Source organism: Paralichthys olivaceus, chromosome 11 (assembly GCF_024713975.1).
Source record: "Paralichthys olivaceus isolate ysfri-2021 chromosome 11, ASM2471397v2, whole genome shotgun sequence".
NCBI lineage: Eukaryota > Metazoa > Chordata > Actinopteri > Pleuronectiformes > Paralichthyidae > Paralichthys > Paralichthys olivaceus.
In genome coordinates this window covers 11,506,787-11,795,144 of record NC_091103.1, presented here as the reverse complement: position 1 = coordinate 11,795,144, position 288,358 = coordinate 11,506,787, and the positions used below count along the sequence as shown (strand labels likewise).

General features: G+C 41.5%; 13 protein-coding genes and 1 long non-coding RNA gene across 39 annotated transcripts in view; 8 read left to right on the top strand and 6 right to left on the bottom strand.

Moving 5' to 3' along the window:
- The window catches only part of hip1 (huntingtin interacting protein 1), a 42,900-nt gene extending 33,933 nt beyond the window's left edge, over positions 1 to 8,967 (bottom strand). The window contains exon 1 of one of the 2 annotated variants that reach the window (XM_020095115.2): positions 8,653 to 8,967. In XM_020095115.2, coding sequence (XP_019950674.2) covers positions 8,653 to 8,769 — 117 coding nt within the window. In that variant the 5' untranslated portion in view covers positions 8,770 to 8,967. Of the gene's footprint in view, positions 1 to 669; positions 852 to 8,652 lie in introns of those variants that run through there. The other variant, XM_020095116.2, reaches the window with a different exon arrangement.
- A 2,588-nt stretch (positions 8,968 to 11,555) lies between these two features.
- bcl7bb (BAF chromatin remodeling complex subunit BCL7B b) lies at positions 11,556 to 13,921 on the top strand. The gene is made up of 6 exons (XM_020094940.2): positions 11,556 to 11,949; positions 12,423 to 12,498; positions 12,623 to 12,713; positions 12,798 to 12,956; positions 13,047 to 13,150; positions 13,277 to 13,921. Exons 1-6 carry the CDS (start codon positions 11,837 to 11,839, stop codon positions 13,346 to 13,348), a joined length of 615 nt encoding a protein of 204 aa, XP_019950499.1. The 5' UTR covers positions 11,556 to 11,836; the 3' UTR covers positions 13,349 to 13,921.
- Positions 13,922 to 15,985: 2,064 nt separating this feature from the next.
- On the top strand, positions 15,986 to 30,378 carry baz1b (bromodomain adjacent to zinc finger domain, 1B). Of its 2 annotated transcripts, none has more exons than XM_020095032.2 (21): positions 15,986 to 16,800; positions 18,247 to 18,363; positions 19,185 to 19,329; positions 19,759 to 19,951; positions 20,042 to 20,163; positions 20,358 to 20,555; positions 20,642 to 20,827; positions 20,936 to 22,241; positions 22,482 to 22,637; positions 22,816 to 22,954; positions 23,048 to 23,181; positions 23,370 to 23,493; positions 23,604 to 23,702; positions 23,987 to 24,164; positions 24,413 to 24,598; positions 24,817 to 24,964; positions 25,365 to 25,512; positions 25,706 to 25,818; positions 26,544 to 26,683; positions 26,801 to 26,907; positions 27,081 to 30,378. In XM_020095032.2, the coding sequence occupies exons 1-21, from the start codon at positions 16,682 to 16,684 to the stop codon at positions 27,757 to 27,759; spliced, it is 4,737 nt and encodes a 1,578-aa protein (XP_019950591.1). In that variant the 5' UTR covers positions 15,986 to 16,681; the 3' UTR covers positions 27,760 to 30,378. The 2 variants fall into 2 exon arrangements, with proteins under 2 accessions (XP_019950591.1, XP_019950589.1); XM_020095030.2 differs by having other exon boundaries at positions 23,048 to 23,211.
- Positions 30,379 to 51,623: 21,245 nt separating this feature from the next.
- fzd9b (frizzled class receptor 9b) lies at positions 51,624 to 54,461 on the bottom strand. Its single transcript, XM_020095313.2, has one exon. The coding sequence runs from the start codon at positions 53,921 to 53,923 to the stop codon at positions 52,166 to 52,168; it is 1,758 nt and encodes a 585-aa protein (XP_019950872.1). The 5' UTR covers positions 53,924 to 54,461; the 3' UTR covers positions 51,624 to 52,165.
- Positions 54,462 to 89,480: 35,019 nt separating this feature from the next.
- On the bottom strand, positions 89,481 to 97,511 carry grk7b (G protein-coupled receptor kinase 7b). Its single transcript, XM_020094959.2, has 4 exons — positions 94,979 to 97,511; positions 94,094 to 94,531; positions 92,231 to 92,502; positions 89,481 to 91,460 (listed from the first exon to the last, which is right to left on the bottom strand). The coding sequence occupies exons 1-4, from the start codon at positions 95,594 to 95,596 to the stop codon at positions 91,136 to 91,138; spliced, it is 1,653 nt and encodes a 550-aa protein (XP_019950518.2). The 5' UTR covers positions 95,597 to 97,511; the 3' UTR covers positions 89,481 to 91,135.
- Positions 97,512 to 97,653: 142 nt separating this feature from the next.
- rnf7 (ring finger protein 7) lies at positions 97,654 to 99,900 on the bottom strand. Its single transcript, XM_020094857.2, has 3 exons — positions 99,595 to 99,900; positions 99,415 to 99,462; positions 97,654 to 98,103 (listed from the first exon to the last, which is right to left on the bottom strand). Exons 1-3 carry the CDS (start codon positions 99,767 to 99,769, stop codon positions 97,985 to 97,987), a joined length of 342 nt encoding a protein of 113 aa, XP_019950416.1. The 5' UTR covers positions 99,770 to 99,900; the 3' UTR covers positions 97,654 to 97,984.
- Positions 99,901 to 105,918: 6,018 nt separating this feature from the next.
- On the top strand, positions 105,919 to 119,746 carry LOC109634493 (transmembrane protein 255B). Of its 2 annotated transcripts, XM_020094986.2 has the most exons (9): positions 105,924 to 106,118; positions 107,576 to 107,715; positions 108,608 to 108,670; positions 110,263 to 110,352; positions 110,887 to 110,967; positions 111,107 to 111,192; positions 111,376 to 111,535; positions 113,612 to 113,716; positions 115,671 to 119,736. In XM_020094986.2, the coding sequence occupies exons 1-9, from the start codon at positions 106,055 to 106,057 to the stop codon at positions 115,818 to 115,820; spliced, it is 939 nt and encodes a 312-aa protein (XP_019950545.1). In that variant the 5' UTR covers positions 105,924 to 106,054; the 3' UTR covers positions 115,821 to 119,736. The 2 variants fall into 2 exon arrangements, with proteins under 2 accessions (XP_069390810.1, XP_019950545.1); XM_069534709.1 differs by lacking the exon at positions 113,612 to 113,716 and having other exon boundaries at positions 105,919 to 106,118; positions 115,671 to 119,746.
- A 2,840-nt stretch (positions 119,747 to 122,586) lies between these two features.
- On the bottom strand, positions 122,587 to 148,890 carry rasa2 (RAS p21 protein activator 2). Its single transcript, XM_069534020.1, has 24 exons — positions 148,598 to 148,890; positions 145,338 to 145,461; positions 140,743 to 140,846; positions 140,561 to 140,655; positions 139,252 to 139,328; positions 137,308 to 137,391; positions 135,696 to 135,768; positions 135,513 to 135,589; positions 134,919 to 135,020; positions 133,154 to 133,307; positions 132,762 to 132,910; positions 132,206 to 132,320; positions 131,568 to 131,642; positions 131,145 to 131,268; positions 130,718 to 130,824; positions 130,533 to 130,616; positions 130,247 to 130,324; positions 130,094 to 130,167; positions 129,617 to 129,723; positions 129,145 to 129,227; positions 128,229 to 128,437; positions 127,811 to 127,914; positions 127,275 to 127,455; positions 122,587 to 126,037 (listed from the first exon to the last, which is right to left on the bottom strand). The coding sequence occupies exons 1-24, from the start codon at positions 148,653 to 148,655 to the stop codon at positions 126,007 to 126,009; spliced, it is 2,469 nt and encodes an 822-aa protein (XP_069390121.1). The 5' UTR covers positions 148,656 to 148,890; the 3' UTR covers positions 122,587 to 126,006.
- On the top strand, positions 148,434 to 159,691 carry LOC138411988 (uncharacterized). The gene is made up of 3 exons (XR_011244481.1): positions 148,434 to 148,618; positions 149,642 to 149,699; positions 157,880 to 159,691. It is a non-coding gene; the product is annotated as an uncharacterized lncRNA (long non-coding RNA).
- On the bottom strand, positions 150,581 to 162,326 carry zbtb38 (zinc finger and BTB domain containing 38). Of its 4 annotated transcripts, XM_069534017.1 has the most exons (4): positions 162,187 to 162,326; positions 161,395 to 161,642; positions 157,658 to 157,963; positions 150,581 to 155,194 (listed from the first exon to the last, which is right to left on the bottom strand). In XM_069534017.1, exon 4 carries the CDS (start codon positions 155,192 to 155,194, stop codon positions 151,577 to 151,579), a length of 3,618 nt encoding a protein of 1,205 aa, XP_069390118.1. In that variant the 5' UTR covers positions 157,658 to 157,963; positions 161,395 to 161,642; positions 162,187 to 162,326; the 3' UTR covers positions 150,581 to 151,576. The 4 variants fall into 4 exon arrangements, with proteins under 4 accessions (XP_069390118.1, XP_069390120.1, XP_069390119.1 ...); XM_069534019.1 differs by lacking the exon at positions 157,658 to 157,963 and having other exon boundaries at positions 162,198 to 162,311; XM_069534018.1 differs by lacking the exon at positions 162,187 to 162,326 and having other exon boundaries at positions 161,395 to 161,728.
- Positions 162,327 to 164,985: 2,659 nt separating this feature from the next.
- trip12 (thyroid hormone receptor interactor 12) lies at positions 164,986 to 189,197 on the top strand. 20 transcript variants are annotated; one of them, XM_069533956.1, is made up of 42 exons: positions 164,986 to 165,004; positions 168,372 to 168,518; positions 168,951 to 169,076; positions 169,282 to 170,069; positions 173,442 to 173,547; positions 173,783 to 173,919; positions 174,158 to 174,241; positions 174,415 to 174,510; positions 174,602 to 174,753; positions 174,910 to 174,945; positions 175,046 to 175,141; positions 175,240 to 175,332; positions 175,433 to 175,594; positions 176,034 to 176,102; positions 176,214 to 176,379; positions 176,778 to 176,895; positions 177,265 to 177,421; positions 177,782 to 177,935; positions 178,244 to 178,472; positions 178,578 to 178,696; positions 179,245 to 179,452; positions 179,805 to 179,905; positions 180,723 to 180,930; positions 181,050 to 181,191; positions 181,419 to 181,610; positions 181,819 to 181,970; positions 182,061 to 182,218; positions 182,393 to 182,466; positions 182,599 to 182,798; positions 183,227 to 183,354; positions 183,591 to 183,742; positions 183,882 to 184,024; positions 184,134 to 184,290; positions 184,508 to 184,606; positions 184,699 to 184,813; positions 185,002 to 185,156; positions 185,521 to 185,685; positions 186,175 to 186,339; positions 186,441 to 186,554; positions 186,663 to 186,757; positions 187,468 to 187,571; positions 187,689 to 189,197. In XM_069533956.1, the coding sequence occupies exons 2-42, from the start codon at positions 168,421 to 168,423 to the stop codon at positions 187,883 to 187,885; spliced, it is 6,210 nt and encodes a 2,069-aa protein (XP_069390057.1). In that variant the 5' UTR covers positions 164,986 to 165,004; positions 168,372 to 168,420; the 3' UTR covers positions 187,886 to 189,197. The 20 variants fall into 20 exon arrangements, with proteins under 20 accessions (XP_069390057.1, XP_019950597.1, XP_019950593.1 ...); XM_020095038.2 differs by lacking the exon at positions 164,986 to 165,004 and adding an exon at positions 165,228 to 165,419 and having other exon boundaries at positions 180,756 to 180,930; XM_020095034.2 differs by lacking the exon at positions 164,986 to 165,004 and adding an exon at positions 165,273 to 165,419.
- A 2,659-nt stretch (positions 189,198 to 191,856) lies between these two features.
- Positions 191,857 to 249,421, top strand: dner (delta/notch-like EGF repeat containing). Its single transcript, XM_069535080.1, has 13 exons — positions 191,857 to 192,467; positions 226,581 to 226,925; positions 227,023 to 227,120; positions 232,004 to 232,167; positions 234,990 to 235,138; positions 235,751 to 235,904; positions 236,509 to 236,622; positions 241,346 to 241,579; positions 246,069 to 246,191; positions 246,542 to 246,655; positions 246,867 to 246,998; positions 247,100 to 247,346; positions 248,144 to 249,421. Exons 1-13 carry the CDS (start codon positions 192,117 to 192,119, stop codon positions 248,253 to 248,255), a joined length of 2,337 nt encoding a protein of 778 aa, XP_069391181.1. The 5' UTR covers positions 191,857 to 192,116; the 3' UTR covers positions 248,256 to 249,421.
- LOC138412054 (zinc finger and SCAN domain-containing protein 32-like) lies at positions 201,466 to 206,347 on the top strand. Its single transcript, XM_069534666.1, has 2 exons — positions 201,466 to 202,844; positions 206,196 to 206,347. The coding sequence occupies exons 1-2, from the start codon at positions 201,837 to 201,839 to the stop codon at positions 206,196 to 206,198; spliced, it is 1,011 nt and encodes a 336-aa protein (XP_069390767.1). The 5' UTR covers positions 201,466 to 201,836; the 3' UTR covers positions 206,199 to 206,347.
- Positions 249,422 to 251,525: 2,104 nt separating the features above from the next.
- On the top strand, positions 251,526 to 282,250 carry pid1 (phosphotyrosine interaction domain containing 1). The gene is made up of 3 exons (XM_020095303.2): positions 251,526 to 251,708; positions 264,481 to 264,627; positions 279,671 to 282,250. The coding sequence occupies exons 1-3, from the start codon at positions 251,679 to 251,681 to the stop codon at positions 280,172 to 280,174; spliced, it is 681 nt and encodes a 226-aa protein (XP_019950862.1). The 5' UTR covers positions 251,526 to 251,678; the 3' UTR covers positions 280,175 to 282,250.
- The last annotated feature ends 6,108 nt before the right edge of the window (positions 282,251 to 288,358 follow it).

The following is a 288,358-nucleotide window of genomic DNA, read 5'->3' as shown; positions in this document are numbered from 1 at the left end:
GGATAATCAATTACAAGCATTGCTGACCCTGTCTGCCCCTTGACCCCTCTTTGCTAACAGCTGTTATGCAGTTAAATTCTGCATTTTGCAATGATACAACTGCTAAGGAGACAGGTTATTGTTCAAAGCATCGCACATGTATGTGAGTTTTATGTCCCATTGCAGACATGTTAGTATGGACGGGGATTAAAGGATTGAAAGCACTGTTTTCAAATGAAAACATAGTCATATAGATGTAGCCTTTTTAAATGTGCACCTTACTGAATCAGGAATTACATGGATATTGAACTGGCCCCTCTGAGTAAACGTGGCCCCCCGATTTAGAGAAATCCTAGATCCACCCCTGCTGTAGAGAAACCTGTGATCCTTGAATCTCCCAGTAAATGAAAGAGGATCTAAACCTTCAGTGGGACCTTGAGCCCCAGTTTACAAAGCACATAGAGAGGATGTCCTAAGACCTTCTTCTCCCCAACAACAAATAAAACCTTCACCTTCAGTGCGGCTGCACACAACAAGTCTCTGCTTGCATCGAGCACAACTTCCATGTGTCCGCACAAACTGTGTGTGTGCGCGCAACAGGACCTCCTGGACACCACCCCCACCTCCAAACACACATGCAGACCCTCGATGTGTGTGTGTGTTGTGTTTGTAATAATGTTGAGCACTTACAATCTTACTGAGATCCATGATGGTCCGAGCAGCAGCGGTGAGAGGATCCTCGCAGCCCGGAGAGGCCAGGAGAGGAGCTCCGCTGGTTTTATCCTTAACGCGCAGTAATTAGAAACGGGACAGCGATTGAGGCAACAAATGCATTTGGGAGGAGGAGGAGGAGGAGGAGGAGGAGGAGAGGAGGAGGAGGAGGAGGAGGAGGAGGAGGGTGGTGGAGGGGCCGTTAGCTCAACATGTGTCCTGATTTGGTATTAAAATGCCGCTGCCCTCTCCTTCCTTCCTTCCTTCCTTCCGTGTCCCTGCTCCTTTCTCTGCGGGCCCTGCGCGCTCTCTGCTCGGCGAGAACTCCCAGCATCCGACCGCCGAGGAGCCGCGGCTCCGTGAGGGGGAAAACACAGCGAGGACTGCCGCTGATCGAGCCACTAATCCCCGCTCCTCTCAGCGCTGCTCCGCTTTACAAACCAGCCCCGCTCACATGTATATGCATCAGGCTGAAGCCGAGGCAGGAGGACACCTTTATTTTGCAAATAGCCCGCTCTCCTGGTAGACAATAGTAGCATGGAGCCCGCAGAGTGGGGTCCGGGGACCGCCGGGGGTCCTGAGAGGGGAGGGGAGGTGATGTAGGCGGGTCCAGGAAATAAAAACAGCACAATTTCCTCTGATGCTCCATTCATCTGGACATAGCACAGGTCATGTGATCTAAAGCTGCACACCAACAATATTTTCTTCATTATAATAAAAAAAATCAATAATCTTAAAATATAACTAGGATGGTTCTCAGTGGAGTGCACACCTCCACCACAATCCCTTCATGAAAACACGTTTAAATTCATCATGTTTTAGCCCCTTACTTTTTTCCTTCTGGTTGCATTGAGTGAAACACCATGCTAAGATATTTAACTGTTGTGGCTAATGTGACGAAAAGACTTTTCATCAAGATCAATGAATTACTCTCTGAGAAATCCAGGAACAAGGTTGAAACAGCTCTTCAAAAATGGAGGAACAATTAATTGATCATCAAAATTGATAGAGCCCAAAGCATCACCAGAGCTGAGCGATCCTGCACACACATGCATGCATGTCTCTCAATAGTTGTGAGGACACTCATTGACATAATGCATTCCCTAGCCCCTTACCATAACCTGAACCATCACAACCAAATGCCTAACCCTAACCTAAATCTAATTCTAACCCTATCCCTAAAATCAAATCTTAACCCTCAAACAAGCCTGTGAAATTGTGAGGACCAGCCTAAATGTCCTCACAATGATGGTATTAAACTTGTAACTATACACACACACACACACACACACACACACACACCTCATCCTATCTCAATCCTGCTCAGTGTTTGCCCCCAAAGTACCACAAAGAACACAACAAAAACACCACACAGGCTGTACAATATGTGACCATAACCACAAGTGGCTATTTTCAGAAGCACCACACACACACTGTGTGAGCAAAGTCGCTGTGGTTTTATAAAACACATGGAGCCTTTAAAAAGAGAAAGTTCCAGAGAAAATGGGGAGAAAAGCTCAATGTTCACCAGGAGAGCAATTCTAGGTGAATGATGCCCCCATCTGGTTTCTCTGAGACTGTCAACCAGTGTGTGTGTGTGTGTGTGTGTGTGTGTGTGTGTGTGTGTGTGTGTGTGTGTGTGTGTGTGTCTGTGTGTGTGTGTGTCTGTGTGTCTGTGTGTCTGTGTGTGTGTGTCAGAGTTTACATTCCAGTCAGTTAGAGCTAAACAGTTGTTTTATATAATGTATTAATTATAGCAACAGTTTGGTTCATTATGTGTTAACATGCCAGAAGTATGTGAATTACCCATATTTTTATATTAACATGATACAATTAATAATCAATGTAGCTCAAAAGATAAATAATCATGTTTATAATGTAAAAGTGTTTTAATAGATAATAATGCTTGGTTTACCATGAAGATTTTTAAAATAAAACCGCAGGACATCAGCTGACAAACAGAGGCCGGGCCAGACACAATAATCAATATGCTACACATTCCACCACCGGGGCTGCACGTTATACCTCCGAGCTGCTCAGCATAAACAGTCTGTCTCCAGACAATGCCGGCTCTTTTCCAACAAGTCTCTTCTCTTCCTGGTACAGCGTGGGCCCTTCGCCGAGAGCAAGCCTCACAGAGCATTTCTCACATACAGAAGTCCCACTCTGTCTTTCACTCAGTCGCTTGGAAACTCTTATACATGTATGATAAAAATATAAATATGTTAAATAATTCCTTTGTATGAAACAACTGTTGCTCAGACAAACAGGTGATGATAAATGCTGATAAGTGATCAGTCTGATGAACCTGTACACGGTGCAAAGTACAACTGTACAATACCAAGGAGAGAAAATGATGCAACGAGTCACAAACTGTGCATTGTTGACATCACATACTATTTATGCCACTGAATGTTTAAACCATAGACTGTGTATAAAGATGGATGATGTGACAGCGCCTCCGAAGTGAAGGTAATGCGTCTCGATCACCACTGGATGGCTGGCTGCAGTACAAGTCATAAATCCTACCTCCTCAGTGTAAGCGGATGGTACTCGGACTAAACTTAAAAAGTCAAAGTACTCAAAGATGGGTTCAGTCATTTTTGATCGTCACACTGAAGTTTGTTCAAATTATCTTTTTTTGGCAAGTTGGGTTCTAATTTTTTTGGGGGGGGGTTATAGAAACAGGATGAAACATCAAAGTTTATTTTTATATTTATCTATATTTAGAATTTTTAAGAAACTGACTTATTTTTGCAACCAGCTAAGTCGCCCTCTGCTGATTATTCAAGAGAATGCAGCTTTCACTCACTGTCACACTGGCTTAACTTTCAAAACCTGGAGTCGATTTTTATAAAAGTCTATTGTTTAAACATTTTATTCTTTATTTTAAAACAAAGGAGAAAGTCTTAGATTCTAAAATTTTAAGGCCACAAATACTTAGATAAGTGTTAAAAAACAGAATGATGCTGTGTTTGTACAGTTATACCTTTTCTCTCGGGTAGAACTTCAGAAAAGAGGCTGGTTTAATGACAGCGATTGGTAAAAATGTGCTTTGAATAATTTCCATGAGGCTGCAAAGGTGAAAGACGGTCTGTGTTGAGCAAACACTGAGGTTAAAGTCCTGTTCGTTAAAGTCCTGAGGTTACGACATGACTCTATGTCCCCCAGTGGAAAATCCCAACAGAGAGTAGATCGAGGATGTGGTGTGAATACATTTTGATGAGTGGTGGAAGAGGGCGGGTTAACAACTAGTCCCTGATCAACTGGGGGTGAAAAAGTCAAATGAAGACAGGCCTTATTCAAAAAGATAGAAAACCTTATCTGTATATGCTGTAGTGGCCCATAATAAATGTACGTTTACTCTAACAAAAGATAAATGCTGAATTTCAGTTTTTCCTTTGTCATAAATGAGCTTTCATTTTAATTCTGACATCATAACAACAACCCACGTAGTATGATATGGTATCAGCACTAGGGCTTTGCAATAATTCATGAATCAGTATTGTTGTTCATCATCTTTTAGCGGAATGATACAGGTCAAAGTACAGGTATTGTATTTTAGTATGTTCAACATTACTTTAAGTGAGACGGTTCAAATTGAAGCAGGCTGATCAACCACCACCCTTACACCAATGATGCAGGCTTCAGACTGACTTTTGACCTCTGTCGCACAAGGAACAAAAAAACATCACTCCATCTCTGTCTCTCTCTCTTTCCGCTTTACTGTGCTGTAAAACACAGAAGAGAGGTCCAAAACAATCTGTAAACCAGAGCCATTGTTAGCGCCACCAGGAACTCATTGCCGGACTTTGTTCCACTTACTGACCTGTCACTCACATCCAGATCTTTTATTCTCCGGCCAGTCGGTGCAATGAGGCCACAAACCGCTGCCTGCTGTTTCTGCTGCCTCAGTGCTTTTGATGGTCGTGCTTTCATGCCTGCATGCTTGTCTGTGTGTGTGCTGCATGTATGCGGATATCCCTCCATAACTTCCCCAGCATTTTAAATTGCAGGATGTAAAAGACGGCTCAAGGAAGAGTGGAGACAATGGGTGTGGGAAGGAGGCAGAGGGACAGGGTCATTAAAAAAAGGCTCGTCTCCATCTGCACTGCTGAGTCTTGTTGTGTCCGAGGGCCACACCACGCTCCTCCCCTGAATTCCACAGCTGCCAGGGCACCACACATTACTAAACCAGGGCCAAGGAGGATGAGGGGTGTCCATCAGATACTTACACCACTGACTCATAACCAGGGGTGCTTGGGCCAGGGGAGGACTTGGAAGAGTTTAAAAACTTTATCAGGCAACAACGGCAAATGAAAGAGATAATTCTAAATAGATATAACAGTAATATAGTAATAGTGTTGTGATAATTCTGAAACCAAAACCAAACTGTGATTCCAAAGTCCAAAGTTGAAAAGGTTAGGAATCTCTGATTTACACAGTAGGGTTGATGCTGAAGTTGGTGACAAAACAGCGGCAACGTTCATAAAATAATTATCAATACTTAGTCTGATGCTACGACTATAAGCTGCCTGCTCCGTGCAGCAGCAGCAGCAGACTTGAGTTACAGCACAAGTTGAGAAGATTTGGTGTCAAAGCAAAAAGCAACAGAGACAGTTTTGGTGATATTTCAGATTAAACCTGATGCCAAAAGTCAACCTGGTCAAATAGCACGACACACAGTACAAAACACCATGTGAGAGAAACATTAGACTATGGCGGGCCAACACAGTCTACGTAATCAATGTGAAACACTACACATACCTTAGAGTGCATGTCAAGAATGAGGCTGCCAGCAGTGAAAAATAAGTGCTCCACAGATACTGAGCTGACACGTCTTCCAGAAGAACTGCCTAGTGTCACAGCAACAGCCAAACTTTGTCTTTTTCTCACTATCAAGAAATGAAGTCCAAATTTCCTGGATGTGAACGCTGCCGTCTTGCACGTGTGATGCCAGAGATGGCAGAGGTGGTAGAGTGGTAATTAAAACTAAACTTACCAGAACAATAAACACTTGAACAAACATCAGTGCAATAGGAACTACCTGAAATGAATGAAATCTTTGGTCCATATCCCTTCCACTAACATGGAGTGTGCAAAATGTATGACATGTATTGCAGTCAGCCACCAGGGGGCGATCAAGGAGCTTTGGCTCAACTGATACAAACGTGAGTGACCTCCGTTTAAACAAGAAACAAGGAAAGGAGGAGGGGGAGGGCGGCAGGGAGTCTAATTTTAAGGCCTTAATAATGTAACATACAGAGTAGTGTCACTCTCTGGCTCACACGCCTCCATGTCCCTGCAGAGGAACTGGTGCCCCAGAAGTTTTCTACAAGCACTAATTATGGTTCCTATTGGTCCAGAGATTACTACCTACACCAGCTCTCAAATGAAAAAGCTCTTCTGGCCCCTGACAGCTCAGAGACTGTTTTGCAATCGAGGAGCGAGTTGGCATCTCCAACATATTGGAGCCTTAAGATAAAGATTATAATATAAATAATACACGCAGAGCTTAGCACTGACTTGTTATTTACTTGTTGGTTTTCTCAAAGCTATTGTGAACACAATAGAAGAGCAACACATGCCATGGCGATCCCCACTAAACTCTAAATGAAAGAGTCAGCTGCTATTATGAGGCTAAACATGTCATTAAAAGCAGCTCTGTGTGCTGTGCGGCTGCCTGTTCCTTCTTTTTTTAAACCAGTGTGGACACTATGTCACAGAGGGTTTTGAACACACCCTGGTTGTTTACCCAACTCGACACAGAGATAGGGCAGCACTTCTCAGAATCACTGTTTGACGCATCTGTGACTTTAGGCGATGCCGGTGTCTATGCTGGATCAGGGTTTATGTCGAATGTGTGAAGGATGAAGAAAAACTGGACGTTAACTAGAGCGTGAAGCCAGTTTCAAACATTCATTTTCCTGTTCACGTATGACGAACACAGCAGGAGATTGTCCAGATCAGAAAAAATGGAAAATCTCCGGAACATCCAGGCGAGGTGTGACGTCTGGGTCGAGCATGCGGGAGGCGAGACATGAAGTATAAATGCTGCTGGCTCATTCCTCTTGTGATGTTCTTTCACATTATTAAGCAGACATGTAAAAAATTAAAAGGGAAATACATTAGGGAGGTCCGCAGAATATTTTATATCTTGCAGGGGTTCCTTGGCTGAGAAAGAAGTGAGCTGAAAAGTTGTGTCGACAGACAGTGGGTTTTTCGGTAGAGGAGGTGAAAGCCAGCAGCCCAGCAGATTTAGGCAGCTTTAGAGCACAACAGATCAGATGAGATTATCTCTCACTGATCCGTGTAAAGTAGACGGCAGATTCATTGATTCCTGCAGCGTCAGCCACAACTCTGGATCCTTTAGTCAAAAATCAACCCTCAAGAAAAAAAATCAAATAAACAGAAATCATGTGCGGCACGTTGACTGGGAAAACAAATCCCCATCAGTGATTTAAAGACCCAGGAGGAAACCTACGATTACAGAAGAGAAATTGGCACCATTAGTGTCAAGAAGAGAACGTGAATGTGTCATGCTGCTGTCTCCAGTTATGTTGAAGCACTGATATCTAACTGAAAATCAAAGTCGGGCTTGTTGTGTCTTGCATGAATATTTTCACCTCCTTGTTGTTAAGTGAGCTGTTTGCTCAGTTTAAAACGACCTCAGATAATTGAGGCCTTTAATGAGGCAGATGCATAAAGAAAATACCAAAATCCTCCTTTTTTAACCTCAACTGCCACGACACATGACATGCATGCAGAGACATGTCATGGGAAGGAACTATGATCATGTTACACGTTGTGTTGCTGGGGACCATTTTTAACACAACACACTTCCAGGTGAGTTCCCTGACAGTGACCTAGTGACCAGGCTTGGCCTGGGACACGTAAAGTACATGCGTGTGTCTCTGTCTCCCTCCCTCTGTAATCCATGCTGCTACTGTCCCGGATGCATGGGAGAGGCCTGAGCGGATGCATGGGTGAGGGGGCTGTATGAGACCACGTAGAATGAGAGTTGCCAAAAACCAGCTGTGCGCTTTCAGGTGCTTTGCTGTCGACCGCCGCCGTCAGGTTTAACAGCCGCTGTAAATGGGAGAAGCATGTTGCAGCGATGTCATGGCAGTTTGACTGCCTGGATTCATCTGACCTACTTTCTCACCCCCCTCCCCTGCATGTGCATAGTCTACTGTGGGGAGGGGAGGAGGCTTCAGACCACCAGGCCCGGCAGGAAGCAGCAGACTCCACAGCCATAACAGCAGCCTACATACATATGTTGAAGTGGGAGAGGTCATGCTGGAGCTCCACACAGCATTCATTATTCACCAGCAGCCATAAATACACATATAACACCCATGTCCTTATCTGCTCTGCTTTCAAATAAAGTACCCCACTGCCAAGATCTCATCAAACCATCATCTTCATCCTCATCCTGAATGACCCTGCTGGGACTGGGCCTGACAGAAGTCACTGACAGCTCCAGCATGTCTCCCTGTCTGGATTTATCCTGCACAAATAACCCAACAACACCGTTATCTCAACTCAAAGGGCCATTGACCTACATTTCAACAGCTCTTTTGTTGTGCACTGGACTCATTTAGTGTCTGCTGATCACACACACACACACACACACACACACACACACACACACACAGACACAGACTCACACGAGAGACAGAGAAAGTCACACCAAAATAACCCACAATCTGGACCATGCCATGCTGCATGCAGGCTGCAAGCACATTCTGATTAAAGCATCAAACCTGGAAATTAAAAACACACAACACACACACACTCATGTAGTGATCGTGTAAATCTCACAAAGCCCAGTTTAGTTTCAGGAGCTGGCAGCAAACCGCTCTGACATCATCCTCCTCAGCAGGACCCTCTCCATGCCCACGCTTTCTTTCATGACAACACTGATAATCATTATTATTATCTCCGTCTCTGGATCCATACCTGCCCCCTCTCGAAGCTCTCCTTCTCCAGCTCCAGGCTGTTGGCTCCCCCGGTTCGTCGGATCACTTTGGGGATGGCGTTGGGGACTTGCTGCATGGAGCTCTTCACTCGATCCATTGTCGTCTGTGGCAGAGAAACACGCCGCAGCGACAGAGAGGCAGAGGAGGGAGAATGACTTCTACCGCGGACTGTAAAATAATAATGGTGATAGTAAAGGCGTGCTGGAGGATCTATGGCGGGCAGCAGTCCATGCTGAGCTCGTCCCGTCGCCCCGATCACTGGATCGTTTGGCTTCTCCGTCCAACCCCCAGTCACTGACAGGAGCAGCCTGAGCGGCACCAGCGTCAAGTCAGGCAGGCTACCCGGAAACACCGGCTTCTGCTTTCAAAATAAAACACATCGCCAGTGCTGTGTCTTGTTTGTAACGTGCTGTGTGTTTGACCTGTGGTAATTCCTTGTCATTGGTGAGCTCTCATCACACGTTGTGTGCAGAGCTTTCTACAAACAGCAGGTGCAGAGTGAACTTGGCACATTTTGTGTTCATCCTACCTAGTTTATTTGCAATGAATAAAATCAAACTGCATTTGCTTCAGCACTGTTCACTTGTGGGGCTTATATATGCTTTTCAATGATGTGCATGCTATTGTTTCATACACTGCACATCCGCTAATTTCAGAGGTCTGTTTAACGGTCGACCAAATGGTCAGACCCAAGTGCTACAGAGCGCTCGTCACCTGTTTATTCACATTTAATTGATATTGATTTTGACACTGCACTTCCCTGAGCCATTAATAATGCACATGCCAAGTGTGAAGTGGATGAGATGGATGGTCGTCAAGATAAGTGTTTTAAATTCAGACAGACAGATGTTCATTATTGTTCATTATTGTTGTTCTTGTTGATGAAGATGTGCTCTCTTGTTTTGTGCTGTGTCTTTTTGTTGTTCACCAAACTGTAACACTATTAGCTCTGTAGTCATAATCAGGCCTATTTGTTATTAATTATCTCTCAAACATGATAAGTTACAAAGGAAATGTGATAGTCGCCCTTTTTTCTTTACATTGGCAGTTTTAACTTGAATATTACAGGAAATACCCTGTTTGCATCAAAAAACTTTATTAGCAATATGATTTATACAAAGTCATTGTAAATCTAATCTAATATACATGTGTTTTTATTGAAAACAGTCTGCAGGTCAGTCTGTCAGGTTTCAAACTAAAATAGAAGGTACATAGAATGAGAAAATTAAACAAAATAAGTTAAGAGACTTGGCAAGGGAAGGGCGGACGACAAATATTATATCAAGATTTAACATTTGTGTTAGAACACAAGCATAAAAAGGGGTGCCCGGTAGCGTAGTGGGTTGTGCTGGCACCCCATGTGTAGAGGCTACAGTCCTCGCTGCAGTGGGCCCCGGCTCATACAAAAAAGTTTTAAAAAATTTCATATCAGCTGATATTTATAAATGTCACATTATTATTTCTTCTAAGTTTAAAGATTAATATTTACTCCTAAGTGAAGGTTGTGGTTTTAAGCCCTTTTCATGAGCAGAGAATGACAGACACTTGATAAACAGAAAAGCAATTCACAAATCCAAGCAAGGGGCTAGAATACATCAGACATGAGGGAAATGTATTTTTGTATACAGGTGAATGTGTAGAAAAATCAGAAGTGATGTGTAGAAATAACATGAGGGAAATACAGAACTCACAGTATTTGTATTTAAACACATTTTTCCAACCAATGATGCATTTCTGCACACAACCTCTGTAAAAGCTTTTGATTCACAACGTCTTCAGAGGATATGACTGAGGTCCCTGTTCAGCTCTATGCTCAGGATGAAGTCTCTCACTGTTACCTGGGTATTTTCCCTCTGCCTCCTCCTGCTGTCAGCCACTGGCTGCCTGCTTTAGCAAGACCCACCCACCAACATCAGTACTGTGTCATTATTTTGATTTTAAAAAACTACATCTGAAGTCTCATCATACGTTTGTCAAGTCTCGTGTTACATGTCGTCTAAGATTGTTAGCTGGGATGGGTGATTTAGACATGTTCTCTCTCACAGGATTTATACACCATTTCTGAACTGTTGCTGTATACGAAATAGTAGAGGCAAATTCAGACACAAAAACATATATATAGAGATTGCATAAATTATATACATTGTTTGTAGACAGCATCATTTAATTTGCTGTTATTTCTAAATAACCGTAAAGAAACCCCTTAAAGCACAACGTCCCATTTTCCCAACAGGCCCAAACATTACAATTCATCGACAGCAGAGTAGTAAATACCATCATCTCTGTGGGAGGTGAAGAATGAACAGGCCCTTACAGCCAAGTACAGTCTGCATGCTTCAAGTCTGCCCTCTGCTGTTCATACATGGAACTCAAAATCAAAGCTAGTGTATAAAATGTCTAAATAAATGCAGTGACACAAAAAAATATATTAGCAGAGGAAAGCGTAAAGACTATTCTGGGACTTACGTTAAAGGTAATTACAGATAAAAAAAATAAAATAAAAAACAGACAGTGGTGGGATTAATACTCACATCCCTCACTTAAAGCACTAATGCCACCATGTAAAAATATTCTGTTTAAATATTAGCTTTTAAAATATCACCTAAGCAAGTAACAAAGTATTATTTTGTAGATGTATCCCACTTTAAATACCGAGAGACTTGATCTGAAGCCCTTTTGACCAAATGTATACACAGTTAAGTGGCTCTCAACCTGCCGATAAGCTGGCTCTAAAGCATCACACTTTAAATGAAATGTCATGAGATGATTTACTGGTTAGGAGAAAAGCAGAAAAATAGATATATATTAACTTCCATTCATTTCAATTTACATAAACAAATAATACATAATAAAAAAACATGTAGGTTACACACCTCATTGTTACAGTAAATACAGTATTTTATTCAAGTTCATCTTACATAAATAAATACATAATAAAAATGTACACTACACACATTGTTACAGTAAATACAGTATTTGAGTCAATGTCAACTTACATGAATACATTAAAAAAATTAATAAATACAGTTCACAGTGTTACAGTAAATACAGTATGAGCACACTGAAGTAGAAAAAAAGAAAAAGAGGGATTATGAAGTCTCGCGAGAGTCTCGCCGTAACGAAGCACTGGGGCTTGGTCTTGAAGTTTTCAGATGCATCTGTAGATGAATCATAACAGCGTCAAGATGTCGGGACGATCAGGCCGCGCCGAGACCCGGAGCCGCGCTAAGGACGACATCAAGAAGGTGCTGGCCGCCATCGAGAAAGTGCGGAAATGGTACGTAGGCTGCGCGGAGGGCAACATGGAGGGAAATGTGTGATCAGACCGCGGACTGTTATCTGCTGCGTGAGCTCAACTAACTTCAGTCGGAAAAGTTCCATGATGGACGGGACCGTCGACCAATCAGTGGGCGCGGTTGACAGAGGAGGCGGGGCTAGCGGAGTCCCCCCACCCCCCTCCTCTCCGCCGAGAGCTGTCAATATGGCTACAGCCCCACATGCTCGCTGTAATGTAGCCTGCTGTCACTCCTCAATGAACTCACACACACACACATCTTCTAACGTCGTTTTCACACGAGAGCTATAAGAGAACATGATGGGAGATGCGATCAGCTGTCCTGTGTGTGTGTGTGTGTGTGTGCACGGAGCCGGTACATGTCAGGTTGCAGATTAATGCTAGTAAAGCAGATAAGGTGGCGTTAGAGCTAAACCAGCTCCTCTCTAAAATTAGTCCAACTCTGCTAATTCCAGGGAGAAGAAATGGGTGACGGTCGGAGACACGTCCTTACGCATATTCAAGTGGGTGCCCGTGACGGAGACCAAGCAGGTGAGGGCCTGAAAAAAAATGGGCTGAACAAATAAAAATGACGATCTTCGTCGCTGTTCATAAGTGCAAGACTTGCAGAGGTGTTTTGGGGCCTAGTCTCATTCGAGTCTTTGTCTATCGTCAGATATATCGCACCAAATCCACAGGTGGAGAGGTGGTGAGAGGACTGAAAGACGTGGTCCTGGAAAACACAAACTCCTTACTGGATTTTACTGGTGAGTCTGGAGGTTGGTTTTGATAAAACACCAGAGCCACTGAATGTGTCATGACAAAGAAATAAACATGTCTCCTCGCCCCAGATGAAAACAGCAACCAGAGCTTTCTGTCGGATGTTTACCAGCCTAAGATGGACAACAGCAGCAGCACCTCCAGCTCACAGCAGGTCAGCCCCCCACACGCGTCCAGTCTCCGAGCTGAGGACTCCCAGCCACCGATGCTGGGCCAGGAGAGTGTGGACGGTATGTGGACAGCTCTTCCCAGCATCTCTTCTTAGACGCTGGTGTCTCAATGTCAAAGCATAGATGAGGATATATTCTTTGTAAATGCAGAGCCGGTTCACCCAGGACAGGAGTTGGCTGACGAGCCTCCTACTCTCACCAAGGAGGACCTTCTTTCATCAGGGACTGTCAGACGGAGCAACCAGGACACACAGGTCCACTTTCTGGGTTCAAGGCAGACCTAAACATCTCCTTAATTACACAGTTGTGTGACGTAAATACTGATGTTCATGTGAATTATCTTACTAACCTGTGTTATATGTCTCCTTTTTATTGAACAGGAGGAACGGGATGACTCAGGGGCACCTCCTTTAAAGAAGATCTGCACAGGAGAAAACACTGTTCTCAGATAGCTTATTTATTACTCATGATCTCAAAGTGCACACAAAGTCTTTGTGCAGACCTGTCGTCAGTTGTTGTCAGATTAGCTACGCTTTCAAAATGATTCAGAGGTTCTCTCTTACCCAAATTCTATTTGTTACATTTCAGCAGATTACTTAAAAGTTATTTACTGCAGAATCTTTGTATACTTTTAAGCGTCTTTAAAGTTTTGCTTTGTTGAGCCGTTTTCTGAGGGAATGGAGCTGATTTACAAACTTTGATTGTCAGGAAAATAACTTTTTCTCATTTACTCTTTATGCAGTTGACCTTTATTTTTGCATGTTTCCGTATCCTATTGCTTTTTTCTTTTGGAGATTTATACACGCCATTTTGGCAATATTTCAAATGCGTAGCTTTATGCAGGTGGATGTTTAAATGTGCCATTATTATTTTAAACATGATGTCCTTTTGAGAACAGCTCCTCTTTTGGCTTATTACTTGCAAGAAAACAACCCTTTTTGAAATATTTATATTATAATTTGCCCATGTTTATAACTGAAGGTGTTTTGTAAACCATAATAAATGCTACTTTCCATGTCAATTCATTGAGGCTGCATTGGTTGGACTTTATTCACTGTAATATGTTGAGGAAATCATTATATATACTGTATATAATGAAGGCAGGCCCAGGTAAACTTTTGTGTAGTCAAGTTGAAGATAAAGCATTGACAGTGTGTTTTGAAGTTGATTTGATGATTCAAAGAGAAATTAATGTCATGTATTATTGTTAATGTATTGTATTATATTAATATCAAGAAATACATGATCAAAAATATTTAATAAATCAAATAAATAAGTTTCTGACCTGGATGAACACTGACATGATACATATACGTCTACCTGCATCCACACCCCTCATGACTATTGAATATGATTAGTGACCTGCCATGCATCCAGTACTTGTATACTTCCAGAGGCAGGAAGTGGGCAGGAAACAACACTGCAGAGCCCTGGACACGACCTGTCCTTACTACTGCCGCACTCTATAGGCACAACAGAATACTGTACACCAAAACAGCCAATCACATAAGATAAGATACTTCATTAATCCTGAAGGACATTCTTCTGCTAGACCTTGCTCCAAAGTTACAATACCAAAGAACACTATAGTACTACGAAACACAAGTATAACAATTAAGTGTAATGAGGAGTAAGAGAAGAGTTCTACATTTTACAATACAAGTAAAATAAGCCGCAAAAGAATATAAGAATAAACAAGAGTTTTGACAAAAATGGAAAAGTAGTATATTACATGAGTGTGAGTGTAATGTTGCACATGATATTAATATGATACTGTATATTATAATAACGTGATATTGTACATGAAATAATAAAAGTAATATTGTACATATAGTGCATGATAATGAAATGTATTTAATTATCTCAACACATATTGCAGATGTTGTTAATATAAAAATGTAAACGATAATTGGAGATAATATATTCTCGACGTTGCCGGAGAATATTGCAAATATAGCACATTATATTAATATAAAACTGTTCATGATAATAATGGTGGTTATATTGTAACTACAGCACATGATAATGTAAGAGTGAATGATGAATATGAGCAATAATATTGTACATGTTGAAGAACAGTTTCTTTCTATATGCCATGACACTGATGACCAGGTAATCAGTCATGTATCATCTGGGACAATCCATGACAGAATAATCCTGTAACACAACATTCACTGTTCCTACAAACTATATTAGTTTAAAACTCATATTACGCACATGCACGTAGTGTACATAGTACTACTCTGTGGCCATCAGGTTCCTAAACTTGCAGTCAACTCATGACTAACAACCCTCTGCACATCTTTTTCCTGCCTGTTTGCACTTTATTTTGAAAAATGTGAACTGATACACACATGTGCAATAACTACTCACACACAGTCCATACAGTTTAAGTTTTTACACACCTTTAAATGTATATAGTCTTAGTTTTGTATTGTATTTGACTTTTTTTAGTGCCTATTTTTACCTTGCTTTTATTTTTATTTTAATTTAACTGTTGCACTGCTGAGCTGACCGGTTTCTTCTTGTCCAACACCTTTCATTGTAATGTTGACCCTGTGTTAACAGCACATGACAAATGAAACTTGAAACGTGAACTACTGTATATAAAGTATCATATGACGCAGCTCACATAATGTTTATTCAGTATCATCAACTGTCCCACACTTTTTTCTTGATGGTCAACTTGTATGAAGATATTTACCCCACAGGCATGGATATAATCGTACATAACACATAATAGTACATAATGTACATAATAGTCATATGTTTGTTTAACTGTCTCACCTCTGTTTTTGTGTATTGACATGTGTTCCTCCCTCGACAGTGTAACTGGTCCTCTGTCTACACACAGTGGGAACCAGTAGAGAACTAAACTCTGTGCAGGAACACACTTGATCATTAAATGTGAACACGTTGATCTAGAATCAGCAGCTGACCTCTGTTATATGAGCTGTGGGCGCGGCTTGTGCGATGAGGGCTGTGCTTGTCTAACAATAGACAGGCCACTCCAGCCAATCACAGAACGCGTGGGACCGACTGGCTGAGGACGCTTCAATGAGGAAACCAATGAGCGTCGAGAGGAGGCGGGGCTTGTGTGCGACGCCGCTTGCTGCCGGGGAAACGGAGCGAGAGGAGGGTGTTGGGAATCGAGCCGGTGCACTAGAAACTCCCGCCATTTCGACAAGGAATTAACCTCTTGATTGATCAAGGCTTCTTTTCTGTTTTTTTCGCAACACGGGCTAACGCTGGTATCTGACAGGGAGACAGCCCCGACACAGCGAACAAGCAGCGGGGTTACCGGTGGAAGGACAGCGGGCCTGGTTTGCACACACTTGGGACTGAACAGCGCGCCAGACCTCCTGCCGAGCGCAGCTTCGGCTGTTGCCGCGAGTTTGATTTTGGTTTGGTTTTTACATCCCTTCCTGTAAACCCGGAGCTTAAAGTTCACCAACTATCTCCCGAGGCAAGTCCAGCGAGCTGTTTACTTCCCAGACAAAGCGTGGAGACCAGCGTGACGCCGCTCCTGAAGGAGAGAAGAACGATGCAATGAGGCGACTGGCACTGTTATTGTTTTGCAACGAGATAGCGATCCAGCCTGCTAGCTAGGCAGCTAGCTGCTACACGTTGGGTGCCGGGCCTGCCGGCGGTAACGTGAGCCGCGCTAACGTGACTCGGGACGTTTGGATACATGCTGAGGGCAAATTATTTTTATATTATTGTACTAAATCGTTGCTAGAAGATCTGGTTTTAACGTCTGCAATCGTGTCATCTGTGATTTTGAAATGGCACCGCTTTTGGGCCGGAAACCTTACCCGCTGGCTAAGCCGCTAGCCGAGCCACCAGGCCCGGGAGAGGAGGTCTACATCATCGAGCACAGCAAGGAGGCCTTCAGGAACAAAGAGTATCCTTTTGACATGGTGTTGATGCTCAGTCTCGACGTTGCCGGATTCAGTCGACATGTGCTATGGCTGAATTTGTCTGCCTGGATAAACTAACCTCTACATACTTACATAGGCCAGGTTATAGGAGAAGCTAACAAAGCTAATTTATTATCACCATATCTCTTTAACGTTTCCCCGCGTGTGCTCACTGAACACTGGGTGACAAGCTCTGCTAGCTAACGCACGTCTTTGCTAATGTACCCGTCGTAGCTAGCTATCTCACAATGGCAGAGGGACACATTTTAAGCGACTTTTGTTCAGTTCACATGTTTAATTAACTACACAGAGTTACTGTGGACGGCCGTCCTTTCACTTTCAGTCTCGACGGCCCCGCTGTCAGTAATCACTTATAGCTAGCACAGTTAGCTAGCAAGCCGCTAACACCAGGTTTCCAATTATGTCACAAAAGCCCATCGCCTGCTCTCACGGGCTGGAGCTAGCTGCGCACGTTAGCTTACAGGCGCCAGCAGCCGGCACGTTTGTGGTTTTTGAGTTTGGACAAGTGAGGACATCAGCTGACTGGCGCCCAGTGACTAGTTTAAAACAGGTTTTGTAGCTTGGCTTGTTCAAGTGTGTTAATGGTGAGGCGACTTTACTCGCTCGTTTGTTAAGAGATGTTTATTTTGAAACGTGAAACAGCCCGCAAGAAGTTAAAGCTAGCAGCGACAGCTCAAAGAGCCACACGTTGAGTTAAAGTAGTTTTAACGACAATTTAAGTTAGCATAGCTTGTAGCATGTTGGTATTCATGTGGTGACGGTTATTTTAATCGAACAGCTGCTCATGTGACAGTAACATTAAGATCTATCTTCAGTGTTTATAGAACTGGCCAGCTCCTACTGTCTTGAATGTCTCTCACTTTACTCTACTTTTTTTCACAGTCTAACTATTTACTCACATCAACCCAACTCATAGAAGTGTTCGCTGTTGTTTTGGCCTAAATTGATTCCTTAATTATTATTCTTAAATTAGTCAGGACCATTTCCCATCATCCCATATATTCCCAGCTTTGCATTGATTATTACATCATAAGTGCTTTTCTAGTCTTGAAGACCATCCAAAGCTTATCTCTTATCACACATCACTCATACACGACCATCAAGCAATTTTGGGGTTTGGTGTCTTGCTCAAGCACACTTCAGCATGCATGAGACTGCGATCAAATCACAGACCCTCTGTTAGTGGACCACCTGCTCTATCTCTTAAGCCAAAGCAGCCCTTATTCCTTATACTTTGTTATTAAGCCAGATGCCCTTGGTCCCAGCCCCATATTAACTGTCAACAGCAGTGTCACAAATTTGTCAGCACCTGCATGTGTTGCTTGTCATCATGAGAATGCGAATGGGTTAACAGTGTGCAATTGTTTACATGTGATTGTTAAAGTTTACCTTGACAAAAATGACTACAGTGAGTACGAGGCACGCTTAGAGAGGTACAGTGAGCGTATCTGGACATGTAAGAGCACTGGAAGCAGCCAGCTGACCCACAAAGAAGCATGGGAGGAGGAACAAGAAGTCACCGAACTGTGAGTATAACACTAAGCGTTAACATGTTCACAGCTCCATCCAGCTATCGGTTATTTGCTAGTAATTTAGGTGCACTTGCACTAACATATACATTTGCTTCTTTTGCTGAATCTTGTTAGTATTATGAAGAGAGACATTATAAAAGAGACATTATCCCAGAGTCAAGGTCACAAGGCTTGCTGCTTTGCTTTGATTGGATAAATCTGGTGCTCCTCCTCCTATTCTATTTAGAGGGTGTGTGATTGAGTCATCCTTGAATCTACAATGTCCTGGTGAGAGTTTACTTATTCTGATGTGCAAAAGGTAGACATTTAGACAGAATATTAAACTAACATAAATTCACTCATTACCAGCTAGTTGTACTTATACTGTACTGTATATGTGCTGTCAGGAAAAGGAAGGTGACCTAAACCATATAGGAGAACCAAAGAGATATCACAGCAAAGGCGGGGCAGAGCAGTGCTCAGCTGCCCAGATCCAAGTCACCCAGGATCACAAGATGCATTTAAGCCCTGTTTAATAATATCAGCTCCCCCTGCTGGCCACTCTCAGCCCTTTGTTGTCCTGTAATGTAATGCTATGGTCCCCGAAAGAAGTGTTTCCATGAATAGAGCTCATCATACCCATGACCAAATCCAATGTATGTCCAACATGGCTAAACTCTTGGTAGAGAAGCTTGTTTTTAATTCATGTCAGAACATTAAAACCAGTTTCTAACTTTATATCTGAGAGACACAAAACAATAAGAATGCAAAAGTTGTATTATACTCTGGTTTAATTTACTTTTTTGTACTAATTGCTCTTCATGCTCTGTGTGAAGGCTTCAGGAAGAATATCCCCAGTGGTTTGAGAGGCCTGTCCTGGAGATGGTCCACCACAACACTGTGTCTTTAGACAAACTGGTGGAAATGGCCTGGGTTGAAATCCTTACCAAGTATGCTGTGGATGAGGAGTGCGACTTCCTGGTTAGTTCGACTTCTCACATTTCCAAACGTGTCTCTTATGTACAGCTGTTACATAACTTTGTATTTGGATCCTGTAATGTCTTCTACAGGAATCACACCCATAGCATTAGCAGTCTGTTAACATATTGCATTCACTGAACTGCTGCCGGCATTTTCTTTAGAGAATCATAAAACTTTTCCTTCCATTTAGCCATACCAAATAATAATCATTTGTAGCTGACCATGTCCCAAAGAACACAGTATGGTTTTGTATTTATATCGTCCTTCACTGGCAGTAATTTGTTCCTGTTGCTTTCACCCAATTATAAAAACACTGCAGACTCTGTGCTAAAAAATTTAATGCAATAGACAAAACTGCCTGAAGTCTTAATGAAACCTATTGATAGGATAGTGGTAAGCATGAATTTGATTGGATTCTTTTTTCTTTAGGTTGGTAAGGACAAAAGTTTGCAAGTGAAGGTGGTGAAGATCCACCCCCTAGAAAACCCGGAGGGGGAGGCGGGGGAGAAGAAGCTTGAAGGTGCCTGTGACTCTCCATCCAGCGACAAGGAGAATGCAAGTCAGGAGAACCAGAGGAAGGAGCCTTCTCCCAGAGAGGACGACAACAGGAGGGAAAGTCTCAGTGAGTCCAAATTTGTACAGTTACAATCAGAGTTTTAGGCTTTCTTTTTTAAAATCTTTTTTTAAATAACAATGCTTTGCTTCTTATCAGGTGACAGAGCAAGACGTTCTCCAAGGAAACTTCCCACTGCCATGAAGGAGGAGAAGAAGAGGTGGGTTATGCCCAAATTCCTTCCTCACAAGTACGACGTGAAGCTCATCAGTGAGGATAAGGTTTGTATCCTGTCTTCAGCAGTCATCAAATGTTTAGCTGCATTTTCTCATAGTCTCATCTTGTTGTTGTGTATTACTCTTTGGTGTTTTTCGGCACTACAACTGATGAAGATTATCTCTGGAAAAAATTGATCTTTTGAGGATTGTTCATTCTTGATTAAAAAGAGAATTTAATCCTTTCACTCCTGCTATAGGTGATCAGTGATGTCCCTGCAGACAGTCTTTATAGAACGGAGCGCCCTCCAACAAAGGAGATCATGCGCTACTTCATCAGGCACTATGCACTGAGGCTGGGCATGGGTGAGAGTGCTCCTTGGGTGGTCGAGGATGAGCTGGTGAAAAAGTTTAACCTGCCAAGCAAATTCAGTGACTTTCTCCTTGATCCACACAAGGTAATTCACCTATGGCCTTTTCCTGCATGTCACTGTTTTGAAAACTTTTGTATGTTTATGGCTCGCGCTCTTTTGTTTCGCTACAGTTTTTAGCAGAGAATCCCTCCGCGAAGCGTAAGAGCTTGTCATCTCCAGAGGGTAAACCTAGCAAGAGGCTCAAGACTTCTGAAACACCAGGAGAAGATTCAGGAAACGAGACAGGGGAGAAGAAAAGGAAAAAGAAAGATGCTTTGGGCATGCCCCTTAGTCCCACCATCTGGGGCCACATGCAGGTTAGTTGTCTTCTAGGCACAAAGTCCTGTAAAAATATTGCTCAATGATTAGGGGGTGTCCCTAAAAGTTCAGTGTTGATAAATGAGGTCATGTTGTCTGTATTTCAGAAAATAAAAATGAATGGTTCACCGCTGAAGGTAAAGAACGGAACAGGAAGTCCGAAGAAAGGAGAAGGTAAAGGCTCTGCACCCTCTACTCCCAAATCAGGCAGAAAGTCTGGGGACAAAAAAGAAGGAAAGAAAACCGGAAAGAGTGTGCTCAAAGCTTCTAAAAAGGACGGCAAAGCTGGTGCCAAGACACCGAAGATGAAACAGATGACTCTGCTGCATCTGGCTAAGAGCACCTCTGCAGGGAGCCCGAAGAAGAGGGTCCGAAGCACTGGCATGGGTACACCTAAACTGGGGAAGCCACTGCCCCCCATGGCTCTCCACCTCCTCCGTTACTATAAAGAGAATAAGGGAAAAGATGACAAAAAAAATTCCCTCTCCTCTCTCATCTCCAAGGCTGCAAAGACCTTATCCCCAGATGATCGCGGCCGCCTGCCGGAGGAGCTCAAGGAGCTTGTGCAGAAACGCTGGGAGCTTCTGGAGCAAAAGAAACGCTGGGCAGCCATGAGCGAAGAGGAAAAGCAGGAAGAGATGAAGAAGCGGCGCGAGGAACTCAAAGAAAAACTGCGGGAAAAGGCTAAGGAGAGACGGGAGAAGGAGATGCTGGTCCGCCGTGAACAATCACGTAGATATGAGGACCACGAGATTGACGGCGGCAAAACTCTGCCAGCGTTCAAGCTTGTAGACATGCCTGAGGGTTTGCCCAACACCCTGTTTGGTGATGTGGCCATGGTTGTGGACTTCCTCAACTGCTATGCAGGGCTTCTGATGCCGGATGATCAGTATCCCATCACCGCAGTGGCTCTGATGGAAGCGGTGGCTGGAGAGAGGTCCGGTTTCCTCTACCTGAACCGCGTGCTTGTTGTGCTGCTCCAAACGCTGCTGCAGGATGAGCTGGCAGAGGGCTACAGTGAGCTTGATATGCCATTATCTGAGATCCCTCTTACCATGCACTCTGTGTCTGAGCTGGCAAGGTTGTGTCTGCGCCCCTGTGACGCTCATGGTGAGGAAAGTGGCCAGGGCTCCGAGGACTCAGGGCCCATGGGGGGTTTTGATGATGTGGTGACCAGCGAGTTCCTGGAGAAGCTTGAGACAATCGAGGTGTTTGAGCTGGGCCCAGAAGAGAAGGTCAGCCTGCTGGTTGCACTTTGCCACCGCATTCTCATGACCTACTCGGTGGAAGACCATGTCGACGCAATGCAGCAGCGGTCGGCTGAGCTGTGGAAGGAGCGTCTGGCCATGCTGAAGGAGGTCAATGATCGCAAGAAGGCTGAGAAGAAGATGCGGAAGGAGATGGAAGGCAAAGGTAGGAGACCATCATCATAGAGCTTTAGCTGTAGTTGGAATCTAGCTGTGGAATAAATGAGAAGCCTTAATACTGACATTGCATGATTCCTCATTTAAATGCACAAAAAAGCTTATATACAATAGTACTCACAAAATATCATTAAAACTTCTAATGTCAGGGAGTCTTTTATTCCTAGCTCAAAAAATGTAAACACAAGTTGATACCAATACGTACAATACTTTTCTTTTGGTCTCAAAGGTGAAAAGAAAAGAGATGGTGTTCCTAAGAAGGAGGTAAAAAAGGAGGTAAAGGTGGAGCTGGAGCCAGAAGACATGATCAGCTCAGTGAAGAGCCGGCGACTGATGTCTATGCAGGCCAAGAAGGAGAAGGAGGAGATGGACAGGCAAAACAAAGGTAAACTTCAAAGCAGCGTGTAGACCAGTTATATATGTGCCCTTTTCAGAAATTACATTAAAAATGTGTTTGCCGATTTGTTCCATTGTTAGACCCATCCAAGACAGGACAGATTGTTGTAACTGTCTTTGTAAGTATACCTCACTCTTTATTTGTTACTGTGTTATCCTGACTCCAGAGCGCATGGAGAAAGAGGCTGAAGAGGAGCGGATGCGTAAACAGAGGGTTGCTTTAGAGAGAGCCTTCCAGGATGGTATCACCAAAGCCAGACTTGTCATGCGCAGGACGCCACTGGGCACAGACAGAAATCATAACAGGTGTTCACAGCAGTGTAATAGATTTTGTTCAGATCCAGATTTCAATAACTTCAGTCATTTTTAACCATATTTGATTTTCTTGTTTCTCTTCAGATACTGGCTTTTCTCAGATGTGGTTCCTGGTCTCTACGTTGAGAAAGGCTGGGTGCACGAAAGCATCGACTACAACTTCACCCCTCCTCCTGAAGAAAAACCAGCTGAGCCTGAAGTGGAAGAGGAGGAGGATGGTGAGTCAGCCTCTACTAATGAATCACAAGGTACAATATTTGAAGTTTCTTTTCTATCTCAATATTGGTGCAAGTTTCTCCTTGGTTTGCTGTTTTTTATATACATAGTTTAATAACTTGTTGCTTAGTCATAAACATATATATATGTCTTTGTGTGATATTTGAGATGTTAAATGTTTTTGTTGTAGGAACTGAAGGAACTGAAAAGGATGACGGCAGCATAGATGGTGCTATTAGTGAAGGAGCCCAGCAGGGGGCAGCACCTGACGTCTGTATAGAAACCACCATTCCCAATCAGGGACAGAATCTCTGGTAAGAGCTGAGTGTCTGTTTTCTCTTTCATTTGATTTATTTTACCCCTCTTTCCTCTTTTATGCTGTCATTGGCATTTTCTCACTTTTGTATCCTTTTTTTTAAACCAGGTTCATATGTGACAACACAGCTGAGCTTGAGGAGCTGGTGGAAAGTCTTCATTCTCAGGGGGTCAGAGAAAGTGAACTGAAGGCAAAGATACAAAACAGGTAAAAACATTGTCACTACAGGAGCAAAAGTGAAAGGAAACAAATTGAAAAAGCAATGACACAGACGAAGATGTCAAGATAGTTTGTTACCTGGCTGCTCCACCTCTCTCCTGAATAATGCTGCAGATTTGTTGCTGCTGTTAGGGCGTCTGTGAGAACCTCCCGCTTTGTCTGTCATGTGAAAGGCAAACTGCTGGTTTGCCATAGCCAATTCTCTGGATTTTACCCACGGGTGACATCTAAAAAAGGATTAAATGCTAAATATATCTCTCTTTCCTGTATAGGTATCAGGACATCATCCACTCCATCCATTTGACCCGCAAGGGCAAACTGGGCCTCAGGACTTGTGATGGCTTTGAAGAGCTGCTGAAATACCTGCGCAGCGACATCCAGGAGGTCGCTTCACGGCTCCAGAAGGGAGGTCTGGGATACTTGGATGACAACATAGACATTGAAGAACAGGTGATTGGTTTGTCTCATTTCAATGTGGGTATAGTTAAGATGTCAATTTGTCTACTACTCTTACTGATACTGCTTATAGATCCAGTGCTTTAACAGCACACTTGGTTCTTTTTCTTTTTTAAGAGAAAAACAGAAACAAATTATTTTTTCATGTACTGCATTTAAGTTTTTCTTGAGTTTCAAACTGCCACTGTGTAAACTTAAACCTGCAGCTGTAATTCATTATTTTGTTGATCTTCTGTACACAGTTGAAAGACACAGAAAGCTTGAAGGACTTTGGGGAGTGCATCATCACCATCCAGGCCTGTGTAATCAAAAAGTTCCTGCAGGGATTCATGGCCCCCAAGCAGAAAAAGAAGAAAAGGCAAGGAGGGGAAGAAAGCAGCAAGACTGAAGAGGTGGATGAGGAGAAGAGACTGGCAGAGGAGGCCAGGGTAAGAGAAGGAATTGAGTGTTTGTGTCTGTATCAAAGGTTAAATGACTAGTTTTATAATAAGGTTCATTACCATGTGTGTATATATATATATAAATATAAATATATATACAGTATATATATATATATATACATACACATATATACATATTAATATTTCTACATCACTGAGTATACATGTTGTCTGTTAAACGTGTTATGTTGACCTTTTCCTCATAGGTAGCAACAGCAGTAGAGAAGTGGAAGACGGCGATCAGAGAGGCCCAGACCTTTTCCCGCATGCACGTGCTGCTGGGAATGTTGGACGCTTGCATCAAGTGGGACATGTCTGCTGAGAACGCTCGCTGCAAAGTCTGTCGCAGGAAAGGTAATGACTGACCTCACCTGCCTTCTCTTACGTTCAGAATCTTACCCCACAGGTTTTGTTCTGTGCTTTCACTGTGCTGTACTAGCATTTGGCTAAAAACACAGTAATGTGACCTAGATTAGCAGCAGGCTCAGAGCAGAACAGACAAGTAGAGTGAGGCAGCTCAACATAAAGAGCTGGCAGCTCCACACCCATCAGGTGAACATGTAGTGACAATATGACAGTAAACACTCAGTTACTTGCACAGCAACATGGACACACAGGAAAAATATCCTTTTCAGGAAATTAAGACCAGGACAAGTGAAATAATGAAAATGTGGAAATACTGTGTAAAACAAAATGGATTTAAAAAAGATGCCTCTTCTTAAGCCATCTTTTGATTAATACTGATCTTGTCCAGGTGATGATGAGAAACTCATCCTCTGTGATGAGTGTAACAAGGCCTTCCACCTGTTCTGCCTGCGACCAGCACTTTACCGCATCCCTGCTGGAGAATGGCGTTGTCCTGCCTGCCAGCCCACTGTGGCCAGGCGAGGCTCTCGTTCAAGGTAACTGTCTGTCCTCACTATATTTGTTTTGGTCCGTCTGTTCTCCATCGTCCATACAAGATGTTGTATAACTCTGGGCTAATCCAAAGAGTAAATGAAGGAGTAATTATTCCTGAACAGTCAAATCTGCCTCTTTCTAACTACAGACCATCTTTATCAGTAAGATTTCAGAATGAAAATCTCTCTGTTGCAGGAACTATAACCAAGACACAGACGAAGAAGAGGATGAGGAGGAGTCTGAAGAGGAGGACTCTGAAGAGGAGGACTCTGAGGAGGAGAATGATTACAAAGCCATGGGTCACAGCTGTGAGTATCGAGCAGAGGAAATTAAATTCAGTTTTCACAATATTGTCTCATCATTGATGATCATTTAATCAGATTTAGAAAAGAATTCAAGCAGTTTCTCATATCAAACATTTGAGTGAAGTGATGGTGATGACCGAATGTTCCAGTCTATCAGGTTATCAGTGATATTTTATGTACCCTCTCTAAACTGGAGTCATCCTTGTGTCATGAATGAATCACACCTCTATAATAATAAATTAAGAAGATAAAGACAAGTCCCAGATTTTAAAGCCTGAGTTGGTTTTGTAGAACGTTGGTCCTTGGGGCTGAAGTTTGGGAATGAGAGGAATGCTGATGGGGAATTTGAGCCCCCGTCTCTATTGTCTGTGTGTTGTCATGTAGCAGCGCTCCAGTCTGGACGTTACTTTGAAGCCGCATCTCACTCTGATTTCACTCACAGTATGTGGCAGGACGATCCCCTCTGTCAGTTCCGGCCTCCACATAATTAAGAAGTTTAGTGCATTGAGGCCAAAAAGTTCAATAGAAGATGGCACTGCCCCAAGAACAGAATATTTCTCATTTACAGACTGTGATAGTTCACTGATGGTGTAGGACTCAATCCGTGGTGACCTTTGTTTGGTCCACTTTAAAATAACAACATATCTGAGTAAAGTTAAATGAGTGTGATTCCATCAGCAGAACTCTAGCTAGCTTTTCATTTCTTACCCCTTAATGTTTCTTTACAGTGAGACCAAGGAAGAAAAATAAGCAGTCCTCGTCTCGACAGAAACATTCAAAAAGCAAATCCAAGACACCGCCTTCTTCTAGTAGTCAGAGCAGCAAACAGAGGGCTGGCCCCAACAGCCCTGCAGACATTGATGAACTGGTAAGTTACCACAACAACACTCAACTACCATTTGTTGTCATGTTTTCTTTTGAGAGCATAGAATAATTTTTAGTTTTATATTATGGTTTAGTTATGTGTCATTTGTGTGTTCTACAGGTGCGACAGAGTTCCCAGTCAGGTGTTCGGAGGCAGGCGCTGGAGCTGGAGAGGTGCGAGGAAATCCTCAAGAAACTGACAAAATTCCGCTACAGCTGGCCTTTCAGGTGAGCAACAAATATTCTGTCGTCCTCAGGTTTGCTATAACGAACGACAATAATCCTTCAGTGGTTGTTGTAGGGAATCGATATGTCCTATTATCTGAATGACTGAGGAAAGCTCAGCTATTATGATCCTCTGGGTTTAGTCTAACTGTGCTCATGCTCTGCTCCTCTTTCAGAGAGCCTGTGTCCTCAGAGGAGGCAGAGGACTACTTGGACATCATCTCCCAGCCTATGGATTTCCAGACGATGCTGGGAAAGTTCAGCCAAGGGGCGTATCGTCACTGCAATGACTTCCTGGAAGACATGAAATTGGTCTTTTCCAACGCAGAGGAGTACAACCAGCAGGGCAGCACCGTGCTCTCCTGTATGGTAAAGACAGAGCAGAGCTTCACAGAGCTGCTCCAAAAGCTGCTGCCTGGCCTCAGCTACCTCCGCCGCCGCTCACGCAAACGCATCAACCAAGCTCCTGCATCATCAGAGGAAGACGAAGATGAAGAAGAGGAGGAGGAAGAAGAGGAGGATGAAGAGCAGGAAGAGGAAGAAGAGGATCAGGAAGAGGAGCCAAAGAAGAAGATGCAGAATGGCAAATCGAACAGGAAGAAGCCCAGAAACAGTCGAGGACAGAGGGATGAGGAAAGCGAGAGCGAGGAGGAGGACGATGACAACGGCAGGAGGAGAAGTAAGCGGTCCTCTGCCACCTCAGGCAGGAAGGATTACAGGGAGCAGGACAGCGATGGCGAGCGGGACACACGGAGAACTCGTCAGCGGGGGGGCCGGGGCGACGCTGCGGGGGCGAGCAGCGACGAGGAGCGACCCAGCCAGCAGCGACATTCCAAAAGGCAGAAACGCTCGTGAAGTCCAGGGTGATTTTTGTCGTCTTCTTTGCTTTAGAAAAAAAAAAAAGTATGTCCCGCTCTAGACACCCCCCCTCCATCTTCTCCTCCCACAGCCAGCGGGGCTCAATCCTCAGAAGGACGTTTTTTGTCTTCACAAATTTTTGTTCATATTTTTGAATGACGACAAGAAAACTGATTTATATTTGTAATGTTTAATATTGGTGATGTTTTTGTTCAACCAAGAAAAGAGATGATGGAGATGTTTTTATAGCTCTTAAGACTATCTGATTTGACCTCACACTTCTTTTTTTACTCCCCATACACCAGGACAGTGTAATCAGACCTTCATTCATAGGCTGCATCCACTGTACTACGTTTTCACTAAATGCATCATCACTGCTACAGATGCGCCTGGCGTCCACACTACTCAGGAGTTTTAGAGCTGCTTACACCGAGAAGTTTTAGTTTGAAAACTCTGGCGCTGCATTTCATCTGGACGGGCAGAAACAGGGATATAATTGGAAACGATGACGAAGACACTCACTACCACTTGTTGATTGTTTTTTTTCAGTCATGGCATAGCCTTCGCTGATTCGTCTCCTATGACATGACCCGCTTCCGGAAGAAAACAAACCGGCATTAGCCTACCTGTGTGCGACCAGTGTAGAACAATTACAATCATTGCTGACCCTGTCACAGGTAACAGCTGTTGTGCAGCTTAATTCTGCATTTAACAATAATACAACTGCTTACATGCGTAGGAGACAAGCTTTTATTCGAGGAAACCGTGACCTCTCCTGTGTCCAGCAGCACGTGGATGCCCAGTGTACGTGAGTGGTCATGTAATATGCATTTTAGTATGCGGTGTTAGTATGGACGGAATTAAAACTGATTCGGAGCCAAAATGCTCATGTGGACACAGATCGTTTTAGTTTGAAAACGTATTGGATGTAGCCATAGTCCAGTTGTAAAATGTTTGTCACACTCACATCCCTCTACATGTCAGTGTGTTTCACTCACCAACAGTGTTTCTCGTTTAAAGAGACGTTGTTGACGTAGCTAAATCCCTCTTTCTTGGCTTAGAAACATTACTGACGTCTTCAGTCAACGACTAATTATCTTGCCACCAAGATCATCTTTGGACAAATGCAAGTGTATAGATAAACATGGTAGACATTACTAGTTGTAGTAGTTATTTTCTAAAACAGACTCATGTTCAAAATCTACGTCGAGGCTGCAGGTAGTCACATCACTTTAATGCTAAAAATAGAAAAAAAATCTCCCCAGCTCTTTGTGCCAAGATAGTTGGGGTTTTTGTTAAAAAAGTGGGACCCGACTCTGGAGTTTTTCTCTTGGTGCGTAGAGCGGACCAGCCTTTTCGTCCTCTGTAGTGCCCTTCCACTTAAAAAAAAGAACCGGTACCTCAATGCTCCGTCACTTTGCACTCCTCATGTGTAAAGTGCACCTATTATGCCAGCAGCTGCAGGACCAGACTTTATTAAAATTTTGTGCATTAACATTTGTAAACAGTGTTTAAAACAACAAATGTGATGTTTGTTAAGAAAATGGGCATTTTTTGAATATTTGATATTTTTTGCACATTTTATTTGGTATTGTAAATGATAAACTTGTTGATCTTAGTCACATCCAGTAAAAAGTGCCAGGTGTAACCGCGGCTCTCCTTGTCGATACAGAGAACACTTCAGAGTTATTGTACTTTTTGTTGTCGCAGCAGAAGCTGTCACGTGCTTGTACATTGTGTGACGAACACCTAAATGACCCCATATCGTTCCTTCATGTGGAATAAGTAACAATCTGAACGGGTTCAAGCAGCTCCATAGAGGTAAATGAAGTGTTATCAGTATGTCCTGGTTCAGTCACCAGGTGGTGCTGTCCTCCTACTCTTTGTCCCAGCTTCATCTACCCTCAGTGATGCTGCTGTGTCACCTGACTGCCACTGTGCTAGTGCTCGTTTATTTTGACTCCTCAGCTTGTTTGCTTTTATTGTTGAATCAGACAAAAGTCACTGAAGTTAGTGTGTGTCTGCGGCGAGGCTGCCAGCAGATTGATAAGGCAGTGGTTGGTTTCCCCTCGTCTGTCTGTACTGTACTGTGCTGTTCTCATGTGTTTATCTAGTGCTGTTATCATCCAGACTTCACTGATTTCCTGATTTTATTTGCCCACTGATTGCTCCCCTTCCTATTTGTTTAAGTTCAGCTTTGCTCATGACACGATTAACAATTGATGATTGTTTGACATTTCAACGAACAAAAAGGTGACTGCCCCCCTCTCTCTTAAAACGAGACCTGACTGTAAATGCTTTCTTAATTCTTGGAGGAACTGCTAAAGTCTTTTACACTTCCTTTTTTATATATATATTTATAGTCTCTAAAGTTGGGTTTGGGCAGTTTCGGAGGATTTACAATGTAAAGAATTTCCAATAAAGGCTATGGACGAAGACCGTAGTTCTCCCTGTTTTATTTTGTGTTGTGCTGACGAGCATCCGCAGGTCAGACGAAGACGAGACATCACTGCCATCTGTAAAAACTTGTGAAAGACAATGAACAGGGAGGAAAACGGGCTCTCAGTGACCACCAAGCGATGTCTAATTTTGCTTTTTAATAAAATATCAAACAGATTTCTGTCTGGAGTTGAGTCTTTTCTCTGGAACATCTGCATCACACAAACCAAAGCGCTCATTGCAAAAGATAAAGTCGAGGAAGATGAGCAGCCTCGACTGAAACTTCCAAAAAACGTTAAGTGGAAAAGGTTTGTGGTTGAGAAAGGATGTAATTACACAACCTGGACTAAATTGATCCAATTCTTATTAATTTTCTTTCTGACTAAGGTGCCACTTTTTTTTCTTGTCAAGTTTGCACAAGACAATGTCAAAAAGACCAATTCTAGTTTGGCCAGTAGAAACCAGTGGACACAAGTGGCACCAGATATTTACACAAGGTCATTAAAGTGTCTAGACAGCCACTGAATGTGGTTTCTAAGGTTGTTTATGGACCAAAATAATGATTTCACTGAACTCAGTAGTTGGAGCCAGTTTCTCAGGGAGCTCTCTCCACAAAAATGTGCCTGAACAGGTAGTGGGCGGCAGCAGCAGAGATCCCCAGTGCCTGACAAACACTGAGATGGAAGCGCAAGGTTATGATGTATGGAGCAGAGGAGAGAGCAAGGAGGACAGTGGGATCTCGTGAAATATCTCGCAGGGAGGTGCTGACAGCTTGTGAGCCGTCTGTAATTTGGCAACAGGTGTAGGAGCTAAGATGGATCAGAGGAAAGGTCAAAGATGAGGAGAGTCAGTGGAAACATAGCACTTCATTAGTGACCGTTCACACACGGCGGCAGCTGAATTCAGATGCAATAAAGCTAAAATCATGGTTCACTTTGTACTGTCCTTTAATACATTTTAATTTATCTTAGACTATAGGTAATTACCAACACTAAGAGGGTAGGGGTCCGGAAAGAGCCCATTCAATTTTAGTGCACATTCAAATCTAGATCCAGCCATCTTTTTCCCTTTAACATTTCGAGAAAGGGCCTTTTTTGTTATTTTTGTTTCCTTCTCAGGGAATAATTCATGGGTCTTCATAAACAAAACAACAAGCATTATTAGGGGACTGGTATTTATGTAAGTTTATGTATTTGCTGTCTGCATGCTGTACTTCTTTATGTTTTGCTTTTTTTTGTTTGTTTATCATTGCAAAAATGTGCAGGTCCACGATCTTAACCCAGAAAAGACTTTAGAGGACATAAGATTGATAATTGGCCCTAAAGCATCGGAGACAAATCCGAGATTTATGTCTGTTGTGTTGATATAAAGGCTTCACACACACAAGACAGATTTCATGGGGTTCATAAAGCTTAAAATCCACATTTTCAGCATATAGACAGTCAGCTTTACTACATGTTTTAGTCTGTTGATAACTTATTTTAAGAAGTTGATCTCAATGGAAATAAGAATCTGTCTTAACGTGGATATATATATATATATGTTGTTTTTTAAATATAACTTTATCCCTTCACTTAACAACAGAAAAGTACTGATTTACTATAACTTGAATATCTAGTGAAAGTTTTTCAAAAGTAGAGTTTAGTGAACTGGTCTTTAATTCACTTTTAATGACCATCTGTTTGAATGTATTGTCTACATACCTGCCTATTTTTGTAAAAAGATCCATGAGCTTGACCCACAAGAAAATATGTTAGAGAACATAGTGAGATACAAGCTCCGAGGTGTTGGAGAGACATATATATTTTTGTCTGTGTTGTTGTTGATATTGAGGCTTCACGCTGACTCAGCCGCTGTGACAACCAGTTTTGGTCACTGACTGTTGTGGAAAACGCAGCCAAATACAACTGACTGTGCTTTGTTCCAAAATGGCCTCTGCATGGTTTGAATGAACTTCTGATGAACTGTGAGAAGTAAATCACTTCACTCTTAGGAGGTTTAGTCTCTTCAGCGTGAAAGAATTTGTTGTTAAATTGAATGAAATACAATACAGTCATGATAAGCTATAGTAACTGTGTGGAGGTTTGGTGGGTCTGTCAGGTTCTCTCCAGGCCCATGAGACTGAAGTATTGTTCACTCCTCACGCGGTGCATCCTACGCTCTGAAGCATAGCTGAGACCAGCATTAATCACTGGACTTGTACTCCCTGTTCAGGTCAAAGGAATCAACAGCTGTACATGTGGCTCTAGTCTGTAGCACAATAAAGCTCCTGAGGATTTACAGGTAGCAGGACTGGAAGGTGCAGAAACACTCCCTGTATCGTGAGTTCCAATTCTCTCTGTATCTTATTTATGGCCACGTTAGCATCATACACTCTTCCTATGGCCCCGTCAGTTGGCCCCATAGAGTGTATATAAAGATGGAGGACATGACAAATAGCCAAAAGTGGGGCCGAACCATCTTGATCTCCCCCTGGTGACTGGCTACAGTGAAAGGTCATAAATCCTGCCCCCTCCGTGTTAGTGGCTGTGACATAAAATCAAAGTTTTAGTAATTTTCCTGCTAAGTTTGGTTTTAATTTGATGCTTTCAAAACGGCGTAAAACAAAGGCTGACTCGTCATTGGTCAAGTTCGTGCATCAGCAGGACTAAAATACAGCCGCTCAGCACCACGATCACTTCTGCACAGACTCTTGCTCCAAGTGACATCAGAAGTGAATGGTTGGGACACTCATATGCTTGATATTTCGGATTCCTTTCTATAAAGGGGAGGAAGTGGAGATGTGTCATCAATTTTTAAAATACAGTCTGTGGTTCACATTGAACAACCATTGGTTGGATTGTCACTTGTCAGCAAACAGTTGCTCATTTGCTCATTCATCAGTTGTGCAGCATCATTATAATTAATTTAGTCATGTTTGTGGTCACCTGATTATTGTTAATTTCCACTTTGTGTATTTGCTCTATATTTTCACTCTTAGTTTTTGGTCTGCACCAATTCCACAAGGAAATGTATCGCTCCTAAGTGGTTAAATGCTCTGTTATGTTCATCAGCTAGTTGCTAAATGTCTGTTTTTCATATGTGCTGAGCAAGTAGTAAATGTGTAACATCATGTCATAAAGATGGATGACGCAGCTCTTCTTCCTCCCACTATGCAGAAATGAGGTAAAAATATCTTGAGTATGAAAGCTGCCATTTTGCGTATTTGAAGCCAGAGTCTGCTCAGTAGCGATGGGGAGAGGGAGCCCCGTCAGTAGAAGCGCTCGACCAATCAGGAGTCAGTCTCAGCTGTCAGTCATGAAGTACTTTGAATTTTTTAGTTTGGTCCTTGTCCCTTCCTTTAACATGGAGGAGAAGGGGCTTATGACCCATACCCCAGCCAGCCACCAGGTGGCGATCGAGACAGTGGCTTCACTTTTGGGGAGCTGTGCTTGTCCATTCTTACATCCAGAGTATATAACCTACAGCTACTTTATTAAGTAAAGGTTGAGTGAGGTCAGATGACCCTTAATGACTTAAATGAATGCAAGGAGACTGATCACTTTTCATGGTATATGCAGTACTTGTTTTATAAGTATATACATGTGGAAAAACGTAGAAATGTTGTACATGGAGCACATTATAGTGTTTATGTATTCATTGACCATGTTTGACGCTGTGAAATGTACAACTTCGTACTTTATAAACCAGGCAGCTCTGTTTACTTGAATTGGATGAGTGATTTGGAGAGAGTGTACTGTATAGTTCACTGTGAGTGTACGGTCACAGTTTGAACCCGAGTTTGTCCACCTCTTGTCAAACAGCCAAACTCTGACATTTCCTGATAAACGGTTTAACACAAGAGACACCTGAATCAAATCCCTGTTAAACACAATGAGCTGTGTCTGTGTTTTATCGTCAGATTCTTTCTTTATTGAAACCAAATTTATCGTCAACATCCTCAAACAGATCAGATAATACATGTACATAATTCACGTTGTATGTCTGTGTGTTTTTAACAACTGATTAACAGAAGATTGACTCAGGACACGTGTAATTCATTTAATGTGTCTGGATGCATCAACTTTCTCTGAATTATTGAAAAATATTGTTCAGCGTTTAGGTATTAGCAGGTGCAGGTGAGGCCATGTGCAGACTAATCTTTGAACCCTGTGCAAACTGACAGCGGCAGTGTACAACAGAGTCATCCACCCACTGTGTGTGTGTGTGTATGACAGCAGAGCGGACAACCCACGCTGCAAATATTTACCTTAGGTCCAAGTCAGCACAGAGGGCATTTGGCAATGAGGGAACAAGTGTGTTTCCCACTTATTCCACCAGACATGATGAGCTGTGAGAGACTCTAACACTGAACACACACACGTCTGACCACAGCAAAGCAGAGGTGTGTCATTGGATATATATACATGTATATAGGAAGGATTCCACCACACACTCAGACTCAGAGGTGATGAAGAACAAAGGTACATAAATACATTAGTTAACTGTAATGATATATCATACATTTAAATCTGCCTGTTTGTTAGAGCGGTCGTCTAAGTAGAAGTGGCAGTTCGATCCAAGTCTTCCTCATTTCGAATGCAGAAGTGTCCTTGACCAAGATACTGAACCCCAAATGTCCTTCTCATAGAGAAAAGTGCTACACATAGATGCACTGTATGAATGTGTGAATGTAAAAACTGTGCTGTAAAGAGCTTTGAGTGGTCATCAAGACTAGAAAGGCGCTTTATAAATGCAGACCATTTACCATTTAATATTTTCCAACAGATTTCTTGCTAGTTACTTTAAGTTATCTTATGTTATATAAGTATAAGATTATATGCAACTGTCATTATGCAGTTTCTAATGCACCTTTCTAGAAACGATGTAACCGGCACAAATATAGACAAAATGAATGCAGAGTACGTACAGAAGGCTATGTCCTGTTCCTTTAGATGGCCCAACACCTTTCTACGACACTCCAAATTCTATCTTTAATATCTATCATCTACCTTTTGATTAATCTAGAAACTAAATCTTTATCAAAATCTTTCCAAAGCCTGAACTGGTTTTAAGACTTGTTGCCACCTGTCCCACACCCGGTGCCATCTTGCAACTTGTCACAAAGAGTCAAGCTCTGCTGCTGGAGTCGTTGTTGTGGTGCATGAAGGGAGTTTGGAGCGGTAAGCGTAAACCTGATTTGTGTCATACCACGGCACACTTCAGAATGAGCTCAGTAGTCGATCACGCTGGCAGCTGCAGGAATGCATACAGAGAAAATGAGGACGAGGAGGGGAGAGAGAGAGGGACAGAAAAAAAAGTGAAGTAACAATCATTCACAATAAAGGGGACCTGAAAATCGGGTGCCAAACCAACTTATACTGCATGACCGCGATGGCGACATGCCCTAAATTTCTCCCTCATTTCTGCTGCAAATGCAAGTACAAATGATTGTTAATGCATTATTCACAAAACAGAGCCTTCTCCCCCAATTTTCTCCACTGATGTGCGTCCTCTCCCTTTGATGATATAACCGCAGTAAAAAGGGGAGAAAAGTGAGGGAGTGCAGAAATGGAAGAGTTCAGAGGATGCCGTTTCTCCTGGGACTACAGAGCTCTCATCCCAAAGGGGATCCTGCGCTCTTCTGAAACAGTTTGAATCTTCCTGTCGATCAGGCTCCAAACAGCAGCATTTACATATCAATCATTTCCTCTCTGCCATGACTGCAACCGTCAGTGCCAGGATACACACATGGCCTGCGTACACCATATCCTCCGGCTCGCTTTTCATCAAACGGATAAATGCAGGGTATTCCTGTACATGCTCCTTATGTCTTTATTTATGGTATTTTAATTTAAACATTTACGTGAACGCAAAAATCTAGAAAAAGCTTTACAGGCAACCTGAAAAACAAGCGGAGAGAATAACCTCAGAATCACCCAGCGATGTCTTTGAACTCCGGGATCCAGATATGGCAGCAGCAACAATTGGATGAGCGTGTTACGGGGAAGATGAAAGGCAGTCAAACTTGTAGACGTAATAATTGGGCTGAAGCCTTTCATGATTCATACAGAGGCTTCATCGTACTGTTCAGTCAAGCCAGTGATCCCAAATGTTGAATAGGCTTATACAGTATATCTCTGGATTCTTTGTAAAGCTTAGCAGTGGATGATAAAAAAGCCAATTAACTTCCTTCTGCTGTTTCGAGCGTTGCATAAAAGGATGATTTTTATTTAAAATATGATAAAATTAGTTCCCTCTCAACACATGCACCTGACATAGAGCTGCATTTTTTTCAGTTTTACCACTGGCTCTTGTTTACGCTATGAGCAAATGTGTCTTTTTAGAAATGGTTAGGAAAACTTGCACAGACTTAAAAGAGATGCTCGTAATACAGCCAGGATAACGTTAGCTTAGCTTAGCCAGTGGAAAACTGTTTTATCCAACAATAACAAAATATGCACAAACTTTATGAGCTATATGCGGCTCAGTATTTCTGGCCTGCACATCACACCCACAGACTTAATGAGCTAATTAGTTAGCCTTTTTGCTAGCTTTGGGACCATTAGACTAAGGCTAGCCCCTGTTTCCAGTTTGCTAAAGGAAACAGTTTGACATCTTAATATCGACACTGCTCTGTGGTCTGTTAAATGTAGAACAGAATAGGGCTCGAGCCAGCAGTTTGCAAGGTTAGCAGACTGGAAACATGGAAAACAACAGTTAGCTTGGTTCTCGTGTGCCAGGCTGAGAAATCATTTGCACATAACCATATATTAAACCTTAATATATCATTTTACACTTATTTGTTTCTGTCAAACAGAAACAAATGACTTACAAGAGATTTCAACTATAGTACGCATCAGAGGCGGGTCAGGCAGCTAGCAGGCTTATAAGTTTAGCACAGCTGTCATTTGTATCCAGAGATACAACAAAAGTCTAAAAAATATAAGAGCAAAATACCAATTTTACGCTTTGTTTGGATTTGAAAACAAAACAAAACATATTGCACATAAATTGGGGAACTATGTTTATAGGCAGACTTTGTTAGCTTTGGACAAAGCTTGGCTAAACTAACCATCTGCAGGCTGTTTCTTAACACTGTAATCAAACTCTTGGCAAGGAAGCAATTCAGCTTTCAACATGTCAAACAATTGCTTTAAAATGATATTTCCATGTGATATAAAGTGGTTAATATGGTGGCTGACTATCCAAGGTCTTACCCAACTAAGACTGGCCTCACTCTGTGGATAAGCAGTATAGGTATTGGTTGGATTGATGAATGAGTGTTTAAAAAAGCAGAGCTGGAAGAGTTTAATATCTTGATCTGTAATAGAAGAGGAGAAATGTGGAATAATCTCCAGCAGACCTGTTTTCCAAAAGCATCTTTTTTTTCAAAATGAAGTTGATAAGAGCAAACTGATCCTGCTGCTGCTGTCACAGCTCATATTTCTCTGGAGTGTGCATGTGTGTAGTGAGAGGCATGGCAGCAATAAATAGATTAAAGTGTGTAATGGCCCAATAACCACCCTCCACCGTGGTTGGGTGATTCACTTTAAAAAGGGGTCTGCAGCTGTCGGGGCTGACTTAAATTCAGATTTGTATAATCGGGAGACTTGTACGACTATATTTTGGTGTATATGTGTGTGTGTTTGTGTATCTCATTCTTACATTCAAATTTAGGCATGTGTATAAATGTGTGCATGAATACAAATGTGCTTGTATGTGTGTATGTGTGCCAAGGTGTGCATGTGTGTGCATGTGTCTCAATAGCGAGCAGTCACAGGGCTCCTGACGGCTCCATAAAGGAGCCTTTGAATGGCTTGGCTCTGGTAAATTCATAGCAGATGTGAGGGAAAGAAAATCCACCCAGGTTGAGTGGCCCTTCACTGCGAAGGCGACAGGAGTCCAATCCAGGGGAGGCAGACGGACGGCAGACAGGAGCCAGGAGAGAGGGACACACACACACGCGCTGGTTGAATGCCAATCAGCCATGAGAGAACTCTGCACAGCACGAAGCAGGAGACAAGAGTTTTTCTTTGAGCCATTTTGGGTTTTACATTGAAAATAAGTCCCCCTTTTCATTCCTGAAAGAAAAACTTTGAATTCCCTGTTTCTTTCTGGGCAGCTTTTCCATTCAAGCGTTCAAGTTCAGGCCAGGTGCATGCTTCAGGGATGGCCTCCACATACTGGATCATGCCGTACGGTTCCCTCCGGACCCAGGGAGTCTGGAGCGCTCAGAGGCCAGGCTTGATGCCACCTTTCCTGGCTCTGACTGACGCCAGAGGAGGGCAAGGGGAGAGACTGGCGCCTCACCGCCAATTAATGTCCTCTCACACTGAGAGCACGGCCAGGTAACACATGATAGGGCTTCGCTCTCTCTAGCAAAGAAGCCCCTGCAGACAGTCAGTTGGGGTGAGACTCATTAACTTATCCATGCGCAGGACATCTGTTACTGACACCCGAGGAGAGCATGTTTTTTTCAAATGGTGAGTGGGTCACAGGAAGAAAATGAGCCACAGGTTCATCCTACCACAGTATCATAATGAAACTTACCGGTAAATGTAAATTGTTTTCACATATATATATAAAGTAACATACATTTTGGGTGCTTAGAAATGCAATACAAAAAAGAAAAGAAACAGAATGTCCCAAGAAAAATTATACATTCAGTTGGTAGTATATTTGTTCCACTTACAGGAACATAAAAATTCAACTTAATACCTAAATGTTCTGGAAAGATCCATATTCAGCTTTATTCAGAAATTTAATTCATAAAGTCACTAAGTAACATTAGCTGTGTCTTAATTCGGGGGCTGCATCCTTCAGAAGCTGCGTTTGAAGACTGAATGTGTCATGGCGGTGGGATTGTCCAATTTCTGAGGCTCCTTCAAATGCTGCTAACAAATTCATCCTTCCATCAAAGGCTCCAACAGGTGGGTTCCTCACAGCCCAACCCATCCCAGGATTCATTGTGCTTCAGTGAGGAACCGTTTTCCAAAGAGGTAGAAGCGAAAAGATGTCAGATGCCTGAGTATCATGCTTCAACTCAACTGAACAGTTAATGTTGCACAGTTTAAAAAAACCAAGGGGCATTAAAACTTTCTCGATGTGTCCAACTGCAGCTCTTAAATTGCTGTTGCTAAGCAACAGCAATAAGGGCGGGACAAGCTGGTGATGCAAATTTTGGAAATCCTCTGTAGCAGACCATCTCTTTTGGTTCGGCCTTCGCAGGCCGCCTCCTCCATTGGCTGCGTAGACCATGTCCTCTGAAGAACCCAGCCCCTGAATTGAGACGTGTGACAGAACCAGCTAATTCTAAAAATTAATTCTATTGTTACTAAAGGTACATTTCAACCCATTTAGCCATTTAAAGCTGCTTAATTAAGCAGTGTAACCTCAGCCCTCGGCCAAGAGGCAATTGTCCCCAAGTGTGATGACTTTAAATCTTGAAAATAAATGAACTCCTCTTTGCATATAGAAATCTACATTTACTTTTTTTTAAACTGAGACTAGACCAATATATAAAAGTTCCTTGCTCAGTGTCAGTAAAACCTGCCCCAGCTTTAATTAAAAGAAGCCTAGAACATTTTTATGAAGTGAGGGCAGTGACGTTCATTCTCACACTGTTTTTTTTCTGCTTCCTATAATTACCACTGATAGATGTAAGGTCCAGCTTTATTACCTGTGTTGGTACAAACAAGGTGTGTGAACAATGAGGTATTTTCTTAGTTTAAAGCGATGAGAGAACCCATGTGCCAGCTCATAAATGAGGCCCCAGCACTTTGTATCCGGAGGCGATCAGTAAACACAGCATGATCTCAGTCTCACTTGTAAACCTGCTCTGACTGGGACAAAAAGCTGCAGTGGTGTCGAGATGTACTTAAATTTACTTTCATGTTTCAGGAATGAATCGCTTGATAAATACGATCATCAAAAAACCACATAACAGGATGGACGAATGTTAGAAATTACCCTCCGGTGTTCCTGATTCCTTCCTGTGTGTCCTGTGCCAGTTCACAGAGATGGGTTTGTGTGCAAGGGTGCTTCCGGAAAACCAGACTCTGGAGAGTAAGCAGATTTTTTCTCTAAGCAATACACCCTCCTCTGTACGTGGGGGCACTCGGCCTGTAACTCAGGCTGTTCCATTTGACTGCAACTGAAAACAAACAGAGAGAAGGAGAACTTCACACCCTGAGCAACCTCTCGAGCGGATAAATCACTCTACATCTCCCATCTGCATTTCTTCCTCTTCTTCTGCTTTTGTATGTCGATGCTCTTCCTCTCTCTCTGCCATCTGTCTCTTCTTCTCCAGTCTCTTCATTCCACGCTCAGATGAAGCTCTGGGGAAAGACAATGCTGAGGAGGGGGTTGGCCGTCGGGCATCGCTTTCACTTTTAATTAAAACTTCGCACCCAAATAAATGTAGCCGAGTATCACACCCACTCATATCACCGTATGAAAAGAGCCCGCTGGGGCCAGATGTTTGCCTTAGCGAGGATAAATATCTAAGTGGCAGCTTTCTCTGTAAGGGAATCTGCTCCCTCTGTCGTTTTGTCGGATTAGCCGGGGTAAGGAAAACATGGGGATCGTGTTCCGTGCGTTTCCCACTCTCGGGCCGCTCAGCATAAACACCACGAGTTCTTGGCCTCCCTCACATCCGCCTCCTCCTCAGCTCCTCAACAGCTCTCCTCAGGCCCCCGGGGGTTCCAGCGCCGGGGTTTGTTTTAGTAGCACATAGCCCCAGAAGAGTGTTTGGTTGTGTTGTGTGTCACACTGGGTGAGTGTTTGATTATGTTGAGTGTTACATGGTGTGGGTGTGCATGAGCAGAGAGGCGGGGGACGATAATCCTTCTTCTGCTTTGTCCTCTGCTGTGCAGCTTTAGTCTTTGCAGGACACTTCACACTGGAGCTGTGGAGGAACTCATGTAGCTGCTGCTGCTGAGAGAGGGGGACCTCTGGGCTGTGAGGCTCTCTCTGTTGTGTCCACAGGAAAAATGAATGGGTGAGGACTCCTTGAGTAAGAATGTTTGGAAAGAAGGGCTGAATCAAGGCCACTGCAGGTTCTCAAACCGCTTTCAATGATACGTCTGTTTGCAGGGGCCGTGCACGTGCTGCAATGACTTGCATTCTAAAGGACATAGCTGGTGATGCCCTATGTTAAGACTAAAACCCGAAATATATCTAATGCCTGATATATGTTATTTCTCTGTGACACAGAGCTCCATTATTTTCTTAAACCTTTCAAAAGGAATATATTACTACATACATCACTTATTCCTTCATTATGATTAATGTGAATGTTGTAGTTTTAGGACGTTTTCACACTTGACCCTAACCCATGTCTTTGTTTACATTTGATCTGGATAGTCTGGGTGTCACATTGCAATTTAAGGAACACACTGTTGGAAACGTTCGTCCTGTCGGCATCACTTGCGCGGCTTCGTCTATTTGACATTGATTGGTTTGTAGATAGTTGAGCGTCTGATGTCAGCATGTTGTTAATTTAGTGGGTAGTATAGACTTTCTGTCTAAATGGAGAAAATGAATGAAGCCGTTATTTTTAATAATTTCATCGCTACTGTATATATGGAATCACTACCAGCATCATCACATCCTGAAGCAGTACTCAACACTACAGTTTTAATGCTCCAATGGGTCCTTATCGTTCAAACATTGTATCGTTAGAGACCGGAAGCAATCCTGCGAGCCTGCAACTCTGCTTCTGGAGAGACCAGAAAGGCTTCTGATTCTTTTCCTCTCCTTAATGCTGACTCAATTTCCTGAAATTGGTCTGAAAGTCTGAACTTCACACTGCAAACGAACAGAACCATGGTTCAGTTTGATCTGGAACAAGACCACCTCTTGTTTTGGACCACGGTCAGAGGCACATTACCACACGAAATTGAAAAGTCTGAAGGTCCAGAACAAACAAGGTAGGTGTGATATCTGTCAGCCCCACACACACGCCGTCTTGCTTTCATTAATATTCTCACAAGCACACAAAATGCGTCTTAATACACCTTTGAAAATAGTCCCCAATAAATGCACTATTTAATCTTCTTTGGAAAATGTTTGCTAAAATCTAGAGCTCCCTGGCTCCTGAGAAAAAAATGAAGTGTAATATGACTTGCTTTAAAGATTTTTTTACCTTCTGTGTGAATTAATAAGATTTGCACTAGGAGCCTCAGACAGAGAGATTGTAGGGCACTAATACATGAGCTGACAGACGGTTGGTTTTGGTATTTTTATGAGTCAATGAATAAATTACAGGAAACAGCATTCATCCTCGAGGTTCAAGCTCACAAATCACCTCATAGGATGAAACATGGTGATTGTGCGGGGCTGTTTTTGTTGTTAATGAGTAAGCCCTGTTTAGCCCTGTTTGGCTGCATTGAAGAAACCAGTCTGTGTAGCACGGAACACCTGGACCAGTTGGGTTCTGGTTTGGGGCTACAGATCGACCCTGCTAATAGGCACTACAGAGCCCCCTTCCTACCTTACACACACACACACACACACACACACACACACACACACACACACACACACACACACACTAGCCTAGAACCACCACACACACATTAGCCTAGAACCACTTTCCACTTAATGAGACTCTGCCCTGGCCCGTAAACAAGCCCAGATGCAACCCCAAACATGCACAGGAAATGTCTCATGACCAGAACAACAAAAAGACTCTGCCAGCTCATGCATGATGGGGTGTGAACAGGAAGGCTGATCCTTGCAGGTTTTTCTCCCTCTCTGCTCCACAAGCACTTATTATCCTGGGGGGAAAGGGCCGCATGTGGTACTGCTGCTCTAGCTCTTGCTCCGCATGCCAAATCCTCGCCGGCCGCCAAGATCATCACAGACCGCTGCCTCGCTCCTTTTCCACAGCCTACAGTTACAGTGTGTACACAAACCACAGTTTATTCAGCACTGCACCGGACCTGGCATGTCAGCTTTGACACGCCACAATAGGAACAATGTCTGCTCCTGCACAAAGAGTATCTCTCATGCAACAAGGTTTTTATTTTACTTGTGGGGGGCTGAGACCTTGACAAAAGGTCCAGTGTTAGAGTGAGTGTGGCCCCAGCTGGTTTCCTTTACTACACAGACTGGCTAATGTACAGTGATCAACTTGAGTCAACAGTCCTGGGCAGAAAAAAGAAGGGTTTAATTGATGATAGGAATCTTTTTTTTTTTTTTGGTCAAATGTGGTTGAACTGCCCTGAAACGTCTCATTTCATTTTCTGTAAAACACAAACAACCCTGGACAAACTCACCAGCTACTTGCATAATAGGCAAAAAGAGTGAGTTAATTAAAAAGTTCATTTTGGGGAAACCGAGAACAGGAATCGGGACTAAAGAATGGTTTCCATGGGTGATACAAGGGGTCTCCCACGCCATGCACAACCCCAAACACACACACACACACTAAACTCCACACAGACTCACAAGCCCCAAACACACTGCCTCTCCTTAATTAGCCAATTATACCCCCCACACAAACTTCTGAGCTGCTTCACAAAGGACTTTTATACCTTTAGAAAGTCTGGTCGAGCAAAATCACTGCTCTGTTTGAGACCACATACACCCCCCTCACTAACTCACTTATTTATTAAATGTACAAGATTATAAAGAAATTGTTTGGCATCCTGAAACTGAGAAGATTAGAAAATGTTCATGTCTGTCGACTGTTAATAAAGACGTCTGACATGACAGCACTCCAAAAGTGAAGCCAAAGCATCTTGATTGCCCCCAAGTGGTTGGCTGCAGTATTGGTCAGAAACCCTTCCTCCTCCATGTTATCAAAAAGAATATTGACCAAACTAAACAGGAAGTTTGGTTTCGATCAATCAGTTTCAATCAGGTTATTTGATGCGATAAAAACTTGAAAACATCAGGATTGACAGGAGAGACTGACACACGATTGGTCAAGTGCATGTATTAGCAAGACATCAATGCTTAGGCTTCATCTACCAACTTGCATGTCTGCAGACAGACTCTAAATGTGAGAGATGGAAGCGTCTGTATCCAGGATACTTCTGGTCCATCTATAATCTGTACAATAAGTGTGAAGCTACAGCCATAACAACTAATGGAATGGCATTTAAAATCAAATACAATACAAAATCTAAAATCAAGAACAGCAAATAAAATAAAACAACATAATTTATAATTATGGCAAAGGAAAACAATATAAAGAACATAATATAGCTCAGAACAATCAAGTGAAAGCCAAAAGTACGTTTTGAGGGATGATTTAAAAACAGACTGAAGTTCGGAGTTATTGGCTTCCTCTGCGAGTGTTAAATGATTATTAAGCAGTTAAACCAGCAGTGCTGCATCGCCAAGTTTGCAATGTGCACATTATCTGGAAACTTCTGGAATCAGGACAGTCAATATGAAACACAACCAAGTCTAAAGAAGCAGGGGGAGAAAAAAAACGCAGACAAGAACAAACTTCAAAACTCCAAAATCAAAGAGTGTGAAATGCAGTGGAGAATAGCAGCTCCTTACCCTGAGCCCGGGGTGGGAGGGAGGGGATCAGTGCGTCGGCTCTGTGCTCTCTGAACATGGAGCCGAGGGGTGAGCCTTTGATGGGGGAGCGTGACATGAGCACATTTAGGATGGGGTTGCAGCGACAGTGTGACAGCAGACGCACTTGCCAGACATATGACTGATCCCCGGATCTGACGTGGTTCTGATCCACTCTGCTTCCTGCTGACAGACAATTTAGTGCCTGAAATCGTGACTCACATCAACTATCCCGCTTTAACTGTCCCACTGGGGCCTTTCCTCTTGTTTTAAAAAGCTCGACTCAAGAGTTGAAAGATGCTAAGCTCTCATACCCTCATACTGAATTCATGTATTCCAGCATTTTCAAAGGGCCACGGATGTTAATGTTGAATCTATGCCGCTGCTGGAGCCTCGCTATTGGTCGATCATTCTTTAGTTATTCAGTCGATGGCACAAACAAAAACCACGGGGGTTTAGAGATGTTCAGGAGGGTCAGAGCCGGTTTCAGGGCTGAACTTAGACTCCCACATCCTGTCCTTCTACACTCCTTCCCTTTAAAGTGTTTCTAAAAGCAGTCCTTGCACGGGTTTGAGCTCTTTGTTGATGCTGTTTTCACTCTTTTTTCCTGTCCTTTGTAACTACTGCTCCCTCTCTTTTTCTCTGGGGAGAGACTCTTTGGTACAAGAGATTAGAGCGGGTGCTGCCTAGCAACTGAATAAAAATGGCAGCTACAAAAGGGGCGCTCTCACTCTCCAACGTCTGACCTACATAATCCCAAGCCTCTGATCGTGCAACACAACAAAATGATGAAAGGCCCTGCTGGGATTTAACCCTCAAACAAATACTTGTCATCGCTGACCCCCTGGCTCAAAGAGCAATCGCGCCTCCTGTGAAAAACACTAAAGGGTGACTTCTGAAAATCTTGACGGTGCCTAATTAGAAAGGAAGAAGAGGCTGTGAACACTATTGGAAATGAGATGAATGCATCTGAGGAGATGGCAGCAGAGTGGCAAAGGAGATTAACAGTGATCACAGCAATGCTGTTGGCTTCAGAGAGCGAGAGCGAGCGGCGGAACCTCCTTCTGTTCACTGATTCATCTCTCCTTCAGCCACAGGCAGACAGAGCGCAGGAATGAGCACAGAGGGATGAGAAAGCTTTACTTCTCTGTCTTCTGCTTGTTGATCAAAGGACATGAAAAACCACATGGAAGGAAAAGATACAGCAAAAAAAGATGGAAACTTTTTCTTGAAACTTTCTCGTCCCGCAGTGTTTCATAATATCATCTGAACAGCCTTTAGTGCTTGTTACCACTTTGTGTTGTGCCCCCACTCCTGACCTGTCTGCACCTTTGACACCTCCGACATTGCATTACTTTACTGCATTTCCCCACAATACTCGACAACACGTGCATTCAGTCTTTGCAGGATCAAGATCTAGATGTAATCTAGATTGTATATGAATCCCTGTGGAATAAAATCAAGACATCAGTTAAGAGAGAAGATCACTCTGTCTTTTTTACAGAAGCCTTGTTATGCCATTCACTATAATGCACAACATATGTTAGGATTTTAACATAACAAATGTCTCTTATATTTTCACTGTAAACATCACTCGAGGTAAAAATTCCATCCGTCCATCATCAATTCATACCGCCATCTTATAAGGGTTGGGGGAGGCTGAAGCCAATCCCACTAGACATTGGGTGAGAGGCAGGGTACACCCTGGACAGGTTGCCAGCATATCACAGGACCAACAAACAGAGAAAAACCACTTTACACTCACATCTTCAGTCAAGTTAGTCTCAAAATATCCTAAACCCAATCAGGTGACAGAGCTAACAACAGCATCACCATGCATGTGGAAACGTAACCCAGAGGCTCTGCGTTAAAATGAAACAATCCAAAGTCCCAAACCCAAATTAATTTAATCCAAAATCCTGGTGTTGCCACCAGTTACATTCCTGAAATGTGTGTCACAGTTTATAGACTTCAGTGTTGGTTCTTATACCTTTTATACCTTGTTTTGAGGTTAAAGTCCTGTTTAAGTACCGCTCCACATGTTTTGTTTTTTGTGAATGTGCAGAGGTAGTTTTTTATTGGCAATGGAGGTGAAGACAACAACTCTCATGATCCCACTCTGCTTCATGATGTCATCAAACTAGAGCTTCTGTAATTTTTTTGATTCAGGGAACCCTAGTGGCCGAAGTTGCGTAATTTACGATTAGATAAACAACATTTGGTTTGTTAGTAAGAAGGATTACTCAAAATCTACTGAACTGATCAAGAATATTTATTGGAGGTGTAAAGCATGACCCTAAGGAAGAAACTATTAAAATTTGGTGTGGATCTGGACCAGAGGGTGGATCAAAAAAATTAGTTTCACTTCCTTTCACATGGTAAGAGAGGGCGTTGACCTTATAGAGGTATGCACTCTCTGAGTGCCCTTCCATAGTTGCATTACGGATTTTCAAAGAGGGAGCATTAATTAGAATTGAACTTTATCTCTCTAAACATGTCAGAATGGGATCATAACATTATTTTTTTAGTTTATAACTGGATTCCAGGTCTTTTAGGCTGATGTTTAATTTATACTTCATTCTGATTTAATTTAAATAATTTTAATTTCATTCCCTCTAATTCATGTCTCTGCCCTCTTTGGCTGAAGATGAAAGGGTGGCATCTGGACGTCTGGTGATTTATGTCACATCAAGCATTTCCTACTTTCAGTAGCAATACATCTCCACTGCAGTGTCCAAACGATCAGTCTGTCAGTTATTGGGGCTTTATGTCTTATTTCCTTCAGTGGACAAAACACAAATGAGTGTATTTTGTTTTGAATAAGGAGACATATTCTTTTAATCTTGTGCAGCAATTAGCTTTATTTGTGGTCATGACAATTGGTTCATAAAAAGAGAAAAACAAAGAGTCATACTGATAACAGTTGGTGTGTTGCTGACCCAAGATGAAAAATGGATCCTGACATATGGATATTAGACAAAAAGGAGAGGTGAAGATTGGTTTAACATATTGTATATAAACTTTTGATGAGCATGGTTCTGTTGATTGGGTAACATGTGATTTTGAATTGAACAAAAATCTTTGAGTATTTCTTCTGCAGTGCTGCTGAAATTCCCAAACACTGAATGATCTTGTGTTCTCCAGAGCAGCCGCTCAGCCTGCGTGCTTCCATTTGCCTGACGTGATAAATGCTGCAGGAAAAATTTCAGCTGCTCCATCTCTTCAACCACTTCAGCACACTTGACACTGTATTTCAACATACAGCCAAATTCTCGGTGTATTTTAACCTCTGGAGCAGATTCTCCTCAGAGGTCACTGTGTAAATGTGTACGTCTGCGTAGGGACGTATCACGTATGATTTTATGTGTTTGTGTCCTGTTCTAACGGGCGAGAGCAGCGGTGTACAACAGGATGTCTGACTGGAGTCCGGTTGCGTGGAGTACTGAGCTGTCTGAACTCTGCTGCTCTCTGACTGCTGCATTTTCATGGAAAGCATCTCTTTGGGGGCCTGCAGTTTTTCAATGCGCTCATTTACACATCAAAACAGCTCAGGAAAGGGATAGTGCTCAAGGGGGGCGAGGGACTGCAGGAGGAGGGAGGGCAGAGTAATGAAGGATGCTTTATTTTCTCTTTTTTCCCCCTCAGGGTTGGGCAGGGGGTTTAAGTCTACGAGGGAGGCACATTGATGCCATAATGATCGCCTTTAATCAGACCCATGACCAGATGGAGGGATTTCTCCTCGGCAGACAAAAACATGGTGTCAGCATCTAAAGAGGGATAACCGCTGAGGCGTTTTTACGCCTGAGAAAGAAAAAAAGAAATTCCACAAATCCTGGGTAAATATTCTCACTCTGTGTTGATTCAGAATCAACAAATACACAGTTCGGCTCGCGGGCAACACAATGAAATATTCCTGAGAAACCTGTGAGGAGAATGTGTTGCCTTTTCTGGGAGTAGTCTCAGTTTGGGCCCCAGGCAAACTCACTGCACAGTGCGACTGACGCTGACACTGTTTAACCTCCTGAGCCAGAGGAGAAGAAAAACAGAGCAGACGCTCAGCCAAACTAAATCTTTTGAATGAGAGTGAAGCGTATACTCGCTCCTGAAATTGGCCGTTACGGGAAGATGGGGTGGGGTCTTCTTCGAAACAAGCCTGGTGTTGATTGGCTGGCTCCAGCTCTGTAGACCTCAGGTGTGTGTGTGTGTGTGTGTATGTTTGGTCCAGGTATTTCTGATTTTGTGAGGACCTGAACCTGTTTGCACAGTCACATTATGGGAACTTATGGGGACGAATACATCAGGGACACAAAGGTCAGCCCCAATGAGGCAAAACTTCACTTCTGAGCTCCTGGTTAATGTTAATGGTCAGATGTGAATTATTGCTAAGTTAAAGTGTTAAAGGGTTCGGTATAAATTGGTTTTGGTTAAAGTTAGGGATAAGGTTTTGGTTAGGCTGTCCATGATGAATGGAAGTCAATGCACAGTCCTAATAAGGAGAGCTGCACAAACCTGAGTGTGTGAATGTGTGTTTGTGTGGTGCAGGTATTTCTTATTTTGTGGGGACCTAAACCTGTTTGCACAGTTGCATTATGGGGACTTGTCTTGCTTTTAAGGGGTAAATCTCCAGTAGTCAATGTAAGTCAATGTAATGTCCTCTGAATTCATAGAGGCAAGACTGTGTGTGTGTGTGTGTGTGTGTGTGTGTCTGTGTGTGTGTAGGAAAGGTGTTCCCGGCAGCCACATCTCTGGCGCCAAAAGGAACCACAGCTCAAACAAACTCTGTTTTTGGAATGAAGCGTTCTTTCTTGCCTCTATCTGAAGCCCTGATTCCTTTCCTCTGCGAGTGAGAGAGAGAGTAAGGAGCTAAAAATAGCCGTCAGTGACCTGGAAATGTAGAATTCATATTTGTGGGGGAAAACAGAACCAGGGCAAAGTCATCGTGTTGCAGGTCATTTTTCTGTTGACCTTTGTAATCTTAAAAAAATGTCTGTTATATTTAGCAACAAATGTAAAACATGTAAAAAAAGAAATGCAGAAAGGGAAAGAAAACAAAGGTTTAAACAGACGCTTTGCTACAGAAGACAAACTTGCCCTCTGCACCACCCTGATGTCCTTAACGCTCTGCAGCTACCTCCTCCCTATCTAATCAGTGCAGCACGGCACAGGTGGAACAAGCTGGTTTGTGTCTCACACAGCAAGTGTTTGGCCTCTCTGGGTCATGTCACTGGAGTGTAAACTGGGGAGGAAGCACGCGCCCCCGCTCAGGCACCCATGAACTGGAACATGTGGCTGAAAGCACCACCAGCCGAGTCTCCGGCTGCGAGCGTGCTCCAAGCAAAACAGGCCCCCCTTTTTTAATAGTTAAATGTGATCCACACTGTGTCAGAGTCCAGGACTAGCAGCGCTCACCTGCCAAGCCATGGACAGCGTCTACAATGGCTGAGTAATGAAAACAAAAAAAAGGTAGGATGTTGGTAGTTAACCCACAACTTGTTCTGCAGGAGGAAGGAATATGTAATTTAAGTTAACTCAGGCGTTGCACATATCCACACAGCACGGCACAGAGTGGAAGTGTGGTTAATTTACTGCAGAGATGCACCTTCGATTTAAACCAGTGTGTGTGTGTTTGGTAAATGAATACTAACGTGGAACAAGCTGTAGTAGCATGAATCATATTCAAACAGCTGGAATGCAAATGGTGGAAAAATGAAAACAAAACAGCTTCTAACCTCTGGAGATGTCAGCGAGCACACGCCTGGTTCACGCTGCTGAGGTTCCACTAACGTAATGAAAACAAGCTCCCGGTCATCACACTTTTTCCATATTATCACTCCCATGTGTTACTGCTGCAGCTCATGACACAATATCACACAGTCATAGCAAACAATCAATTACACCACTGTCAAACACTGTGATTTCCAGTGTTTGCTGTGACACAACTTGCTGTCTGTGGCTCCAATTTATGTTGGCACTTAAAATGTTAAATGCAAAAAACTATTTATTTACACTTTTTAATGGACCATCTGAGAACATGGTGGCTCTTGTGCTCAATAAAATAGACTTTTATGACTGAAAAGTTAGTTGCAAGACACAATTTGGGGTATTTATCTAATTAAAATAATGCTATACAAACTATTTGTACAAACTCATGGCAGTTTCTGAAGAATTTATGGGTGCATTGTTTCTTCGACTCAACCAAACTCCTCGCAGTGTATCATATTCAATCATTTGAGAATGGAAATTTGGAAATTACATGTTCTGGAATTCCCTTAATTAAAAAATGCCCTTCCAAAAGCCACAAACCACACAGAAATGTTAATATTAGGTTTATAATCCATCTACTCGATGAACGACCACGACTCTGAGTGCCTGTGCTCGACTTAAATCTGTCAGTGAAACCATGCAATCAGGCTGAAATCCACTTCAGATTTGTCGCCTCGCATCAAAGTGATGAGTGTTTGCTCAAGGATCAAATGGAGCAGCGAGAGGGCAACAACAGTGATTCTGTGGAAGGATTAAAACAGCCATTAATTAAATATACTCCTCCGCAAGCTGCCACTGCCATTTTTTTTTAAGACTGTGATGCAAGCATGAATACTTGCCACGGTTTGTCACTCTATTCATCAGCGATTCTCTTTGAGGATTATTGTTGGTGGACGCCTCTGGGATGTGAAGCATGCACTTGGAAGACAACACATTTTTGGCGAGGAGCTCCCAGTGTACAAGAAAAAAAAGAAGATCCCAGGAGAAGACTGGCAGGAAAGTCAGGGATGGATATGAGCAATCATTGGTGACTATTAAACCTCAGTTTAACACTGTGGAAACTGTTAAATATTCATTAGAAGACACATAATGAGTGAGGCAGTCAACACGACGACAACAATAACACCAGTCAGCGATGAACATGAATTCCACAAATTTATTATCCACCAAAAAGGCCAGAACCAGAGTTCTTAGAAAAGGCACTTAATTTCCCTTGACCTTTAATAAATGTATCTAAACAACAAATCTGATAAGAGGCAAGGTGAACTTTAAATTAAATATATTTACAATAAATAAAACTTTTATACAGATTTATACAGTAAAACATGCCACTTTCAGGAGGAGAGATGCCTCCCATAACAGTCTCTTTTTTCTGCTTTGCAACACTGGGGCATATTTTCTCCACAGAACACTATGAACAGAAAAATATGTGTAACAATACTGAACATTTCCCTTTATGCTTTAAATACTGTTTATAGCTAGTGTCTCATGCCTGTACCTGTGTGTCCCTTGGCAGCAGCAGAGGAGTAACTGACAGTTCACTTCAACCACTCTTCTTAAAAAGTCTTTAGCAGCTCCTTACACAGGGCATTAGGTGTGTGTGTGTCTGTGTGTGTGTGTGTGTGTGTGTGAGAACATATGTGTTTTCATTTTGCAGTGTTTGTGTGTCGCTGTGTGCTCCCTCTCAGACGTGTGTGGGGTTGTCTGAGTGCAGGTCAGTCTTGGCCATGTGCAGAACCACAGCAGGAGACTTGTAGTGGCAGTGCGTGCTGCCGCAGCTCACGCCGCTGCAGGGTTTCCTGCTACTAGTCCTGTCCGTCAGCTTCCTGCTGCACAGGCCCTGCCAGGTCTGCAGGGTCTTGGAGCTCCACACCCACACTCCACTGGTGATGCCCACCACCAGCGACATGAAGATCTTGAGCATGAACACTGCCACAGTGGGCACGGACGCCTGCAGCGAGCACTCGCCGCTGTGGCCGTTGAACGAGCCGCACTTCATCTGCAGCCCCCTCAGCTTCCAGTAGTCCATGTTTAGCCTCTCGTAGAAATAGCAGACTATGACACAGGTGGCAGGCACCGTGTAGAGAATGGAGTAGATGCCAATTTTCACCATGAGCTTCTCCAGCTTCTCTGTGTTGGTGCCCTCCGTCTTCATCACCTTGCGGATGTGGAAGAGAGCCACGAAGCCCGTGAGGATGAAAGAGGTGCCGATGACCAGGTAGCAGGACAGAGGGATGAGGACGAAGCCTGTGAGGGCCCCAGAGTCCATACTCCCTACATAGCACAGCCCTGTCAGCTCATCCCCAGCCACCTTCCTCATTGTGAGGATGATGATGGTCTTTAGAGCAGGGATGCCCCAAGCAGCCATGTGGAAGTAGTTGCTGTGGGCTTCGATAGCCTCGTGGCCCCACTTCTTTCCCGCAGCAAGGAACCAGGTGAGGGTGAGGATGACCCACCAGATGGAGGAGGCCATGCCAAAGTAGTAGAGGATGAGGAAGACGATGGTGCAGCCTGTGGACTCCAGCCCCTCCTGGATGATGTAGAGCTCGCCATGTTCACGGTCGCAGGCAATGTTCTCAGCTCCTGCCACCGAGCGGATGATGAAGGCCACGGAGTAAACATTGTAGCACATGGAGAGGAAGATGATGGGCCGCTCTGGGTACTGGAACCGGTGAGGCTCCAGGAGGAAGGTCAAAACAGTGAACGCAGTGGAGACGAAGCAGAGGATGGACCACACCGTCATCCAGATGAAGGCAAAGTCCTTGTCCTGTCTGGACCAGAAGACGTCTACAGCTGGGGAGCAGCGCGGCGCACACGACTGGCTCTTCTCAACGAACTGGAACTTGTCCGGGTTCTCGCAGGAGCCCACGCTGCCCGGCGTGCGGGCGCCGCTGGTGCCCGGCTGCCTGGGGCGAGGGGGCACCGGAAGCATGCCCTCACCCTTCTTGCCCTCCGTCCGGGTTTCGTTCTCGGGGGCCTCCATGCACAGGGCATTGGGGTCGTTCCTGGTGGGCAGCTTGGAGCAGTCGAGCGAGTCGGGCCAGGTGTAGCTGAACTTCTTCATGATGGGGGCACACCTCTCCCTGGCCTGCTCACACATGGGTCTGCAGGCGGGGATGGAGGTCGACACCTTGTCCGTGCACATGGGGGCGTAGAGGGAGCAGAGGAAGAAGCGGAGGTGCACGTCGCAGCCGTAGGCCACCAGGGGGGCGAACTCGTTCAGCTTGATGGCAGCCTCCTTCTGGTCGTCGTGGTCCATGAAGTTGGGCATGCGGGTCAGGTTGTAGCCGATCCCCTCGCACATGGGGATCACGATGGGCTCGCACTTGGCCGGTCTGCCGCGCTCCAGGTCGTAGGAGCCGATCTCGAAGCTGGAGCCTGAAATCACCAGCAGGCACCAGAGGAAAATCACCACCTTGAGCGCGCAACCATCCATGCTCATTGTTTTTTAGAGAAAACAGAGCTCTGTCTCTTCAAACACCAACATGAAACAAGAGGAAAAGTCACAATCGCGGGGTCGCTTCCACAGACAGATCCCCGCTATTTCCCCATGGCGGAGGCAGGTCCGAGCGTCGCCTACACCGCCACAAAAACACTCCAGAAAGACCCAGCTCCACACACTGACACACTGCTGAATTATTGAATGTGGAGCTGAGGCGATTAATCCCACAGGGAGGCGAGAGGAGGGTCCGTGGGTAAAGCGTGACAGTCGGAAACTTCGACAAAACAATGGGGGGAAAATCACAAATCGGACGCGAGAAGCTGAGAGTTTAGAATCCGCCAAGCGAGCGTGAGGCGCCGCGGAGGAGAAGCGGCCGTAGCGGGGTCCGGAGAGCTGTGCAGCGGCCACTGTCTGTCTGTCTGCCCGCCTGTCTGCGTGTGTCTGCTGGCTCCGGCTCCTCCGCTTTCAGGCTCGACACTGAAGTTTGAGAGCCGCTCAGTGGGACTTCAGTCCGGGGGAGACGGGGAGGAGGAGGAGGAGGAGGAGGTCGCTCCGTGACGCTCACATTTCAGCCGGAGCGAGAAGGAAAATTATCAGACAGATGCTGGAGGATGGTCAAATACCTCCGACATTTCTGCCCCGAATATAACTCCCAGTGCTGGAGTAAAAGTAGCAACAGAATACTATGTGAAATACTAGATTACATACAAAACACCTCCATTTAATAATGTAAATTTACCTGCAGAAATCTGTGTAAAGTATGGAAACTATAGTGAGTCAAGAAATGTACACATTTCATTTGCTTTATTACTCTTGATATGTAAACCTATTGGCCTACTTTACTGTGAAAGTAATGTATATTATCTACATTCAAAAACCTTGCAGAACAGTATAGAAAAACAAACCCACCATAGACATTGATCTATAATAACAAGAAGGACACATTTCTCTGCAGAATGCCCACTTTTACTTTTGGATACTTCATGATAATACACAGTCTATGCACTTAAATCAAAATTGTAATGCAGATTTGACTTGTGATGAAGTATTATTGTTACTTTAACTCAAAGAAAGCATATGGATTAACCTATAGACTATAGATTAACCTTCAAGGAGCCCCCAGTGAAAATGAGCAACTGACAGACCCCATTACTTTATAATCTGATTAAATGCAAAAATGGTTTAACCGTCAACACCACATATGCATACTATTAACTACACCCCAAGTAATAAAACAAATAAATGTAGAAAGTGAGCAGCAGTGATGCACAAGTGTAAAATAGTAAAAAATGAAAAATCATCATTTTAACCTGCAGGATATGGTGGAGCCATCAAATCTGCCAATGAATATGCTCATTGTTTTAAGAATATGAATGTGCAAAGTAACTACAGATGAAGCAGACATTTGTATTTACATTCAAAAAGTAATATAAAGTCTAAATACCTGAGTAAAGTATAAATGACTTAGTTAATTAATTATTTACTCAACACTTTGTAATTACTTTGAGCCTCAGCAGACATATGGTCTTCTATTAAGACAGAATCATACTAACAATCACCATGTGGAGTTGAAATGATTATGTAATTCAGATGAGAATAGAAGATTATAAAAATTAGAATAGCAACAACTTCACCTTCTGGATCTATAACAAGAAATCTGCCAGCTCTGAGTCAAACACTCATTTATTTTACATCAGTATAAGTAAAAACGAACCCACTCCTCTGGTAAGATGATAGTCCCAGTGGAGTTTTAATGTTGCTGACTCATAATTACTCTGTTACCATTTCTGCTAATGTTTTCATATATAACGTTAGCCACCAGGTCTGTTAAAAGCACAACGCTCTTCCAGCTGGTGGGCACTTCAGCAGAGGCAGGTGCCTCTGGGTGGACCAGCTGAAGAATGATGCCTCTACAGACACCTGCATATACCATAAAACCATAAACATAAGTTGATTAGCATTTACATGACAAAAGAACACAAAGAACACATCACAATGAATGCAGGAGTGATTGTGCTGAGTGGAGGACAATTGTTTCCATCTAGTGGCAGAATGGGGAGAGCCTGCAGCTCCACACTGGTTCCTCTGAGCATCTGATCTTTTCTCCAACAGGGGTGGAACTCTTGGATTTTGGCCCCTCGCACTGCAGACTGTCAACTGCATAGTATCTCTATTAGCTCCTGTGCTCAAACTCTGTTTGGCAGTTTTGCACTTGTCTGGCCTGAAAACAATTTGCGTTGTCTAACATTTAGATCAATGCTGACAACACAATGACAATCCTGCATAGAGCCTTCTGTGTCGCAGCCCCCACCCTCTGGAACTCTCATCCTGCTGAAATCCGCAACACTACATCTCTGGACAATTTCAAAAAACTACTCAAGCACCTGTTCACGCAGGCCTTTGGCCTCAGTTAATGCTTCACCATCTCTTTTGTCCCTAGGCACATATGTAAAGCATCCTTGGGTCTCTTGAAAGACGCTATATAAACACCCAGAGAAATTTTTATATATATATACACACACACATATTTATATATATTTTAGCATATGCCATATTTATTTAAAGTTACTTTCAGACTTGCACAGAACTCTAGACATCTTCCTGAAATTTGCCAGAGGAGCTGTACGTCAGAATTAAAATGTCTGATTGAGTTGTTCTGAAGATTTTCCGAAACTTATCCTGCTTGTCTCACAGTATAATGTCTGGTAAATATGAGAGTGAGCCCATGTGAGAATACAGCTGGAAAATGTCTGAGAAAATTACAGCGAGTGAGTGGACTACATCTGGCCCAGACAATCTCCCGTTGCGATGGGAAAGGAAAACTCCAGATATTCAGAAACAATTTTCAGGAGAAAACAACAAAATCTCTTGGCAGTGAAACTACACATTTTAGTTTTAACATGTCATTGTTTGTATGGATTCCATAAACAGGATTAATCTTTTGATTTATGAGCTTTGAATGTATTAGATAGGGGAGCTAATGGCTATGGCTGCTATGATATTTGGTGAACTGATATTACAGCAATAGCAAATTCCTTTTCTATCTCTCGATAAGAAAACAATTCCCTGATAGAGAACAATCTCTGTATGACGACTGCATCACACAATATTTTGATCTTGTCCGATGAGGTGTGAAAATACTGCTGCTTAAATACTACACTTTGTTCCAACAGTCTGTAAATTTACCCCTGCTTTCTGAAAGGAAATCTCCTCGTCTTGTGCTTTCTAGATGACAAATTGGGCTAGGTGAAGGCTGTGTGTGCAGCTTTATCAGATTTGGCTTCAGGTAGAAAAAAACCCTCACTCCAACTTCAAATTAAAGCTGATCGAGCGGGGGAGGAAATACATTCCAGACCCAGAGATGATATCTCAATGTGCTTCAGCGCTGGGGCTTTTGGTGAATCAAAAAGAACTGCTTTGACTGAAGTTCCATTACTACTCTCTCCACCTTAACATTTCAAGTTCACACTTGAAAGACAGAGGGTCATTGGAGAGGGCCTGGAGAAGCCTGAGAGTGCCCTCAGATTATTATCAGAGAGATATCGCTGTCCAAGGTAAGACGCACACATCACTAGCCATTAGCATCCAAGTCACAAGGCCTCTTTAGGTGAGAGCACTTAAATCAAAGTCTGACCTTCAAAGCAGTTTGGATTATAGTTAACTGACCCTCTTCTGTGGAGGTCCAAATAAGAACAGTAACAATCATGAAGCAAACTGGTTACGTTTCATTGGCTCTTGGGTTAAGAGAATAGTTTTCCAACCAACACAAAGATACCAATCTTTATTTCTATATGGTAAATTAGAAGATACCATCTTCTTTTTGTTAGCTTAGCTTAGCGTGTACATAGGGGTAAAAGCTACCAAGCTTATATTTGTCGTGTTGTTTTTATACTTTGGCTTTAAACTAACGAGATAAAGTTATGGTCGTCAAGGCCACGTATTAATATTTTGTATCCACGACAAGCTTTGACACTGACACAGCAAGGTTTTGACAGGTTTTCTTTACATGACATCTAACCAATGAGAATGCGTGTTCCATCATCATTGATGTACATAGGTCTTTACTGTTGCAAGTAGCTGGATTTTGTTAGACAGAGCGAAGGTAGCCGTTTCCAGTCATGATGCTAAGATAAGCTAGCCAGCTGTTGGCTCGCTGTATACTTAATGGACAGAAACAGAATATGAGGGGTATTAATCTTCTCATTTTGCTCTTTGCTATTCTACTACTCTACTATTTCCCATCAAACTATTCCCCAAAGACATTTGGAAACAATGGTAAGATATTGCTAGCCTGGCTTGGTCTAACAGTCCAAAGGTAACAGAATCCACCTTCCAGCATCTTTTATGCTCTAATCATCTCAGGAAGTGACTGTGCCAGGCCAACAAAATGTCTGCCACGTAACCCCAGTAAAACTAGCAAATTCTGTTTCTGTTGGACAGAATCAGTGAGCTGTTTACGTCTGTTTTCAGTTGGTAAGCTAACCCTTACCTAACCTGCAGCTCTCTGTAGTTTCGTGCAAATATGAGAGTGATGTTAATCGTATCCATCTCTTGGCCAAAAGCCTAAAGAATAAGCATTTCCCATAAAAACTCTTCATTTAATCCCCTGTGCTACCACTTACTGGATTGATTAAAAACAACAGTTGAGTATGTTAAGTGTGGGTGAATTTGATTTCTTCCCTGTGTTCCTAGGATGACACACACACACACACACAAAGAATAAATGGCACTGTGCTGCCGATTAGTTAGTTTAGGAGACACGAGGTCTGACCGCACCACTGCTCTGTGTCCTGGGCCCTACAATAGAATACCATTGTGCTCTTTTTCTGTGTTTTTATTTCTCCTAAAAGTGTTTTTTCTTCTTGACCTGAACAGAGAATGAAGAAAGACTATATGTGCAAGCATTTAGTATTTTGATTTGGACACTCGCTGGCTTGCAGTGAGGTTGTTTTTAGAGGGTCAGTGCTATTTACTTTGCCATTTGGTGGAGGAAATGAATATATGCTATTTATTTCTCCCCCTGCTGGCATTCTCCTGCTCATAGTGCTGCTGTATGTCAAGACTCTGTAGGTCTTTGTAATGACTACCCTCCGCAGAGGACCCCCCATCTTTTATTTCACGCATTCATCAGGCAATGGTGCAGTGTGGGCTTTGTAATTACTACCTCTCACTTATTGGTTATCATATATCAGGCACACAGCTATAAACATCCCGTGGAGAACAATTGCAAAGGCCCGCCACAGCTCGGCATGACATTACTATCCCAGAGACACAGGCTGCCTGAGATTGTTATGGGTGAAATAAGAGACACCTCACACTTAAAGCAATACATCTGAACCAGTGTACTGCCTTTGACTGGGAGTATAAAGGCGAATTGTTCGCTCTCGGATCGTTTGATTATCTCTTTGTTCATATTGTGTAGTAATAATCTGTAATTTATGCCATGCCAGGGGAACGAGCTGACACAGGAGACGACTAAAAGCTAGTGCAGCAGCTGGAGTTTTCTTGTTTTCTATTCACCAGGCTACAGAGTTAGGATGTCTGTTTAAGTGACATTGTTCACTTCTTTTCAAATCCACAGTTTGTTATTTGCTGTAATGAGAGGACAGTGTGCACAAAACGTCTCAATTTCACTGTTATGCAATTTTATGTCATGCTATTAGGTGGCTGGACTGAATGGGACTGGTTCATCACCTCAGTCCAGCTGCGTTACTCATTGTCCAGAGTTTTGAACATAGATAATGTTCTCTACAGCTTGTGGCAGGTAGCGAATGAAGCTACTGTCCTATCCTCCAAATATCAGCATTAGTGGAATTAAACAACAGACATACATAAAGAGGAATGACATGACTTTTTCCCAAATGCAACGCCAAAGCATATTGATGTCTACCTGGTGGCTGGCTGCAATATCGACAGCTATTTGTGATTTTTATTCCACCATGCCGGCAACAGCCCATGCCTGGAAGTATTTTTTTCCGATATCCACATACTATATCCTTTATTACAATATCTCAAAAACGCCTTGAAAGAATTTCCTCAAATTTGGTGCAAACATTCAGTTTGACTCAATGATGAAGCAATTACATTTTGGTGGTGGAAGGTCAAAGGTCAAGTTCACAGTGACCTCTTGTTCTTGTGGGCATAATATATCAGGAACACCAGTAGGGATGAACTGATAAAAATATTTTTGGCCTCTTGAACTTGATATCGCAAGCATGTTTTCAAAGATGAACCAATTCAATTTCAGTGATTCCAGGTCAAAAGTCACGCTGACCTCAAATGAGTCTGTAAACTATGTACACTAAAACTGCACTGGTTGGATAGGTATATAATTACTGTGTGGTATTTCTGGTGGTTTTGTTCCATAGATATATGTCTGATCCAAATCTTGTCTTCACTGTAAAACTTTCATACAGTCATTTCTTGTTCCACTAAAACTGTGTTATCTCAAGCGATATTGAGTTCAGCATCCTGGTTTCCTGCAGCTGTTTGAAACAAAAGAATAATTATAAACTAGCGTTCAACACTCAAGCACAAAGTTCATGTAACCCAAACATTGATCACGGAAACTAACTAACTGGTTGAATTTAGCAGTTAGCTGCCTTTGCTAGCAGCTGGCTACAGACAACATTTTAACAGTATTGCTTTCAAGGACAGTGGCTACTTGTTGCCAGAACAGATTTTGCAAGTTGCCAGACCATGGTTCATATAAATAGGATACTTTATTTTTCACAGTTCCCTGTTTAGAATGGGAGAAAGGTTGCACATTACTCTAGAGATTAGAGGCACATCAGAGGAAGTGTAAATAAGTGTGATCCCAGCCGGGTGCTGGGCAGTGGCTGACCAATGTGGAAGGCTTAGTTGATGATAACCAGCAGATCTATTTAGGCATGAGCTTCAAGATGTTTAGGGATACAGATCAAAGTGTTTAGATTTAGGTTTGGATTTAAGACGTGTGAAGATCTACGTGTCATCACAAAGGGCTTTTTTTCCGACGTTATCCATGTGCACCTGCACTTAACATTTCCTGTAATTTCAGATCCTGTTATTCTCTCAATGCAATAATTGCACCCAGCACTTCTTGCCGCCCCCAAGTCACCTGATCATCACCTGCCTTCACACCTGCCTGCACACCTGCCCCTTATTCCCCAAACTGCTCCTTCTATAGTAATCCACCAGCAAAGGTGTAGTGGCCAGCACAACGTTTGTCTTTCCATGAATTATTCCCTTGGAAATTGGTAAAAATGTCAAAAAATATCTTGCAATGTAAAGGTTCAGTGTGTAGAATTTAGTGGCATCTAGAGGTGAAGTTGAATGTTGCAGCTGAATACTCCTCACCTCACTCTCCCCTTCCCAACATGAGAAAGTACCTTTGGTGAACTTCAGTTGTCACGAAAACTCAAAGTTGTTTAGTTTGTCCAGTTTGGACGACAGTAAAAAACATGGCAGCCTCCACAGAGAGGACCCCCCTCCATGGAAATATAAAGTTTTTAAATAAGAGGGCCCATTCTATGGTAAAGAATACAACAATTCATACAATTTAGATGAAACACACCAGGGAAAACATGACTAGGATTATTTTATATTCAATTTCTGCCAAAAATCCTTTTCACCTAAATCTTACACATTGCACCTTAAAATAAAGGGATCTGCTCCCTTTTCATGATATCCTGAAAAATTGTATGCAGTCTTACGTGGCCCATGTCTCTTCCTACCATCAGTTTCATGGAAATCTATTCTGTAGTTTGTGTGTAATCCTACTGACAAACAAACAATCCAACAAAGACACTAACATGACCTCCTGGGTGGGGGTAATGAAAAGGTCAGAATCAAGTGTTCGGTATGGATTAACATCTTCAGCCCTTTGGCCGCGTCAGGAAAATGAAATAAACTCATGATGTATCCGTGTGTTTATGTATGTCTGCATGCAATATGCGGACGTGTGTATGTTTGCACTGGAAGGCCGACGCCGAATGGCTCAATTTGCAACAGTTAAACATCTCGGCTTTGTTTTTAGAGGCTGAAGTTTCTGGGCACACTCAGGTCCACTCTCAGACGTCCTTGGGGAGCAATGCAGCTGAAAGCAATACTCCTGCGCGGTCATGGTGGAGAAGGGTGGGGGTGTTTTGAATGGCTGAGGCTTTGCGTGGAGGGAACGTGGGGTCAGAGGATTTAGAAATATTTCAAGATAAAGTTCTTTGGGGAGGGAAGCCTAAACAATGATATTTTGTTGTTTAAATTGTGGGAGGATGTGAGAAGAAACAACATATGTTTGCCAAGGTTAAACAACAGGAGATGTTAAATGCTTCTTTCCCAGAACGTGAACACTCCACACTGGTGAGTGCTGGGATTGACTGTATTTCACTCTGGGCTGGAGTGCCGCTACAGTGAATGACTTTAGACCGTCAGCCAGGCCCCGGCCTGGAAGGACTAAAAATGGACTGAGGGGGGTGGGGGTGGTGGAGTGAGCAAGGTTAAAGGAACAAGTAGCATGTCTGACTTGAAATAACACACAGTTGTTTCATTTATATTGTCAAGACCTGTCAATCAGTTTTGGAAACTGTACTTACAGGAAAAAAAACATTTATAGGTTTACTAGAATTTAAAGCATGTTGTGTTAAACTCTTGACTTTCTTGGCATTTGAGATCAGTGGCGGATTTAGGATTTTTCTAAATCGGGGGCAATAAAGAGGGGGCCACAACTTACAGAGAGGGGCCAATTATGCCCAACATACGTGCAGAATTCTTTATTATGTAAGGTGCACATTTAAGTCATTTATATTTTTACTTTTAGCTCCATAGCATTGAGCACTTAATTAACCATATTTTGTAAATTGTTCATGGGTCCTTACGGAAAAACCTTTATTAAAGCATTAAGTCACTTTAGAGGTGTTGATTTGTATATTTACATTAAAATAGCATTAGGCTAGCTGTTTCCCCCTGTCTCCAGTCTCTATGCTAAGCTAAGCAAACCAATTGCAGACAATAGATTTGAAATTTATCGAACAGAGACGAGAACGTTTTTTTCCCCCCAGATTTTCAAATGGTAACCTTAAGCAGAAAATCATCTTGCATTGTTGTATTACAGCAATCAAATCACAAGATAACACTTCAGATTCCAGTGTTAGGTTCTAGCTATCAAATGTGCTTTTCATTGTAAACAGAGTCATGTATCATAGCTGTATCTAACTTTTGAGAAAACCCCTCCATGGAGCATAGGTTCAAATCCCAGCTCTTTCCAGATCCATTTCTCCCTCCTCTCTTTCCCTCGTCCTCCTCTCCTCCTCTGTACTACTGGAAAAACTCATAAAATAGTAAGGGAGGGTGAACTGCTCGCTCTTCTTTGAAAAAAAAAATGCGGGGAGAGGATTACTCCTCACAGCTGTGCAGTCCTGAGGTCATATCTAAGGAGCCATGAGCAGAGAGGTCAGCCCTGTCGCAGTCTCACACTATCCTTTAAATCAATCACATTGAGGCTGTGAATAGCGGACCAATAAGCTCAATTAACACCAAAATACTCTGAATCCGTGCCCTTCAGCTGCCCGTCACCACCTCTTGGCAGAGGCCTCTCAGATCTCAGGACATTAGACGACACCGACAGACCCCGACTCGCCATAGCTCCCCGCCCAGCTGCGTCCTCGCAGCCACGTACGGCCCCTATCAAGCTATATTCACATAACTTAAGCCTGCACTCACACACAAACAGCCTGGAGCCTATTTATACATCACATCCTGGCAACGCACATGGGAAAACAAGACCCCCTGCACTATCAGTGTATCCAGTGTTGTCTGCCTCTCACTGTTCTGTCCCCCTGTCTGATGTCGGAGGGGACATGAGATAGCTGCCTAGGATAGCTGAAAGATGACTGCTTCAGATAGCTGGAGATACCAAAACAACTTGATTATGCATTTGGCAGCGGCGAGCAGTTGTTGATATTCCAGACATTGCATTCCCTGCCGAAAATTCCTGTGCATGTAATTGTCTGTAGTGTCGTGTTTTCAAATCATTATCAAAGTGAGTTAGCTACAATAAAACAGCAGGACAGAGTGATTTAACTCTGCCTGCAGCACGTTACGCTCCACTGTAAAATAAAAAGACCCAAATGACTCGCCGGTCTTCATTTGGATCCTGATGTAATTGTGACCTCGATCAAAAAAAGGCTTCACAACACAAATAGACAGAGCAGCATGATAAACGTACGGGGCAAAATACCTGGAACATCTCATGATATGATTTGAAACAACCTCAGGAAGCTTTTGTTTGGGTGCGATAGACAGGCTTTCAGTGACAGGCTCTACTAGGATTGAAGTTGTCAGAGATCAACCATTGACTTTTTGCTTTCCCATGGACACTGCTGGCCCTTATTGCCAAAATCCCTTGAATTTCATTGTCTTTCCAAGTTGAAATCTTCTATTTTTTAAGGAAAATCTCCAGACTTCTGCACTCATCTGAAAGCAACTGTAATGGAACATGTTTTAGTTTTTTTAGTCCAACACATTAGCTATCATAGTCAAGTTATAGGGTTACTTATATAAGACTTTCATCAGCACACTGAGACTTAACTAACCATCAACAGAACTAATATATGTATCTTGTAATGAAACCTAACCAAGCACAAATGATCTGTTTAAAAGACATAGCATTCTCCACCTGTCAGACACTGTTAATATAAGACTCCCAGTGAGAGCAGAAAAACTCCTCAGACACTATCAGGAGAAGAAAACCAGTCTGTTCATGCAGGGCTCTCCCAGCAGGACGGTGTAAAGTTACAGACCAACATATGTGCAATTTCTGTGTCAAGTTTCATTTTCTCATTTTTCACAAAACAATTTTCTGTTTCAGACCAAACAAAGTTGTGTGATCATGATAGAATATTCTGCACTTGATAAATTAAGATTTAAATTTGTTTATTGACATGTATTCAAGGCATGTATTGTACTTGTTTGTTGCTTAAATAGTGTTCATCAGAAAATGTATAAAAAACTCAAATGTGTCTTTTACAATTGGTGGAGACAGAAAACAAATAAAATTAACAATAAGAGGATGAGAACAACCAGAAAAACTAAATAATCGTAAAGGAACAGTTGGACATTTTCTGAGATTTACATTGATAATGATGAGCTCACTCCACCCACTGATAAAGACTGTGACCATATAATAATAATAATATGCCATTTATATAAAGCACAACTTTTCCTTTTATAGTACCCTGCAACTCAAAAATGAACAGCACAAGGGAGCTGATTTGTCTGGTAACATTTACATATCGTACATTGAGCCTTTAAGTTATATGTAATAGTATTAATATGTAATGTTATTGTATGTCTCAGATACTGTACATAGAAGAAAACACCAATGATTACTTTGTTATTAGTATTAGGAGTAGTAGTAAAAAAAAAAAAAAAAACAGAACATATTTCATTGAAAGGATCAAAAATGGGCCAAGAAATAACCCTTTAAATTTCAGCATTGATCAGGACAAAGGAGCAGATCCAGGAAAACATTTGATCACTTTCTTTGACATTGCAAGATACAATATCAGGGAATCATTTCAGGGCCCTAACTGAAAGAACAGATATATTTAGGGGACTGATGATGATTTGGTGCAGCTTGATTAAATTTAAAGGGACCGTTGGCAGAGGTATACGTTCTACTGAGTAGCTATTATTTCTACTTTAAACAGTAGTTTAGCAGAAGATTTCCCAAACCCTTTGTTCCCTCGTGTTGTAGACTGTAGATATTCATATTTCCCAATTCATTTATTCGGACTTATATTTTTGTATTTCTACTTTTCTCTCACGGTACCTACAGATTTTAATTGTACCCTGCTGTAAATTGCAGGTTGTATTATAATGTCACTTTTTTAGTATTATTAGTAAGTATTGATTTTACTGTGTCCGGATATTTTCTTACAGGTTGTAACTCGTCTATAAATACAGTGTACATTCTGTCTCACATATCTGTGGGTGATGTAAGTGACCCACCCTCTATCAGTGCTCTGTCAGGCCTGATCAATCCCAGGTCAGCGGCCCAGCATGGTACCTCCTGTCTTATCATGATTAGACTTTTATCTGTGTTTTCTGAAATAAAAATACCCCCCCCCCCAGCACCAGGACGTGTGATCCTCCAGACTTGTTTACTTAGAGCTCCTCATAAGTGGATCAGCAGCAACCACAGGGCGTGAGCCAAAAACGATATGTTCGGACATAAGATGGGTTTAAAATCAATTTGTTGTTCCCCCGCTCAGTTAGACACCCCATTTCATCCTGCTGATCTGATCTTAATCTCGTTAATCTGCGTATCCCGTTTCTCAGGGAGCCTCTGATGGGAAATACAACATGTGCAGGCCACAGAGTCACCATTCATATTTTAACACGTTGACTCATTCTGTGCTGCTGCCAAATGTGTAGATATGTTCATCAGGAGGAGGAGGAGGGGTTTGGGCTCCATTATAATTATGATGATGAAGCACAAATATCTGCAGCCATTTGCGTCCGAGCGGTTCAGCCGTGCTCAAGCTGAAGAGAGAGAGGGGCTCTGTGATGATGATGATGAAGCACAAATACCTCTCACCATTTGTCATGTTTTCATGTGTTTGACCATTTCAATTACATGCTGTCAGCTGGAGAGAGAGAGAGAGAGAGAGGGAGAGAGAGAGAGAGCATGCCAGGGAGAGTGCGAGTGACACATGTTGCACAGAGTGAGTGAGGGAGGACACATGGTGGGCTGACACCGAGATACATAGTAAAAGAGACAGAGAGCGAGTCACATGTGAGAGAGAGCTGGCGGCGGAGAGAGAAAGTGGGGGTTATATAGAGAGCAAGCGCAGTTGGAGGACACACGCAAGGATATCAACTATCTTTGACCCTCCATTGCCATCTAACCCCCCCTCCACCTCCTCTCACCCTCCAGCCCCCATCTGCCCACCCTGTAAAAGCCTGAGCGCTGGTACGTCAAAAGAGGCCTAAATATAACCTGTGGATGGATGAGGGAATCAGGTGGACTCTCTTCTGGAAACACTCCACATCTGAAGGGTGTGTGTGTGTGTGTGGGGGGGGTCGTATTGGTTATTTGCTTCTACTAATGTGCACATTGGTCCCAACACTTACCAATGTATTGTGCTAATGTATTATTTATGTTAGACTTGATGTCTGACAACAACAACAAGTCTGTTCTGTCTGTTCTGTTCTCCTCTCTAGTTATATCCTACATAGACTTGTGAAGCCATTCAAGTCAAAATATTCATTTTGGTCTATAATATTTTATATTTATTGGTTATCTTTATTTGGGCTTTTATTTATCAATAGAGCAGTGGAGGACACAAAGCACACTCACTCAAGTTCTTCACTCTAGTACAATTTTGAAGTATATCTCTGTGAGTCGTTATAACTCATATTTTTTTCCTCCTTTACTTAGTTTCATTTAAGTGACTCTTTGAGGCTGAAAGAAATCAAAGAAAAAGAAAATAACTTTAGTTTGTGCCTAGTTTGGCATCAGTCATCTCACAACTCCTCAGAGTCATATACTTTTACTTGAAGTACACTTGGCAGATAAAAAAGTATGTAATAGAGTATTTTCTACATTGAAGTAATCATAATTTTACCTAATTAAAGGATTCCACCACTTCACTACAGAGAGCACTGTCCACCACTTTTCCCTCCATTTAATTTTTATAAAGAATGGGGCAAACTGATCCATCAAACTGTTGAATGCTCTGATGTCCCTCAGGTGTGAGACCTCTCATTCAGAATATACTTGTGTTCAGTTGTTAATATGTCTACACATGTATTGACTAAATAAATAAACGGGCTGATCAGTGTTACTTCTTTAGACTTTTTCCAAACGTCATGTCACCGCAGCACCTCCTCTTCTCTCCACCTTCTGGTTGTCACAGTCAGCTCTCTGTGGTGTGTGCCACTGTGGTGTAAGGCTAAACCTGCGCTAACACAGGACAGCTAATAGGCTCATCCATCACGGAGGAAATGAGGCTCTCCCCCGCTCTCTCTCTCTTCTCTGGGCTCGGTCTTGCTCAGCCAACTCTTGAGCCCAGGCACACTCACTTACGGGCAAAATAACTGCAAAGTTCTCCACCAGGGTAGCCTTTCTTTATTATTCTAACTGAACAAGGGGGCCCTTCATACTCAACGCAATTTATCCAGTGTCTCGTTTCGGAATAAAGAATGAAGCCCAAAAATAATGAAGCGAGAGGAGCGAGAAGGTCGTTTGGGTTTGAAACCTCCAAACCTCAGGCCTTCCTGAGCGGCATGAGCGTAGCGCCGAGGCCAGAAGGTCATACAGAGGCCCACTGAGTCCAGGCTATGTGTTGACACAGCACAGATCCATCAGTGAGACCATTCACAAACACTTGCATTCCTACACTCTGCTGCCTTCTCAATAATTTGTTGGCAGAGAAGAAATTCAACTTCATGACAGAAAATATCTTGAAGATATTATTCTCTCTCTATTAAAGGAAATACCATGAGATGTTGTGGAGCTGTAGATGCTGCCTCATGCAGCTGATCAAAATTATAGTTTTACTGGAGCTCAGGAACTTGTGGTGCCTGAGGACAGAGGGTGTGATAAAACAAAAATGTACACAGCTCTGGTTTGACCCTCTGGTGGTTGACATAAGGAAGAAGAACTCTGGGGTCCAAAATTAGATTAGAATTGATTTTAGCCCAGAAATCAGAGGATAGAAATCTGCTGTGTTTTGCATATAGACTGTATGTACAGTATTTTCTCAATTGAAAGTGGTGGTATAAAGTGGTGGATATTTTTGTTTTTCAAATGTTTGTCTGTTAGCAGGAATAATTTCATGTGTGTGGAGTGCTGGGGGATGAAGACGAGGATTCCCCCACTTTCTTCAACATGTTGAGGTTGTTAGCCCAGCGCTCTTCTGGTTGGTAATTTGATTGTGGTCGGACACACAGGCCATTAACCTGCTTGGGGGGTAAACATTGTTACCCATTGCTATCCTGTGATTTGAGTTCTCACGATGTTACTCCGCACAATTAATGATTACAGTCATGGTACATTTTTTTAAAGCAGGAATTCATAATAAGTTGAAAAACAACATTAGAGAAGGGCGATGGTGAGTGTTGTGGAAGTGGACGAAACCAGGTCACAATGATGTAAATACACTGTAATAAACTAACAACATTTTCTTTTTTTAAATCATTTTAACCTATCATAGTAAATCCTGTATATAGTCGCTGCTGTTTTTATTCAGAATACATAAATTAAACGCCCTCAGTTTTTTTTCAGAAAGAGATTTCACTGAGTTACAGAAGCTGATGGAACAGAAATTATTAGAGAAAAAAATCTTGCATCAACATTTAGAGGACATACGGGAAGTATGCAGGTTGGTAGCACAATCGAGAAGTTATGACTGGGTCGCCTAGCAACACTGGCTCTCAAATGTCAACTGTTGTTACGGGAAACTCTCTCCAACGAAATGTTTCAAATTATTTCCTACTCTTTTGAAAAAATGTGAAAATATAACATATACTATATTATACATAATATTTACTGTATGATTTTTCACAACAACCCATGATATATCCCACTTTATATAGACCCGTTTGCTTTTTTTGATCTGTTTGGCAATTGGTAGACTCACTGCACACACACACACACACAGCTTTTGATGGTAAAAGACGTCTTTGATTTGGTCCCAAGTGCTATACCCAGAAGTCTATGTTTTCCTAAAAGCAGGAAAATCATAAAAAGTCAGAGTTCCTAAATTACTGTCACTCAAAGACTTTCTTTCTCCTCCTCTCTCTCTCTCTCTCTCTCTCTCTCTCTCTGTCTCCAGTCACCTTTCCTCCCGCCCGTCCCGCAGTCTCCGACCCTTTCCTGCTTCCACCAGCAGCAATGGGGGCTTTCTCTTGTTTCCTGGTGCTGGCGCTGCTGGATAAACACACAACCTCCCCCTCATATAAAGGCCCAATTCTTCTCCATCATGTTTTAAATATGGATACAAAGAGAAACTTGTATGATAATTTTTGGCACATGGCGGTGGGGGTCAGCGGGTGGGGTGTGTGTGTATAAGAGAAAGGGGGGTTGTAGGAGAGACAGAGTTGTGCCTTGTTCTGATACTTGTCTAAGATTTCGAGCTTTGTGTTTTATGCAAGACCAGACCAGTGCCATTTGACAGAGTGACTGACTGAGCGGCAGTTTGTGTTCGAGCAAGCAGGAAAATGTCAAGTTTGACTCACGTTGGCTCCCTCCAGTCGCATGCTGATATGATAAGTGTTGGCAGGGTAATGCTGCGCCATAAAGTGGCCCTGTTATGAAATTTGGGGCGACATGTGGAAAACACACCGTGCGGCCAGAGATAAAACAAAGACTTAATTGCAAAGCTCAAACGAAGGAGATCCTCTCCCTCTCCGACGGTGGGCCGTCTCGTCCCGGGCACGCAGCTATCTTTCATCTCGTGATGAAGTAATGGAAATGAAGACAGGCTCTGGCTCTTGGGCTGGAACATGCCAGAGATGACACGGATACCCTGGATGATACTGATGGCCCTCTGATAGCCTGTAGATCACCTTACTGCCCCTGTGCCAACAGCACCACAGCGGGACATGAACAGGCCCCTGAGGAGAGTGCTGTTACCCTCCATGGATGCTTCAGACGCCACAACTGCTTCCAGCCAAGAGACATTAAAAATACACAAGAGTTGTAAATCAAAGTATGTATGATATCACTTTCTAATAAGGCGTTATTTATAAAGGTTTTATAGGCTTCTTGCTCTTTTATCAATAGATCGGTAATAAAAACCCTTAAATATTACATAATAATATGCTAGACTGAGAAAAAACACTTGCCTTATTTGTTTTTCTTATTAATCTAATTGGTTTATTACTAAACAAGAAACTCGAAGGCATTTAATAATGATTTATTCCCTTGTATAGCTGCAGATCTGTCAGCTTTTTAAGTAATGGATGAATGTTCATTCTTTCTTTATAGTACAATTTAAACATCGGGCTTTCAGTTCGCATGAGTGAAAAACTCTTGACATGCAGGTCAAACTGCTGCTTGTGTTGCTAATGAACATTGTAATCGCACATCATTTGTGAAGAAAAGAACTGAATGAAAACAGAGTGGGCACGACTCTCCTTCCTCCGACTATTCAGAAATTAAGCTTGGCAGCGGCTCCATCAATGTACTTGCTCGACCAATCATGAGTCAGTCTCAGCTGTCAATCATGACATTTCCACCCACCTTTATAGCATCAAATTACAAATTAAAATCACTTGAACAAACACCAGTGTGTTAAGAACTACCTAAAATGACTGAAACCATCTTTGAGAGAAACTTATTTGGATTGTACTTTGACTTTTTAGTTTGGCTCTTGCCCCATCTGCTAACATAGAGAAGGAGGGACTTATGACCTATACGGCAACCAGCCATCAGGTGGCGATCAAGATGCTCTGGCTCCACTTTTTGGAGCTGTCATGTTGTCCATCATTATAAACAGTCTACAGTGCAGACGTAGGTGAAAGCTTTGCCAACACATAACATGATGAGTAAATGAAAACACTAGATGCTTCAAAATGCACTTTTTCCTTTAATGCATCCCAATTCTTGCCATTACACATGGTCTAGATTCATCCAATCATAAAGCATGTGACTTTGAGACAGCTGGGATCCATATCATGTGACCCAACCTCAACCAAATAAGTGAATGTTTGGCAGTTAGTCCTCAAACATGATGAATGTAACCAGATTATTTTGTCAAACTACTACATCCAATGTGAACTCTTTATTTTTGTGCTTATAAGCCAACAGAAAAAAATCATCACAGCTGCTGAGTTCTCACATGAACAAATCAATCCATCCACTGACACCCTGAGGTATGGTTTACGTATTTCAATCTTCTTGAATTTGACTGACAAACACATTTTGCTGTGCAGGTATGGGGAGGTTATAGTGTTTGATGCTGCAAATGAAAGTTGGAGGAGGCAGCAGCTGAAGCCATCAGATAGGAGTCGGCTCCAGGAGTCTCTCTGGTGCGATTCTTGTGATAAAAACAGGATCTGCTGGGATTTGAGCTGGATTAGGAGCGTGACACTGGGAGTAGCTGAAGAGTGGTGATGGTTGAACTCTCGCTAAAGAGATGAAGGTGATTTGATGAGAGATAAAAATGACAGCAGGAATCAAACTCTTTTCTATGTACAGGGACTTTAATATTCACAGCAGGATTACTGTCTGCACTGCAGGTTACAGTTTGGAGCTATATATCTTAATATATTATAGTCTTGCTGTTATTGCAGTGGTGTGATGGACACATATGCTGACTGGCAGCCCAGTGCAGAGGTAATAAAGCAGTTCATTCTTCTGTCAGTCAGAACATAACGCTCACATTCACCAGCTGCCAGCGCACACTGGCCGCTCTGGTTTGCTAAAGAGGACACATAAAAATCATGTTTCTTTTGTAATTGTCCCAAAAGCCCATTTGATATTTTAATCTGGCCTTAACCTCTGTCGTCTCTAAAAAGAAAACGAAAAAAACATTAAGTTTACTCTTGGCTAAACCCTTTCCATTTTGACTTATTCCAATGAGAATGTTTGTATTTTTGTGGAGTGGGTCCACATCAAATGTCTTATAATTACTCCTGCCCGGTCCAGAGGAAGCTATTGACAAACTGTGCTACAGTTAGACCCTTGTACGAGATTTCCAACCAGATTAAAAAAAACAGAAAACACTTTTATTCAACAAAGCAGGTGTTTCATTTACTGGATTTTGAGATAGATTATATAAACTAAATATCTGGCAGTGACCTTGATTCATTAATCTTTCATGCTCATGGAACAAATAACACCCACCAAACCTCCACTCCAAACCCTCCATTATTCATCACAGAAGAAGAAGAAGAAGATGCTTGATGTGCATTGACGCAGTGATTACTTTTTTCTGTAAACATGTTGTGAATAGCAGAAATAACAGAAGTCTGCAAAAATGTTGTTTCCGTTGTCATGACCTATAAACCAATAAGCATCATTTTAAAATCAGCTCTAAAATAGTAGCTTTGGTGTCAATTTCAAGTGTTACAGTTTTTCACTTGCAAACCACACGTCCAGCTCTCACAAGTGTCTAACAACAAACTTTTAAGGCAATGCATTAATTTTAATGATTAACTCATACGTTTTAAATAATTGATATGCCTGTCACACCTAATACTTTTTCCTTGCTCTTCGAAAAAAATAGTCGTGATGCTGATATTTAAACATAAATTCAACATTTTTTGTCGACACTGTCCATGTTTTTTCCATATTTTGAATTCAAAGCACATGAACAAACCAAAGTTGTAACAACCTTAAAACCCAGGAAACTTCCGAGCATGTGAACGCACAGTTTAGCCGAGCTGTGACCTTTTATAGCAGTTCACCGACATTTAATCTGGTGTAATTATATCAGTATCAAGCAGAGAAAGGAGGTTTAAGCCTTTCGACTCCGACTCTACCTGTATGAGCATGTGTGTGTTGGGTCAACTCATGCTCTTATCTGACACCGAGGAGTTTGGGAGACATACAGTAGGGAGGATGATGTGAGATAAAGCGCCCTCATGCCAAACTGCACACCAGAAAACTAATCTTGCAGATAATAAAGATCTGAAAACGTGGATTCGAGCTGGTAACTCTGACTCATAACAACCTCCTCAGTGCAGCGGGTTTGAAAGAAAAACCTTGAATGAATTTGATGTGCAGAGATAGGGTTGATGAAAGAGCCAGGGAGGATACAGACAAAGCTTTTAGTGTTTCCACTCGGACATGTCAGGAATTTCATGTTGTGTGGCGAACGCTGTGTACACAAATGAAAACATGACTCTGCTGCCAGTGTTACAAATTTGACTTGTGTTTTTCTTTACTATTTTGTTTGTATAATCACTCAGGACCTGCAGAGTGCACTCAAAGGAGTAGTTCAGCTTTCTGGGAAACGTGATTATGGAGATTTGCTTTTTAGACAGAAAGTTCCCTCTGTTTTCAATATTTATGCTAAACTAAAATAACTATATGCTGGCCTAATTTGATTGGATTATTTTGCCATACAGATACCAAGATGGTAATGATGCTCTCATCTATAATCTATTTAGTCAGTAGATCAGTCCACCACATTGGGGCAGATACAGCTAGTGGGAGTCAGGGAGAGTTAAACTGCAAAATGTCTTTGTAGAAGTGATAGCACTTTGTAGAACTGTTAGCAATATCCCTATTGTGATAAACAGTAACAGCATGAGCTAACGGTAAAGATAGGGCCAACGCTAAATATAGTGCTAACTATAACTCTAATACTAACAGTAACACTAATGTTAAAAATACTTTTTTAAATGGAGGCATATGCACCTTCATGTTCGGGAGAGCTGTGTAGGATTTCTGAGGTCAGTAGGATAAAATAACTCATCGGTGGTGATGTATGTCTATTTGAGTGCACACAACATGACGTTCTACCTCTCTCTACATACGTTGTCTCAGCGTGTCAGATTTTGGGAGAGCTGCCACTGTGGAGGGCATTAATAAACCAGAGCTGTCAACATCCAATAACGTACTTTACTGTGTTCTTGATCCTGTAAAGCTGCAGCCAGCAAAGAAAACTCTCATTCTCAACAGCAGTATGGAAGATGAGCTAAAATATTGATTGCCCTCACTTCACATAAATCCTGTCAACAATAAATGCTTCATCTACCACCGATGTCTCTGGGACGGGGAAGGAAAAAAAACAAAAAACTATTGCATGTGAATTTATAGCAGATAGCCATGCATTCTGAGAGCAACATTTTTCACATTGCAGAGGAGAGACGAGGGTTCATAAAAGTCTGAGTTAGTGCATATAAGGTAATACAACTTTTTAGTTTGGCTGAGGATTTTTTATCCAAGGATTGAGCACTCCCTTTTCTTTGGATCAGCCTTTGTTTCTCTCCAGGTTACATAGAGTTGTGAATCATGTTCACTGACTTCCTTAGGAGTCATTGTTCTGGTCTGTTGATTTACAGCACGTGCTTGAACCATTTCCCCGTCGACCAGAGAGAGTCCTGATCTGTGACTTGGGGGCTCTCAGCTAATCAGGAGGCCTGAGAGGTCCAGGTCAGGCTGTGTGACATGGTTCCACAGGGAGTCATATTGAAGTCTAATAAAGCTCCGGTGTGTCTGCAGAGAGGCCCCGAACCAGAGTAGCGACTCAATCTGTCATGGCCCATCAGTGAAGCCCTAAAACAGTGATGGTTGAATTCCTAACAGCTGGGGGTCGTGTTTGTTACTGAGCAGGTCTGAGCCGCAACTGGCTCTATGCTGCTGTCTCCATCCTCCAAACAGTAGCTGCGGTGATGCAGTAATGACTAATACACCTGATAGATGACAGCAGACATGGCTCAGGACTTAAACTGTGTCAGAGAATTTATGTTGTCTGACTAATGGTGCAGATTGTAAGCGACAGCAGGAATTAGCATCTGATGGCACCCAACCAGGCTGAACTTCCCATGAGCAGGACTACAGTTTGTGCAGAGAATTACTTTTGGAGCATGTGAAATAACAATCATATAAAACCAGTAAGTTGTTAGTACTGCTTCTGCATTGTGAAAACTGATGTAGTCTATCTTTTGTGTTCAGACCAAACTTGCCAACATTCAGGGGGAAAAAAAAAAAATCATGTACCCCACCTCATGGAATCCTTGGATAATGACCTCTGTTGGCAGTAATGTGGGAAATACTGAAGACTGGTGACACTTTTAGAATAATTAATTTTAAATTCCACTAATGCCTTCATAATAAAAAATTGCCAAAATATAAACAACCCACCATCCATTCACAGCCTAATGTGTCTTTGTTCTCACAGTGTGTACCAGACAAATAAATCTGTGAAGTTGGAAAATCTTCAAACTCTCAAAAGCTGGTGGTGGTCTGAAGCATGTATATAAACTAGTGTATACAGACTGTACATAAAGCTGGACAACACATCTCTACTTCCTCCCACTATCCAGAAATGAAGCCAAAGTATCACAGATACGAACGCTGCCATTTTGCACATAAGGAAGCAGAGTCTGTGCAGTATCAATCTAGGGGTGGAGCCTGGGTAGTGAGGTCCTGCTGATACACGCTTGACCAATAATGAGTCAGCGATCATGAAGAGGCTTTACCACGTTTTTATAACATTAAATAATTAAAACCAATCTTACCAAGAAAAATGAACACTTGAACATATACAAATGTGATAAGATCTATATAAACTGACAGAAACCTTCATCTGGCATTTACTTTTCATTTTGGTCAATGTCCCATCAACTAACATGGAGGTGGGATCTAAGAGAGAGATTGAGAGACTTTGCCTTCACTTTTGTGGAGCAGTTCTGTCATCCATCCTTAAATACAGTCTATGGTTTTAAGAAGCACCTTCAAGAAGTTTGACGTCCCCAGAGCCCTGCACCCTGAGCCGTGCTTCGTTTGAAGGAACGCTTAAACACTGATCTTGAACCTTATCCCCATGTATTAGTCATAACGGTGGCCGGTCTGTGTCCTCTACAATACTTTCCAGTGCTGCGTGCAGCCAGCTGAAGCAGCAGAGTTTCTTCTGTCATCTCCTAATGTGTTCTGTCATCAATGGATGGTAAAAGAACCACAGAGAGAGTTTGGCTCAGATACATTGTTTCTTTTTCTCTCTCTCTCTGCGTCGGTTCTTTGGTCGTCATTACAGCGAAATGCTGAGTTAAAAAAGGCAGCTAGAATGACACCCCAGGATATTATGGATTACTTCAGGTTTTATATCATGTTGTCAGGGTCAGGGCACATGAACTACAGCCCAGAGCTGAGGAAACGCAGAGACTCAGGCTGCCTCTGCTTTTTTGGGGGAGACAGGACCACAGCAGGATGATATGAGCCTCCAGCAGCTGACAGGTAGAGTTTGTGTTCCAGCAGCTCACCACTGCCAACTTAAACCAAATCGCTGCTGCAGTTTGACAGGGGCCAACAGAAACAGGAGGGCAGTTAGTTGAGTGTTTCTGTTGACTGAAGCTGCATTTCTGTGTCTGATACAGCTTTTGTCCGGAAAATTGGGTCTGGGCATTTTCCGTTCGCCTTTCTTCTTATGAAGAACGCAGCTGGAAAATTGTGAGGGTCAGATGCGATCACAACAACAGGAACATTTCTGGAGCATGTAGGAGGCTGGACATGATGTCTACGTTCTGCTGCCAAAATGATGTGTTTTGGTGTACAGCTTATCGACACTACGCCGTCGGCCCTTATCACCAAAGCTCTCGAATCTTGTTGTTTTTCCAAGTTAACAGCTTTGTTGTGCATGGCACCTCTTTGTCATTTTCTGATTGTATTCTCACATGGCCTCACCCCAATGTTCTCTGGGCATTTTACAAGAGAGGACTGGCAGGAAAAGTTCTGGAAAATGTCCAGAGTACATTTGTGCTCACACCTACAGCTTCTCTAAATAATTGTCAGAAAAATGAAATTAGGTGCATATCTGAAAGCAACTTAAAGTTGTTTTTCCACTTTTCCATAAAGCACTTTATTTTAATCGTGCTTTATAAATAACTTAATATACATTTGGTTATGAATATACATTTTTTATGTTTAACCTTCCCATTCCATATCACAATAAAGTGATGCAGTATCTAAGGTTATAATATTTCATTATGAAGTTCTGTGAGGCAAACTTGTGATATAAATAAATCATCTTGAACTGATTTATAGTGACCTCACAGTTACTAACACAGACTGGATGTTCTCACAATGAGCTTTTTAAATGATAAGAAAATAGATCCTCCTTCATTCAAACACAATTCAGCCAGCTTCTTTCACAATGGTCTTAATTTATTTTCCTGATTTCCACTTCAGCTGCAGCTTTTCCAGGTCAAATTTCGGCTGAGCTTCAACCCACAGTTCAGCTCTTAGTTCAATTGAGTCTTCAGCTCCTTTCAACACTTATTTCACTTTCTCTTTTCAGCTGCCACTCCAACTTCTTTAATTATTGCAAAAGTTTCAAATGTTTCTAGTGCAGATCCTCCACAGCAAATACATGTACATTTTCTTTTCAAATCATTCTCTTTAATTGAAAAGGATTAAATAATTGTATTTGCTCTGAAAATATATTATTTAGTATTATGTTTATGACTCAGTATTTGACCATGAAATTATTATAAAAAAAAGTGTAAAAATATACTCAACTGTTTTTGTAAATCCTGTTTATACAGTGAGTATATTTGAAAATAAAGTAATTACTGTAAATACTTCAGACCCCAAAGACTGATACAGGTAAATAGACAAGATAAAGATTTTATTGCTCAACAAAAGCAAAGAAGAGCAGACAGTGGAGGCAGAGAGCAGGCTGGCTGGTAGAATCCCAGAGACGGTACTAATGCAGAGCACATGGAAGAAAAACACTTCACTGAAGACACAATGTAGGCGATCGGCATGACACACAGGATTACTTGAGCAAAACAGAGAAAAAACACTGGCAAGGCACTTCAAAAAAACAAGAACACAGACTATTCACAGAGAACAAACACACAGAGCAACTACCGGACGACACAGAGGGAAGACCAGGCTTTTATAGACAGGTTGATGAGCTGAGTGGAAGCAGGTGTCTGCTGCAGGAGAAGCCAGCCACACCCCCTGCCACACACATGCCCTGCAGGAGAAAGAATAGAGAGAACACACAAAAACCTACAACTAGAACATAAACAACACAGAATCATCACAACAGCCCACATGTCTGGTTCTTGGTTTGTGTAAAGTAAGTTAGGAATTAAGTTAAAGTTAATGAATCCTGGGTGAAGGAGTGGAGCTGGCGGGGGCATGGACAGCAGAGACAGTGGAGAATGATTGCAGGTCTCTGGAGAAATTTGAACATCTTGGAAAGTCAGAATACAAAAAAGTTAAACAGCTTAGTGTGGCAGGCAAAACAGAAAAAAAAATAAAAATCTGGCTCTGCCCCCTTATATGGATCTGGAGCAAAATTGATTGGGTCCTTCCCTGAACCCATACCACATCCTTCCACCCTGTTTTTTTTTGGAATCTTTGTAACTACGGACAGGGATGAAAACATAACTTCCTTGGCGGAAGTAATAATAAGTGCAATGTAACTGATTTCTTCTTCTCTCTAGAATTTCCAGTTGTTAATCACTTGTTACTAAAAATCTAAAAATCATTCATTAGTGATTGATCCATATAATTCTATTGTAGATCAGAGGCTATGTTCCTGATTCTTCTTTCCTTTAAACCTGAAAACCAAGGAGACTTAACGATGCTATTTTCATATTCAAGTGTAGCTGATACTGATCTGACAGACCCGCCTTTCCTCTCTTCACCTCACCCTGCCCCTCAGAGCCTTCCGCTGTGTTTCAGAGGAACGCTGGCTCGACTGAGATCTCAGAGGTCTCTTCCTCTGGTTATAAAGACTACTTTATATACAGCTGTACATGTTTGACCCAGCCTGAGGAAGTGACACAGTCAAGCTGTTTGCAGCCTCTGTGCTGGTGTGAAGAGACACTGTTTCAACCTCCCACAGATGCCAGTGAAGGACGACCAGGCCTCACATGCTAATGAGTTTGGAGCGGAACATGCGCCGCGTCTCTTATTCTGTACGTCGACGCTAATGTATAAAACATTTGACCTCGAAAGTCTTAATAACACTGCAGAGCAAAATGAGTTAAATCTGGATTTGTGCATGGTGATCGGGCTGGCGATGAGACCTCTGCGGGACATGTGCGCAGCGCCATCACGGAGCGTATTTGCGAGGGATTACCTCGATGATCTGTGATAAAGTGCTCAACTGTTTTCCACGTGCTGCTCTCACAGCCACAAGGGCATTAGAGATGAATAGAGAAGGAGAGAGGAAGAGGGAACGAGACAGAAATAGTAAGCAAGCTCGATGGACACATTGACAAAGAGTGACAGAGGCACTGAGAGGCCGAAACAGAGGACAGACAGAAGGCCGGCCGGGCTGAGGGAGAAGTGAGCAGCAGCAGAAGCGGCAGACTGTGAGTGTGAGATGGCGAGAGAGGGAGAGTGAGAGAAAGAGGGGAACAAAGAGCATATTGTCAGTGCTGGGCGCTAATCGTCTCCTCTTAGGCTGCCAGAGACAACAGGTGAGAGCAGTTTGACTCCCTGCAGGCTCCATGAAGCTTTCAGGGCTGTGTGTTTGTGTGTGTGTGTGTGTGTGTGTGTGTGTGTGTGTGTGTGTGTGTGTGTGTGTGTGCGTGTGTGTATGCAGGGGCCAGGGGACCTCAGGAGAGCGCTGCCAATGCCAACTCAAACGGCAAATGAGGAGTGAGGGCCGCACCATCAAAGGGTTCTTTTCAGACATGCCAGGGCTTTGGCTGCATATATGCTAGTGTGTGTATGTTTGAATGTAAGTATGTGTGTTGAGTGTTTATGTGTGTATTTGCATGTGTATTCTGGGTTAGGGGTTAGATATAACTTTAACACATCCTCCATGAAATGCTCTTGTCTCACCGGCAGTAATGGTACAGTATGTGGTCAACAACAGGGAGGGCAGTGCACACTTACAGAAGAAAGGATGTGTTTGATGTTCATAAGTGTGGCTCATTTTGTGTTAACAATCTGACAAAGAATGTGATCCATCGCAGCTGTCGACACAACTCTCACCTATAGCAGCACAGAAGTGACGGTAGAGTTTCAGGCAGCAGAGTTAAAGAAAGAAAAGCGATGGAGGGTGTTGTCATTGATATACTTGTAGCCCCACCACTTAATCGGTTGGCCAATAAAATTGGCCAATATGCTCCTTTTTCTGACATATCTGTATCGGCACTCATGTTTGCTTACATCGGCTGATGTGAAAACTTTTACAGAATAAACAATGCAGAAAACAACTTTAGCTGTTGGAAATTGTGTCATTATTAAGTTATGTCCACCAGAGAGCGCTCCAAACACATTGCTACCCCCCCTGTCCATTTGTTGGTTTGTTTGTGAGCAAGATTACTTAAAAAGTACAGGATGGATTATCATGAAATTTAGTGGAAGGATGCAGTATTGGTCAGGAACAAACCCATAACATTTTGGTGCAGATCTAGAGCCAGAATATTTTCCAACTTTCTTTAAGGTTCTTGACATTCCATGGATTGGACATGTTTAGGGGCCTGATATTTATGTTTGTGCTCTCTGAGTAACATTCTAGTTTGCAATGCTCTCAGCACTCCCTGTTAAGCACAAGAGGGGATGGTTGCAGCTGAACAGTGTTGAAGGTTCTTAGCAGTGTCTACAAGTTATATGGAACTGGGTATACCAAAAATGTTTTGGTCAGGAGTCGCAATTTGGTACACCTTCCAAAAGAACAATTCTAGTTGTCTTACAGAAGTTCAAATGTGAGACCATATATCTGCTAAAATATTGGTATTGGAAAACATTCATTCCTAAATATCGGGATTAGCCCTGAAATTTTCATATCGGTCAACTCTGATGAAGTAATCTCAGAAGAGGAATCAGGAATCTTGAATTGTCATTGAATGCAGCTGCCAGAATAGGACCTCTCGTTCACACTAAGATGACTGAGGAGAACTTTTTATGGAATTGATCTGTAACCAAAAATTAACTGAGGTCAGCCGGAGGACCCCCCAGGAGCTCTGTGGACTGGAACTGGACTCGACTCAAGGACAGTTTATGAAGGTGGACCACTGAACTGCTCCGCTGAAAACCGCGCAGAAACAACACAAGGGTTTTTCCATATTAGGGTCGTATTGGCCTGCAGTATACTAACCCTAACCCTGAAGTTTAAGACAACCCCTGTTTTTAAGAAACAGGATCTCAATAGGGTGATTGCTGCCTCACACGATCGGCATCCTATTGCTCCTTATTAAAGCAGAGGCATCATATTGTGTCTTTTGTTTTTCTTTCCACTAGTATTATATGGGTTTTTTGTGTATGTAAAACTTCTGTAAAGTTAAAAAATCCCAAAGTCAAGGGAAGGAGAGCTTCTGTCTCCTCCTGAAGTCCCTGGAATGCCTTGTTCTCATCATCGGGATGTCCTGGGGCCCCTACATTCACCTATTGTGTTCCTAGCGGCCAGTCTGTCACACCCCAAACATTTCCTACGTGTGCTGCAAGTGGTCGACCAGTCACCATAAAGTGAGCCAGGTGGCCAGTCAAAGCAGACTGAGGTTTATCATTAAACAAACAGGAGCTAAAACCAAACGTTTCAGACAGAGGCTGAAGAGAAGAGCTGCAGCAATGGACAGTATGAGGAAAGTGATGTGTTTTCTGAACATTAGAGAATGTAAACCATTTCCATCAATAAGCAAAATTAAAATGATCAACCGGAATATTAGTATAATATGTCACCGATGAACAACACCAGCATAATGCCCTATAATAGTGCATTGTGGGTCCATCTGCAGTTTGGTTTGTTTAAACTGCAGGAGTCTCTGAAAGCTGCTGTAACATGTCCTGCTCCCACAGAGGAAACAAATCAATGCCAAGAGAAAACCAGTTCATAGCTTCTCCTGACGTTTTTACTGCAGACATGAACCAGAGAGAAACTCTGTCAACCATATGAGAGTACTGTACAGAGAGTACATTTGTGTGAGTTATCGCACCGTGCACGATATTTATAGTCAATGGATTTAAATTGCAATTTCCTCATCCTCCCGTAACCATCAATTTCTCTGAAGGATAACGTTCTACACACTTCAGTCTTTTTGAGCTTGTCATCTGTGACAGATGTAATTCTTGACTGTTTGACAGATTTCCATTTCCCTTTCAGAACATGTGGACAACTCAATGATCTCTTGGATGGCATGTTTGGGAAACTTATGGTGTGAGTTCTAGCAGATGTCTGATAAACACTGTGGCATCTTCTGGCAAGAAACTGGTATTTGTGATTCATTGAGACAATTATGATTTTACAGTTTGCTTTTGCTCAATTCTCTGTTTTCACGTGCAAAATGATCCATTCAACTGGATCAAAATCTGACATTGTTCAATAAATAACTCTGACATGGTAGATGGACAGCATGGACCGTATTGACATGGAGCTTTTCCAGTCTAATCGACCACTCAAAGCACTTTTTTAATAATCACATTCATCCATTCACACACACAATCATAGAGACTTCTAGATGCCACACTTGTTCTTTCAAACCATTCATACATTGTTTGCAATTTTGGGATCAGTGTCTTGTCATTGCCAATTCCTTGAGACAAACACTTGAAGCATGAATGAAATGGTTTGTGTGAGTTCATAACTTTTGCAAACATGTGTCCCATGAAACAGTTGTGATATTTGCACTTGCAGTTCAGAGAAAAGACTGTTTCAGCAAACGAGCCAAAGTGATTGAGAATAACCGTAATTCAATGTTTACAAGAACAAAACAATGATTATTACCATTTTACGTGCACTAATGAATATTTCTGTCTCAACCATTTTGTTTCTGGGGTGGTTCAGAAGATTTATGAAGGAGGGAGTGCAGAAGAGTTCCAGTGGAAAAGTGCAGAGCTCCGTTGTGCAGGGCATAGAGAGTGAACGATGCATGCAGAGATAAACAAATGTCACAGCAGACCATGTCGAAAAACATCTGGGGGCAGTGTGTGTATATATTTATGCTGGCATATTTGTATGTGTTTGTACGTGGGATCTCAGACCACATCCTCATGATCGGCACAAGATAAAGCCCGGCCTATTAATCCATTGTACATATAAAACTCATTCACCGGAGACAAAAATAAGGCCGGTAAGGTTACAGCGTGGAGTTTTTAGATTTGAGGCGTGTTGCCGCTGAAAGCATTCTCAATAGAAGTTATGGCCGCCTTAACTGGACAGGCAACTTGAGCTCAGCTGGATTTTAAATGCCAAGAGATGGCCTGCAAAGAGAAAGAGCCGAAAGTAGTGCTCCCCAAATTAGCCTGTCTGTCAAAACAGGACGCAGAGTCCAGAGAGAGGGAGTGTTTACAACTGTACTGTCCATCTGGAACATATATGAGCCTATTAGGATAGATAGATAGATAGTTAGATACACAACTGGTAACATTTGTGTTACCAATTTAAGTATCTTTTTAAGTAAGTGAAAAATGTCCCTTTTTCAGTGAATCATGATTTTACTCAGTATTCAACCAGTTTTTAACAGTATCCATTCCATCCATTCAAATATCCATTGCGGTGGTGCCTCTCTTGAGTTTAATCTTTGCATGAAATTGGACCATTAAGTTTGGCTTCATGCACCTGCTACTACTCCTTGAAACTCCTGGATTCGAGAGCAGAAACCCTTTCACAATAATTTAGCTTTGCTGTAGATTTCAGTGAGAAGCAAATGTCATGAGAGGATAGACAACTTTTGCGGGCTACTTTTTCTCAACCATGACATTGTCCAGATTGTGTGTTGACAGCGGAGGCTAAATCATTGCCTATTTACCCGGGACTTCCAGCTCCTGTCCTATCTCTGCTTGGTTCACTCTTTCTCTATTCACTGATGTCCAGAGCTGCAAGAATGATGCTGCAGGAAAGCAACTTTAACTGACCTCAACAAGGAAGACCATGCTTTCTTTTTTATACTTAACACACTCTAAACTTCAGGGGAGCTTTGATATATAACTGCTCAAGATACCCTCACAAGCTTTTAATAAAAAACACTAACTTTCAAAGGAGGAAAGTGTCACGATTTAGACTTTTTGGATAGAGTTTTTGTGGACTATTGTTATTATGGGCAGTTTTGGTTATTTGACCTTTACCTGTGTTCCCTTGTTTTCATTCTGTGTTCCATTCTGTTTCCTGTTTTATTTTGAAAGTCTGATTGCGCTTGTGTTTCTGTTCAATTTACTTCCTGCCTTGATTTGTTTCACCTGTGTGTGCTGTGCCACCTGTCTCCAGTTTGTTATCAGTTCAGTTTGTACTTAAGGTCTGTCTTTGTCAAGTCATCTGTTTAGTCATGGTCTTAGTCTCTGTCAGTTTGTCTCCAGTGTCTCCTGCCTTGTTTTCTTTTCATGGACAGTTTGAGTTTTGCCTTTTGTTTCTTCCTGGGTCAGCTCCTTGTTTTGGTCTATTTGTCATAAAACCTGCTCTCCTTACAAACCTTGACAGAAAGAGCACTTCAGAGTAACTTGGCATAAAGTCAATTCCATAGCTGCTGTTTTAGGTGACAGTGTTCCTTATTCCGAGCTGACAAGTCATTATTTAGATTCATGTATATACTATTTATGTTTCTGTGATATGCGGGCGAATTGTTCAGGGTGTACCCCGTCTCTGGACAAATGTCAGCTGGAATTGGCTTCAGCTCCCCATGACCCTAAAAGGATAAGTGGTGTAGATAATGGATAGACAGTTGAATTATTCATTTAAATCACATAACAATTTCTAAAAGACAACATATCAAATAGCTGACAAATACTACACAGTCTATCCTGTTATATACAGTGTTCTCTCTTAGCTGCCATCATATGAACTTGTTATATTAAACTGAACCTCTGATTCTTGTCTTCAACCAACCTCTGAAATTATGACACACTATCACTTCTCTCATGGCCCTGTGATTCACAAAATGAATAGAAACTTCATCCATCTTCAGGTTGCTGATTCTTTCTCTCCTGGATGGGATCCTTTACTTATGAAGATGTTGATCATGACATCATTTGGCTGCTGTCACCATCACTCTCCAGGCTTCACACACAGACGTCCTGTCCATAATGAATGAAACATTGGACAAAGTGCATCCTTTCAGGGGTCTAACCGTTTTCGCCAAGAATCTGAACGTACTTCCTTCTCAGGACCAAATGAGTCATGGTGTGAGGAGTACCTGTGAGGAAAAAAGCTCATGGTTTGGTCATAAGATCTGGAAAAGTTGTAATACTGAACAAACATTTTACACACTGACTAAACTGGTATTGATCAAAGAAAAAACATTTCATCCATTAACAGCTTTATCGACATTCCAGGTGCTCAGTGTGAGTGAATTTACACAGATATTGAAACACAGTGACACACACACACACACACACACACACACACACACACACACATACAGCAGAGATGGACTTGGATTTAGTTCAGCCTGTCTGCCACACCAACTGTCACACAGCTTACAAAGCATGCAGTAAGTACCAGCTAATTAAATCAAACTGGAAGTACTCGGGTTATATTTCAGTTTTTGTCACTGCATCCAGATCTGTGGAATCCATTGCTTTTATACCTGCTTCTGAGCACTTCTCTAATTCTCTAACACACACACACACACACACGAGCGCGGGCAGACACAGATGTCCGCACATACACAGATGCCAAACCCTGCTCAGTCAGTGACCTCTCAGGCAGCATGTTGTCCTGTATTTAAAGTGCATTAACACATGCACCACAGTTTTCCCCCCCTCACAGATCAGAGTGAGGGGTTGTAAAGGGTTTCCCTGATACAGTATTCTGTATCACTGTATCCCTCTCCCTCTGTTTGATGTGCTTATCTTCAATCGCCCTGCAGTGGAGGGGTGTGGGACATCAGAAAGCTCTATGCTCCGGGCGGCTCAGGTTTCAGGATGCTGCAACTTTGTGAACTATAAGCTGCTTCCTTGGGACTTTCTACTTGTGGGAGAGAACTTTTATACCCAGTGACAGGTGACTGCAGAGATGTGGCTGAGTGCTGGACTTGAAGTGTGAAAGTTAAGAAGTGGGATAACAGTTTTAAAAAGTCTGGCGGAGCCTCGGTTCAATCTTCAGATTGAATTACCACGAATAAGAGGTCTGGAACCAGGCGTTCTGAGGGCCTATACTCTGCACACTGAGGCTACATTCATATTACCACACTTTCATTTGAAAACTTCAACTATACTAAGGATACATCTGCCATCCACACTATTACAGAGTTTTATAGCCACTAAATCTGAGAAGTTTGGAAATGTTGCTGGCCCCATTTTAGTTAAAAAAAATGTTTTGGAACAATGATATAGACACAACTGCTTTCTGATTAGATGTATTAGACGAGCTATCATTTCAGCATTCAACAATTCTGCAACAATTCTGTGACTATCATCCAAAGGCTTCCTGTTTACACTGTCATTAGCATGACCAGTGTGTTTAAGAGGTCATGTGATATGTGTTTTCAGGGAATCAAAACTGATAAAGAGTTTGCCTATGGTTGCCAGCAGGGTGTGTAGAATTATTGCAGCATAGCTCAACTAAATTGAGAAAGAGAATTGTACATTGTTGGTTGATAAGAAAAAAATCAGCCTTTGATTGGGTGTAACCCAGCCTCCCTCTATACTGTACTTTAATGGTGCGAACTCCATTGCAAATCCATAATGAAGTGACTACATCCAGCTCATATGTAAACCTGGGGCTTGAACCTGTGGACCCGGGGCAGTAGCCAAATTAATTATTTATTTATTAATGAAGCAAATATATATATTTTTTACAAATTCTACCATTTCTCCTGCAGCCCTCCCCCCATACAACACTGACCTCCCTTCTAAAAGAGTCATTTCCATCTATTGCTGAGCCATAAAATTCCTTTTTCATGAATAAAGTGAAAACAATCTGTTAATGTGGTGAGATCATTTTCACTTCTTCCAGCACAAATCAACTTGTTTAATGAATTCTGTGCAGGCATGTAGTATTCTTGACTCACAGTTGTGGTTCAAGACATTGATACTAGAATACCAAGAATCTGAGTGTAAACAGGGAGCTATCGGCATTAGTTGGCTCCGCTGGACAAATCTGTTTTTATTGATTTTAGCTGTAAAGGAACCAAACATGTAATAGATATAGGACTAGAGCGTGACTGTGAGACTGTTAACGTGTGTGTGTGTGTGTGTGTGTGTGTGTGTGTGTGTCAGATCGGCCTCTATCCGTGCCCCTGGCAGTGGAAGGGGTCTGAGGTCTGGGCGCCTTGGAAACTGCCCATTGGGCCTCAGTGGGGAAGAACATCACACACACACACACGCTCTGTTTCTTTTGGACTGCCCTGCTGGAATTCACTTATTTGTGGAAATGTTAAGAATTCAAGCAATGAAGCTTAGAAAACTGAACATTAACCGAAATCTAAACACTTCCTGAGCGGTAGTGGGGTCAGCCCAGTGGCTCAGAGCAATGAGGATCTCGGGCCTGATCCAGGTCTTGTTTCTTGATTCTAATTTATCTAAGCTATTGTGAAATAAGATGTTATGAAAAAAGCCATAGGGGAAAATAAAGTTTCACAAGTTAAAAAATGTTTTAAACCCAAAAAATAGATGTCACTCACACTAGCCGTTAGTATGAAACAAAGAGCAGCAAACCTCTTCCTCCTTCAATCTCTCTCCCACATGGCTCGCTCTCACTTTCCCTCAGCAGACAATGGCCCCTCTGTCTCCACTGCTTAACTACTTTCTCACCTATCCTAAATACTCACACACTCTCTCAGACACACCGAGGTGCATATATAGTCATAAATCAGTGCAGTTTTTCTTTCATCTACGAAGACCTGCACATGTGTATATGCACAAATACAGACACATACCCACAGCCAGAAAAGGGGAAAAATATCCCAGCAACATCAGTGGTGTGATACGGTCGTGAGGATGCCAGGGCAGAGCTGAAGTGTGGCACAGGTCTTTGATGTGAATCCAGAGCATGGGCATGTAACAAACGCAAATACCAAATTACACCCTGTCCTCTTTTGATCTCTACAACCCCATGCCTGCTTCTACAGATGTAATTTTGTGTGTGTGTTCATCCATATCACAAGTATGTGAAGATGCACGAGTGCACGAATGCATATATGTGTGGGTGTATATCACCATGCAATTATACATGCTGTGTGTGTGTGTATTGGAGGGCAGTGTTACCGCATCACACCATGGAGGACTGAACCCTGGCAGAGGCTTGTGGGTGCCTGGTGAGAACATGTTCCTGGAGATCTTCTGTTGAGTTTGTCTTGTCGTCACGTCGTCCACAGTGGACTCTCCACTCTGGCTTCGCAGCCGATGGCGATCATATTGCATCTTGGATTTCCATCTGAACCACCCTCTAATCTCATGACAGTCGAGCGTGAACGGAACCACTTCTCAGGCCTGTAAGGTCACCCCCTTGCAGGAATTAGCACAACACATGTTTATGTCTCTCATTATCCTAATGTGTCTGAGGGTTATGCAGAGATGCACTAAGTGGTGGATGATACACCCTGAATAAAAAGCTGAGGTGACACTGTGTTATATTTGTGAATGTGCTGTGGTTTTTGCCTGGGATGTTTTGAGGAGACAAGCCCCCTCTTGTTTTTCAGACTGATCCTCACTGATAGGAAGATAATAGACGGTATCTGTACCTGGACAGGAGCAAAAAGATATCTTCATAACTGCAGCATTCCATGTCTTTTTTCAGTCTTTAAATTCTGTGTTCTATACTAATGTTCATCAATGTGCTATGTCCCTATCAAATAAACACATAAAGAACCCAGAATGACGCTCAGTAGAGAGCATACCTCCACCAAGGCCCGACAGTCCCCTAAATCAGTCAAGCTTAACTAAATTTCACTCATAATGTCATAATGTCAGTCCCCTAAATGTATAAAAAATAATCTGTCAAGATCGTGAGAAAACTGAAAATTTCATAAAATGTAAATGCAAGAAAGTGAAAAACCATTCCTGGATCCAAACCAGAATTTAATGGGTTCTTCTTCACCCACACCACATCCTTCCACCCAGTTTCGAGATATTCTGTTCTGTAGTTTTTGTGCAATACTGCTCACACACAAACATAGAAACATACAAACCACATGGCATTAAATACATAAAACATATGTGCAAAATTATTACAAAAACAGTATAAAAATACATGAAATGTCAAAATATTTGACAATGCCATCAGTATTAGATTATATCTAAATATGGCACTACTCATGACACTGCAGCTCTGTATGTAAGAGTACAAAGCATGTCTATGTACAACTACATAGACATGCTGTACAGTCAGCAACAAATCTTCGGGGAATGAAAAAAGTAAAGTCAGAAATAGCACCAGGTAGCTCAGAGGTCACTGCACACTGACCATGAAATGACAGTGTCTTTGATTTAAGTCCTTCACCAGGGCCCTTTGTCACATGTTATTTCTATTCTCTCTTTCCAATTGTCCTCGTAGCTCACTATCAAATAAAGGCAAAAGAAATCTCACTTTCTACAGTAAAAGTTTGTCATTAGTCAGTGTCATCTATCTGGAAGTGTAAAAACTAAAATCAAACAATAATTTGAGAAGCGGGAGACATGTCTCCTGCTGCCTGGGGCTTTAATTTGGTAAAATACATCCATTCTATACATGGATATGACAACAAGCGTCTGTGTAGGCTAAAAAGCCTTTCACAAAAAGACTATGTTGTTGTTGCTATGTTGTGAGTTGCTAACGTCTTTTGGTTATGGGTTGTGTATAGCTTGTAAACACAGGATAATTTGAAGGGGGGGGGGTGTAATAAAAAAGGTGGTATTGTCTTTTTAATGCCAAAAATTCTATTTTAGCATGTTTGGGGGTTTTTGTAGTGGAGAAACAATGCATATACGACAATTTGTCTCACAGCATCCCCTTGTTAAAGCTAAACAAGTCATCCGGTGCTTGTAAATACCTGAGCAGCACACAGCCAGGACAATGGTGGATGAAGGGGAGCACTGCAGGACACTGAATGCACTCTATGGGAGTGTGGCGGCACTTAGTGGTGAACGTGTGCTACTGAAAAGACTCCACAGTGCTGCACTGAGGTCGTATGACACTGTCCAGTCGTCTGAGCCAGAGGCATCCCTGGCATTTCTGTGACACTTACAGACTTTCTAACAAATGTGGCACGTTACCGCAAATACTGATCATAATCTTGCTGCTATTCAGCAACGCACGGCCATTATGGGGTCTGTTTACAAACACATGTAAAGGCTTAGGCCTGCCAACATGGCTGAGTGATGTAATGGAAACTATGAATGCACCGGGGTCTGCTGTCTCACCAGGAATAGAGGGCAAAGTATAAACCGGCGGTTCCAGCAAAATGTCAGCGTGAGTTTCCATCGAGGCATAAGACTGAAAACAAAAACTATGGATTTATTAAGACGGAGACAGGGTTCGCCCCATCATGTTTGGCTCTGGCAGGATAATAAATATGACTTTATTTGTGTGAGTAAACTTATGTATGGTCAGTCTTCAGTGAAAAAGCTGTTTTTAAAAAGGCCCTTTGTTCCAAATGCAGTTCTATATCCAGGCACTTTACTTCAAGTATTCAAAACCACTGTTGTTTGGTGCATCACCACATGTCAGTCAGGTGATGAGACGCCTACAATATGACGCACATCCTGGACATCCACATGCCTCTAGAGTGTCCCTTCAGCCCAAGGTCGTTCAGCTGGTCGAACACTCCACTCTCAATCATCTCCTTCTGCCACTGGATGGCAACTGCACCTGTGCTGAACTCCATAAAAAATGTTTCGTCCTTGGCGTCAAACTCGATGTCCTGGACCTCGGAGGTGTCCATGAACTTGTCTGCGTCCTTGGTGTAGACCACATTGGACTTTGGCACCCAGGGGGGGTCCACCAGCCCCGCCTCCAAACGATGGAAATTGATGTTCTGGAAAAACGCATGGTTTCGTGGGTCGCCATTTCTAGAAAGACAGAATACAGAACAAATGTTTAATGACTGTGATTAACAGTTGTGATACAAAGGTAAAAACATTTAACTGGGCAATAATATGAAAATGAAATCCACTCACTGTTTAGATGTCTTTAAAGAGTAATGATAAAACAACAGCAGTGAACAGAACAGAAAAACACAGTTTATAAAAGACGTGTCATCACACAAGTATTTCCCCTGTTTCTGCCTAAACCAGAGAGCTTCACTGACAACCTCAAGGACAACTTCTCAAATATTTAGATAGTGGTGCACAGTGTGACATAACACTTAATTGCACAACCTATCTGGAAGCTGTGTTGATAAAGTTGATGGATTGATGCAATTCACTGACTCTTTGGGCTGGTAGGAATATAGTTATTCATTGGAAGATCAACCTTTTTGGCTTAAAACCCCAGATTAAAATCAAACTAAACAACCTCAACTTAGATTCTTACATTTGAATAATGTTTACAGGAAATTAAACTTGACGGTAATTCACAACAAAAGTTGAGGAAAAGGCCAGATGAAGATATATTTGGTGAGCAGAACTACATTTTTTGTTATCTCTTCTGTTCCTTTAATCCTTTGTGACCCCTTCAAGTTGTCCTGACCTGACCTGGTTTCACTTGTCTGAACTTAGCTTTATGACCCTGGGCCTGCTTCTCTACAAGTATCTTACAGAGGAAGTTATACATTTTCTTGATGGAAGATTAGAAGAACCACAGGTGACAGACTTTATCTTTGAGAGAAGCTTTTACTCACCGACACCCGAGCCGATTCTCTACCTTCCTCTTGAGGAAGAGGTTGATGATATCTTTGGTGGCAGCATCAAAATGTTTGTGCTCAAACTTGCACTCGTCCTCCAGAGTGCGACGAGTCACCTCTGTGTTCTGCACCTTCTCTCTGAAGTCTCTAAAAGGCAAACGGGCAGCAACCATCTCATAGATGCTGCAGCCCAGAGCCCACCAGTCCACAGATGTCCTGTAGTACTCCTGCTTCAGAACCTCAGGAGCCATGTATCCGGTTGTACCAGCCTGACAACACACAGACGACAAAAAGAGCAAGGCAATGATGTGTATATAGGCCAGATTCAGCTCTGAGGTCACAGGGTCAAAGGTATACAACCTTTCATATTATCATGCTGTGTACAGAAATGATTAGGGATGGATGGGGAGTGGAAAAAGGGTGAAAGTTATGTATTCCTACTGAAGTGGGCTGGGAAGGGAGGGTCTATTCCTTCAGATAAAAATATATGATACCATCAACAGTAATATATCATTTCACTGAGCGCTCTCTACGAGTCACAGGTCAAGATCACAGATGGTATATAAAGACAAGACTGCTCCTCAAGAGTGAGACCAAAACATCTCAATCACTTCCTGGTGGCTGGTTGCAATGTTAGTTGATAGGACACTTGCATGGGTCAATGGATGGGAGAGTCAAATACATTTTTCTCAAAAATGGTTTCTGTAACTTTTGGTAGTTTTCATCACACATGTTTTTTCAAGTGAAGGAAGATAATTAACCATATTAAGGGAATAAGGAAGAAAAAACTCTTAGTTTGAAGAGGTCACAACCATTAGAAATATGCAACTGGTGATGGGGGCCTCAAGTGGACTTTGCTTTAATTTGAAGGGTCACTAACCCGAGAGTTTTAGAACCACCGTTACAAACTTTTGTTAAGTTCAGACCCTGAACAAAGATTCAAAACAAAGTTGCACATAACTGTGCACACTGTATATAAGTATCCATATGGGATCTTAGAAATCACCATGATAGAATCTTAGAGCGGGACAGACATGTCTGAGACCTGGCAGAATAATTTACTTTCAGAATTTCATCTCAGTTATCTACAGTATAAACAGACTATATTGATCAGCCTCAACTCGATGAAAAATCAAAATGGACTAATAAATAATGGAGACACAGACACTAGAATTCAGCGAGAAACTTCAGGGCTGACAATAAACCATTGTGACGCCAAACGATGAAGTTGTAAGACGGTCCAGTCTAAGCTTTAGCTGGTACTAGTAAAGCAAAGTTCAAACCAACTAATGCTAAGCGGTTCTGGTCAGTCTTCCATCCATTTCTCCGCCAGTGCAGCCTCCAACTGGGGTCGAAGTGAGGCACCTTTTAATGAGATTAATTTGGGTCACACAGGGTTACTGTATCTTGTGTTGTCTGTCAGAGCAAGGCTGAGAGCTATCATATCTATTCCTGGTAAGCTACTTATAGGGGTGGGCTGAAAAATATACTGTATATTGGAAATAAAGCAAATATTATTCATGTGAGTAATGCAGTAAATTACAGAAATAACTAAATAGAAGTTTCCGGAGAATTGGGTCACAAATTATTTCCACTACGGAGATCACATGTTTTTGTTGACAGAACACCGTCTGCTCTTATCACCATAAACTCTATTGGCGTCTCTGACTTCCGTTGACATCTGGCCACAGAAAGTCTGCAGAAACTCAAAGGCTCTCACTCAAAAATTTGCATTTACACATACACAAATACACATCTCTGCAGTTCAGAGCATGTCTTACAGCAGCTTATAACCACCTATTTTTTAAATGTGAACAGTAGGTTTAGTAGGTTAATCTAGGGCCAGGTCACTACACTGACCTTCTGGCAGATCATTTTGCCTTTGGGCAGCTCCACGGCCAATCCGAGGTCTGACAGTCGACACTGTCCTTTACCATCCAGCAGCACATTCTCTGGCTTCATATCCCTGTACACGATGTCCATGGAGTGCAGGTGGAGGATCCCTATGGTTATCTGGGCCACGTAGTAAACAACACGCTCCATGCGGATGCCCCGTTCCCCGAGCTCGTAGATGTGAAACCTGAGGTCCCCTCCGTTCATGAGGTCCATGACCAGGCACAGGTGGGTCCTGTTGGCATAAGCGTAAGCCAGGTTGACGATGAAGAGGCTGTTGACCTTCTCCAGGATCTGCTTCTCCACAAGGGCAAGTCCATTGCCGCCTTTCTTCTTCAGATGCCTCTTGTCCAGCTTCTTGCAGGCGTACATTTGTCCTGTGAGCTTCACCTGCACCGCACACACCTGTCACACAGACACAGCAAAGGGACTTTAAATGTTATGAAAGTGATCCTTTTTAAGTGACTTTAAAAGGGAGACTATGAAGTGAAACCATAGCCACAGTAGCCGCATGACATTCACTAAAACTTAATATAGAAGTGGTACAGGTCAATGTAGTGATGTCAACGTCTATATAGAAATATAAAGCTGTGGTTTGCTAATATGAGCCTTCATAAGCTACTGCTTCAAATAAGGCTGTAGCAGCAAAACTCAGAATGTATTTAATTGATTGAATTAAATTGATCACAGTTGCCTTTAATTGCTCAGGGATGCAATGAATCAAGTTTGCCTTTTCTTGTTATCCCTTGCACCCTATGAATGAAGATACTGGGATCCAAATTTTACCTTTAATATGTCACCTTGTCTGCAGATTTACATTTTTTTCAAGATGCCCAAACACCTACTACCTACCTCACCAAAGCCACCTTTCCCCAGAATCCTGAATTCATAAAAGTTTTTGTCACTGATCCTCTGCTTTTCGTACTCCTTCCACTGCAAGAACTTATAAAAGAAGGGGCTGTTCAGGTACTCGCAGAAAGGTTGTCCCTTCAGGAAGTCCCTTGTGGCTTCTTTGAACTGGTCCATCATCGTCTCGTCAAAGTACTTGCATGATAAATCTTTGCATCTCTTTGCATTCTCTCCTGTGAGATAGGAGAGAAAATGCTTGGATTCAGGTTGACAGAACTTGGCGAGGATGCTCGGTTTGGCCTTTTCTTTGGTTTCATCTTCCGCAACGCTCCAGATGCTCAGCTCCTCCAGGAATTTAGCGGCGGCCTCGTACTGTGGGTTGGAGGTCTGGAGAAACTGCTGGAACAGCTTCCTCCCAATAGGCTGCTGCTCACACAGGGACTCGTACCTACTATCTGCAGCCGCACGGAGAGCAATGGACTTTGGTCTTGGCAGTGTGAGGCTGAGCCTGTGCTTCCTCAGCTCACTGCGGTCAATGTGCTGAGCCTTCAGGTAGGCCGTGTTGGCCACCAGGTTGTTAAGGCCCACCAGGTCATCCATGCTGGACGCATCGCGAAGCATATTTGCAGAGGCAGCTGGTAACTACAAAACGATGGTATCCGCAGGGTCCATACTCATCTGAGAGCTTCGAGCACCTGCATTCTGATCATCCTCTACCTCTTGAACCACGCCTCTCAGGGCATTAAAAGTCCCAATGTTCTCAGGGATTTGTTGGTAGCTTAGTGTCTTCGTGTGCTCATTTGTAGACGGCACTTAGAGAAAGCGACTTGTGCGGTTTGAACTTAAGAGGCTTTGGGCTGGTCTATTTTTAGGTGATGCAAATTGCCTGAGTGCATCAACTGTGGTGGTAAACATGACATGATGAGGTGGCACATCCTGACCTTAACTTAAAATTGATCATAAATTGTTCTGAATATAAAAAAGATAGCATGTAAAGTATACAACGTACACAGTCTGACTGACACACCTCATGACTTATTGCAGGACAAGGAATTCAAACTTAACCTGTTAAGCCCTAATTGGTTTAAGGAGCCTTAAAATTAGTTTCATGAGCGATAACTGACCAAGCAGCCAGAAGAGAGAGGCCAGTGCACTAACACTCTCGTCTGTTAGCTGCTCAGAGCTTGTCTTGAAGTTCATTCTTGTCATATAAAAAAGCAGGTGACAAAGTAGTTCGTTAGTTAGTTAGATGCTGTTCTGGAGCTTTCATCTGCAGATTAAAATCAGGGTGTGTGGACTTTACCCAGGTGTCAGGGCACAGAAATGTTTAAATCATGAAGATCATATGGTATAACCTGACAGCTCCAGACCAGCTACTAGGTGGAGCTCAAGGTGAGATTGTTATCTTATTGTTATCCACTTAGAAACACTTAAACATGTTGCAAGCTTCAACTTTGATTCTGGCCTTATGAAGATGAATCTAGATGACATTGTAGTATCTATTGCTTTACAAGCAAATTAACTCTATAACTATTGTCAGAAGAAGGTTGTATCAATTCTGCAGTTCTTTTCAGACCACTGCTCAATGGTGATTCAAAGATTTGTCAAATAATGTTGCTTATATTGTTCTTAAGACTAACGCAAAAGCTATGCCCTAGGGGAAAAAGAAAAGTAAAATACACATGCTACAAGTGTAAAGGAAACACACAGATCTACAAGAGTCAGGGAACAGAGTTCACTGATTTGACAGACTCAATTCCTCTGCAGCCTCACAAGTGCTGTCTCATAGTGGTTTGCATGGCTACAGTCCACGTAGTGCACGTCAGCTGCCAAAGTAGCCCAGTCAGGGCAGAATGGAGTCCACGCTTCAACTGTTCATTCGGTTTTCTTTGGTGATTGTTACATATTAGCAGATGATGTCACTGAGATGACTCTATGCTCTGACCAGCCCTGCAATGCTGCAAGCTAAAACCTTTCTGAATGAACAGATGACCAATGATCTGATCTGGGTTGATTTAGATGCTTCCTGTCCACTGTAAGTTACACATCTGATTGGAAGCAACCGTGTGTATTAGTGACAGAGATGAAGATGTAACTGTTTCTGGGGTAAAACTGGCCAAGTAGCAGATAACCCCCTTTCTTGATGACAATTTAATACTGGTGAACTGATAACAAATTCATATGTTAAATACATTAAAGAGTATTCAAGATATGGCATCAGTCATCAGTTTTGATATCGTGGTTGGTAGGTTTGTAAAATGTTTTTTTCCATAAAACCTGCTCTTCATTGCACAAAAGAATCCAACATTTGTAGTTTCAATCAATCATAGCATAGTATACGATTAAAGTAAAGTACATGTAAGTACACAAAAAAGTCAACAAAAGCAGGTGTACAAGAAAGGCGTTGTGTGACAGTTAAAATCTGAAATGAATCAGTTGAAATGATTCTTGGTGAGAATTTAACGTCAGATTTATGTATCTTCATTGTTATTGACTTTTGGGGATGCAGACAAATTTCTGTCTGAAGAATGAAAAAAATATTTCCATTCCTTAACCAGCCAAATCTTGGCAGGTCAATGTGCTGCACTTTCCTGAATATAATCTAAAACATGTGTTGTAGAATAGTACCTACTTCCATGATATCACCGTAGGAAAATACTAAATGACAACTACATATATTTACAGCTATTCACAATTCTTTATTTCTGAAAGGATAGTCACATAAGATGTGCCGATCATCATCACAGACAATAATATAACCTGATCAAACACTGCAGCACGTTTCATCCATCTCTTCATGACTCCTGATCCCTCCAGCCACATTAAATAACGAGTCTGTGCTGCTTTATCCACCGCCCTCCTTCAATACCAGGACGACAGGAACATGCAAGTAGGAGGGACAGATGATGATGTCTGTGGCTCTACACAGGACGCTGCAGTGATCCATGTCAAGTCTGTCACCACGTTCGGGTGCGTGCAGGCGAGAGTCAGAGCGCCTGGACATGGAGCTTATTTGCCGATTCTCTGAACCACCCAGTCCTGCTGGCAGAGGGGACAGCGATTGTTCTGCTTCACCCACAGGGACATGCAGCAGTTATGGAAGGAGTGGTTGCACTCTCCCCACACAACTGAAAGACAGAGGAGTGGAAACATAGGGGGTGAGGCAATTAACGAGTACAAGGGTTACAAAGTCCATAGTAGTATAACTGTATTTAATGGAACAGTAAATAAACTGATTCACTTTTGTTTTGACCTTTTACAAAAAGCACATCACTTGGCATTAATGTGTTTCAGTCCAGTCAAACAGGACAATAGGTGATTTTTTTATTTATTAAACTACTTCTAACCCGTACTCAGTTAAGTCCTTGGTAATAAGTGTGCTGACTCAATTTACTAAATATTTTACTAGTCATTGAACAGTTAGAGTGTGAGAAGTACAATATGAACAAGTATAAAAGTGTGTATTGAAACTTAACTTCTGAAAATATTTTAGGTCATTTGTAAGAAGGTTATTTTCCCACCCCTGTCTGTTGGTTGGTTTACTTGTTGGTTTGTGTGTTTGTCATCAGGATTACACAAAAACTACTGAACAAGAATTATTTTACCTCTTTCTTCGACACTGAAATTTTCACCAGGAATAATTCATGGATTTTGATTAAACAAAAGGCAGCTCAATTGAATCAAATATTAGTATGTTCTGGAAAGTTTACAAGCAATATTATTTGAAGTTGCCATATTGGACAAAAGAGACATGCACTGGAGGTTAAATGTGTTGTTAGTTATCTTTTCTAGATATGCTTTCATCAAATGTCATGTTGATCAAAACCTGCAAGTTCTAATACATTATGAATATATGAACAGGCTATTTCTATTTTTCCTTTAAAAGATGTTTCTGACAGTGGAGAAAGAAGTATTAGATCACAGTGAAAGTAGAAAGACCACTGTGTACTCAGTCACAAGTAAAAGTCCTGCACCCCAAAAATGATTCTCAAGTTGAAGTAGAAGTATCAGCATCACAACATACTTTCAGGTGGAATTACAGGGTATCATTTATTATATTAAAGTCCTCTGTTAACATATAAAACACCATGACTTATTTGTTAACTTCTATCAATCTAACGCTGCAAAGATTCTAGTAACAAGATCCATGTGGAGTCAATTGTACGATATTTCCACCTGAACTGTTGAGGAACTTAAGTATGAGGAAGCTGATGCTCAAAGTACTCAACTACAAGTACCTAATGTTTCGTCAACTGCAGTATTTGAGTAAATCTACTTAGTTACTCTCACACCTGCTGGTGTTAGATACGTATAAAAACATAGTGACAGTTGAAATCAAAGCATCTGGATTTGCAGCCATTAGCTTGGTGACTCACTGACAGCTCCGTCAGAGCAGCTAATTTTAGCCGGGCGATGCTAGAGTGCTAACACGGTCTTACCGACACAGTCCTCCTGTTTGTTTTCCGCCTGACACCGAAGACAAGCGTCTGCAAATGAGATTCAAACAAAACAGAAACACGCACGTCAGCGAGCTGCAGTTTCACTCATTCGTATGTTTGCGCTAGCTTAGCATTAGCGTGTGTCCGAGCCAAGCTAGCCGCGGACCCGCTGACACTCACCCATCACCTGGACCCGACAGATGGCACATGTGTCGCATTCCACATCCCAGCTCCACATGGCCACCGCGTTCCACTTCTTCAGGGAGAACATCTTGTCCCCGCCCGACTTGGAGCCTGAGGAGGTGTTGCTGATGTTGTGTGAGAGGACCAGACTCGGCTCCTCACCGTCATCCATCGCTGCTGCTGCTCACTTCAGTACGCACGGTGACGTTAGCCCGCTAAGCTAAGCTACACAAGATGGACGCAGCGGCTCGGTTATGCTAGCGCTAATCGTGTCGCGCTAATGTTAGCTTGTCTTGTCTCCATAGCAACAGGAGAGGGCGCTGTTTGATTGGTTCATACAAAATAAACCACTGAGCACTTTATTAGGAACACCACACGAGCTTCCTTTAACTCTCTGCTCCATGTTGACATATTGACGTCTACGTCACATGATTTCTGCAGATCTATAGATCCCTGGGGAGAAACTGGGTTGTTCTTATGGTTCAGCCTAGGGTGAACATATATACACACCAAGACAATTACAATGAAATACAAAACACATTCAAGTGTATTGTAAACATATTTGCATAATGATACAATATATATAAGAAGCAGCACAAGATGTGTAATAATATAGTCATTCTGATCATACAGTATATCAGAATCAGAAGTACTTTATTAATCCTTGTAGGGAAATTCAAACGTCACAGAGCTCCTGATGAAGAGGTGAAAGAGCAAAAGCAGGTATAAACATAGTAATATAAAAGCCAGGTAAGACTAAAATGAAATAAAAGATATACATATGTAGAAATAAAAACCGGGTGTGTATAGATTTACATTTGTACATGAATGTAAGTTAAAGTATACACAGTATACATGTTGAAGCTTATTTACAGGTTATCATTATACAATCTGACAGCCACAGGCAGGAATGATTTCCTGTGGCGTTCTGTCGAGCAGCGTGGGTGAATGAGTCTGCCACTGAACGAGCTGCAGAGGCTAATCAAGACATATACAACAGAATCATGTCAAGATCCCTGTTCTGTTGATTCCCACATGGGTTTTATTGGATTCAGATCTGGTGACTGAGGAGGTCACTACACACTGAAGATTTTTTGGTGTGAGACGACCTTTGATTTGTGACAGGATGCATTATGACAGGATGCATTATTTTGCTCTATGTTTCCATTAGAAGATGGTGACTGTCCGTAAACATGTTCAGTAACAACCACAATTGATTGGGTTAAAAAATAACAGTTGATATCAGTGTCCTTTTAGTATCATTATCACTCTCAAGCAGCCATTGTAGAATCGTTATGTATCATAATGTTATTGTTGTTATAAGATGAGACACCTCTTTTTGTCTTTCTATCCCCCCTCCTCTTTTCTGTTTTGGTTGTGCATCATAATCCCTCGCACAACCAACCAAGTTCAGGGGGTGCAGTGTATTTATTTTTCTAAAGGGCAGTTTTTTTTGTTAATGTTGTTACTGTAACTATGCTTAATTAAATTACGTTTCTTGTGATGCCCTCCCTGACATTCTGCACCAGAGGCAACCATCTATGTCTCCAAACCGGCCCCTTAGTGTGCCAAGAAAACATTCCCCACTTCATAACACCCCCTCCACCAACATGGACTGTTTATACAAGGGTGCACACCAAATTCGGACCCTATGAGTGTGTGTCCACTGCAGCCTCAGATTTCTGTTGACAGGAGTGGAACCCGACATGGTGTCTGCTGTTGTAGACCAAACATGTTCTCGGATGCTTCTCAGCTCACAGTTGTTGGAGAGGTTATCTGAGTTACTGTACTATACTGTTATTCTCCCTGGACCTCTTAGCAACAAGGTTGTAAGTTTCCATCCACAGAGCCACTGCCCACTGGATGCTTTTCTTGTTTTTCAGAGAGTTAGAGTCTAGCAGTTTCAGAAATACTTGAACCAACAATCATGACCCATACAGACACTGATGTAATTATTTTCCATTTATGATGTTTGATCTAAACATCAACTTCAGTCCCTGGCCTCGATCTGGGCATGGTTTTATACATTGACCTGCTGCCAAGTGATTGGCTGATTTGATAATAGCACGCAGAAGCAGGTGCTCGTGCACATAACACACATAAAACACCCATAAAAAACTTTAATAGAGGTCATATTGACCTCCATGTTAATTATGGTTACATCAAACTTTTAATAACATCTTTCTTTTCTCGTTCACTTCCTCGTTTCTTTCTATCTTTATCTTCTCTCCCTTATTTCTCTTCTTTTAAAACCAACTGGTTGGCTGCTCACCAAGCGCTTACTAATGGTGGGAACAATATTATAATGTGTCGACCTTGCTCTATATAGCGCCTTGAGATAATGTATTCATGTCGTGATTTGGTACAATACAAGAAAAAAAAAAGAATTGAATTGAAGTCAAGGGGATGCCCCAAATGGAGTCTGATTAAAAGCTTTACTTCATGTTTTTGAAATGATTTAATTATTGAAGTATGCATGTTTTTGAATTGGCACAACAGCATCTTCCTCCCTACAAGTGTTCACAGTAAATGTATTGAATACTCACTAGTACATTTTAGTAAGTTGTCAGTGACATTATTGCACAACCGCTGATTAGTGTAAATCAAAAACTGTGTAAGCTTTAGCAAGTATCATACAACGGTCAACAGAAATACTATGCGTTTTCAGTCACAGGACTTGTATCTCTTTTCTTGTTTTTCTAATTGTGCGTGTGTGTGTGCGTGTGCGTGTGTGTGTGTGTGTGTGTGTGTGTGTGTGTGTGTGTGTGTGTCTTCCTTCATTCCTTACCATCAGTGATGCACAGAGAATGAATTACCTTTTTTAATAAGATCATATGTGTTCTCCACCTCACGTTACATAACATGCACATTTAATTTAATATGAGAATACACAGATAAGATAAATCCTCTGTGTGTAATTATGAATTAATAGCTAGTCTGGAGAGTCATTTCTGTTATAGCTATCACATAAATCTTCAAATGATATAAAACAACTGCTCATCAACCTGAAGTCCAACAAATGATATATAGATTTTTAATTAATCAGTGTGCGTCCCACCTAAAGTGTCTGCAGGCTATTATGAAGGTTGGAGATTGCAAAAAAACAGTTTGAGGTTTTTTAAGTACTGTTCCTTCAGGACGATTTGCGTTTGTGTTCTGCACAATCAATTGTATAAAAATTGTGATCTCAATTCACACCTATTCTATTTAATTTCAAAGTCAGAAAAATAGTGCTGCAACAATCGCTCCTACTTTTTCCCACCACCGATGACAAAGGGATGCAGAGTAACAGAACACCGGCAGTGCAACAAAATGAGTGGGAGGAAAGTGGAGAAAATCTTGTGTAAAGGAGCCTCCGTTGATCCAATGATCCCATAGTGTACTGCTATAGTGTATAGTATGAGTGCTTTCAAAACCAGCTCAAAAAGCACTTAACAAAGAACCACAGCGCTGCCAGGGAATTTTTGACCAACTGCTTCAGCACTGCATCTACAGTCCTAGGCAGAATTGTAAATTCCATCTGATTCATGACGAAAATGTCTGGATCTCTGAAAGCAAAGGTTTTTAGAAAACTAGACATGTGGCAATCCGACATGACGTAGCTCAGTTAAGAAGAAACAAGCAAATGAGATCTACTGTATCTGTCTATCTGAAGATTTGACAGCTCAGTGAAAATACGTTTCACAGACATTAAAAGGGAAAATGTAAATCATCACGATTGTACCTTTTGTTGGGATGAATCATAAACAACATTTAAAAAAACATTAAGAATTACTTCTTACATTTACACAATGCCTCTTATACCCACTGCGTATACTGAGGCAAAATATATGTATTTGTTTATTTATATGTAAAGCTTGCAACTCATTGCACCATACACCAACTATCTGGAGATCGGTATTTTTAACATTTTAATGCTACTATTACTCTTAACAATGCTGCTTAACTGTATTTTTCAGAAAAAGCAGACAAAAGATGTATATACTGTATATTACACTACATGTGTGTGTGTGTTTGTGTGTTACATGAGCTTGGCATGTGATCAGTGCTGTGAGCTGGGAGTATGGCCAGCTCAGCAGAAACAGATTTCACACAAAATGTGAGCTCGAACACACATATACAGGCAAAAGAGTTACCATCTATGCCCAGATGTGGCGATGTAGTGTGCTTGTTTGTGTCATGGTGACTCAAGAATGACCTGGTTACATTTTTGTGGTCAAAAGACAAGAACACCGTGGCCTCATGTTTTCCTTGTTGTGAATGTGATGGAATACATCAAGGGATAGAAAATCTCACAATGGATTACCTACCCTGGCCGATGAAGCAGATTAGTCAGTTACTGGGGTTGTAACTACGTCCAGCTGGCTGCTGTGGTTTGATGAATCCTTGGGATGGTTGGGTGGTCTCAGACAGAATGATAAACTTTTAAATAAATTCTCACTAATATGTATGAAATGTATTTCTTTCATTCTGCCATGTAATCACTAATGTTCAGTGAAATATATTTGGAAATAAAACACACGAGCTAGAAAAAACAGCAATTTCCTCTCGTTATTGATTTAGATATTAAAGTTATTTAACTTTATATTTTTATAATTCAAGGTGTGTTTCTTCTTCTGTTTGAGTTTTAAAAAAATTAAAAAAGCGGAAAAAAGATCCCAAGTGCCGGACAGTGAGGCAGCAAGATACTGCTATAAACATTGAAAAGTATGGCGTGCATGATCTGGAAGTACATTTACAAAATTAAAAGAAAATATTAGTTATAATAAATTGTACATTGTGTGTATGAGGATATAATGGTTGGATGGATGAATAGAAAAACGTAAAGAAATGCTGCATGAGAAAACCTTATTTTAATAATGTGAATTTTCTTCCTCTTCCAGGCTTTCGGATTGCCACATGGAAATTGTGCAAGAATATTTCTTTTCATGATCCTGCCCAGGTCTTTAAGACTTTTGATTTGTATTTGGATACTTTGAGGAGAATTTTAGGACTTCTGATGTGGAACTTTTATGGACTGGTTGTGTTTATGGTTTCAAACCTTCTTGACGTCTTTTACTGTGGTTTTTGGAGTTATATCACTGTGGTTTGCACTTTGAGTTCATTACTTCCTTCCTGCTTTATTTTATACTATCTTATACTATCAAATACCTAATGAAAACCAAACTTACTGGGACACTTGAAGGTGCAAGAACTACCTAAAATGACAGAAAGTATCTTTGAGAAAAATGTTTTCAACATCCATTAACATGGAGGATGGATTTATGACCTATACTGCAACCAGTCACCAGGGAGCGATTGAGACGCTTTAGCTCTACTTTTGGAGAGCAGTCTATGGCAATCATATATCGTGGGAGAGAAGAAAGTTCTACACAGAATGGGTGGATTTTGTGTTTCAGAGGGGCCTTACAAGTGAGCAGCCTGTCCCTCAGAGCAGGTTAATCTGATCATCTCTACAGGTTGACTCCCAGTGAATATCTCCTTTACACAAGTTCAATCATATCCTCCTCCTCCCCACTGCGCTGCAGCAGCACATCAAGCGCCTGACTAATGTATGTGCTTCAGATTTACTGCAGCCACAGGATCGAGCTTTTATTTCTGGAAAAGAATGCTATACATTCTATATCAGGGGTGGGGAATCTCCATCCTCCAGGCTGTATATGTTCCACAAGACAATTCATTAATACAAAAAAAGCGACTTGGATCTCATTACAGCAATATGTTTTCTGTAACATGTCCTTCAGGGTGGTGTCTTCAATGTCTTTAAGTTACAATGCATGATGAAAAAGGTCAACCTCAGCATCAGTACAGCTGAAAACAAGCAAATAAACTGAAGCTTCAAACCTTTGTCATCTCTGTCTCTGTATTGACCCCTTTACAAAGTCTCTCTCTCTCTGTTGGATGTTTTTTATGCTCATGTTATTTAGTGGGAAGAAGATGAAAACCAGATGTCCTAAGCACTGATAAGGTCTGACTTTCTTTCACTTACAAGGTGTTAATCAACTTAGTGGCAGCACCCTGCAGTCACTTACTCTTAAGTAAGCAGAAAGAGAACCAGACACCATAAATTCTATTCCAGCAGAAATGGTTCAATGGATTTCTGTGTAGCTGACCACTGATAGCATAGTTCACCTGTTGCCTTACAGTGGAACCACCTATCACAGCTGTGTAGACTTTTGTAAACTAAGTTGTTTATTCTGAAATATTGTTTTTTGTGAAATACTTAGATTCATAAAATATTGCTGTGTTTTTACCTTCCGGGCCACCATAACAAGTTTGTCTGTTTCAACAGTAGCAGACTTGCATGTGTCCCACTGTCCTTGAACGCAGCAGAGGCTGGAGCTTCATGCAGGCTGCACACAGACATACATCCTCTCAGTTGATGCCTGAGCTGCTCAGGACTTCACACAGCTGTGAGAGAACATCTGAAACTTAACTTCAGAGAAGTGGATCTATCATGACTGCCAGGATCCAGGGAACATTGAGCCGGGACAAACCTGTGCCACAGAGCCGAGCTACAGGTACAGATCATTTATTTCCTGAGCTGAGAGGCTGATGTGTGCACTGATGTATCAGGTGCATGAGACCGTGACAGAGGCAGCTGCTGTAAATACATGTTTGTGATAACCTCAATTATTTTATCATTACTCAGGATGGAGTGAGAATTTGTCCATGGCCTGCATTGTGTTTGAGTGTGCTTTTAATTAACTGATAACCAGAGACAGAGCTACAGCTGTATATCACAATGAAACAGATTCATATAAAGGTCGATCTCGTCATTTCACCATTGATGGTGATCAACTCAGGAACAAAAGCATCAGTGATGTCTTTATTATTAAAAACAGATATACTTTGAAGTCATTTTAAAATTGTAAACTTAAAGAAAATATGTTAATGAGATGGATGATTTCACCTTTGTTTCCCTGCAAATGGACATATTTGATAATATGAGGGACGCACTGTTAGAAGAAAGTTCAGTGATGCTGTCCACAGTTTAGAGTCTGAGTCTTGCACGCATCAGAGTGCAGAATAATTACTCAATAAAAAAACGTTTCTATGAGGGGATCATGTCTGACCTGTTATAAGGAGATACAGACTCGCTGAAGGTCGTTTTGTTTTTTATAATGGATTTGAAATTTTTGCAATAGAAAGAGAAGAATCAGACATGTTTGTCTTCTAATACGACTAATGCACTAATCAGTTCTGGGTAAATAGTGATGTTGATGATATTTAAGTATGTCTGATGTTTTAAAACTAAATTACTTCACCTTTTTTACAGTTGAGGTCCATCAAGGTAAATAATAAATAATAATGTAATACAATTTTTCTTTGTTGTAAATGTTTCGTTTCAAGCGTAATAAGGTTTGGTCAAGTATCTTAGCTCTGCCTTATGTTCAGACCAGATTACTCTGGTTGAGTGACGACCGTATAAACACATTAAGAAAAAAGGAAAAATGAAACAATGTGGTTTTGACCAACTTTGTTTGGCTCATTGTCAAAATTGAATACACATTTTTTTAAATACTTGGCTGCAGCTGTCTGAAGCCAGTGTGATGAACACAGTCATTTCCCATAGTCCGCAACCATTTGCACAGGATTAGATTCTGAGCTGTCATTGACACTTATTCCATGTTTGTTTCTATATAAAGCTGAAAAGGTTTGTTTGTTACAGGTCGACTGAATATTCAGAAGAAATGCAATTAGTCCTTCTACTCTCTTTATGCAGAGTTATAAACCTTCATGACATTTGAACTATACAAGATGGAGACATGGAGTTTGGATCATACCACTTTAAATTAAGTCAAATGAAAAAACACCAAATCAAATTATGGTTTGTTTTATTGATCTTGAACGTGAAGTATAAATATGCAGGTACAGGCTGCCAAAGGCTCGCTGCTGGTAAGCATGTGGTCTAGTTCATTGGGTTTTATTCATCCTGCGGCGTGTCATATAATACGACTGAGGTTTTCTCTCCCAGAGATGACAGCGAGGGTCAGGAGGGCTCTGTGGCTGGTCGTGGGCATGCTCAGTCTGTCCCTGCTGGTGGTGGCGCTGGGAGTCTACACGACCACCCGAACAGAGAGCCTGAACGTGACCGGCTACATCTCCGGAGTCATTGTAAGTTCTTTATTGGTCCCTCAGTCATTCCCTGTGCACTGGATTTAATCAGTGAGATGACAAATTGGCATGGATAAAAAACTTTGACCAGAAAATCAGCTGGAAGTTTTGAAACATGAAAACATCCTCTAACATGTGATCTCCATTATGAAATAAAGCTGCAGTCCTAAAGTTGCGGTGCCAGCCAACGGGTTTGATTCCCTCGTTGTGGTTCACTAATCAACAGTTTTAGGCCGACTCTGAAACTGATGACTGACAGTTTGCATGAGTGGTGACATACAGGATCTCAGCTGGCATTCAAGTTTCTTCCTGATTCTCAAACTAAAAGAACATGTATTGCCTTCTTAATTTGGTGAGTTGTAACAAAGTACATTTACGTTGTTATTATACTTAAGTACATTATCCATGTATCTGTACTTTACTCATGTACATTTATTTTTATGCCTCCACGCCAGCAACAGCCAGTGACTGGAGGCATTACATTTGGCATAAACATTTACTTGGACTCAAGTCAGAGGACTGGAAAACAAAATGTATGTAGTGAAACTACACTGGCCGGTGGAGGCATACAATTAGGAGGAGAATCTGTTATAAAAAATCCACTGATCCAATCAGAGTGTGCAGGTAACATTAGACCCTAACCCACCGAGTAGCATGTAACGCACTGCTTGTTTTTAAAGTTGCAATACAAGAGCGGTTTCCACATCCATGTTGCTGCTGAGAGTTAATATTGGACATGTTACTATTCATTTTGCTGATTTTTTTTATTTTTATTTTGAAAGTGAACCAAACCATATCAAGATGTTCCAGTTTCCACTGAAAAGGAACCATTCTGTATTTCATGATTTTGAGTAAAATTCACACCACTTATTATGTTTTTTTTAATCTGCAGCTGACTCTTGGATCCTTCTTGGGACTTCTGGGGCTCTGCCTGGAAGAAAACCGCAGGCAGCTGGTACAATCTTCTGCTCTTCATCTTTTATCTCATCTGACACACACACACATACAGCCACACACCTACGTCTTTATAATTTCCCCCCGTGTTTTCTCTGTGCACACTCATCCCTGACCTGAAGAGAGAGTTTACTTTTAAATGGTGTCAATGAGGAGGCGTCGATTCTCCTGTTTATCCTGTCGTCAAATCTCATTTCATTCTTCTCTTTTAAAACATTTCATACAATTCATACAATTTAGAAGAAATGAACTAGTGAAAACATCATGAGAATTATTCTACATTCAATTTCTGCCAATAGATCCCTCTCACCTAAATCTTACACACTGGACCTTGAATTTAAATGTAATTTTCTGCTGATCATTCTTATCCTGCAGATGGAACACACAGATGTATTTTTATTCATTTTATATTGGTGCCACTTTATAGATAGATAACTATTAAAAGAGCTATAGTACTAGTAAGGTACAGGGCTGAACAGAAGATTGGTTAATTTGGTTAAGTCTGTTGCTGAAGTATCTGCAGTATCTGTCCTGCTGTAATTGTGTTATTTGAAAATATCTTCTCAGTAAATTGCCCCAAAGTTAATCAGCTCTCTCCCCATGTATCAGATGTCATGTCTGGGTCAAGTATTTATGGTTCTGATATTTACTACGCACGTTTTCCACATATACTGCTATCTAGTCATTCATTCCCTGTTAGTGGTAGTCTTGGTTGTCTGTCTGTCTTTGGTGTAACTAATACATACAGTACTTATACTTTTACAACATTGAATCAGATTAAATTCAATGTTGTTGTTTTTTACACTGTAGGATATTCAAATTTAAGGAGGGAGAATTTATTAATTGTCTCCACTTCCTCCTATTAAGAAATGATAAATCCCAGATATGACCTGACATTTGGAGCCAGTGTCTGTGGCCAATCGCGAGTCGCTCTCAACTGTCAATCTTGATGTTTCACTCAAAATTGCTGGAAAATGTAGCACTTGAACATCAATCAAAGTAATAATAAATACCTTAGATAACAGAAACCCTCTTTATTAGTTTAACCTTTTAGTTTGACCCATGTCCAATCTGCTAACATGGAGGAGGCAGGTTTTATGACCTACCTCAGCCAGCCACCACGTGGCTTTGGCTTCACTTTCAGCTGGCATGTCATCCATCTTTATAAACAGTATATGGACTAAACCCTTTAGGGTTTAATGACCCTTCTACTGGACAACTTAATATAATGTGGCCTTAGCTTTAAGGCTTGTTTAAATGTAAGGGGACTGTTGGAGGTATATGCTCTACTGAGCGCCATTCTAGTCATTTTATTTGTTTGCCTGGTGAAAATACACGGACACAATAGTATTCACATATGGAAGTACTTTTATTTTCATATAATCACAAATATCAATAAAACTGAAAAAAATCCTTTGTCATAGAGGTAAGGAGCTAAATGCTTTTACAAAAAACTCAATATAAATAGGATAACATTCATCAAAAATACTTACATTTAATGTTTAACATCTGCTACAGAAGGGAAAGAAATCAGCAGTGGGTCTTACTTAAACAAACGGACATTTCTGCTTTTGTTCTGTGTTCCTCCTCCAGCTGACGGCTGCGATCGTGTTCCTCAGCTTTGGGACCATCACTGCTTTTCTGTGCCTGGTGAATGATAGCGTCTGTACTGTCTTAAACATGGTAAGCTGCCTGCCCTTGCATGTGGATAGTAGAGATGACTGTGCTGGGTAATGAAAGAAAGCAGTAACAGAAGGCCATAAAGGAATAATAAACCATTGTGCTGACTGAATACCAAGTGACGGGGACTGCCCGCTGTGTGTGTAGCATGGCTCTGTTGGCAGAACTGACCTTTAGTCCGAGGACGTCCATCAGAGCGGCAGGACTGAAAGAAATCCAGTTTCTTCTAGGAATAATACCTTCAGACATCTGCTGAGCTGGAAGACTTAGAATCCTCAGAGATTGAAAATGTGATGCTGCCTCCTTAAAATAACATTGAAAAGATTAAATTGGTTCAGGATGGAAGTTGGTGGAAGTCTGAGAACAGAAACTCAAACATTGTTATAAGAAGCCCAAATCCCTTTCCCTCAGACCAGCCTCCAAAACCCATGAGCGTGCATCACACAATATACAGGATTATCTTGTCAATCTTTTATTCTCACACAGACTGACGGAGGTTGTGTGGATGATATTTCTTCATGTGTTAATGTTTGCCAGGACATGCGTCCACTGAGAGCAGGGAGATGTCAGTATTACAGCAGCGGGACCAGCTACATCTATGAGAATTTCTTCACCTCAGTGAGTAAAGATGTGCAGATTTATCCAAAATTTTATCACAATGTAAATCACAGACGGCAAACTGTAGGTCTGGGGGTTGTTTTCTGTGTTGTATTTGCAGGTTTCTACAGTTTGAACTCGTCTTTTCTTTTTCTGTCAGGTTTCATGTTGGAATCTGAAGGAGTCTTGTACCATGACAGTAAGAAGTGGAACCTGCTACTGCTGCGACCTGTACGACTGTGCCAAGTGAGACACTGCACCATTAATCTTTGACATTAGCGTAGCATATTGTAGCTCATGATAATCATCACAATTTGAACAAACTCAGGATTGTCGACTCGCAAGGTTTGGTCTCTCCAGAAAGTAATTTAATTCTCCAACTGATTTAAAACCTTCTGTAATGATCAGAGCTGTTGTTTTGCTCTGCAGTGGAGGTTACCTCAGCAACTACTACGAGTTTGTTGGAGTCCAAAGCTGTGAGGAAGTTTTCACTCTTTACATTTTGATATGGATCCTCACCGGTCTGAACCTCGTGGCGCTCTTCACAGGGATCCTGATCACAGCGGTGCTCGGTAGCATCAAGGATATGGTGAGACACGCACACACACACACACACACACACACACACACACACACACACACACACACACACACACACACACACAGCCATAGATGTTAAAATTCTAATAGATTGACTTTATGGGAACTTGCATTTTTATCCCCACATGGAAGTCAACTCTCCATCATGTGTTTGTAAACAGATTAAAGTCCCCACAACATGGACCACAAACACTGACACCATCTCCAGATTAAATGGACATAGTCAGCTTGGTCTGTCTTGACCCAACTAAAAACAAAGTTTTTTTATTTATATGAATAAAATATATTTATATAAAGTCACATTTACAAAGTTACCATCCTGTACACTTGTATCAGTTTTTCATTTATCTCTTGTAACATTCATCATAAATTATTTTCATATAAAAATTCCTTTGTTTTCTTGTCCTGTAAAACATGAAAAAATAAATGTGTGTTAAAGTGGGAGTAGCCAGCAGAGTACTTTGACTCATTGAATGTTGACTTTGGACATAAATCTCTCAATGGCCACACAGCAATTTCCTCCCCTTTCCTCGCCTTTCCTCCACTTCTGACCTGTTAGCATTTTCTTTTTCAACGTTTTAACTGGCCGACATGTAAGACAGCAATCTCCACCAACATCAGCACCACGCCAAAGGAGGGAATAGTTATAAAATACTTCAATAGGTTCAGGAAACAAAAATACGTAGGTCGCTGAAAGCCCAGGGGATCGATCCTGTGATTATTGTAGGGAATGTATAAATACACAGCCACCATCTGTACAATGTTATGATTTCATTTGCATACTGATTATGTTGATTTAACCTGTTCTCACTCTGGAACAAAGCCAAAATCAAAGATCTGCTGCATGTAATATCTCTTGTAGTGATTTGATAAAAAAAATAAAAACCAGCAACAGTGTTTTTTCCCCTTACAGTAGAATAATAAATTGTGCCGTTAGACCAAACAGCTCTGTGGAGATATGTCTGACTGTGGGACTACCAGCAGGACAATATAAGTGTTTGGATTTCCCCTGGCAAATATTTGTTCTCATGCAAACTTATTAATATAATCCTACAGCTCCCTGTCTTGCAGTGCACCGTGTTCACTAAACCACAACTGTTTCCAATCAAACTTCAAGGATTTGATTTAAGATCAGTCTCATATTCAAACCCTGTCCACATTAAGCCAACATTAAACCATTCGATCTCCAGACCACAGGCTGCATTTGGATGTTGAGTGGTCCATGCTGTGGTAAGACAGCAAAACAGAAACATCCAAATCAGAAACACTAAACTCGTAAACACTGATAGCTTCAGGTTTTTCATTTAAGTCCACATCTGTGATGCCGCTGTGTTACAACAATGCTCTTGTGTATCAGCGTAGATGTGTGCATGGATTATGTTCCCTGTCCTGTCAGATAAGTTATCTTCATCCAGTAAAAAAAAATCCAAATTGATAATAGATACACAATCAGACAGTGGAGATAGAGTTGGTGTAGTTCAGCAATTTATTGTTCCAACAAAGAAAATGGGTCAAATCCAGAGAAACACAAGCAGGAAACCAACAATCCAAAGAAAAGGTTTATATTTATATTCATATACTGTATAATGCCAGTACATTACATTTTTGCTGTAAACATTATTTCATGGTTCATTATAAATGAGAAATGGGTGGAATGGAACAAAGGTATGTGTGTGTGTGTGTGTGGCAGGGAGGGGGGGGGGGATAAAAACCACAACACATACAAAAAGAAAGTCATTTCAAAATAAAACAGGAAATAATCTCATATATTCTGGGCAATAAGTCACGCACAGAGTCAAAGCATGGCAATAAACAGTACTTTACAGGATTTGGTTTAAAACAGTTTTGTTTTGAATAGTTTCTGGCTTTAAACTTAGAATCAGATCATCTTAATCATCTGGATAATTTTATTTCGATGGCTAACCGGTTTTGTTTTCTTATTTGGACTTTTATGTTATTTCACAATGAAATAAAACAAATAACATGTAGTTGATGGTACTTAAAGGGCTGCTCAATTATTTGTGTTTATGGTCCGTGTGTGGTTGTGTGTGTGTCTTTGCATCAGAGGAGTAGCAGCACTGTGACCGAGTCCCCTGAAGCCACCGCGACTTCCCCAACAGCTCCTCGACTGATGAACACCAACACGCACACAGTTCCCCAGCTCTACCCAGTCAGTGTACACACACACATACACACACACACACATACACAAACACACACTAATTTAACACACACTATCACTTAAGCACTACACTCTGGTTTAAGAGGTGAGTGTGTGGATGAATGTTGTATTTTGCTGTTTAATAAATGACATGAATCTAGTTAAAACATATTTAGGACGCACTATCACTACTCAGAATCTCTTCTCTCCATTTCTAACTTCGTTTAAGGCAGTGTAGCGCTCACAGTCATTTAAATGTACGATTTCAATTTAACAACAGATTGAAACACTGAATGAGCGTAAACACAGACACCTGGTTCTGACATGAACGTGAACTGAAGTGAACTAAGTTTTTAGCTGTCACTGTGGAACACAACATCAGTGTCCTCTGTTTCCAATGTCACACTCCAGAGGGAAGGATGTTTCCCTTTTAAATTCATTGGAATAATCTGAGGTACTGGTTCAGCACATCTGAATCAAAGTTAAACGTAGATTCACTGATATGTTGAGCTGAACATCTTTGGAAAACCACATATGTGAATAAAACCTATTTTTTGGATTTTTATAAATGGGGCAATGTCCAGGACACCAGCAAAACTACTAGATAGAGGTGAAGTTATATTAGACATGCAGCCGGAGCATTTCTGTTTCCAAATGAGATTTTTGCCTGCATGAGGATCCTCTCATAAGAATTTGGTTATTCTGGTTTAATTCCTGTTTGACCTCTCTCACATCTTTCTGATGTTGTCTTTTGAAACGGGTCCATTCACAGTCAAACATTTTTCCAGCATCCAGTTTATGATGCAATTTATCATTAGTGGTTTTATTTCATTCCCATGCTGGAATCAAATGACCTACCCAAGAGGAACTCACTGGAAATGATGCAGCATGATATCCCAAATTCCTGTTTGTAATTTTATCTTGTTGATATGATCCCTGTTCACTCTGTAACACCAGGTTACTGCTGGATTTCTGTTTGCATTTTCACTTTAAAATACCATGTGTTTGCCTCTGAGGAAACCACTGACCACACAGTTTCATCAAGAAAAAGTAGTTTTGGTTTGTGTGGTTGCACCGTGAACAAATAGACCAGTTGCTCTTGTGTTAGTTGAGTGTGGCTTAATACACACTACATAAATTCTTCATGTCTCACGTCTAGGTGAGAAACAATGAACGAAAAACATTGTCTAAATTAGATCTCAGGGGAGTTCCTTTAATGTATCGACATTTTCTCAAACAGAAGTTGTGGAAACACTGTTGAGGTCATGGCCACCCACATTTGATCAACTTGTTAGTTTTGGTATTTTGATCAGTGTAAACATGTGTTTAGCACAAGAAATGTTGCATTTTCATCAACCAGATGCTGAGAACCTTCTTAACGGCTGCTTCCTGCAATGAACATCAATAAAAATGAGTCAACGGTAGAATACGATGGTTCTTTTGTGAGCAGTTATAAACGGTGAGATGAGGGTGAAAGCTTGTAAATAAAGCAGGAGACAGTTTTATTTGTTTTGTCATTGGCAAAACAATGTTTTTTTAGTAGAGACAACATATGTTGATCTGATAAAGTTAACATGTTTTACCAGCCAACATGATGCAAGTCTGTTTTTCAAAAAAGTACAAGGTAATAATAACACAAGGCTAATTCTAGGTTAACAGCATATATCTGCAAAAATATCTGAATCACGTGATCACAATGTTAAAATACACGAATACACTTCAGATGGGTTGCAAGTACTTGGTTGTGTTGAGAGTATTTGTCTGTGTTGCGAGTATTTGGTTGTGTTGTAAGTTTTTGGTTGTGTTGTGAGTACATGGTTGTGTTGTATTTGCAGAGCATGTGTGATAAATTGATGAGGATTTTTTTGTCTATTTGCATGTGTTTTACTAAGTTGTGGTATATTAAGCTCTCAGAGCCACCAAAGAAATATGACATGTATGTCTTCTGTCTTTCCTCATCCAGGAAGTCTCGATGTATTTCCCTCCTGCAGAAAAAACACCCGCGTCACAGAGTTTTCCTTCCTCATCAACATCTCACTTGGAGTCGACTCCCCCTCCCTTCGCCCCTCTGACCACCCTGCTGCCGTGCAGAGCCCAAGGCTTATCGGCCTGAACTCTACCAGCAGAAAATGATAAACATCTGGGATAAACAGATGCTTCATTATTATCATTATTGATTACTATATGTTTTAATGTTGTGTGGATTGAAAGATGGAACAGCTTAATGAAAAATACCCTGGTCTGAATATTATGTAGGAATACAATATGAAGATTTTTTTGTAAGGATCCAAAAGCAGATATGAGAAATTGTGTAGTGTAGTAATGTATAGTATCACTGCCACTTTTAAATGTGTGCAAAGTTTATATCATATTTTACTGTATTTTGTTCAAAAACATAAAGGTCTTATTTTGTAAAATGTTTTTAAATGAAATGTTGTGTGGTAAAAATGTGCACACAACGATGTTTGAATTGTAACTCAAATTCTAATCTTACAGGGACATAAAGGAAATCAAATTTAAAATAATATAGTGTCCTCATACAGCCACACTGAGCCAAAAACAAGTTTTTATAATAACTTGAGTTTAATTTTGATGACAAATGATTTACATATGAACTTGTTTATTTTACTTCCTGTTGTTCTGAATGTATTTATCGCTTCACAAATGCATTTTTCATAATGTGTGAGGTTAAAGTGCATCTGCATCAACAGTATCTCTCTGTTCTGTTATGTTTATCGTAGCGTTAGAGGAAAAATTGCCACTAAACTGAAATGAGGAGAGTGTTACTTGAATCTGATCTTAGTGCCACATATAAATACTATTTTATACATTATAGGGGATTAATCCTTCAACATTTTGTTGAAATAAATTAAAGGTCAGAAGAAATTGATGTGGAGTTTTTGCATCATCATATATGTGGTGGATAAAAACCAGTGTAGGTGTAAGAACATTTGACATTTGAGGAGATCATTTACATAAGAATTGTAAAATACAAAATAGTAGAGTGGGTCATCCACTAACCAGAGGGTTGGTGGTTTGATCCCAGTCTCCCCTCAAATTGCTGTACTGGCAGTGTGTGAGTGGCGTATGTGAAAGTGCTGCATATAGATGCATTGCATGAATGTGCGTGTTAATGGATGAATGGCCCCTCATGAATACTTTAAATGAAATGATTTGTAAATACTACATAAACAAATCAGCACTCACATTCATCACTACTGTTTGCTACATTGCTGGATTAACACCTTTGTAAATGATACCTAATATACACCAGAACAGCATAGTCTCATCACACCTCACGTTGTTACAGGATATTTTTAGTCTTGGACGGAACAGAAGGATCCACACCCGTATATTCTGTGTGTTTTCTCTTAAACAGTTAAAATGGAAGTTTATTAGGCACTAAACACATGGCCTGAGGAGTGTGAGGTGGGTCTGGCATCAAGATGTTGGGAAGAACTTGCAATGTGCCAGTTCAGTGAGATATACTGGCTGCTGCTTTCCATCTTTAACACATGCACACTTCCGCTCTGAGATGAGTTTTAGGGAAATAGGTACGATATTTAGACAGATCCATATAGATCTATACATCCAAACAAAAGATGAATACAGTATGTCTATGAGGGACCACAAAACATATGACAATGATCAGAGCACTTTGGAAAATGATTGTCAGGCAAAGAAACATCAGAACAGCTCCTGGGATCTGTTTGATGTGAGAAATTCAAACCTGCTTTAATGTTTTACTCCCTTAAGTTGTTTCATATGTCTGTGTGACTATGAAGAGCTCAAGGTCAAGCTAAGTCATTATGACACTAATATAGATTGTACACAGATGGCCAACACTACAGCTCCACAAAAGTAAAGCCAAATCATCATTAGTCGCCCCCTGGTGACTAGCTGCAGTATAGGTCATAAACCCTGCCTCCTCCATTTTAATAGATGGGACAAACTAATCAAAATGCATGGAGGGTAAAAACATTTTTCTCAAAGAAGCTTTCTGTCATTGTGGCTAGTTCTTATCACACTGATGTTTGTCAGCCGTTTGATGCTATAAAACCAGGGTGAAACACCATGACTGCAGACAGCACAGTCCGACCTGTAATTGGTCACTACTGCACAGACTCTGGCTCCAAATCATCAAAAGAGCAAGATGGCCGCACCCGTACAAGGGATATTTTGGCCTCACTTTTGTACAATAGTAGGAAGTGAAGTTGCATAGTTTGTCTTTATATACAGTCTATTATGGTAAAATGCTGGTGCTCAGTATATGTGTAATCTTGGCAATGTTCACCATCTTGGATCAGGATGCGATTAGCGCTAGAGAGAAAGTATGGCTGAGGTTGATGAGAATTTTGCAGTTGAAAAGCTGAAAGCTTTTGTAATTCATCCCCGCTGGTCCATGGGTGTGCAATAGTTGTTGAAATATTTCTGGACCACGAAACAGCACAGCTTGCAGCCGCTACAACGTTGTGATGTGCAAAGAAAATAAATCACACTTAAAGCTGATCTCTTTAACACAAATAATCTGACTACTTGGTTCATGTTGAAAATCCTGTACATTGGTAATGAAGGAACCAGACATGTGGTGCTGAAAGTGCAATAATTCAATATTGTGTGCATTTGGCTACTGAGAACTTGAAATTTTAAACGTTAAAATCACCTTGAGTAACCTCAGTGATGACATCTTGAATCAAACTGTGTTTTGATATTCAATCACACAGAAAAATAAGGAAATGGCTGTGCAGTCAGATCAAAATACTACACAGGTTTGATTCCAGCACGTACCACATGTAAGTCATCAAATAAAGTCATATTAGTAAAACTGACCTTGTTATTGGCTGAAATCTCTACATCTTAAGTTCATGATGACCCCATAGTGGAAACAAACAGCAGAGAACAACAACTTCAACCACAAGACTTCTTCGTCTGGTAATAATAAAACCCAGTTTGGGGATTGGGGATGAAGCCTGACCCCAGAGCGGGGACCACAGTGTTTAATACAGGCCGGACCAGTTGGCTGCACTCACCTCATCTCTACTGACTTCCAGTACAAACATAAAAGACACAAAGCTTGGGTCAGATTTCCACTTGGATCTCAGATTAAGAGCAGCCATGCTGTCAGTCACATGTTCAGGAAACACACTGCTGTGTGGGATGAGTAAACAGCTGGGACTCTGCGGACAAACGTTTGTGGTTCTTCTGCAAATGTGGGACGACTGCGAGAAGGCTCGAAAATGATTAAGTTACAGAGTAAAGCAAAGGATTCGAGTATTTGTCATTTCCAGACTGTATACATGTGCTTGAGCAGTATTAACCAGAGAGAGTAGAAAATATGTTTATTCTGCTGGTGAAAGGACTGGACACACCTATTCAGTGAACGTAAACACACTTCAGGTCCGTCCTTATCAAAGTCTGTGAGATATCGTGAAACGTTTGTATAATGTTAGGAAACAGACTATTCCCTGAAGCAGGCCAGGCTGTGGGATACAAAATGTTTCTGAATACAAAGGAGACACCCTTAAGTTTACGTGAAACCTTTTTTCTTCTACACTTTAGCAAATTGAGAATAATTTAGGCGACATCGTTCAAACATTTTGTTCAGTAACACTCATCCAGTAAATAAGTGACTGTAATCGAGTGTTGAAATCTAGAATCACTTAACACCCCCTGAAAATTATTTCTCCGAAGAAATCCACCCAAGATGTGAATGTGGGTAATAGCCCGTTTACAGAAACGAACGACATTACAGCTTTTCCCAAAAGTGAAGCCATAGTGTCTTGATCGGCACCTGGTGGCTGGTGGCAGTATAGGTCTTAAACCCTGCCTTCTCCATGTTGGTAGATGGAACATGCTAAAACTAAACTAAAAAGTAAATTGAATTTTTCTCAAAGATGTTTTCTGTCATTTTTCTGGTATATTTGGTTTTAATTAGTTATTTGATGCTATAAAAGGGGTTGAAACCTAATGATTGACAGCTGAGACACACTCAGTTAGTTGAAAGAGTGAAACGGCAGGACCTCGCTACTGTGGCTCCATCCACCCATCACTACAACACAGACTCCGGCTCCAAGTGTGCAAGATGGTGGCCATATTTTGGCATCATTTGTAGATAGTGGGAGGAAGTGAGATGAACATTTCTGACCACAAAGCATTGAGTGATTCTGTTTTCTCTGAGTGCATAGGTTCAACAGTGTGTATGAGGAGTTTAGGAATTTAGTAAAAGCCTGATCCTGGCCTATCTGGGTATGAAACATACACCTCACTGTTGTGGTAGGAGCTCCGGTGTGTCTGAATAATTCATTTGGCTGACCAACTTTGTAGGTTTGCTAGGATAAGCTGCTCTCATTCATTTATAGAAGCAAAAGGTAGATTACAGCTTTATTGTGGAGATTTTTCATCTATTTATTTTAAATAAGGTCTCAGGTAAAGGAGTGAGGCCTTTACGGGACTATGTGTAAGATTTAGCCATTTGCTACACAGCCAATAGCAGAATTAATCACAGCTAACTTACCAACCTAGCAGAAACATTTGGAGTTCATCATCAAGCTTCACTCTCTTACCCCTTCACCCAAAGCTGTCCCCATCGGTCGAGGGCAACGCCAAGGTTTTGTTTCTATTTCTATCCGGATAGCCCTGCTGGCCCATCTTGTCGCTTTCTGATGACGACCTGCTTTCCAGACGGAAGAAGCGACGCTGCCATGAGCACGTATTTTAACCTCTTGTCTAAGCTTTGTGTTCTCGTAACATGTAGACATCTTTTGCTGTGGTATAACTTGATCCTTAAAACACAAATATCTTCCTGTCAGTGAAACATTAACAGCTGGATTCCCTCACTGATAGAAAGTGAAGCCAGAAAAGTGTTTCCACATGACGACGCTGACAGATGGGAACAAAGCAGAGGTTCACAGCACAAACCAGACCCTCATTAGTGGCATTTCACCTCTTTCATCTTTGTTACTTACATTATTTTTAGATTAGATCCTATAGACTGCGCACTGAGGAATTAAAAGACTAGTTTGACATTTTGGTAAATATGCTTGTTCGCTCTCTGGAAGCATGATAAATGAAAAGATTGATACCATACGTTAAATATGAAGCCTCAGGCAGCAGCTAGCTAGACTGTGTATAAAGATGGAGGACATTATTTTAGTTCCAAAGAGATATACAGTATAAATCAGTTATAATTCAAAAAGAAAGGTAGGCTGCTTATCATCTCATGAGCATAGAGTATAAAGATGGATGATGTGTCTCCACTTCCTCACATTATCCATAAATGGAGCCAAAATGTCCGGGATCTGAACGCCACCATGTGTATTTGGCGTGTAACATTTTAATTTGGTCCATTTCTCCTCCACTAACATTTAGGGGGCGGGGTTTATGACCTGACTGCAGCCAGCCACCAGGTGATGATCAAGACGCATCTACTTTTGGGGAGCAGTCATGTCAACCATTTTTATATACAGTCTATGCTTGAAACAGCTTGATCTATGCTAAAAATTGTATTTCATGAATGTCATATAGGTAGAAAGGGGCCCACTGTTATACAATTACAGTTATACTTCATTGATGGCTATTTAAATGTTTTACTTCTTGTGTCTGGGCTCAGCATGTTTGACTGCACCCTGCAGAGTCAACCAGGAGTCTCCCTGAAGCACTTTTATACAGAGGAGATTGAAAGTCAGATTCATGAGATGTTAGAATGCATTAAAACCACACATGAAAGAAAACCAGGACAAAATAAGCTGAAGCAGGATAAAATGAAGAGAATTGAAATACAAGCAGAAATAATAGGATGGGGGTCACTAGATATCAACCAAAATGTAGGGAACATCCTTAACCCACCATATTATTACCTTAAGTTTCATAATCAGCTTGAAGATTTAATGGAGAAGAGACAAGAAACGAATAAAATGCTGTGATTGTTAGATACCTGCTGTGGAGATCAGACTACAAAGATGGACGACACGTCTCCACTTCCTCTCACTATACAGAAATGTAGATAAAATATCTGGTGTACGAATGCTGTGATTGGGGGATGGAGCTGAGGTGGCAAGATCCTGTTGATAAATGTGCTCAACCAATCGTGAGCCAGCCTCACCTGTCAGTCATGTTGTTTCAGCCTGTTTTTATAATATCAAATAACCAGTTGAAACCACACTTATCGTAAAAATGAACACTTGAACAAACATCAGTGTGATAAGAAAATACCTAAAATGACAGAAACCATCTTAGAGAAAAACTAATTGACAAGTACTTTTTTTCACCTATACTGCAGCCAGCCACCAGGTGGCAATCAAGACACTCTGGCCTCCCTTTTGGGGAACAGCCATCTATCTTTATTTACAGTCTATGGTAGATACCATGTTTTTCTAGATCTGACAGTGTTACTCAGCTTAACTCTCTCTGTGCACTATCCACAAATCACTTCACGTTTTTAATGTATGTTCTTAGCAACTAGAGAAAGTCAGAGACTGCAGAACCCAAGAAAAGTGGCCTCAGATTTAGATTCTTGTGCTACTGCCAGGGAAGAGCACGGAAGATACATATCAGTCCCTTAAAAATTTCAGATTTTTTTCATCAACATCCATTAATTATTCTCAGATGATCAAATCTGGCAAAAAATATTCCTGGCACCAACCCAATTCAGATCCACATCCTTCTCCCGAGTCTCATGGTAATTCGTCTTGTAATGTTTTTTGAAATCCTGCTAAATAACAGACATAGATGACGTGGTGATCAACTGGTGCGATGATGTCATCTGCTTCCCACATTTTCATAAAACACACAATCCAGCAGGTGTCACCACGATGCTCCTATAATGTTCATCAGTGATTTTTTTTATCACTAGGAGCACAAAAACCTGACACACAGGAGAATTAGGGGCAAAGTGTTTATTGTAACTTGTTTCAAAGGACACTGACGAGACCATGTATGAAAAATAAACATTTCATGTGTATAAAAAGAATAGACACTGTGCTGAAGCTGCATGGAAACATTCAGAAGAAATTATTTGGAGATGTGAAGGTAGTGTCTGCTTCCTGTAAGTACTGACGACACTGGACATACAGAAGCTCTGACATTACAAAGAAAAATCCTTCACACTGAATTTTAAACCTGCACTCTGCTGCCACTGCCTCTCTAAGTTGATTATAAGATTGTTTTGCAATTTCATGTCAGCATTTGAAAAATAAATGTGCGTACACCTGAACCTCAAATCAGTTTTCGTTCTTGTATAAAACTGACATTTTCTCATTTTTATAATTAACAGGAAGAGATCAGAAACATCAGATATGTGGTTTGATTTGTTTTGTCCATCTGATCATTCAAAGCAAACATGAACAACGTTTAAACTAAACCCTTGTGGCCACAATTCAACGAGTCAAGAAGAGCTGTGTGATTCAACAACTGCCAGACCGCTGTGCGTGTTTCCACATCCATCTCATAAGGGCTGTAGTCTGACAGGCGATTGAGTCGTTGGTTGATGTGTTCACTTCTTCTCCCAACTGAATGTGGACCAACTTATTTAATGTTTCATGTTAAACACTCTGTCAACTTCACTGTAATTGTTACCGTGTCAAATAGTTAATTGGTCTGTCTGTATGTTATTAAATAGGATGATCAGTAATATATCTTGTCTGCATTAAGATGCTCTGTCAATTGTATTTATGCTGCAAATACCAGCTTTTAATGTTTACTTATAATTCAATTAGCAAATAAGGCCACCAGGTAATAAAGCTACCTGCAAGTAGAGTGAGTTTTTCTTTCCCCTGCATCCAAACTAGTGGTTGAAGAGAAGGTACGATTTCATTTGACATGAATGCAATGATATGACAATATGATAAACAAATGGAATAACTCATGATTCAGAGACAAAGTGAACAGAAATAAAAACCCTCTGTTCACCTTCACGTGAAGATGACGAGCAGCTCATCTGCTAGTGCAGTGGCTCTTTAAAAACTGCAGTGGACATGCAAGTTTATACAATATATAAAAATATCTTTATGCCCTGATGAGTTCAAATTCAGATCCCACAGTTGTTGAAATTTGATCCAGGAAAATTTTCTTTCCGATTCAAAATGCTTCACAAGAACAGAAAAATCATCAAATGATAAATTAAAATCAATCCTTTGACATTTGTATTATGGCTCCGATTAAACATCCCGCATAATATTCACTTCAGTAAGCGTGTTAACATGAACGAGTGGACGAGTGGAGGTTCAGCAGCAGCTACAACCACATCCAGTTGGTGACAAAACAAAAACAAAAAGCCTGAAAGAAGTGCTGCAGATAGAGAACCAGGTACCGTACCAGAAGAGCAACGATTAACTCAGTGTTAAAAAAAAGATTTAAAAAAAGTTTTCCTATAAAAATATAATGTTAATTATACAAGACTTGCATGTTAGAAATATATAACAGACCAAAGGCAAAACAACTTATTTTTAAAGGCCAAAAAACCCAGGGTTAAGCCTGTATTATCAGCATGAAACTTCTGTTGTTAAAATGAATGCAAGTTTCTTTATTTTTCAAAACTTAATTGTTCAAATGGGCAAATGATGGGAAACATTACAGGAGACAAACAAAACCAAAACAGGAGTCAATCAAATTTAGATTTTTCTTCAGTTTTCAAGAGCACATAAATAATACGTTGATAGAAAGTGTAAAAAGTTGCAACCTCAAACTTTCAGTTTTGGTTTCAGTACCATATAAATATCAATTCTATAAAACCGATTAACTGAAGGGTTCAAAAATCAGCAAATCTCTTTCTGTCAGTTTATAGAATCGTTTCTATTACTGTACTGTGCAGCCCTACTTCTGCAAAATATGATTGCTAGGATAAGAATTTATCTCAAATTTGAGTCATTTTAACAGCGTAATTAGTGCATTATTATTATTATTATTATTATTTAGGTTGAATGCATATATTTTTGTTTTACAACACAGGACTTTTCTTGACTCTTTGGGTTTGGGCAGCAGTTATGGCAGTGGGGTGCTGTGACTAAAAGCTGAGGAAAACTTAAAAACACAAGTTTTAGGCAACAGAGTGTCGCGTCTTTTCTAATTTTATTATTTTTTCTAAAACCATAAAGTACAACAGCTGGAGCTGCACTGAACTGATCTTCTGAGAGATAAAAAAAAAGGACATGGTGTGATTGTTGGGGCTAATTTAGGGATAACAGGGCTCATTTGTTCCTCCAGCATTTCATTTCTTAGCCACTACAGACATGTTGCAATGCTCTCCACTTCACAGCACAGATCTGAGGTACGACGTACCAATAAGACTCACAATCACAGCGAAACACAACTCTAAACCACAGTCATGTGCTATCAGGATTCAAAACTGAACGCATGCAATCCGTTTGCCTAAAGTCACTAAAGTAAAACGATATGTTAGCAAAAAAAAAAACGTACACATAAACCATATATATATTCATTTTTAAAACATTTGTATTCAAAATACATGTTTCATTTTTTCAAGTCAAAACTATGAAATTGTCTTTGGTCAAGAAAAATATTTTTAAAAACTAAAGGCTGTCAATGTTATTGTACAGGAATGAAACAAATATGATCATGTAACTGATCAAATGGGGGAAAAGCTGATACCAAGTATCTAATGGTTTTTCATTTGGAGAGTTCCAAATATTTAAAGTGCTTCTGCATTATTCCCTCAGCGTTTAATCTGAAAGAAACATCCATCCAAGTAAGGCAGATCGGTTTCATCTACTCAGAAAATGTATGTATATATATACACATTTGTTAAGGGGAGGAAGGACAATAAGAATGGAGGAAGATTTTAAATGTGCTCAGGCACAAGGGGAGGACGCTCCTCTAGAAACGTGGTGATTATCAATCAACTCCGAAAAGCAAACTGTTAAAAGATTGGGAAAGCATACTCAGCTGTCGATATAAAATTTGGTGAATAAAAAAAAAATAGCAGCCTATTCACACACTTATTCTAACTATTCCTTTTTGATACAGCTGGAGACGTAGAAGAGGACGTAAATCAAGAGAGGGAGTGTCTTTACGTGAGGAGGTGAAGGAGGAGGAGGTGGCACGAGAACACGAGGAGAGACACAGGAAAAGCTTTCAATCCATCCACTTCCCGCGTGGCAGTGGTGGAGTCAAGATGTCTGGAGGTCAGGGTGTATCAGTTGTTCTTCTCCTGGACACACAGCAGCTGTTCTCGGAGGGACAACTCCCATCACTCCTCTGAGACGCCAGTGTGTCACTGCAGCGCTGCTCGTGATCTACTGACACCTGCTGGTACCACCGTCTCAGGCCACACCTGCCCATCCTGGTTAGGAGGTTTTCCCCACTATCGGGTTGGCCCTGAAACAGACAGGATGGCAGTGATGAAGGCGTGGGCCCGTCAGAGTGATCGCAGCAGTGATTACTTCAGGTTATGTTTTCACCCCAGTCCATTTCTTTGTTTGACAGCAGGATTACACAAAAACTGGACAAACACTAGACAGATTTCAACAAAACTTTGTGGAAGGGTGGGACGTTTTCCATTTTCTTTAACATTAAGAGAGGAAGTTTTCTTATTTTTTTTTTTATTTCTCCTATTTCCCAGGGAATAATTTATGGATCTTGATGAAAAATCTGGCCTATAGGGGACTGATATTTATGAGTGCAGCTTGATTGAATTCTAAGTTCCCCTCTGGTGAAAATAAAGTTTTTGAACAAGCTGACACGCCTATTTATATGATAAAATCATAAGGCTGAGTATTTCCACCTTGGGGGCCCGGTCACACATATCAGTGACAAACCTTCATCTCCCATTCACTTCCAATCTGTGCGAGCAAGGAATAAAATAAGGAGGGAAGGTGTAGAGTTACATTTAAGCCATATTAAGGTCATGAAAATAATTTTTGATCAAACTTCTGAAGACGTCATTTTGAAGATAAAAGAAAAGTTTCAGGGGCTGTAATAAAGTAGATAATAAATAGAGTGGGACTTTGAGGGGACTGGGCCTCGGCATAGATATCCAAGCCATTGCCATTTTAGTTTTTACTAGGGACGCACGATATGGATTTTTTCCATTCAAAAACAGTTCTGACACGGTTCTGAGTGTTCATTTAGTTTTTGAGTGAAGTGCATCAGAAAACTTCAAACAACTTTAGGTTTTAGAACATTTCTCCGTGTTGAAATTTGCAAATATTTTTCCTCCTTTCAGAACCTTTGCAAATTTGTTGCAAACTGCAATCCTACAGTCACTCTCAGAAACTGTGAAAAACATCCACACCGGCAACAACATTCTCAGTTCAACGTAAATGTGGTATGGACAGGATGTATGACGTCAGGACGTTTTATCGGCTATAATTTCATTAACCGCTCAAAAAAATTTAATAGAAAATTCACATTATCGAGACGATCATGTATTGGGCCGATATCTGTATCCTGCATCGCTAGTTTTTACATCATTAATCAAATCAAAGAACAAAATAACAGTTCCACATGTGGTCAAACATCAACTGAAACTGAAAACAGCAAACTATATATATGTCTATCAAGTCATACACATGTTTTGCAGATCAAGCATTCTGTAACAGCGGTGCAGACTTACACGCTGCCATACTGCGCCGTGGTGTCGTTCCTGATGTTGTGCTGCCTCTGAAGTTCCTCCATGACGTTGCGGAGCTGTTTGAGCGTCTGAAACGTCTCTTTGGGTTCCTGAATGGTGAACTTGGAGCATTCCTCCTGCTCCCGCTGAGGGCCCTGGTACACTGCCATATTGGCACATGCATCTATTGAGAGGATAAATGTTGCATTATGAAGTGGAGCTGACAGGTCGGGTTATGTTTGATCAGAGAAATCGTATGTGTGCGTGCAAATGTTGAACTGTCAGTTTCTGAAAAGTTACAGAAATAAATAAATCTCTTAAATCTACCTGATGTTTTTTATTATATTTGGCTTCTCTTTTAGTTCAGATGTAGACTCAGAATTTCTGACACATGATACATTTGATTTTCTGATACATGCCCTGATATCCAACAGTTCCTATCCAACAGTTCCCTACCCAATGATGCCGTGCAGAACTTTGTGACACTTAACAACAATCAGAACCTGCTGATGAACAGATTTGTATGAGTAGGCACTGACCCTCCATGTCCTGCAGTTTGGTGTCGTTTGAAGAAAGAAGGGAGAAAATTCGCTCTGTTTCCCGGTCACAGTCTATGTCAAGCTGTAGGTTGGCCAACACAGTGCTGAGAATAAATAGCAGAGAAAAAAATACATGTTTGTTTAAATAAAAAATACCAGTCCAACCAAGTCAGGCCTGAGTTTATTTTCAGTGAATACCAAATGCTTAATATAGTAGTAGAAATGTCTAAACCTTGATAAGTTATGATTTGATGCTTTTGTTTTTATTCATTTGTTTTTTTATTGCCATGTATTTTGTGAAGCACTCTGTAACCTTGTTTAGATTAGTGCTTTAGAGATAAAGTCATTATTATCAGATATTATATAGAAGATGAACTAGTCCTCCTGCTGCTTCTGGAGGTGGAGAGGACAGACTCACGTTGTGCAGGGCTTGCACCCTGGTGCGTTGTTGTTCTGGTTTTTGCAGCACTGCCAGGCTCCAGCACTGTAATTAGAAATGTGGAAGTTGGCCAAGCGTCCCTCATTGCAGCGTGTGACCTGACCCAGGACATCCAGCCACTCGCTGGCCTCCACACAGTTTCCTGCCTGTACGTACAGAGGCTTCTCAGAGTGGACCACCTGAAACATCTGACACAACAGACAGAGCAGCTTAAAGGTCCAGTGTGTAAGATTTAGGTGAAAGGGATCTATTGGCAGAAATTTAATGTAGAATAATTCTCATGATGTTTCCACTAGTTTGTTTCATCTAAATTGTATGAATTGTAGTTTTCTTTACCCCAGAAAAGGCCCTTTATATTGAAATACTTTATATGTACATCGAGGGGGGTCCTCTCTACGGAGGCCACCATGTTTTTGACATTAGTCCAGACTGGACAAACTAAACATCTTTTGAGTTTTTCTGACAACTGAAGGTTACAGTTTCTTTTTCATGTTTGGAAGGAGAGGGTGAGGTGAGGGCTGTTCAGCTGCAACATGCAATTTCAACACTAGATATCTCAAAATTCTTCACACTGTACCTTTAAAGGAAAGAAAGAATTTCATGCACTTTTACAGTCTGATGTAAAATAGTGGCAGGTTAGTTTATGGTACAATTAGAGAAGCAATGAGGTTATTGATGAATTCAACATTCCACCTGCATCAACCTGAGTAAATATGTTTCCCATTAAAGTGACAACTCACTTCTAGGCTGATTTGAACAAGTTTAGCAGCGTGTCAACATATGCTCACATTAACATCATTTGTTTATTTTAACTTGCACTGGGGCGAAAATCTCCATTACAAGTGGGGCCATGGCCGTAAAGGGGTGATTGAGCGTCGCAGGGGAACTGACTCACATTTTTGCGGTTAAAGGCACTTTCATCCAGTTTCTCCACCGCCTGGATATTTTTGACGTTGATAATGCAGAGGGCCTCTTTCCCTGAAAAGCAGAAGTCTTTCATTTATATTGTTTGCTAGTGTTGAACAATGTGCTCCTTGTAAAATCATTAAATATAAGAAAGTGAAGCTCCACAGCTTGTAATTTACCCTTTAATAGGTCAAGAGCTCAAGGCAAGTTTTATATGTAAAAATGTGTATGGGTGGGTGGGTGTGTGAGAGAGAGAGAGAGAGAGAGGAGAGAGAGAGAGAGAGAGAGATAACATAATACTAATATCCAAGTGTAGAATCAGTTGTTGTTGCCGTTAATGTGCTGTTGTTTAATGGTGCCATTCCAAACCAGCATGTTTAGAATAGGCAATTCACTAGTGATTAAAGTTTGAGATGAGAAGTGTATTTGGTTTGAAATGAAATGATAGAAACTATCCTCACCTTTGTGTTTGTGGTAGGAGAGCTCCCTGTTGGTCACTCTCAGCCATCGCTTCTTGAAGTTTTTCTTCCCCAGGCGTTTCCTCCCCTGGGCACGTTTCTGTACTTCCCTACAAGGACACACAAGATTAAGATTCAGAAGGTCGGTCATGTTTTACAAGAGCTAAGTATATATAGAGAATTGTGGACATTTTTTTAAGCTTGTTTTGTCTTAATGTCCAACTCAGCTCCAGTTGCATTCGATCTGATTTCAAGCTCATTGTTTATTACAGTTTCGTGGTTGTTTCATGTTGTGGTGAATGCACTGATTTTCATCTTGTCTGCATGAAGCTATAGCAAAATCTGTCGCAAATATTACACTTCAGTTACCACTTCATGATTAATGCAGAACGTTTGAATTGTGTTGGTTATAATAGTTAAGCCTCTTCATCTCACATTTCCTTTCTACTGATCCTCTTTAGGCTCCTATTAATCACTCACCCCTCCTTGAGAACCACTGCGTCCTCCAGCCCACTAGACTCTTTGCTGACGTTCGAGGAGATCTCGTCTAGAAACTGGAAACAGAATCTATAATGCCACTGCTGTTTAAAACAACAACATAAAAGCTAATAATTTGAGTGTAGTTAAAAATACCTTTTTAACTCTTTCGATACAATTGTCCTCTTGGAATGATTTGAAGAAGTCGTACATGTAGGTTTCTTTGAAACTAGACTGAAAATTGAAAAAAATAAAGACGTAAATCAGTTTCGAAGTCCTAGTTTTAACCATTACCTAATTATAATATGCAACTTCATAAACAATCTTTAACATTATTAGGTGTTCTTCTAAACAAAAAGCTATAAAGTAAAGTTTTAATTTATAGAAATCTTGATTCCTTATCCTTCCCACTGTTAAATACAGAAACTGCTGTTCATCTTACCAGTTTTTTTGACAAACTACCCCAGCTGCCCAGAGTCTGGATGGTTTTTGAGATGAGCGTGAGCGTGCGGGAAATCTCAGGATCCTAAAATTGAAGACAATTAAAAATATTAGTAACGTGTAAGCCATGTGTGAATGTGTAGTGTGTTTGTTCAATGGTTAGCTGTCCAGCGTCCATGCACTTACAGGATGATGGGAGCGGAGCTGGAAGGAGTGTGGAGACAAAACAGCCACAGCAAAGAACCGCAAGAAAACGAAGCTGCTCACCGCTGAGTACTGAACGTGAGGGTCGGCTGTCGAGAGAGAAAGGAAGAATGTGTTTGAGAAAGTAACAGCTTCCATGTTCAACTCAGAAATAAACATCAGAGAAAATACTGAGGTTGAATTTATTCTCCATCATTTTACTATGAGATGTTTCTAATTCTACAAGATGAAACTCAACTCAAATTAGATTTGGCTCCACCTGGTGGTAAAATATATCAACACACTAAAACCCAAATGATCTTATCTGTTATGTTACAAATGTAACATATATCCACACGTGTTGTTTTAAAGTTTCTTTTAGATGCCTCATTGGTAATTTCCCTCTCCATATACAGACTCTAGTGTTTACCTGGGAAACGTTTACAGGCCAAGTGTCTCAGTAACCTGAAGACATCACACATGAGCGGGGGACAGCTCGAACTGGACTGGGTGATGGAGGAAAAGACCTTCTGGACGTAACCCTGTAGGTTCTCCTGCAGAGTTAACAACAACATCAGTACTACTCTACATACCATACCAAAGATACCATGCACAATACTGAGAGGGAAAGAATTAACTGAAGGAAACACAAATCAAGAATGATCCATGTGGTATATTTCACAATCCGTGGTCTGTCAGCCAGAAGTATTGTTTCACAAGACATACTGTTTGGTTGCATCAAAATGTTGTATAGACTGAAGTTGTACAGATTTGTGAGCATGATCAAACTCAGAAGAATTTCTAATACATCAGCTTGTCTGTGGAGAGGAGTATAAGAGACAAACACATTTACCTTGTTGACTTCTACGTTGTCACCTTCCTTTAGTTTAACAGGGTCTATCTCACAGGTTTTGTTGGATTCACAAATCTATATAAGATTGAGAGGACAAAACAAACCACAATCAGGTTTAGATCAAATGTATTATTTAGAAATAAACAAACTTGCATTTGTGTGGAATTTCAGATTTTATTCCTCTTTTCTTGTAACTAGAACTAAAACTGACTATAGACTAAAACTGGATAAGATGTTTACCATCCTTACCCCACCTTTGTGTTTTTCTTCTAGACATGTCAAATATTATTGTAACAAATAATTACTTATGTTAATCACGTATAAAATATTGAATTAATACGTGATTTACAAAATTACATACAACAAATTATGAAGACAGATTCAGTAGGACCAGCGTACCTAGCCAAAAATAAAGACAGATAAAAAGAATTATGATTTTATTCCCATTGAACTGAGTCATTTAAAGGGAATTATTGAAAACTGTTTTCAAAGAATGGTTGATGGAACTAATTACATTTGCACATCTGCTTGCCTGCAGTGGAAATACAGCTGTTTTACAAAGTTTTCCACATTGACCTCAGTGATTCATGCCCATTCTGGCATCTGTGTGTGTGTGTGCACACCCTTATTACTCATACCTCATCTATTACAGGCTTCAGGGTAACCGCCAGGTAATTTTTTCCCACAATCTTCATCATGTCATCAATGCAGCGTGTTGCCAGTGAGTTGCCACGGAATATAATGTTAGCCTCCCTGTAAGGACACAGAAATATTCCACCATCATCGACCAGACTTTAGAACCATTTTGACCACATTTCATGACAAAAGAACCACTTCAGTTTTTTAAAAAGGAAAAAGAATATTTATGTTTTTATCACCAAGATCTTATTTTTGTAATTATGGCCAAATTTGACATGTAATCCACCCTCCTATGCTTCACAAGTTTAATGGGGTAACATGAAAATCTACCTTTTATCATCTAGTATTTTCCAGAGCTACTTCCTGTTTGTCATGTCAATTTGGTTATATCATCACAGCGACAAAGAAAGACTGGAAAAACTACAAAAATCAAAACCAGGCTGTCACACTTACACTATTGGAGAAGTAAAATTTCGGTCATGAAATGTATTTGGACACGTTTACCTACAAACCGCTGTGTTCCTGTACTGTGTGTTATAATGTGTGAGCACTCACTGAGTGTTGTCCAGCTCTAGCACCGCCACAGCAGAAACAAAAGGCACAAAGCGATTGTGGTGGAGCAGCAGTCGGACCACGGGCAGCACAGCCTCGTACCGCTCTCTGTAGATGTCCCCCAGGATGTGAGCTGCTGATGCTGAGATGGGCTGAGGGAGGCAAAGAATAATGAGAGGTCACAAGGTGAAAAGGGGAAATGCACCACTTGCAGAGAGAAGGAAGTTCTGGAGAAAGAACATAACTTTGCAATAATCATCAATTCCATGATTATATTTCAATACACTTCAGAAACAGATGCAGTGAGGTGATTGAGGTATAAAAAGGAAAACAACACTACTTTGAATTATCTGATGTTATCTCAGGATTTACTGTAACTTGATCTGTTTCCTCACCTTCACATCTGGGGATTTGAGCAGCAGGTTGCAGAGTGGTGTGTAGCAGGCAGATGGCAGCACAGTGTCTTCTATGTAGGTCAGCTTCAGACGTAAGGAACCTAAATCATCCGACTTGGACTTGCTGCCGTTCCCTTTAGGCTGGAGGAGATACCTGACCACAGGGAGACAAATACTCTACATCACAATGGTTCATATGAGACATATCTGTGTCACTGAATATGTTTGCTGACATGAAAACTTATATTTTACAAAATACACAATGCAAAAAGAATGTGAATTTATGATTATATTATACATTTCCTAATTCAATTTAAAATGTTACTGAGGTTTCTCCTGTGTGCACATCTCTCTAGAAGCCAACAGGTGGAGCAAAACACAAAACGATTAAATGGAGAGTAGAACTGTTTCAATGCTGCATTTTGCAAAATGGGATCATCCCTAAACTGCTTGATCTGTAACCATGGTAACCACAAGAACAGGGACATTTCTCTGAGGAACTCACCTGCTCTTGCGTGTACACACACACACACACACACGCACGCACGAACGCACGCACACACACACACACACCAGTACAACTTGTCATGATGCATAAACAGGACGTAACTCCAAAAGAGGAAGACTCTAATGCATGAGAACCTAACCTGATCTTTTGAAGAGGAAGGTGACGAACCATGATGTCAGATTCTAACTGGTTTTGTCTCATGATACCAATCTTACCCTTCTTCATTTTTAAAGAAGCAAAGATTTTTTTTATCAGAGTTACATCAATGAACATAAAGATTTTTTTTCATCACTGTCCCGTCTTCATGTTTCCACTGTCGTACCAAGATAGAGACAAATGTCCCTTTCTCTGAAAAAATCTCTGGTAGTAAAGCCAGGGCTGCTGTTTGTTTGAAGCATAGATCTTACAGTTTCATATTATCTTAAGTGGAAATCTAAAATGGGCCTTTTCAGAGCCTAACAGGCCTGAGAACACATGCAGCCAAAGTACATCTGAGGAAGAGACTGTGGCAGTTTTACAATGGTGCTTGTATTATTAATTAAACAAACCATACTTTACTCCTGCTGAATCAATATTTTGATTATGACATTGAAATATATTTAAATACAATACAATACAAAGGAGATTTTAGGAGCGCAATGCTACTGTCGACGTCTGTTTAGTTGTGTCCAGCCAGCTGTTCCTATATTCATATGCATACCTTTAGAATAAAATATAATTTTGACTATGTGCCTAAAATCATCAAATAATAAAAACAGGATTGCATTTGAACCCTTACTTCAAAAACTAAATTAGTCTAAATTTAACCTGTGTCACTGTTAACATCTGTCTTGTAAAAAGTCAGAAGACCTCATTGAATCAGATGAATATGACCCGAGATCTGGATCTTTGTTTATGATTTCAGAAATGCACCACCTCCACGACTGTAAAGGCTGAGTTCAGCAGATTGTAGCAGTGTGTGTGTGTGTGTTTGTGTGTGTGTGTGTGTGTGTGTGTGTGTGTGTGTGTGTGTGTGTGTGTGTGTGTGTAATGTCTGTGTTTCTATTCAACCGAGTTATCACTCTGGGAAAGACAAGATGTGAGATTTTCAGTAAATTGTGCAACTGGAGAAAGAAACACAAGAATGCAGAAATGTGGATGCTCTTTGTATCTGCCGTTCTGTGTGTTTGTTCCAAAAAATGCATTTTATATTTTACATTCATCCTTAATGGTTAAAATTAGGAATTTAAAAGGCATTTTCTTCTCTCCATGCCTTACCAGGCTTTGTGGACATGGTCCGTCCGCAGGATCTTGACAGGGACCCGCGTCTCACCAAGAAACACGTCCTGAGCCAGATTCTCATTGTTCCACAAATCAACTCTGGAAATGCAGAGGATGAGAAATGAAACTATGCATTTCATCTGTAAATAAAAAGCATTATACTACACCAAACCACGTGTACGGTACATCAAGTAAAAGATAACCTTTGTAGTGTTGTGCGTTTTCAGCACAAAAGAAATCTCACTACTGAGTGGTGCTTACCTGGTTGGTGCATAAACGTCAATACAATGCCCGTGCAATGACACCACCTCAAATCCAAACCTCAAAACCATGCATGAGTGTTTACCTTTGACTCTGTCTAGTCTTACCCAGTGAGCTATGAGTCCACTGTGATGGAAGCCCCACATATCCTTAACCAGAAACCAAGGCTCTCTATCAGCAGTCAGAACACACCAGATCCAAATTCACTTTTTTGTCTTTTTGTCAGAGTAATAATTTTTCTTCTGTCAAGACTATAAAGAGGGAGAATGAGAGATATAGAGAAAGAGAGAGAGAAACACACGGCACATTGAAAAAGAAAAAAATACTCACTTTAGCTCAAGTTTCTCAATGTCCTCCTCCTCCACTTGGAAGTGAGACTTTTTAGAATAGCTGCTGGATCGTGTGACCTGAGGGTGAACATGTGAAGGCTTACTGACAGGTTTTCAAGTACTCTAACAGTCAAGTAACCATGAGATCATTTCAAATCTATGATGTTGTTCCACGGCAAAATACCTCAAAGAAGAAGGTCTCTTCAAAATGAGGGTTGCTGGTTTTCTTCTTCACCTTTGTTTTCTTTTGGTCAGACCTGAGGAGAAACATTATAGAAAAACTTTAAAGCTCCTATTTTTCTTCTATAAGTCTGCTCTTATTTCTTTGCCTTAAGATTAAAGCCATTCGATCTAGTGATCTAAACCACGTTGTGATTGGATTAGATCATGCTACTGCCTCAGCCTCAGTTTCCTTTTGCATCTAAAGTTTGGGTTCAATGGCCCTATTACAGGCAAATATTCACGTACGTTGTTTTTGTTCATGTTGATTTTACCCAGTCTAACTTTATATATGTGTCCAACGACAATGTGTTTGTGCATCTGTTTGTCAGCACGAGTAAGTGTGAGAGAGTGAGTGAGTGAGAGAGAGTGAGTGAGTGAGAGAGAGTGAGTGAGTGAGTGAGTGAGTGAGAGAGAGTGGGAGAGAGAGAGAGTGATTAGATCTCGGGACGCATTCGGGTGCATTCACACCTGTACTTAGAGCCATCCACTTGTGATCTGATCACTCTGGATGGATGTAAATGCCAGTTCCGCACAAGGTCAATGAATCAAAGGACACTGGCTCGGTCTGTGTATACAATTTCATTGTTAAACTACAGAGCACATCATGCACTACAAAATAAAAGCACTACAGCGTTTCTGTTGACTATTTAAAAAAAAAAAAGGGGGGTTTAGTATTTACAGGAGCGGAAAAAACATGGCTTCAAACTGTATAGTACTGGTATTTATTTGAGTACACAGGCCTACTTTTATATAAGGAAATGGTCATATTAATGGCCATATTCAAGGCAAAGCTTATGCAAAAACATTGTGCTGCAGTAGCAGCTCCTCTGCAGAACATATTGTTGAACTGAGAAGCTAACTATTGTGCATTGAACAGATACAGTTGCATAGCTGCCTTTCTTAGTGGTTATTTATGCTCATACATTGAGCCTTTAACAAAAATTGAAAAAATAATAAACATGACCTTCATATGTAAGATATCAGGGTGTTACATCTCGGCTTACGTTCGGAATTAAAAAGTGATCTTGGGCTTGAAAAGGTTGGTGACCACTTTTCTAGACCACAGTAACATTGCTGCACTCATGATCTTGTATGTGCCACGACGTGACTTAAACACCTCAGAAGTCTTGATCGTCAATCTCCAGCTTCGTGACAAAAGATAAGATCATGCTTACAACCAGTTTAAATCTTTTTCAAATACCTTCATTTTGAAAAGTTGAATTAAAGCCTGGCTTACATATTTGTGGAGGGGTTAGATATATCATGCTGAGTAACGTTTGAAGTATTGTGATGTGAACCTACTGAATATTTTCTACATAAGATGATGACTCTACCAAGGAGGTTGTGTTTTCACCCGTCTATTTGTGTGTTGGTTGTTTTTTTTGTTTGTTTTTCAGCAGGATTGCAAAAAAACAGATTTTTACAAAACTTGGTGGATATTAGTAGGAGCTTCCACTAACAGTTTGTAGTTTTATTAATGTAAAACTACAATTGAAAGAATATCATCCCCATATGTCTTTGTTGCTATGAAACCTTGGCTTCCTTTGGTCTGTGCGTGGCGTTTGCAGACTTACCTGGCAGGTCCGACGAGTGACACTGTGGCATAGGGGTCACAGTTCTGCCCACTGATTAAAGGCAGCTCCTGACACTCTATTATCCTGCAAGAGGTCGCAAGAACAAAAATACAATTACTAAATACACCATGGACAATGTTAAATACCCATTTTACAGTGTTATTATAAAGAATTTAAGAACAAATTTAAAAAAAGACATGGTTTCATATTAGCAGCAGGGTAAATCAATCCACTCAGCTAAGTGCTATTTTGGAGCTGATCATCTTCAGCAAAACCTTCAATATTTCAAGCAAGCAAGCATGAATTGACTTTACAGTGACGCAGACCTTGGGAGAGATTAGCAATAACAATCTCAACTGATTAAAAGAGATGTTTATATAAAACAATTACGAATATACACTTACGTATTTTGAGTGAAAAGGTTTAAAGTTTTCGACAGTTCTCAGACTTGTTTAAACTGGCATCAATTATCAAGATCACCACTAATATAAATCAGTACTATGCATTGATGCCATGGTGTTATAGTGTTCACTTAGAAGTACAGCTCTGGCCTCATGTTCAGCTTCTGTCACACAGGGGCCACTGCTATTTTCGCAGGTGTTGCAGGTGACAACAAACAGACACTGTCGGCACTCTAAACAGGATGTGGCGGCAGAGCAGGAGTCACAAGAGAATAAGAATGAATTCAGCCCAACACTAAGTGAGGCCAGAGGGAGATGCCACACACTGCGAGTGTCAGGATGTTTGTGTATAACCTTCTGGGGTGCCATGACGATATTCCCAAAGGTCTCTCCACTGCATCTCATCGTCTTTAACTCAACCCCATCTCGCTCTGTTCGTACCATCTCTGGTGACTAATCACAGAGTGTAAGTGTGTACATATGGCAAGCGCTTATGGTGAGCAGTTACAGTTTTAGCAAACAACCTGAGTAGCACAGTGAATGACGGCAGCAGTAAACCACAGTGGTTGCAGTGTGAGAGGCGCAGGCTTCCTGCTCAGATGTCATAACTTCCTCCTCATTAACCTGCTCTTCAAATATGAATGAGGGGTACGAAACATCACGAGGTCTGACATTCACAAACATGTACCGTGAACACATTTGCTCCACCTGAGTGCTTTCGATCCGCCTGAGTTATAACAGTTTGATGTAAAATTTACAGCTGGGACTTAATGGTGATCGATAGAGTAATATTGTGACACACATATAATCTGGAACAGCCCACTAAGCAATTACCAAATTATAGAATCTCATCAATGATGGATGATAGCATTGTTTTCACTTGCTTATAAACGTGTTTTTTTTGCCCTATCTTTATTCAAGAGCGTAGTCTTTCGGTTTGAGAGCAGGACTTATTGATTTCACGTTCAGAATTTAGAAATGCTTTCACTCAAAATCCTGCGGCCTCACTCAATATCCCATGCCTGTGTTTAGATTTGCTCTGCTTGCGCTTAAAATGTGTGCTCAAGATATTTTGTTGCCCAGAGAGATTTCCTGTGTTCCAGTGTGGGCTCTTCTCCTCAAGCTCACTCTGCTTCTGTGCACACGTGAAACATCTGCTCTTTGATTTCTCCACTGCTCTTGGATTTTTCTTCTGCGCTTACATTTTAGACGCTACACGTCTGTCATAATTCCCTAACCAATAGAATGCCAGCTTCATGTTAACATACAAAATTGTTCACCTCCGTTATGGGTGAATTAGTTGGACTTCTGCAGGGACAATTTCATTTGTCATCAGTACACCAGTAATCACTGTTTTTTATTGGCTGTGGCTCCAATCCGCAGTGATGGAAACATGACACTCTGGTAAATGCGTTCTTTTTTTAAGAACAGCAAGGTGAAAGAGTGCCTCAGTTTTCAGTGCATTTGTGACATTGAACAAATGAGAAAGGTGTCAATTGCCTTTTTTAATGGGTTCAACCACATTAAAAAAAGAGGTACTCACCTGACTAGTAAGTGCTGACCTCCTGAGCCATTCTCTGCGATCACTTCATTCAATCGCATCTCAAGGTGGACTTTACCCTGTTGAACATGAGGAGAGGAGAGTGATCGGTGGGTGAGATGCCAAGAGAGTCGTCTTATGTTGGGGCACAAGGCAAAAGTTTCAATCTGAATCCCAGATCAACACGTGGGTGGAAAAAACAAATGAAAATGTGGGTTGTAGTATGTGCTTGTGAGAAAATGACTGGATGCCAAATCTCTCAGACAACCAAATCATGTTTTTTTTTTTACTAACATGCAAAAATATGTTCCTAGCATTTAATTTGAATACGATGAAAGCATTGCTACTTTCTAAACCTGTGGCCCAGCTCCACCTCACATTTCATGTTGCTTTAAGTTAATGGCGGTAGCAAGTGTGACAACAGCTGTCAGCAGTTTTGACATCACTCAGAAGGAGTTTTACAGTGTCGGATGTGGTGAAGGCTGCTGGTCTTGCCTTTGGAAGTGTCGGAGTTAAGAGAGCTAGAGAGATACAGAGCGAGAGAATGAGCAACAGAGCGAGGCTAAACAAAACGCCCACACACTTGCACTCACTGCAATTCAGCACTTTGCTGAGATGGCGAGCAGTTCTTTCTGATGCAAGATAGACCTTTATGCCAATATAATACTGACTACTTTGCAAGGATCTGAATGAGCCAATATCATCAGCAAAATAACACTCGTATCACAACTCCCTCCGTGGCGACAAATATGGACAAAGTAAATGTGTATTATTTGTGCTATTGCTGCAGATTTCATTATTAACTGAGCAGTTTTTCTAACACATGAGTTAATGCTGCTCACAGGGTAGAGAAACAGCTAAAATAATGCTAGAAAGCCACTGCAGCAACACCTCCATCACTCTCTAATGTAACTTTCCAGCTCAAAGTGTCTACTTAAGTGTGAATCAGTGTAGCAGCACATACCCAGAATAGTCTGGCGTGGGATAATGGCAGCTAGAGTCAATATGTTAGCTCCAGCGGTGCACAAGTGGTTATGTGCTGTAGTTTCACCCGAGAACAACCAGACCACAACAAATTTGATCAAGCACAGCCCAACATGCTGGACATGTGGTAAGAATAAGAACAGCACCACTGAAGGAATTATCAATAAAATGCTGAAAGGAAAAAAAGTTTACAGCTATCCCAGTATCATGAAGATAAGTGACAACTTAAAGATCACAAGTAACCAAAATGTTTCTGTGATATATGCTATAAATCAAAAGCCACATTTTATACCTCATTTAAAACAGTGAAGTTCTTCCTAGACATTACCTGGACTTCTGAGTTGGGATCTACTGGCTGAAGGCTGAACCAGTCCTCCTTCCCACTGTATTTACACAGCTCATCCTTCCGGATTGATACCTTGCCTGAAAAGTCAACATTAAATTACAACCCATCCATTCAAACATTACTTACTTACTACTTGTGTAAATGCCTTACTTAATGTGACTTACCAACAGCTGGGTCCCTTGGAAAAACGCTCTTGGCATAAACGTAGAAGGATAAACACTGGAATGGACGTGGGATCTCAAAATAGAAGTCCTCGCCATAGAAAGGGCTGCAAATAAAAGAGGAAACAAAGGGAGCGTGTGAGAATGTGTGTAGAAATTAATATTCATTAGATCGACTAATTGATTAATCAGCTAATCATGGCAGCCTATAACAAATGTATGATCAGATTTCAGAATTATTCTACTCTAAAAAATAAAATCATCACATGTATTTTGCGCACAACTTTTATTCACTTCACTTGATGGTCAATGCATTTCTTTTATCTAAGCCAAGGAAGATTTTGTCTGTTTTTGTGTTTGTTAGCAGGATTAAGCATAAGCTACTCTATTTAACCTTTCTAACCTAATTCTATGACATTATTTGGAGGGGTTGAGTATGTGTCAAGGAAGAACCCATAAAAATGATCAGGGCACAGATCCAGGATGTTATTAAAAATGTTTCGTTAATTTCTGTTGGGCCTTGGCGGAGGTTTTCTTTCTAATGAGTGCCAGGCTAGTTTCATCTGCTTCCAAGTCAAATTAAAATGTTTCCAGAATCGGGATTGGACATTCATTATCAACATTAAATCCCTGTGTGTAGTCATCTTTAGTTCATCACAACTTACAATGGCCTTCACCTCTAAGTCTGAAAGCCTCTTGATCACAGTTGTATTACATGCAGACTCTCTCTTTTGAATAAATATCCCTTCACTCTAGGCCAGTCAACTGTCTCAGACCCATTCTGTAAAGCAGGCTTGCCATATTATGGAATACATATATAAAACTCACACCACTACACAAAACTTTGAGGCCATATCCACACTAATGTGGATATTTCACAAAACAAACTTTTTCCTCTGCTTTTGGGCCTCTTATCCACATGCAAACAGCATTTAAAGTCACTAAAACTGAGACTTTTAAAAATGTCTCGCCATATAAAGACTTCAAAAAAATCAGGTCCCTATTTATTTGTGTGTTTGTAAAAGGGATTTATGGAAACAGATTTAGCAGCCCTAAGGATTCCAAGAAGCTGCTTCACAACTTTTTAGATGCAAGCCGCAATGGTTATGGTGCGTGCTCATACCTACGAGGAGTGAGCGATGAAGAACAAGTCAGTGCTAAATAGCTATGGAAAAGGCAAGAGTAGCTCCTTCCAAGCTAACAACTTTTCTGAGACCTGAACTGTCGTCACCAGCATGTGTGTTGCTTGTTTGTTGTTACTTTTGGGTCATCTGGATGAAGATTTTTGTAAAATGAAGGTAGTGTGGATGGAGATTTTTTTTTTAAAACAGAGGGAAACATATCTGCATTAGTTTCTTCAACTACAGTTGGCACTGTGAAATGACCTGCAGCTCCTGTAACCAGTGGGTGTGCATGTGAATTTCTTGGACAAATAGCATTCACCTGATAAAATACTGTGAAATCATGTGTTCGCTAAATGAAAGTCCTCATGTAATGGACTGCTGCTGATTTGTAACGATGATGTAATTAGCGTTATACAAGGTTGTATTTATGACCCTGGATTTATGTGGAATGCATGTCATGCTACACAGCAACCATAATTACATTATTATATTAGAGCCAAATAATCATAAAGATAGTATTTGTTAATGTACAATGGATTGAAGTGCCTGAGCATAAGGTGGACAACACAGGGTGCCCTCATGACTCATCTAGGGCGAGGGAAATGTTCTCACCATGTCCTCAGTTTAAATCTGTCACTTCTGCCATCCATTCTCTCTATAAACAATTTCTTGTTCTCCTTCATCTGCATTCCTTTAGCGTACATCAAACTAAAAGGTAAAATAAAAACCAAGAGCCAAGAAAGCAAAAACAACTTTAAAGTGACAAATATATTTGGACACTAAAATAAAGAGTTTTATTATTAGAATTATTATGAAATTGCAGAGACTGGCATGTGCCTATTTGTCTATGGGTTTCTTACAGTAGTACTGTAATAATAACAACAATAATAATAATAACAATTCTATAAAAATGATTTAGCAGAAAGCTATGTGCAAACACAATCCACAATTGCACTAGTCTCACTTACAGTAACATAGCCCACAATCATAGAAAATAGTTCTAACTAACTTTGTCTCCAGAAAAAACAAATACAAATGTATGTCAATGAAATGTAAGACTTTTAAGTTCTCTGATCTTCTTTAAGGGAACAAAACGAAATCAAATACTTTTTAGGACTTTAGACATACCCTGAATATCATCATATGGACTTTCAGTGGAATTACTTTTAATGATAATCATATCATCACAGTGTCACCGGGACACACTTAAACAGACAACATGCTCACATTCACACGGATGAGCAAATGAACACTTTCCACTTCACCTAAACTGCAGGTCTTTGGACTGGGACGTAAACCTGTGCTCTTGAAACACACAGAGACATGTGGAGAACATGCGAATTCCAATAATTAAACAGCATGAGTGCTATGACACCACATAACCTGGCCTTGTGTTCAGCAGAGGACTGATTTCCCCTGTCAGAGCTAGCAGGAACACAGAGGGCCCAAGCATCTGTGCCAGTCAGTCCTGCCAACACATCCACGTCACGACCAAGACTATGAGCAAGACAGCTTGATCTGACATAGTTGATTGTAGGTTAAGCACTACCTCGATGCAGGTGCTGCCTGCAGATGGACAACCTGTCCCAAACAGACCAAGTAGTCCTCAACACAGTTGTACTGGATTAACACTTTATATGTTAAAGTTAAACCTCAACCCCCCTTTTAAAATTTACCTACAAGTCCTCTACGGTGAGCCAAGTTTGGAGTCTGGTATGTTCATTTAGGAGAAATAGAAACAAGCATACTGGTATAAACAACTTGCTAGACAATTGCTTTGTGTATAAATATGCTTGTTTTCAGAAAAATATAAGTGCCACTCGGACATGTGGTTGCCTGTCAAACATTGGTGGAGTTTATGGTTCCTGTGCCTTAATAAATTATACTTTGGGGTTCCATTTCATCCATGTTTAAACACTGAATCAAACTAGCCTGGTAATCAGACAGATTGGAACAAATATTCCCAACAATTACAACCTTGTGCTTTGGCTTTTTAAACCCTGCCTGCACTGATGCTCCTCTTGACTATTTATGGATCTTGGATGGTGAAATATCTTGCCTGACACTTCCGCACAGGGTTTGGCCAACACATCCTCGTATACGCCCACACATACTACTCAACATCACAGGGAATTATACACTATACCCATTCTGCATGAACTCAAACATACACCTACTGTACTACCTTCCCTTATCATTGTAACTTCTGAATAATAATGAGAGCTCGAGGTAGAACCACTTGACCACAGCTTTTTGTAAACACCTCCTTTAAATCATTAGAAACGGGAGCTCATACAACACAGGTAAGTCAAGCACCATCCAGGGCCAAAATGTGAATCATTATTAGGACGTGCTTAACAGAGGCTAAGGTGGGTGAGAGTGACAGAGAAAGAAAGGGGAGAGCGTGGGAGGACTCACTTCCTCAGAGAGAGACTGTAAAATCTTTTTGAACTGCACCGAAATCAGGAGAGAGAGAGAGAGAGAGAGAGAGAGAGAGAGAGAGAGAGAAAAAAAAGAGCTGTTGTGAAATACCTAGAGAGGGCAGGCCCATGTTAACACTGAGACATGCGACAATGAAGATAGACATCTAAAAAGGTTTCCTTAATGCCCATCTCCCACACCCTTCACTGAATCGCTGGTGAAATATCAAATTTGATCCACATCTGTACCAAAATATCTAATTTCAAATGGTATCAGTACCACACACACGTCATGTATTGATAGTGTTAAAGATGGTTAATTTTTCCCCATGACAGTCCAACAATGAGCGAAATGGTCCAGAGTTTAGTATAACTGAGTCACCATCAGAAATGTTCAAATATTTTTTTATTTCTATTTCAACATTTGTACAAAGAATTGAATGACGGTAGCCAATGGCTAATATCCAAAGTCACTAAACTTAATGTGTATTATGTATTTCTAGTTATTTGCTTTTATTTGCTTTCCCTGTTTTTACGTCCGCAGAGATTTTCAGGTTTTCATTCTTGTCTGTTTGCTTGTTGGTTTCTTTGTTTCTTTGTTTGTTTGTAAGCAAAAGTACACAAAAACTACTGGACGGATTACCACCCTCTTTGGTGGAAGGATACTGAGTGCCATTGTGGTTAAAACTGCATTTTTCATCAAAATTTTAACATGTTAACCCCATAAATGGTCCTTGCTCAATGTCAGAGCAAAAAGTAACACGGCTAGATTTGCTATATTAAAATTAAAGTATTGGCATTTCTTGAATTTTTCTCACCAACCATGGTCTGTTGTGCATTCTTCACGTAACAACTCATCTGACCAAAGTATGCATAGTGTACCTTGGTATTATTGAAACGTACTGAAATATTCAAGATTGGGAATTCATTATAAACAAATAATGTGACGGCTCTAAAACCACAACCTTAACTAGAAATAAGACAATAACAAGAATCCACATTATAATTCACTCCACGTATGTTAGAAGTTCGAGGGTTTGATTCTCCAGCTTACCTGACGCTTTTGTCAAACACCTTGGTGCGTAACACCTCCTCCTGGTCCAGACTTATGGTGCAAAAGGTGCAGAGATCCCTTTGACGATTTGGACCCGAGACTGGGCCCAGGTTCTTAGCTTCACCTGCAGCCCCAAGAGAAGAACATCATCACTAATTTGACCATCATCAAAATAACAACAACAGTGTCCCCTGGATTAATGGAGAAACAAATAATTAGCAATTAATTGCAAAACCACATGTGCCTGTGTTGCAGCATCTCTGGCAAATTAGGTTTTAGGCTATCACAACCCACTCAATAACATGTATCCATTTCTATACAGTCTTCCAGAATAGGTATGAATATATATATATATATTATATATATATTTGTCATTTTAAAAACATGTATGCCTGATAGAGAAGTTAACTAAATTACATTTGAGCAGAAATACAGAGTACTTTAAGGAGGGTCTAAGAAAATATGCATGTATGCCAATTCAGTGTACTATACCATGACAGTCCTAAACTAATAAAGCTTTTATATATTTGAATTAGTGAACTCCTACATTTAATCTTATCTTCCCTGAATCTAGTTCAGTGCAAGCTAATCTTAGTCAATACAAGCACAAATGATTGTAATCATACACAGTTCACTTTTAAAAAATGCTTTTGTTTTCAACATCCTCGTTTTCACATGGGAGCTCCGGCTCTTGCCAGTTGCACAGGCGAGCTGCAGAGCGGATGTAGCTGAAGTAGACGAGGCTCATATGTGGTTAAAAACATGAAACATTGACTTCCTCAGCATAACTAATGGCGACGGTACAGCGCTGATTCACAAATGACAAACACCTTTGTGACACACTACTTGCGCACACACACTTCCATTACATCGCAGCAGAACCAGATTACATTGCACAAGGTTTTGTGTAACACATACACAAAAAATGCACCAAATCGAAGCCATATAACTTGAAACTGAAACAGCGAGTCACTCAAAAGGGAGCTCTATCAATAACTTCACAATGAGTCAGATTTAGACGGGTGGATGAGAGGGGCAAAGACAGCAATCTAAATTGATCCTTGTGCTTTGGATAGTAACTCTAAGCCAAGTTAGGGACCTAATTAAGAAAAGCCAGCAGTGAGATCAGCTTTTTAACAGGCTAATCTTAGAAAGGGTCAGTAAAAGAGGCAACTTGTCACTAAGCTTGGATCAGGATGACCTGGTGGAAGTAGGGCACACAAGATCACAGATAGTTTACTTTGACTAGGCAACCACATGCCACCTTTCCTCTTAAATAACATTTCCACTACAACAGAAGCTTGTCACCCTGTGAAAACCATGACCACAAGTTCAGAGTATGTTGTCTTAGCTGACGAAGGCTTGATCATTCTATCAACTGGTCTGTGATTTGATTTTATTCTGATGTTGAAGAAAACAAGTGCATTTAGCAAATTGCTCTGTCCATTTAAAGCAGAAACACATCTTCATAGAGTGCCACCTCCATTGATGTAGGCTAAAGCAAAAAGGACAAAGTGTGAATGAGGAAGAATGGAGTTTCGTAAGACTGCAAAGTGAGTTACATGCCATGACAGTTCCTCTATTTTGTTCTGCTAACCATTTTCTCATTAATTCATAGTAGTGAAACCGACTTTTGTCCTCCTGTTGTGTGCCTATGGACATGCTTTACATACTTGTTAACTTATTTTCACCTTATAGTTACAAGTTAAATAACATTTATATCCAATGACATAACATGTTCTAACCCTGCTTACACATTTAAAACAGTATTATTAATAAAAACAATTTTCTAAATATCTCAGCATTAATGCACACTTGTTTTAAATTGAACTCATCTGATTATTGACCGCACTTGACTTTAGTTTCACCATTAGGATGAAGCAATGCCACATGGGGAAAATAAATACTAACCATGTTCAATTACGTCAGAGGGTGGTGCGGTGGAGAATATGTTCTGATGGATGTGTGTTAAAAGTGAGAATAATCAAATCTGCTGCAACACATGAAACACCTTGTTATCTACAAGTCAACGTGACTTGTGTAATTCACATGTCAATATCTAAGTAATGGCTGAAACATGAGACACACATCTTGGACTTGGAAGTATTTTGACAAAAACCACAATAACACATTTAGGCCTCACAGACATGTAGGTACAGAACTGGACCATCCCAGCCTGTGTTAAATCATCTACCTCAGATTTGTAAAATGTTTTAAAGTGGTTGTTATTCTCTGTCCATAAAGAAGAGTTTAAAACCACAACCGTCAAACAGTCTTGGAACTTATCAGAAATAACAATGTGACATTTATTATGATAATATTAGCATCGACTCATATGAACACATTTTTAACTTGATATTATTTTTGGCCACATCGTCCAACCCTCAGTCTGAGTCCAATGTTTCCAATTTGTACTGTAATTAGATGCATGACTATAGTAATATTATTATAACTACATTGGGGACTATAGGCTTGCAGAATATTGTTTGGTGCTGGAGGCAGGACAGCTAACTCATACCTATGTGGTTTCATAACTAATAATGTCGTGGTAAATGATGACAGAGGATCATTTACATGTGTCTTCGTTTTATTATCCAGATCCAGTTCTGACTCAGACACTTGATGAAGGAAACTGTGGAGAAACTGCAATCAGTGAAGTACTGTCATACACTGACTGCCACTGGAAAGTTAAAGGGATATTTAAAGTACATATTTAACGTCCAGTATCTGTAGTTCATGGCTGTACTTCTTTGTTGGGTCATAATGTACCCGGAGGTGAGTTACCTGTCTGGCAGATGCCTGCAGTGAGTGGGTTAGTGACGATGGACTGGTGGTAGCTAGCCTGCCTGCTTTGCCACCAGAGGTACCTTAGCTTAACCGGGCAGCTCTGCGCAACACTAAACTCTCATATTTAAAATAAAGTAATAATGTCATTTCAATGTTCGTAAAACACCCGAGCTGCTCAGACTACTGAACTGGCGGTCTAGGCTCGATGAATGAAACCATTCACAACAAGCCCTCTACTGCTGTTAGCATGCTAGGCTAACCTGACGTTAACCAGCGGACCGACCAGATGAACTGGCTGCCTGTGCCTCCACACTGCCGCCCGCCCGCCCGCACTGCCGCCGCGCCCCTCCGGCTTCCCCCCTGCCGCCGCCGCCACCACTGCCGCTCTTTCGCTGGTTCTACCGCCGACCTCTCCCACCACCACCAACACATCCACGCCGCCGGGAGAGTGAGGGGAACGGCGGTCTACTTACATATCTTCCCCCGCAGGCACTGTAAGTTCCGAATCCTCGCGTCGTCCTCTTCCGCCATGGTCAGAGCCGCCTGTTGTCGCTGCTCCGGTGCTCTCAGCGCTGGGTTATCAACATATCCGTTTATGAATGCAGGCAGCGCGGAGGAGAGACAGCCCCACTGCCGCGTCACGTCAACTCCCGCACAAGCCGTTGTGTTGAAAACGGGCCGGATAAAATTTTGAAGTCAAGCGCCTCGCCTCGGCCACCGCTCCACCCTGGTGACGGCGGTAGCAGCTTTTCTGGTTACTTCATGTGACTTTGCTGTGTTGTTAATTACGCAACGCTTGTTTAGAGAGCACACACTGACTCGTGGAGCTGAGGCTCAGTGGATAATCTTAGATGTCACTGCCTAATCCTGTGTGAGACACATGTGAAAATTAACTCTAATCTGAAAGTAGTTTCTGAGGCACACAGTTTCCCGACTGGTGAAATACCAGAATTGATTCACACTCATTAGTATTTAGTTATTGATTCATACACCAGTGATTTAATCGACTAATCGACTACAGATACTCAATATATTGTCATGTGTTTGGAAGAGTATTAGTTCCAGTTTTAAGATATATATATATATGCTTTTCACTAATAAAGTCAAAAGATTGATAAGTGAAGTCATACTAAATCAGTTGAGATTTTTTTATTTATTTAACACATCAGTGAAAAGTCAAATTGTTGAGATTCAAGTCAAACTAAATCAGTGGCAAAAGAGGTTTTATTTTTTATTTTAAACATCTAGAATAAAGTCAAATTGAAGAGAATAAAGTCAATGTATATTACTACATATCATATTTTTTATTTTGCATATGGAGAATGGAGTCGAAATGTTAAGTCAGATGAAGTCACTGTTGAGAATAAAGTTAAAGTAGTGTTTTTATTTTATTTTACATGTTGACAAAACAATATGAAATTTCAAGATTACATTAAAACTCTTAAGAATATATCAACCACTATCTTCTATGTAAATATACCCGACAGACATTTTGTGATGTCTTCTTCTCTTTTAAGGTGATGTTGCTTTGGTTGGTAAAAACACAGGACTTATCCCCATCACAGATAGCAGCAGGTATGGATTTTAACTTTTATAACCAGTTTCTTTATAGTAAGTAGCACAGTCTAGTGAACAATACTTATTACTAATTATGATAAGACCTATTTTGACATTTTGCGCATTATTGATGTGTCTTTAGCCATCAGATTTGAGTGTATATAGTAGTATTGTATAGTAGTATTGTCCTTACTATACTGACTATACTACTACAACATGATGGTTATAATTTATATCGGTGTAACTAATCTTTATTTATCTCAGAGTCCAATAGCTTTTAATGTCACATGCTTACAGATTATAAATGAAAAATCAAAGCTGAACTGTACTAACATTAAGAACATAATGACTTGTTGCTATCCGTGTTTTAATAAGCAATCAGCTTTTATTAAATGACAGATAATAGAGACATGGCGAAATGTTCATAATCAGTGGGATGATCAGTACCTTGTGATCCATCTGTTGCATCATTGCCGGTCTTAGAGAGCAGCAAAGAATTTGGAAACATCTGGAAATTGTGTTTTTGAGGCCCAGCTCTAAATACAGATGCAGTTTGTGTGGAAGACGAAGGGAATGAACTTCTCAGATGGGCTGCAGGTCCCTGGAGGAGCTGGAGGAGCAGATAACTAACACATGGCTTTATATTTAGGAAAATGCTCACTGTGGAGCAGCCTTTAGCACAACTGTTTAAATCTCACTGTATGTAAAACTTCCAATTTAAAAATCTCCACACTTAAACTGCATAACTTTTAGAGTTATTTGAAATATTCCCTTTACCGTGAGTAACGTAATATCAAGTAAACTGATGATGTGTCGATCCGTGGTCGCTGAATACTGTGAAATAAAAGACAAGCATTGATCGTGTCTCTAACAAGGATTAAGGAGGAAAGAAGTAACTGTTTAGAATATCAACAACATTTATTTAAATGCTTTTACATGTTCTATACATATTTAAACACACAAAAGTAGTAACTCAGTGGTGCCGTGTGTTAATTAGAAATTAGAAGTATATCAATGGTGCTCAGCGTTGAAACGTAATTATCAAAGTAGTTAACAAACAGATTAGCATAGTCAAACTTTAAAGTGCAACCTGCCACAAACCTGTTAACTCCATGGACAAATTAGAAATGTGACCAATAAAAACAAAACATATTGTTTTACCCGGACACCACACTAGACAGCTTTTCAGTTGTCCGCACGTCCCACCCCTATTCTGAAATTGCACATCATTTGTTTTCTTGAGGTTACAGTCATTGCCTTATATTCTGCCTTATATGCATATACAATGGACCATGGACTCAGATGTTGAGATATGGAGGAAAGAGCCCACACTGATATTTCACCCTGCTCAGCTGCAAAATACAACATTTCACATTTTGCATCAAAAACAGACTGTATATAAACATGGATGACATGACAGCTCCCCAAAGGTTGAACCAAAATGTCTCAATGGCCCCTGGTTGGCTGCTCTGTTTAACATAAAATCCTGACTCCTTCATGTTAGTGGATTGGACATGAGACAATCTAAAAAGTCAAAGTACATGTCAAATAAAATGTTCTCAAAGATTAGGTAGTTGTTAGCATGCTGATATATGCAAGTGCTAATTTCTCTGATTTGGGTTTAACTGGTTATTTAATTCTATGAAAATGGGGTAAGACATCATGATTGATAGCTGAGACTGACTCGTGATTGGTTGCATGTGTGTCGCTTGGACTTCGCTACCGCAGCTCCATCCCCCAACTCTGGTTCCAAACACGCAAAACAGTAGCGTTCATTTCCGGGATATTTTGGCTTTGTTTCTGGATAGTGGGAGGAAGTGGAGACACGTCGTCCATCACAGTCAAAGTCCATTAACTTTCTCCTGTGCCTATAGATGGTCTGTCCTAAACTATCTTTAAAAAAATGGCTCCTCCTTGCAGACCCATTTCTCTGGCTTGTGTATAGAAATGTGGCTACATTTACTCTCTGAGTCATTTTTCTTAAACAGTTTATAGGACTTCTCTCGATCACTGTGACTGTTCGTTCGCGGCCCAGTCAAAATGTCCTTGCTGCCGTCGCTGTCACTGGCTTGCTTTTTTGAGATGAGATGCACAGAGCGCTGTTTTACGATTTTGTGTTTCACCTTAGAGGATGCCAGGGAAAACAGTGGGTCAATGCATGGTGATAATGGACCTTTAATGCTGGAATGTGACATGTCCTGGTATGTAGTCAAAGGCATAAAGTCAGTTGTATCCTCAATTTTAGGTTTAATTTTATTATTGGAAATATTTCCTCCTTTCTCCCTTTCATTCATTATGTCAGTGTCCCCCTGAGTGTCACTGCCCTCTGTTTTGATGGTGTCTTGTTTATTGTCTTCACTTAGGTATTCAGAAGATGGTGGGAAGTTGTCGTAGTTATATCCCTCATCATTTGTGTCCTGGTGTTTTTTCTCGTGGCTTTTCTTGGTGGCAAGGTAGAGGAAGCGCTGCGGACAGAAGGAACAGCGATACTTCTTCTCTGGGTTGGGGCTCCGGGATGAATTGTCAAAGCAGGAGCCACTTTCCATGCAACTGTTGCAGATGTAATCTCTGCCAGCAGGTGCCTCACCAGGGGGACCTTGTTTACCGCACGTCAGGCAAAAACATGGGTGGGAACCAATAACGTGAGCTCTCAGGCCGGTCTCTGTGATGAAGGAGCTGTCGCAGATGTCACAGCAGTAGGTGGCCCTCGGGCTGCAGTTCCTGCTCAGGCTGCGTTTCACCTCTGCACTGCCACCTGAGCTGTGCTCCTCAGTCAGCCAGCTGCTACTATCGAAGGGGGCCTCGGCTGCAGCAGATCTATCCACAGATGTTTCAGCGTAATGGTGAAATAACGCATTTCTATGCTTGAATCTCATCTTCCTCCTCTTCTTCTTAGCTTTGTAAGAGTAGTAGGGACGCCAGAGCTTATCAGCAGAGTCACAGTCATTGGGATCTTCATTAGTCTCTGGCTGTACCGCGATGGTTGCTTCTGATCTGAGGCGGAGCCTGGGGCTTTCTGAGCTCTCTCTCGTTGGAGGACACTGACTCAGGCTCTCCTCCTCACTCAATTCTCTGACTCTTCGTTTCTTTCTGGGGAAGAGCTTAGATCCTTTGATTCGGCGGCGGATGATGGCCTCATTGCCTATTTTCACTGTAATCTGACATAGTGGCATTGAATCACCATCCAGTGATGGCCCCGGACACGCAGGTTTGGCGATATATGTTTCTGTCTTTGACCCCACTGTTCTATCACGCACTAGACTCTCTGTGCTTGACTGAAGTATCTCCTTGGTCATGTCCTCAACTCTTTTCGCAGAAGCTGACAGCTCACCTAACTTTTTAACAGTGCTCAGAGAGTTTAGGAATGGCACGTTATGACTGATGTATTCTGAGTTCATAATCAGTGGAGGATCGTCATTGTAAGCTTCTTTGTCGTGTTGTAGAGAGAAGGTACTGTTGTAGTTAATGAAGGATGAATCTCTACTTTCAGCCTCTTTTCTTGCGCCTCTCTGAATTTCGGATTCACTGTTCAAATTATGATCAACATCTTGGTCACAGAGCTTGTCAAAGCTGATTCGAGGAATAACAGGGGCCACTGTCTTTGTCGTGGCCATGAACGTGAGAGGGAACGGCATAGCATCAGGGTGGCTGATTAGACCGTTTTCTTCTAATGGAGGGATGAGAGAGCTACTGTCCTGTGCATCTTGGTCACTTTTCTCAGCACTCTCTGAATACGTCTGACTGTACGTCTTGTATTGTCTCTTTCTGAACCTCATAGGCAGGAGCCTGTAGAGCTTTATTGGGTAAACGCTGGCTTTCAGCCCGCCATTGGCAGATTTCCTCTTGATAGCTAAACTGGGATCAATGCCGTGAAAAGACTTCTGATGGTTTTTCAAGATATAGTATGTCATGAATGTTTCCAGGCAGAAAATGCACTGATAGCGTCGTTCACCTGTGTGCCATATTTCATGCTTTGTGCGGTATTCTGCCAAGGCAAACACTTTATTACAGTAATGACAGGGATAGGCCCTCTGCCAGGAGTGTACATTTTCATGCCGCTTCAGACTGGATAGGGTGACATAGACCCGTTTGCACATGCTGCAGTTGTATCTCCTCTGCTTGCCACCAGGCCTTGCTGCCTTCTCATGCTGTGGAGGCTCTGATTGGTCCATTTCAAGGGGATCTGTTGTGCAAGGGGTGGAGAGGTCCGCAGAAGAAGGAAGTTGTGTTTTGATGCTCTCCATGTCATCTGAATGGTCTTCCATCTCATTGACTGGTATGTCAGGAGCTTCTAATTTAGGTGGGTCTGTTACAGCCCTAGGACAGACCTGCTCGTGGTTGCGCAGCCGTTTCAGGTGAATGAACTTTCTGCGGCAAAACTTACAAAACAAATGACTGACAAAACGCTTTTTATGTACTTCTGAGTGAACTGTGAGGAGAGCATTATTCGTGAATATCTCTGGACAGTGCTCGCACCCATAGATTGAGATGCTGTCTTCGGTGTGAGGGGAAAGGGTTGGTGGGCCTAACTCCATTTGAACATTGTCAGTAGCTGACGTTGGCCCCGGGTCCACACTCTTTTCTCTCTGTTCCTCTGAAAATATTGGAGTTGGTGTCACGGCTGCAGCAGGTGCTGCAGTGACACCATCAGCTAATGTGGGGGTTACTGCATTTGGTTTGTCTGTGTGTGGTTCAGCTGGTGCTGGAAATAGCGTTCTACCCACAATGCCTCTCAGCCTGTGGCGCTTTTTTAACGGGCCTGTGTTCTTGTAAATGAGTTGCTTTGGCTGTGACATTGCCGGCTTACAGACCTTCTTGTTTTCCGACGGACTGCTGTCTTCAGTAGATTTGCAAACTGCATATGAGTGCTCTGAGAGGGCGTGGGCGGTCTCATTGTTCCCACTGAGGCAGGATGTTGTTGGGCAACTTGACGGGAGCTGTCCCACGTCCGGTAACGGCCTCTTCGCACTTGTTTGAGCCAGAGGTGTGAAAGGATTATTCCCAGGGCACACTTCAGTGATGGAGAAGGCGTTGGTGATGCGTGGCCCTTGAGTACTGTCTATCTCCACAGGCCTGGGAGCCTCCTTCTTTGTTTTTTTAGACACTGGTGCTGTGCTGGACTCGTCCTGTTGCTCTTGTTCCGCCAGCTTCTCTAAAAAAGGAATTCCGAGTCTTTTTCCAGCTGCCACCAGTCCTCTGGTGTCTTCTGCAGCAGGTGAGGTCACCTTTGAGCTGTAGATGAAGTTAAGGATACTGGCGAACACCTCTGACTTCAGGTCCATCAGCTCTAGCACTTGTCCGGAGCTCCATGTCTCTGGAGCTGTCAGGGCGTTCCTGAAGTAGCCACTACAGGCTGCCAGGATGTTCTTGTGGGCCCGGAACTTAACATCCTCCACCACGATGGTGACATCACAGAAGAGGCCCTGTGAGCGCTGCTCATTGAGCTTGCTAAGCACAGTGTGAGGGTGGGCGGTATCCATCAGGTTCTGAGTGCATGGAGACACCACTGTCATCTGGAAAAAAAGAAGAAGAGAAATAATCACATCATTCTTGTTATAAAATCAAGGATCTGGCTGTTGTGATCCAGGAGATTGGTGTGTTTTAGTGTTTACACACTAGATGGCAGTAATGTCCTTACAGATGAGCTGATGGTGCTCAGTTTGGTCAACATTGGTGACTCAAGTGTCACATCAAGTCATCAGCACATCCACTACAATTTGAGACAAAAACCCTGCATGAAATTTAAAGCTTAAAGTTAGAATACAGGGCCCATTCACATATATCTATTGTATATTGGATGATTTTATTGAACCATCTCAGGATTGTGCCACTATATCACTAAAAAATTATCTTACATTATTTTGTTTTCCCTCTCCATATTCTTGTTTCTCTCTCATTTTAGAAGAGATTCTTAATCTGAGTGGGCTATTAATTATTTGTCATCAAGACATAACAAAAAAAAACTTTGGCAGGCATCACTGATGTAACACTGTAATAACATAACCTTTGTTTTGAACTGGAACTTTATGACTGAAGATAGAGTTGGTGAAGTTGGTGAAGCACTAATACGAAAAAACAAAGTCACAAGGACACCTCAGACTCGTCTTTCTAGAAAGTGCAGTATGCAGGAAAGTCAAATGACTCACTCAATCACTGACTTATCGTCATTGTTTCTAAAGATAACTGTGTTTGCATGGCTATCTTAGTCAGTGTGCTGCCACAGGTTTCTATTAGGTTTAATCTGGATTAGTCAGTCCTATTGTTATTAATATGAAGACGGCATGCAGATTGTTGTGCATGGATGAGTCATGTGCTCCCTTTGTCAGTTGATATCCCAGGCATCTCTTCACTTGTGTCACTTACAGTTGTTTTCAACTCTAACAACAAGGACGTTAATGAATGTCTAAGCATAATAATCATATAACATCTAGTTATAACACAAAGCCACACACTGCTGCACTGTTTACACAGATAAAACAGATCTCTAGTCTGGTCAATAGCAACATAGTTTTATATATTGTTAAAGCAGTATTTGTGGATTGGTTTGATTTTGATTGTAAACTAAGATAATTAGCTCCTCTACATGACAGCGGATGTATCACCCAACGTGATGTTCTCTCTGTGGCCAACTCAGAGTCAGTTTGAGTCTATACTGAGTCATTTAGAATGACTTACGTAGCACTCTGACTGTACCTGTTAACATACACTCAGCCTGCTTTTGTAAATGATGAGTCATCACAACCGCATCTAAAAATTAAAAAAACTTAAGCTCAGAGAGAGAAAGTTTGTAATTTTTCTCATTGTGATCATTTTTCATCTTCATTCATGGCCACAGTGAAAGCCATACAGTGATTGTGCAGCTTCACTATAATTTTCTCTGTGGAGATGTTTTGGCTAAATGCTACTCTATTTTATCAATGGATCTCTGAGGTAAACATGTTCTATTCCGAACCATGATTTAACCCAAAACCTGTTTAATTTGTTGTGATCAGTTTATTTAGTTTGTGCAAATTATACCGTTAAGATGATCTCAAGTTATATCAAATGAACTTAATTATGGGTTCAAATTTACATGAAATTTTGTTTTACATTTTTCTATATTTTGTCTTGGCTATTGCTCACCATTTAGAAATTGCTTGATTTATTTTAAATATATGTCACATTTTTTCAAATGGGGTTTACTTTAATTTATTTGTTTCAAATTTTGCATTTGTGCAATAAATACAATATGGCCGCCATTCTCCAAAGCCTCTCAGACGGCTGAAAACACCACCAGCCTCCTGCCCTCCTTCTCAGACAGGCCTCCGTTGCCATGGCAACATGCTATGGCGCAGCACTTATTGGGATTCAGCTGGATGGCAAGTGAGCTGTCTGGTTATTCGTCCCCTCTCCCACAAATATCCTGCCATGTCTGAGAACCTGCAGCACACAGCAGTCGAGGTTTGCCTTTGACTCTGCTTGAACATGATTCATGTGTATGTGTGTATTGGTCCGTGTGTCTTTGTCTGCAGCAGAAATGCTACTTAAAGGACTTTCTCATTTGATACCATAATGTGCCATAGCTTTTATACTAATTTCTCAGTTTATGCCATTATCAATAACAGTTTCATCTTTTCTCCTAGGTTGCTATTTAACTTAAACGCTTTCATTTTGGACAATTTGTACCTAATGTTGTGGTTCATTGTCACCACATGCTGAGCGAATATTTTGAATTTGTCATCACTGCTCATGATTTTGCCACACCCAGCCTCACTCAATCTTCAAAAGCTCATGTGAAATAATTTTTTACGTCTGTAACCGTAAAAAAAAAAAAAAAAAACTCACATAGCAAACCACAAACCAAGAAATGACAGTATAGCATACAGACAGTCAAACAAAGAGCGAAATATCAAAGCAAATTCCCCTTTATGCACCTCTGCAAAGCGTACTTCCGCAAAACAAAGGTTACAAATTGAGGGAAACCATGCAAAACGTACCTTAGTAAATCAGACAAAATGATGCAGGGCGAACAGGAAGCAGTGTCATGCAGTATCCCTCTCGTACAGACCTCAGTATTACCAACTATACGTGAAAAACAGTTTTGCAAGAGCAAGGCGAAAGTAGTTTTCGTTCAGTGATGGTCGGTGAACGGTGGTGTTGTCAGAAGCAGAGCTTTTTTTCTGACGTCTTTCTTCCTCTCCCTCCCTCTCTGTGCGCAGATGACTCCAGCTCCAACGTCCTTTGCCTCTATCCATGCAGCCCAGGTCCTGGATCTACCCTGCCCTCCTCTGGCTGTCCCACTTCTGTCCTGCCACAGATATATAGGAACAACTCACAGTTTATGCAGCATGTAGCTAATCCGGAGTACGGCTCTGCCTTTGTGTTAGCTGGCCAAACTGAAGCGCTCACACTGTAGCCACTGAGCAGGAAGCAGCAACTTTTATTAAGCATGGCAGAGGGGCTGTGGGGAGAGCGGAGAGATGCTGGGTGCTACATCACACATCAGCTCTGCGCTCGATGCTACAGCATGAGAAAACGCTCAGCTGCATTGCTGGTAGCAGCGGAGAGCGAGAGGTCCCTTGCTGTACAGCAAATGCCATATTAAATCCCCTCAGCACCACACCAGCTAAATCCTGATGTATGTCGGTGATGACCAAAAGGAAAGATGTCTTTTGCACAAAAGCAAAACATTTTAAACACTAAGAATTTGCAGCTCTCGTAGAAACACCGTGCACCTTGAATGCATAACGCTGCACCATCTGTTTCATGCTTGTGCACTCACTCTGTGTCTGTGCTGCAGTTTATTACACCAAAGCCCTCAGTCCGTGCTTACGCAGTCACTGTGGTTAGGTAATGAAGAACCCGAGAGGAGATGGCAGTGACGACCGTCGTGCCGTGCATCACAGCAAAGGACAGATGTTCAGCAATGCCTTTTTCTCACAGTTGCAGTGACTGTGAGAAGCTGAATGTGATGATGAAGGGATAAACAGAGAGTCCTGCGATCAGCGGGGACTCTGGGTATATACCTATATAGAGGCTGCTGCTGCTGGATGCAAAAGCAGCAGATGCGTCAGCACTGCAGACGAGGGGGAGGGGAGGAAGCTGAACCCGACATGGCACTGTGAGCCTCTCACTATCCTCTGAGGACGGAAGCAGCTCTTTTATTTACATTACTGAGCGTGGAGTCCTGTGGCTGAGAGGGTCTTCTCGTCAGACAAGCTGAAACCAGCTTCATACCAGTTTCAAGACAAATGATTTAATGTACTTTCAAAGACAAAGTAGCAGGTGTTAGTCTCAATGAAAGAAACCTGCTATTCATGTTGTTATATTCTGTGCCCTTGTCTCTTCAATATGCTTGGTGATCTCTTTTATTTATAACTGCTGTGCGGTCCTCTTCTCATTTCCTGTGTTGGGTTCATCTTCACTGTTGTTTCTTCAATACAAAATTAACCACAGACTTTTTTTTTTATTCTGACAGCAAAACTTTCTTCCCTGAAGATCCCTACACTAGACCCCTGGGGAGCAGCTGGTGGGCCAGTCTGCTTATTTTGTCACTCTCTTCTTTAATCTGTCATACTGAATCACATTATTGTGAAACCCAAAAGAAATGGCATTCAAATGGTTAAGATTCCTGATTTCAGCTTTTAGGTGGCGTGATGTGCTGCATTCTACACACCGCATTCAAACTTTTCTTTTTTATCACTGAATAAAAATGTTTGTAACTGTATCAAAAAACATTAATAATTTAGGTTATTTTTTGTATTGTATCAATAATTTTGAGTTTGACTGCAGGTCCCATTTTCTTCAGCTTATAGCTTCTTCAGCTTATAGCTTTGTATAAATTCGGATCAATTGATCTTGTTAAGGTTTTTGAAGATTGTACTATTTATGTCTAACAACATAATCTTACTTCCATGCTTCAGTAATACATGTTAATTTACTAAAATAATGATGCCTCAAAAGATAAAATCGCAACGTTAAATGTTCCATGAGGGTAAATAAGGGTCAATATAAATAAAATTGTTTCAAAAGGTGCATTTGAAGCACCAAAATATGGGAGCAAGGTTTATTGAATATTGCTTCTGTCTACCACTGTAGTACTTGCAGTTTGATTGTGCATATTTTTTAGAGAATTTATTCAGAAAACTTTATTTTATTGAGTTAACCAGTGCACTTCAGCCTTCATTAGGGTTTATAGATGTATGTGCTCCATGTAAAGAAAAAATGAGTATCCTACATGTACAAGCAATTGGTTTGGTAAAACAGTTGTTCTGCAGGCACAGTAGTATCACATCAATTGATATGATACTACAATATATGAGTAAGTCCTCTACTGAGTGTAAGTAATACATTGATGTTTAAAGGTTCAGTGTGTAGAATTTAGTGATGAATTTGCATGTTGCAGCTGAATACTCCTCATCTCACCCTCCCCTTCCAAACATCAGAGAGAACCTTTGGTGAACTTCAGCTGACATGAAAACTCAAAAGGTTTTAGTTTGTCCAGGTCGGACGACAGTAAAAAACATGGCGGCCTCCACAGAGAGGACCCCCCTCCATGTAAATATAGTTTTTAAATATAAAGGGTCCATTCTATGGTAAAGAAAACAGCAATTCATACAATTTAGATGATTACACACAGGTGAAAACATCCCTAGGATTATTTTATATCCAATTCCTACCAAAAATCCCTTTCACCTTAATCTTACACACTGCACCTTTAAGAGGAGCAACACTGACACCATGCAACCATGGGCAATACCTACATGATTATAAGTAAAGATATCATCCCTAATTCTCAATAGCCTTTACCTTTAAAAGGTATGTATTTTCCCCTGGTATCACAACTCGGTCCAGCAGCCACCTGCTGGTTTGGTTGGATCGCTCGAGTGATTTCATGAGAAAAAGTGGCTTCACTGCTGCTTCTATTACTGGAGCCAGAAAATCTAAATCTGGGGGTTGGGGGCTTGGCTAAAGCTGCAGTTGGGTGAGTATGCAGCAACTAATGCAGCTGTCTTTTCCTAGAGTACCCTCAGTCAATTAATAGACCCTGAGTTCAAATCTATTGCTGATTTAAGTCCATCTCAAAGCCTTGTTATAGTCCTTTTAAAAAGAGAGAATCACTCATTTGTATGTACTACATACCTGATTAATGCATGTCATATGAAAGACATCTGAAATATCCATCCAGAATGTTGTACCATATCAGTGCACCATTTCTATATATAAAGGCCATCCTTAATATTTCACCATATCTGGGCAAACGTATTATGCACTTTACGTGGTTGAGGATCTCATTCTCTACTTGTTACTAATTGGGAAATACATGTGTATTCACATTAAAAATAGATCTTAAGCTAAATCAGGATCAAAACTGATAATAGAATTTTAAAAATCCATTGCTCTTACTTAAAGTGCTTGGATATGACTCCTTGTAGCAGTTGCTGTGAAGCACTTTGTAAGCATCCCCTTGTCATCCACACTTGATATCACAGCTCGGATGTGTTCAAAACCACAGGAGAAAGTATGCAGGCCTCTGTGCCTCTGATGCTCAGTGAGCTCAGCTGCGGCCTGTAGGGACACTGAGCAGCAGGGAAGCACAGACTGCAATACAAGGCTGAGTAGGCCTCAAGGCCTCATTCTCAAAGCATTCACACTCAAAGCATACAGCAACACTCAGCCCTGGTAGCACTTATGCTGCTGCCGTAACAAGCACTCATACTAGTGAGTAGCCTACCAAAAGTGTCTCTGTGGAGAAGGTCTCGCTGGGCCTGTGGAAGTCTCTGGTGTTTGCTTTGGAGGAGGAAGGCAGAGTGACTTCGCGGCTCCTCTTCGCCCTTTGGCTCAGATCAGGCCTTTGCCATCTTCCTTCGTCACTGCTGTCTTCTCCAGCAGGTTCCCTGTTCCTGCTGTGTATATTTGCCTTCTGGAGGCGGCTGCAACTGCTGCGTCACTCCCGCTGCATCAGTGACCCACAAAGAGGAGCTAGGAAGGAGGAGTGGCGTGGTGAATGTGTGGAGGTAAAGGGTAAGCAGAAAACAAGCGGCACAGCTCTGCACTGCTCCAGCAAACAAATGGATGAGGCTTCCGCTTTGTCTGACTTTGGGGGCTAGTTGCTGCCGTGGTATTCAGGAAGTGGGTCTGGGAGACAGATTCTTTATTGTTACGTAATGAATATTTTTTCTCCCAGACCAGACTGAGCTAGGAAGGCGGTATCTAGTGTTCAGAAGCTAATAATAGGCCATAGCACCTACCAGTCAGGGGTATGTGCAGTGCTGTCAGATCAACCCTGTGCCAAGATATCCTTTGGGAATTGAATGTTATCATTCATAAGAAAGTACCTGCATTACATGTGCTGTACAATGGAACACCTCATGTTTACCTTATGTTTCTTTTTTGTCAATATTTTGTGAAAATATACCATTAATTTAGTATGTATCTATTGTCCCATAATGTTGTACATACAGCCTATGGGTGTCCCTGGTCCACTAGGGTACCTGTCAGAAACAGAACAGAAAACAGTGCATACCTTTGTCTTACATTACCGTATCTTGCTTGTTCAGGTTTCCGGGGGAGGTAGGACCTTTGTGGCAGATGCCCTCACTGACGTATTTATATAAGGTTTCAATCCAGATGTAGTCTTTAGGCCTGGATGTGGTAACCAGACTTACAGCACTTGTTTTGCACACGTTACCAAGGGTTTGTTTACTTGATCCTTCTCCTCCCATCATCTGTCTCTAGTTTTCGTTGCCATGTTGCTCCCTCTACTGGTTGCACGGGTGAACTCAGCACAGTGACCATACACAAATCCCTTTTATCTGTGGACAGTGATGGTAGCAAGGGCCCAGGGCCTCCAGCAGAGGGCGTGAGAACTGTTCAGTAGCAAATGTAAACAGGAAGTAGATGGTGAAATTGACCATTGACCTTAATGTGATGTCAGCAGGGCTCTTATTGCCTCAGTATTTTATTTGTGAATCATTCAGAAAGCACAATTGGACACTAACGAATATATATATATATATATATATATATATATATATATATATATATATTGTATTATATACTATATGCTATTTTAATTTACCAGCATTGTTGTTACATTGGAAATTATTAGCAACATTCGTGACTGCATCCATGAACATAGCAGTATCCAAAAACCAACAAGAAATAAACATTTGGCACTTTTAAAACAATGGAATATTTATCTTGTTAAGATACCTAAAATATGATATTTCACATAGAAATCGCACAGAAAACACTGTACCTCGTGCATCTTCAAGCAAATTCATCCACTGTGATAGGATTTGTGACACAGTTATTTCAGAACAGTTTCTTCGCTGACGTGCAAAAGGCTAAAAAAAGTCCTCCTCCAGTCACAGGCAGCTGCAATGCCCCTGGTAAACCCAGCACCTCCATTCTTCAGAGTGTACTCCCAAACCTTCAGAGCACAACAAAACATACAGCAGATTTACAGATATGATTATACAAGCACACAAATGCATGCTGGAGAGAGAAAAAAACAGACACTAACACAGACTGACGTCATCATTTAAAGACACATCTGTTGTTGTGGAGTTCTCACATTTCTGAATCTATGAAAAACCTGTGCCAGAAAGTCTTGCATCTGTCAGCACGAGGTAAGACATGATTTGGAGCATAATGCCTCAGGCAGGTTCACCAGGAAATCAAACGTTCCTTGACCAAGTGATACTGTTGATTGCAGGATCCTCTGCCCAAAAACTCCACTGAGATCATATTCAGATAAGAAGTGGCATAGCACAGCCTGAATGTCAGATACTTGTTACATATCTGTCACGTGATGGATTTAAATTAAATGCAGGCTCTGTATTAAAAAATACCGAGCCTAAGCAAAGCATGTACCTTTACTGCAAAGAAGATTAATTGCAGATTAAAGTGATAGTTTACTGAAAAATTGCAAATTCATGCATTATCTACTAACCACTATGCCTCGCACACACCATAGTGTAGCTATGTCCACTAGCTTAGCCACTTCCGGTGGACTTTTAGGCTTAAAACACTGTACATGATCTAGTTTAGAGTCGAATATGAATGACAGGGGTTGCGGACACTTGGATGAAATCACATGGGCCGTATGGAGGCATGTTATGTTTTTCATGTTGTTTTATTATGTTTGAAGGCTAGGTCACCATTGACTTCAATTGTATCGGATTCGGCTGCTACAAAGTTTGCTTCTGAGACTCCAGAAGTGCTTTATGGACTCAAACACTTCACTCACCCCTCAATCAGCATTGTGGTGAGTAGATAATGAGTGAATTTTCATTTTTCAGTGACCTATCCCTTTAAGATTGAATAAATAAAGGTGTCTGCTATAATAAGCAGTAACTGTAGCTGCTGGGCACTGATGATGAAACCTTGCGCTTTAGCATCTTGTCATGTAGGAGGAAGTGGAAGTCCTCATCTCTTTAGGTGGAACACCTCAAAAAGTTGCAAATAAATCATTCATGATCTCCATGTTGGACATGGGCAATAAAACAATATCAATATCATTGTAATTTTCATTAAAAAGTTCAATATATATTGATATATTTCTTATGCATTTTGCAAACACAGTGTAGAGATACCTCACATTAGTAATTTTCCAAGTGTTTGTCATTTTCTGCTCGTAAAAAGAGTTTAAAACCACAACCGTAACTCTGGAATAAAAATCATTCTTTAAACTTAATGGAAATAATAATTTGACATTTATTGTTATGTTTATTTATCTTGATATAGTTTTTGGACATATCGTCCAGCTCTACTCCATATTACCTGAAGTTATCAAAAAGGCAACCTGATGACACCATGACTCATAGAGTGGTGAGGATCATGTGAATCCAAATAACTACATTTATGTAGATGCAATAACATAATCTGTAAATGATTTATGGCTACTGATTTTTCCAAGTCGTGGACTGTTCATATTTTGCCACAGTATAATTTATTTTAATTACAATAGACATTGGATGGTATGAAACAATGTGTTGAAAAGAATACACACCAAGAAATCATAGCCCAGCAAAGTATTATTAAAAGTAAGCAAGCTAACTAGTTCACTTTGTCAAGTGAAAACTGAGCTAGTCTCTGTGTTAAGCGTGCACAATGTTATTTTAAGACAATAAATAGAAACTAAAACTCGTCCTCGTTTTCCGCAATAACAAGTTGGAGAAATTCTGTACACACACTTGCTCCCTCACCAGGACCGCCATTTTGGACGCAGACTTGTAACCATGACAACTAAAAAGGACCTGAAATGAGAGGACTAACCCAACAGCAGAGGGGACTATTTGATACGTATATGTTACATGAGCGTGCAGTGGCTACGAAAGGTAGGAAATCAAACGAATTAATGAAGATTCATATTTTAGGTACATTAAAGAAAGAGGATGGGGGGGTCACGACCTAGCGGATTGATACTTAATATTTGTGACAAGCTAATGTTCTCAATGAATTCGATGTTGCAGGGATTAACCTTGAACGAGGCAAAAACTAATCTCCACGTTTATGTCCGGGGAGCTGGCAGATTTACAGGACAATGCAACACACACAGTGCTGTGTCGGCGGCTGAAAACATGCGGATGCCGAAAAGCTTGAAATCCGAGGGAAGTAGTCCCCGAGCGGATGAATCGGGCGGATGTATACTGCGGTTGTAGGCCCCTCAGCTGATGTGAAAGTAACAGGGGCAGAGAGAGAAAAGAGGAGCTGGTGCACTGTCTGTTACAACTACAACACTGGAACAAATAGGTAACAACAGCATACAAAAGGTAGAATTGTTCAGTGACATGTCAGCCAACGGTCTGTCGGACCTTCGAGGTTATTCAGTGTCGAAATACATCGGAGGAATTACGATTCAGTGTTGCGAAAATATCTCGATTCCCGTTCCTGCTTTCCTGTTTTTTTGTGTGTGTGTCTAAAAGGTATCAGAGGCCATTTCTTTTTGCTAGCTAGCGCTAGCGTGCTAGCCGCTAGCTAGACAACTTGGAAATGTGAGCAGAATTTGACAAAAATTGTTCCCACAAGACTGAATTCGTGAGTTTGAACCAGTTTGCCGTTTGTTAAGGAAATCCCATCCCCATCCCGTGGAGGTGGCAGAGCGAAACACGGCGAATATAAGGCTTGCTAATATTAATTACTGTGCATGCCAAGGTTAGCTGGCAGTAGCTGTAACGCTCTTGTTTGATTTGACAACGCTAAACGTCAGCTACGTGACTGCCCCGCAGTAGCTAATCGGTATTGATAATGTCAGGGATTTGTTTCACCCGGATGAATAAATAGCGTTATATTAACCAGTAACTGAACGTGTTCATCGAACAGTCGAGTGTTTATTTGTGTCTCCTAACTGGTGGCGAGTGACTGAAGAAACGCTCGCTCTTATTCAGCTATGCTATCGTTAGCTTGCTAATAATTAGCCTCGATACTTGTCATTCTGGGAGCTAAGAATAATCTCCCGACGTAACTTTGTCTCTCCGCCCGAGCTCCTAATTGGAAGTATGAGCTCTGTTGACACGCTACTCGTTAGAAGTGAGCTTGTCTTCTGCATGGTTTGCGTTATCCCAATTGCTAGCCAGCGCTAGAGTGAGGCAGACATTGGCCTTAGTTCAGCTTAGAAAACATTACTGACCCTAATAGCCAGCTAACATCAGTTAGCTCTGCTTGTGTACTCAGCGTTGACAGTTCATACGGGAGAGATATTGGATCTGCCTGGTTAGCTGTCGACTTTACAACTGTGTAATTTGGATTCGATCCTTCAATGAAGCAGTGATGGTGAGCTAGCTTACGAGTGAGCCATGTCATTTTTTTTAACTTGATATTCTGCCAGACAGAGCAGTGTGTCATGGCAGTACGAATACAAAGTTAGCTTACGTCGGTTTATTGGTAGCCTGCTAGCTATATAACATTAAACCGCTTTCGATAGACGGGCCAGCCGATGCTGCCATTGTCGATGTGTAGCTTATCTCATGTGAACTTAGTCATCATTTAACGGCCTAGTCGTGAACAGTCTGTAAAAAAATCGCCGTTTCATACAACAAACAACTTAACCTTTGGTTTTTGGTGGTGCGTTTAGTTCGCGAGCTAAATAGGCTGACACACCGGTACGCCAACTACGCATTTCCATGGAGCAACTGCTACGTTAGCCAACGTAACTTTAACGTCTCTCTGGTATGTTATTACCACCACTAAAGCGTTTTCCTCTCCTTTTAATCGGTATCTAGTGTTTACATGCGTTGCTTTTATGGTGTGTGTTTTTGAAGATGGGGTTGTGACTGAGCTGCTGTCAACATCTATGGGACTAGCTAGGATACGAGTAGCTAAACATGCTAACGTTAGACGGTGGTAGACAACTACGTCAGTAACACAGGCCTCTGTAAATCTAGTATTAATACTGGACTCTGAATAATGATGTTGAAGAAACTTTGTATCGGCGATTGTTTCAAGCTGCCGAACATTTAAGGAGCTAAACTTAATCATAATGTGCGAGTGTGGTGCACCAGTTGTCAGAATGGACGAATAAACAAAGACTAGGACGCACTGTCAGCGCAGGCCTTAAAAGGCCCTGTGAGCTTACCTAGTGTGGCGTATTTTTAAGATCAATGATATCATGATTTAAACCCCAACTAAATGGGTTCATTGATAACCTTCCTTTTCAGGATGGCAGAAAGTATTTAGTTGTTGATTCAGTGGTCTCTGAATCAATTGATAAAATCAGGCTGCTCTGTGTGTCTATTCAAAACATATTAATCACTCCTGTTATCAGTACCCTCATGTCACTTACTCATGAGATTTACTTATAAAATATACTTCTTCATGTGTAAAACATGTTTTCTTTCACATCCAGTCTGAAATTATCACTATAAACTGTACAACAGACTCTTGTTATGGTATCTAAATGTTATGGAATATTCTGACCACAGGAGGTTTGTTTGACTTGCAGTCTATTCAATGGTAGGTTTATTTACATCTGGCTGTGACCTTGTTCATTATTACCAGTTATAATTTATGTATCTAATAATCTCAGGTTGTTGTGTTAATTTTGTAAAGTGACACTTTGATAATGATCATTGTGATTAATCCCAGTCATGATCATAATCATTGGTGATTATCATGATCACAATTATTATTGTGATTAATAGTTGTTGACAAAATTGTTTACTATTATTATATTCTAATCTGATACAGTTGGTTGGTAAAAGTTAGGTTAAGGTTTATATGTCATTTAGTTTGAGTGGTTCATTCTGTTCTGCAGACCGGGAAAGTTGTAAGGGTGCTTTGAACATAAATTAAGCTCTGTTCCTATTTTCTTTCCTCAGAGGAAAGCAGATTGCAGCCTCTTTTAAATCTTTTTGATCATATAAATCTACTTTACACTTAGTTCATAATTTTTTTTTACCATTTGTAGCAAGGGATTTGTACCCCAACACAAATGATAGTGCCAGAAATTGGATAGCTGTTGCTTTCAGGTTTGTATCTTGAGATGTAAAATCACAGGGAATTTGATGAGACATTTTGTGCCTGATCATCTCAAATTAGTTTTTTGTTTAGCCTGAGTTTGATGGTGCATAGCTCTATCAGCTCTCATCTACTGCACAGCTACCTGTTCAAAACAGAACCAGTTGTTGTTAGAGAGTATAGATACAAGGCTCACCATTAAATTGTTTTAGGTATTCTCAAGTGGTTTCTCTCTGTCTTTGATTGCAGTGAATGGTAGTGTCTAGAAAGGGTATGTCCCTTCAGGAGAGAGGTGCCAATGTCCAACCGGCCTAATTCCAATCCAGGGGGGTCACTGCGCCGTTCACAGAGGAACACTGCTGCGGCCCAGTCACAAGACCACACAGTCGCGGGAAGGTGAGTCTACGACAGCAATACCTAGGAAAAGTTTTGTTAAAATCTCAGTTCAGAAGAAAATGCAGTATTCATAGTTGGGGTTTCCCAGAATAAAGAGATTAAAGAGGGCTGTTTGATAGAGGGGTGTTTGTAATTAGATCATGGTGGCATGAGCAGTGTTTGTATGTAGTAATCTGAATTTGTAGGAAAATCTTAACCCACAATTGTTGTTTTGGCCTCTTTGATCAAAGTTTGTCAAAGCCTATGTAGTTTTTTCATAGTCAAATGCTAACTAACTCTTTTTCAGTTGCCTTTCTTGCTACTCCAAAGGTGTTAACGATCAGTGAATATGCAAGCACAGTTAATCAAATTTATTGTGATTGATCATTCTTTTATGTGGCTTCATAACAGAAACCCGCATTGTCATTTGCTCTTTAATTTCCAACCTTACAGGTTGCAGTCAGAGCAGGTAAAACATAAAGCAAATTCCCCACCTGAAAGTAGAAGACCTAATTCTAAGGCTTCCAAAGCCACAGCCAGCACAGCCACTGGCCAGTCCAGAGGGCACAACTCAAGAAGGTACCCCTCCTCTCCACTTGGTGCTTAATGTGTGTTCTTGTGTATGTAGGGTTTGTACTTTATCCAATAACACTGTACAGACTTTACATCTTTGGGTTTTGATCTAAATCTGTGTACAATGAATGTGGCAATGTAATTCATCCCTTTGCATGGTTTCAGAAATGTTCTAAGATGGCGTTTTGTTATCCCTCTTGCTTCCTGGCAGAAGCGGTCTTACTCTGTCCGTGGCTTCATTTGTGTTGCAAGACGACCCAGAGGCTGCAGGCACATCCGAACAAGACAGATCAGGCCACCAGTCCAAGAGTGAAGGCACCCGGGGGCTAAAAAGAAGCGAAGCTCCTGACCAAATTAGTACCTTTGGACCGACCCCTGCCAAGAAACCCAAATCACTCCCACCACCCCGAGACAATACCTCAGAGACCAAGAAAGGCCCAGCTAAGTCCAAGAAAAGATCAATTGCCTCAGAACCACCTGCATCGTCAGGTCGAGGTCAGAGCAAGAAGAGCGGGCCCACTGGGGCCTCACCAATCCCGAAACGGAAGAAAGTGGACTCTCTCCCCGGTCTAAGTAGCACCGCTGGGTCCCTCCCCAATCGTACAGAGGGCAGAACTGCAAAACTCTCCAAGCTGGCGTCTAAATCGGCCGCCTCAGCCAAAGCTGGGTGTAGCAACGTGACAGACTCCTCCTCTTCTGCCTCCACTTCTTCATCTTCATCAACCACAGGCACCAACAGCGCCACCACTCAGGGCGCCAGAGTCAAACAGGGAAAAGATCAGACCAAGGCACGTCGCTCTCGCTCGGCCTCAAGCCCCTCCCTACGCCGTAGTACCCGTGACAAGGAGCAGGCCAAATCTGCCAGCTCTTCAAAATTTGAGTGGGCAGCACGCTTCAACCCCAAAGTAAACCTGCCAAAACCCAAACTGTCCTTGCCCGGATCTTCCAAAACTGAAACCTCCAAACCTGGGCCATCAGGATTACAAGCTAAACTAGCAAGTGAGTCACATTAATTGTATATGGATTCCCTCTGTTCATGGTAAAACCACCAATTTGATCTGCTCTTTCAGCTTTGCAAAGAGCATTTCAGCACTATATAGTTCTGTTATAATTATCTCATGGTGTTTACAAATTTGGTTTAATCGCCCCCTCAAGTAGTATTGAAAGGGTATGGTTTATGTAAGTTTGTTTTTTGAAAAGTTTTTGCTGTAATGTCTTTTTTAATTGCATGAAAAGATTGAGGGGTTCAGACTGAGTGAAGATTTGCCTGGTGAGGGTCAGCACATTATTCTCATGTGCTCAGTTGAAGGTTACACCTTTGGGATTAGATGTCACAGGACCTGTGATCTGAGCAGTGTCGCAGCATCAGTTGCTGCCCAGTTGAGAAACATTACAACACACACACACACACACACACAAGCAAAAGCTACAGATAAATGCTTAACCTTTGATACTTTTATTTTACAAATACTCTGATTACACCCAGGGGTAAAATTTCATAGAGCCTTTCTCCCGATATCTGTGTAACTCATGATTTCCATGTATTGGGTATAAGAACTTGACTAGTTCACATGTGGTGGGTGTGGACTTTGCTCTGCTGGTGAAATGGCTCAGATTTCAGACTGAAGTAAATGTAGCCTGATACTTGAGAGTAGCTAAATACATAAGTACTGCTGGCTGCCCAATTGTCAGTGTGAAACAAATGTATGATTCCACTGCTATAGTAGACATGTAGGGCTCGATTTAACGTTTTAGCTGAATATATTTAGGGTGATTCAAAATCAATTTTTGCTAGTTTATTGGTAGCCCATTCTGCACCCACCAATTTAGGCATATGTAACTTGACTTGATAATGCAAGCAAAAAAAGCAACTTTTGACTGGCAGTTCATACAATGTTGTGACGTGACTCTTAAAGGTCCAGTGTGTAAGATTTAGGTGAAAGGGATTGGCAGATATTTAATGGAGAATAATCCTCATGATGTTTTCACTAGTTCATTTCATATAAATTGTATGAATTGTAGTTCATACATGTAGTTTCACATTTGGAAGGGGAAGGTGAGGGTTCAGTTGCAACATGCAATTTCGACACTTTTGCATGTTGCAGCTGAACACCCCCACCTGAGGTAACACATTGGTTTCTGTAATATGCATTCAGATGTTTAAAGATTGTGCTGATAGATAGGTCGTCAGTTTAGTTTTGCCTTCAGTTGTTATTGTCAGCATTGATTGGGGTAGTTATCTTTTTCTATCATTGGCAGCAGATTAAACTGATACCCATTTTAGCCAGACCAATACAGGTTTTGATAATGTGTCATTGTCTGACTTTTAATTTCAACATAAACATAATTTCTCATGTGCAGAACATACAGCTTTATCAATGCTCTCTGGCTGACACGCCATACAATGTTTGTAATTTTAGCATATTAATGTACAATTGGCAATTTTGACTACAATATTTAGTTAAATGATATACACACACACACACACACACACACACACACACACACACACACCAGTATATCATATGATATACATTCTGAGTGGTTCGAAATATTGGCCTTGACACTTTATGGCTCGGACTCAGCACAATACCAAAAATATTTGGCTGCTTACCACATTTTATTCAGTAAAACAATATTTTCTGTAGAATAACCTTTAACAAATCAAAGTAAACTTATCACTTGCATCAACTGTATATTAAATGTTATGCAAACATTGCGAATAAGCCCAAATAAAGTACAGTAGACAATCAATAAGACTATTTTTGACCAGTACCTGCCAGTTGCCGATGCTGCAGCTACTGTATGGTCTGTGCTGCAGGAGTATTGAGTTTTGTGCCGTATCTTGAGTGTGAAGAGAACGAAATGTGCAGGAACAATAGGTCAGCTGTATATTGCAGATGAAATTTGGTGTGCATGGTGAAGTAGGTCTAAACTGTCAGGTCAGTGAGGGGTCAAGCTGTTCTTGGTAGGTGAAAGGATAGAAACTGAGATGGGCTCTGGGCCATGGGCCCTGGGCCCAACAGCAGAGACCCCTCCTAAGTTGGCTTTGGTGTGTTGGCCCATCAGCTGACTTTGGGTATGTTTGAGGGCAGGGAAGGGCTCAGAAGCTGTTTCTGTCAAGAGAAAAGTACTTCATCTCCCTTGGAATATCTTAATTTGTTGGACTGTGTATAATCTTTATGCACATATTCTGTTACTTTCAACCGTAATGGTGAGTAAGTATATACTATGTTGCTTTATTTGTACCATTGATTTTGTATAGCTTTCCATAACAAATTGCTGTTTTGATAATGTTAAATTAGTAATGTTACTGCAGGTTCAACAATAGGGAAAGATTAATGATTGCATTGGCTTAGATTGCTTCATTTTATATGGTAATGTGGAAAATGTGAGTGAGGGATCATTATTTGACCAGGTGTAATTCAATACTAAGTGAGACACAAAGGGCTGGACAAATGAACTACATAGAAATATTAAATTTATTTGGTCTTAATCTTTTTTAATGTTTTATTTTTATACTACTTATTTATGAGTCATAGATCCAGCTTGAGGGTTGTTCTGTCATAGGGCCACGGTTCAGTTGCTATTAATACCCTTCTAGTCAGTGGAACAGGGCTCTAAACGGGCAACACTGGACACTCTACTGTATTGAACAGTAACAATCATCACCAGCAGTTTTTCTTAGCTGTATTGAACACAGACCTGTGAACAAGAATTATGATATTGATTTAGTTTGATACCAGAAGTATTTTAGTTTAAAACATTCAAATCTAATTCAAGTATGATCATCAACACTGTGTCAAAGATGTCTATTGTGTGACAGAGATATCTGTTGAAGTTAGCATGCTAACCAGCTAGCCCCAGCCTGTCCTGTCTCTTAATACCAGTTTGTACCTGTTGGCAACAGTGAGTCCATGTAATGTCCAATCTGCCCACAGTCACATGAGAGGATGAAGAAGTAACAGTGAGTAGGCTGTAAACTTTTGTTTCAGTCACCTACTCACTGACTCATGTCTCTCTACACAAGCTAAAATATTGATGCTTCTGCTCTCACTCATGTTCCTCGACCTCTCATGACACGTCCTCTTCTCCTGTCACCACTCCATCTTTTTCGTCTCTCTGACTGGACAGACTGGGTGTGAAATCGTCATTTTTAGTCTTGTAGTAACTGAAGAAAACAACCTACTTGTCACATAAACAGATTGTGGGTTTAACCTGTATGGAAATAATTCTCCTCCAATCTATGGAGGGTTGGCAACTCCCTGAGGTTAGATATGCAATAAGTGCATATTCTTGTTTCTAATTATGTGGCTCAACTTTTTTTCATTTCAGTCAATAAATACCAGTGTTGGTACTTTCTCATTGCAGGTTTGAGGAAATCCACTAAGAAGCGCAGCGAGTCTCCTCCAGCAGAGCTCCCCAGCTTTCGGGGTAGCACACGCCAGAAGACCACGGGCTCCTGTGCCAGCACCAGGTACAAATCCCAGTGACTAGACAGGTTGAACTGTTGTGGCAACTTATTTACACAAGTCTTCATGCACCCTTGATGCCTTAAGTCTTCATGCATCCCTTGACTCTTGAACATTTATGACCAAATCTACAAGACAGCATAATAAATATATAGCATGAAAATATCCAGGGGAATCCCTCATAGTGACAGAAACACTTTGTATTACTAATTGTTAATCTATTTTTACTCTTATCCTTAGTCGGCGGGGCTCAGGCCTAGGCAAGCGCGGGGCAGCCGACGCTCGCCGTCAGGATAAAATGGCCGACTCCGACAATAACCAAGATGGGGCCAACTCCTCAGCCGCCCGCACTGATGAGGCATCACAAGGGGCTTCAGGTACCCATCATACCACTTTTTCAAGTCCTGTTTGGCAGTAAAACCCCTGTTTTTGCTATGAGACATTGAATTATTGGATTTTCCATTAAATTGTTTCAAGATTAAACCTTCATACCCACAAAAAAACTTAAATTTGACTTTAAGCTTTTTCTTAGTAAAATCTTAAGCCATTATTTTTGATAGACTGTTTTCTTTATTTAGTCTTTAACATAGAATTTTGTTTTTATACCGTTTCTAGCTTCAAGCTCAGTTGCTGGAGCAGTGGGCATGACCACCTCTGGAGAGAGTGAGTCTGATGACTCTGAAATGGGAAGGCTTCAAGGTATGATTTACAATTCAGTCCTTGGCAATATTAACCATTTTTGGAACATGTTAGCAAAAATATACATTTACCCATTCACCTGATTTTTAAAGTTATAGCATCAGGTATTCAAGCCTTCATAAACGGCCTTCTATTTTACTGCTCCCTAAACATTGAGGTCTTTGTCCTTACAGCCCTACTGGAAGCCAGGGGACTCCCCCCACATCTTTTCGGGCCCTTGGGACCCCGCATGTCGCAGCTGTTTCACAGGACCATAGGCAGTGGAGCCAGTGAGTGTAACCTCCTTATCCATACATAAGCGTTCTTTGATGTTTGGTAACCTCCAAATAGGTGTTGATAAATTCTGCCCTCTGTTTCCAGGCTCCAAGGCTCAGCAGTTACTGCAGGGCCTGCAGGCCACAGGTGACGAGTCTCAGCAGCTCCAAGCTGCTATTGAGATGTGCCAGCTGCTGGTGATGGGCAATGAAGAGACACTTGGTGGATTCCCTGTTAAGAGTGTGGTGCCCGCCTTGGTGAGTTTTATTTATTTTGGATGCATTTTTCATCCCTTCCTGTGTGCTGTGCAGCTATGCCTCAGCTAGACTTTAATTTGCCAGTAAAGTAGCTTTCATGTTGCTTGCATTTGATTTACCACTAATCTGATTCCATGTTTATACTTTCTTTTGCAGATTACACTGTTACAAATGGAGCATAACTTTGATATTGTGAGTATGGTGAACTTCTGTTGCTTTACATGTTATCTTTTGTTTGATTCTCTGTTGTAAAGCCTATGGGGTTAATCCTAACTTTGATCTATGTACACAGATGAATCACGCCTCTCGTGCACTCACATATATGATGGAGGCATTGCCTCGATCCTCTGCTGTGGTGGTCGATGCTATTCCTGTCTTCCTGGAGAAGGTAAGACAATGCGCTTCCTCTCTGTCCCTACTCACTTGTTATTTCACAGTGGTGGCCTCTTGATATGCTAATGCATTATTCTGTCTTCTTGTACGCAGCTTCAGGTGATCCAATTCATTGACGTAGCAGAGCAGGCGCTGACTGCCTTGGAAATGTTGTCAAGGCGACACAGCAAAGCCATTTTACAGGCTGTAAGTGTTGCATTCTCATAACTGTCCCAATCTTTAGTCACCCTCTCTCTTTTAGCCAAAACTGCAGACCGCAATAATGCTCTTATTTCATCCCTCATAGGGTGGGCTCGCTTACTGCCTCCTTTACCTCGAGTTCTTTAGCATCAATGCTCAGAGGAATGCCTTGGCCATTGCAGCCAACTGCTGCCAGAGCATTACTCCAGAAGAGTTCCACTTTGTAGCTGATTCTCTGCCACTGTTGACACAGAGACTCACACACCAGGTATGTTTCCTATGTCTTAGATCAATAAAATTCACAATGCAATGCCATCGCAACACAGACTTTGGCTCAAATGATACCTAGTGGCTTTCAATTTGTCAGTTAGGAGAAAGACCTGGTTTAATTCATAATATGTATACCTCACAAGATTGCTCAGTGCTCAGTTTTAATACTTACTCATACCTTTTCTCTCTGCAGTACTATTAACTGGCTGACTTTGTAAAACCAATTTTTCATATTTGCATAGCATGCTGCAGCAGTTACCGATGTAGAAGTAGACTTGACTAGAAGTCTGATTATTTAATTTTTTGTACATTTTGTGTACTAAAACAAGTACATTCACTTGAATATTTCAGTGTTTTTATCATCCTCCCTGCATTGAGAATTTCTTCAGTGTAACATGCAAAAATTCACTAATGATTATATTAAAACAATCTTTCAGGATAAGAAATCCGTCGAAAGCACTTGTCTCTGTTTCGCCAGACTGGTGGACAACTTTCAACATGAAGAGGTTTGCACCTCAATTCTTTTTTTAGGACCTAACACGATGTTTTCTGTTTTATCTTTGCCATTTGCTATCCAACCTTTCGGCTAATGTGAATGCATGTGTTAAAATCAACAGAACCTGCTGCAGGAGGTTGCATCACGGGACCTGTTGACCAACATTCAGCAGCTGCTGGTTGTGACCCCTCCTGTGCTCAGCTCGGGGATGTTCATCATGGTTGTGCGCATGTTCTCTCTTATGTGCTCTAACTGCCCCTGCCTGGCAGTCCAGCTTATGAAACAGAGTGAGTAAACCTCACACCTTCTTTTACCCCTGTCCATTACTGTTAAACTCAATGTACTCTATACAGAGTATTGTTGTACTTACTGAAAAAAAAGGAGTTAGCAGTAGAATCAAAAGTTATTTATGTGTATGTAAAATGTGTGTATGAATCTTGTGTATTTGTGTGCATATATGCTATGTCTTAGATATGCTTGGATTCACCACAAATTAATGTCAACATGAATAGTTGCTATTGAGATCAAATTGTTTTGTCTGTTCACATCAACTCATTTGTCATTTTCTCCCACTGATATTCACCTCTACTCAAAACAGATAGCAGGGGAACTGTAGGAATATTCTGTGTTAAAGATCCAACAGTCTACTAATGGCAGAAATGTCATTGTTTACTTTTCTGAACAGACATAGCAGAAACTCTGCGTTTCCTCTTGTGTGGTGCGTCAAATGGCAGCTGCCAGGAACAGATTGAGCTGGTACCTCGGAGCCCCCAGGAGCTCTACGAACTGACCTCACTCATATGGTAACATCTGTCTGCCTGCCTTCTGTATAGTAATGTGTGGAGTATTTTTCGCACTAGACATGTTAAGTTTTATAAGTTTCAATATCTTGAGTACAAACTAAAGATGCAGTTTATTTATCTCACAAACACAAAGTTTTAATGGTGTCAAACTAAAGCCAAAATTGTTTTAGCACTCTACCTTAAGGCTAGTGTTCTCAAATTTGAAGAAATTAATTTATCCACAGAATACACCATCTAAGTCATTCAAGTCCGTAACTAAAACAGCATATCATGTAATTTCAGAAAAGTATTTCACTTAATGCCAGTTAACCTGAATTTAGATCAAACTGAATTTTGTCGCTTTCTGAAACCTATCTTCTTTTTTTACAGTGAGCTGATGCCCTGCCTGCCTAGAGAAGGTATCTTTGCCGTTGACGTAATGCTGAAGAAGGGTAGTGCCCAGACGACTGAAGGCGCGATCTGGCAGTGGAGGGATGACCGAGGACTGTGGCACCCTTACAACCGCATTGATAGCCGCATCATTGAGGTATAACTGTCTTTTAACTGCTGTAATGTTACCTTGTTGTTATTGCTTTACTGTCGCTGTTTTTACCATGTTAAGTGCATTTGAGTACCTTTTTAAAAGCGCTATACAAATTAGACTGATTATTATAAATGCATCACATGCAAACTCTCAAGAAAATCTGCGATGATATCACATTACTGAAAATATTAGTTCAAATATGTTGTGCTGTTTGTTTTGCATGACAGTTTTATGGCTTAAGAGTAGATTTAATCATTAAAATACTGCATTAAATTACACTGTGTCACAGTTTTACACAGTTTTGTGGAGTTGATCTATATGTTACTGATGTCGGGTGTATTCGGTTATTATCTGCTCCTATAGACAGCGCACCAGAACGGAGAGGATGAGATTAGCTTGTCAACTCTTGGCCGTGTGTACACAATTGACTTCAACTCTATGCAGCAGATAAATGAAGACACAGGAACAGCACGTGGTATACAGAGGAAACCAAATCCTCTCGCCAACCCCAACACAGGTAATTCACGTTTATCACATTGCTAGAGGAATAGACATCCAATATCTGCATTCTTGGTGATTTTGAATGGGTTTTTAGTTTGCTTTTTTGTGGACTCTAGGGGTTTACAGCAGTTAATGTTAAAATTGTGTTTCATAGTTGCAGAGAAATCTTGTACAAACTACATGCATGCAATGAGTGCAAGTGAATGGAGTCAGCAGCAAGCTCCAGTCTTTCTGTTGCTGTGTCTTACCAAGTTGTGTTGTGTGGATTCTGTACCTGATATGTGAAAGAAAAGAAAACTGACTTCTTCACTGTTTTATCTTCAGGGAGTCACCAGGAGGTTCGTCGAGAAGACGCACGAGCCCAGTTGATGAAGGAGGACCCTGAACTGGCAAAGTGCTTTATCAAAACTCTCTTTGGGGTCTTGTATGAGGTGTACAGCTCGTCGGCTGGACCTGCTGTCAGACACAAGTGCCTTAGAGCCATCCTCAGGATCATCTACTTTGCTGATGCGGAGCTGTTGAAGGATGTGCTGAGGAACCATGCTGTGTCCAGGTAACAGTGCCGTACTTTGAGCGACCTTCACAGACTGACCAGTCATACTCCTTGAGTAAAAGTAATCTGACCTGTATGTGTTTCTGTTTTGTTTTTTTCCTACAGTCACATTGCCTCAATGTTGTCCAGCCAGGACCTGAAGATTGTAGTGGGTTCTCTGCAGATGGCTGAGATCCTCATGCAGAAGCTGCCTGATGTCTTCAGTGTCTATTTCAGAAGGGAAGGTAAATGAATGATCCCCTCGAAAACCCATTTCCCACTGTGTGTGCTCCAAAATAGATGATATAAAATGATTCAAAGACGTTAGCCTGAGCGTCCTCTAAACAGTATGACCAACATATTTAACAGTGTTGTATCCTGTCAATTTTTGTATTTTCCATCTTTATTAAGAGATTTCATAGCTGTAAGGTCGCATAGAATTTTTAGAAGCTCTAGTGGTTGAGATTCATCCCAAAAAAAATATTTTTTTGTTTTTACTGGAGAATCCGTAACCCAAACCCAATAATTTTTTCCGGATCTAAAGCTCAAAAGTACCTGAGCCAAATGATATAATGCAGTTTAAATCAAATATTTTATCTTAAAAAAATAAAATAAAATGCACTGCTGCCAGTGTTTCCATTGCGTTACCTTTCAGTGCAGTATTCATTTCATTGACTGCATCTCACACACACACACACACACACACAGTCCTCAAACAAAGTGTAAAGGAATTTCTGCTATTTCTTTAAGGATTTAGATTATTTGTAAGTCCTCTTTCTCATTTCTCTTCCAGGTGTAATGCACCAGGTTAAGAACCTGGCAGAGTCTGAGACCTTTCTAGTAACAAGTCCCCCTAAGGCTTGCCAAAGTGGTACTGCCAGTCTGTGCACAACCACCATCAGCACTGCATCTACCACATCTGCTAATAATGCAACTCCAGACCTTGGCTCGCCCAGCTTCCAGCACAGCATGGACGACTCACTGGACCTCAGCCCACAGGGGTGAGTCTGTGGCCATGTGTGGCTTTGGTTTGGCTGTTTACAGAAGTGTTTTAAATATACTTTAATAGCACAGGCCCAGAGACTGTCACATTGGAAGCTAAGCCCATAAAACACAAATTGCACGTGTTCAGTGTTGAACCACCTAAAGAGAGTTTCACCACATTTTGTCTTCAAATTGTGTCGGAAACCATAGATCTAAGCTTGTTAGACAGTATTGGATTGTTTTTCAGAAATGGATGAATGCCACTTTTTTCTCAGTGTATGTTATCCAGGTGTTGTTTTAATGAATTTGCAAACAGATATTTTCATTGTTCCTTTTAGCATAATATTAATTATTTTGTCCTCCACCAAGGCGGTTAAGTGATGTCCTAAAGAGGAAACGACTACCTAAAAGAGGGCCACGGAGACCCAAGTATTCTCCCCCAAGAGATGATGACAAAGTAGACAATCAGGGTAAGTTATAGTGTTACGGTCACTGTGTTTGTGATGTTTATTACCATTGAGAAAGCACATCTTTGTTTCAAAGAATAACAGAATCTGTAAATATGCTGTGGTAAAAAGCTTTGCTGAAATTCAGCTTAGTTGTCTGGTGTTGATGGGACTCAGACACCAAGACACACTATCTCCTCATTCCCAGAACATTTATTGCAGTTTACATATGTATGTGAACGTGAGTGTTGGTTGACAGAGTGAGCACAGAAGATATCGAATGTAGAGGAATTTATAGTCCAGCCTCAAACTCTGGTCTGAACACACAAGCTCAATCTTCCCATGGCCCATCTTAGTCTTCACTGGGCCAACACTGATTACAAATGAGGAGCTTTTGTGAAGATAACAAAAATAAGATTTTTTTGGTACGGAGGAAAATTCACAAAAGAAAGCTCATCTTTCCCTCTCACTGTGTCAGGAAACTTGGATACATTAAGTCTCAGTGTCATAAGTCCCACAGTAAATATGAGACTTGTCCTCATGAGGCCAATATTACAACAATATTTATTCGAAACCCATCTCAAAGCATGAACAGCTCAAAACTTATTATCATTATTTATAATACTGAGCTATTGTGCAGAGTATATCATTAATTTTATCAGCTACCATACAGTGAACTTATCATATATTACAAGGTTGACAGTAGAATCTGTTCTATGTGGCAAGTTTAGCATTCAATGGTTCAGGATCGGCGGGTGTGTCAGTGATTCCTTGAAGCACATTTGAGTGGTCGTGACCTAAACTGACATTTTGTGATCTTGGTTGTATTCTCAACCCGTAGATAACCCTCCCACTCTGCCTGGGTTCTTTACAGCTAAGAGCCCAACCAGTACTCAGTCACCCAAATCATCCTTCTTGGCCAGTCTCAATCCCAAGACTTGGGGCAAGCTGGGCACCCAGACCAACAATGCCAACTCAGAACCCTCACGCACGGCGGGGGTGAGCGGCTTGGCAAGGGCCCCTCCAAAGGACTCAATTTCAAATAACAGGTACTATGATAACAAGTATCGGAGCACGTTTAGCTTTATTCCCCACTTCTATTATATTATTGTCATGGTCACAATTTCAATTTGATGTGAAATGTGTTTTATTTTCAATTATTTTGCAGAGACAAAATAAAGGCTTGGATCAAAGAACAGGCGAGTAAGTTTGTTGAGCGCTACTTCAACTCTGAAAATGTGGATGGCAGCAACCCTGCACTGAATGTACTCCAGAGACTTTGCACAGCCACTGAGCAGCTCAACCTGCAGGTAAAACATACACTTACTCTTTGTATTCAGTTGTTAAGAACTAATAAACCAACACATTCAAGGCTATATATGGGGGGGAAAAAATCATTTCTAATTGATACAACTGGGTACCTCCCAAACATTGTAAGTCTTGTTAATACTAGCTGGAAATATAATTATATAATATAAAATACAGTTACATGCCAGTAGTGACAAATTTTTTGTCGTTGTTATCCCCTATTTCTCAGGTGGACGGTGGTATGGAGTGTCTGTCGGAGATCTCCAGTATTGTATCGGAATCTGATGTGTCATCATTTGAGATCCAGCACAGCGGGCTGGTGAAGCAGCTCTTGGTCTACCTGACCTCCAACACAGACAGGGACTTGCTGACTCGTGACGTGCGGCTCAAGAGGTTCCTCCATGTGTTTGCTGGCTGTCCGGTGAGAAACTAAAATATTTAGACTGCCCAGGTTCTAAAATTCTGCATATGGTACAAGGTGACCTGTTTCTTCTAATACTCAGTGTTCTTGGAGGATGGAAACTCAGACAACTCTGGAAACTATAGACACAGTTGGTGACGCTCCGTTTGCTGTCTCCTGTTGTCCCTGTTGAATTTAACCTCTTGATTCTTCACCTTGTGGTTTGTAGGTTCCAGGAATGGAGCCTGTCGGTCGTCTAGACCCAACAGGGAATGGGCCTTACCTGGGCCTGGTGCACAAGATGAACAGCTGTCTAAGCCAAATGGAGCAGTTCCCTGTTAAAGTGCATGACTTCCCCAGTGGCAATGGCAATGGCAGCAGGTCTGTGGCTTTACATGACTGCATATCTAAACAGTTGATGTTACACTGTTTGGTTAACATTGTTTCATTCCGATTCATTTCTCTCTCCAGGGGATCTCAGGCACTGAAGTTCTTTAATACACATCAGCTGAAGTGTCAGCTGCAGAGACACCCAGATTGCACCAATGTTAAACAGTGGAAAGGAGGCCCAGTGAAGATAGACCCCCTGGCTCTGGTGCAAGCCATTGAGAGATATCTCGTTGTCAGAGGTGAGGGCTGCTCACAACCTTTAATGCTGATGCTGATTCCTTGGCAGTGTCCCCCCTGAGAACACTGGACACACTTCAATTTTCTAGAGTCATCTCTTTGACTTCTTTATCGTCCAGATGCCCACAGATTGTTCTCTTAGGTTTTATGAATAAACTTTGTGATTACTTGCACAGGGTACGGCCGAATCAGAGAAGAAGACGAAGACAGTGATGATGATGGTTCAGATGATGAAATCGATGAATCGTTGGTATGTGAGGCCATTCATGCCAAATCTTATCTTTTATTTGTAAACCGATCCTGTGTGAATACGTGTGTTAAAGTTAAATCCAAACTCACTTAAATACTGTTAATACACTTATGTAATCTCCTGTGTGTCCAGGCGGCGCAGTTCCTGAATTCTGGCAGTGTGCGTCACAGACTACAGTTCTACATTGGTGACCACCTGCTACCATACAACATGACTGTATACCAAGCTGTACGGCAGTACAGTCTTCAGGCAGAAGAAGAAAGGGAGTCGACGGATGATGAGGCCAACCCCCTTGGGCGAGCTGGCATCTGGACCAAAACGCACACAATATGGTAAAAATGCAGACAAGGTCTTAACAACTGTCTCAACCGTCATTGTCACTTTAAAGAACAGATGAGCAACATGTTTGGGACTTTGTTCATTAGCCAGTTGTGTCCTTGAAAATGTATTTGTCAAGTTGTCTCTCACAGGGTGTAATATGCACATGTTCTTGTATTCTCAGAAGTGCAAAATTATACTGACCACAATGCAGTTACCCCTTTAAATGTTGAGATACCCAAATTCAAGTAATAAAGGTAAAGGAGTTATAAGATATAAATATAAACCTCATGTCACATGTGCTGAATCCATAAACATTGTCTTGAACATAATTGAAAAATATATTTTTTTGTTACATTTTAAAAGAGTACAATGTGAGTTAAACCTGAGCTGTACCTGATAGTAGGAGCATCCAGAAACAACTTGTCCTGTCCGTTTCCAGGTATAAGCCTGTGAGAGAGGATGAGGATGGCAGCAAAGATGCTGTGGGTGGAAAGAGGGGCCGAGCGCAGACTGCTCCCACCAAAACCTCACCTCGTAACGCCAAGAAGCAGGATGAGCTGTGGCATGGTGAGAATCTGAAATCTGGGGTGAAAACTTTCTAAAACTAACATCAGGGCTGCTCTCTATCAGAGAAACGTTCTGCATCTGCTTTGCTTAAATTTACTTGAAGTCTGCATAGTCCAATAGTTCTTGTCCAATTCAAAAAGCAGTTGAGTGATCAGATAATAATATCAGAAACAAACAGCCTTTCAATAGTGTGCACACTGTTCCTAATTACAACCATTGATTCCCTTTTCTTCCAGATGGTGTGTGTCCCAGCGTCATCAATCCCTTAGAGACATACCTCACTCCGGAGCCACCAGAGACCATAACCTTTGATGACCCCTCTTTAGAGGTCAACCTGCTGCTGAGGGTCCTGCACTCCATCAGTAGATACTGGTTCTACTTGTATGATGTAAGTCTCCACTGATGCTTTTTAATACAGTTTCTATGATTAAATGAAAAACACTGCCCTGATTCTTGTTCGCTGCCTACATTCAGTTATAGTTTCACATAAAATCAAAACAATACCAAAATGTTTGGTTGTTTTGCAGAATGCTGTGTGTAAGGAAATCATCCCAACCAGTGAGTTCATTAACAGCAAGCTGACAGCCAAAGCCAACCGTCAGCTACAAGACCCATTGGTCATCATGACGGGGAATATCCCTACATGGCTCATCGAGCTTGGAAAGACCTGGTAAGTTCCATCCTGTTGACTGAAGGAGAAATAAGAAAACAAGCTGCTACCAATTTGTCTGACATCAGCTGGTACTGACACACTTTTCTCTCACTCTCTTCTTCTACAGTCCTTTCTTCTTCCCCTTTGACACCCGGCAGATGTTATTCTATGTAACCGCTTTTGACCGCGACAGAGCCATGCAGCGCCTACTGGACACGAACCCTGAGATCAACCAATCAGATTCTCAGGACAGCAGAGTTGCACCACGTCTTGACAGGAAAAAGGTGCTGTGTTTCCAAACATGTTGCACTTGAATCCACGAGTTATACTCATGTGTCTCATGAATTTCTATTCTGTATGAATGGAATTTAAAATGAGTTCATTTTGTATTTTCACTAATTTCATATTTTATTAACTATGTGAACTGTTGGCACCTATTTGTACATTGGTTTTTAGGGATGTCTGAAACTTAACATCTTTCCTTTGTCAACTCGTTTTTAGAGGACGATAAACCGCGACGAGCTGCTCAAACAGGCTGAGTCTGTGATGCAGGACCTCGGTAGCTCCAGGGCAATGTTGGAGATTCAGTATGAAAACGAGGTACTTTTACTTTCTGATATCTCACTCGTACTAAGACATGATTTTGGTGCAAGTTTTTTGAAGTCAATTCATTTTATTTTATCTTCTCTCAGGTTGGCACAGGTCTTGGCCCGACTCTGGAGTTCTACGCTCTGGTGTCTCAAGAGCTGCAGCGGGCCGACCTCGGCCTGTGGAGGGGGGAAGAAGTCACTCTGGCCAATCCTAAAGGTACCAGGATTATCTCCTCCAATGTCCAATGTTTTTTTTTGTGTGTTATTATTCAGACATTGGTTAGTTTACCTGGCAACCCATGATCTTAATACATTTGCACTGAATGTTAAAATAAATCAAATGTTATATTATGTGTTGTATTTTACCTGATTAAGTATGTCCATACCTTTGTCTCTGCCCATCAGGAAGCCAAGAAGGAACTAAGTACATGTTCAGCTCTAGAGGACTATTTGCGGTTCCCTTTGGCAGGACAACCAAACCAGCACACATAGCCAAAATCAAAATGAAGTTCCGTTTCTTAGGAAAGCTAATGGCCAAAGCCATTATGGACTTCAGACTGGTAAAGACTTCTATCTTTGTTAACAGACTCGTATTTCCAAGGATAAGCATTTAGGAATGATTTTCTGCCATTGAAAACTTAATGTAATGGTTATATGCTGAAGTGAGTACAGGCATAAGGTGCCTGCTTAACAATGGTTGAATACAGTTTTAATATTTCAAGCACTGGTCACTGATGTGTTTTGTAGATGCATTTTTTTCAACAAATGTCAACAAAAATCAAATGGGTGACGGGACTTGAGTTAATGTCTGATACATATTGTAGCATTTTAAACGTTACATACTGTTTGATATAAATATGTTGTAAAATGTGTTTCTGTTTTAACTGACTTCATGAACCACGTTCTTCCTGCTCCTCTCTCCAGCTGGACCTGCCCCTGGGTCTGCCGTTTTACAAGTGGATGCTGCGACAAGAGATGTCTGTAAGCTCCCATGATCTGGTGAACATTGACCCCAGTGTGGCCAAGTCCATTCAGCACCTGGAGGATATTATCCGCCAGAAGAAGAGGCTGGAGCTGGACCGATCACAGGTAAATTACACCGTCCTGACATTAAGTTTTAGGGCTCTGAAAATCTGTATACCAATTCAGGGGCCGCATCCTTCGCAGGATACTCGGTCTACAAAGGTGTAGCCTCCATAGACCAAGTCACCTGTGAAGGTTGAGCCTTCCAAAGGTTGGTTATAATGGATCCTTTGTTGCTCGAGAAAGGAAGAATGCATTTGTTGTGCATATTTAAGGGAGCCATAAAATGATCTACAGCCCAGTGTTGCCCCTGTGACACAATTGGTTCTTCAAATGCAGTCTCTGAAGGATTAGGTCCTTGAATTAAGACACAGCTTAAGAGTTGGTTTAAATCCTGTTTGACATTGGTTTTGTTTTTTACTGGGACACTTTTAAAGAACCAAAGTGAAAACCTCTGTTCTAAACCACTAGTATCAGGGTCTTTTTGTCGGGGTTCCATAAAAGGGTCTGCCTCCTGTTTCTTTCTTAACCCGTGTTTGTCTGTGTGTGTTTTAGACGAGGGAAACCCTGCAGCAGGCGCTAGAAAGCCTGAATATGAACGGCTGCTCAGTGGAGGACCTGGGCTTGGACTTCACCCTCCCAGGATTCCCAAACATTGAGCTGAAAAAGGGCGGCAAAGACGTCCCAGTCACAATCTACAACCTGGAGGAATACCTCAGGGTATGAGAAACACACACACACACACACTCTCTGTTTCAAACAGTTTGTCACTCTTATTGTTCTTCCTAACGATTCTTTTTTTGTCATTTCTCTCTGTCTAGTTGGTGGTGTACTGGACTCTAAATGAAGGAGTGTCCAGACAATTTGAGTCATTTAGGGAAGGGTTTGAGTCAGTCTTCCCTTTGCATCACCTGCAGTATTTCTATCCAGAGGAGGTAAAACATTTTCTGTAACCTACATTTTAGTTATTTTTTCTTGTGGGTAAAATAAAAGTTTGCATTCTTGTTCTCTTTTCTCATTTTTTTTCTCCTCTCTTTCCGTAGCTTGACCAGTTGCTGTGTGGCAGTAAATCAGAGACGTGGGACGTTAAGACACTGATGGAGTGCTGTCGACCAGACCACGGCTACACACATGACAGGTGAGACCGTCAAACCAATGACATGGAAACTGCAAACAGGGCAGTGCAGCCTCAAAATACTAAGTTACAGGACCAGCAGCATTTCACTTTTTCCCCAAGAGAGTTTAACAATGAGACTTAATCAGTGAATCTTGATTATAAAGAAATTCAACTTGTACGTCGCAACAAGAGAGTTCTGTCAGTTGGATTCCTCTGAGATTAATGTAGATAAAAACTTTTTAACTCATTTTTTTGTTGCTCAGACCTTGTCACATGTCATGATGTGTCCCTGACTAGTTAGTGGGTGGCAATAATTAGCTTTGAATTCACAAGGGACCAGAGTTAGTAATTACAATGCTGTTCTTGTTCATAAAGCAAATAAAGGAATGACCACTTACATGTATTTAATGGTCTTTACAACTATGTTTCAGCTAAGTAACTACATAGAATTCAACAAAATTTACACAAACATACAACTGATTGCAGTTTGTTAACTAAACGGCAAGTAAGCAGTTTTATAGGCCGATCTATATCTATATATGTGTTTTTGTAACATTCGTTAGATAGCCAAGTTTGCCTTCCTCAAAACCAGAACCTGACAAATTATTTAGTGAAGAAAACCGTAGAATTTGGCTATAGGCTTCTTTCATACTCCCTACATCACACATTATAGGTAAAGCTAAACACTCCATACCCATATCTGATATATAGTTGATCTCTCTTTTCTGCAGCCGTGCAGTTCGGTTTCTGTTTGAGGTGTTGAGCAGTTTCGATGCCGAGCAGCAGAGACTCTTCCTGCAGTTTGTTACAGGAAGCCCCAGACTGCCTGTCGGAGGTGAGTCTCCTCATTATCACTGGTTTTAAGGAGCTCACAGATAATGTATAAATTGTGAAGGCATGTTGTGCAGTAAGCAAGCTGCTCACTCACCTTGGTGTTGCTCTGGTCTCTTAGGTTTCCGGAGCCTGAATCCCCCTCTGACAATCGTAAGGAAGACCTTCGAGTCGACAGAGAACCCAGACGACTTCCTCCCCTCAGTCATGACCTGCGTCAACTACCTGAAGCTGCCTGACTACTCCAGCATAGAGATCATGCGAGAGAAACTGTTGATTGCAGCGCGCGAGGGCCAGCAGTCTTTCCACCTTTCCTGATCTCTCCACATGTCACATTCAAATGCCTTCTACAGCGACTGATGAAATCATTACTTCCTTCTTAGTTTTTTTTGTAATCACATACATCGAGGCTACGTGTACAGCCTTCTTGTTAGAGAAAGCAGCTTGCAGAAAACTTAAGACTTTAAATATATATTTGCTGCCCCTGTCTCTCAAAAAAATATAAAAAATACAAAAATGGAAATGTGTTCCATGACTCACAGAACTTAAAATATAAAAAAAGAGAGCAAAACTTATATCAGTAGTTGAGTAATGTTAAAAAAGATGAAAACATCTGGGTGACATTTTAAATTGCATTGCTATGTGATATTTAAAAAAAAAAAAAAAAGGGATGTCTCCTCTCCAGAGTGGTGGACAATGTCACTGGGTGTCGGGGGCGAAGGGGAGGGGTTTGGGTGGGTGGGGGTCCATCGAGCAAGCTAGGTTTACTTTAGCTCCAAAGATCATTTGTACAGACAAATTTGCAGACTTTGCTCATTCTACACATTTGATAGAATAGCTCTTTGTTCTCATGTCTCTTCCCCCCCCTCAGTTCGTCCGTTGGCATTTTGTTCTGTATTATATTGGCCCCAGTTTGTGTGTTGCGTTTTCGGTTCGGCTTCTCCCCCCTCCCTGTGTCTTTGCTTCAAGTTGTGAAAACGAGAGTTGCAGTTGTTTGAATGCGGGTAGTGATGAGCGCATATTATCTTTTTTTTTTTGTTTGTTTTTCTTTCCCCCCTTTACGCAAGTTGAGATTGTCTTCTGGCCCTCCTTTATATTATAGAGAGCTTCAGTTCAGATGAAGAGTTGTAACCAATGTGTTCAGGTAAAATTTGTTTTTGCTCTTCTTTTGATAGGGTTTAGTGTCTTTCTGTTGGGCCCTACCAGATGTGTAGGGTTTTCTTGGTAGACCAAGCTCCGAGCAACCCTCAACACATAATGTAGCCGGGCACAAAATTTTTGGCTGGTCTCATTTTATCGTTTAATGGCCAGATAGCATTTCAAGCTCATTTATGAAATAAAGTTTATATGCAGTTTCACACCCTGTTTGAGGTGGGAATGTCTGCTTTACTCTTTTTTTTTTTTAATTTTCTATATTGTCTTTATTTCTTGCTGTAGTTGATCTTTTTTTTTCTTTGCACTGCTGGCTTGGAACAAACCGTGGTGTGCACCTGCAGTCTGGCCAGGGGAGGGCGCCACTGTATGCTCTCTTGGCCCAATCGTTCATGTGCTGGTTTCTAAGATCTGCAATAATTTACTGCATCAGGTTCATGTTTTTACCTGAACATAAATAAAGTAATTGTTTGACTCATCTTTGTTCATCCTTACTTTTATCTATTTAATTCTTACTTTCCTCCCCCATGGCACTCCATTGTGGACAGGTTAAACTGAGTTGCCATGGTGAAGTTGACAAAGGTGGATTATTTGACTCACCTGGAATGTTGCTTTTTTGATCTCAGCACGATTTAACAACGCTATTGTCTCTTAGATGGATCTTTACCCACCACTGTGTCCACCAGCTCTTAGAAACCCGAGCTAAAAGCTTAACAGTGGTCCAAGACGTGTGTAGGTGATGAAACTAAACCGTGGTTCAAATGAATTTTCCAACACTAAACCTTCTGTGATGACCTCTGACAAACTAAGACATTCTAGTCTTTCTTTACCCTAAACAACAGAAAACATTCTCAGAGTGAAGGAGAGACACTTGTGCTTTTTCACAACCAAGAAACAGGCGCCATGACTTTGCTGTCTACTGCAGTGCCCTGTGTTCAGCGAGCTGAGCGACGGACGGTGACAGATTTACTGCACCGTGGGAAGATTCATTATGGAAATGGAACAGTTGATGCCAGAGTGCAAGGCTGACATGTCATTATCATCCACAAGGTTTCATATTGATCATACCAAGCATGCAACTACAACAACAGCCCCTTATGCCAAAATAAATTGAGGTTGTGAATCTCACACATCAGCCCTTGAGACTTTTATCGAGGGAGACAAAGAGGACAATGAAACTTGTGCTCTTTTGAAAATTAGTTCAGGTCATATGGGTTCATTTCAATTCAGAATATGTGATAAGAAAATTATGGATATTCATACCATTCAAAAGGAAAATATGACGATTAGTCTCTAGCATGCGTTGATCGCCAAAAAATGCCGGAACCTACACTTTCCATAATGAAACTAAAAAACATCTATCTTGTAAATTCCCATCATCTCAGGTTGTGTCAGACTCCTTCCACCTGTACACAGGCATCGGACTGTTCAGTCTCCTGGACAAACCACTGATCTGTATTTGGTTATTAAGTAAAATTAAATAATAAAAAAAACTGTCAGCACCCACCGCAGGATTTTGAACACAAAAGCATTACATAAGATTGGGGACTTTGTGTAATCAAGGGAAAACATCCTCCTCCACAGATGTTTCTGAAAATAAAAAAGAAGCTTAAAACTGGGGCTTGTTTGCCTCTATTCTGATTAACAACCCAAAACATTTGCTTTCCTTTATTAATCCTTTGATTCATGCTAATAAAAAGTATGCAAATTCCTGCAGGACTTGACGGTCAAAATAAAAATGCACATTCCTTTTTTACAATTTTCACATAAAATAATTTGCTCTGGTCACATAACATTACACTGCAAACGTGAATGATCTCTCACCTTTGTGACTGCAACATCTATGAACGTCATGAATGATTTTAATCTGGTTCATTTTAAAGACAAAAGTTCTTCTACTGCCTTAAAAACAAGAGTTCACTGAATTTAGATTGTATCTTTAGTTCAAACTCACCTTATGAGATTAGAAAAAACCCCATCTCAGTTAAGTTCACTTCAAAACAGTGTGGGATTTAGTGCCATCTAATGGTGCGCTTGCTAATTGCACCCAACTAAATGCTAGTCTCACCATTGTATTCCCAAGAATGTAGAAGAACCTTCAGTGACCTTCTGGGAACGTAGAAATACAAAAGAGCCTCTCTAGTCTGGTGCTAGTGTTTGTCCCTTCTGAGCTACTGCAGAAACATGGAGGTAAACATGAAGGACTCTGGGCAACCTGCTCTCATTGTGATGACAAAGTAGAGAAGACCACACGTTACTTAATAAGAATAACTTTATTTCAAGAACTGACACAAACCAAACACTGGAAGCACCAGCTTATATACTGCAGCCAGGTGACGTGAATCTACCTGGCGACCAGACTCCTCCCATTAGGCTCCTGCAGGAAGAGGCCTGCTCACAGAGGGTCGACACAATATGGGAACAAAAACACAACAAACTGATCTGAGTTTCAGGTGATTATCATCATGCATACTAGTTTTCATCACTGCCAATAGATCCCCTTAAATCCTACACACTGGATGTCAGGCTGCAGGTGGATCAGGGGTCAGGTCTAGGACTCTACTCTACTGAGTGCGATTAATGATTTTACTTTGTAGATTTAGCTAAAAGGGCTTCTTCACTTTTATTACTTGTCATTTCAAATGCAGCACTTAAGACTTATGTATTAGTACTTTCACCAAAGTAATGGATACTTCACTACTCAGACTCCATCAGCATGATTCTGCTGTTTTTCACACTCATTGTGGTAACATTGTTACTGCAGACCTGCTATCACTGGTTAGCAGCTGTAATCTTATGGCAAAGCTCATGAGGATTTTCTCCACCAGCACCATCCCTCCTCCTCCTCCTCCTCTTCCTCTTCCTCACCCATCCTCCCTCACCAAATCCTCCTCCCTCTCTGACTTCTTGGAAGGAGAGGTTATGGACGATGAGACTCTAAATGAGGAGGTTGCAGAGCTCCTCCACGACTCTGCACAGTGTGTTCTGCATGTCAGAGAAGCTGGAAGAGAGAGAGAGAGACGAATGTGTGCGTGTGTGTGTGGTGTTAGGGGCGGAGGGGTGAGTGTCGTCAGCTCCCATCGTCACTGTGACTCAGAGACAAAAAAGAGCAGAGAGCCCTCCCCTTCTCCTCCAGCATCCCTACCTTCTCTCCCTCAGCCTCATCACCACCAGTGAGTCGCTCTCCCTGCTGAGGCTCAGCATCCCTACAGCCTCCTCTCTCTCTCTCTCTCTCTCTCTCACACACACACACACACACACACACACACACACACACACACACACACACACAGTCTCACACCTCTCAGTTGCTGCTGAGCCCATCCAACGACCCGAGGAAGGAGAAGAGAGAAACAGCCATCACAAAGAAAAGGAGGAAAGGAGAAGAACCAGGAGGATGAGGACCAGTGTGTTGTGCAGTGTGCCGGCACTTCCCTGCTGCCGTCCCACACACTCTGTGCGCCGTTTCACATCCCCCCTGCTTCTCCCCCTCCTCCTGCTCCTGAGCAGCAGCATCAGCAGCGGCAGCAGCATCGGGGCCATCCCTTCTCCGTTCCAGCTGGCCCCGGACACCCCGGCTCCAGCTGAGCCCACCCCGACCCAGTCCTCACCGCGCCCGGACCCCTGCGAAGGCCGCCCCTGCCTCAACCGGGGCTTGTGCCTGGCCCTGCCCTCTGCCGGCAGGCCGGAGGACACCTGGGAGTACACCTGCACCTGCAGCCAGGGATTCACGGGACGCAACTGTGAGGTAGGGACACATTCAGTGTGTGTGAGTGTTTCTTTAGGTTTCACACATCATGCTTTATTTTTGTATCATTTCACTTTTGAAATGAATTCGATCACTTTACTGTATCTTTCTATATCGCATTCTTCACATCAGAGTCTCCAGGATCCGTTCTCCCTTCTGTCCTGTATTAAATATCACTCCTACCACTACCACCACCTTTCTGCTGAATCCTCTGAGAATCCACCTGATGTGTGTGATAAACCTGCATCACCGGAGTGTTTTCATTTGTATGCGTGTCGTACAGTAGGTGACGGTATGTGAGAGGCGTTCTGGCTCCTCTGCTGCTCGCGGATGTTTTTTTTCTCAGGAGCATGTGCTGCGTTGCTGTGGCAACAGGAGGAAAGGAGTGAGGTGCGAGTGTGTGTAGGAGAGATCATTGTGTGTGTGTGTGTGTGTGTGTGTGTGTGTGTCAGGAGTGAGATGTATAAAATAACAAAGATGTCCACACAGACAGAGGTGACACAATGACACTAGACATTATGGACAGGACAGTAACGCACACAGTAACACAAAAGCACATTGGACAATTTTAGTTTTGCTTCTCTCCACAAACTAAAAGTGGTGCAAAGTAACAGCCGGTCGTGTAAGATGTTGTGATCTAATTTGTGCTGTAAGGTAAAAAAAAAAATGTTGTGCTCAATAAATGTATTTGCATGTTTACCATTATCTATATTAGTGTGTGATAATGACCTCGCTCTTGTAGTTTTACTCCCTCAAACAAACTTACTTTGTGCTCTTTGCACTCACATTTTGTCTGTTTCTTTTATAAAATCCATAAATATGTCTAAATAAAAACCTTGGGGTGGGTCTGAGTAGCACTTGATGATCCCTTAGAAGATCCCTCAGAAATGATTTGCATTAGAAATGACAGCAAGTTCTGATAAGTCTAATACGGATAAACCAGTGTCACACATTCTTTTACACGTTCTCTGAAGTTGACCTAAACAACTTTGTTCCTCCTCCTGCTGTGGTTTTACATCTCTGCCAATTCAATGACATTTAAAGTCCTGAAACAGCCTCAATTTGTCCTATTTTTTGCAAAATCCAGCTCAACTGCACTGCATGAAATTCATCTGAGCTTTACAACAAACAGACTGTGGCTGAGCTTTAGCAGCTATAGGCTCAATAAGCAGCCGGGCCTGTGAGTCATGCTGGGGTGAAAGTGAGCATGTGCTCGCAGCAGCAGAGAGGATAAATGAGTCAACTGCATTATCGCTGAGGGAAAAAGAAAAGAGGACTGGGTAAACTAGAACAACCAACAGGTGGCAGCCATACACCCTTCTTTTCAGTTATATGTGCCTTTCGTGTGTGTGCATGTGGAAGGAATGTACAGATGCACATGCTGCTGGTGTAGAGGCAGGACTGAAGCTGTTCAGTGCAGCTTTTAGCCTAGGACCTGATCTCCTGATCTCCTTGTCTGTCCTGGTTTCATGTCTCAGAATAGAAAGCAGCTGCAGTTTGTTACCTCACTGCGCTCTGCTCCACACAAACCTCACAGGACGACAGCATCACGCAGCCTGAACTGAGGCCGTACTACACATTCCCAGGGGGAGAGCTTTCAGTCGCATCTTTCACGTCACTCATCTCGTGAAAAGCTCTCAGTCCTCTTATGGCTCAAAATTCAGAGATGACAACATCAACCTCATCTCAATCCATCCCTAAGAGGCAAAGCTCAGCTTCTCTCGGCCGGACCCAAGGGGAATTGTTGATTTTTTTTCTTGCTCCCCCGTCACTTCCCTCCCACTGGTTGTTTCTTCTCCGTGGAAACTGGAGCAGCGCTGAATGGAGATTCGATAAATGACCTGATTGGCTGAGCGTGGTGCTTGTTTGCATCCTCTGACCTCTGCATGTGGCAAAACAGTACTGATGAGAGAGAGGATGAGATTGAAGAAAGAGATAGAAGGAAAGGAAAAGGAGGATGATAATGAGTTAGGGGGAAACAAGAAAGATGGATTGAAGTCAGCATGTGGGGCATCATATCATTGAGTTTTCACTTGTCATTGTCTACATCCATACTACTATATTTCATTTGAAATTTGCAACTCTAAAACTACAGAGTGGTGTGGACTCCAGACGTATCCGTAGCAGAGTTGATGCATTTTCAGATGGAAACATAATAGAATGGGTGCAGCCATAGTGTCTCTCCCCAGAGAGTTCACAGACTGGTGCTAGTCGTCCTTTGACATCAATGACTTCAGAGATGAGTATAGATTTTGGGAAGAAGAATCCCACAGTCGTCTCTCCTGTCCTCATTTAGGATCAGGCTGTAGTATAAATATCTTGTCACTGTCACTGATGATGACCTGAGCTTTGAGCCTCATGTTGATGCTGTATAATGTAAGAAAAAGTACTTTTTTATAAGCTTAGTAGTTGTAATGTCAGTAGTACTTTATGAATACGTTGTATTCTTGTTTTTTGAATTTGTTGTTAATTTCTCTTTTATCCGATGGTAAGGATCACTCGCTCAAATACAAGAATCAGCTGCAGGGTTGTGTAAACGTGTGCAGTAACATTGACCTTCCTTACTTGTACAAGGTCAAGATTAAAAAAATTGTAGCCACCCATTCCATAGTGAGATTCTGTTGCTTTTGTCTGGCCAACAGATTTAAAAAGTCACTTATCCCTGCTGCCAAATTTGACCCTATGTGCTGGCTGCACAATCAATTGCCCCTCCAGGGTTGTTGAGATACCTTGAAAGAAAAGAGAAAGAGCATGAGAAAAGGGGAAGAGGAGAGCAGGTGAGAGGAAATCATGAATCTTTTCTTAAAGAGAGTAGTCTTGGTTTTGGAGCTTAGCAACGTAATTATCGAATGTCACCCTCCTTTCTCCCTCTCTACACTTTTATCTCAAATTCTCTGTCAAACCTGGGCGGATTAGAGTATGTTTTTTTTCTTTGTCTTTTTTCAAGAGCATCGTCTTTCAGTCAGAGAGCGGGACTTATCGATATCAGATTTTGTAATGCCTTCACTCCGATATTTTGTCGCTTGCTCTCAGATTTCTTGTGCTCCAGCTTCAGCTCTTCTCCTCGTGCTCATGTTGCTTCTCTACACACATGAAAAATGTGATCTAGAATATTTGTTTCTATGTTTGAATTCTTTTGTGCAACAGGTCTGTGAAAGTTACCAACAGGATGCCAGTTGTAGTGATGGCAACACTGTCGTTCACTGTATTTCTTTGAGTATCTCGTACAGGCAGTTACTTTAACCTGGTTCATGCACTCCTGCTGTCCACTGCAGTTTTTGGAAGATTGTTATGTTATTATATTTTGCAACATTTTGAAATAATGTTTTGTGGTTTTATTCCCATGGCTCTGTTTTTGTTTTGTAGTTCTATACTGTAGGTATCAAATAAGCTCTAATGCAAACCACAGCTTCAGGCACCAGTGGGAACAATCCCACTCTACTTGTTAAACTAACTGAGATTTCATATCATCCTGCACCTTTTGGGGAAGGCTGCGGGCGAGACGTCCTGCTGGAAATCACTGCCACTCGTCTTTCTCTGAGTTATTGGCTTCTCAGCTTCGAGCTTATTCATTATTGAAAGGTTGAATGGCCTGTTGTGCACCCTGATGGATAAGGTAACTTGCTACACACACACACACAAACACACACACATTCACACACACAAACGGACAATAGGGCCGTGGCAGCGCAAAACAGCCATTTGTCAAGAAGCAGGTCCAGGAAGCTCTTGCAGGGGTGCTCAGCCATTCAGTGATATGAAGGCAGTGGATCATATGTATTTGCAGAGTGAAATTAGGTTTACAGGCTCAGCATCAGGAACGCAGAGTGGACTCTTTTTATTTGGAGACAGGACGTGGGACTGAAGATGATGAAAGAGGTGATATAGCCAAGAAGCACAGAAGTAATTCATCTTTTACTGCAGCAGACTGTTCAGACTTGGTTTAATAAGCTCACACAGAGGCAGTCAGAACTGTGATGGACGGGATGTTTTCTGATCTTGTTTTTAATACAAATCTCAGCCAAGAGTTTAGCTCTTCGTCCTCTCAACACCTAAGTCACTGCTCTGAGTTTCACTCTCAGGCTTTGTACTGATGTTCTCCTGTCACTCAGTGTAAGAACATAATAAAGGAATCATTTGATATTTTGGGAAAAACACTTAGATGAGAAGATTATTCCCTCTTTCATCTCTGCGAAGGACGAAGCAATAGCAACTCCTTGGCTTCGATTAGCATAAAGACAGGAAACCATGGACCGTATATAAAGGTGGACAAATGGCAGCTACCCAAAAGCCAGATCATCTCAAACACCCCCTGGTGACTGGCTGCAGTGTAGACCATAAACCCCACCATGTTAGTGGATGGGACACGATAAAAAAGTCCAACAACATATATATTTAGCATATGTATTAGTGGGACCTTGATACCACGGCTCCACACCTGCGCTGACCCTGGCTCCAAATGATGTCATCATTATGGTGGCCCCCGTATCAGGGATATTTTGGCTTCATTTTTGCACAGTTGGAGGAAGTGGAGGTGCCGTGTCCATCTTTATTTTCAGTCTATACTGAAAACTGGTGGAAATGGCAAACCTGGCAGCTCTGATGGTTTCACTGACAGCATCACTGAGACAAAACTTAACACACAGGATATCATTTCTTAAGGCTGAGTCTGTCACCGAGCCAGGAGCTCTTTCTGCTACTAGTCTTGATGCTAAGCTAAAGTACCCAGCTGCTGGCTTCATATTCACTGTGCAGACATGATGGTGTTACTTATATTGATTATATGCATTCATATTTCTAATGTTGCATTGGATCCAAATTTAAACCTAGAGGAAACTGGATAAAGCAGCAGCATGTTGACATACGAAGCACTGTTCTCTTTAATCTTGATGATTTGGTTAGAAACATGTCAAATATCTCAAACTCTGCAGATTTATTGTTTTCAGTCGGCAGCAGAACAATTCGACATTGAGATGTGAAGGCAGCGGTAAACTTTGAATAGAATTCCTAGAACAGAAATTCATTTGGAAATCATGGCTCAACATGACAACATCTCCATATACAGTAAATATAAAGTGTGTGTGTGTGTGTGTGTGTGTGTGTGTGTGTGTGTGTGTGTGTGTGTGTGTGTGTGTGTGTGTGTGTGAGATAGTTATACTTGTCTCCCTGGGCCAATCACTCTGCTGCTACAGATTCAGTCTGAGCTACATTCAATTAAGCGCAGCTCAAAGCTCATCATCAGCCTTTGGTGTCTTTGATATCCCTGGTTTGTTAGTCCGAGGGAATATAGAGGCCTCAAGGAATATGCTTTTACATAAGCATATATATCTATGTGTGTGTGTGTGCTGGGTTCTTTTTTTTTTGCTCTATTTACTGAAGCAGTTCTGTGGAATGCAGTCTCAGAGGATCCTCCACATGTTCCGCTGTGTTTTTCTAAGTAGTAATTAAATAAAATAGGGCAGCAAACAATTATTATTGTCATTAGTGATTAATTTCATACCATCTTTACAAACACTTCAGGTAATATGCAATGAATCTTCACACTGGTTTGTTTAGTGTAACACAGCAGTGTTGTTCTCTGTCCTGTCATCACGAGTTCTCCACATGTTTATTCTGTCGTGTGAATATCTGCTCTTCCGCCACTAAGGCTGAAAAATGGCGTCCCCCTCTATTTATGTGCTCTTACCTTTTACACACTGCAATGCAGAATCAAGACAAAGCGGAGGGACATACACCAAACAGGCTGCTTCGCGTCACACGTCTGATTCCAGGAGGCTGATTCCTATTCTCTTCTATTTCTGAATAAAGACACATTTCATTATTATTGTTTTTTTGTATTATTACAGTATAAAAACAATAATAATATTTAAATGATGTTTTACATTTATATAGCAACTTTGAAATACAGATGCTAAGTGCTTTACAAGTTAAAATTGAATATAAAGCAAACAATGAAAAGCATTTGAAGATCACAGAGCATTAGAGTAGAAATATGAGAATGAAAATGTTAAAGGTAGACTCGTACCCACATGCTGCAATTACAAGCCACAATTTAAATCTATTTTTGACCAGTTCACCATTAATAAAGAACATGTAAGGACACATACTAGATTATCAAGTATCCAAAGTAGAAAGTTTAGATAAAAATAGACTCTGGTTTATTAAGTGAGTAAGTATTGCAGTTTTCACACTTAACCTGGCAAACAGATGGTAAACTGCTGCGTTTTGGGAAACATGCATCCTCATGTAATTAGTTACAGATTGTATGATGAAAGCGGGCGGCGTTACTGTGGTAACAGGCTGCTTTACAACCCTGCTGATATTTTGGATACAGCAGGAAAAAAGCCTCCTTTGAGTTATCATCAGTGAGCTGTCACTGCCCTTCATGTGGTCGTCCTCAGATGTGCTGCTTTAAATCAGGACGGCTCGTGGCCAACGGCTTTGGTCATTTCCATATCACACATCAGCCGGCCTTTTGATCTGTGGTGAGTGCACGAGGAGGTGAGGACTGATGCATATTGATGATACAGGAGATGAAACATGATCTGCAGCGGACATGAGAGCTTCAGCACCAAACACTGAGGCCGTATCAATGGCCACAGTCACGTGTGGTTCTGTTATGGCAGCTCAAACTCGTAGATTTGATATATGACTCGTCAGCTCCCTCACTGCACTCAGCTAAGCTAAAGTCAGAGCGAAGGCCTGTGCACACATTCATTTGTACATTATTTAAGCAAAAATAGTCTAAGAAGATCAACTTCCTCCTCTATTCAGTCGGATCATTTACTTGTTGATTGGTTTAATATGTTTGTCTTTACTCATTGCTCACAGTTATTTGTGTCTTTTAAAGGATGTGATGTTTCCTTACTTCATGCTGTGATCAACTAAGCTGTTAACAAACAAACAACCTTTGTCAAATTAAATTTCACTGGTTACAACGGCCCAAAAATGTGGAAGAAAAAGTGAAAGAAGTAAAAGAACTAAATAAAATGAGTAAAGTAAGATTAAAACATAATAGACATCTTTCACTACAGACTGAATAGCACAGGTTGAATAGAACCTATTCAGTATCTGCACGTTGGAACACCTGACTTCTCACATCTGCATCTGTATTTCTTTTCTTTCTTTTATCTGCTGCCAGTCATTATGTCCAGAGCTCTCATCTCTGTGTCTGCAGCTGAAACTTCCCTCCGTGTCCCAGATAAAGAAATTACATTTCTCCCAGTGGTTTAGCGTAGGTGTTGTTTTTAATTGCTTTTTGTCTGCCCTTGATGCTATTTTTAACTTAAATGGAGCAGTGAGTTGTGTCACTGTGTGCTGTATAATATAAGAGAGGGCAGAACTGCTCTTACTCAGCAGTAATTCAGCCCTGTAATAACCCGACACCATCACTGTCACTTCTGATGTTTAGTTGTTGTTGCTGCTGCTCTCAAATTAATGAGTGGATATGGCAAGAGGGAGGTTTCCCAGTGTGTGTGTGTGTGTGTGTGTGTGTGTGTGTGTGTGTGTGTGTGTGTGTTATTTTGTTAATATTACATTATTATCATGCAGAGGGGGAAGACAAAATAATTCTACCACCTGTGCCTGCAGTGCAGTATCAACACAAACTGAACTGATTACAGTATAAGTCACAAAGGTTTTCAGGACTGTTTCATTTTTGGTGAATCCGGCTGCCATCTGAGTTTAGGAGTGATGTGTTTTTTCAGTAGATTAAGATGATTCTCTCCCTCCCATCATCCTTTAAACCCCAACAAGCCCCAGGCTTTCAAATGATTTTAACATGAGATATTCCTTTATTAGTCCCACTTTGGGGGATTTTGTCTTGTTGCACCAGCAAAGGGATAAGTTACACACTAACCCTAAAAGTATCTTTACTTAATTAAGTAAGTATGTAAAGATGCAATTTAAACAAAACAATAGGGTCCTCTCACCTTCAGGGGAATATACCATAAACAAAGGGGAATATAAAAATGAGAACGTAATATGTCCAATGCAAACACAACATCTAGAGTGTGACAGTGTTGCATGTATAGGAAATGATCACAGTCAAAATTGCAGGTCACATGTCCACAGACCACGAGGATAACAAATTAGTAAACAATTAAAAAGCCAATCAGATGGTATTTGTTTGACGTATTTGTCCCCCTCTGGACAGGCCTCCATGATTGCATTACCTCGATCATTGTTAGATATAAGATATCGCAAAGCTAGGTGAGGGGGTCAAGGAGGAGGAAACAGATTGATGGGAAACAGATTCTGGTCTGGATGTGTTTTAGACCTCTGCTTAGATCTGGTATTAACATCTGTTCTGAGGGATCCGATCACAAGTTCAGGTGAGAGCACTCACACGTGTCCTGAGAGGAAATCACTCAGATCACATTCAGAGGTGGTCTGGGACACACATGTTTTTTCTACTTTTTCTACAGGACCACCAGGTCCACTGACGTCTCTAACCTGCTGCAGTTTAAACACATCTACGCTTCTCAGTGCACATATGTGGATTTGTCCCACTGCCCTATAATGATGAATTTTTGGTAAGATCTTTCTTCATAGCTGTGCACATTCACTCATTTAATACCTTCTGAGTCTCCTCTCACACACAGCACAAACATTCCCATCTGACACATCTGTAAACTCAAACTGGGCAGAAACAACATAATTCGATCTTCACCAACACAAATGACATACGTGATTATTTGCATATATAGCAGGGAAGTGAGATCCAATCAGAAGTGGTCACAGGAGAAACACGTTTTGACATAAGGTGTGAACAGAGGAAGCCAACTCTGTCAACTTGTGATCAGATCTCTCAGGATGGATGTTAATAGCAGGTCTGAGCAGGGCCTTAGTGTTAGAGTGTGTGTCATCCACTGCTGTGTTGACCTTCTTTTCTGAAAAAGAGTCAATGAGTGTGTAACAGATGCAGGATTGACTGTAGCCGTCTCCCCCTCAGACACACACAACTTGCCAAATAAGTTGAACTGACATTACGTTATTGTGGCGGTGGGGTATGGTTAGGGCGCCCACTGCTGGACAACAGGGAGGAGTGGCTCAGCCGGTGATCCGACAGCTGGGCAGAATCAGGTAATCAGGGCAATCAATAAAAGCATGCTTGTAACCTGGTTCTGCCTCTTGTAGTAGGCTGGCGTCCCGAGACCCCGAGAGCGGCGGACGTGTGCGTGTGTGAGCGGGATTGAAGACCCACCGAGACGAAGTGAAAGAGCAGAGACAGACATACATGTGTGGGTGGGTTGCCAAGGAAGGCAACGATAATAAAAGACTTTACGCCAGCCATTCTCTCCTCCCGTCATTCCCCGGAGTGGGCCGAGTATTCCCACAAGTGGCGCCCGAACAGGGACGGAGAGGAGAATGGAGGGACAGAGCGGCTGGGAACAGGCAATACAGTGCCTGTTGGCGATGCAGCAGCAGCAGACCCAGGCACTCACAACCATCGCGGCAGAACAGCGGGAGGACCGGGCTCTCCTGCGGGAGTGGATCCAGCGTCCGGCCACCCCGCCGCCAGAGCCGGGGACTAGCTCCCGGCGGCCGCCGGCGGTGTCCCTCCAGAGGATGACACCGGAGGACGACACCGAGGCGTATTTGGACCTCTTTGAGGGCACGGCGGAGGCCTGCGGGTGGCCGGAGGAGGAGAGGGCGGTTCGTTTGCTGCCGCTGCTCACCGGTGCGGCGCAGCTGGCCGCCCACAGTCTGCCGGCTTCCTCTCGGCAGGACTACCAGCGGCTGAGGAAGGCAATCCTGGACCGGCTGGGTTGCACACCGGAGGGACACCGACGCCGGTTCAGGGACCTCACCTTCGGGGAAGCCGGCCGCCCCTTCGCCTACGCGCAGCAGCTCCTCGATGCGGCGGGGAGATGGCTCCAGCCAGGGCACAACTCGGCGGAGGACGTCGTGGGGCAGGTGGCGCTGGAGCAATTCATCGCCGGCTTGCCCACCTCCACGGCCAACTGGGTCCAGTGCCACCGCCCCGCTGACATGCAACAGGCCATCATCCTGGCAGAGGACCACCTCTCCCTTCCCCGGAGGAGTCAGAAGGAGGAAGCCCGGCAGCAGGGCGTCCCGGCGGGGCGTCCCATACCGGCCCCAAGGAAACGCGTTCCCCCACCCCTACCCGGCGGGACGGCTCCGCCCGCGGGACCGGGGAATGCGAGAGCAGAGGCTGCTCCTCGGGGCCCAGCCTACGCGCCGGGTCGACCGGCACCATGGGGGGCTCCTCAAACGCCGGGGCAGGAGTGCTGGCGGTGCGGCCAGTCGGGCCACTTCAGGCGGGAGTGCCCGCTGATGGAGGTGGGGCAGCTGGTCAGGGTGGCCGGGCCGCCAGCCTCTTCCCACGGCCCGGGAGAGACGTACCATATACCGGTATGTATACAGGGGGGTACACACCAAGCTCTGCTGGACACGGGCTGTAATCAGACGATGATCCACCAGCGCTTGGTTCGAACGGGGGCATTGATGGAGGCATCGTGGGTGAAGGTGAGGTGTGTGCATGGGGATATTCACGAATACCCAGTGGTGACTCTGCTAATTTCATATAAGGGAAAAAAACATAGAGTCGAGGCAGGGGTTAGTCCCCGTCTCACGCACCCCCTGATTTTGGGCACAGATTGGCCGGGGTTCCGGGGACAGGCGAGAGCGGCGGTGGGGGTGCGTTCACGTGCGGTAGGGAAATGTGAGTTGTGTGCGGTGCTCACCGGGGAAACAGAGCCCGAGACTGTCGGGGGGGCGGCGGGACTAGCGGAGCCTCGCCCGGAGGCTCCTCTAATCCCCCCGGTGAGCCCCATGGACGATTTTCCACTCGAACAGTCTCGGGACGAGACCCTCCGCCACGCTTTCGATCAGGTGGTGAGTATTGACGGCTCCGCTGTTTCTCCGAACGCAGCACACTCTCACCCACACTTTTCGATCATTAGGGACAGGTTGTATCGTGTGAGCCGTGACACACAGACAGGAGAAGAAATCACCCAGTTGTTGGTGCCGAAAAGCCGTCGGGAAATGGTTTTCCAGGCGGCTCACTATAACCCCATGTCCGGGCACCTAGGGTATGAGAAGTCACTGAACCGGATAATGGCCCGCTTTTATTGGCCGGGCATTCGCGCGGACGTGAGTCGGTGGTGCGCGTCTTGTCGCGAATGTCAGCTGGTTAACCCGCCGGCCACACCAAAAGCGCCGTTGCGCCCTCTTCCACTGATTGAGGTACCTTTCGAGAGAATTGGCATGGACCTCATCGGGCCATTAGACCGGAGTGCACGGGGACATCGCTTTGTGTTGGTTCTAGTGGATTACGCAACGCGATATCCCGAGGCAGTGCCGCTGCGGACCATCTCCGCGAAGAGCGTGGCGCAGGCACTGTTTCAGGTTATCTCCCGTGTCGGGATTCCGAAAGAAATCCTGACGGATCAGGGCACCTCCTTTATGTCACGTACACTACGCGAGCTGTATGAATTGCTGGGCGTCCATTCAATCCGGACTAGTGTTTACCACCCACAGACCGACGGGCTGGTGGAGCGGTTTAACAAGACACTAAAGAACATGATTCGTAAGTTCGTGCACGAGGATAGCCGCAATTGGGATAAATGGTTAGACCCTCTGTTATTTGCAGTGCGGGAGGTTCCCCAGTCCTCCACAGGATTTTCCCCATTTGAACTGTTGTTTGGCCGGAAACCTCGGGGCGTCTTGGACCTGGTAAAAGAAGACTGGGAGACGGGTCCGAGCGCTTCCAAAAACGAGATTCAGTACGTGCTGGACCTGCGAGCAAAACTCCATTCACTTGGGGTATTATCACGGGAGAATTTGCTCCAGGCCCAGCAACGTCAGCAGCGCCTGTATAACAGAGGGACGAAACTAAGAACATTTGATCCGGGAGATAAAGTCCTTGTATTGCTCCCCTCCTCTAGCTCCAAATTACTCGCCAAGTGGCAAGGGCCCTTCGTGGTCACACGACGAGTGGGGGAGGTAGACTATGAAGTAGTGCGGTCTGACAGGGGTGGGGCCACACAGATCTACCACCTCAACCTCCTTAAAAAGTGGAGAGAGGTGGCCTCTGTTTCTCTGGCTACCACGGTGATCGAGAGAGATGAGTTGGGACCGGAGGTATCAAAACCGGATTATTCTGCCCCGGTCAGTTATGACGACCATCTCTCGCCAAGCCAGAGAGCAGAGGTTGCGAAAGTGCAGCGGCGGTTTGCCGATGTGTTCTCCCCCTTGCCAGGACGCACTACGCTCATACACCACCACATAGAGACCCCCCCGGGCGTGACGGTGCGTTCACGGCCCTATCGTTTGCCGGAGCACAAGCGGAAAATTGTGCAGACGGAGCTTCAGGCCATGCTGGAGATGGGGGTAATAGAAGAATCCCACAGTGACTGGTGTTGCCCCGTGGTGCTTGCGCGCAAGACCGATGGGTCAACACGGTTCTGTGTGGATTATCGGAGGGTGAATGCGGTGTCCAAGTTTGATGCCTATCCAATGCCCCGGGTCGACGAACTCCTGGACCGGCTAGGCACGGCTCGCTTTTTCACGACACTGGATTTGACCAAGGGCTACTGGCAGATCCCCTTGTCTCCAGAGTCCAGGGAAAAAACGGCCTTCTCCACTCCGTACGGTTTGTACCAGTTTGTCACACTTCCGTTCGGGTTGTTCGGGGCCCCAGCCACATTTCAACGCCTCATGGACCGGGTTCTGCGGCCGCACTTCGCATATGCTGCAGCCTACTTAGATGATGTGATCATTTATAGTGAGACCTGGGAGCAGCATATGCGGCAGGTGGGGGCGGTGCTCGAGTCCCTGAGGCGGGCGGGGCTCACGGCCAACCCGAAGAAGTGTGCGGTGGGACGGAGGGAGGTACGGTATCTGGGGTACCACTTGGGGGGCGGACAGGTGCGGCCGCAGGTAGAGAAGACCGCAGCGGTTGCGGCCTGCCCAGCGCCCAAGACGAAAAAAGAGGTCAGGAGGTTTTTGGGTCTGGCCGGTTACTACAGACGCTTTATTCCAGCCTTTTCAGAGCTGGCCAGCCCCCTGACCGACCTGACCCGAAAGGGTGCCTCAGATCCGGTCCAGTGGACGGAGCAGTGTCAGCTGGCGTTTGAGAGGGTTAAGCTAGCCCTCTGTGGTAAGCCACTGCTGTATACTCCTAACTTTTCTCTCCCTTTTGTCCTGCAGACAGACGCCTCGAACAGTGGGCTGGGGGCCGTTTTGTCCCAGGAGGTGGAGGGGACCGACCGCCCCGTACTGTATATTAGCAGGAAGCTGGTTCAGCGGGAGAAGAGTTACAGTACGGTGGAAAAGGAGTGCCTCGCCATTCGGTGGGCGGTCGGGGCCCTCCGCTATTACCTCCTGGGGCGCCCTTTCACCCTCTGGTCGGACCATGCCCCGCTCCAGTGGCTCCACCGCATGAAGGATGCCAACGCGCGGATCACTCGCTGGTATCTGGCTTTGCAGCCATTCAACTTCAAGGTGATCCACAGGCCGGGTACCCGGATGGTCGTGGCCGACTTCCTCTCCCGCTCGGCGGAGGGGGGGGGTGGGCTTGCGGCCGGCGGGATCCCGGCCTGAGTCGGGCGGTGGGGGTATGTGGCGGTGGGGTATGGTTAGGGCGCCCACTGCTGGACAACAGGGAGGAGTGGCTCAGCCGGTGATCCGACAGCTGGGCAGAATCAGGTAATCAGGGCAATCAATAAAAGCATGCTTGTAACCTGGTTCTGCCTCTTGTAGTAGGCTGGCGTCCCGAGACCCCGAGAGCGGCGGACGTGTGCGTGTGTGAGCGGGATTGAAGACCCACCGAGACGAAGTGAAAGAGCAGAGACAGACATACATGTGTGGGTGGGTTGCCAAGGAAGGCAACGATAATAAAAGACTTTACGCCAGCCATTCTCTCCTCCCGTCATTCCCCGGAGTGGGCCGAGTATTCCCACAGTTATTTAATGAAGTCAGCTGGGAGACAGGCCAGCCCGACAGTGGTGCATGTGTTTGTGTGTGTGTATGGTGTGCGTCATGAACATCGCCTCTTAGCCGCAGACAATAAATGCCAGATTCATCCCCAAAAATCCCATCAGGACCAGCAGAGCACCTCCGACAGGGAAAGGAGCGAGACGCAGTCACCAGCCCCGGGCTTCAGACACAGAGATTAGCTCGTACTAACAGCTGGGACTGTCTGCCAGTTGATAGCAGAGGTGCCTCGCAAAAATGTTGGCTGTCTGTTTGGGGATTGTGCTGGAAATGTATTCATCACAAAGTAAGCCTGAAATAATGGAGAAGTTACAACTAAACCTGCGGGTTTTGTTAAAAGAGTTTCTAATTGTAGTTGGAGGAGGGCGTCGCTAACACGAACATCAAACTCAAAATGTTGAAATAAAATGAATTAGTTGAATACACTTTACTTGTATGACGTTCTACATGCAAATCTACTTTAAATAACTTCAAGTTAAGACAGTTGAATAGAGAGACTACTGTTCTTTTCTATGGACTGCGTTAAAAAAAGGAAGCAAATGTAACTGAACTGACAACGACGCCAGACGCAAACCTTGTTTCAGACTTTCAGGTGTGGAAACATCTTTAATTTCTTTTACAAACAGATTATTTCAACTTTATGTTCAGTGTTGAGTGACGAGTGGGCAGTGATGTAAGTGTCATACATTACACTTGTGTCTGAGCTGTCGGGAAAAGAGTCAAACTCTCTGCTAGAAGAAATCAATCCTGTCTGGAGCTCCTGCTGATTCATCCTCAGCAGCTCCACTCTGATCACATCAAACCTTATCGATCTGCCGTCAATCGCTGTTCATCAGCGGGGGTGCTTCACAGTTATGAAATTGCCCTTCTTATGTTCACAACAAGAAACTTTTGTAACTTTAACTTTAATTTTATTCTTTTATACTACTATGTGTGTGGTTTTGACACATATTGAACTGTTAATTGACTTGGTACAATGCGTCCATGGATTGAATGTCAAAAATATTTTAAATGCTGAATCCTCATATGGATCCACATTAAAATACACGTAGTGACCTTTACAGGATAAAAGTATATTTTCCATCTCATTCAAAGTAGCTCATGAAACAATATTAATAACTTTAATATCGACTCCTTTAAAAGGCCTGAATTTCCCCCCTAATGACGACTTGTTCTTTGGCCTATTTTCAAACTTTCCACACGGTTTTATTGAATTCTGCTTTTGAGTCTCATGGAAATATTAAATAACAATGACTTAATCCCATTAATATTGCCTCAGTAGCCAAAGTTTGGGTATTCATATCGTCCTCTGAGCCACAGAGCTCCACTGTTTCCCAAAGAATATAAAAGATCCCTGAGACCATTCTGCTGCACTGGGCAGCACAACATGTGTATCCATCCACCGCTGTAAATAGTTCTCTACAAATCGACAGTACCTACTGAATTTAGGATTTTAAGTATATTTCTCTTCAATAGTAACCAATACGTTTGAGGCCCAGAGCCAGAGAGAATGAGAGTCAGGATATATTAATGCGTTGTCTGCACTACTGCGGATATGTTTTTGAACGGATATTCTTTAATCTCTGTCCAACTTTGTTTGTGATCATTTCTACATCAATGATTCAGAGAAGATCCACGTGACCATGCTCAGTGAGCTTATTCTCCTTGATGTAGATGGCCTAACTTAAAAACTAAATCAATAGAAGCCCCTCTTTTTTCCCTTTGTATCTTTGTTCATGATTATTTGACATCTGTTTTGTCACTTTATCTAAGACAGGCCTTTCTGGAACACAGCAACAATGGGGAGGTTTTGAAAATCTGCACTTTGGAACACATTTGTAAAAATGCCTGTGTTCCGTGTGGACGAGAGGCCCAAACAGAGTGAAAAGTTCATTTGGCATGAGATGAACTACCACATTGTTGACTTTTGTTGTTTCATGAAATTTGCTGACAATAACCCAAAAAATATAAAACACCAGACAGTCTTCTTTTGTCACATTGACCACTATTTTCAGGAAAAAAAGCACTGAGTGGTATTTGGTGTTGTCAGTTCAGATGATACCTCCTGTCATCCCTCATCTTGTCATTGTTTGGACGTGTTCTGTAAATGATTTTGCAAATAACAGTCGGCTGGTTCGGACCTTCTCTCACGGAATGAAAACGCTGCATCCTCACCGTCGTGGCTCCTTAAAACAATTCCTCCTCTTTTTCTTCGTCGTCTTTGGGGACAAAGTCGGCGGGAGGAGAGCGATGATGCATGTCCAGTGTCGACTCCCACTATGAGACCCAGTTTTCTCTGCTCTGCCAGCATTCCTCTTGCAGGGTCACCATGGCAACAGAGCAATGACGAGGGGGAGCTAAGAGATCAACAGGTTGAGAGCACCATCGAGCAGAAAATGTCAAGAGCTACTTCCTGTTATATCACATCACACATCTGACAAATCACATGGCCTACATCCAGAACATTTATTCTGAAGGAGGAATGACATGTTTTCAGTGTTGCTCCTCGTACGGACCAGGACTTTTATGTGTCGTGACTTGACTGCCTGCTCGGTGTTGCCTGACTTCCTGTGAGGAAGTTAAAATGAGCGGAGTTAATTTGCATCACATTTTTAAGGTGATAAATGGAGCAGGATGTTACACTTCCAGCATTTCAGTGACTAATTCCCTGTGGCAGCACGACCGAGCTCCAGACACATTTTTAGCCCGATGTTAAAGAGATGAAAAAAGGGGATCGTTTCATAATTTTCAGATCTGCTCTTTACTGATTCAAACAATAAAACACGGCCTGAAAATCAGTTTACTCAAAGTGACGAAAGTCTCAAGATGCCTCGTGTCTTTGATTTGGTTCCAGAAACGGTTTTGCTTTCATGCCAGCGCCCGTCTAATCAAGTCAGCGGTAGGTGTCACCTTTTTTTTCATACAGTGGATATCTTGTTTGGCAAGGAACCGTCTGTGTATGTAGGTCAGAGCGAACGGCAAGCTTTGAGATCAGAGCACGTAATGACAACCATATCTACCAGCTGTGGCCTGAGACAGAGGCCGTCTTATGTCGCGTTATAGTTTTTTTCTCCTGCAGAAAAGACTTTACTGTAACGTATAACAACTAATGTCCCCGCTCCTCGGCAAGTCGGCTCACAGTTGGTAGTAACTTTTTATGTCGAAAGTAATGATGAAACAGCGTGTCACACAGTGAGGCAGCTTAAAAAGCCAGAAGGAGGGCTTCCATCCAAATCATTAAGTCCTCTGTGTTGCACAGCAGTGTCTGCATCTGATTTAACGCTTTGGAGGAGGCAGCAGAGAGAAAGTACAGAAAAACAGCTGCTGACCCAGTGTTGCTACGGCTACACTGCCCTTGAAATATGAGTGATATGCAGTAGACGCGCAGTACGTCCACTGTCAGACCACAACTGTCTGTAACTGTGAGAGATCTAATCCTAGATGTAATCCTTTCCAGACACGACGGGTAATAAACCAGCACCGCGACCATGACTCTGTCGAGTATGCAGCCCATGTAGGCATGATGGTAATTTATGGTTTACCAATCCTTCCTTATGCTCTAATGCTAAAACCTAAAGCTATTACTTCTCAATTAATCCTTCACCAGTCTACTTTACCTCCTTGTATGTATTTGAAGGGTTTTCCCACTCCTCATGAAAATAATGTATTATGTCACTCAAAAGCCCACACAATTTACAGCGCCCACAAATTACATGTTATGATTGCGTAAGATCCTTTTGAGGACAGTTGGGGCAGCAGTTGAGGTTGGTGTTTGGACAATTTCTGTCAAATATGGCGTTGCAAACATATGCCAGTGTATTTATTCACTGACTGGATATGCGTTTGATGCTGCTTGTGCCTGATGGAGGAGTTTGAACAAGGAGAGGTGTGGGGAAATTCACACATATTAGCTATGTCTCAAATTCCTGTTTGCCCAACATATTTGCCCACTGCTGTGTATGGTTGTTGCAGTAAATATATGCATGCATTGATTTCCTTGGCTGCCCTGTAGTGTAGGAACTCTTTGCAATATGTGCAGTGACTTTGGGATGTAACAGTGAAAAAAGAAAGAGATTGAATGCTTATTAGGTAGATTGTAATAGTTGTCCTCATGGAACCAAATACAGCAAGTCAACTCTCAGTTTTTTATTCAGCACATTTCTGGAACAAACTCTCAGAAAACCTCAGGTCTGTGCAGCTCTCAGCTTTTTTAAATCAGGGATTCAAACATTTCTGTTTGCCACTGCTGTCAGTTAAATTAATATGGGACAATTGACTCACATCTTACAATCCTGGGACTGTACTTTCATTTTTATTATCTCATTTAATGCCTTTTTGGCTTTTTTTTGTATCTTCTATTTAATTTTTTGTCACTTATATCCCATTTAAAGAAGTCTTTTGTATGAGTGTGTCCACAGGACTCAGGTGCAACTTATTACACATGAACACAGCAGAGCGTATATCTTTTAAATAACAACAAAACTTTATACTTTTAAATCATTGCTCCAGAGAAATGTTATGGTTCAGTTCGATATCACTCATAGGTTACTTCAAAATGAAGACAGACAGACAGACAGACAGATTTCAATTTAATTATCCAGTTGCTTAAAACATACATGCAGGACAATATAACCAGGACAGTGCAAAATGATAATTAGTGCAATAATAGTACCATACATACTATCAAATACACATTTAAGATTAACAAGCATATTATTATTAAAACAAATTGTCCATTATTATATGAAAAATAATAAAATTAAGTGAAGAAAACGTAACCTAAAACCAAACATATTAGAGAAATTATCTATTGAGTCTTTAAGTACATTTTGCATGTCATGTCTTTGGATTCTATGAGGAAGTGAGAGTACCTGGAGAAAACATGCAAACAGAAAAACGTGCAAACCACTGCACCAACGTGCCGCCCGTCCGATGTGCAGCAAAGCTGATCATACAGAAGGAATCGCCTATGGGCTATCGAAAGTGTTCTGATAGCTGGAATAGTGCAGCACCAACACTGACAGAGCTGAGTGAGGACTAATCAAGTATGACTGTGGCGTTATGAAGTGTCCACACTCGAGAAATGATCTATCAAGCAGACGGACTAGCTGTCATTGTAATGCGACAGCTGAAAGCCACGTATGGGAGATGTAATATATCCAACGAAAAGAAAAAAGAAAGAAAAACTCCTTCCGTCTGTCAGTGCATCTGCTGCAAGGGCAACTTCTGATAGATTCAGAAAGAGCGCAAACATTCATGATCCATTTTAGTCCTCATCTGATGAATGAGAAGACCAAACCAACTAAGTGCCCTGCAGCCCCAGCTCCACTCGGACCGGTATAAATAGAGCCTTGCACCACCTCCTCTCTAAAATCATTGTCCTTCCACTTTCTCCTTTTCTTCTCCTCCTCCTCCTCTTCCTCATCTTATTGGTCTCATCTCTTGCATCAGCCCCCATCTATCTCCTTGTCTGTTTTGGCATTTGGCAGACTGGAGATGTAATTGTATTTTGATTGATGTCTGGCGATCACGGCAGGTTATTCAATGTCATTTGTTTGATGAAAGTGGAGGAAAAGTGAGCGTCCTCCTGCTGCGTTTTTTGCTTTTGAGTGACAGATTTTGCTGAAAAAATACGTAGCTCAATTAAAATGTGACAACAAAAAGTAAAGTGCGTAGAGACAGAAAAGCAGAAAGGGCATTTGATTAAAGAAAAAGGTGGGTAGCAAAGTGAAATATATTAATTGGGTGTGAAATTATCAGCGTGAGGGATCTTTTCACCTCAATGGCATGATTTCCACACACCGTCTTTTTTTGCATCTCTTTATGCGTCGAGGCATGATTGAAATTTATCAAGGTGCTTGTTTGTGTAGAGGCCTCGTGGATCCAAAATTTGAAAGAGGAGTTGCTCTTTGAAGCCACACGGGACAGGAAGTGATGGGGAAGTTTTAGAGAGAGGCACTGTGAAAGATGCTTTGATGTGCCGAAATAGACCACATTAAAGACTGGCTGGCAAAGATGCACTTTCTGGCCCTAACGCAACCGTCGTCCTGTGTGACTGGACGGTGAGCTAGTTTGGATGAATGGGGAGCAGATGGCAGCAGATTGTCTTTATCCTAAGATGATCCTGGGATATGATTTTGGAAAATGTCGGCCTTCTGTGAATGAAAGAACAATACAATCCTATGAGCCAGAGCTTATGAGTACAACAGTTAATTGTTGTTATTTGGAAGGAATGAGGATATTTTTTTATTTCAGTTATGATGATCAATGTAAACTGTGTTTTCTGTTCTTATCATCTGTTCCCAGCTGAAAGACGTATCACATGATGAAGTATTAGAGCCACTTAATGGGGAAAGTCAAAAGTCATACATCTACAAGATTAAGGTCGTAATATTTAAAGAAAAAAGTCATACATTTGCTAGAATGAAGTCATGATATTACATAATCACACGTATCAGGACTTTGAAATGAGTATGCAAGAAAATGTCTGAAGAAAGAACCACAGACTTGTGTAAAAAATCATAATAAAAGGGATTTTATAATTTATCAAGAACCAATGAGTTTGCTTATCAAGACTTTGGATCTTTATTTCTTGTCATAAATGATTCTTAAAATCCTTTTTTTTGTAATATTCCTTCATTTACAAAATCTAAGGTTTTTGTCCCCTTTAAGTAGCCCTACATAGCTCTGGAAAATCTCTGCAAAATTAGGTCCAGACATTTTCCTTTCACACATGATAAAATGAGCAGGGGATTTTCAGGGTCAGACACATTCATCTCAACTGCAATATGTGTTTCAGGCGATGGGTCTCACCTGAGTAGAGCATGAGCCAAAAACTTTTTGAATCTCCTTCTCTTTCCAAGTTGACATCGTTGTCAGTGTCCTCTATGTGTATGTCACCGAATGTCAATTTCTAATGTTAGAAATGTCATCCGCATGCCCACTCACTCACCATGAATTTTCCTGCTCTATTCTCACACGGGTTGGAGCTCAGACTTCTACAGACATTTCACTCGGGGGCTGGCAGGAAAAGCTTCGGAAAAAAAAGAGCAATTAATTGGAACATTTGTATTCTCGTGTAAAGCACCTCTGGAAAAGTTCCTGTCGTCAGTGATTGTCTGAAAGCAGCTTGTAAAATTCTTAGTAGAAGATCTGTTCTGTGGACATAAATTCTTCCTGGGTGATGTTAATGTTTGCTGTAAATACCCTTGACTGAGGCTGTTTAGTAGCATCACTTGACAGGTTATAGGCTTAAGTGAATGAGCGTAATCCATCTTTCTCTTGCTGGCTTTGCTGTAAACAATAATGAATTTGTTTTCTGTGTAAAGCATCTGAAAAGAAACATTGTGTTATCTGCCCAGCACCAGATGGCACTCAGAAAACGACAACAACTATAGCTGTTGAAAATATAGAGGAGCATTTGGAAACCTTGAAGTCAGACTTTTCCCTCAGGAGTGAGCGGAGACAAAACAGATGTGAATGTTGCTCCTGAGTGTAAATAGGAGGCTGTTTGCTAACAGGTTGGCCACTTCAACTCAAGTTTGTAAAGTTAATGCAGCTTAAAAGTTGCGTTAATAGTTTTTTGCCCACATGGGAGCAGTGGAAACTCATTATTAAATTGGTAAGATGGACCTTGTACAGAACAGTTGTCTACACACAGACCAGACCCCATTCAGACCTGCTGCTTTCATTCTTCCTGACTGAGCCGAACTCAAGTGGACAACTTTGAGTACAGGCGGGATTAAGGACACATGGGCAGCTGTAGCTAAGGCGGTAGAGAAGATTGGCCAGTCAGCAGAAAGTTGATGGTGCAATCCCTGGATCCGGTCTTCAAGTGTCCTTGGGCAAAACAACTGAACCCAAGATTAGCCCTGAGAGCTGTGCCAACGATGTAAGAATGGCTTATGATAGAAAAAGCGCATATAGATGTACTGTATGAATGTGTGGATGAACTGTAAGACGCTTTGATTGGTCGATAAGACTGGAAAACCTCCATACAAATACAAATCATTTACATTTCAGATACGATCACAGATCACAATCAGGCTCCTTCATATAATGTGGACAACATTAGCGTAAATCAGTGCAGGGACAGCAAGAGACAGAATTCATGTGTCATGCTCTATCCAGGCTCTACCCATCACCTGAATCTTCCTGTTGTAAATGCGTCTGACTGAGAGGCAAACTCTTCATGCACATGAATGACTTTATATGCAAGCTAGGGTTAGGGTAATAACAGGTGTAATAGTACGAGAAGGGGAGACAGGTAAGACCCTCTGGTAAGATGAAGACTCGCTCTATCTCCTGAACCACAGCTCCCCGATTGCGGGACAGAAAACCCCCATAGAAACATTTGATTAGTTGCAATGTTTCCACCCCATTGCTGCCTCAGTAGTTCATGGTGTCGGTGAATCCACCGCCTCGTCCTGCTTCAGCTCTATCTGAGACGTGTCTCTCATCCCACATTTGAGGCAATGTCTTCCTTTAACCATCTGAATATCTCTTATTCACAAGGTCAACTACAAACCACGATAGTCCACTGTTTATCTCGAGATGAGGATGTGCGGCAGCTGCTCTGCTCCCATCAGCAGTAACCATAGCAACCAAGGCTAGAGCAGGGCCCTTCTTATTGATGCTAAGAGTAGGAAGATGTCCAAGGAAAGTATGCAGCGTCTGAATGAGTCAGGGACAGACAGATGGAGGCCGCTCCTTCTTTGTGAGGCTGCAGTCACGAGGAGGAGTTAGATAAGATGTTACGATGCGAGCCAGTGTACGTCGGGATATGATCTGCAGTTTCTGAGCTTGAGACGTGAGGATCAGTGGGTTAATACAAAGGGTTTAAGCAAGGTATCTTTAAGACCGTTTTAAGACCACAATGAATGGAGACACTAACACCTGTGTCAAGCACAACAGATATAAAGGAGTCCCAGAATATCTTCTACTTCCCCATTGTTGAAGATAAGGTGAAGTAGCGGAATAGAAAATAACCTTTGTGGACTATTCGTTATCACTTCCAAGTTGGTTTTGTTTGTTTAGTTTTATTACAGTTTTGAGGAAGAATTACAACACATGGAGACAAAACAAACTATTTCAAATTATGTTATTATGATCCAGACCTACCTAACACATAATATTTTGACCTAAGATTTTTTAATGTCATGGAGAAATAGGGCTACTCATAAACTCATCGTTTTATGTGGAAACATATAAAAGGTTTGGTATTTGGTTTCATAGTTTTTCTAGAAACAGTGAGATTTGTAATTCTATTTTAATATCCAGAATCCACCACTCCTTGCTGCTTATTTCCTTTTTTTTTTTTTATTATTCTCGCAATATTGTGACTTTTCTCATTAAATTAGAACTTTACTCTTGTAGTATTGCAATATTATTTTTGACCCTAATACTCAGATTTAAGACCTAAAATCCAGATGTTTAAAATACAGTCTTTCTAAGTAAACCTTGATTATCTGTCCTTTTCAGAGGACAGCTTCAGATTTGGGGAGGTATTACACCTGCTAACCTGTTATCACCTGTATCACCCATCACTTTACTCCTTGATGTTTCAAGCCAGTAATAGACACACTTCTTCTAACACATCTGTGTCTCCTGAGGGCTTTGAAGATTCCCATCACCACAGATAACTTGACTGACAGCTGATTCCAGTTTGACTTGACACTCAAAACATCCTACGTGTTGAAATGTGTTTGAATAAATGCAGAAACACTAGTTAGGGAAAAGTGCAGCCTCTCGAAACTACAATACACACAAGTGAAGATACTGAACTCTCCTTTCTTTCTTACTGGGGAGCGGAAAACAATCGTGTTTACCTGAGGAGATCAATGCGGCACGGTAGTTGTATCGATGGTTCCTGGTGCTGAAGCTGCAGAGCTGGATTATCACACGAGCTGCTGCTGCTGGTGAACTGAAGAAACTGGACATATCATATATCAGTAGCCTCCTTTTTCATCTGACTGTCCCTGAACCGTTAGAAGAAACAAAATAAGACATCTGGACATGTGAATCATTTTCTCCTCTACCGCTCTTCATCTTCTCTATCCCTCACTGACAGGAGTCAACCTTTGGTTTTACTTTTAGTCACTCTGACATATATATAATGTGCTGTTTGGGGACTGTGCCTCTTAATCTGATTTGGATTTACCTCTAACTGTTCTTGTGTCACATATGTTGTATTGATCAGTTGTACTTAATTATTTCTGTTTATTTATAATGTATTATAACGTGTGCTTGGCTGTTGTGAAACATGTGATTTATTATTACCTACTGTGGCTTTTGAATTTCTATTTTCCATTCCCACTGGGAATCATTTAAAGTGATCTCATTTGTTACACACTCCATGTAAAAAGGGTCTTAAGTTGTGTCTTGAAGTTTTTTTAAAATTTTATCTGAACAGCCTTATTTGCACCTCAGCTCTATGTTACTCGACAGCTGTCACTCTGTTCCCAGTTGTTGATTTGGTGCGTAGCTGTCTGCTTTGCAGCGAACAGACAAGGGCCCCGGGACAGTCCTTTTTTCTTTCTCTTTTTTGTTGTGCTGCTTATGAACCCTAAAGTGGGTCACTGATCAGTTTTAAAAGCTTAACTCTGTGTTAATGAGTGAGACTCCAATAGACAAAACAAAATATATTCAGTTTAAGTCATAGACTCAGAAGATTTGGTTTTCATGAAACAGCAAGACAAGGATGAAAGACAAGGATGAAAATAAACAGTTGACTTTGACAGAAAAGGAAAGAGAGTGGTAAAAGTTTCCTAACATTCTCCTCCATTCATGATCATGATAGAAATAGGACAGAGTCTGTGCATGCGTATTTTAAAATTGTGTCTTTAAGCTGCTGACAACAGAAGCGACGAGAGTGGATCATCAGGGGTTTCATGCTGAGTGGTTCTCTGACTGACGGTGATAATAAATAAAAAAAAACAGCAACGTCTGCCTGGAATACTGACAGGATATTGCTTAAAGTGGGAAAATAGAAGCTCAAAACAACCCGTCTTTGAATATCACTGTCGATATTGTTAGAAGCTGGAAGGATGAAGGTTATACAGGGGGTTATTTTCTCCTTGAAATGTTCAGAAAACACAAACCATCACAGGCCCACTATGGCAAAACAAACTTATCTAACAGTCACATTTCCACACCCACAGGAAGATTATAGTTTCTACAAATGCATAGTTTGAGGAAACCAGAACATTTGAAGGAAAACAAAATTCCACCAGAAAAATCTAATATTACCTAAACTAGCTTCATTTAGGCTACATACGGTATCTTTTTTGCTTGAAAATGCATATAACTGTTATACGGATGGTGTTAAAGTTGTGAAAAACCACATGAACTCATATTTCAATTATGTTTATTAATGCAGTGCCTAAACCTGCCTGTTTGGAATGGGCTGTTCGCTTGCCTGTGGTAATGCTGGTTGCTTTTGAAAGCTTTTGAAAACAAACTGCAGGACTCAGAACCCTGAAGCTGCACCACCGCTGCAGCACAAAGAGCTGTTCACCTGTTTATTCAAAGTACAGGGAAGCTTGAGTCAGTGCTCGGAACCCTGAACTGGAGAACCAATTGTGGTTGCCGTTGACCCAGCTGCTGCTGCTACAGAGCGCTGGTCACCTTATTATTCAAAGTTTATTAAGATTGAACGTATGACTGGTCCAAATTCACACCAACAGCTTCTTTCACCCTTAACAATACAAATGTCACGTGTGAAGCTGATGGCTCTTGAGATACATAAACCCAGACAGACAGACATTTGTAGAATCAATAGACGGAAAAATGAAATGCAGATTGCAGGTTTCATCCGAAGATTATCTCCCACAATGCAGTGAATCACTTCAGAGAGTATGAGACGTTCAAAAATACATTGTTGAGTACAGGATGTTTGGTGCTGTGTTCACTCTGGGTTTTCTAACTCGAGAGCTCTTATATCTTCATCACTTACAGTCTGAACCAGTTCTGTGCTTTGTTCATTTCAGACAGTTTGGTTTATTTCGTTTTTTTAGCCCACTCTGCCGGCTCGACTCGGTTGTGTACCAGATGAAAGCTAATATTTCCACCATAGTACATTTTTCACTTTCTTCTTACAGTTAATTATGTACCAGTGGTAATTTTCATGACTTTCTGACTGCACTTGGATCTTTTCTTGGTTTTTCAGCATATAATCAGTTCACGTCTCACAGCTCAAACCTCATGAGGGGAGACTGGAGAGAGTGCCTCAGGGGAAAACGACTCTGTTGAGGGATGACATTCGAGTATTATTTTGTCACTATCATGAATTAAATATTTTGCTTCAGCTGAGTTGCAAGTGCTCATTACACACTGCATATTTGAGATAAAAATTACTGCTGGCTATATGAAAGTTTAATTTGGTTCATCCAGCTAATTGCTGCATGATTGATCATATAATTACAGAGTATTTGTTCCCTTGCTGTTTTAGCCCTGGTTGTAAGTCCTTTACCGTGGTAATATGGAGTGTTTCACTGGCGTCAATCCGTGGAAACTGATCTTTGTCGGTTAGTACATAGCCTGTGTCTTACTTGATACTATTTCCTCTCCAGCTTTTAATTTCCCTATATTTATTCTGCTCCTTTGAGATTATGCAATGCTCCTCTTCAAACAGTGAATGCCTGACAAATACATGCTCAGTCTTAGAAAGTAGACGGATCTAGATCAGACTCATCAATTTTTAACTACTCCTCTCATTAGTAAATCATGAACATCACATCACGATTGTGCTGATATTGGACAGGACTGCAGCGGAAACAGTGTCGTAACCTGAAACAATGATAGGAACGATGCTCCAATTGTTTTATTCTCTAATAGAGTTCCAGAATAAGCAATTTGGGGGGACGCCAACCTCTAAATACAGTCCATGGTTTGTTACATCTCAGGCTACATCCATACTATTACATTATTGATTGAAAATGCATCAACTCTGCTATAGACACACCTGGCCTCCACATTACTCCAGAGTTTGAGAGCAGCTAAAATGGAGAAGTTTGGAAACACTGCTGAAGTTTGAAAACTGTTGAGAAACAGTGATGTAGACACTCATTACCTCTCGCTGATTGAGTCTTTTCAGTCATGACGTGGCGTTTGCTGATTTGTCAGGCTCTTATCACGAGACTCTTCCGGAAGAAAACACCTGGCATCAGCCCGGTGTGTCGGGGAACATTTCAATTACAAGATTTGTTGACCCTCTCTTGTCTTTGCTAACAGCTGCTGTGACGTTGAAATCTGAATTTTCCAATGATACAACTGCTAACATGCCAATGAGAACAGCTATTATTTAGGTAATTCCTGTTTAGGTCTTATGATATGTGTTTTCAGGTGTGTTAGTTTGGATGTGGAGTAAAACTGATATGGGACCAGAAGGCTCATATGGACAAAGTTTGTGTTTAGTTTGAAAACACCAATATGAGAGTCTTGCAACCCTTTCCCACCTTGAGAAAGTGTATTGATCATTATTTTTGTTGTGTTTAAAAGAATGACAGGCAATCTGCTGTGATCACATTAGAAAAGGAAGAGACTGAAGATATTGTTTGCTCGAGGCTCAAACTTCTGTTGTTGTTGCACAGTAACATCCCTGCGTCAGTGTTGCAGCATCATCATGATCAGTGACTGCAGTGGTCCAGATACAAAACAATCTGTGTACCGCTACAAGTAGTTCAGCAGGAACTTTTATTGGACACATTAATCCCCTCTGACGTCCTGCAGACATATTTTCCTCAGCAAGTGTTTTCATGAGAGAGTGATTAGGAGGAAGCTGTGTGTATCTTTTCTCCCTCCACAGCAGGAGGTGTCGTCACTCTGACTGACGAAGGCAGAAATGCTGAGCAACTGCCCAGATGAGGAATTAAGTGGATTATAAAACAGATCATATGGCTGCAGCATGATGGGAAAATATTGAGGCTGAGTGTAAAGACAGGAGAGGGAGAACAACAACACACAAACACACACACACACACGCACACGCACGCACGCACACACACACACGCACACACACACACACACACACACACATGCTCCATGAACAATACTGTATAATACTGTCCGCTAATTGCTGTCACGTTCCCTAGCTACTGTAGCTATGGCAACTCATCTTGATCGTTATAAAGGAGCTTTACAAAGGATCCGTTTTATAAAGGAACAATTTCAGGGAACAGACTGTATGAGCTACACACATGCACACACAAACGCACACGCAAACTAACACTGTAATTGTCCTCATCTTTTGTTGGCCTCTTCAGGACCTTTTCCAGGTCCTAATGAGGAATCAGGTTTTGGTTAGGCTGTCCACAGTGAATGAAAGTCAATGCTAAATGCTAGGCATAGCTGCAAAAAACTGTGTGTGTTTGTGCTCTGGCAGATGTCGATGTATTCTCTTCTGCTGCTTCATGCATCACCATCAAAATACTGAAAGATCTTTTGCCTTTAGAAAAAAGTCTGATTTGTTCTTGTGGCTTGATTCACCACTTTCAGCTTCTACTTTTTTCAATTTGTTTTTCAATAATGTGTGACTGTGGACTTGATGAAACCTAAGAGGTAGAGCCGGTCGTTCTATAACCAGTAGGTCGACGGTTTGATCTCAGGCTCCACCATTCCGAGTGCCAAAATGTCCTTGGGCAAGATACGGCACCCTAAATTGCCCCTGACGGCTGTGTCGGCAGTGTGTGAGAGACAGGAAGAGCTGCACATAGATGTGTGAATGTGTGTGTGAATGTGTGAATGGTAAAACAACTGTGAAGCACTTTGAGTCGTCATCAAGATTAGAAAAGTGATAAATAAATACAGAGCGTTTACCATTTCTTCATGTTTCTATGGAGTTGTCATGTGCAGTTGTGTGAGCACTGTCTGTGTATTAAGCAGAACAATGTGGTCATTAAAGTGAGCCCTGCTGTATGATCACCTAACGCTCAAATGAGTCACCTATAAACAGTAAGTGATTGATAAAGCGGTGAAATGGAGCCATCGGTTGAATGCTGCTGTGAAAGTCAATTTAACGCTCGTGCTCCATCTGTGCTGGAGGTTTACAGCAGCTTGTTGAATCTAGCCTGTAAAGAGCAAACCCTCTTTATTAAAATAACAGCTCTTAAAGTCCTAAATTGAGAAAACAACTAATTCGAAAACCTCTACTGAACCACAGCATTTAATATGGTGTTTAAAGAGATCTGGAAAGGACAAAGAGAGGTGATCCACACTCTGAATTATTCACCTTGACCTTCACTGTTGTCTCCTGCACTCGTACCAACCGGGGTTAAATGTGGACTTGCTGCCCATTCAGCCACGAGAGCATCGTTGAGCTGCAGCCGCTGAAAATGTTCCGGCTCACAGTCAGAGCTAGAGAGAGATGGGGTTTTTTCTGCCGGTGTGCATCGACCAATAACTAAAACGCTGCATGTGCATGAACAGAGACCATGTTGTGTTATGATGGTGAGTTATAGAAGGAGGCTGCTTTGAATGTTTTACTAGAAGGATTACATCCTGCTCCATCATGGTCAGGCTGAAAACAAGTGCTTGTAAAGATTGTAGTGCGTCTTTGTGTTTTTTCTTCAGTGCTGCATCTTTTCTAATAATACTCCCTGTTCATCATCACATCCATATAATAAGGTGGAGTTTAACTATTAAATCTTCAGGCTGCAAGACTCAACTTTTCTCCTGGATGAAGTTATATAACAATGTTGATAGGCAGTTGAGAAAATTGTCTTTTACTGTCTATAGCTCTGACCTTTTGCTATACCAGTCCCCTCATAAAAAAAAAAAACAGACAAGTTGACGTGAAACTGGAAGAAAACAATCATCTTAGGATGGAAGACACGGATGAAGATGTCAATCTGGAAAGATTTTTTTCTTTGTTTGTGACAGAAAAACTCTGGAAAGTGTCAAGACCCAATTTTTCTGGAGTTTGTGTCTAAAACAGTATAAGAAGTAAAGCAGCCTCAAAATGTTTAGGCTTCCTCTCCGAGATGCTTATAAGAGGTTTTTCTCATTAGTTAATAACTCTGGAGACCAACCAAATGATCTTTAATGCTATTAACACAGACTTCAGCATGACAGTGGCAAAAATAATTATATACATGTATATGTAAAATTCTGGTAATCTTGTTTTTATGAGTTCAAAATTTCCCTGAAAAGAAATGTTTATGAAACGCTGAATTCATTGATGGAAACTTAACTCTCCATACATGTTGATTTGTTTGCGTCCCAATATATCAATTTCAATTTTAAATCTTAATCCTGCATGCTGTGCACTGACTGCAAATCAAATCATATTTTTACAGGAACTGATTGGAAGTAGATCAGCTGAACAGTTTTTCCAAATCCAAATTTAATATTTCAATTTTCTAAACAATTTTCTTGATGTTTCCAAAATGAAAATTCTTGAATATTTGACAAACCATTTGAAGACACTAACATCATTCCAGTTTTTTGGTAGAACTTTATTTTAAGTAGAAATAAATGTCTACTACCAACTTTAATTCAAACATTTTTATCAAACAAAATTAACTCTGCAGTCTATTGACACTGCAGCACATCAAGTCTGTTGGCGGCTTCATCGGAGTGTGAACGTTTCCTTTTTCTGTGGAGGTGTCGGTGAAATCCTTTACAGAAATGTGACACTGCATCACTATCACACCTCTGTTGGTTGTCGGAGGATGTCAGGTTTGTCGGGAGCTGATCGACAGCCTCCTCCAGGCATTTTAGAGGCAGCAGAACTCAACAAAACACTTTTTAAATATGAAGAAAGACATTTCAATCTCACCAGACTGTGTTTGTCTTCATTTTACATTATTGATGTGTTGCCTGTGCAGAGAATGAGATGTAACATTTTGGTTGCGTGTTTAGATTACGCTGCTAAATTCAATTATCCATTTGCTGAGTTTCATATTTAAGTGATGATGTTCCAAACAGGTAAAGGTTACATTCTGCTCACTTTCCACCTTTTCTTCTTTTTCTTTCAGTCCTTTACTGATTTTAAGCTTTATACCGATGCTTGTCTGTTTCACTCACTGAGCACAAATTTGTTTGTGTGTGTGTGTGTGTGGCTTGTTTGCAGAAAAAGACACATCCATCTCCTCTACCAGGTTAAACCGATGATGCCAATACTTTAGGAAGCTGCTAGTTGCCTGCGTCTGCCTTTATCGATCTGCCCTCCTCGGTGCAGCCGTCCCAAATTAGCAAATAGGTCACAGGCACTTGTGAAGCAATTAATTTAGCCTCAGGGCATCTGAGTTTGTTGGCCAGTGCAGGAGCATAGATAAAGCGACTAATGTGGGTTATTATCAGCTGCTTAGAGGAAATTGATTGTCAGAGTTCACGACATGCGAGCGGTTCAGTGCTGAACGATGACGAGCACAGTGACACAGGGATATTGGTACAATACATGATTCCTCACATCAACAAGCACCCTAACAATCATAGTAATACCAGTGAGATAGTTTTAACATACTGTATCAACATGAGTGTTGAAAGTGTAGGTTATCCTAACAGGTTGAACTACTGAGGGAAGTGTCAGCCAATCAGGCTCCACCTTCTACTGGGGCAAATAAGTAATAATACGTTTTTAATAAATAAATTATCCAAAGCTCATATAATTGAGTTAAGAGTACCTACAACAGTTTCAGCTGTTTACAAACTATTTCATAAAAAGTAAATTAAATATCATTAAAATGTTGAAGGTGACATCCTCAAATCACCTAAATGTTTCCAACCTACACCAAATTCAGAGAAAAGCAGAAACCGGTACTGGGGACATGTATGTTTAGCGTTTTACTTCTACAGTACATAATTACTAAATATGATTATAGTTAATTAATTTACTAAAACAATTGTTTCTGTACAACCAGCGGCCAGTCATATGGACATTTGGCCGTAGACTGTAGGCCTGTGTAAAGATGGGCGAGCTGTCTCAACATGCAGATGCAGATGCTACTTCTTGTGCATTTGACGTCGTTCAAAGCCAGAGTCTGTGCAGTAGTGATCGTGGAGCGAAGCCGTGGTATCAAGGTCGTGCTGAGTCACGTGCTTGACTAATTATGACTCAGCGTTTCATAGCATCAAAAAATAATTAAAACCAAACTTACTGGAAAAATGGACACATTGTATATCCAGGCAGGGTTATAAGATTTACTGCCGCCAGCCAACAGGAGGCAGTCAAGATTATTTGGTTCTACTTTTGTGGGCCGTCATGTCTTCCATCTTAATATGCAGTGTATGATACTCCTATACAATCAAACACAACTTGATACAACCATAAATTCTACAAAGATAACATTTTGATCTAACCGATAACCTGACCATGTGTTTAATGAAGAGGTTGAAGTTGACAGTGTTGTGGAACTGGACCACAACATATTGTGTTTTGTCTTTACAAACATCAAGGGAAACACATTCTAATACAACCTAATCCAGTTCAGCAGCACTAACAATAACTTACCAACAATCATCTTGTTGAATCTTTAACACACATGACCACTGAACGCTTCCTAAAGGTAGAAGTTGTGGCCATAATAAAATGATTGTATTGATTGTTATCAGGATAAAGTTACTGTGACCCAGATTTCTGCTCATATTCTGAGCCTTGTTAAAAGTCCTGTTGTGTTCCTCTTTGCTCTGAGTTAGAGCACATTGTGTGCAGCCTGCACGGAGCCTGTTAGGACGGAAGAGAAATCAGCAGTGACAGATGAAAAAGGTCACGAGCTGGACTCTGATGCTTCCTCTAACCCAGACGAGCCAACGTTGCTGTTCTGCAAAGGTTGATAAAGTCAAACCTCGGTGCAGTTTGACTGGAGATAAGCTCAGCAGACTGTTTAAGAACCGAGGAGTGGGCCTATCGGGGCCGTTCTGATCACAGTGCTTCAGAGCAGAGCCGGGGAAAGAGTTTGATAAAGAGCGTAGCGAGTAAAAACCTGAGCGAGATAAACACTAATGAGCTGTGACTTGGTCGTGGAGCGAACGGACTGTTAATGATGCTCTGTTGTTCTGCTCCTCACTATTTCTCTCTCACACGCACACATCTGTATGCACTGAGGGATTTATACCAGCATCATCGCCATCCCTCTGTTCAGCCTCTCTCCAGCCTGGGTTTTTGTTTTTCCTCCTTCTATTAAAACTGTGGTTTGCACATATTTAAATTGGACAGCTGGAGCCGAAGATACCTGAGGATGTTTCAGTGAATTTTCACATAAATAAGACGCAGCAGGATTATAAAAATTCTTAAGCCTAAAACGCCTCAGAGAGCCATGCAAAAAACAACACCGTGTCAGGCAGCTCTAACCTTGGCAGGCTCTGCTTTGTCCTCTTTTACTTTCGACATCCACACTGACACGTTTTCCTCCAAATATGATCAATTATTGATGGGTCAAACCAGCATGAAGGAGAACGTCAGGGTACATCTTTCTCACGGCTGCATGACAGCAAGAACCGTGTTTGCGGATGAAATGCAACTTTGCTCATGTGCACGCATACAGTTTGTATACTCATACTATATGTGTGTGAGAGAGGGAGAAATGCACTCCTGCAACAAGAGATTAGGAAAACAGAGGGAAGATGTTATAAAAGGAAGGAGCAGAGCACAGGGTGGGAAGATGAGTCACAGATCAATAATAGAAGTGAGAGAAAATTATCAGTTTGGACTTCTCACACACAAAGCCACACAAAACCAAATTCAAGGAAAATGGTTGTCTTTGGTTGGTTGTCTCCGTCGGGGAATTGATTATGCGGGTCTTTCTACTCTGGATCTCCTCTGAAAATATTTTTTGGAGCAATACTGGTTTTTATATCATCAGCACAAGATGTCTGTGTTAGCACCTGGGATATTTTGGCTTCATTTCTGGATAGTGGGAGGAAGTGGAGAGGTGTCGTCTGTTTACTGTTTTTAGATTTACCAGTCTCTGGTGTTACTTTGGAATCATATTGATCAGCCAATTGAGCCGATGACTTGGAGACTACAGCCGTGATCCCAGCTCTCTACTCTGGGTTTTTATTGGTGCAAAACTGGAGATACTTTAACAAAAATGGATTTGAGATGACAGCAGTGCAGACAGGAGGACTGCGAAAAATGCTGTTAGATAATAATGCTTTTGTTCAGTCTTCCTCTCTAACACTTCCTGTTTTTGTTGATTTTCTTTTTTTTACCAGTTTTTCACAGATCCTTGTACCAGCAGTCCCTGTCTCCATGGAAACTGCAGCCGGAGCGACAGTGGGGAGGAGGGGGAGCCGGCCTACACTTGTGAGTGCAGCGAGGGCTACGAGGGGGAGAGGTGTGATCAAATCCTATTGGACCTGCCGGCCGCTGACTGGGACCCTGCTACCCCCTCCGCTCCTGAGCTCGCTACCCCTGTCGCCTCCACCACCGCAGCTGCCACTCAGCCGCCAGAGCCAACCACCATCCCGTCCACCATCATGCCAGCACCTCCCACCCTGCAACCATGGCAACCCAAACCTGGGCAGAGGCTGCTGGTGGTGCCGTGGGAGGCAGACAGGGTGAGATAACTTCATCACTAAATTGAAGCTTCTGTGGGTTTATCTTGAACATTTCCAAAGAAATGATACGTGGTCCGTGTTTGTTTGTCTGCTCCAGGTGACGGAGAGTCTGCACTGTGTGAGTCCTGAGCTGTGTGAGCTGACATCAGGAACTTTGACTGTATCTCTGGAGGTGCCTGAAGAAACGGCTGTAAAGTAAGAGCGCCCTTTAGTATCTTTAATAATTGACTGGCATCCCCTCAAAGCAGGACTGGATTAATCAGGTTTGGGTTCCTGGGCTAAATGTATCTTTAGGCCCCCATTGTTGGTTTCTCCCACTATCTTTAACTTGTACAGGATCCTGTAGCACAGTGTAACTTCCCATTAGGTGCAGAGTACATGGCAGACTACATATGACAGTTTCATTATATTTTGCCCAGGGATCCGGAATTAAAATAAAACTATGCAACTTTTTTACCTTAAAATAGCATCTTCAAATATAGTTTCCAATCCCACTCCTCACTCTGAATGCCTTTTCTTGTTTTATGTAACTTTGGTGAGCTGGTTTATGTCCAGTATTCAGAGTTTTTGTGTATTTGATTCAGGAAACGTGGGATCATGGGTAATATCCACCCTTCAGTTGTGTTTCAGTTCAGTGAGTGGGGTTACGCAGTCAGAGCTCAACAGATTGATGGGTGTTGCTTGTTGATTGCTGAAACTCCAGCAGTTCTCTCTCTGTTGTGTGTATTGCAAGTTCCAGGAGCATGTAAACATCGGTGTGCAGCTATCGCAAGTTCCCGCTGATCTTGTCTCGCACCCCTCGAGCTAGAGCTTTTGTGGTGTGTGCTTGCGAACGTGAACACGGCTCCAGGCTAGGTATAACAGTGGACAAAAACATGGTGTAAATGATGCTGTCTCAAGTTGAGTTTGAATGTCGGGGCTTACGGACATGACACGACAGGAGCAGGATGGAGGCATTTTCTGTTTTTATCTGTTGTTATTTTACGTTTGACGAAGTGGTCGCCAATTACTTCAATTGTATTGGATTTGGCTTCAACACTGTTTACCCCTGAAACTCCAAAAGTGTTTTGTGAACTCAAACACTTCACAAGTGCAACAAATTGCAAAATATACATTTATTTTCCCCATTTTATCATTTTACCATTTTACCAGGGGTTCTGGATTCCTTGTGTTATTCTTAGAACAGCACCATCTAACTCCAACCTGCACACAGGTGTAGTCACTCTGAACACGACATTTAAAGGAACAGTTTGCAGGGTTAAGTAGCATCTAGATCTGTGGTTGCAGATTGCAACAAAATATTTAAGCCCCTCTCTAGAGCCGGTGTTTGGTGGATCCTTTCTGGGCAACTGTAGAAACATAGTGGAGCAAAATGGTGGGCTCCATGGAAGAGGGTTCATCCAGAGCGAAGGAAAACATAACAATTTTGAGGTGATTATGAAAACATAATGATTCCATTTCTATATTATTTATCATACTCGATTTCTGGAGCAGTTAATTAAAGGTTTAGTTAATAAATAAAATCTAAACCTGTTTCACATCTTCAATAATTACAGCTTGTACAATTCAATATGAAAAATAAGGACATAATCTATGAATCTAACCTGAAAACTCACAGAAACTGGCCCTTTTCAGATCCAGACAGAATCTCTGTTCCCAACAGGAATAATAACAACATATATTTGTGCAAAAAACTTTCTGCAAAATCAACACTAAGAAAAAGACGTAAAATAGAATCTTCTTTGCGCAGCATTTTATCCACATACTTATAATACTGCAACTCGTGTTGACAACATAGCACAGCTTGTATTTTTTGTAACTAATGACCTTCCCTGAGAATCTCCTAACCCACTCCTGGCACAAAAGATGCTGTATTACACCACTCCAGGTGTAGTGCGTCTTTTCAGACCACGTTTGCTCATAAACAATATTACAGTGGTTCGATAAATCAGGGTCAATGAATTATGCAGAAGCTTTGGTCAGTGTGAATTTTTGGATGCCCATGATGTTGCCCCTCGTTATAGACGGTTCACACAACTCAGGGCCCAGATCAAGATCGCAGACTGGGAGCTACAAGCTGAAAGTTAATCAACTGCTGCTGCTTTGTTTTCATTCTGTATAATTATACACGACACCTGAGTGCACACACAGGGACACAGGCAGTGATGGACGCTCACATACAAACACACGCATGCTTCTTGGAAATGAAGCAGGGATCCAAAAGTGACATTGATTTAGAGATGCAGATAATAATGAAATACAGTTCCTGTGTTCCTGTGAGAGTGGTTGTCATGCTGCTGCTGATGCTCTGTGTGCAAAGAATAACTCATACAAGCAGAATTTTAGGGAAGAATATTAACACGATGAAAAATAGGATCTAAATCAAGTTCAAGGAAAATGGTTTCAGCCCCCAAAGCTCCCAGCTCAGGGGGGTTGAACTTTAAGAAAGTACAGTGCTGAGGAATCTGATTGGTTAAGTACTCCAGTGCTTTATTTTCACCAATCAGTGTCTGTAATAGCTGGTTAATTCTGTTTTCTTATTTGGATGTTTTAAAGGGGAGATTTGAATATCCTCCTTGTTAACTCTAATCTAAAGAGCGTGATCTAGTTTTTTCTAATATAATTTATAGAGTGTGGATACCCAACCCAACCTCAGGGCTCTGAGAAAAAATCCAAAATGATATTTGGATTTTTGTCAGGTCTTGTTGGCTGGGCAAGCCTACTTGACTTTTTGCATAGCATGTGCCTTTGATTGGGGAAAACGTTAGTAGTCGGGTTCGGACACATAGAACAAAATTTCTTTAAGGTTCAGATCAGGCTCATTTAGTTTCGCTCAGGCAGAAATTGTGTCCCAAGATGCAATTTAATGCACCACTGTATTCTGCAACCAACATTATGCAGGAACAGTTTAGCTCCTTCAAAAAAGTTTTTTAAAAGTTAAAGTTATAATTATTTTGCTTCATAATAACTGACTGGCCACTATTTCAATTTTTAAAATGAGATAGAAAATACCCATAAAATAAAATAAAATAATTCTTTCGACAAATCTAGGTCATCATTTTACAGAACCATCCAAAAACCAAATGGCTCATTTAAAATTGAAGTACTTCCCCAGATATCTGAGCTGCTCTTGTCATCCCTCTGGCTCCAGACACACTGCAAACCAAAATCTTATTTCAGCTGTGAGCAGTCATTTCTGTCCCAGCTCATAGATTCAGCTTCAGGCTCAGCTTCCTCCTCACCTCAACATTTTAGGACAGTCGCCGTGTCGATCTGTTAACAACGACCTTAAATATATCCTCCTGTATCCTGAACTGAACTGTGCCTCAGAGGCTTTTTCTGTCCTCAAGAAGACACAATGTCAAGTTTCTTTTATTCAGCTTAGGTTGACAGCCAGAGAATGTTGAGTATGTTGCTCCTTGCGAGATGTGTGATTCTCTTGTGTAATAAACACATTTAAGAGTTTAACACATCATCCAGCAGCTATTTTAAACCTTCACTTTCTCTGCAAAGTACTTTCAGCTGCTTCCCACTGCAGAGAGATTGATAATTGCTGTTATTTATTCAAGCAGACAATAGAACACAAAATACACAGAAAGAGCGAAGGGCTGAGAGGATAATTGCTGGTTTTCCATTTGTTTTTGTTCAAATGAAAAGTGTTATTTCAGATGTAGGAGTGAGGTTAGAGAAGTGTTTCAAAACATATAAACGGTGAGGAGCCTCATTGAAGTTGTTCAGCCTCCTTCTTACTGCCCTGCCTTCCACACTCTCTCAGCCCTATATGGTCGCTCTCTTACGAGGACTCAGTGTGGTACCTCAGCTGGACTCTGGTGTTTGTTTGACCGGCAGCTGCTGGAGCTGAGCATCTCTGGCAGGAAACATTGTCTGTGTTGTTCTTCTCTCTCTGCCCAAGAAAACAGTCTCATTAGGGGATTGTGGGAATGTTGACCTTCAGACGGTTTGTCCTCCTAGTGGTTGTTATCTGTGTATAGCTGTGTTGATGTCACTCATGTATTCTTAGATTTTAATCCTTGTTGTGGCCAGAAAACTATTCAGTTGTGTTGATTAACTATAATTAAACCTCAGCAGTTTAACTTTAGCATAAGATGTTTTCTGCACTAACATGTGCCCAGAAATATTAAAGGTATTAACCTCAACCATCCTTTTGACAACCAGAGAACAGCTGCTCTCACATAAAAGGGTGTATCCTCTGGGGAGCTTGAGTGTGCTCACTAAATATAATGGAAATCCAACAAGAGTTTTTTAATGGATGACAGGAGACTATTGTGTCATCTGGATCTGTTAATTGGCATAAAGTGTTTTTTATATTTCTATCCATGAACCTTCCAACACATTCAGAAATGAGTATGATTCAAGAATGTTGTAGAAATGATGTTTAAATAACATTTTGTGAAACCTGCTTCTTCTTCAGTTTTTCTGCTCCATTTTGGTCTTTCTCCCTGATTTGACCAAATGTCTGTGGTCCTGATGAATGATTGTCCCTCACCCCCAACCATACCGGTGTTATGTGTAGATTACACAGTGAATCCACAGGAGGAAACTTCATCCCCACTGAGACACACCACTGGCAGACATTACTCATAAGACCTAAACATGATGCCTGGGTGGATCAACAAACAGAAAACTGTCCCTTAACCAACAGCTCTGGGGTCAGACATGGGACAGACACTGTCCATCGATGAACAACCTTCAAAATGAATATGTTAAGACTCAGAAGAGTCATTTATCTTGCTGAAACAGATTTTGTTTACACTTTAATCCTTTTTAAAATGCCCAGATAAGTGCTCACTGGCTGTACCACATTATGTAGATTGTATTTCTAATATTCAACATATTTCTTGCCCCATCCATTATTTATACTGTGAATATTCAAAAGTTCCAGTATAAATGCAGGAAAAGAGACTTGTGACCAGTGAAAACCATTAAGCAGTCGGCACTGAACTCAAGAAATATAAACCAAAGCTGCCATCATCAGATTCTCTTTCTGATACTCAATCCCATTTAACTCCTCGTCCTCGTCCTCCACCCTCCCATCTCTTTCATTTCTCTCCAACCAGGGTGGTGGTGGATGCCAACGGAGCTCCAGAGCTTTGGCGATTGAACGAAGATGGTTTCCTTCGTTCGTCCATTTCCAACGGCACTGCAGTGTGGTTCCTGCAGGCCCCTGATGGACTGGTGGTGCCAGACAACTCGCTGCCCCTGGGACAGAACTACTTCCTCAGTAAGACTCTCCTGAATTATACCCTCACTGACTCCTTTCTGATACAGAGCGGTGCCTCATTGTTCACCAAAATGCATGAAGTGTCTGAAGAACTTTTATAGGCCCTTTATTTTATACTGTCACACTGCAGGGTTTTATTTGACAGTTTGATATTCATAAAAAAGATACGTTTGTGGTTTTAACCACCTCAATATAGTTTTACGTCTTCATTCCACAGGCTTTTCTCCGTCAGTCAATCAAACGAGAGCCTCTCTTCTGATTGGCAGACTGTTTTCTTAGTGACGCACGTCCAGGCCAAACGTAGGTGATGGATTGTAGCTTTATTGTAGCTTGATCAAACTCAGTGGTAAAAGCTGCAGCCCAGGTAAAGCCTGCGGAAATAAAACCATCAACCACATTATTTTCAGAGCTCCATCACCATCATCCATTTACTGTGAGTTTGCAGCCATACACACAAACATCCACAGTAGTGTTTGGATTTCAGTTCAAACCCTAAACATTCTGATACAAGAAACAATGAAATCAAGTTAGTAGAATAATAATGTTGTAAAGATAATAAGCTAAATGAAAAACAGTCATTAATATTTGTTATTTAAAATGTTTTTGTTGTGATCTCAGCCTGTAAATATGCTATATAAATAGATTGACTTGACTTGACATGACTTATAGACACCAAATAAAAATATAATATAATATATATAAACAATCAGAGAAGCCAAGTCCTGCGAGGTTGGGTGGAGGATCAGTGATAGGGGCAGAGCTGAGATGACATCACAAAGTAACAGAATTCCTAATGGTTCGTTTTGAGGAAGATTTTCTAAATATATGTTTAATTTTCTCGGATTAAGGATTTAGTTTTTTGTGTTGGCATCATCATGAATGAAAGACCAAGCAATAAATGAAAGTACTAAAAACACTAAGGAGTTAATGAAAAATGTGTTAGTTAAACATAAATCTATAATGGACTGAAAGTAAACAATAAAAACATACTTAGATAAAAAATATTGGAAAGTCGGTCAGAAACTAGAATTAATATTTCATCAAATGAGTCATTATCCACATTTAAACCAGATGAAATTCACAGAGACAAAAAAATGTGTCATTTAAATTTTCTACTTTTATTATCTCTGGTTGTATTTTTTATTTTGTGTGATAGTTATCCAACAAGCGCAGAGAGAAGATGAAGAGAAAACATCCGGAAACTTCTCCAAATAGCTCATTTATAACTAAGCCAAAAACATCCGAGGGTGAATGAATTTAAATACATTTTATCTATAGCGTTTATTCCTGACAAGTCATTGGGGAGAATCACATAATATTTGCATATATGAGTCAGAATATTATATATGCACATTGAAAAAAAAAGATATTTATGCAATTTACCATCTGTATTTTAATACAGAGCTTCACACACAGATTTAGTGAGAGTACTCACATGTGTGGTGAAAACAAATGTGTGAGCTGCAGTGAGCGCTGGAGGGTGGTGAGTGTAGTCTCACTCTTTGACTGAAGGGCTGGCTGACCCCTGTGTGGGCTCGACATACCTGATGCTGTTTCACTGCCTGTCTGCTGACCTTGACATGTCTGTTGCAACGCCGCTTTCGCTTCACCAGGGAGAGACAGCAGAGATGACATTGGGGAGTTAAGTCAGAGGGGAGGGAGGATAAGGGAGGGTGGGGGAGAGGAAGAGTCAGATAAGAAGAGAGAGAAGGGAAAGAAGAGATGGCAAGACGGACAGGGATTAGAGAAAAGGACAGAGAATGCAGAAGGAGGGAAGAACGAAGGTCAAACTGCAGGAGAGGGGAGACACACTCTCTCTGCTGCTGCAGTCAGGCTGGATAATAACTGAGAAATGATTCAAAACCACAAACTCTCATGTTCACTCAATTTCAATTATGTGGCGTGCAGACCTGAGGGCGTGTGACCTTGCGTACGTGAGCGCAAGCTGTGAAAATCTGTGCAAAGCGTCAGTGAAGAGGGAGGAGCACTGCAGTGACATTGCATTTCCTTCTCCACACGTGTCTGAGTGTCGGCGACGCTCTTTTATGATTCAAAGGTGCAGTGACTCTGCAGGTGCAAATTCGACGTCATTGGTCTGACGATCGTTCGGTCAGAGGTGACAGAGGAGCACAAGCTGTTTGATCAGCTCTCTGATTGGCTGAGGAGCTGACATCATCAGCGCCTCATCACTGACTCACAGCTCATTGGCTTCAAGCTCTCAAAAAATGGCAGTTAATATTCATGATGAGGGTATTTTTATCCAAGTTCCTGTGTGGCTGTCAGCTTTGATTGAAGATGTAAGATGTTGTGGACTTAAAGACCCAGAGAGTCAAGTCAGAGAGACACACACTCTATTTCCGTCGCAATAAACAGCTTCAGAACTCTTTTAGTGTCTTCGTTTTGAAGCACAGTGTTTTTTTCAGGCGAGGAGTCTTGTAAAATCTGCTCTAAAACACCTGCTTAGGCTGAGATTCTCCAGTCCAGCCAGCTTTAAAGGCTGCTGGCTAAATGCTACAGATGTATAATATATAGATGGGCAACATTCTTGATTGCCACTTGATGGTTGGCTGCAGTTTAGGTTATCAATCCCACCTCCTCCATATTAGTGGATGGTGCATGGACCAAACAAAAGTCAATTACATGGTAAATCATGTTCTCTGAGATTGTTTCTTTAATTGTAGGTAGTTCTTATTGAGCTGATGTCTGTTCAAGTGCAAAATTTCCCTGTAAGTTTAAATTTTTTCCTGTATGTTTTTTGTATGTAAATATATACGTAATACAAAAAACACCGTTAATGAGACCCCCCCATTCTTCTGTGGTAGGTGTGATGCGTGTGGGCGCCCCTACAGCCCCGGAGGTCACCCTGCGTCTCAACCTGACGGTGAAGGCCAGCAGCTGTGTGGAGCCCGGCAGCAGCTTCAGTGACCCTCAGTGCTCAGGGAAAGGCAAATGTATCACGCAGCCCTCTGAGGTGAGAAGTCCAGGAAATAAAACTTTTCTTCTCATCAAGAAAACATTTGAATTTTAATGTGAATGAGGCTGAGAGAGACACTGGAGAAAAACCCTGTGGTGTGTTTTTATACTACTAACAGTGCCCACAGGCTCATTTCATACAGGTTTGTTTGTTGAGGTCACACATCCATATAGAAACTGATGCATCTGCACATATTCAGTGAGTAAAATTATAATCATGATTCTTCTTGCTGTTTGTAGACGCATGGTCTCAGCAACCACACACCGTGTCACAATTGCACAACTGCAAAATAAGCACAACACATTTTCCATATTATTCAAACTCAACATTATAGCTGAAGCTGCATCATCACGTCCAGCATCATTATTCACAAACGTAGAGTAGAAAAAAAACTCAGTTTAACCTAACATCAGAGATCAGGTGCCAGGAAGAAAACAGACGAACAACAACCACAACACAACAGCAGACCAACTCAATGGAATGCCACAAAATACAGCATTGCATATTATTAGATATTTTACTCACATCGTGGGAGTTTTAATCATATTTGGGTGGTGATGCTCAATAACACGAGTTTGTTCCTGAATTATTTTACTTGACATTTTGCAGAGCACTTTCTACTGTGAGTGTGAAGACGGCTACACTGGAATCTTCTGTGAGGAGTTTGATGCCTGCCTCCACCGGCCTTGTCACAACAACGGCACCTGCACTGACGTGAGACAGGGAGGGGAAGGACGCAACTTCACATGCAGCTGCACTTCAGGTGTGTGTGTCTGTCCATGTGTACTTTGTACCAGTTTGTAAGTGTTGAGATCTACAGTTACACATGTTTTGAAGCCTAATGAAGATTCTCAGCCTGACTGTGGGATCTCTGATGGTTTGATGAGAGCTGTGCAGAAACAGCTCTAATTTCTAAATAAGTACAAAAGAGCAGAGAGTGTATGAAACCTTTGGTCTTGTCAGATTTATTTTAGCAGGTGGACTTGAAGCGAGAGCCTCTGATATGAATGTAAACGTCAGAGGAGGCCACTGACGGCCCATCACTGCCCTTTAGAGAATTGTGCTAACAAGCGCTGTGTGAGCAGCAAATGAGAAAAAAATAGAAATGTGGAACAATCAGTGCATTTTGTTTCTGTATTTCATTATTAAGATCCATATTAGTTGCTACCATGGTGGCTTCTACTGTTTCTGGGATATATACTGTATATATATATATATATATATATATATATATATATATATATAGGGTTAGGGTTAGTCATTTAGTTACATGTTTAAGATAAAAAACTGTACTGTATACCTGTAAACTAACCCAAAGCATTAGCTGAAACAACTGAAGTATGTTGAGACGTGAGTGTGTTGCTCAGGTTATGAAGGCGAGCGCTGCCAGTTGCTGGTCGACCACTGCCTCTCTCATCCCTGCAAAAATGGAGCTACTTGTTTCAGCAGCCTGGCGGGGCCCAGGTGCTACTGTCCCGAAGGTAGGAGCCCCATTACAGCTTGTTTATGTGTGTTTGTGTGTGTGTGTGTGTGTGTGTGTGTGTGTGTGTGTGTGTGTGTGTGTGTGTGTGTGTGTGTGTGATGCAAATTAGTAAAGCTGGCGGAAATACTGACAGAGGTACTGAATGCACAATTATATTTAAATTCTGATGCAAATTTACATTCATCTTTTTATGAGGCTGTGTGTGAGAGTGTGTGTGTGTGTGTGTGTGTGTGTGTGTGTGTGTGTGTGTGTGTTTGTATCTGTGCCACGCTTAATTTAAATCTTCCTCTTCTATACTAATTAGTCTTCATAGCCTCACTGACCTGCATCAGCCTCTCTGGGGAAATCTGTGACCGCAAAACTTCGGCATAAAAGCATTTCTCTCGTTTGTGATTCACACACACAATGTCCAGTGAATGTACAGTTGCATACAGACTGTCCGTGCGCACACACACATGCAGAATACAGGGGAGAAGGTAACAATGGACCTTGCACAATGACCCGATGGTACAGCTCGCACAGGTCAGTTCATTCTCATTGTGGAGGTCTTAGTCATACTGGAACTCCTGGCTGTATTCTTAATCTGCAGCGGCCAAAATAAAATAAACAACATGGTCTCTAAACCTGAAAATAATTCACAAACTGCCTTTTGTTTGTTTATTTTCATAAAATGAGAGAATCAGCTCTGTCAGCACCGGAGAGAGCCGTGCCAGCAACCCTTAATTAGTGTGAAGAGATTTTGTTGAGAGGGCGCCTTCAGAAATTTAATGGGTTTATTAGATAATTCTGAACTTTGACTTTTGAAGAAATTACCAATCTGTGTGTTTATTTACAGGAGGCAGCAGGTTAAAGCAATCTGTGGCACTAAAGTGGATCCGTTTTTTCAGTTTAATTGCTGGAGCACTTGAATAGAATACAGCCATTGTTAATACTGCTCTGACAAGTGGGCTATAATATACATATATATAGAACGAGACATGTTTTACGGAATGATTCAATATGACAGAACATAAGGAAACATGAACTGTAAATAATGGATAACATTACTGCTCCCCAAAAGTGAAGCCAAAGAATCGAAGTAGCCACCTGTTGGCTGGCTGCAGAATAGGTCATGAGTCCCACCTCCTCCATGTTAGTGGATTGGACATGGACTAAACTTAAAAGTCAAAGTATATGGTAACTATATTTTTTTCAAAGGTGAGTTCTGTCATATTAGGAAGTTCTTGTTACTCTGATGTTCGTCCCAGTGCTAATCTTTCCGACAGGTTTTGTTTTATTTAGTTATTTGATGCTAAATGGAAATGTCATGATTGATGGCAGAGACTGACTGCTGATTGGTCGAGTGCGTTTATTGACAGGATTGATTGTTACTCCACAGACTCTGGATCCAAATGCGAAAGATGGCAGCATTTGCATTAGCGGTATTTTGGCTTCATTTTTGGATAGTGGGTTGAAGAAGAGACGTGTCAACCATCTTTATATCCAGTTTACCTAAATCTATGAAGCTCATTTATCAGCAAAGACTCACAGCTTTAATCAACGTTCATCATCATCTTCCGTTTATAATGTTTGAGGCTTCTGGACCATAAAGAAGTGTTGTTTTGTGTCCAGGATATTTGGGCTTCATTTCTTGATGAGCATGTCCTCCATCTTTGTATACCTATATGAAGAAATTATCCACTTTTTTCTATATTCTAAAAGCTGTTGTCGTTCGATAACATTGGGGCTGAGAAAGTAATGTGTTTCATATAACAGCAGCAGCAGCTGTTTATTTGCAGATTAATACAGAAAGATTCAACTGACCAGAAGAAAAAAGCGTATTCGTGTATTCCTGCTGAATAGCTAACAAACACAACCTCCTTGGAGGAGACAACAAGTAATTTGGTGCTGAAGCCATTAAAAGTTGGATCATTGACCTTTAGTAGACATCAGGTCTTCACATACCGTATAAGATGTCAGCTCTATAACTGAACACCTTCAGACATGCGTACAAAACATACGTGGCCTAAAGTTAGGGTATTGCATGCTGGTGGTTGTGTTGCACTGTTGCCTCAACAGAAGAAAGTTCTGAGTTGAATCTGACGGCCGACCAGTGGAGTTTGCATGTTCTCCACTGGTCTGTGTGGGTTTCCTCCTGCACTACAGCTTCCTCCCACAGTCCAAAGACATGCAGGTTTGGTTAATTTAGACTCTAAATTGCCTGTAGGTGTGAATGGTTACTTGTCTCTATATGTCAGCCCTGCAATCGAATCGGCTGTCGTTTGACTCTCAAAGAATAAGTGGTTTTATATAATGAATGAATGGATATTCACAAGTTAATCATAATAATTTCAGGTTGTCATCTGTTGTAGAGTCTTCATCTCACAGTCTCTGCACACACACACATTTATACACATTAACAGAGGAGACAGTGTGAGTGTCAGTACTGTGACTGCCTCCAGTCAGAAGTGGCAGGGCGGGGGAGGGAACAGGCCAGCTAAATTTAAACTGTTAACTCTTTTTTTTTTTATGTTGTCAGGTTTGAATGCCGAAAGGCGAAGAATCATGTATGTCAGCCTCCGACAGGTCTCATGTCACAATGTGTGTGTGTGTGTGTGTGTGCTTGTGTGTGTGCGTGTGCTTGTGCATCTTTAGGAAGAGAGATAGATGTACAAACAAATAAGCTGAAAACAGAGACAGAGACATAGATGTGCCCACAGATCTACACACACGGAGAAAAGAAGCTAAATACAGAGGAAAAGGGGATTAAACCATGACAGAACAAATACAGATCATCAAATTAAATTCATGCAAGAGCTTGTGTGTGTGTGTGTGTGTGTGTGTGTGTGTGTGTGTGTGTGTGTGTGTGTGTGTGTGTGTGTGTGTGTGTGTGTGTGTGTGTGTGTGTGTTGGTCGGCATCTGTGTGTGTTTGCAAGCGTTTAAGAGAGAAGGGGAAGAAGAGTTGAGGGAGTTTGGAGGGAGGCAGAGGAGCGGAGAAAGGAGAGGCTGAAGCAGAACGAGGTAGAGGACAGAGAGAGGAAGAAGAAGAAGAGAAGAGAAAGCTGCAGATTGCTCCTGTCTCTCTGCTGCTGAATGATAAATGTTCTCAAACCGTGAAATAAAGTCTTGCAGATCAATGGCTGCTTGAGAGGGATCTCTTCATTAGCTCAATGGAGGGTGCAGTCAGCGCAGGGATTTACTATGACTGTTACTGCATAGGAGACACACACACTATCTCACAGCGATGCATGTGCACATAACGCAGCGGCAGTCTTTCTCTGAGCTGCAACACAATGGCAGTCCTCATGGGAGTTGAAGACAGAGGAACAGAGGAGGTGAAGAAAATAGGTTATTTTTAGAGGGGAAAGAAAAGGTGAAGTAGCGCAGCCTCACATAGATAATGAAGAAGAAAACAGTGGCTTCAGCACAAAAAGTAACACACACAGGGAAATGGAGTGCACAGGCATTGTCCCACAGAAAACACATCACTAGAGACACTGGTGCAACACAACATTGTTCTGAACAACAAGAATTGTTTGTCTGCTGAGATGCTTTCGCTCTGTTTTTCTTTCGCTCTCACAATGAAGTGGAAAAAATAAAAGAAAGAACATTAACTTTGAGTCGGTGGAAGATGACAGAATCAAACCAGTTCCTGTCTCTTACTATGATTAAAATGTATTTGGGTTTTAAACAACAACAGCCACAGTGGACAACTGTGTAAACACAGAGAGGAACTTAAGAAATACAGCCTAAAAGGAACAAATATTTACACAACACACACCATATAAAAATCCACCAGAATAAATTACTTCAGCAAAGGGGTTCAAGGCCATATGGACCATATGTGATGTATTACTTTAGACATACAGATAAATTATATAAACAGGCTGTTACCTGATCGTGAGGTTTCAAGGGCTTTTAATGTGACTAAGGTATTTGTACCATTTCAAACTATCCACTTGACCTCCTCAAAGACGGCTGCTACCACTGTCTTTCACATCTTTAATCATTTCTATCACTGCTTCGGTTTCAGTTTCATATTTTGGGGAAGGAGCTTATTTGCTTTCAAATCTCACCATATATTATGGAGACGTCTCTTGTGTGCAGTTAAACCCACCAGAGATTCTCTGTGATTCCCTGTGAGCTTATTTGCATTAAGACGTGGTCTTAGTGGGCTGGGGGGGCTGCAATTTCATGCCATAATGGATGTCACATAGGTATCACACTCTACGACATGATCTGCATAAACCCAAACCTCCGGCTGTGCTCAATGTGAACCATCATGTTGCCTGTAGGTTTATTTGTTGACAAAGCTGAAGTGTTTCATCTGACTTTAGTCAGCAAAACTGGTGGTGAGGTGAGCGACAACAAATGTCGACAACGACACGAGCAGAGTTAATGATTGTTTTTGAAAACCTGGACAAGTCAGTCGCTGCTTAAATTGTGATGCTTGCAAAAGCTAAATGCAAAAGGAGAGAACACAAATGTTTTACATAATCCTATTTTGGATGCTCCCAGTAAAGCACCTGTACTGTAACACAACAAAGGCTCGGTCACCCTTTTTACAAAGTGAGACCTGGGATTTATCAATGATCAATCAACGGATCTTAGCGGTTGAGAAAGGAAGGACCTGGTCAAAATAAATTTGGGTAACGGTATTTGGGTGCAAGGCCTGTTAAGGACTTACAAATTTGCAATGGAATACGTATGTATCTGATTGTCTATCTTACTTCTCTTGCAGGTTACCAAGGTGCGACATGTGAGCAGAAGGTGGACCCGTGCGCCTCCAGCCCCTGTCACAATAACGGGACGTGCTACGCCCAGGGCCCCGGCCCCCTGGGGTTTGGCTGCAGCTGCACAGCAGGCTTCACCGGCCCAACATGCGCCCAGCTGGTGGACTTCTGCGCCCTGAATCCCTGCGCCCATGGTGTCTGCCGTAGCACAGGCAACAGCTACAGGTGTCTGTGTGTCCCAGGTGAGGTGCACTTTCATGACATCTGTGATGGTTACTCTGGGTGTTGTTGACTTCTTGCAGCACTGTGAGTGTCACAGTTAAATTTAGCCAAAGTCAGATAGAGGTTGGATAAATGCAGATCTCCAGCTTCAACTGTCTAGTGTTGAAAAGTTTCAGGAATAGGTAAGTATGTGAAGTTTGAGTTAAGCTGCAGTAAATGTTTATAGTTAAGAATGAAGTGAAAGAACAAAATCAGGACGGCTCAGCTCTTAGGCCTGCAATATACTTCACTTATCCTGTTTCCGTTTGGTGCTTAAGTTGCGTATGCAAGATGCAATACCTACAAAAAGATTGGGGCAGTAGCGAGTCCTTGACAGGGTTGGTGGGCACATTATCAGCGACAAAAATTGTGGAGCCCCATTGGTAGAATGAGATAAGTAAAGCGGTTTTCACAATGTTTCTGATTTTGGAGTCTGACATACTACCTACAAATGCATGATCATTACTTTTTTGTCTTGATGTTAACTTTAGCCAAACGTTGATGCCCTGGAGTGTTGCCATCTTTGTTTATGTTAACCGCAAGGAAATGTGTGAGTGGCAGAAAGATCAGTCCAGCACGGAGCGCTCTACAATCTTTAGGGAGTTCTGTGGTGCCCTCCACTCTAATCCTCCACCAACACACTTGGTACCAGAGCAATCATATGAATGATAACGTGTACGATGATATCGTGGGCCTTAGACTTCTAACAAGAAACACTCATAACAAGCTTTGGCTTTAGGATCAGAACGTTTGCACCCTCTGGCCTGTACTCGCTCATTCAGAAATCCTTCTGTTGCAATTATAAACTTGCTGAATGTTCACATTGTTTCTATCACCACAGTAAATCTGATTTTACAACCTGGTTCGTGATAAAAAGCACAGTAACTTGTAGCACTGACTGAGGCTCTGAGTAGCAGTAAATATGGTCCGTCTGACTGATGAGTTATTTTTAGAGTGTGCTGATGCTCCTGTGATGAAATCAATTAAGTGGAATGATGACTTATCATTATCCATTGTCTTGCAATTATCTTGCCGGGACGCTGACAGATGACTTTCCCTGTGGCCCAAATATATGATTTGTCTCTCAGCCTGTCCTCCTCCCTCACTTTATACCATCTGTCAGTCAAATGTAGCAAGTACCGGTCTCGATCAATTCATCGGCTTCCTCCACATCCTCATGCGTCATATCAGCTTTACCCATGACTTTGTCTGTCTTTGCTATAACTTCCAGGACTAACGTCGAATGACTAAGGAAAAACACCCTGCTAGCCAGTTAGCCAGCCTGTTGTTCATCCTTCCACACCATTGGTCACTGGTAATCAAGGGCATAACTTTGGGTTGAATATTGGGGTGGGGGATGGAGGAGTCCTCTGGATAATCCCTAAATTATTATTTTGTCTCTCACCATTGAATAATTTCTTGATGTAACTTAATATATAAATAATCATTATTTATACATCATACCAGCAAGATAGCTTGTAACCATAGTAACTACAACAAAATAGAGTAAAGTAAGTTTGTGCTGCAAAATTAATTGAATCGAGAAAACCAAGTTTTTTACAATTTTTTAAAACATTCAATATTTGTCATTCAGTGAGACAGTATTGTTATTGGGAGGGGGTTGTACAGGCCAGTTTTGATTATTGGGATAGTTACAACCCCCGATCGCCATCATAAATTATGCCCCAACTTGTTATGGATCACGATTATTCATTGTTGTATGGGTAAACTTTAACACATGAACCCACGCTGCTTCAACAAACTAGGTCTTTTATATTAACAGAGAGACTCCTAGTGGCCGAAGTTATATATATTGTACATTTAACATTGAAATTATTGGTTGCTTTTGGTATTTCTACTTTGCCGTCATACTTAAATCTCTACAGGATCAAATTAAATAAATTGCTACACATCTGTTCTTTCGAGTATTTAAAATTTTCTTTAAATCCAAACCTAGAAATAACAGTCTCCGAAATATTTGGACTAAGTTTTGCTTAAGGGAATAATGCCTCCTCCATATTACACATTTCTTTGTGTTTATTCAGATGCTTTTACTCAGAACAGCTTCTATGTTTTCTAATTATTATTCAGATATACACCACACCACATCCTCGCTCATATTTTGTTTTGTTTTTTTGCATTTCTTTCATTTTTTTCCCTGCTTGTCCTTTTGTCCTTCCTTGTCTTTAGCTTACTGCCGTTTGCCTCACCTCATTTCCCTCTTTCCCTCATCTTCTTCTGTCTGGTTCCCATTGTGAGGTTTCTGTGTGTGTGTGTGTGTGTGTGTGTGTGTGTGTGTGTGTCTGTGTGTGTGTGTTTGTTTGTGTATATGTGTCTGTTTGTGTGTGTTTGTGTGATGTGTGTGTGTTTGTGGCTAGGAGTATGACTATGTTCGTTGGGCAGATGCTCCAATCCAATGTCTCTACTCAGACAGCCCTGTCTAATGGGATCGGTGAAATTGGTTATTCATAATTAGCATCGCAGACATTACTGCGAACACACACAGACACACACAGACACACAGACACACAGACACAGACACACACTAACACACACACACACACACACTCCAAGTTTTGTGGAGCAACGGTGACCTTTTCTCCACCTCATCAGAATTCCAGCCGGTATCTGAGGTACAAGTGTGTGTGTGTGTCTGTGTGTGTGTGTATGCTGGGTGTGAACATTTGCATCTAGTGTGTGTTTGTGAGCACAGAACCACAATAATTTGGCGCCTGTCTGCCTTGTGTAAGCGTGAGGACGATGGTGCGTATGGGTTGTGTAAATGCCCGCTGGTTGTCTGACAGGAAAGCTGCCGGGGAGCCGATATGTAGAAGGATCCGTCCTCCACTTTGTTGTAATCCAGCTCACATGAGAGGCTGCCAGCCCGCAGAATGCACAGTCTTGGAAAGGCACTTGACATTTCTCTGGCATTTCACAGAGAGGACCCCAGAGGCTCCAACCAGGCTCCTAATAAATTCCCCCACTCTCTCTCCTTCCTCAAACACACATTAGCTGTGGCCTGGGGAGGCTTTGTTGAAACTTTGTCAGCGCTGGGACCCAGCTGAGACAGTCAGTCAGGTAAAGTACGAGCGCAGAGCTAATGAAAACAGATTGTCATACTAGTCATGGAGGGACTGGAGAGACACCGGCCCCCTGCTGGGTTTGGCACCCTCAGTTGTAGATGGTGGAACATTTCTGAGCTGGTATGTTAGATCAATGCAATTACACACTTTACAGCTATTTGTCAGAATGATTGCTGCTGATTTAAATACACAGCCAAGCTTGTTTTATTGAGACTGACTTACCCACTTTAACTTCAGTCCCCACCTGTGTTCCTAAAGCTGTAGCCGCATAAGAAGTACAAAGAAAATGCGTGCACTTGGCTTTGCCATTTCCTCTTTTCCATACACTTTGTTCTTTGAGGTAAAACAGAAGAGGCACAATCGTCTGTTCCTCCTGCACTGACCATGTTTTCAGATGATGCAGGTTTTTTCTGCTTCAGTACACAGCTGCCATCCCATGGAAAACACAGAGCACTGCATGTCATTTGACCTCATATCCAATGCCATCGAAACTCAGGACATGCAATATATTCATTCACATATTGAACAATTGATTTGATATAATATGATTGATATGTCTTTAACTAATGGCTGTTAATGGAGTTTTATCAGAATATGAAGATTGTTGGACTTTTAGCTTCTGTGTTGTTTTGTGCATTTTAGTCAGATTTTTTTTCAGTGGATCATTAAGCACATGCATCAGAAATGAATGTAGCTTATATATCTCATTTAATTCAAATCACATACGATAGAAATGATAGATCAGGAAGATGTAACTCTTTCAGGTTAATGTTTGACTAAGAGGCTGCTGATTCAAATCTCTTGATCTTCCATGCGCGCTCTGAGTACAACACCATCATAGACAAATGTTATGGTTGCACTGCAGTGACCTGGTAGTGAGAACTGTGAAATAGAGGAAATTATCTTGTTAAAGAATAATGTAATTTGTGATAAATTCTGACTTAGGTAGGTGGTGGCTGATAGTACAAGGAACCCTTATTCAGTTATAACTACTTTCACCTAGTCTACTGATGCTGCTGCAGCAATGGTAACATTGTATTTGAACAATGTTCTATAATACACGTGTTTACTGTACAACACATGCATAATATTTGTATTGGTTTTTCTCAGAATCAGATAGTTGATTTTCTGTCATTACAAACCTACAGTTTGTCTCTAACTGAATTAATTGTAGTTTTATCATGCACTGTTGATCCTCAGATGAATTTCTTAAATCCATGAGAATCAATTATACCAACTGCTAATCACAGCTAATAAGACACACACATTCAGCAAAACCTTTCCCTGATCAATACATACAGACATTCTCTGATTCCCTGCACCAACAATGCAGTAGAATCACCGTGAGGTGAAAACATAATTAATGTATATTCTGTGTCTGCTTTAGGTTATCACGGTTTGTACTGTGAGGAGGAGTACAATGAGTGTCTGTCGGCCCCCTGCCAGAACTACGCCACCTGCAGGGACCTGATCAATGCCTACGAGTGTGTCTGCACACAACAGTTTGAAGGTATGTGGGTGTGTGAATTTTAGAAATGTTATCCTTTACCTGACAAACTAAATTGTTTTATATATAACTGTATAACCTTTTATTTTAAATATTTGGGCCAGATTATTTTAACTGTAACTGTATTGACATTGTACTGTACTGACATTTTATGATTGCAAATTCTTGGGTATGTACTTGATTCCTGTTTTTGTTCTAATCAAAGGGTTTTTAAAAATGTTTTTAAAAGGCTTTTATTTAGGTAAATTATGAGATTGTTTATTAGTCTGCCCCTATGTTGTTCTTTGTAATTTAACTCTGTGTCATTGTAAATGATATAATTCATTGTTTTGTTGCAAAATATATGTGTACAGGTAGACACTGTGAAATCTTCAAGGATCCATGTCTGAAGGTGCGTTGCCAGAACGGAGGCCGATGTGAGAGCACAGGACTCAATGCCTCCTGTGCCTGCCCTCCTGGATACCTGGGTGAGCACAGCCACGTAATCAGCCTGACAACCAATAGATTAGCTGCCTGTTGTTGATTTTTTATAAAGGATTCAATAAATAAAAGAAATAGAAAGATCAGAGTTGTGCATCTGATTGCAAAAATATTTCTTGAGTGAAATAATAGTGACACATTACAATTCTGCAATTTGGCACAAGTTGTAACTGAATGCAACCTTTCCTGTCTCCTCAGGGGAGGAATGTGAGGTCGACATCAACGAGTGCGAGAGCAACCCTTGTCACCATGGAGGCACCTGCATTGACCAATCAAATGGCTTCACCTGTCACTGTCCATCTGGGTGGGTGGGGCCCAGCTGCGAGATCCGTAAGTCATCCTGACAGAAATGATTCGCCCTGCTATTAATCTAAACTGAGACATGTAGAAAGCTGGATGTTTATGTGTGTGTGTGTGTGTGTGCGTTTCAGACCTGCAGTGGAAGCCGGCACACACTGAAGACACTCTGACCAACATGCCACGACACTCCCTCTACATCATCATTGGAGCGCTGTGCGTGGCCTTTGTCCTCATGCTCATTATCCTCATCGTGGGCATCTGCCGCATCAGCCGCATCGAGTACCAGGGCTCGTCTCGCCACGCCTACCAGGAGTTCTACAACTGCCGCAGCATCGACAGCGAGTTCAGCAATGCTATTGCCTCCATCCGCCATGCTAGGTCAGTTACAGTACTTGTATACAAACTTGTTGTTACGGAACAGGGTAGTGGAACACTTTGGATATAAACGTCCGGTGTTTGATATTATTTATCTAATCTCAGTGTGTAAAATTGTTTTTTTTAATAATATAATTTCATGATTACTTCATTTTAACTCGGTTTGTACTCTCAAAGGTCAGTTTTCTAGTTGACAGAACAGTCTGAACCACAGACTGTTTATAAAGATGATGCGTCTCCACTGCCTCCCACTATCCAGACATTAAGCCAAAATGTCCCAGATACGAACGCTGTCATCTGGCACATTTGGAGCCGGTGTCTTTTTGGAGCCGTGGTACCGAGGTCCTGGAGATACACATGCTTGACTGATTAAAACACAACTTTTCCAAAAGATTAACACTTGAACATAAATCAGTGTGATGAGAAGTACCTAAAATGATAGAAGCCACTTTGAGAAAAGTCTATTTGATGTTTACTCTCATCCACTAACATGGAGGAGGTGATATTTTTGACCAATACTGCAGCCAGTCTATAGGTGGTGATCAAGACACTTTGGCTTCATTTTTGGGAGCTGTCATGTCATCCATCTGTAGGTTAGCTTTAAGGTCTGTGTAACAAGGTGGGACGTCCAACAATAGTACGTAGAACATAGTATCCAGTAGTAATTAAGCTGAAATACAGGATATCTTGTCTTCTGCTGCATGAATTTTAACTTTATTTATAATATTCTGACTTTACCCATTCCCTAATATTGCAAAATCATATCTGATGCACAATTGGTGTTGATGCTTTCTCATTAGATTTGGCAAGAAGTCCAGGCCTGCCATGTACGATGCCACCCCCATCGCCTATGAAGACTACAGTCCTGATGACAAGCCGTTGGTTACCCTGATCAAGACCAAGGATTTGTAGAAAAAACACATATGATTGCACATGTACACATATGCACACACACACACACACGCACACACACGTAGAGAAAGTCACTATAAAGTATTTAACTATTTCTTATGGAAAAAAACAACAAAACAAAATTGAATGTAAAAAAAATCCCAAAACATACTCTGTAGTTTAAAAAAAGAAATCTGGAATTTGATACATCTATTTTCCTGTCAAAGTTCGTGATAAGGCTTTATTGTAGCATAAGAGCATTCTTTACATTAATAAGTTATTGATGACGGGCGACACGACATCTAACCCCTGTGTGTAGTTGGAGCCAGAAACACAGGTGCCCACATTTCTTAGCATAAACTGCGACAGCTCTGACAACAGTTCTTACAGGTGTTGTAGAAATAGATGCACTGCTCATGGTGCATTCACTGTATCTTTTTTCTATATCTAAAATAAACTTCTGCTGTAGGTTGCCTTACTTCGTGCATGGTTAGATTTGATGTTCTCTGCATTATTTAAAAATCTTTTGTACTTGATTGTTGGTTGTTATGGGTTCTTTTTCATTGCATTGTATTTTTCTCTGTTGAGATTGTGCCAAATATTTCATTTGTGGTCAGTAGATCAAACACATATATAAAATGCTATAGACACTGAATTTTCTTTTTAAAAAATACATACAGTATTGTCCTGTTATTTACATGCAAGTGTACGAATAATAAAGAAAGTGGGTTTACTGGAGTACTGTGACCCTGCCAATGCCACTGTATGTATTTCAGTGATATTTAGGACAATAGGTACTGTAGGTATATTTCTCAGTGCACAGAAACATAGTGGGTTTTACTCAGTCTACTTGTTAATCCCAATGTACAAATTCACCTCTAGTATTGACAGTGTTGAATAGTTTCTGGATGACAGTTTCTCTGCTGGAGTGGAGGAAGAGGAGGAGGAAGAGGAGAAGAAGGAGGATATCTACTCCAGAATATTTGTGCTTCTGTGTTCTACCAATGAAAAACTCTGTGCAGCTGTGTTGTTTCCCCCTCAAGGTCAAGCAATGTTTTACCGATACGCTCAGCTAATCCTCTAATATTTTCTTTCTCTCATTTTAAACACTGCAGCCACATGATTACCTATTATCTATGTTGAATGATATAAACAATAAAGATTCAAGTGAACTTAGTCTACAGTAACTCTCCTGGTGTCTTGTGTGGATTCTGGTGTAAACTTGACTGTTTCTTGTCACCGACAACAACATCAAGTGGTGCTACCTGCTTTTTCTAAATTACACTCAAATTGCAGGTGTATGTATGTTGAAGTATCAATCAATCAACCAAAGCTGCAAGGGAGGGGCATTTTGCCTTTATTGTGGGGAAGACATGCAACAAAGGACCAGCTCGGATTTGATAGTGCAGCTGCTACAGGAGGGCATTATCCCCTGTTCATGATATTTCATAACACTTCTGTTGCATTAAAATGTGAAACAAAAATATATTCATGTGTCTAAACACTGGAAACTGTAGAATCAGTTTGGGGAATAAAAGCTGTGGTTTGATTTAGATTTAAAGACGGTGCCAGCTGATAAAATTATACACTTGTTGTTTTCAACACCTGTTGCTCAGGAAAAAAAATATGTTGGTCCAATACTCAGCTCCAATAATAAAAACACATAGCATCAATTTAAATAGATAAATAAGAAGATAATGTCAGAAAACGTTTATTTTATATGTATCATTTTTTAAATTTAAATTTAATTTCACTTCATTTGTTTTCAATTTAACTAATTTATGTATTTATTGGTTGCATGCAGTTGCATGATGTAAATCAAGGTTAACTATTACTCAGGATTACGTTTTAGGCTGAAAGTATTTAACTAACTTAGAAAAAAATCTAATCAAATGATAAGCAGAAGAAGGAGAAGAAGGAGAAGAAGAAGAAGAAGGAGGAGAAGAAGAAGGAGAAGAAGAAGAAGAAGGAGGAGAAGAAGAAGAAGAAGAAGGAGTGTGTTTTTTTCTCTCCAAAGTCCCAAGGTCGTAGCCACCAGACTGAAGCATCAGCCGTGGGAAAGACAGTTGATGGAATGTGAACACCATCAGTGACCTCAGGCTTTGTCCAGATGTTCCCCATGTAAACATCTCTAAATACAGACTGCTGAGTCAAGTCGCTCAACACACCAACGTACATGTGCGGACACACATACACACACACTGCAGGTACAGCAGACTTTACCGATTGGTCTCACCTTTGCTTATTGTCCGCTTTGGTGGTCTTTGCCCTGTGCCCTGCAGGGTCAGACTCTCTCAAAGCCTCCACCCTGATCCACGGAGCAGTTGTGTGGTGCTTTTCCATTTGTTAAAATATAGAAACAGTTCAAATATGTACAAAATGTTGGCAGCAATAAAAATAATTCATTTAACAGTTTCCACAAAATAATGGATGGTACTTGAGTGAGTTCGCAGACCTGACTGTGAGGATACCAAGGTCACTGCAAACCAATCACGGCTCAAAACGATGTGAGGATCTGAATGTTTTTGTTACAACTTGTTTTTGAAGATCTTGTGGCAGCTCTCCATCCACCACCCACTGCTGCCTTTGAGATTCTTAGGAATTATGTGAACAGAACATTCAAACTACAGTTTTATTGCCACCAGTCCCACCAGGTTTTTATGTGATCATTTCCAATTTCACTGCTCTGTGCTGGCAACACTGGTCTGCATGACTAATCCTCTGAGGCATTTGAGTCCTCTTTTAAATGTACTATTTAATAATAATGTGGGTGCCTTTTGGTGTCCATCTGATAAATCATTCATTTTCATTCATTTAATATGAAAATTGCATATGTGTGTGTGTTTTTATCACAACTGAGCAGTAGCTGTATGGTGAATGAGGATGGAGCTGCTTTAGCGAGGTCCTGCTGTGATCAACCAATTGTGAGTCTGTCTCAGCCGTCAATCGTGTCATCATATAGCATCAAATAACGACTTACAACCAAACTTGAACACGTTAACATTGGTCGGTATAATAAGAACTAAAAAAAATTACAGAAACCAAGTTTGAGGAAAATGGATTTGACATGTCCCATCCATTAAAATGGAGGAGGAGGCGGGGTTTATGAATGGTAGGGGGAGCCAGCCACCAGGATAGTTTCGGCTTTGGCTAAAATGTGTTGTTTGAGCTGAATTCCACCTCAGGCTCATGCCCGACTTGGCGCTGCCTGCTTTGACGCCTCGACTTTCCCACAGCACTTGAACGCAGCACACAGAGAGCAGGCTGCGCCACCTGCCGGCCAGTCTCGTAACTGCAGCCAGGCGGAGCAAACACATCGCTGATTATCGAGCAGTCCGGAGACTGGAGGACACAGAGTGGAGCCGTGAAAGCGAACAGATGTGAGCCGGAGGACTGGAGGAGAACACGCTGCAGAACAGACGGAGAACCTGCGATCCTGCGAATATGTGGCAACCAGCGACGGAGCGATTGCAGGTAAGAGACGTGTGTGTGTGTGTGCGTGTGTGTGCTTGCGTGTGTGTGTGTGTGTGTGTGTGTGTGTGAGGAGGGAGAGAGAGAGACGTGTATTGTCGACAGGGCAGCAGCAGCAGCAGCAGCGGCTCTGAGCTCCGTCCACGCTCTCACTGTGCATGGCTCCAGCCTGGAGACACGGCTGTGTGTGAGCAGCTCCAGTCTCTCACTCGTCTTTCTTCTGGAATCTGTCGCTGGATTCTCAGTGTCTGTGAACGACCCGCTCCTCCCGCTGCATTTAAACGCACCTTTTCACGTTACGCAAGCACCGTGGGCACCGCGCAACAATTCGCACCCCCGCCTCGTCGCCGTGACCGTCCACCGCTGGAGGTTTACTCCAAACGTCCAGTAGATCCAGATGTGCAGAGGTTGTGTGTGGCCCACAGGCCTTTTCCCTCATCCGACACTGTACCTTCACACCAACCTGAGAGCAACTGGAGGCCTCCTCCTCTTCCTCCTCTTCCGTTGTCACTCTTTATTTGTCCCTCACGTTGCCACATCAGGATGCTCTCCCTCCATTACCCCTGCATGGAGTCGCATTTTCCAGTTACCTGTTCAGAAGAGGAAAAAGACACATACACACACATCATCAATGACACGTAGTTTGATATCCAGGGGCAAGCCGTGCACCGAGCCTGGCTTCACGTCTCCTGCACGCGTAATGCTCTCCAGATGTTCGGCCTCTGGACTGCCTGCCAAGTGAACTTGCACAATCCCCCCCCCCCCCCTTCCCTCCTGCCCAGGCGTCAAGAAGATGGAATCACGAAGTATTATTAAAACCGAGAGAGCGAGAGTCCTGGTGTGTGTCCTCCTGTGTGGGGTGAGAGGCCGATGTAGATGACCCTATAAACACACACATATACCAACACCCTCCCTGAGCGAGCCCCTTTATATGTTGGCCCATCTCTGTTTATGACCAACAGCCATGCTTCGTTTGTCGCCTAGCAATTTACAGAGCTATCACTCTTGGGTTAGGGTTCAGATTAGACCTTGGGTTAGGGTTTGGATTAGACCATGGGGTAGACCTTGGGTTAGGGTTCGGATTAGCCCATGGGGTAGACCTTGGGTTAGGTGTTAGTAAGTGTTAAGTTGTCTTGAGGACTCCCTCTGCCTCGTCTGTTGACCTACCAGTTCAAATAGGGAGTCGTAGACAATGGGCTGGCCGTCGCATGTCAGTCAATAATTCTCCATCCTCATAGGTTTCATTTGTTTGGATTTTAGTTCGATCTGCAGTTTTTTGCAGTGCACTCCTAGTGCTGCTTTTAGATGATCTGATTTGAAGCTTCATTTTGTTGAGGTTGAGATGAGGATTAACCTTCTCCCCTGTAGCTTCCAGACCAAGACTTTTTAGGTTTACGCATCTAGTTCAGGTGTTGAGGGTTAAGATCAGTTGGTCAAGTTATTTGGACCTCGAGGAGCTGTTTTAGAGGGTAGTGTAAAGGAGGATTTTAAACTTCTGAAGTCTTGTTTTTTTGTTTGTTCGTTTCAGACCAAGGTGTTTAGGATTAGGCGTTATGGTTGGGTGCTGAGGGGAAGGGCCAAGGGTCAGAGTAACTGCTGTTCAACACTAAGGAGTTGGTGATGTGATGCTTCAAATAAGTAATGTTTTCAATAACTTGAAAACTAAAGACCGACTGACATTATAACCCAACTTTTGAGAAAATGTGAGTTAGAATTTAAAAATATAGGGTTGCCATTCAACTTAAACTGTTACAATGACTTATAATGCTGTTATTGTTTATATTGCAGCATGCTGTTTAGATGGATATGGAACTGGAAAAGAGCTTTAAAATGAACCATTTCCCTGTGATCGATATTAAAGGAGAGAAGACCAGTCAAAAGTTCAAACTTTGGTGGTTCATATCTTGCTCAATTGAGATCGGAAATGCGGGACATTTTGGTTTCCTCATGTGACGAAATTTCAGATAGATCATCTACAGTCTGGCCCAGTTGTGTGACATGGAATTACCAAGATATTGCTCAACACTCAATAATTGTTACCTGAGGTAAAGTGCTTTTTTATCACATTAATGGATGATACTTTTCATAAAGTTTGATTTATTCAGGTTCATATAAGGTTTAAGTCTGTACAGTACAGAAACTCACAGCTGCTTCAAACTGTACTGGACATTGGTGATATTGTTGCAGTATTCAGGTAACTACTCGCACACATTAGTGCTCCATAAGAGTGTTGGATATTCAAGGAGTAAGTGCACGTTTGTGTATTCAGTCTAACCTCTGGGATCCTGTCTGACTAAAAGCCACCATCAGTTAATGTGCAGTCCTGTTTATGAATCCCTCAAAACTTTATGTTAGCAACTGTAAACTTGCCAAACCTTGAATATCATGTATTAGCACTACACTGATTTCTTGAGTCTTCTGCCAAGAGGCAAGATGGGGGGGGCTTCCAAATTAGCTTGTACAGAATTGATTTATGGATTGTTATGTATGTGAAACTTATGGAGTCAGATTGTAGAATTAATATAAAACAGGAGTTCAGGAAAGCATCTCTATCTGAAAACTGTTGGAGGGTCATTGAAGAAAAAATAACCCAGATGATGTTACCATGCATTTATGTCATTTAGGACTCTCCGACTTGCAAATGGCATTCATGTTCACATCCAAATTTTATTAACTACCTGTTGTGACGATTTCTTTTTTTACAGCAGTGAATAAGGTGTATGTGTGAGCCAAGTCTGGCCCTTGAAGAAGGTGGTCTCGTGGTTATTTTGTGTGACATACGGGGAGGTAGAGTGTGTGTTGACAGTGCAAGAGTGGTTGGCCACAGCCACGGGAAAATCCATGAACCATCACTCATGTAAATAATCAGAGTTAATAATCACATTTATAAAACATGCCAAACTGCGGTAATACGGTCACAGCCTTATTGTTAACTCCATACGTCATGGACATTGTGTTTGAATTGTCAGTGCACTGTGACCCTCTCTTGACCAACTCTTACCTTGAATTGATGCAAATCATAAACAAAGGAATAACCAGGCGGGCTGCATCCTGAGAGAGTTGTATTCTGGGACATGTAGGATCCTGCTTTATTGAGGTGCGATATACTAAATGTGTGAATGGGAAAAAGGAGGTTTGTATGTTATAAGAACTATTTCTGTTGGTAACCAACTTGGCTCACATCAGTGTACCTCCTGGAGAACAGCTGTGGCCCAAAAATGGGCCACAGCTTGGCAGGGAGCTTGGCATGTTTCTGCTGTACACTTCAAAACTGAATGATGAAACACTGAATGGCAGTGTTTACCTTGATGGATGACTTGGTATTAACAAAATGTACCCTGGCTGTTCTGTTCATTGGGTAAACAATAGAAACCATGAATATGTCCACATGGACTGCCAGGATCGTTTGGGTCAGTGAAAAAAAGGTTCTAGTTTAAAATAAAATTAAAAAAAGGACAGCCATTAAGAGTAGTCATTAAACGATATCGTTACCTGGCCATTTACTGCTTAGTAGCCATGACGACCATCCTTTCAGCTTGTATCCTTTGCCTCTTCTGATTCAGGAATAGTGGTGTTTTCTGTAGCTGAATCCGTCAGGTAGCTGATGTAGAATATACTCATGTCTATTATGTGTTGTTGTGTCTTGTTGTTTTCATTCACTATGGCACCCGTCCACACTTGTGCTGTCCCCTGTTGCCATAGCAACACCTGATGTCTTGCTGCATTTGTGTCTCACACTCAGTAAGAAGAAGGTGGGGGTTGACTGAGGCGGTGGGTGTGAGGAAATACAGGTCATGGTGTTGGGAGTTACGCAGTAAGGGTGGAAAACTGCTTTTACACTGAAAATGATGGGTGTTGTGGAACCAAACTGTGCTGTGATGTGTCAGTGATGCAGTTTGCTTCTGCTCTGTTTTTCTCTCTTCTTTGTCCGTCCTTCGTGTCTATTTCTCCATCCATCCTACATCTTGCTGACCATATCCCTCCGTCACATTCAAGAGGCCACTTTAGTTCAACGCCGAATTGCAAAATATGTGGTGATCTGCGCACAAAAGCACACACGCATATACCCTCATATGCAAGTTTGCACAATTACTTCCCTTTTGACTATCCCGAGTGCTAACTTGTATTTTTTTCCTGCTGTCAGCAGCTCTTTCTTTAGCAATGGTTTCCACTTTTGATGCTTTAATGTGTGTGACACTGACAAACATGGCAGGGCAGAGAAAAAGATGTGGACCTGGCGGTGCAGAAATAGCTGACTGAGGTCAAACAGTCAAAACCAGTCCCATCTTAATCTTGTTTCTGTGGCCCATCTCTGTCTTGCTTTATTTGTTTCTATGTCTGTCTGTCTCTGTCTGTCTGAGGTGGCTCTGCAGCCTCAGCTATGCTGTTGAGACTGTGGCCCTGTGGTAAAAGGAAATTACGGTAGACCGGCTCAAAATTGTGTATGTGTACCCCAGTAGCTCCACACCATGATCACTACCATGCAGACTCGTCAAAAGGGCAAGATGGTGCCACCCGGGGTATATTTTGGCTTCATTTTTGTACAACAGGAGAAGGTGGAAACACATAGTCCATCCTTATATACAGTCTATGGCCAGTATGTGTTATGGTTAACACCGCTCACATCTCCCAACTGTTGGCATTTTGTTATGTAGACACGAGTGTTAACATTATTTGATCATTAAGAGACAATGTAAATGTTAAAGAACCAAAGAAACTTCACATTTGTTCAAGTATGACCTTAAAGAGGTACAACAACTAATTTTCTTAGGTTTCTGACCAATTGTCAGTTTACAGATTATCAGTTGGGAACTATTTAGATCATCAATTTATTGACTATTTAAGGGCCATTTCATCTCCTACCATCTTAAAGAGTTTTATGATTTGGTGGGTAATGGTCAAAATCATCTTGCAGCTCTGAGGTTGGGGTTTGTTTCGAGCACTCAACTGTACTTTTGTGACTCATCCTTAGACTCTTTTTTTTTGTGTTGTTGAGGTAACCCATTAGTTGTAATGTGACTAAATCAAAGCCCTAATGCATTTAACATGCAACTAACTACAAGACTAATCAACACCAGTTAGTGGTGGCTGAGATTGCCTCTTATAGATACATGAATGGGAAGAATACAGACATTTAAATCAAAGGAGATATTTTCAACTTTTTCTACAAAGTACTGCATATTATGAACATACTGTAGAATGTCCTGTCTGACAGTGGGTGCATAATGGTACACGTGTAAATGGACCATTCGGTTTGACATAGTGGACCATGTTTTTGTCATTCGTAGATCCTTTTCACATCCCCTGAATATGTGTAGACAATTTAAGAAGTTGTGGTTGGTTCATTGTTTACGTCAAAGAGACTGCCAGACAGAGATTGCTGTCCCCAGGCTCTGAGGTTTGGGTACTTTAATACCCGCTTTGTCCTACACAATAAAACCCACCAATTATAATGTCTGATCATCAACCTTCTCCGTCCTACATGCCCTAATGCTCCAATGACAGTTGAGGTAAAAGGAAAAACAGGTTTTTGCTTTGCATGGGGACCTCCCACAGTCTTCCCAGGGTTGAGCCCATTGAGGCATATTTCCTCTCGTAAACTGTGCCAGGATCAGAAGGGGTGGTTGTAAACACATAAGAGGGACAGCTGAGGAAGTCACAGTACTCAGTCCTTCACCACGCAGGGAACTGGAGGGGGAATCCTACTTCTGGCTTTAGGAAGTAATTGACACCACATGCTGGACAAACCTCGTCCTGCTCCACCTGTGGACCACAGTATACAGAAAGAAGAATATGTTTGTGTATGACTGGGGTCTGAGGTACAAACAAGGGCAGGATAGAATCAAGATGCAGGGTTTTTTAGCTTCAAAGTAAAGTCATTGTTTGGAATGCTTGTTTTGTTGATTAAACAAACCCTTTTTTCATGAACAATTCATCTGATATGTAACTCTAGCATCTCTGCTGTTTACTCACTGGCAAGTGGCACGACTGAAGAAATAACTCATTCTATGCTTTCCCACTGACAGAATATTTATATGGGGCTTGGTGATGTTGTTTTAAAGGTACCCTGTGGAGTTTTTGGCCACAAGTTGCTCAATTGGGAAATATTTATATGACTTTATTCCCCTCTGGTTAGTGGCTCGTGCCTTCAGTCACGGATGCATGAGATGATACACATTCCTGCCAGTGGTTTTTTAATATGCTGCAGAACAACAGGTGGCAATAACAGACCAATATACGTAAGAATACACCACCAGAGGGCAGAGAAGAAAACTGCCAGAAAGCAACAATGCGAACAATGCAGGTTCCAAATTTTCTTTTTTAAATATTGGCTTTTCAAATATTTCCTGTGGAAGGAAATGGCTTTCTATGTGTTTGTTGGGCCTCAAGCGTACACACAATTAATCTTGGTTTGTAATACTAGATATAAACAGTAGGAATGGTGCACTTGAAGGTGAGCATCTAGATTAGAAGCGGTACCTTCAGATGTTGCTACCTTCAGAGAAAGTTTGCAGATTCCCTCAGTAACATCACCAGGTTCCTGTGAGTCATTTGACTTAAATCAGAAATGTTGCCAAATTTAAGCCTTTTCATTTCAATTTGAGACCAAATCCTCAGTCTTGTCGGTCAACTCTTCTTCCATCACATGATACGACTCTTCTTCTCTGCTCTGCTGCTTAGGGCGGCTTTGCTTGCTAGCATCCTTCATTTTCATAGCAAAACAACATAACATTACTGACAGACTTTAGTGAAAGGTCAAGAGGGGATTTAATAGGTCAAGTTAACAGTGAGCGCCCTCTGTTGGATGATGAGGTAAACTACTTCAGTCTGATGAGCTGGTAGACTGTATATTTTGAAGTTCAAACCTGTCATTACAGTTCGACATTAACTTTTACCTTCATCTTCGAATGCATGTTTGAAGTTTGATTAAAAAGTGGAGCGGTGGAACCATTGGGCAAGTCATGTAATTGGTGGGTGTCTGAACACCATCATTAACCGTTAACACTCACTACCATGGCAACCCTTGTAAACAGAACTTTGTCTTGCAAGAAAACTCCAAAGGGAGAGAGGGCGCTTGATGCTCTTTCTTCCTTAGTCGTGTATTACTCTGAATAGAAGGATTATCTAAGTTACCACTGACCACATCGGGATATTTTGCTCTTACTTAAAGCTCTATCGCACACTAATTGTCTCGGTTGGTCTCCTGACCACATTGACCAACCATAGTGTGGTTGTGGGGAGAGAGTGATTTCAGTTGTCAAGCCCAGGGTGTTGGTGGTGGTGATACAGAAGTTGATGCATGAATGAAACATATGTACTGACCACAAAACAGTTGTATTTGTTCAGCTAGTAGTGATTTACTTATTCCCTACAGTTTTATGGTTCTATTCCTATCACCATAATATCACAAAACCTTTTCTGTCTACATGGAAATTAAATGATTCTGATTTTGGACCAAGGCTGGCTCCTCACTCCAACATCAGGCTGGTGATTCTCTTTTGAAAACAACAAGATGAGATGCAGAACAGATGAGCAGATAACAGAAATTTCCTACTGTCTTACTCCCTGCCAGCACCCAACAGACCTACAACATCTGTTTCAGAGCTCTGCAAAGTCTTTCATCTGGTGTGTCGGGGTTGCAGAATGCAGATGTTGCTCAGGCAGGTTAAAATACTGTTGAGAAACTGTTTTTGTCTTGAGGTCTGCAAGCTCCTAACAATTTTTATATCACTTAACCATGTTTTGAGCTTTTGGGATAAACCAGTAGCCATTGACATATCCAAGGGGTGTATATTTTATTTTATTTTCAGACAGAACATCAACCCATTCTACATCTGCTGGCTTCTGGACATCATTTCCAGCTGTTTTCTACAGTTGTGCCATGATCCCATCTCCAAAACGCCTATTTTGCGTGTCTCAGTAGGTGTGGCAGGATTTGTTTTTATGCTGTTATGCAGTGCATGAGATTGACCTGAGAACTTCTTTCCTGTAAGAATGCTCTCCCAGGGGGCCAAATGTTTAACTTGCCATCTGTGACCTGTTAAGCTCATCACTGCAGGAGGCAAACTGCAAAAGACAATCTGCAAAGGCTGTCAACTTGATTTCTAATACATGTGATTGCTCAAGAAGTGATTTGCTTGCTTCTAAACAGAGTTTACTATTATTTACAGGTAGAGAAATGATATGTACTTGCAGAATTAGCTGGTAACATGGGGTCTGAGCTAAAATCCAGATTTGACCTTGCTAATTCTCCCAGTTGGAAATATTAGTTCTTAACCCAAAAAATAAGTGAAGACCTATTTCCAATGTTGTGCGATGTTTGTCGTTTTGAATGCAGGCCTTAAGAGACGAAAATAAAAAAAAACTTTAGTGTTGTAAAAGTTACAGTGTTTTTGGCAGAGACTAGCCTTCTGTGCTCCATATATAAAGATTAATTACATGGACACTGGCAGCAGTGCATCAGTGTTGATGCTTTTAGATGCTGCTAAATATGTACAATTATGTTGTTTTGACAGTTAATGACTTAATTGGCTTCCAAATGCTTTGATTTGGTTTTACAGAAAGTTCAAATATGTAAAGAGTGGGAGTAACAACCTTTAAATGATGAGATGGAATGACAGTGCACGTGTATTTTAAATCACAAACACTCTATTATCTTTACAACCAACAGTATTTTTGTTGTTTAAGTGTCAAATGAAGAAGTTAAGTACTGCTATGTGAAAAAGTCAATTCATTGTGTATCAGTTGTTTGGGTCACTGGTCATTTTAAATCATGCAACTTTAAAATGTTCATGCACTTGATTTAATTTTTTATATTTTCTCATAAATTATGGAAATAAACCATCCAGGAATGAAAGTACATGTTTTGTTCTGTGTAGCCCAGCTTCTTCATGACACAGTGTATCTTAGGGCTATGACTGTAAAATGAAAACTGATTTGTCTGTAAGGGTTTGTCTTTCCAAAATTGGTCAATTGGTTTGAAAATAGGCTGTGTCACATCTCATTAATTGTTTTGAATGCTCACTTTAAATCCATCAAACTGGGGATCCACCCATGTGTGGACTTTGGAAACCCCTCAGGTCCTTCTGTGACACGTGTCAGTTGCAAGGATGAACCAGCTGTTGCCAAACACCTGAGTTATAGCTACACTTGAAGCTCTGTAGCTGTTTAGTAGATCCACAAATATTTGAATTCCAATCAGTTAAAATATTCAACATTAAGTTTTTTGCTTTGTATGTATGAAGATCAGACCCCTTAGTGTTAATCTAAAAACAGTATTGTTTTTCATAATCTTTGAGAGGACCATTGCTTTTCTTATGACGGCAGTCATTGTTTAGCATTTAGATCGTAAGTGTAGACACAAGCTTTGTCTTGTAACCAGCTCAGACCCGGTCTAGCCCACAGCAGCCTCACGGTGGAGACAGAAAACCTGCCCGGGTCCAAGTTGTAGTCAGAAATAGAATCAATAACAGCAGTAACTTGATGAGGAGACTGTTGGGGATTGAGAAATAAAAACATTAAAATGCAGTGAAAATATTATGAATAGAATTCCAGCTTTACTCCACGAGCGGCCATCCGCTCAGGCTTTTGCTCCTGGTGGGGGGGCAAAGGGGTCGGGGAGCCCACCACAGGTCTCCAAACACCCCCCCGCCCCTGCCTCCCTCCACTCCGTACTGGGGCCAACCGCAGGAATGTGAGCCGCTGTCAGGAAGCTGTAAAGTGCTGACGCGGAGGTCAGCAAGCATTTACACACATGTGGCTTTGCTTTCACAACTCCATTTTACTTTTTTGCTGATTCTCCTTCATCTGCTCCTATTATTTCTTATCTGTCTTTTATGCCCCCTTTTCTCTAAACCATTATTAGAATGAAATTAGGCATATTAGTCATAGCTACATAAGTACAATACATTAGTTTACACATATGATGAACACAATGCCTGGCAAACAGGTTCCAAAATATTTATTGGTGAGGACAAAGATGAGGATAGAAATTTCAAAACAATGATAACATTTTCAAGGAGATATTAATATTATGAGGATAATGGTAATACGATTGAAGGCTATTATTATAAGTGACATATTTTTGCAGCACAATGTATTATAATATCGATTCTGATGTAGTGGTGTTGAATTCAGAAACTGGACACCTAACGTGTGTCTTGAAGTTGATTGAGGATGGTCTACTTGGCGTCACTGAACCAACAGAACAGTGAAGATTGATGATCAGCTGTATTGGCAGGATTCACAGTTTTCATCGGCTGCAAATGTTGACCATCTGTTCTGTAAGACAAGGACATATTGCAAGTCCAACATGGAAAAACTGTTGAGAAGCGCCAGATAGAAAAAGGAAAATATTGAATGGGAGAATTTGGAAAAGTAATCTGTACTTGCAGAGGAACGCTACATCAATGTATTTATTCATTATTATTATGTTATTTACACACACCGCATTGTGTGGAAAACATTTTATTCTTTTCAAAACCGCCTTATTTCTGCTTGGAGTTGTAAAGTCAATTAAGACAAAATATGTTGTCCTTCCTTAACTGTAATGAAATAACCAAAACTGAGATATGTCTAGTTTTTTTTAAGACCAACATGTCTGCTGCAGGATCTCTGGATCATCATTGTTGTAGGTAGAAAGGGCTCCGTTTGAAAGATGTCCTCCAGTCAATGCAACCCTTCCTTGGCTAAAGTGTCATTAGAGTCGTGGCGGTTCATGTGAGTTTAAAGTGTCTGGTGCATTCTAGTCTGTCTGTTTTTACAGGATGCCAGTGCTGACCTGTCAGACCAATCCTCTCAATTTAACCTTAGTGCCATCAGCAGGTTGAGGTCTTAGTTACCTCAGCCTAGAGGCCTATGTTTTTCCCGTGTTGCTGTTGGTTTGTTTGTTAGTAGGATTACACAAAAACTACTGAACAAATCTCCACAGAATTTGTTGGAAGGAGGCACGTGGGTCAAGAAAGAACCCATAAAATGTTGGTATTTCTGTCATTTTGTGACTTTTTTACCATTTTCCCAGGGAATAATTGAAGAATCGTGATGAAAAGAGGCATATTTAGGGGACTGATTATTCAGTGTGTGCAATTTGTTGCAGATCCAAATAAAAAATCTGGATCTAGTGAATTTAAATGTGGTTTCATGCAGGACTGTTGGGGCTTGTTCACAGGTAGGCACTCTAGTGAGTGTCATCCTAGTTTTTTAACTTGTATTTCCCTTAAAAGTAGGGGATGAATTACTTTGAGATTTGGTTGCCACATAATGAATTTTACTGACTTAAGTGATGCTAGGTCTTTTCCTCTAGCACCACTGTGAAGATTACATTTGTACTTTGTTGCTTTTGAATGGATTGTCATTAAATCTACCACACACATTTAGATCTCCCTCAGGATAAAATTGTAATCAGTTAAATAATCCTGACTTTTCATCTACCATCAAAATTAGTGTGTAATACTTTGTGTCATGCAATGACATACTTGTTGTTTTGTTTTTCCAAATAGCATGTTAAAGTGAGATGATGAACATGGTCTTAACACCTGCTCGACATCTGCATATTAGTTTTGTCATTTTGAGCATATTACCTTGCTGACGGTAGCATTTAGCTCAAAGCTCTGTATCACATGGCTTTTAGCGTGTCTGTAACAGACTGTTGGCAATAATAAAGGTAAGAAATAAAGGGACTGACATACAATAACCATGAAAATGAGAATTAAAGCAGTCCCAGAGGCAGACACAGACAAATATCTTCCACAGACTTATTATACAAGAGCTTTTAAAGTTATGTGCACCTGGAGAAAGGTCATCCAGAGAAGCTGCAAAGAAAGAAACAGACAAGTATCAGATTGCTGTTAGAAATATTAGATAAAAAAAAACTGCAGGTGTGGAGGACCTCTCAGATGTACCAGAATTTCCCGTCAGGATTCGACTGATGGATTGCCAGAGGTGGATGATACTAAGGTTAGGCTGTAGACACCTAGCCCAATATAAGCGCCATTGGCCTTTTTATGCCTTGGATGGGATCTAATGAGCCGCTCATTTTTTTGTGTATGTTTCTCTGACGTGGTTTCGAAGAAGACCAGAAATTCCACAGGGACGGACACGCAGTGCCATGTGGTTCTGCTCGGTGTCTACTTCTGTACTACTTATAGTATTTCAGTACTTATGAGTGGTGACATATACTATACTGAACTACACACTGATGATTGACAAAAATACTAAGATAACAGTGTCTAGGAGGATAGCGATTTTTAAGACTCCATCAGTCTTGACCATAGGCAGTAAAGATGGATGACGCTTCTCCACTTCCTCCCACTAACCATAATTGAAGCCAAAATATTTCTGATACCAACCCTTAAATCTTGTGCATTTGGAGCCAGAGTCTGTGTAGTAGTGATCAGGGGATAGAGCCATGGTAGAGAGGACCCGCCGATATAAGCTCACGACCACTCAAGAGTCAGTCTCAGCTGTAAATCATGATGTTTCAGTCCTCTTGATGTAGGTTACTTACAGTATAGTTATAGGCAGGGTTATAACTAACTAAAGCTAACAAATAACTAACTAAACCAAACTTGGCAGTTAAATGCAGCCAGCCACCATGGGGCAAACCAGACGCTTTGGCTTCAGTTTTGTGGAGCATTTGTCATCCATCTTTATATACAGTCTATGTTGTTGACAAGGAAACTATAAATATTGAATCATAGGCATAAACCTGTCTGCAACTGATTGTATTTCTTCTTAAAGCAGTGTTTCAGTCTCTTTTTCTTTCTTTCTTCATCAGCACTTCCAGACCATGCTGAAAACGAAGCTGAATGTGCTGACGCTGAGGAAGGAGCCGTTGCCCACGGTGATCTTTCATGAGCCCGAGGCCATTGAGCTGTGCTCCACCACGCCGCTCACAAAGAACAGGACCCATGCTGGATACAAGGTACAATCACATGGGTCTAATAATCCCCCAAATCCACCCCGTGCCTGAAAAGTAAATCTATAATAGCATTAATACAATCATAATCCATCTGTTTTTCCTGTTTCTTTTTGGACACCCAAGTTAGATCCGTTGCCACGTGCTACTCCACCAACGTGTGTGTGTGTGTGTGTGTGTGTGTGTGTGTGTGTGTGTGTGTGTGTGTGTGTGTGTGTGTGTGTGTGCGTGCTCTGGCATGGATGTGTTTGTTTTCCTCCCTGGCTCTGTCGAGTGTCAGATGTAGGGTTTGAACCAATGAGCCTTTGGACTCGCAGCCTTTTCTCTTTTCTCAAAACAGAAAACAAACAAGGCTACAGATTAAAATAGCAGCAACATTCTGTTATTACACACAACACTCCCCCACCAAGTCACTGAGTGCGTCTTTGTGTCTTCGCCCGCCTTGTGCCACAGCATTGTAACAATAACAAATAAAGTGAGACGACTGTGGTCACATGGGAGACAACTTCAAATGGCTGTGTGGGTACGAGAATTTCGTTTTTGTACTTAGAATGTTGTGTTTGGTCAGTTATGCTGTACCGTTTACAAGCACATCGGAAAAGGGGCTGAAGCTTTTTCAACTTAGCCTAAATAAACAAAACATTTCATAGCTAGTTCCCCTAAAATACTGAAGGAAAAGTAACCTTTGACATCATTGCCAAGAAACACACACGGAACTCACAGTCCCCATGTTTATTGGATCACTTTACAGAAGAGCTAACAGAAACACACCAGATGTATGCTGTGTAGATATTTATATGCATATATATGTGTTGAAAAAAAAACATTTCAAGGAAGCCAAGGGCCAAAAGTCAAACTGAGTTCTCATCAGCGGCACTTTCCCATAACTCCAGAGAATATGAAGTGAAAGTTAGTAAGTCAGCCTTTTTTTGTAGAGCAGAGCAGTTTGGCCCGTGAAACACATGCAGACAGGGTGACACATATGTTTTCCAGCAGGGTTTTCATTGGCTTACAAGTAGAGATGATACAGCTAACAGCATCAGAAAAGCCTCCTATGCTGCTGAAAATGCTGGGTTAGGCATCTGCTAGAGTGCTGTCTATTTACTGATCAGATACCACGTCTTTAAAGTATATTGGTTTCACACAGATATAACTGTAATTTTTTTCTCAAAAAATCACTTTTTCTTCATTGCCTCTGGCAAGTGCTGTTGTAGAGCAGGGAATATGTGATTTCCAGTAGTGTGGCGATAGCCCGATCTAGCGAACGTGTCAACAACTTGGTAATATTTCATGCTGGAAAGTCCCACCAGTAGAGCGACAAACTAGATAATAAAATTATTTCTATGGCATTAATTCTCTTTATGTAATTGTTTTTCGAAGGGCCAGGCCAAACAACAATGACGGCAATCAACACTTCCATTCAGGGTTCGTAGCATACAGATGTGAAAATATGTTATTATATTGGTTTTTATTTTTTTAAATGCATTAGTATTGGCCCAAGACAAAGTCCAGTAGTCAGAATCGGTATTGGGAAGGACACATGGTATCGCAACATCTCTACTCATAAGTAAATAAAAATGGCAGAAATTGCCCCCGTACACACACACACACACCTATTTTGTATAATATAGATGAAGTATATAGAAAATGGTAACAACGATATGGTAATACATCTTTAATTCAGTGAAGATGTTTTTAAATCTATACTAAACTCAGTGAGGTTATGTCCGTTCTCAGGCTTCTGACTCATCAGTATCCCCATGTTCAATGTGTCATACTTAGTTTCTAATTGATCATACCTGTTCTTTTTGTGTGACAAATTTTAAGCAGCTGTTTATCTCAACACAACAGTGTAATGATGCACAGTTTTGAGTGTAAGGTAACAGAGATATGCAGCAGCATCTTGTATCATCCTACTGGCAATCGCTGCTGTGATAAGATAAATATTGATGTATTACCACGGTGAACGCTGCACATGATGAACTTGGTATCCCTCTCCCGTCTAGTGTGAATGCCAGTCTCCGCTCGCTGCCTGCTCCTCTCTCTGTACAGGCTGCTCTTTCCAGCGTTGCTGCGAATGCCAAAGCCATGTTGCCATGGATACCACTACAGCTATTCAGCAGAATACCATCCACACACACACACACACACACAAATATTCATTTCCCTCATCTGTCTACCACCTCCTCATTTACAATTCTGTCTGCCTCGCTGCATGCATTTGTTGGCCTGTGTATTCTGTCTTGTGTAACTTCCTGTCTGAGTCACTACCTGACTGTCTGCATATCTGTCTGACCACCTGCCCCAGCACCTCTGCTTCCACCATCAGACCTCAGAGAGTCATTATTTTATTTTCATGGGAGAAATATCATGGGAAAAAACTGAGGAAACAATGGTCTCATTTTGCCCTCCTTTCCCCTTTCGTGATTGGCCTTTAAATAGTACAATATGATACAATTTATTATCCTCATGGTCTATATTCCCCGTCTTTTCTCTCTCACCCGTCTCCCTCATTCTGCTTTCTCCCAGCCCCCAGGTGTTGTCCCAGTTTGCAGGCAGGCAGGAAGGCTGTCTGAGGGCTGCCGAGCCCCTGCCAAAGCTAACAGCTAGCAAGGATGAAAGGCTGCTCTCATTGCCCTGCCTGGCCTGCTGCTGTTAAAGTGGTCCACTTCACATCTATTGAGAAAAGATAGTCAATGCTCTTTAGAGCCATGCCAGCTCCACCCCATGATAATAGAGGAATTACTTTACTGGATACTGCTGAAAATACAACGTAGCTCCTTACCTGTGACTTTATTGTGGTTTAAATAAATCTTATCTTCATTTACAAAGGGTAAAAAAAAGGGAGATTTACCAACACATTTACAGTAAGGAATGCACAGTTTGGTTAGTGATTGTAACCTTTAACTCTCTGCTCGTGCTCTTCAGAGTCATTCTTGTCAGGCCTCACTAGTCAAATAACGCAAAGTATATAAAATGGTAGACTGTTGGTCTGCAATCTGTATTATATCGAATGACCAGCAGAGGGTGACTCCACTGGTTTAAAAAATAAGTCAATTTCTATTGAAGCCTGAGAAATGACTATACTTCTAAATCGGTTTATAACGTCAGTATTTCCCTAATGAGTTTATGGTCTCAATCGGAGCCTTTTCAACATAGCATGATGTTCATTATATTAACTATTGTCCCATTCAGTGTAAAATAGCAGATTAACCATGATATGCATTAGGTGGTGAATACAATGCGTTTGACAGCTAGTACCGTCCAATGAGTGGAGGTCACAGGTGTGGGTGGGTGTGTAGTGTCCTCTCAGTCACACTAACCACCGCTTCCTGGTTACTTCTTGTTCTAAAAAAACAAGATGATGGTGCTGTCTGAAATGCCAAACTCAAGGCTGCTGAGTGGTAGTTTACAAACGTAAATGGTGGGTTGTCACTTGTTACCATGAATGCAAAGCTGCCGTATTTATGATTAAGTTGTTGAGAGTAGAGCTGTCAATTGACAATATTGTGATTCCACCTACATCATTGTTCCAACAAGAAGTTAATTTTATGGGGGCGTATTAACTAGACTATATGACTAACTACAAACTACATTTTTTCTTAAGCTAACCAGCTAGCAACTTGTATCTTCGAGAATTCCCAAAATGAAGGTATAGAAAACTCAAAACCGTGAATTTGTATCTGTATTCATATTGATTATGATGCAGTTTAAATATTTGCTGTTAACGTTATGGCATTATGTCAACACTCAGGAGGAAAGAAGAGAGGTAGAAAGAAACTCTCAGAGATTTGACTTTAAGCTGTGACTGGCAGTGATTAAACCAAGTACTATTGCCAGAATGGGACTAATAGGCCTTAGTCACAAAGATGTTACAGTAGAGAAGCATTGGTGGTAATAATAAAGTCCATGATGGCTGGAATCCATTTAGCTGCTTCAGTGTCAGGGTCCTGGTGCTGGATTGGGCTGGCTCACCTGTCACCCTGTCGTGACTTTCCTGGGACACCTAAATAAAACTCGGCCATTACTCATGTTATCAGTAGCATGTGTGTTCTTACTGCTATGACAAGTGAAAATGTCTGCCTATCGTCAGTTAAAGTCAAAGCTCTTCTACCTCTGTTTCTGCTTTTGCTTGACCAAACCAGCGACAGTGCGTTATTCTCCTACACTGACATCATTCACACTCGCAGTGTAAGGCAGGCTGGTCCTACCATGTCTTTATCTTATCTGTCAGGCAGAGAGGCTTTTTGTCCCTCACTAATTGGTATGCTGATGTCAGTTAGTGTGCTGTACGTACCGTCGCTTCTCTAGCGAACAGAGAACAGAACGCACAGTGATGACATTTATATGATTAGTAACCTCCAGGGTGAGATGACCGGTGCTCCTAGTTCCCTGCTAAATGTGTATGTCTGTGTTTGAGTCTGAGGCAGCTTTTTTTTATCAGGGTTTTTGGACATTAGCTCGCTTTGTCATCTGTAATAGTGTTCAACATTTTCCAGGTTTGGTCTTCCTAGCTTAAATAGTTACTGCAATTTTCTTTTTGGACTACATAGCTAATGGGAGCAGCAGACAAGGGTCTCTGTGACCACACTTAAGACAATGTTCCTCGTAAATATAAAAACGTATAAAACACAAAGGAAGTTTCCTGCTTTCTATTTTTTTTACTGTTGCAGAATATTTGTGAGCATACAAGGACAGATGGATTGTAAGGACTCTTAAATCCAATAGCTAAAGTACTTGCATGCTCCTGTTCTGCGTAGGTAGTGTAGTTACAGTCGACATATGTGGAGAGGGTATTGCTATCTGTATCAGGACTTAATAGAAAGCTTGGAAACTAGAAATTTTAATAATTTGGAAAGTTGAGGGTTTATGTTATAAGCTTCATTTTAAGAATTGCTGCGCTTATTCGTTAATATGAAAGTTAAGTGTTGTAGAAACGAAGTCTGAGTGGATTGTGGTTCGAAGGTGAACTTGTGTGATGTGGAAGTCTGTGCTGCAGTTGAGGGCTTCTCTCAGATCCCCTTATTAACCTGAGCTGTTTGTCTCTTCTCTGATATAAGACTGGACCGTCAGACCATGTCTTATATTTAATCATCATCTTTTTCTTTATTACACTCACAGTATGCTCTTACAAAGCAGGGCCAGTACCTGCTGACAATTGAATGCTTGCCAGGTGAAAGTGCATAGTGAAAGCGCTACCGTGTTTATGACAAATTCTGCCTGCCTGCCGAAAATGGTAGAAACTTTATGGATGTCTTAACAGGCCAGAGACAGGTGTCAGTCTGACTGTGACAGATGGGTCAGTGTGTCTGTGTAGGAGAAGAATGGTCTAGTAAATGGTCTGTATTTATATTAGCTTTTCTGTTATCGATGGCCGCTTTACAGTACAGCTTTTACTATTCACCCATTCACACACATTCATACAGTGCATCTATGTGTAGTACTTTCTCTAACACACATCACTAGACAGTGTGAGAGTGATGTGTGTTAGAGAAAGTACTACACGGAATGGGGAAGACTGAGATTGACCCACGACCCTCTGGTCCACCTTTTGAGCCACAGCAGTGACAGCTGAGAACAGAACGCAGCATAAGGTAAAAGACCACCACCAAACTGTTCGACAATGAAGCAAAGGTATGACAATGAAGCGAAGGTGGCCAAGGCGTCACAGTGCCCCTTGAGTGTTTTTCATTTTGTTTAACTTAGATATCACTTTGACAGGGCTCCAGAGTGCAACCGTTTTTTTGTAGGTAACAATCTTCCCAGTACCACTAAAATGTTCTCTGGTTACTCATGTGTGACAAGAATCATGATGGCATGATAAACATAGCGTGCCTCTGGTGGGAGTATGTGCTATAACATATGTACAGTGTAACACAAAGCCTTCTCTGTGCATAAATCTGGATGAGATAAACCCCAGTGTGCTCTGGAGGCTGATCCTGATGCGCCCGGCGCCGGAGGATTTGACTAAACACCATTTGTAATGGCATCAGATAGTGTATGTAAAGAATAGTGTATGTAAAGAACGAAGATTTCAGAAACATTTTATGACCATCATTGAAATATGGAGAATTTCCACCTATAGTGGGCTATATGGACGAGACTGAGGGGTGAAAGCTTCTTTCATATACACTGAGGTGCTCCTGTCTTGACTTACATTGCAACACTAAGACTCTGTTTTGTGTATACACACAAACACACACACACACACACACACATACAGCACCTTCTTCTCACTGCACAACACAAACAAGCAAATGCACACAGAACTTTAAGAAAAAAAACCCTCATCCATCTTTGCATGCCGTGGCAAGCGGAGCCAGCTGTACTTTGCTGATTCAATAAGTTTAGAGGAATGTTAACAACCTCCTCAGGAATGCTGCGTTCCCAAGCAGTGGATTTCCAGCCATGTTGGGGGATCCAGACGCGGGGGCCTACTGAGGGAGAACGCCTGGATAACCGTGTTTAACAGTGGGACACTTGTTTTTTAACGTTAGAAAATGCTGTAACATTTTTATGTGTGACTCAGTAACTGTCTTTATCCCAATTTCATGGGACTGACTACAGTCAAATTGAAGTTGAAATCTAATACAGATACATTGAATATCAAATCCACACTTGTTGGTTAAAAAAAAAATTGACCGAGACACAATTTACCTAAAATATTTACATTTTGTGAGAACAATTTCTTCTCATTAACAGACATTCATTGATCAGCTATGTCATTAAATCAGATAACTGGGTTTAATATTGTGTTTATTAATTTAATATAATTGAACTACAAAATAAGTTTTAAATAACATTTCCAAATGTCCAGGTAATGAATATTCACCAATCGGCTACAACATTAGAACTGGTTACCTGTTTTCATTTAGGTTGGATCTCAGATACAAATAGCAGTGCACCCCTTGGGTTAGGATCAGGCTTAGTGAGTTTTCTCTCGGGCTCGGACTGGTTTGGCTAGAAATAGCTGCCATGAACAAATCTAATATTTGTGGTAGAAACAGAAACAATCACAGTGATGAATCATCTCAAGCTATTAAGAAAACAATACAAAGTTTGGATGGAGAGATCTTTGATATCACTGAGAGACAGACTGTGTTTTTGTCTGCAGCAAAAAAAGCTGTTTGTCCTTGGATCGCTGTCTGGGAAGTTGCCTAATGCTGAAACGACAAGTTCCAGACGTGTTGCTGACTGTTTGTACCTTCACATCACAGTCTGTTCCCAGACTGCTTCTGATCCAACGGGACCAAACTGCTTTCCTTGTTCTTCTCTCAGTCCCTCTTTCCTGTCATTTCAGCCCCTTTCTTCTTCTTCGCACTCTCTACGTTGCCAAAGCTTCTCCGCAGGGACAGGTATCTCTTCACTGATTCCTCTAAGTCTGTCTTCCTCCTCTTCCTCCCCTTTTTCCCATACCTCCTTTCTATTGCTGATAGCTGAACCAGCTGTGGCCCGAACAGCCGCAGCAGCTGCCCTAGCTCTACACCTCTGATACACATGCATGCCTGTGAGGTTACACGCAGATACAGAGACAGACACAGACACACAGACGGTGTGTGTGTGTTGTGCGTGAGTGGACCAGTATGTTACTGTCTTTCCCTCCACTGGTTTGCTTGCTGGGCTGCGGAGGTTTCCCTCTGTGTATCTCTCACTTTCTTCTGTCTTTCTTTGCATTAAGTTGCTTTCTATCAGCTTCTCTGCATATTCTTCACATCTGTTTATCGCTATAAGTTTCTCTGTCCGTCTGTTTCTCCTTTGTTCGTTGCATAATTGCGGTTTATCAGGCATTGTTGGGTTTTCATCCTGTGACTCATCAGAAAATGTTAAATGTTAAAATCTGTCTGCCTCATTCATCATTAAACTCAGACTGGATTGTAGCTGGCATGTAGTGGTGGCAGAGTGACTGTATTGGCATGCATGTACTGCAGTATGGTTTTAATGAGTCAAGTATTTTGCAGTGTTACAAACATGCAGATAAATGACTTAATGAGGCAGCATTTGCACAACCCCTCTGATGATTATTATATATGTGTCTTAGAACAATATGCAGATTTATGCTGTGATGTCTTTCCGGACAGACACAACAGTTGGTGGACATTTTTGCAGGGCTACAGATGCACTCACTGAAGAATTAGTTGGAAAATTGCAGTACAACCATAATGTAGGAATTTTTTCAAAATCTGATTAATATGTATCAGGGACTTTTGCTCTTATGTTTTTTTTTTTGAGTTGTTGATTTTTCCCTTCATGAATTAAAGGTTGATACCACTCTCAAAGCTGTTCTGTTAATATGAAGCTCCATTTGCAGGGAAACTGCCCGTCTAGCTCCTCAAGCTAGCACTTTTAAAGGTAGCTAATTAAGAGGAGAAATAAAATGTATGTATGTATGAATAGGGTAATGTAAAGTGTTAGTATCATTGTAGCTGAAAAGATTCCGATATGTAGATTTTTTTCCATGTCCCACCCATTAACATGGATGTGTCAGGGTTTATACCTTTTACTGCAGCCAGCCATAAGGGAGCAATCAAGACACTTTGGCTTATTTCTTGGGGAGCCGTCATGTCGTCCATCTTTATATACAATCTGGTTTTCCCGTTTGTTAGTCTTTAGGCTAAGCTAGCTAACCAGCTGCTTGCTTGTGCTCCATATTTCTCACACAGACATGAGTGGTGAATCCTCTCATTGCAACTTAAACTTTTCTGGCCACTTCTTTTAACCTTCCCTAAGGCTGCAAACTGTAGCCCTCTATCGACTTCAGCTGTCTCCTCCGTGTCATACACCCTCCTCCTTGCAGGTCTAGCGGCTCATCAAGAGTCACCCAATCGAGGAGTAAGAAAGAATAGAAAATGACAATAACCCCCACAAACCAAGAGTCAGTAATGGTGGCCACATGTCTCACCACACATGCTAGTGTTTAACCACACTCCTCCCCCCATCTCAGTGTCACAAACACTCTCACTCCATTTCATTGTTTTTCTCTCTCTGCTATGAAACAGGTACACAAACACAATTAGTTTTGGAATCCAGTGGATACTTCACATCTTACCTTGGCATAGTTGAAATTTAAAGTTTCCCAAACTGTTTTTTTCCTCTTTCTCCCTCCAGCTTGTATGTCTGTCTGTTTTTCTGTCAGTGTAGAATTCCATCTTTGCAGCCCCCAAAGGCCGTAGTTCCTGTAACTCATCATTATTTCTGTCTCTGTATTGCTTCATGTAATGCACTCAATATTTTCAGTTTGACGGTATATAACTGTTACCAATTAGCCTCGGAGGGGGGTGCACAACAGTAGATGTGAGGATAGAGGGGGCAAAAGAGAGAAAGGAGTCCTGGGAAGAAGGGACGACAAGAGACGCGAAGAGTTTAGGACAAAGAGGAGAAACACATGGAAAGTTGAATCAATGGGGATTCAGTAGCTCTCTGAAATGATTTAAGCTTGCCTGTCTGAGACTGAGACGACTGGTGAGCGGGCTGCCAGAGCACAGGACAGCAGATGTGTTCTGGTCTGGGACAGAGTCGATTAGATGTATCAATTTTGTGCATAGCTTTAAAAATAAATAATAAAACCCAGTCTGTATATAAAGATAGTGGACTTGTTTCTTCTTCCCACTCTTCAGAGATGAAGCTTTAATATCACAGATATAAATGCTGCCTTCTTGCGCCGAAGACATCACCTGAAGCCAAAGTCTGTGCAGTAGCGATCAGGGGATGGAGCCGCAGTACCAAGTCAGTATCAGCTGTCAATCATGAGGTTTCACGTCGTTTTTATAGCATCAAATAACTAGCTAAAACCAAACTTCCCAGAAAAAATAGCACTTGAACATACAACAGTGTGATGAGAGCTACCTAAAATGTCAGAAACCATATTTTAGAACATTTTATCTCAAGTGTAGGCCTACTTTGACTTTCAGTTTGTTCCATTTCTCATCCATCAACATGGATGAGGCAGGATTTTTACGGCCTATGCGACAGCCAGCCATCAGGGGGATATCTAGATGCTTTGGCTTCACTTTTGGCGAGCTGTCATGTTTTCCATCTTTGTATACAGTTTATGGACAGAAAAGCTGTTCGTTTCTTCCCTTCCACTGAGTCCAACCTGAATCATGCTTCTTTTCTGTTTCTTTTCCATCTGCAGAATTTTACGATCATTTGGGTCAGTGTTTGTCTCTTCATTGTTCCAATTCATGATTTGTACATTTGGAAACTGTTTCGATGCGCTCACACACTCACTCACACTGACTTTCACTCACAGCTGTAGCTTTTTAAAGTCGCTCACTAACTTGTCTTGGATCCACCTCTGCAATTTCCTCCCAGACATTCAAACTGTGCACAGATCCACCTCATGCTGTTGTTTTGTGTCCTCATATTTAATTCATATGGTGTCTGATGTTAGATTTGTGCTTTTAATTTCAACGTGATCACGGCTCACTGGCTTCTTTCAGTCTGCAAAAGTATAATTTTCCTAAAAGTTTGCCAACAAACCAAAACTACATCATGTACGGTGGAGCCGATACTGTGATGACGCTTGTTTCTGTGTTATTCTATCAGAGGTCGTGGTTTTAAGTCTGAACCTTATTTTTAAGGAGGAAGAACTTTTTACGAGGACGTATCAAAGCACATTCTCCATTTAAAACATATTTCTAATTGTGGTATTTCTGCTGGTGGATATTAGTCACTTATTAGTTATTGTCTGACAAACTATCTGTCTTTAAGTTTTTATACGTTTGCAGGTCAGTCTGAGGTTTTTGAGGCGGTAAGTGTTGAAAGGTTACAGCTGTGTTCCCTGCACATTTAAGCTGGTTTCCATTTTATTTCACCAGTCACTGTATTGTATTATGTTTTGAGGGGCAATGACACTTGCAGCAGTTTGAACAGTTTCATCCTCCTGTGCATCAAGTGGTTCTCTACTCAAATTCCTACTTGATTGTGACAGATTGAATGGTTTGCCTCCAACATTATTTTTGGAAGGGAAAAAAAATTACAATCTAAAACTTTGATTAATTTCTGCAAAGCGAGCCTAAACTGGATGGATATTCCACTTGATCTCAGTCATCTGCTGCTTTAATCTGAAACAGTATTTAATGCTTCACTAAAGCCTAAATAGACTCTTCCCACAAAACTCCATAAGGTTTATCTTTATTAAGATATATATTCATATTCAATCTGCATCTGCATACATGGCAGTGTATATAAATTGGTGTATCTGATCTAAGGTCGCATTGAAGTATGTGACAGCCATGATGGGCAGTGATGGTTACATGATAAATGAGCCTTTAAGTTGTTAAATGGCCATTTGTTTGGTGCTACAATATAATTGCAGCAAAATACCTCACAAAGATACAATAACCATGAACCACAACTTTGTCAAGAGTGTCAGAATTTACACAAGTTACATAAATTAAATTGAACTTGTATTGCTGAAATCATTGCAGTGTATTCAAGCAAGCCCAATAATGCTTGTTTGGCTTTTTTGTTTTTGAGTTGCTGTTCCAATAGTATGTAACCTATTCACATTTTTGTCAATCCATTGACATGTTTCAGGAGGCAAACCTAATAAACTCCAGATTCACTTTCACATTTAGTGCACATAAATGAACAAACTCAGCTTCCCTTCTACATTTGCAAAATTCTCCCGCAGACGTCATTTTAATACCTGGTGTAAATGGGCTCAGACTCGTCTTAAGTTAAAACCGTTGAATTTGCACTATAATCCCCCCAAAATCATACGCATCCAACAAGTTAGTGAATTTTTTGTATGAGCACAGGCTGATATGCAGCATTTCTTTCTATCTCTATCTGTCCTCGATCTTTCTTGTAACAATTTCCTCTTCAGCTGCATGTTTGCTTTGGACTTAGAGGAAACAGAGTCTAATGTTTGCTCTGTCTGGTGACCTCCTCACCTCGCACAGTCCTCACTTATCTCCACTGTACACACACACACACTCAGACACACACACACGCACACACTTATCTTATTCTAGTTTATCTGATTTGTACTCATCTGTTCATGTAAGGTAAAAGCTACTCGGAGGGAAACATTCAGCCAAAACTGGTCAAACTTGTAAGAAGTTTGAACTGTTTTGGAAAGAAAGAACAGAAAGAATTTGCTGCTCTGATAATCTTGTGAGTTCCGTTGTTGTTTTTGGACTTTACTCCTGAGCTAATACCATCTTTAGTGTGCTCATTTCTTTTTTTTCTCCTTCCCTTACGCTTGCTCCAAGTCAAAGGTCACTAATAGGCAGACACTGGTCTGGATTTGGACCCAGACTGCGGCCTACCCAGACCTAAAAACCGAAATATCATTGAGAATTGTTGTTTTCATTCATATTTTGACAAAGTGCTTGTATTTTAAGGGGTGCAGCGCCTCTAGCCTTTATGGCAGCAAGTTAGCAACACAAAACACTTACTGACCAATTGCACACATTGTATATCAACATGTGATGTCACTCAGCCAATCAAATGTGGGAGTTCCACTTAGCATTCCGTCAAACAAAAAAAAGCAAAGTTGGGCATTGTTCTTATTCAGGCTAAATAGCAGGTGGCTGCAACTCTTCACCATGCCAGCATTATTTATCCACGCACATACATCATTTTGTAACATGACAGCAGAACAGAGACAGTAAAGCAGACATGTATAGATTGAGAGAAAACGTTGGACGACTCCCAGCTCCTGTAAGAAAATAAAACCTGGCAAAGCAGTCATCCTTCATTCAGCTAGGAAGTGAGCAATCAGTAGAAACAATCACAGTTTAAACAAGTAACTCAATATCAAAATATGATTATCAGAGAAAAGAAGTCCATAATGACTCTCTCCATGTCTTTTGACATACTAACAGCACACTGAATGGCTGAAGACTCTTGGCTCAGTCTTTAGATTTGTTGGCTGACTGAGTGACTGACCGCCTTCTGGCTACGAGAGGGTGTCCGTGTGGTTGACTATAGCAAACTGCCCAGCCTCCACGCTGCTCCTGCAGACCTGTGGTAGTCAGCTGATTGATGGATCTGGTGTGATGTCCCACCCTGTGGTCACTAATGAGAACCATGTTTGAGGAGGCAGCTGCTTTCACTGCCTGGAACTCTGGATCACTGTTGCATATAGGAAACCCTCAAGGGCCAAGTCATGTAAAACTATTGTGTATAAGTGGATACAGTTCACCCCCAATCAGTCTTGTAGCTGTTATGACAACATTTAGGAAAAATACGAAACACATTTTAATTCACCTGATTTTCACATGGAATATTTTACATCACTGTTCTTGGTCAAGTTCACAGAACTTAGAGAAATCCTGTTCAGTTACATTACTTACTGCCCAGAGATAAGACATATCTCTGATGGTGGCATAACATTTGTTGCTAAGAGTATTTTGAGTTTTTTATTTGTTACAAATTCTCATTTCAAAGAACATTATTTTAACATATTGTACTTCTACTTACAATTTCTCACTCGCTCACCTCTTCCTTTTGTTGCTGCTCCATTTCCCCATTATTTTCATTTTCGAATTTTCGAAGACCTTTCGAATTATTTCATTTTCATATTTGTATAAAAGAAATTGTTGTTGGCATCATAGCTCTGGGTTTATAAAAACATTGTGAATGTTTTACAAAGATATTTGACAAGTTACTACAATTTACTTCAGATATTAGTGCCTGCGCTACACGTTTTTACATCTGTTTGCCTTTATCGTAAATGCTATATCTATCCCACACAGGACTAATTGCTTGTCTAACGGAGAGGCTGGTGACTGGCTGGCTGTTCTACATGCTGACTCTGAAAGATCCCATTCAGTCAAAATCATAGCAGAGAATGAGGGCAGGTTGACTAGACGGGTGCAGTCAGATCATGTGATAAATAAAACAGGACCCAAGCTTCTGCTTTATGTCTTTTTCTGGTCCTTTGTCAGTCACTCGCTCAGTCATGCTTTATGCTTTGGTGTCTGTTGATCTGCTGGGTGGACTTTTCCCATATCAGCATCATAAAACCTTGCTTTGGGATAATAGTTCACTTAAATTTCTTAAGGGAATGGTGTTATCAAGACCACAGACTTGATGTTGGGCGACGAATGCAGGCCACATCTTCTGCAAATGTTCCAGACTGTGATATGATACCAATCTTCCCCTTCAGTATTCACACTTATCATTGCACTCGTGTTTTCTGCAGCCGTGTGTCAAATGTGGGGCAGCTGTAATGAACTCTTGAGTGTGCAGAGTATTCCCCTGCCCCAGTGTAAACACAGAAATGAGTGAAAACTCTTTGAGCGTTTGACTCATAGCAGGCTCCTCCTCGGTGTATTTTTATAATAAAGAACACCATGTAGAGAAAGCGCACAAGTCAGCCATTATTCCTGGACCAATCTCGAATTGGCCTCATGCCCACAGAAATCTCCAGCTTTGATCACTTCTTATCTTTCTCTCTCTCCCTCATCTCTTATCCCTCTCCATCGACTCAGTCTATCACTCTCCTGGTATGTGGTGTCATTACTATGGTATTCTCTGGTTCTTGTTGCAGGTTGCAGTTTCTCTTTGGGAAATAACATGAGCTTTGTTCACGTTCTTGTGTGCATTACCAATCCTAGTCATTCCCAGGTCTCGGCTGCTTACAAAATGTAACTGGGGGTTCGCATTGAAAACACATGGACTTTGGAACACTTTGACTTCTGATTTTCGACGCACATCTTCTGAACCACTTTTTTAAATGCTTTTGTGCGAGAGAACCTATGTGAAGATTTAACATGTTCCTACAGTTTTTATTTCTCAATTTATTTTAAGTGACTTCTAGTTGTCACTTTTAGGTTGTATTGTTGAAATTGACTTTGAAATGTAAAATACATACAATTTTAATAATATAATTGTCTCAGTATGACAGCATGTCACCCTGGGATTCTGTTATTTCCAGTTATTAAATCTGTTTTTTAAAAAGAAATGTCTTTTGACATATCACACCCCTGTTATTTCATCATTGCAATTTATATTTAACTGCATATTTACATCTCTTACATGTTGCACTGTGGGAAAATTTTAGTCTAATAGCATCTCTGTGTCTCTTTTACTGCAGGTGACTTACCTGGGTAAGGTGACTATCTCGGGAACCCAGTTCCTATCTGGCTGCACAGAGTCAGCAGTGGTTGGTCTGGTGGAACGTCGTGCCCTGGACCAGCAGCAGCAGGGCACCTGCCCTGCAGGCAGCTCTCTGCTGGAGATTCGGCCCTTCCAGGTGCGCCTTCACCACCTGGATGACCACAGCGAGGCATCAGTAACCATGGACACCTATCAGGTGGCCCGCATCGCTTACTGCACAGCCGACCATAGCGTCAGATCCAACGTATTTGCCTGGATCTACAGGGAGATCAACGACGACCTGTCCTTCCAGATGGACTGCCATGCTGTGGAGTGTGAGAGTAAGCTGGAGGCCAAGAAGCTGGCGCACTCCATGATGGAGGCTTTCCGCAAGACTTTCCATAGCATGCGCAGTGACGGCCGCATCCACAAGAGCGGCTCATCGGATGACTTTGCCGAGGACTCATCCACCCCTGAAGACACGACCCCAGATGACGGTTGAACAGAAACTCGCCTAAATTCCTGATCTCTCCCCCGTCTTAACAAAGTGACGGGTGACTGGAAGGATGGACAGATGACCTGCTTTTTGCATTCTCCCCTACTATCTCTCTTTCCGTTTTCAATTGGGAATCAAATTAACTGACCCCGTGAACCAACACACCCAGGATAATGAAGTCATTTTTTAAATACTGTCAAGGGAAGGTAGATGGAAAAGGAGTTACAAAAGACTTCCATACAGGGATAACAAATAGCTGCCACTTTGAATAAAGACCCACAAGGGCCTTTTTAAGCACCTCTGTAATCGCCCTCAAGGATTAGACTCAACAGTTCCTTTTTCAACCACTGTCGCTCCTGCACCCAGCAGAAACACAGTTTGTGGTTCTTAAGCTTTTTCATCTGAGAAACAACAAAATGTAGTCCCTGTTCTTCTGACCCCAGCTCATTATAAACCTATTGCTACTCTTGCCATGTTGGGACCCAGCAGCACTAGACCAGTGACCTATTTTGGGTCCCAACCCAGAGTTTATGAGACTGTTGGAGCACATAAATTCCTTAAATGTTAAATTATGTGGATCTCTGTCACAATGCCTTGGTTATATAGCAAATGACGATGTGAAAGAATAGCTCAGCCTTTAAGCACTGCTTCATATCATCACTATAGTACCTTAGTCCAAACCCCGAAATGATTTTGCTGGCATGGCTGTTACTCATGTGGACGACGGAGCCAGAGCTTCTACGTCTGTCTCTGTTTAAGGTACTTGCAGATCCGAGTATGTTAAGTTTGTTAAAGGTGCTAAATGATTTTACATTTTAAAAGTTCTCTCTAGGCTGAATGCCTGGGCATGTCTCAGACAACGTAATCATCCACATATGGCTTCTGTTTTAAGTAAACCAAAATTCAGGCTGGATTTTGCCTGTCGGATTATGTGCCTCACTTTCCTCTCACATTAGTTTGGTCTCTCACCCAAGTCCGTGTGCGTGTATGTGACATTTCTTTGTGTGTTTCTGTGTGTGTAGGTGTAATTGCTTACTTTGGTACTTTGTGTATATGAATGTAACATGTGTGATGATGTGCATCTCTGTGTGAAAGATAAAAAAGGTAGAGGGAGGAAGATTAGAGGGGGGAAGGGCCTTCTCATCGCTCCTGAAGCATCCGTTTTTGATGCGTACGAAAGTGTTTTAAAATCAGATATGGTACTGTGACCATTTGCCACGTTTTCTTACTTTAACCCCGTATGAAATGAAAGTATGAGTCTGAATGTGCCAGTCGCTGAGGTCGTAGGCACCTTAAAATAAATTCCCAGCCGTCCAACGAAACAAGTGGCGCCTCCTGGCTTCTGCTGAATGTACGATGAGTCTGACGTGCTGTGAGCAATTCAGTCTCCCACGATCTCCTCACGTCCTTGCAGACTGCCACACGGGGAGCGCACCGATGATGAGTTTGCTCTGTTGCCCTGCAATGCCTCTCTGAGCAACTTAGGCGCCATTGCGGAGCAAAAACTCGCCACAGCGCCAGGCTACTTTCTCCTTTTTTCTAACTGGACTGTGTTGAACATACTGGACGCTATCAGTGGAAATGGTCATTGATCAGTGACTCAAACAGAATGATCAGAAGACTCTGGTCAGCACACACTCTCATATACGCACCCTACATACGACTATACATATGTACACATTGTATTTGAATCTCGCTCAATAAGCTTATGTAAATACAAATGTATCGCTTTCCAAATATTACAGTATAAATGTTGATAGCTATTTTAAATAATAATAAAAAAAATGCTGAGAACATCATGCGGTACAGAAACAGTGTTATAAAGCCTACTGTGAATTATAAGTGGAGAGCCTGATTGCTGTGTGTTTGTGTGAGTGTGTGGAGGGAATGTATGTGGTGAGGGTTGAGTATGGACAGGAGAGAGAGGTGGGGGGGATGTTTATAAAGCTCTAGATTACTGTGTCATGTCTGTCTGACAGCTCAGACGCGCTTTAAATGTTCAAAAAACAGTGTTACTTCAGTGTTTTCTATACAGTGTTTGCAAAGATCAAGAAACAATTGCATATAAAGTATTTACCACGAGCAACTGTGTGATGGTGATCAGTTTTTTGTTTCTCAAACTCCACATGTCCATCCCTGCTGTCATCAGTTCCAGGCTGAATTTATTTATTTTTTCCTTAAAACAGTCTGCAGCTCAATTTTTAAACTTATTGGATTCCCCGCTGTGGCTGTGTGTGGGAGGATAAACACAAAGCATGTTCAGTTTCAGAACAAACAGAATGAATAACCAGATGATGCTCAGACAGGATGCCAGGACAGATGTAAAGCGTAACCACACACACACACACACTCACACTTGTTCCCGCTGACTGGAATGTGATTTTTTTCTCTTCCCCCTGAAACGATGAAAGGTATAAATTCCGTCTCGGTGTAATGTTTGGATGTGGCTACAGTCTTAACACAAAATCTATTCATTCTTGGTTTCCATCCGATTATAATTGCCGGGCGTAGGTGGAGGTTGAAATACTTGAAACCGCTTTCAGGCTCAGTTGTGAGCAGGTTTGAGTGTTTTAACACTTCGACTACATCCTCCGTCTCTGCTGCGTGTGGTCACGATCCCCTGAAACACTCACAAAAACAACTTTATGGTATTTCAAGGCTTGTTTCAGGTTTAAGTGTGACATGGCCAGAGCTTTGTCCATCCTCTTAAAGGATTTTTTTTTTTGCTTTACTTCCATTCCTCACATTCCTCTGACTCCCTCCCTCCCTTTATTATTATTATTGTGTTTGTTCTGCCTCTTCCTCTTCAAGGAGCCCACATCAATAACATGATAACTAGCTGCTCCCTGCTTCTACGGCTGGCGATCATTTTGCAGCTTAAGTGCTGCAGAGAATTGGAGGCAAAATGGATGCTGTGAAGAATGTTAATGTGCGCTGAATGCGAACACTGCCTCCTCCTGGCAAGACGAGCTACAGCTTGTGCTTTGAAGATTTCTTTTCTCAATGAGGCCTTTTCATGCTATAAGAAACAGTCCAAATCCTCATGATGAGACTCATTATTTTGTGTTCGGCAGGAGAGAAACTGCTGCTGCATCTTTGGCACTGGAGTTAAAATTGTGACTGAATCAGTTAGTTCTGATTCTGAACTTTGTACAAATTCTGCACCAAGACACATTTTTGCAACTATCTCTCTTATACCCATCATCGTAAGATAATGTGACCACGATACTGCTAATCGTCTCCTCACTGGAAGTTTCATAATGTCAACAAAGGCCTCTGCCCTGCTCTCTTCCAGCTCACTGTACACAAGCTCCTCTCTTTTGAATGCTCATTGTCTTGGGTCTCTGCTGAGCAAACTCTCCAGTCTCTCTCCACCCTGTGTTCTTGTGTCTGTCTGACCCACTTCCAGCAGTGCATCAGCGGAGAGGGGCCCTATGGGGCCCAGGAAGAGGCCACCCGGGCAGCCTGCGTCTCTGCGTCACAGAGGCGTCAGTCAGCTCACAATACCACTCTGTTACTGCTCCAGCTGGCTGCTCTTCCTCCTCCAAAGTCCCAGAACCTCCTGTCTATCCCACCGCCAAGGGCTTGCATGCTTGAGGTCCGGCTGGGGAGCGGAGCGGTGCCAATACTGGCTTCTGATCAGCCTCCTCGTATTTGCTCCCTATCTCTGCCTCGCTCTTTTTCTCTCTCTCTGCTGCCGCTCCCCCGAGCAGGGGCCCCGGCCAGAGCGCAGTGGAGTACTGTAAACATGTGTGTGTAACATATGTGTGAAATGGACCAGGAACTGTAGACATTCTTTCTGCTCCTGGCTCGACTGATAAAAGCACACATCACATTTCAAAAGATGCAAATAGTTCAACAGGGTTCAAACATTAAAAAACTATTTGTGGAGCCAATAAGCACAAGTTTTCAATTAACTGATTGTTATTCATATATAAATAACCACTGCTAATTCAGTGCAGGCATTACATTCAACTCTGTGGTTGAAATTCATTCACGCCAAAGTCATTCTGTGCACAATCTTAAAAACAGCTTCAGTCATAATTAGGAGAAGAAGATAAAAAAAACATTCTCAAACAAAAAGGAAATTTAAAAAATATCATGGTGAACGCTTTGTTTTATGGGTTACGTTTTCTAGTAATGTCACAATAATTTCCAGGTGTTATAGTTAAAATAGTAATTCACTTGAAACAGAAAATATTTTACTACTTATACTTTAATACTACAATTTATTATTAATTCATCATTGAAAATTATATAAATATACACAGTGCATCCAACGATTAATTCTATGTTTGGTTCAACATAGTTTATGTTTCTATTGTCCTGCTGATTAGTAAAAAAAAAGAAATGACTTTTCAGGAGACCTCTGAGGGAACGACAGGGGAAATTATGACAGATCAAATTAAGCCTGAACACAATGGAAAGAAAACTAGTTCTGGGGGTAATGTATCTTCCAGAGCTGAAGATGAATGATGAAGAGGACAGCCTCAGTTTGATTCATTTTTTTGTGACATGCAAAGCATTTCCTCTGATCAGGTCCAGACCCTCTCTCATCCTCCCGTTGGCCTGCTCCCTGAAGCCTCCGTATGATTTAAGATTCCTGTCGTAATGAAATGTGGACTGGAATGACAGTGGGGGGTGCTCTGCGTACGCATGTCTGACTTAACCTGAGACCACAGATTCTCTCATTTCCTCTGTAAACCTGAGCCCAGAGGATTCAGTGCACGGCACCATTGTAATACATTCACAGTCACATAAAGATTAGCTCGGGGCCCTGACAGGAAATGTCTGGACTGTGATCCAGGAGGAGCTGGTCCGTTAGGAACAAGGGATCAAAGTCTGAGAGAGCAACAAACTCAAAGTGATCCTGGGAGAATGTCAGTGGCTCTGTCTTCAAAGTCCTTCTGTGCACTATTTTCTTGTTGGTCAGTTACATCACTGAACAATAAAAACTAGTCAGATAAGTAAGTATTTTACATGTCAACATATCCAACGTTTAAAGTGAATCAACATTTATGTCAGTTAATAAATGTATCTTCACATTTGGAATAAAAGCATGAAAGTATACACGTTAAAGGTTTAATGTTGGGATTTTTTTCACATTAAAAGAAAAAAATTGACATCTTGGAAGGTGGTGATCAAGATGATTTGGCTTCAATTTTGGGAAGCTGACAGGTTGTCCTTCTTTATATCCATATTAAAAAAAAAAAAAGTAAATGATTCCCCAAATATGTGAAACTGTCAAACGAAATTAAGCTTTTGTTTATGTTAAGTAAGAATGTTCTGTTAGTAGATAATCTATTTAACTAAGCTTGACAATTAGATACTGCCTTCACCACAGATTCAGACAGTTCAGTGCAGCAGGAGTCATGGCAGGAAGAAGCAAGGACTAGATGTCGAGGAAAGGAATGCCAGAGGAGGATGGAAAAAAATAGGATGAATTGTTGACAGGATTGAAGACATGGCTCATATGGTCGGGCATCTTGCACCCAGATGTTGAGGGAAGAGCTGGGTAATCCAGGTCTGTCACATCCTGCAGGCCGGGCCAGAAGAAAATCTCACAAAGTAAACAACTGACCAGACTGTCTCATCTGCTGTGGGTGAGATCACAGACGCAAATAGAGAGATGACTTTAAAAAAACAGTTTTTACCCTGCAACAATGTGAAGAAGGTCCAAATGGAGCTCTAGACATACCCACTTTGTCCACTTGGGGTCATCATAGCTCAACTTTTAGATGGCCGAGCCTCACATTGTGCAGGGTCTGCTTTCAGTGAGATAGCAGCATCTATAAAAATATTGATTGAATTAATCATAGCTGACAACTTGATCTTTAACCCAAATACTAAATTTACCTAGACAAAAAAACAAGCATTTCTCATCCCCCTTATCTCTCATGACAGTGTGACCCATTTATGATTACCCGACTGGGGGAATTTTAATTTGACGTCGGTAAACATTTTCTAAATCACCCACGTAAGATAAATGTGTCCTGTTTGAATAGCATCCCTGGAATGTTTGTCCTAAATGACCCTGGTGCAGGGAGGATATTTGAAATGTTTCAGTCTCCTTCTCAGCCACTGCGGAGTCTCTTTATTGAAAAATGTCATGATTTCTGGATGGATGCTCCTTCACGTTTGCTTCCCTTCCTGCATGTCAACGCCAATGAGAGGAGCACAAAGACGAGATCACTGAGCATTGAACGCGTGTCACAGGTGCAGCTCAGAATATCTCAGATGAGGCTATTTTTAACCCAAGAATTCAGCATACGGTCCCATGACACTTCAATACAAAGATGTAAATATACTTAAAATAAACTAGGTTTTCATTCAGGGTTAAAAGGGGCAATGGATTTTAGTTTCTGCAGCTCCCTAAGGTGAAGGAAGAGTTTTTCAGCTCTGCCATATGAAGTGGAGACCTACCTGTGTGGCTCACAAGGTTTGATACTGAGGCCCAGAAGCTCCACAGGCTGCTGGGAAAGAGGGAGATAGAGCTTATAGCACATCTTCAAAAGATTCCTGACAGATTTCACAGCACCATGTTATCAGTTCATCTGACTGTGTTTGTGGAAAAGATTCATAACCTTAATCCATGATGGGAAATGGATTTCATGTTTTTCATGAGGATCGACATTTTGAATGCACACAGCAGATATCAAGCACTGTGTTTTTCACTGAGCGGAACATATCAAGGATGAGCTAATGTTACTGGCTTCATGTGTTTTCTGTATGTCTTTAAATGACTTTGCATGTTTTTTGGCTTTTACTTGACATTCATCACTGTCACCTTTGACCTCTAACCACTGACATTTAATCAATTTTCATCTGATTACTGTGGAGACAGGACGCAGGACATCAATCAATCTTTGAGTCAAAGTGACAACTGATCAAAATCTTAAAAATTTCCTCCAGACAGACTTGGGTTATCATGATCAAGAGGACAAAAACATGTTTTGTTAGCTCATCATGAGATTGACCTTTGATCCCCAAATTTAATCAGTGAGTTTTTCTTGAGCTATATACACACGTGTGAGGTAGACAGAGGAGCTGACAAATTTGAAATATTTCTCTCAAGGGGTTGTAAAATAACGCACCCACAAGGTGAAATGGGTTTGCAAGGTCACATTGACCTTAACCTTTGAGCTTCAACCACCAAAATCATTTCATCCTTGAGTCCAAGTAAACTTGTGTACCTAATTTGAAGAAAGTCCTTAATGGTGTTCCAGAGATGTTTTGTTCACGAGACCAAAGATATAATTTGTAAGGTCACTGTGACTTTTGCTTGACCACCAAATTCTTTTCAGTTCATCTGTGTACCAATTTTCCAAGTGCAAAACATGTGTTATGTAAGCTTACAACAATCTTGACCTTTGACCTTGAGATATTGTGTTCACAAAATATGGGGCAAACAAAAGATTTACAAATTATTGGCATTCTGGTGCTCAACTGTTTCATCTGCCAATTGTTTGGGTTGCTTTGAAAAATGACTCAGACGTGTTTTAGTTGTTGCATGCCAACAAGATTACAACAATTTTCGCCTGATTAAAATTACATGATCCTAAAATATTACAGTCCAGTAGAGATGTTGATACCAGTGAAAATGAACAGTGTTGTGATTCAGCTTTTCAGGAAAACACTGTTGTTAAGAGAATACGTTAGAGGCAATGAGCTACTGCAGCAGACTGGGAGCCGACCTAAAAATATTCTCTCTATCAGCCAGTTCAATTGTGTTACATGTCGACAAAACCACTGACAGACATTTCTCTTCATGAGGAATTCTCTCTCCCCCTGAGGCGTGACGCTCAGCTGCCTGCTGCAGTGCAACTTGCTCACTCACAAAACTGGAGCGCTCAATGCTAATGTCTATAACGGGAGCAAAGCCACAGCAGAAAAACAGAAAGAGTCGTCAATTCTCACAGATGAGTATAAACACATTTAATAGGTTAATGCACAGAAGCAGGGAGAGACAATCAAAATCAGCCTGGGGCCTTCTTCAGCATTGACACACATAAAATATTATCATACCACAAATGTATACCCACACTCCTTACTAGTTAGTGTATGCCAACGGCTGCAAAAATGTCCACATATGCATGTAGGCTGTTATGAGAAATACACTCACTTAGCACTTTTTTAGGAACACTGAAAAAAAAGTATATGACATGTATTTTGACTTTTAGTTTGGTCCAT

What these genes read in the sequence shown, in the direction of transcription:
- rasa2 (XM_069534020.1), bottom strand. Translation starts at nt 148,655, where the DNA reads ATGGCGGAAGAGGACGACGCGAGGATTCGGAACTTACAGTGCCTGCGG. An exon ending in GGTCAGCACTTACTAGTCAG is followed by an intron (nt 137,392 to 139,251) that starts GTGAGTACCTCT and finishes GACCTCTTGCAG; the next exon opens with GATAATAGAGTGTCAGGAGC. An exon ending in GGCCTGTAAACGTTTCCCAG is followed by an intron (nt 130,825 to 131,144) that starts GTAAACACTAGA and finishes CTCTCTCGACAG; the next exon opens with CCGACCCTCACGTTCAGTAC.
- baz1b (XM_020095030.2), top strand. Translation starts at nt 16,682, where the DNA reads ATGGCACCGCTTTTGGGCCGGAAACCTTACCCGCTGGCTAAGCCGCTA. An exon ending in GATGGACAGGCAAAACAAAG is followed by an intron (nt 22,638 to 22,815) that starts GTAAACTTCAAA and finishes TCCTGACTCCAG; the next exon opens with AGCGCATGGAGAAAGAGGCT. An exon ending in CGCTACAGCTGGCCTTTCAG is followed by an intron (nt 26,908 to 27,080) that starts GTGAGCAACAAA and finishes CTCCTCTTTCAG; the next exon opens with AGAGCCTGTGTCCTCAGAGG.
- bcl7bb (XM_020094940.2), top strand. Translation starts at nt 11,837, where the DNA reads ATGAATCATAACAGCGTCAAGATGTCGGGACGATCAGGCCGCGCCGAG. An exon ending in ATCGAGAAAGTGCGGAAATG is followed by an intron (nt 11,950 to 12,422) that starts GTACGTAGGCTG and finishes TGCTAATTCCAG; the next exon opens with GGAGAAGAAATGGGTGACGG. An exon ending in CCGTGACGGAGACCAAGCAG is followed by an intron (nt 12,499 to 12,622) that starts GTGAGGGCCTGA and finishes GTCTATCGTCAG; the next exon opens with ATATATCGCACCAAATCCAC.
- zbtb38 (XM_069534017.1), bottom strand. Translation starts at nt 155,194, where the DNA reads ATGACAGTGGTGTCTCCATGCACTCAGAACCTGATGGATACCGCCCAC.
- dner (XM_069535080.1), top strand. Translation starts at nt 192,117, where the DNA reads ATGAGGACCAGTGTGTTGTGCAGTGTGCCGGCACTTCCCTGCTGCCGT. An exon ending in CACATGCAGCTGCACTTCAG is followed by an intron (nt 235,905 to 236,508) that starts GTGTGTGTGTCT and finishes TGTGTTGCTCAG; the next exon opens with GTTATGAAGGCGAGCGCTGC. An exon ending in CAGGTGCTACTGTCCCGAAG is followed by an intron (nt 236,623 to 241,345) that starts GTAGGAGCCCCA and finishes CTTCTCTTGCAG; the next exon opens with GTTACCAAGGTGCGACATGT.
- trip12 (XM_069533956.1), top strand. Translation starts at nt 168,421, where the DNA reads ATGTCCAACCGGCCTAATTCCAATCCAGGGGGGTCACTGCGCCGTTCA. An exon ending in GACCACACAGTCGCGGGAAG is followed by an intron (nt 168,519 to 168,950) that starts GTGAGTCTACGA and finishes CCAACCTTACAG; the next exon opens with GTTGCAGTCAGAGCAGGTAA. An exon ending in AGAGGGCACAACTCAAGAAG is followed by an intron (nt 169,077 to 169,281) that starts GTACCCCTCCTC and finishes GCTTCCTGGCAG; the next exon opens with AAGCGGTCTTACTCTGTCCG.
- grk7b (XM_020094959.2), bottom strand. Translation starts at nt 95,596, where the DNA reads ATGCTTCGCGATGCGTCCAGCATGGATGACCTGGTGGGCCTTAACAAC. An exon ending in GCAAAATGATCTGCCAGAAG is followed by an intron (nt 92,503 to 94,093) that starts GTCAGTGTAGTG and finishes GTGTGTTGTCAG; the next exon opens with GCTGGTACAACCGGATACAT. An exon ending in GAGAATCGGCTCGGGTGTCG is followed by an intron (nt 91,461 to 92,230) that starts GTGAGTAAAAGC and finishes CTGTCTTTCTAG; the next exon opens with AAATGGCGACCCACGAAACC.
- rnf7 (XM_020094857.2), bottom strand. Translation starts at nt 99,769, where the DNA reads ATGGATGACGGTGAGGAGCCGAGTCTGGTCCTCTCACACAACATCAGC. An exon ending in CTGTCGGGTCCAGGTGATGG is followed by an intron (nt 99,463 to 99,594) that starts GTGAGTGTCAGC and finishes TCTCATTTGCAG; the next exon opens with ACGCTTGTCTTCGGTGTCAG. An exon ending in CAAACAGGAGGACTGTGTCG is followed by an intron (nt 98,104 to 99,414) that starts GTAAGACCGTGT and finishes TCTGTCTTTCAG; the next exon opens with TTGTGTGGGGAGAGTGCAAC.
- pid1 (XM_020095303.2), top strand. Translation starts at nt 251,679, where the DNA reads ATGTGGCAACCAGCGACGGAGCGATTGCAG. An exon ending in CAGCGACGGAGCGATTGCAG is followed by an intron (nt 251,709 to 264,480) that starts GTAAGAGACGTG and finishes TTTCTTCATCAG; the next exon opens with CACTTCCAGACCATGCTGAA. An exon ending in GGACCCATGCTGGATACAAG is followed by an intron (nt 264,628 to 279,670) that starts GTACAATCACAT and finishes CTTTTACTGCAG; the next exon opens with GTGACTTACCTGGGTAAGGT.
- fzd9b (XM_020095313.2), bottom strand. Translation starts at nt 53,923, where the DNA reads ATGAGCATGGATGGTTGCGCGCTCAAGGTGGTGATTTTCCTCTGGTGC.
- LOC109634493 (XM_020094986.2), top strand. Translation starts at nt 106,055, where the DNA reads ATGACTGCCAGGATCCAGGGAACATTGAGCCGGGACAAACCTGTGCCA. An exon ending in TCTGTACTGTCTTAAACATG is followed by an intron (nt 110,353 to 110,886) that starts GTAAGCTGCCTG and finishes AATGTTTGCCAG; the next exon opens with GACATGCGTCCACTGAGAGC. An exon ending in ATGAGAATTTCTTCACCTCA is followed by an intron (nt 110,968 to 111,106) that starts GTGAGTAAAGAT and finishes TTTTTCTGTCAG; the next exon opens with GTTTCATGTTGGAATCTGAA.
- LOC138412054 (XM_069534666.1), top strand. Translation starts at nt 201,837, where the DNA reads ATGGAGGGACAGAGCGGCTGGGAACAGGCAATACAGTGCCTGTTGGCG.